The sequence below is a fragment of the Triturus cristatus genome, chromosome 4_1 (assembly GCF_964204655.1).
Source record: "Triturus cristatus chromosome 4_1, aTriCri1.1, whole genome shotgun sequence".
In the NCBI taxonomy this organism is placed as follows: domain Eukaryota; kingdom Metazoa; phylum Chordata; class Amphibia; order Caudata; family Salamandridae; genus Triturus; species Triturus cristatus.
This window is the reverse complement of record NC_140585.1, coordinates 1142132141-1142355532: the sequence shown is the minus strand read 5'-3', so window position 1 is coordinate 1142355532 and position 223392 is coordinate 1142132141. Positions and strand designations below refer to the sequence as shown.

Genomic DNA, 223392 nt, shown 5'->3' with positions numbered 1-223392 from the left:
AAGGACATCAAATTTTATAGCGTTGACAACACCTAACCCTACCTTAGAGAAGAATTCTACAACACTCCCTACATTTCACCAAGAGCCCGAAACTGGGGTAGATTTCGCAACAACCAGCGCGTTACCTTTTCTGATTCTTCAAACACATCCCTGGAGGACTCAGACAGAACAGAGACTCCCAGCACTTCCAGATCTGTCCCCAGACCCCAACCCCTTCTACCACAAGGTATTTTAGGACCAAGCCGCGGACGCGGCCAAACCCACTCACGACCACGGAACAACCGTCAGTACCAACATCAATTCTCAGGCAAAAGACAAACCTGCAACAGATACTACCAATGGGGACCCCAACAATAACTGAATCAACTAACACTACCATTTCCACCACCATGTATCCACGCACCATACCTATCTTCAATTTATCCAATCATACCCTCACCCACGATGAAACCCAGTTACTTAGGAGAGGACTCAGCTTCGTACCCACTGAACGCACCAATTTTTTAGAGTTACAGTCCAACTTACTAACTTTCTTCCGCCGCATCAGACTTAAACAATTTTTCTCTGACAAACCACTGAACCCTACACCCTCTTTTCCCCGTTTTCAACCTCCCTCCAACTTCAATCCCCCTTCATCATCCATGCCAGATGAGATACTAGCTTTTGAACATTTGGTCCTACAAGAAATAACCGACCTGTGAGCCCGTTTTGAATATGTTCCATATAATATACCCCTGTCAGAAAAACAAGCTCTTACTAACCTTAAAAATAATGTGGAACTCACTATCATACCTGCAGACAAAGGCGGCGGCATTGTGCTGATGGATAACAACAAATATGACCTGGAAATAAAAAGAAAACTATCCAACAAGAATCACTTTCGACGACTTACCAAGGATCCTTTACCAGATCTCAGAGACAAAATACTGACTACTACAGGAAGGGCAAAAGCCCTTAACATCATATCCCCTAAAGAATTCAACTTTCTAAACAGCCAATTTCCACGCACACCGGTCCTCTACGTACTCCCCAAAATCCATAAAGATTGTACCAACTCGCCTGGAGGTCCCATCGTGTCAGGCTGTGGCTCTATTTTGGAACCCCTGGGAAAGTACATAGATGCTGTTATAAAAGATTTTGTCCCTGCTATCTCATCAGAGATACTATGGATCTCATCCTCACCATTGAGGATAGACCCTTTGACAACAACCCCGAGCTCATGGCAGGGTTAGACATCGAATCCCTTTACACTAATATCCCTCATATGGAGGGACTCCAAGTTATCAGAAATCTATTGGACACAAGACCAAGACCCACCTTGATTCCTACTGATTTTGTCATGGACTTGCTTCAAATTGTCCTGGAGAACAACTATTTCTTATATCGCGACTCCTTCTATTTACAAATCAAAGGTATCTCTATGGGAGCTTGTTTTGCTCCAAACTTTGCTATCCTATTCGTCCATAACCTGGAAAAAACCCATATTCTTACCAACCCATATCGCAACCACATCTCCCTCTGGCGTCGCTATATCGACGACATCCTGGTCTTCTGGAAAGGTACTACAGATACTCTTGACCAGTTCATTGAATGGTTAAACCACTCTCAAGAACACCTCAATTTCACCTGTGAAACTAAACCCAATGACCCCCCTTTCCTGGATGTTACCATACACGCTGAAGATGGTAAAATTGGTACTCGCCTCTACCGCAAAACTACCGAACGAAATACTCTCCTTCAATACTCCACCTACCATCCCCGAGGACTCCGGGATGGCCTCCCTTATGGTCAATTCTTACGCATCCGTAGGAATTGCAAATGGCGTAAAGATTATTTCCATGAATCCGACATTCTGATAAAAAAACTAACAGACAGAGGGTACCCCAAACGCCTTGTGAATATAGCCCGTAAAAGAGCCTGGTACTGCCAACGAGAACTACTGCTTACTCCACAGTCCAAAAAAACTATGACCAGAATTCCCTTTGTCTCTAAATTCAGTCCCTATTGCAATATGGTCAACAAAATCATTAAACGCAATTGGCCATTGCTTAGACGATTAGATGACTTCAAGGAACTTCCCCTTTTTGCTATCAACGTGGCAAGAACCTGTCTATACAATCACTGCATTCTGGGGTCAGCCCCCCACCATTGGACATTACAAATGCCAGAATTGTTCAGTATGCAACCTTACACAAAACACAAAGGAGTTTAAAACTGGCAATAAAACATATACTCTCAAAACCCTAACCAACTGTAGATCACAGAACGTGATCTATGCCATCAGATGTCCCGACCTTTTATACATTGGCCAAACTACCCAAATGATCAAACAGAGAATCATTCAGCACAAAAGCAGAGACCATTGCAAAGTACTGACTGCTCCTTTGGTGACCTACTACCTTGAAAAAGACCACAATGAAACTGACATTTCCTGGCAAGTTGTAGACCAACCCTCACTACCCTGTAGAGGTGGAAATATCAAAGCACTACTCAACAAAAATGAATGTAAATGGATAACTATCTGCAACTCTGGGCTAAATACGATCGATGAATGGAATAATACTATCCTGCTTTAAATAGCCCCTCCTCCCTGGCTGGGCCTTCCCCTCACCATCAGATACCTTTGGTTCCACAGATTTCCTCTTGCCATTCAGAAATAGGGTTTCATACACCCTCCGCCACTCCTTGGCCTCTCCCTTCTTATCCCAGACCCACCTCTTCCGATGACTTGGATCATCTTCCTTAATAGCATGTCCATCTGACACACATTCAGCAATTTGGATACATTTCATTGCATACATTGCTCCGACACAATTTACTTTGTGTCTCCCTTGCGCATACCAATTGCTATTTACTTCATGTCTCTCTTGTGCAAACCAATTGCAGTGATCCACTGTACCATATCACAAGTTTAGGGATTTTCTTTCACAGTATATACATCCGAATGTTCTCACAACAATCTATTGTCTGGGCCTGCATTCATCATCATTCTGCACATAATTGCTCTTTGATTACTATGTATGTATGCTTGTCACTTGATTTGCCTTCATATTACCACACTAACTTATTGTAAACTCATCTCCATCTCCAAGACGTTTTGTACGCATTACCATTGGTTGTTTCCTTCAGCTTTGGTCACCATCCTATACCTCCCCTCCTCTCTCCCTGTCCCCGCCCCTCCACTCGCTACCGCTGCCCCTGGCCGTTTCCACAACAACGGCCTTACAGATGCACGCGCAGGCTTTATGTCAAATAACCTTCCCTGAGGCCTTTTACTTCACTTCCTGTTTTTTTCTATCACACACCGCAACTGATCGCAACGGACACAGGCTGATTTAGACGCCCTTCGCTCCCTACGGAATCTCTATTCATTAGGTAAGGATTTGCCTCCGTGCTACCGCCCCCACCTCCCCCGCCCCCGTGGTCTACCTTCCCTAATTGCCCCGTTTCCTCCCACAGAGCCATAAACGATTTCCCGCCGAGAATTCCCCGTCACGTCTCCTGAGCTCTAATTCAACCACTACTCAGGTAATTCAACATATACACCACCCCGTTCTTGGCCCGCCCACCCTTCTTTCTCCACCCCTCCCCCATACCCAATTCTCCCTCCTTTCCCACAAGATCCCGCTGCCGCTTCAACAGTTCCGTATCGCCGATGCTTATCTCACATTTCTAACATTTCAGGTACCTAATTCTACATTAGCGGCTGCTTTTGTTTTCTCTCCGTACCTACACTTGCACTAGTGCCCTTTTACACAGATGCCATTCTTTCCGGTTCCCTGGACACGCCGATAGATATCAGTGCACGGCTCCTCCACCCTCCCAGGGACTCGTTATTGTTGCCGCGTTCCCCATTTTGCTCCCGCTCTACCCCTGATTCTTTGCCCATTCATGTTCTTTCACCAGGCCTTTTCCCCATGATACACATCCTGTTCTGTCCCTTGTGGCCTTCACATTCTTACCTTGCTGTGCTTTTCAGACAGCATATGCCTTCACCCACTTGCCCAGCGCCCGACCCTATCCCTGTTTTCTTCCCTTATTTTCCCATCCTTTCTCCTTTTTGTACAGCACCGCCTTATTATGCCAACCCGGTCCTGAAGATGATCCTAAGTTACTGGATCGAAACGCCGTCAACCTGTCAGCGCAATTGATGGCGCATTTCTCATGTGGTTCTATGAATAACTGACTATTAATTACCAATTAAAAAACTTCTGACCAGATTGTACATTTGTTCACTTCACTTCACGCCGCTCCTAGCTGATTTCACATTGTCACTTGCGTCGCCACACCGTTGTGTCACAAACACACTTGAGCACCAAGTACAATTCGGGTTGTTCACGCTAATTTATTTTGCTTGCAGTGCTGTTACAACTGTAATATTGTCCATTTAATTTATGTTTTTTTGTCCGTGCCATTCCTTTTTGTTAAATGCATGATGCCATGTGCATATTTTCCAAAGTTAACCGACTGAGAGTCTCTCCTTCTTTCTTGTAATGCTTTGTACATCCATTCCTAACTATCCTTTTTAAATGATACCAGTTGAGAAATTCTTGTTGTCTTTTGATGTCAAAAAGTACAGCGGTGCCCAGTAGATTGGCGTAGAGTGAATTGGTTTTGAGTAAAGTAGTGTAGAGTGCATTGACATAGAGTGCAGTGACATAGAGTAGTGTGGCATTGAGTGCAGTGGCATAGAGTGGTGCAGAATAGAGTGGCATTGCATAGACTGAGTGGCAAAGAATGGAGTGGCGCAGGGTGGAGTAGAGTGGCATAGAGTAGATTGTTTCAGAGTAGAGTGAAGTGGCATATAGTGGAGTGGTGCCGGGTAGAGTTCAGTGGCATTCAGTAGAGTGCAGTGGTGTGGAGTGCAGTGGTGCAGAGCAGATTAGAGTGGTGTAGAGAGCACAGGCGTAGAGTACAGTGGTGTAGAGTAGAGTGGCATAAAGTGGAAGGGCGCAGACTGAAATATAGTGGCACAGAGGGCAGTGACGTAGAGTAGATTGTTTCAGAGTAGAGATAAGTGGCGTAGAGTGCAGTAGCATAGAGTGCAGTGTTATAGAGTGCAGTGGTGCAAAACAGATTAGAGTGGCTTAGAGTGGATTAGCGAAGGTTGCAGTGGTGTAGAGTGAAGTGATGCAGAGTAGAGTGGTGTACAGTGTTGTGATGTACAATGCATTGCCATAGAGTGCAGTAGAGTGCAGTGGTAAAGAGTAAAGTACAGTGGCATACAGTGCAGTGGTACAGAGTAGAGTGGCATAGAGTTCAGTGGTGGAGAGTGCAGTGTTGCAGAGTAGATGGGCATAGAGTGCAATGGCATCGAGTAGAGTGGCGCACAGTTCAGTACAGAGTGCAGTGCTGCAAAGTAGACTGTCATAGAGTGCAGTGGTGTATAGTAGAGTGGCGTAGAGTGCAGTGGTGCAGAGTAGATTGGTGTAGCGTGTACTGGTACAGAGTAGATTAACATAAAGTGTAGTGGCGGAGTACATTGGTTTTGAGTAAAGTGGTTTAGAGTGCATTTGCATACAGTGCAATGGTGTAGAGGGCAGTGGAGTAGAGCAGTGCAGAGTAGAGTAACGTGGAGCATAATGGAGTGATGCAGCATAGATTGCATTCATGTAGAGTGAAGTGGCCTAGAGTGGAGTGCCACACAGTGGAGTAGGGCAGAGTACAGTGGCACAGGGTAGATTGTTTCAGAGTACAGTGGAGCAGTTCATTGTAGAGTGGAGTGCAAGGTAAAGTGCTGTGGCATAGAGTGCATTGGCGCAGAGCAGATTACAGTGGTGTAGAGTGCATTGGAGTATAGTGGAGTGACACATAGTAGAGTGAATTGAGGTAGAGTGCAGTGGCATAGAGTTCAGTGTTGCCGAGTGCAGTGGAATAGAGTGGAGTGGTGTAGAGTGTAATGGCAAAGAGCGCAGTGGTGCATAGGAGAAGGGGTAGAGAGCATTGGCACAGATTAGACTGGTGTAGAGTAGAGTAGAGAGGCATAGAATGAAGTGGCGTAGAATAGAGTGGTGCAGAGTAGACTGCAGTAGTGGAATGTGGAGTGACGCAGAGTAGAGTACAGTGGTGTGGAGGGGAGCAGAGTACAGTGGATTGGGGTAAAGTGGAGTATGCTTGGTATTGTAGTGCACTGCCAGCACGGGCAACACATCTTCAAGTGAAATTACCATTACATTGGCACAGACATACAGTTGTACTCATAAAAGTATACAGCGCACAAACCATAATGTGTAGAAATGTTATATTGATTTGTTTTGATGAAATTAAATATTTTTTTCCATCAACTATGCTTCACATGTGCTTCCCAAATTCTGATGCACTATGAAATATCTGCACAGCTCATTTACAACATTAAATTGTTGTGTACTAGATTGACACTTAGACCATCTCACTTTGAAGTCAGACAAGAAAAGTAAATATCAAGCTGCCTCAGAAGTCAGAGGCGGACATTTGTCCTCTGTCTTTGAATGCACATCAAATGTGACAGGATAAGAACAAGATTTGAAGGCCTGCTTACATAAAGCGAGAATTGTTGTGAGAATGTAGAAAATAGAGTAAGGGAGATGGAAGGGAGGAACTCAAGCTGGACAGCCTAAAACAAATAAAGCCAGCAAATAGAAAGCAACCAAATGTGAGTTACAAAACAACATTGCCAATGGTAAGCAATGGGGGGAATGCATTCTCAGGGAAGCTCTGAATGTCCCCAAGATTTCGTTAGCAAACCTTCGACCAAAAAAATGGACGTGCATTCTGCCAGTCTTTTAGATAAACGGATAGAAACAAATGACTTAACATTGTCTGCTGTTCTTTCAGGGCAAATTGCTGCTGATGCCATGGCTACTAAAACAAGCCTGAAAATCAAGAGCTCTTTAAATCCTCTCGTTGAGTGGGTATGGAGGCTGGAATAACTTTTGGAGCAAGCATGAGTCAAACTGGCAACCCTCCCGGCCTTGCCTACCCCTCCAACTCTCAGCCTTTGCCCGTTGCAGGATATGACAAGCAGGCTGCCTCACTATCTCAAATTAATTTAGTTTTGTGCTCAACCACATTAGCTCGCACTAGGAGCTGCACCCAGCTCCATATGGGATTAGACTGTCAGGCACATGCATCAACCATTTTTGCGAGCGCAAACAGTGCAATTCGCAAAAATCGGCCGTTTGCGCCCGCAAAAAGGGCATTTGCGATGCATCAAGGTTCAAGGCGCTCGCAATCTGAGAATTCGCAATTCCTTAATTGCAATGCAAGAACCCCTTTAGAATAGCGATTTCGCTAATAGGGGGCGCAAATTACCATGAAGTTGAACTTGATGGTAATTTGCAAAAACTTTGAAAAATGCACTTTAGTGCATTTTTCAAAGTTTCCTGTTGCGCACACATGTCCTTGGGGCATGTGTGTGCGCAACATGGGTGCACATCACTATTTCAGGGGTGCAACAGGGTGTCATTTTGACACCCTTGCACCCTTGAAACTGCATGTGCAATTTGCGGGTACCTATTGGTACTCGCAAATTGTGCATGCAATCTCCCATTCCTTCCTATGGGCCTGTAGGTCCATAGGAATGAATGGGGAGCCATTCCTTAATTGCGACTCGCAATTTGCGAGTCGCAATTAAGGAATTTGTAGGAATCGCTATTTTCTCAGCGATTCCTACATGCATAGGCATTTGCGCTTCCTTATTAGCGAATCCTTATTTTTCGCTAATAAGGAATCGCAAATGGCATGTTTGATGCATGTGTCTGCATGTGTGTGACAACTTATGTACAGTATCAGCCCCCAACTCCTGCACTAGGTAACACCTTTAGCCTTCAGCATCCCATAAAGCCCCCGCTCCGGATCAGTGCTCTAGTGCAAACTGCTCATTGCCAACCTTGACTTGGCCCTCAAATGTATGCCCTTATGTTTTGATTGTTGCAAATGCCACCTGCTTAACTCCAATAAGATGGAGGATGTTCATCAACTGAAGGGTTAAGTGGGTCATTGGTTTTCTCTCCACCTGGACCCTGGTATCTGTAATAACAATGACATATTGATGGCAAGGAGAGTTGGGAGGGTTGGGTCTTCACCCAAGGTTGTTAAGGGGGATTGTGTACTTGGTACTTGTGGGGAACCCAACACAGTGAGTAATATTTTGTAGAGGAAACAGTATGGCCTTTCGAATGGAAGTTTTACCTTTTGGCTTTTTTATAGATCCAGGTCCATTGCAAACGTGATGTATCGCAATAACAGATCCTGCTATTCCAACGAGCAACAGATTTCAACCTTTAGAGGTACTTGAAGAAATAGACTGATGCCCAGTCAATAATTCTTCTGTTAAACTCCCTGTGGCTCGTGCATTCTATGTTTCTTCAGTGGACACTGTGCGGCTGGTTACCTGGTACTTTGCCGGAGTGAAATCGAAATTAGTGGATTATGTCAACCAGATTGATATCGTTCTACTTCAAGAGCTTTGGGCTACAGATGAATAATTTTTTATGGTTATTTGTGCTTCTACAATTTTGCTTTACTTTCTGCTTCTGGCAAAGATAGGGGGGTCTGTCTACTTGGTTTAAATTATCTTTGGAAACTCAATTTTCCCTCATATTCATTGGGGGGGGGGGAGTTTTAGACCTCGACCCGAAGATATCAGGAATGAGAGCATTTTACATGAGGACCAGTTTTGTTACAGACTAACACATTCATTTTTGTTAGGCACATGGAGATTAGGTGATTTGCCCAGAATCACAGGATGCTGAGCGTTGCCGAGACTCGAACCCGGTTCCCCAGCTTCGACCGCACCATTGTATTCAAATATTTTTGATCCAGTGGCCTAACAGATTCTATTTTTATTTAGAATTTTTTTTAATGATGATGTTAGCAGTCAGGACAACTGCAATGACAGAAATGTATTTACATTCATTGAGAATCCTAATGATCAGTGATCCTCCACTCAAAGGTTTTAATCTAATTATGTGGTGTTCGTAAAACTAAAATACTAGAAATTCCATCATTTTCTGATAGTTATACAATTTTTGGGGATAACGGAGGTGGCCCGTTGCTATTCAACAACCAAAGTCAAATACTCTTTAGTTACATTGTGGAAGGATATTTGGTTAATATAATGTATTAGAACTTTGATGATTGTAGTTTGATCCATACTTATTTTGGCCATGGATGCTGTTCAGTTATCAATTACATACTTGTGTCCTGGAACCTGTATACGTTCTTTGCTTCCAGTACTGTGGTTGACAAAGATTTTGAGGACCATAATCCCCATCGCTGAATTTATATTCACACTAAATGGTAGACAATCTGATATTTAAACCAAAGAACCATTGTCTTAGACCTGTTTGGAAGTTTCCTGATCCCGCTGCACTTTAGTCCATGCTGATAAAGAATCATCTGGATTTGTTTAACACAAGCCTCTCAGAGGAACACTCTCCTGCGGAAATCTTTGCCTGTTTTAGTAACATTCATTCTGTGGTTTATTAAGTGCTCTAGAAACTGGCACGGAGCAGTAACTCCAACTCATCTATGTTTTGATGCTGCTCCCTGTCAAATAGACGCCTTCATGAGGCAATATCCTCCGAACCAAGGGTTCGACTTTAGTCGCCCTATGTAGATCTGAATATAAGTGTGGAATGAGTTGAAGGAAAACTGAACTAAAATCCTCTTGAGGGACTAAAGTATTTTCGGCGTGATTCTATTAAGAGGATGATAGGAGCCAATTTTTGCCTTGAGGCACATATTTTGAAAGACCAATGGGTATCTAATTTCCGCAGTGGGTATGTGTTTTAAATCAGGAAATAACACTGATAAGCCCACTTTAGTTCCTGACTCCAACCATGGAACCTTCGGATGGTTTTTTGATTATTGAAAGGTGGCGCTTGCAATCTTTGAAAGTGCTTTAGGAAATGCTCCCGGCCAAGATGAGGTGCCAATAGATTTATACAGAGGCTACTGTGGATCGTAGCGGCTTTTTTCAGCTAATGTACTTAACAGTCTATGGGGCATTGTTAGACCTGTCAGCCCTAGGGTGGTCTTACACCGCATTTTTTTCCCTTTCTGCCTCAGTTTTTACCACCATTTTTTGTTGGACATAGGACCCAGGGTGTCTTACCGCTGCTGAACAGTGCTGAGGTGCAGGAACTCTCTCCTAACAATATGGTTGCCATAGGCCCCTGCTACTGCGGAGTGGCCACTGTCCTTCTGCGCACTAGTAGTTGGGATCAAGCTGGGACATAATGCTACTGTAACCCCGAGCGTCCCGCCTCCTGTCACCAGAGAAGCCACCACAGAGTCCCCAGAGCCTTCTGGAATCTTCCCACCCACCAGGCTGGCCCCAGAACTTGCCGCCTTTTTGTAGGGTCACCTGACCTAGGGGTATAAAGGTAAAGGAGGGAAACCTGACAGTAAGTTGGTGCACTACTGGAACTGGGGGCCCTCCGCCGGAGTATAGGCTGCTGAGCCAGGAGGAAGCTACACTACTGAGGCTGACTGAGCTTAGGCCCTGCTGTCCCCAAGATAGCTGAGTGATCCTGCCAGCCTGCTGACCTTGCCCGGAGTGAGGGAACCCTGGATGCCAACTCCAGTGTGTCTGCCTGAGACTACCATCCTTCTTCCCACTTCCACCAACTCCTGCAACTAAACCCTGGGAACCACAAGGTAAAAGTGCCGCATCACCCAAGCACTCTAATGCTGGAACCTAACACCCTCTGCTAGCGCCTTGCCAAGAAAGCGCTGTCCCGCAAGAATCTGCTGCTGTCTGCTAGCTCTGTGCTGGCGAGCTAAGGTGGGCCCCGGTCCTGCTGGGGCGGTAATTGCGACCGGAGCCGCACCTCGAGTGCTGACGCTGTGCCCCTCCCCTCTGGATGCCGCTGCGGCCCCCGAAGCTGAGGGAGAGACGCAGCGGCTGAGTGAAGGCCAAGCTGGGCCTGGTGCACGTGAGCGAGCGTTGCTCGGCAACCGGGGCGCCGGCCGCGTCACGGCCGCGCCCCCAAGAAGCCGCGCAGTGATTGGTTCACGGGCCCCGAGACGAGCCGGGAGCTCGGAGCCCACAACAGAGTCCAGGAGAGGAGGTCTGGGGAGTGAGCAAGGCCTAAGAGACCCCCGGGCCTCCCCCTACCCGTGGGAGAAGTGAACCGCCCCCAGCCAGGCCCAGAGAGAGAGAAGCGAAGGCCGACTGGGAGCAGAGGCCTCCCGCACCTGCATGAACCGGCGCGGAGGCAGGAGTTAAGTCTCCCAAGCCCCACAGACTGAGCGGTGATTGGAAGGGGATCTGGGGCCTACGCTCACGCAGTGGCCCCTCCCCCTAGCAGCTGAGAAGGTCCAGAGGGAGCCACGGGCCAGGACTATTCCACACAAGACTCTCAGGCGCACGTCAGCACTGCCTGGGTAATGCTCCCCCCCCCCCTTGCTGCCGTGCCCTCTATGAAACTGCCGGGAGCTTGGGCCCAAGAAGTGACAGCTGCCTACATTGTACCTCTACTATGACCGCTCCCCCAAGTTAATCAGTGCAGGAGGGCTGGGGCCTAAATTGAATATAGAACTGCCCTTGTTGTTGATTTACTCTACCTAAATGAGTCAGCATGCCCACCTTGAGTAAGTGTCTTGAGAATGTTCATTTATATCGCCTAGTGGGTTAGGAGTGTTACCCTGTTGTATTTACACTGCATAGGAAACATGGTCCTTATTGAACCGGGGCATAAGAAATGTCGCCTATGTTGACCATGTACACAAGAAATGTTACCTTTAGTGAACATGTGCCCCAGAAGTGTTACCTGTAGTGACCTGGAGTTAGAGGAATCGTTCATTCTGCACCATGTGCGAGCTTTGCATTTCTAATCCTGACCAAAGATAGATAAAGCTACTTGCTTTTGTCAATGACCCTGGAGTGGTGTCTATTTATTGCGTGTGCTTTACTGGGTGAGTGTGAGTGTGTGCTGCACAACTACTTCACACATAGCTTCCGGAGTGCCTTCCCGCCTCGTGCCAAGCTTCCGGGTCTAACAGGCCTATTCTCAAGGAGCTATCGCCGAGTTAACAGCACTTTATCGTAGCCAAAGTCGTGATAATATTACCGCCCCATTCACAAGCAGGTACAAACAGCCAATACCACCAGATTTCCTGCGATAGCATCCTCAAAAATCATCGCCACGGATGACCCCGGCAACTATCGCTAATGAAATGCAGAGTAGGCGTTCCCGAGCAAAAAGCCGCAACAACACCACACCACAACATTCTCAACGACCAGCCAGATCGGCGATAAGAACACAAAACAGGCGATAAGGCGCGTTAGCAGCAGGAAACTAACACCTGCTCTGACATGGTGCAAAGTCGGATGACAACCGGCAACAGAAAAGGGAGCCCAGACCACAGCCACAACTGAAGTCCAACAGACGCCATGGAGCCACTGATCATGCAGCTCGGAGCCCCAACAGGGCCACAACACCCACCGCCACCACACACAGGACCGCCACCCACCCCGGACCACCACAGAGGCAGCGCGGTCAAAGACACCGGACCCCCAGGAAACGTACCAGCCTCACAGACCCAACACCTGAGAATGTAATTGCCCACTACAGGCCCAAAAGGACAACCATCCTACGCATCCTGACCATCATCGCCCAACAGGCTGATGGCACCAACACATCGGACAAACAACATCCCACCCCACACAAAGCTGCTGGCTGTGCTGCACCTGTTGGCCTCTGGTACTCCCCAACCAACTCCCGCCAGAGTCGGAGGAGTCTCACAGCCGGCCACATCCAAGTCCCTCACACCTGTCCAGGATGCCATCATCAGCCTGGTACCCCAGTATCTATACATCCACCACAATGCTCAGGATCTGCTGGACACCAAGCAAGGACCATACGCTGGATGCATGCATGTGTTGGGGGCAATCCACAGCACACATGTCCTACTTGTGCCCCTTGGTGACACAGCACACAATCACCGCAACAGAAAACACACGTCTCACATCAATGTGCAGGCAACATCTGAACACCGTGGATTTGCCACCAACGTCGTCGTCAACTACCCAGGCAGTGTGCATGAGACCTACAACTCCGAACAGTCCTACATCAACCAGCGCTTCCAGGATGGCACCAATAGAAATGCATAGCCAGTTGGCAAGTACAAAATGAACACCCCACACACATCAACTTCACAACCATGCAACTCACAACTCTGGCAATGCTCACGTCATAAATTCACATACAACATGCCAAAAAACATGGCCACCCACCAGACTCGACAGCACAACTTACCATGGCAACCTAGGCTAGCCGTGAACATGTGCCATCAATGTCATGGCACCCCAGCCACACAATAGCAGAATGTGGGGAGAGGTGGGAACCAGGCATGTGTGAAGGAGGCAAGTGACCCATGAATGGGAAAGTACACAATGCCAAGTGTGGCGGAGATGTGCTGGACAGACTGCAGTAAACGCAACCATGTCACCCCAGCCAGTGGGGGAGTTCGCGGAAATGTAGCCTGTTACATCTCCCCCATAAGTGTGTGCGGAGTGGGCTGGCCTGGCATAAGCTAGGCCAGCGTATTGGTGTGAATAAAAAGCATGTAGCCCTGGCCGTGGTCCTCTTCCGGAATGCCCAAAGTCTCTGCAAGGGCGGCGCCTCTAACCCCGCCACGAGGCCAATGCCGTCGTCGTGAGCGGAGTTGCCTGTGAACCTGTGCGCCTGCTGTACCCCGGGGCGCTAGAACCCAAACCCGTTAGGCTCGCCCCTGCGCATCCAGGCCACACTGCTCACCTGCCGACACCGGCGTGTGTCAAAGAGGGCCCACCACGTGCCGGAACAAGATCCAAGCCTGAGGCCCGCAACCTTGGCAGCCTCCTCAGACCATCACAGCCTCCGCGACACAGGCATGCTTGTGCCTCCAGCCTACACTACGGTCAAGTCGATCACACATTTGGAACTGAGTCTTGATTATGCAATGGCAGAGTACACACGTCATGGCTGAGTCATATCTGTGTTCTCCCTTCTATGTGGGTCCACCAACTCTGTGCATAGCATTTGAACTACAGCTGTCTGTGGTCCCTTGCTGACTACTGCCTTCGGCCTACACTGAGTCCGAGTAGGTCACACACTTTGAACTGAGTCTTGTTTCATATATTGCAGAGTTCATATCATTGCATGCAGGGAGAGGTGTAAGAGGAAGACGCGGTTCAGTTCGGAGGAGAAAAGGATCATCGTTACGGAGGTGATCGAACACTGCAGACAACTGCCCTGGTGTCACTAACTCTGTGCATAGCGGGTCAACGACACGTGGCTGTGGGCCCCTGCGGACCGCTGCCTCCGGCCTACACTGCGGTCCAGCAGGACTCACACCAATACAGTCCAGTCCGTAGCAGGCAGGACACGGCATCGTCGCTGACTGACCACCCGCTCAGCTCTGGTGCCACTAAGTCTGTTCCACAACATACATGGACACTCCTGGGTGAACTGTGGTGGCAAATGGGTCTATGGCATTGGGATTGTCGTCATCACCATGTCTGTGATACTGACTTGGTGGCAAAAACGACGCAGTTGCGTTCCACTCCTCCATTTGCCACTTTCGGACGGCTTCTACCCTCTGCATCATGTCCTGGAGGACACCTTCCATTGTATCCCGCAACCCTACGCCACGTTCACCTTGGACATCGATGAGGACCCGTCCCTTGCGGGTGTGCCTGTGCAGGCAGCAGTGCATCCGGGGCCACTAACTCTGTGCAGCACAAGTCAGGGACCCTGTCTGCTGAGATATTGGATGGCCTCTGAGACGGTGGCCTTGGGTCATCAACGCCATGTGTCTGTGGCTCTGCGCTGTCTGCTGCCTCTGGCCTCAACTACGGTCCACCAGGGCTCACACATCAATTCGAGTCCTGACCGGCCCATACGTCGCATCACCACAGGAGGCACACGCCACCACCGCCAGGGCCACCTTCCAGACGACAACTGCCAGAGTCAAAAGTGTCTTGCTGCCAGACTATCAAAGCTGGTCAGAACTGTTGTGGATGCCATCATCTGCCTGATACCCTGCTCTGCACTCCAGGTGCCACTGACGCAGAAAAACACGACTCATGGACCGTTTCTGATTGAGTTGTGTGCTGTTGGGGTGTCACGCTGCAAGGTCACCTCAGGCAGAGTGGGAGACCTAGCATGATGATAAGGAAGATGATGCAGGTGTAACACACCCCATTGCAGCTGCATCAGATATTTCCCAAAGGGACACAATCCTAGACATATATCATGCATGAGCAGGCTCGGGTCTAGTGCCCCAACATCGGTGCACTGCAACTCAAGGACACTTCAGTTTGCATGTTGGGTGGCCTCTGTACTTGCTCCAGCTACCAACATTATGCTCCGCGGTTCTCTCTGTGATGCTGGTGTTTTCTGTTTCCGTTTCCATAGTGTTGACTGTACAAGTTGTTGCCAGCACCAGCCACTCCATGCTGGCTGGCATACACTCACCCCACACACATCCAGCACAGGCGTCATTGTACATGTGCCCCTGCCAATAAAGGAGCCGGGCGCACGTGCCCGTAGCCTGTTCCAAAAACTATCTCAGTGTGTCTGTGTGGTCATGGTGTATTTATGAGGGTCCCTGGGCCTATAACATTACATTGTGCTATGTACAGCGGCCGCAACCATGTTAACTCTGGCCGCGGGTTAGACCTTGGACATGCAGTTTTGTCGTCACCCACTCAATGCATGGGAGGAGTGGACTGGGCTGTCGTACGGAGATCCAGCATGGGGGTGGGTATGTTGATTCCTGGGCTCTGGGCGTGGTTCAGTGCAGGAAGTATGCATGTATCTCTGTCGAGATGTGGGTCTCCTTTGTGGGGTGTAGGTGGTCCCTGGAGGGACTTGCACACCCATGTCTGTGATCTAGTTCCGCTTCCATGTGCTCTGACCCCACCGCACCTGTCCGGCCACCTCCTTATGGCATTCTGACTGCTGGCGTTGAAATACAATGTGTGCCTCGGCGGAGTTTTGGGAGCAAGACGTGGAGGCGGGTACAGGGGTTGGTGTCTCCTCTAGGTGGCTTGGCTGCACTGCTCCTGGGGGTGGGTTACCTGAGATGCCCATGGGCTGTTGTAGGGCGTCGGTGTCGAAGGTGTAGCGGTCCTCTCCAGCATCCTTGATGAGTAGTCTGGTCTGCTCTGCTGGAGGTGTTGTTATTCCCATCTCTCACCGTGAAACTGCAGGTAAGGATCCATTGCAGCGAAGGCTTGAATGTCAGATGCATCTAGCAGACATGATGGCCAAAAGAAAAGCTACCTTCCATGGGAGATACTTTAAATCACAGCTCGGTGTACCAATACTGCCTTGCCCACGGCAGAGCAATGAGAATAATGCGGCAGGGTTCCCACTTGAGTTTCTGCAGAACCTTCGGAATGAGCGAGAACGCAGGGAACGCGTAAGCAAATGTACCTTTCCAGGAAAAGTGGAAGGCATTCCCTAGAGGGCCTGGTTGGGGAAACATGCTGGGGAGAAACTTCAATTTTTTGTTGAGTGATGTAGCGAATAGATTTAGGGTTGGTAACCCCCAGCACAGAAATACCCTCCATAGCGGAGTGACACTTAGCTCCCACTCATGATATTGCTTGGTGTCTCTGTTGTGGGAATCGGCCCAATACTCCTGTAACGTGTTGGAGTTGCCTGGATATGTTGTGGGCTATTACCCATTCACAAATCTGCTGCGCTATTGACGAGGCATGAGACCTCGTCTCCCCTTGCTTCTGTAGATAGGACATGGTCGTTGTGTTGTCCGTGCAGACGAATATCAACGATCCTCTGATCTTCAGTAGAAACGATCGGAGTCCTAGAAAGACTGTTTTCAGCTCTAGCAGGTTTATGTGACACAATTCTTCTTGTTCTGACCACCTCCCCTGTACTTGTTACTCCTGGAGGTGAGCCCCCCATCCTTCCAAGGAAGCATTTGATGTCATTACCATATCCGGTTTTGCTGGGAGGAAGGACAGGTCTTGAGAGTGACTGTCCCTGATCGCCCGCCAGGACATTGCCACGGCCCTCTCTGGAGTGACTGAAATGATGTCGTTGAAGGAGCCTCGAGATTGAATCCACTGAGACTCGAGCTGCCCTTGGAGAGATCTCAAACACAAGCGGCAGAGTGGGATTAACGGGATGCAGGAAGATATCATCCCCAGCATTGACTTGTATGTCCTTACAGAAACGCACCTTTTTGAGGAGACTGTGCCATCCTTTGTAGGAGCGAAATCCTTTCTCCTGTGGGAAAGCCATTGAGCGATTGGTATCCAAGATCTCTCACAGGAACACAAGCGTCCTGGGGGGAGTAGAGAGGACTTTTCCCTGTTGAGATTGAGACCCAGGGAGTGAAAAAGTCAAAGACAGGCTTTCGTAGACTCCTTGGTACCCTGAAGGGTGGCGCCTTGACTAACCAACTGTTTAGGTAGGGATATGCTGGCATTGAAGTCTGGAAGAAAGACTGTGGCGAATATTGGGGCCGAAACCCCTGCTGATTGTAGGACTGAATATGGCGTTGGAACAGGGGTCTAAACAGAAACTGACCTCTACCTCTTCCTCTAAAAGAAGAAAATTAATTTTGTTGCAAATTAGTAAGGGATTTGGCCATGTCAGGGTGCATTTAATTGACTGTAGTGCCTCATCCACGTGCTTGCCAAAGCGATATTTGCCGTTGAACGGCATATCCAGCATTTTAGCCTGAATCTCTGGGTGAAAAGTTGTTGTCCTTAGCCTTCCCTGACTCCAGAACACAACAGCTCCCGCCATTTGCCTAAAGGCAGTGGAAGAAATGTTCAGCGCCACACTGATGATCTCTGAGGAGGTTCTCTCTCCTTCTGACAGAATATTCTTTGCCTCCTTCTTCTTATCCTTGGGAAGTTATTCCATCAAGGGGGAGATGTCGGACAACATTTGCCAGTCATTTATCCATAGGATAGCCATGGCGTTGGAGGCCCTCATGGCTGTTGCAGCCAGTGCAGAGAATCTCTTGCCAATATTATCCAACCTGCGTCCTTCCTTATCTGGTGGGGCAGCACATGGAGATGCAGGATTTCTGGATCTTCTCTGGGCAGCCTGCATAATAATAGAGTCAGGTCTTGGATGGCCGATAAGACATGTAGGAGAGTACTCAGGTGTCCTGTATTTCTTATCCAATTTCGAGATAACATCAAGAACGGAGGAAGGGGTCTACATCAGCTTAAGACCCTCCTGCCACAGGTAGTCCACTATGGCGAGGGCTCTGGTGGAGCACTGCGTAGCGGCCTTAAACTTAAAGTTATAGAAAAAACACTGCATCTGATTGACGGGCATGGGTAGGTCAATATGTTTTGATGCCCGCTCTAAGAGGTCATGAAAACCACCGATATCTGATGGCAGAGAATCGGCCATCGGCAGTATGGGAGAAAGTGGTGTGTGCGCCACACAGTCAATTCATTTGTCCCATCATCAGGGTCCAACTGCAGCTGTCCCTCTCCTAGCTGCCGGTCACCACTGTCAGGCGCCTGGACAGGAATTTGCAAGTGTGGTAAAGTTGTGTGTCTCGGTAACATAGGTGTGGCCTGCTGATCTAGGATGACAGTAGGTACCTCCTGTGTAGAAGGTGAATTCTGACTAGCATTGACCTCAGGAAAACGTTTATAATAGTCACTGAGCATCAGGCGCAAGTCAGTGACCAGTGAAAGAGGGATGTTGATGGAGGGCTCTTGCTCATCATAAGGATAGTGTTCCTGGAAAGTGTCTGAGCGTTGCACGCTGGGACATCTCGTGTCCAAGAAAAAATATTCACCCTCTGGATACATAGAAGGGTCATCCAGCACTTCCTTGTCCTCGGATTCTTGGCATTTGACCCTAAGTTGCGAAGGGCTATATGCAGGACCATAAGGACCCTCATCCTTTGATTCCTGGAAGTCCAAGAGGCAAGTAGGAGGCAATGGGGAGATCTTGGAAAAGTCCTGAAAAAGAGAAGGAATAGGCTTTGAAAAAGCTATGTCTATCCCCTTCATCGATGGGGCCATCAACAGGGCCGTAGACACTATCGTCGACGGTATGACTGACTGGCCGAGCTGAACGACGGGGAAGTTCTTGTAGAAAGAAGTGGTCTCACAATTGCCGCCAACGATGACATCAACACTTCCATCTTCGATGACGCTACGGCTGTCGTCGTCCTGAACGTCGTCGTCGTAGAAGTCGCCGATGATACTGTCGACTGCGTACCGGTTCCAGCGGAGCCGGAGGTCGGAGATGGGGAGTGTCTCGTCGACGAGGCCGTCGACAGGTGGATTTTTCCTGAGAGAGCATCCTTGATAGGGGTATGTGGTGCATATGGAGGCGCAGAGCCAGATGTTTACTGAACATGAGAGGGGCCAGACTGTTCTTTCTTATCCTTGCTCTCCACAGATTTTTCTTTACTTTGAGATCTGGTTTTTTTGGGATCTCTTTTGACAGAAGAAGAATCTTCTTCCTTCCTCTTCTTGGAGGAGGTATGAGGCTTCTCCTCACTCTCAGAGTCAGAACTCCTCACAGACTTCGTCTTTTGTAGCCAGAGGAGCAGTCTTTCCTCACGATACTTGAGGGTTTTCGAAGAGAAATTTCAACAGTGCTTAGAGTCTCTGGGCTTATGATCTGGATATAAGCAATACAGGCATTCCTTTATGTGGATCCTCAGAGAAAAGACTGGACTTTCTACAAGTCTTGCAGGACCTAAACAGCCCTTTTTTAAACTGGGGCATGTTGAATAAAAAGCACAAAAAGGTATACTCGCTTTCAACACTACCTCAGCTGCAGAGATGGTTGAAGAAAAAGAACTAAGCAAACACAAGAAGATGGTGGATGGAGCGCTGAAACTTTTCAGACACTCATCTCATCATCTTCTTGTGCTTGCTTTATTCGCCCTAAGTTGAACGGGTATGCCCAGACGTGGGTCCCTTGCTCACTTTGCCACTGAATTCAAGCTAGCCTTAATGATGAGGAGTATTACCCCGAAACCGGTCCCAGGATGCTTGTTGCCGGTCCAGGGATGACCTCCTTGATGTTCGGGCTGGACTGTTCCCATGAGGTACAGGGTCATGACTGATTTGCATATGGCTGGGTCTAAACTGGGGTGGCGAAGCGACCTAAAGAACAATGATAAATTCAACCCAAACCTGTGACTGGGGGGGGGGGGGGGGGGAGTGTCTGAAACGTTTCTGCACTCCGTCCATCATCTTCTTGGGTTTCATTTGAAGAAAAAGAACTACCAGCTGGAAGTTGAAAAGGGTAAAGTAGAAACACTGTGACTGAGCAGAGCTCAGGGAAACTCCCCAACACATGACATGCGGTAAGAAATCTGAGGTATGGTGGTCCTGCAGGGGATGGATGCTCCAGGTCTATGCTTTGATTGACTGGCACTTGGATGTTCTAAAATTATGTTGTTTGGTTACTAAATGCTGTTGAATTCCAAGGGGAATTAAGTTTTAAAGCTTGATACTGCTATTTTGCTGTTACCGTGGGACTCCCACCATGACGACGGGGAAGATTCAAGCATCAGAATCTATAAAAGATACATTACTGGAGAACTATAAAAAATATAAATTGCTGCGAGGTATTTAGCTACTTAATATTACACAGAAACCTTTCAGGTGTCCGAGCACAAGTGCAACTTTTCGGTATGAATAATTGAGGAAATGTATATTTGCAATATAACTTTTCATGAAAGAAAAATAAAGAAAAAGGATTACCAATAAAATGATGAAAATAACATTCAAACAAAAAATCGAGTCCCTTTAATGATAAATCATGATGATTTGGGCAACTCTATATCTGATATTATGGCCAGAAGCCCTAACCCTACCCAATAGTTATCCCAGGCACGGGTAGTCCAATAAAGCCGATGGAGCAGATTACAGGAAATATCTACGGTGGTAGCCTACCAGAAATCAACATATTGAGAAAAAATATTGTGGTAGGACTGCATGCACTATAGGATACACTGTTATCACTGTCTCTGCACACATGCAAGTGCTTCTCTTTCTGAGTCTTTGTCTTGTGTGCGTTTGTGTCTTTGTCTCTATGGCTACAGATGCATATGAATGAATAAATATAGTATTTATAGAGCGCACGATCACTCAAACACGAGGATCCTGGTGCTAGCTCAAACTGCACTGGAGAGCGCCGGGGCATAAGATGTAATAACAGGCATAAACCCTGCAATATTATTGTGATATCTGCTCAACAATTACATTTCTTGGTATGCAATAGTGATCCAATTAGCAAATGGTAGTAATGTCTAGCATATGATAGCTATACCTACTACAATAGCAGTAGCTAGCATATGATGGATATCGTGGTGTATGGCAATCCTTGATTAAATAATCAATTCTCTAGCACATGACTAATCCTGGCATGCAATCTTTGTATCTTGCCAGTGATACTTGGCATTTGATGGCTGTACATGTTAAAACCAATCTGGGTATACAAAGGTTTTCTTGGCATATGATGGCAGTACATGAGCGTTTTATGGTCAACATGAGCATGTGCGGCAGAGCTGGGTGTTGTATCTGTCCTAGTAGGGCAATGAAACCTACAAGTACTTAAGGAAGATGTAAGCTGATACCTGCAGAGAAAATTAGCTTTTTTACCAAAACCAAATTCTGTTATTTTGGGACAAGATAAGTATAATACAAACCAATGTCGATCTAATATTTGGGAACAATAATGGTTAACTGAAACTGATATGTGGGGAATCCTGGTCTTCATTTTGGTCATCAATACTTTTGCTATGATATTAAAATCTCGATATTCTGGTACTGTAAACTCGGAAACCTCATCGAAGCTTCCAGAACTGGACTGGTGCGCTCGTGCAATGCATTTTAGGGATGGTATCTCATGCCATATTTTTCTGAATGCTCAACCACGACCACTGCTTTAAAATAACATTTCTGGTAACAACGAGGTAGGAGAAATAAAGTATTTTATTTACAACTCTTAACAACGCATAATGAAGTTTCCCTTCCCTCTGATTTTAGGGCTCCAGGATGCACAGGTGTGAAAATTCGTACGGACATAAAAAATCTCCACAGTTTTGCAGTACTCCAATTCGGAGGTAAAATTCCTTGTTCAACTTTATAGCATTAAGCAGTATGCAAGCACCAAGATCGCATAATATCATATCCCCATGCCCTAATCTCTTCCATCTCCTATTACCCATAGTGTTTTGAAGTTGCAAAGATTTGGCTTTAAGTGTGTTACATGTACCATCTTGAAAAGATCAAGGGCCCCAGCAAGAACTTAGGGGATCCATGTGGTAGTGGGTGTTGGCACAGAATTTATGGTGTTGAGTACATAGCTTAGAGGATGGGGTGTCATTTTTAATTTGCTTACCCTTTTATTGAGGAGTTATTGATTGAGCCTACCTCTCACTATTTTACTGTTAGGCCAGACTTCTTTGGGTGTTAGTTCCCCAAACCTTTTGCCTCCACACCTCCTATTTTACTGAATTCGTTTTTGTTGGCTTTAGGATTCTGCACACTTTACGCCTGCTAAACAATGTGTAAGTGCTTTCTCCCTAAAACATGGCACAACTGGCTTACAATTGTCAAATTTAATTTACCTGTAATTGCCTAGTAAATGGTACTGCATGTTCCTAGGGCCTGTAAATTAAATGCAACAATTTGGCCTGCGTAACTCATTGGGCCACCCACTAAAGTAGCCTTTGGAAATATCTCAGGCCTGTAACTGCAGCCTGTAGTGTAGTTTTAAACTTCCATTTTGACCTGGGAAAATAAACCTTTTGCCTAGAATAAACCTTCCTTTTTAATATATATAAATCACCCCTACGTTTGGCTTAAAGTCTAATATGGCAGGGTGCATTGTATTTAAAAACTTGGATGTGGGTTTACGTTTTACATATCTTAGTAGTGAAAACCTCCTACAGTAGTTTTTCACTGCTGCAAGGCCAAAATCTTCCAATGGGTAACATTGGATTGCCTTATTACACTTAATAAATAAATGATAACTTAAGTTTGGGAACAGATAGGAAAATGATCTTTGCACTCAAATAAATTGTAATGTAAAGTCTCTTTAATGGTAAAGTAGGATTGCAAGTCACAATTCTGAAAATAACACTTTTAGAGAGTTGCCATTTTCTTATCCTAACCATTTGGTGCCCACTGCAGTGTCCTGGATCGCATGACTATGAATAGTATGCCAGTTGACCTTTGTGTATTCGTCCCAAACAGTAAGACAAAGGGGGCCTAGGTGTTGGCAGGATGGTACATTTCAAAGGGCTGTACCCGGCACACATGAAGGAATCAGACACAAGTCTTTTGTAACCCCAGACTACTTATAGCCTAGGCCGGGGAAAGGAAGAACTGTCAAGAACCAGATGTGGAGGTAGTATAGGAAGCCCCCCCTCTCCTTTTCAAAGGCTGGGACCAGGTATAAATACTGCACCTCCTAAGCCACTCATTAGATCACTCCCGGACCTGCTGAAGCCACAGAAGAATGACTGCTCTTCTGCCTGAGGAAGAAAGACTGGACCTGCTCCTTGAACCCAGGACCACCAGAGAGACTCCAAGGCCTAGCTGGCTGGCCTCCTGTGTGAGCAACAGGGACATAACAAGCTCCAGAAAGCTGCCCTGCAATCGCCCAACTGACCAGACATGCAATTGGACCTACTTAAGCCCTGCTGGCCTCTGCTAGATTGCGTCCCTGATCCCCAAGAGATGCCTTCCTTGGTCCTGAACCTTTGGCTGGCATCAGTGTGCAATCCTCTGTAAAGAAGGGTAAAATCCTTAAGTTTTGGCCTGCGATGATTGCAAGCACGAAGTTCTGCTGAACCCAACTCTTCATTCTACAGCGACCACCAGCAACCACCGTCAACGCAAGATCTGTATACGTACTACAGCAATGACAGCGCGTGGTGACCAATTGGAATGCCGCACTACAAGGATGATGGTCTGCGACACCAGGCCTGTTCTTCACGCTACAGCAGAGGTCTTCAATATGTGGGGCGTGACCCCCAGGGGGGCCATGGAGTCCTGGGAAGGGGGTCGCGCAATTTCAGGCCTCACTTCTTCCTGGAATCTAAAACATGCTCTTTCTTTTGAAAACCAGAACGCTTCATTCCGGTCGTTAAAATGCTTCAGCTGAAGGTAATTGAGTCTCCTGTTCTGTGAAAGGAAGAGGCTGGGCAGACAGGCTGCCTGCTTGCCTGAATGAAATGCAAATGTGCGTTTTGAGTTAACCTGCAAATGTAAATGGTGCTTGGGAGTTGTTCTGGCTTTAACCCCTTGCATGCTTCTGACGGAACCACTCCGTCATGAGCCACGGGCACCGTGTGCTCATGACGGAGTGGTTCCGTCATGCTGCGGCCGTTGGCGGCCGCTCCGCCCACGCGGCGCTGATTCCCCGCCTGTGCGGGCGATTAGCGCAAGTGGGTGGAGTCATGACGGAACCACGCCGTCATGAGCACAGCTCGCCCGTGACTCATGACGGCGTGGTTCCGTCATGAGCATAGCGGCGCCGCAAACCCCCCCAGCGCTGCGGCGGAATTCGCGCCGCAGCGAAGGGGTTAATTGCTTTGTGGAAGTAAGAAGAGTTAACAACTGGGCTGTGAAGTGCATGTTTTTAATCACGTGGTACCTCTGAGGAGTTGTTAAAGGGACAGTTATGCAAAACAAAAAATGCATTACTAATGTTCTAGTATTACTAAAATCTACATTTTGGAAGCTCCATCATGTCCTAAAACTATTTGCACAGTTTGTAGCAGTCTACCTTATGTGTGTAATGCAAGAATAAATTAATTACCACAAGCCACTATTCCCCACTGCATCAACCAAATTTAATTCTGTGGCTCTCTGGTTACACACAGACCTCTGCAGTGCATTAACTAATACGGGTTTCTTACAGTGCATTTCCATCTGAGTAACAACTTTTTAAAGTGTATTTTTTATTTAAGCTACCCATTATTTTATATGTAGCTACTTGATGGTGAAAAACCTAAAAAACAATCAAAATATTTTGTGGCTGATTTATGAGAGGCTTGAGCTGCCGGAGCATCATTCTTTTTTTAAGCTTCGGTGGCACAAGCGTCGCAATCGTATCTATGAGGCAACGCAAAGTTATCCTGCGTGGCCTCATACTTATGGAGTAAGACAAAGCATCGCAAGTCGCTGCCTTGCCTTAGTCTGTCAAGTAGGAGTTCCATGGGCATTGTGGTGCGTGTTCCCTTGCAACACCCATCGATTTTGACCCTGCCCCAGATTTACAATACCATGTAAACCTGGGGCAGCGCCAAAACCTTACACATCCCCACAGGCGTAATGAGGAAAATGTTTTCATGCATCCTCAAATTTTTTCCTCTTTCCATGTGTGCTGCATTCTGTAGCTCATAAAGAAAGAAAACCCCTCTCGGGGCACCTTCCTGCATAATAACAATTGTGCCTACATTGGCGCTAGGCAGCAATTTGTGCGCCAACGCAGTGGGAAAGGACAGGAATGCACCATATTTCATAAATAAGGTGCATTCCTGCCCTTTCACATTGGCATAGGGCAGCGCAGCAAGAAGACTTGCGGTGCTGCCCAAGGCCAATTCCTCATAAATTAGGCCTTGTCTTTAGCCACACCTTCGACCACGCCCACTGATCTTTCGTTTGATAAACACTGTTTAATATTATTTCCCCACTGTGTAAAAATGATTTGCTATTGGAATTGAAGACTTTTATGGTTGTCGATAGTTGACAATGAGGTGTACAAAGTTCTAAACATTTTTTGGGGGGGTCCTTACACCTAAAAGATTTTGACAGGGGGTCTCGACATCAAAATGTTTGAAGACCTCTGCGCTACAGTGATGCTCTACTTGCTTCTCCTCCGCATATGGACTCTTTGCGCCAGATTTTCAGAAAGCAACTTTTGCAGCAGGACTAACTTAGTCCCTATAGCCAGTTTGCGCTTGGTCTGAACTTGTGACTTTCCCCCCAGTCAAGAACAAGCAGATGACTGCAAGTGACACTTTGTTCATTTAGGCGCTATATTTACCTAACATTTTGAAATTCAATATCTCCACTTCTAAGATTGGATTTGTGCCATTCTGATATTTTATTTATTAAAATGTACTCTGTGTTTCGAAATCGGGTTGGGATTGTTTTTTGCGTTGTATTTATACTTTATTACTGTTTGAATAATGCATAAATACTTATTTTGCCTCAAAGTAAAGCCTCACTGCTTTTGTGCCAAGCTACCCGAGGGTTAAGCACAGGTTAATTTAGTGACTTTTGCGGTTCACCCTGACAAGGATTGTGGTTGTTGCTTCCACCCCCCCAACCAATAATCCAATTTCTTACAAATACTATCCAAGCAGGTAAGCTGCATGATGCTGATGGGACAAAAACAATGGTGAAACGGGTCTGTCATCCCTGATTATCTTTGAGAGTTGTTTATGTTTAGGAGACAAAGTCAAATTTGCAATAGCCCTAACTGTAAATGATGACACTGAATTTTTACTAACAAAACAGGAAGCTAAAAGTTTGGTGATTCTTATTAGAAATGTGCAAACACACAGATTCTATCTTGTTTACAAGGTAAACATTCCACTGATAAAGAGCACAGGAAACAGTGTAGGCAGATTTTGTTTTAGAGGCTTTTATGTTTTGTTCAAATACTTCTTCCGCCACTAAGACTTGTGCAAGTGGACCTATTTTCAGCAGTCAAGGGAACTGTTTTTCAATTTATGACATGATTTGCCCTAGATTAGATGGTTATGTGCCTATGTTTGCTCAGTACGAACCACGTTGATAGAACATGTGTTAGAGCATTGGGTTTCCCACACATCTGAGATTTAAACCTAGCACAGAATGCCCTATATCAGTGGTTCCCAAACTTTTGACTCCTGAGGACCCCCATTGAGTCACTACTGGAAGCCGGGGACCCCCAAGCAATTTACCTAGCCAACCAGAAATCATTTCTAACAGTGGTTGATTATCATTTTGTTTTGTAAAATGCTTTAAAGGTGATTATTTTCATTAATGTTAAGTAGAATGGACTTGTGCAGCTGAGTCTGACGTAAGTGGCAAACACAAGGGGAGGACAATGCGGAGTACTGGTGAGGGCGGAGCACGTTCTGCTGGTTCTGTCGTGTCAAAAGGCACATGTGCAATGGCAGGCACGGAGTCTTCTAGTCAAAAAGCACGCCATATCCATCAGCCATTTTGACTTCCTTTTGTAGATACCTTGTTGTAGGGAGAGCTTACGTAATTTGTCGCATTTTCAGAACTAGAGATTTTGGCGGAGAAAAAAACCACACACACTCGTAGAAGGGGATGGTGCTCAGGCTTGCCTCCATCTCAGCTTCCGAATTTGTTGCTTCCATTTTTGACAGCAGTACTGAAGCTAACTGACACAATGGCTGGTTCTGAGGCCTATAACGGTAAACTAATGCAATAAACTATTCCTACAAGAAGAACAGTGGCAACTAAGTCATTATGAAACTTCATGTCAAAGGAGAGGTAATGCAAATTACCAGTAAAACCCTAGAGGGGTCATTATGATGACGGTCGGACATTCGTCCGACCGCCATAGTTGCGCGGCTTGGGACCGGCCGCCTGTAAGCACCCGCCACAATGTTACAGTGCCATGCTGTGCATTTCCCTGCACTACGTGGCAGGCACCACGCGGATCCTGCCACTTAGTGCAGGGACATATATGGGGGTAACATGGGTATCCCCCCCAGTGCACCCCCCACCCCCGGGGGCCCGCAACAGGCCCCCAAATACAATCCCCACCAGCCTGTGAATGGCGGTTCCACCGCCATTCACCGCCTGGCGGGGATGCAGCACTGTATTTGGCGGACGGTGCCTGCTAGGCACCGCCACCATTTTACAGATGCTTGACCGCTCCACCAGGCAATCGGACTGATTGCCTGTGGCGGATCGATGGGGGCGTTCTTTGCGTCCGCCACAGTCGCATTCCTCCCGACATCCTAATTTGGCGGGGAGGAAAATCGCGGTCTGATGGCAGAAGGCTCGCCACCGCACGGCTGGCGGTGGCGGGCCTTCCGCCATCATAACAACCCCCTAGGTTTTATCAGCTATTTATTTTGCTGCCTAAAAGCTGAACTGATTACACATTTAGTTTATAATCACTTCAAGAGAGATGTAATCATATTTCAAGGTTCACTCTTCCCGCAAGAGATTAATTAGCAGTTGGATTGAGGGTAGGGTTCTAGCCACCCTTATTGCTTTCATTTTCTTAGGACCACCAAAAAAAAGCAGTAGCTCACTTCGGGTTTTTTACTGGCTCTGTGGTTAAATCAGTGACTCTGGCTAAGAAGGGCAGAGGCAGGATTTTATCGTCTGTCGTCATGACATTCTGTTTAAATCAGCGCATGAACCAATTTGAGTTTATATTCACAGTTCCAATCTCCATCAAAACCCCGACCTAACTTATTATGCTCTCAAGGAGATATTGGAATTAATGGGATATCGTGATTGAGCTGTTTCCTTTGGAATCTGGAAATTTTGATTCAAATCAGTGCCTGGACTCATAATAACATTGTCTAGAGACAGGTTAATGTCTTAATCTAGTAATAAAATACTCTATAAATTGGTCGCCTGCTATGTTTCAGACTATGTTTGAACAGAATAGACTCAGAGAGCAGTGTGATATGTTTGAAGATTTTTACTGTGTCCCTTTTCAATGGAATGTTAACTTTGTGATCCGAAGAATGTCCAGAGATTTTCATATAGGAATATGCAAATAAGCATTGTGGAGGTCTAACGAAACCATCTAGTCCTGGATCTGAAGAATGTGAATGATATCCTGTAAGTACGCCGCCATTCAAACCATTTCTTTCTTCAAAAACATGAAATCGAGGACTAATTTGAGTCCATCATCCTTCTTTAGAATAATAAAATACTCGAGAGTACATACTTTTCCCTCGCTCTGTCTGAGGGAACTTCTCTATAGCCCTTTTAAACAAGAGACTGAACCTCCGTCATAAAGATATGTGTGTGCGGTGAGCAGATAGAGTACAGACAGGGGAACAGCTGGTAGTTTTCTCAAGCACAGAAGAGTAAATCCCTCTTTGGTCCAAATACTGGTCCAAAGTAATCTCTCTCTATTCTTACGAAATATGAGCACGCCGACAATCCCACCCTATCAACTGCTGACACGTGACGTCCAATTGATAAGCAAATAAAGCGATTTAGTAGAGGCTGAGTTGATGAAGCACGGGAACCCGAGGTTTATTATCAACCTCTACCAGAAGCTTGATTCCTAAACTGTTGCAGTTATCGCTGGGACAGCTGCACCGGTTTGTGAAACTGGTGCTTATATCCTCAACACTTTATATATATTGTTGGTGGAAACAGTGGCTTGATTATGCTAATCCTAATGCCTGAACTGTGGTCCTTCTCTGCCTTATATGCCCGGAAGAGAGTTTTACATTTTCTCCAAATAAACACTGACTGTCAAAATGCACATCCTGAATATCTGCAAAAAAGCCAGTAGAGAGCATCTAAGAATGCCTTCATTCCACAACAACCAAGTCCATAGATTGGGAAACTGCATTCACTGCTTCCAACTTAGTCTGCATTAATTGTTCACCCTCTTCACCAACATTCTCGGCAACTCCCTAAACAGGTCACAGATAACAATGGAACAGCCATTCAGCAAGCTCCAGCAGAGTTTGAGTCCCCCTTGCAATAAGACTGGTGGCGTCCCATGGTTCAGAACATCTTCTTTCCCAAAGCACTGGACCTCTTCTTGACTAGGCAGAACCGTAGGGAAATGGTTCTGTTCACTTCTGACGACAAAGTATCAATCACTAAACTCTTGTGTTTAGCGCTTTGACAAAAGCACAGGTGAGAAGGAGTTGACCTAAGCTTACATGCAGCATGTTTCGCCACTGCTAAAAATCAACCAAAGCTTACTACACGCTTCCAGCACTGAATCTGCCAGTGCCGCATTTAAGACAAAACTGTCTCAACAATGTGCTTTCTTGCTAAAGTTTCTCGAAACTGATTAGATTTCTTCTTGTCTACATAAATAATAATAATTCATACTTGTAAAGCAAGAACACATCACCCCTTAAGGTTCCAAGGTGCTGGGCGCTGTCGGGGAGATTAAGTGAGTGTAGAAGGCTGGCTTAGTATATGGTGCACACTTATTTAAGTGGAGCACCCTGAAATAATCCATACAACCCTTATGGTGGTTTTAGTGGTCTTAAGACAACTTTAGAAAGCTCTCTAAGTGGTAGCCTTGGACAACAGCCTTCAGGCCTAGTCCAGAAGGAGTTGAAGCAGCTTGTTTTACCAGTACTAATCATATAGTGTAGGTTAAGTGAGAAAAAAATCATACAGTGTAGTTATAAAGATATGAATATATTATAAACACTCACTAACACATTGTAATATTGCCTACCCAGCGATATAATCACAATACACACTATACTTCAGTAATAGAACACGTAAATAGCACAAATACACATTGGCCTCCAGGGGGAGACCAAACCATATTCTAATAAAGTGAAATGCGACCCACGACCTAAGTCGAGACTGGACCCAGAAGAATTAGAAGAGCCTTCCTAAAAGACCCTGATGAAACCCTGTGGAAGATGGAAGGTTAGAGAGTCACCTCACCCCTGGATATCCCAGGAATCAGGATACCTATACCAGGGAATCTGGGACCATAGGTGCAAAGTGACATCAGAAACCATCGTAGACCACAATGGAGGACTTCAGTAAAGATGCCGCTGGCGAAGAAGCTGAAAGAGTCCGGAGAAACCAAGGGTGGATTCAGGATGAGAGGTACCAGCAAGCAGAGGGGACAGAGTCTATGCCACTGAGGAGTAACCAGGAGGCACGGAAGATGAATGCCCACCGATGTCAAAAGATACAGGATAGTTGACGGTGACCTTTGAGCTGTAGCTATGAGGACCAGGCGACGCTGTGGAAGCCCAGGAGCGGTTAACGAGCTGTTCCACATCGGATGTCAAGAGCCAGGGGGTCTGTGCCGGTAGGAGCACCAACAAGCCTTGGAAGCGGCAACAAACATGGCAGAAGAAAAAGTTGCGGAGTAGGGTCCAGCAAGGTCCAAGGGTCTTACCCAGTGCAGGTAAGTCAGACCAGGCCCGAGCAAACAGCGGAGCACACTGAAGCCAAAGAAGACCCTCAAAAGGACCCACGGGCCGAAAGCACAGGAGTCGCAAGAGGACCTCAAGCAGCTCACCAATGATGCAGGACCATGGTGAAGAGGATGCAGTGAGGACTAAGATCTTGGTAGCAAGAGATGCTGGAACTTATTGTAGAAAAAAGATCTCTGGAGAACAGATTCAACAAGACTTGGCAACGGCAAGTCGACGCGGTGCACAGGAGTGCTGCTCCAGCGGTTCCCACAAGGGATACTGACTTCAAACTTGCTGTGAAGACAGTGCAGACCTCGAGAGAGTTGCAGAACCACCGCCTGTGTTGCTGACTCTTTCAGAGTCCGTGGGAGCTCAGGAACAGCAGACCGGTCAGCTTCGTTGTGGTGCTTACAGATGCAGGGGAGTGAACCTTCACTCAATGGGAGATTCCTTAAGGTGTCTTGGATGCCCACAGGCCTGGAGAATAACCTGTATGGTGCACAAAGCGGAAGACTGGCAGGAGGACGAGACCAGGAGCAGCAGGAGTCTTCCATTTGCAGTCTCGGTTCCGAAAGCAAAGTCCAACGTGCCCAGATGGTTGAAGATTAAGTGGTTTCGGATCTGAATCTTGTCCCACGTGAAATCTCAAGAACCACTCACAGGTTAGCCCTTAAGTACTCTAAAGAAAGGGTTGGGACGATTTAAGGGTACCTCCGAGAGGACAGGATACTCCCATGTCCTTTTGTCATGTTTCCTACCAGAACGGCTCCCGGAACTGGTTCCAACTGGAGTATTGTTCTGTTTTACTGTATCTCCTTCTGTATTTATGTTTAGTAATTCAGTTCTGTGTCTTTAGATTTATTAATTATATATATGGAGTATGAACATGCTCGCCTTGTTTACTTTTTTAAACCCAACTGTTGTGTCCAAGGTTCTGGATTGTGTTGAACGGACAGGGAAGCTGGGCAGGAGGAGAATGAGTAAGCGTAATAGGAGCTGTGCAGTTGGTGATTCAGCTACGGTATAAATAACTTAAAAAGTACTTCTTGTCACGGAATTTACTCAACAAATTTTCGTGAAAGTGTTATTTTTAGGTCTCGCCTGAGCCAGCGCTTAAGCGCTGCTCTCGCGAGAGCTTTTGTAAATGGGGGATCTGGAAGTGTAAACGAGTGCTTTCAGGCCTCCAAATACAGTGCATGTGCGCTGGGCGCGCGCACCATTTGGCAGCCTGCACACCATTTGCTTTCACTTTCGCGGCCGCACGGCCGCTTTGATGTTTGATCGCGATCACTTTCACGTGCGGCCGCTTGTTTTCCGGTGGCTTTCAGACAGCAGTAATTTTATTCAGACGCTGACTGAACATCAGACTGTCGGGACTATGCGGCTGAGATAACAGGCAGCTCGCGTGAGTCACCTCTGCCTCAGCTCACACAGAGAGCGACCGCTTCCTGCCTCTCCTCCTGCCAGCAGAGAAGAAGAGCAGGCAAGCCACCATGTTTCCGCAAGCCTACGTTCTGTATGTGACCCTCGGCAGCAACGGGCCATGCTGCATTCTGTTTTTCACGAATTGCCACTTTTTAGGTTAATGTGATACGTTAACCTATTAAATATGATTTTTTTGCTACTTGAGCCTGAAATGACGGCACTTGGAGGGCAGCCGGAGCAATTGGGCGTGTCCCACATTTGTAATGCCGATGCAATGCTCTGCAACATCGTAAAACCTGAGAACCGTAGTCGAACGAATTCCCAAGTCACGAGAACCCATCCTTGTGACCAGTTACCTAATACGTGCGTTTCGTATCACACAAGCCATTCAGTCGCCCAAGTTCCCCTGCCTTACGCATTAGCGTTTTATCAAACGGCGTGACGTCTGCGAACGTGGTAGCAATAGAGCAGAAGGCGCACCCAGACGTACAGGTGTGAGAGTCTCACTAAACTCCATCTAGGGATGCCTTTTACCAGCCAGTCAGGCAGAGGGAGGATACTCTCGCTTACATTAGGACCCCATTCCAACACTGCTAGGTTGCTGCCATTGAGCATCAAAAGATCCTGCAAAAAGTCAATGGAACTACCATAACAGCTGTGGAACTACACAAAGTAACATCACAAATTAATAATGACAAACGTTTTCTACTTTTTCCATTTTGTTGGACAATGCTCGCGTCTGCTGCTCGCTGGATCACACTGAAAAGAAAACACCTTGTATATCAGTCAGTATACACAAGATATGTAAGAACCTGAAGCCTTTCAGCATATTTTGCTCATTCTGAGTGGTCTAATTTTTGCCAATCCATGCACAAGAACGTGTTTGTACAGGGATTAAAATCACAACTTTATTGGTAATGATGCAATTTTCCTAAATTGAATTTCACCCTTGATGAAATTTACAGGAGAAAATGCTAGGTAAATACTGGTTTAAGAAAATGTTGCCCGAAAAGCACCAATATCAGTGTGTTATTCCTCGTTTGGATGAGAAAAACTTGATCGAAATAACTGCTAAGACCTCAGTGATCCACTCGTGATGAGCCGGTACCCCACCATCAGGAGTTACCTGTACACTTGGAATCAGTAACTTCATTGGGGCTGGAGTTACGAGCCCATTTTCCAAGGAACTCGTTATGAGGCCCTGTACAGCAACAAGCATTTGCAAAGCAATTGGTCTCGCATTTACGTGACTTTGAGCTATTGACATTGCCAATGACAATGCCTTTTATTTTTGTTTCCGTTTTTAAAAAAATTAATAAAAGGCATTGTTATTTACAATGCCAATAACTTAAACTCACGTTAATGCGAGACCTATTGCATTGCAAATGCTTGTTCTACTTGCCAGCAGCCTAGGTAACTCCTGAGTGAATTTCCAACGTTTGCCTGGTACCGGCATTTTTTTCAACCTTCAGCATTCCAGCGTGGAGTTTCCTTTATCATTTGCTGACGTGTTGGTGTTCTGGCAGCCCTTCTCCCAGCCGCACGTTCTACACTGCTTACACGCCTGCGTGTCTCAGGGACAGGCAACGCATATAGCTGATGCTTGCGTCACAGTCACGTCAAGGTCACCAACCGTTGCAGCGGATCGTCTTTGCCTCAGAGTATAAAGAAACTCGTACTACGAGTGCGCCGTACTCTTTGCTTGGGTGAATTTACACTTTACCACGATTGTTTGATTACGGAAGGGCTGTTTTTTTTCTACGTTCTGCATTATCGAGGAACTTTCCTTCTAGCAGTGAATATATATTTATTTCTTCTGTGGTTATTGGGCTCTGCAATCACTTCAAGTTATATATCCTTGACCTTTCCGCATACTTCAAAAGGTGGCAAGTTTATTTTACTTTATTTTTTCCCTCATCATTCCTTATTATTGTGGGTCAGTGGATTAGTCCCGCCTTCGGGTGAAGTATGGGCACTTTACCCTACCGTTAATTTTAGATACTGGAAACGGTGGACAAGTCCCTAGGGGTGAAGATTGGACACTGCTTTATTGGTTGTCTGGTAACTTTTGTCACCAACATTATGGCCCGGCAAAACTTTGCCTTCCATCCCCCGCAAGCTTTCTGGCCTGTTGGTGGTAATCCATGCATGAAGGGGGTAGAGTGGAAATCCTGTTTCTTAAATTTTCTTGATACCATAGATGAGGATGGTAAGATGAAACCAGAAAGGAAAAATAAGCTGTTTTTAAATTCTATTGGACCAGGAGGTTTGAAAGTGTATGAACAAATGACAAAGTCTGCTGGTGGTGGGGATGCAAATGTATTTGATGTTACGCTGCAGTACTTTGACAATTACTTTGCACCCAGAGTTTGCATAGGTATTGTCAGGTTCAAATTCTTTCAAAGGAAGCAAGTGCCGGGTGAGTTGGTGGATTAGTATGTAGCGGCTCTGAGGAAATTAGTAAGTGATTGCAAATTTGATCATCTTTAGGAGCAGTTTATTCGGGATCAGGTAGTAATGCATACTGCAGACACCACCATTCAGGAATGGCTGTGGATAAATGGAGATCCAGATCTTAAGGTCATTTTAGCTATTGCTAGAAAGGCAGAACTCTCATATCGCAGTGCAAAAATACTTAAGACAGATCCAAGGTGCAGTAGTGCGGAAACTAAATCTACTGAACCTACTAGGAAGAGTAGCACAAAATCACCATCCTTTGCTAAGAAGGAAGGTTTAAGATGTTATCGTTGTGATAGTAGTGCACATTTTGCCTCGAGTAAGTTCTGTCCCGCATGCAAGCAAAAATGTTCTGCTTGTGGTGTTACAGGGTATTTTGCTAAGGTATGTAAGAGGATTTAAGGTCAAGTGTGTAGAAGAACGTGTTTCAAGTGAAGATGAAGATTACATAGAGAAAGTCATGCATTGCAACTTTCAGGATCCCAACCAGCTAGATATGTTTGTGTTGATCATCAAAGACACTGCAGTTGAAGTTAAAAAGAAACCCATTTGCTCAATGTCTATTGGTGGTGTCAAGGTAGATATGTTTGCCGATTCTGGGTCCCCCTTCACTATTATTAATGTGTGGAACTCCAAATTTGTGTCTAAGATCAGAAAAACTCTTCTTGAACCAGATAATAATCTGGAGGGGTACTCAGGAGAGAGGATAGATTTGATTGGTTTCAGGGAATTCGTTTTTAAATTTAAGAACAGAGAGTGTATACGTAACTAAAAAAGGGCCATCAGTTTTAGGCTGACGGGATCAAGGTGATTTACATATCATTTAAAACCCCAATAGTCCAGGCCCAGTTTTGATTGTGGATGAAAGCACAACCCTGAGTGATAAAATCCTTAAAAGATTCCCTCCAGTATTTTGTGGGAATATTGGCATGTTGAAAGGGTTTGAACATCGCATTCTGTTGAAAGAGGGTGTGTGTCCTGAGGTACACAAGGCCAGGAATATACCCATTATTGTGCGAGAAGAAGTGGAGAAAGAGTTAGACAAATTAACCAAGGCAGACATCATGGAACCTATTGAGTCGTCTGAATGGATTTCTCCAGTGGCAGTTGTGGGACGCAGTAATGGGAAGATTAGACTCTCCATTGATTTATGCCATGTGAACAATAATATAGTTATTAACAAGTTTCCTCTTCCCAAGATTTCTGAAATGCTAGCACTAGTTAAGGGGAGCCAAATGGTTCTCCACCATTGATTTATCAGCTGCGTATCACCAGATTCCATTGGCTGAAGAAAGTAAGTGCTACCCTGCATTTATTACTCCCATGGGGTGTTTTCAATACAAAAAGATGCCTTTTGGGTTGGTGTCAGCTGCAGCTTTCTTCCAGAGGCTGATGTATCAGTTATTTAGGAAACATCTCAAAGTTAAGTATTTTCAAGATGATATTCTTCTCTTTGGGAAAGATAGACAGGAACATGATGATGTTTTGGCAGAGGTATTAAGTGTGTTAGAAAACAATGGTCTGACTGTAGAACATGGGAAGTGTAAGTTTGCTGTGCGCACTGTGACCTATTTAGGTCATGTGCAGTGATGGAGTTACCACAAAACCTAAACTAGTGGAAGCGGTCAAGCCAGAATGCTCCCCATCCTTCCAACAAGGATGATGTCTTTTGGGGCTTGTAGAGTTTTATGCTAAATTTGTGAAAGGTTTCTCCAGTAGGGTTTTCAATATTAGTCCACTTCTAATAAACAAAGTAAAGTGGACGAAGGAGTGTGAGGCAGAATTTACAGATATATAAAATATCATTTCTATTGCTCCTGTGCTTAAGGGCTTTGCTCCTGATTTGAACAATGTGGTCACTGTTGATGCTAGCAATAAGTGTTGGGGTGGTGTTCTTTTGCAAGTTTACAAAGATGGAAAAAAGTCCATATTTGAGTGTGCGTCACATGCTTTGTCCCCAACGGAAGAAAAATTCTCAGTTATCGAGAAGGAAACTCTGGTGTGTGCGTGGGCATTAGAGCATTTCCGATCATTTGTATGGGGCAAAGCATGCAGTGACCACAAACCTTTGGTCAAGTTGTTAACCACAGAAAGGCTCTATAACGCAATCTGCGAGAATAGAAAGGTTGTCCATGCATTTACAGACTTTATTTATGCTGTGGTGTGTGTGTGTTGGCTGATTTTTTTCACGAATGCCTACACCTATACAGGAATGTGGTATGGATGAATGAGAGGACTTATACATTGCATTTATTCATGACCAAGGTGCTCCCAGTTTTCAGGAAGAGATGTGGAAGAAAGAATATATGGAAGATGTTCTCTTCAGCAACTTATTTTTTTGGTTGAGCGTGGCTGGCCTCAAAAGTGCGGTATGGATGAAAGGTTAAAAGATATTTGGGAGATTACGAATGAACTATCTGTGAATTATGACATGGTTTTCAGGGGTGAGAGAGTAATTTCTCCGTCTGTTCTAAGAGATAATGTTATTCAAATGTGTCATGAAGGGCATTTGGGGATTGTAAAGACCAAACAGAGATTTTTTTTTAAAAAGTGGTTTTGGTGGCCCAGAATGGATTTACATGCAGAAAGACTAGTGGGGAATTGTCTGTGATGTGCCATTGCAGGCAAATCTCTTAAGACTCTGAGACCTAATATGTGCAAGTCAATAATTCCCAAAAAACATTGGCATACTGGGGCAGAAGACATCATCGGCCCTGTAGCTTTCCCATCCAAGAATATTATTTCCATGACTGATATTTTTTCTTGATGGCCTGTTGTCAAGGTGGTAGACAGAATTAGTTCTGCAGAGGTTTTGCCGTTCATTGATGACACCTTTATGGATGAAGGTGTGCCTGTCCAATTGATTAGTGATAATGGAGTCCAGTTTTTATCCAATTTGGCGAAGGATTATTTCATAAGAGTTTCAAACACAGGACCACCTCTCTGTACAATCCCAGCGGCAAAGGTAAGATCAAGACAACTTAGAATGGGAAAGACTGGGAGGTTCAAATTCACAAAGTGGTTTGGAGTTATAGGGCTACCCTTCATGAGGCTCTAGACGCGTCCTCTTTTGAAGTAATGAGAGGAAGAAGTGCCAGGACTAAATGCAATCCTGAGTGGCTTTTAAAAAGTACAGAGTTTAAGGTTTTCATGGATGAAGTGAGGAAAGAAAATTGTGGAGAAGCACAGGAAATATAACGAAGCTTACAATAGTAAAAGAGGTTCTAGTAATCCCACGATTACTAAGGGTGATTAGGTCAAAGTCAAGCTTCCCAGGTTGGTTAAGAAAGGCAATAGTCAATTTTTTTAACCTTTGCAAGTGGTAGACGTTCTATGCAACACTGTCCGTCACTGGAAGGTTTCTTAAAAGAATTGCTATCCTCAAGGGTGATTGGTTGTTCCAGTAGTCATGTTTTGGATTTTGAGGATGTTGGGAGTTCTGTTGATAGAGAAGTGGAGTGTGTGGATGGGTCTGGTGTGGATAATAGGAAGTAATATGCTGTTGTGTTAGATCAGGCAGGACCCAGTTTGGTCTGTGACTAACATCAGAGATTCAGATCCTGGCTCTGTCTCTGACAGTGATGATGATGGAGATTTGGAATTTTATTGGTCCAGGGAATGAAGCATTCAAGGAATGATGATCAAGTATTGGAAGGGAGAAGTGTGAATGGTGGTGTATTGAGAAATATCGAGGCGGTAGAAGGACGCAATAGAAGAGTTCGTGAAAGACCCAAATGGAGGTCTGATTTTGAGTGTGACAATTAATGTTTTTGTTTCGTTTGTTTTAGGGGGGGGGGGAAGATGTACTGTGTTTTACTGTTTATCCTTTTGTATTTATGCTTAGTAATTCGGTTCTGTGTCTTTAAGATTTATTAATTATATATATTGAGTATGCACATGCTTGCCTTGTTTACTTTTGTAAACCTAACTGCTGTGTCCAAGGTTCTGGATTGTACAGAACGGACAGAGAAGCTGGGCAGAAGGCGAAGGAGGACGTGTACTTGGAGCTGTGCTTTTGGTGTTTCTGCTATGGAATAAATAACTTAAAAAGTACTTCTTGTCAAAGAATTTACTCAACAAGTATGCAAGCGGCAAGCACCCCCACCCTGGCCCAATACACCGAGTCCTGTCTGGGAGGTGGTCACCTATTGTCCTACCTTCTCCTGCATGGGTCAGCAGCAGGAGGGTATAATCGTGTCTGTGGTTGGCAGCAGCCATCGCTTGCTGTCAGATGCTTGAAGATTGGTAACATGAGCACGGAGGGCTTCCCGAAGGAGCCTCAAGATGCATGGAATCATACCCAAACACCATTTACGGTGTTGGGGTATGATTCCAACGTGTTTGATACCAAACAGGTCAGGGTTCATTACAGCCAGTTTAGAGTTAGCCATCGCATAAGGACGCATGGCCACTCTATGTATCGTAATGGCCTATGCACTTACAACTCCTGGAGAATGGACTCCGGCATTTGTAGGGCTGCCCTGCTCATGCAGTGGCACCCTCACACTTAAAACCAAGCGCCCTGCCTTCAGGATTGAAAGATCTGCCTTAGGGAAGACTTATAGGTTTTAAGTGTATTGACCCCAGATATTAGAAATCGTATGTCTGTTGTAAATGGTGCTAGCACCAGCTTACACAGGCTGCAATGGCAGGATGACACCAGCAAAAAGCAGGAGTAACCATGAAAGCAGATCCAACTTTCCTACAGTGAGCTATTGCCCAGAGTCACATGATGCTGAGCTTCCGCCGGTGCCAGGGACCTAACAGTGAACTCCACCCTTTGGAGTCAGCTGCTCCGGCCACTGCGCCACATCTCTCACACCTACATGCAGGCGGATATTCAGTGCCTCGCCCACTTGGTTCACAACAGCTGAAAACGTCATGTGGCCCTCAGTAATCACAAAATCAGTTTCTGTGGAAATATCAATGTCTCTGGCATTTTGTAAATCCCAAAATTAAGCCTTTGCTTATACAAGTAGAAGGCAAAGAACATTCTGACTCACTGTAAGCATCATTATCATCCTTGTCAGGGTACAGGTGATTGAACCATAAAGTCTCTGAGCTAAGGTCCAACAAGAGTATAATGAAATGGCTGGATCAAGAGAACTTAAGACTTTGCCTAAAGGTGCTGGTGCATCCAGCCTCTTCTTTCCTTCCTCTTGAACCCACCCTAGTCTATTCCACACCATAGTAGGAATATTTGGGCAATTTCCCTAATGTGGCCTCTGGCTTGGCACTAAAGACGGCCAAAACCCGGGCCTGTGATCGATAAGTAAGTGGATTTTCTTGTATCTGCCAAGAATCAAGAGCATTGAGAATAAAGAAATCTCATATTTTTAAGCACTGCATAAAATAAGTGATAAAATAACATCAATACAGCAGAAAACTTTAGAGACACAAATACTTTGATGCTGCAACAAAGCATAAGCTTTCACATCCTCCTAGGTCTTTAATGGGTTATAATTTCAACTCGTAAGCTCTTTCTAACCACCTCCACACATGCCTGTGCATTCCAATCTCTATTCAACAAGGGAGCTTAAATCCTGAGGTTTTGTTTTTATTCAACATCCCTCACAGACAGCAGGAAATCAAACAACAGGCATTCCGTCGCACAGAAAAAGATGACAAAAGAGTCAATAAAGCGCAACAAGTATTTAGAAGTCTAATCTGCTTACAAATATTTTGTATGAATTCCCTTGATCATGAGACTTCCCTTCCTGTGAACTCTGTGAAAGTATAAAATGGTGTTTGATGCCACTTTCATTACCTATATGAATTTGATTTAAAAAAAATAAATAAAAAAAAAGCTGTGCCTGTGGGCCTTCATACAACAGTAAGCAGAGAAGCACTTTGCTCTCATGCTTTCAGCAAAAGGTTCTCGCTACAAAGCAGAATGATGTATAGGGTCAAGATGTTATTTGAGGTTGTTCAGCGACTGTAAAATGTTTCAATTGAGTAGCAACTACAATTAGAACACTGGAATGTTGAAAGCTCAATTGAAGATAATATACTGCCAATAATAGCTGATATAGAACACTCTGCTCCAATATTTGAATGTGTGTCGTTCGGTTACTCCATTTCTAATCTAGAACATTCTGCCCTCAGTGTGTAAATGTTGTAATAGGCTCAACGCCCTGTCATGTCTTTTAGGCTAGTCCTGTCATGTATACTCCTATTACATACATTTGTCCCATCCACAAGACAAGAACGATTATAAACAGGTGACCTTTTACCTAGTAGCTTGTTCCGGTCTCTTCAACACCAGTCTCTTAGTATTCTATCATAATCCCTGTACCTGACGTACATAAACATGTCCCCAGGCAGGGAAGAATTATTCTGTATAAGGGTCACCACTTTTTTCATCATTGGCCAACAGCCAGGTGTGCATGATCACAAGTGTTTAGAAAAGCATTGGTGATTGTTTTCAAAACATTTATGATTGTTTTCAAAGCATCCATGAGAGTTTTAAAAACATACTGATTCTAGAAAAAACCCTGGAGTGACCACTTTAGTATAAAAGACCCTCACTCCCCCCTATAAATCAGAGGAGAAATCCTTCCAGGCTGACACAGGGTGCGAGGTGTCTTCCTTGACACAGAGACGGGGTCCTTTGTTCTTTACCATCAGGTGAGGGGGATGGTTCTTCCCTGGGGGCTTCTTGGCTACACATATATACATATACGAATATACATGCTACACATACAGATCTAGGCTATGTACATTTTAGGCAAATTACTTAGGGAGTGCATTTTAGGAATACGCGAGTGCTACTGTTTTTATCTGAACTGCTTATGTTCATCTTATTAGCACTATGGTACAAATGTATCTACTATTTACTATATTGGTACTAGCAATATCTTTTGTATGCTTCTGTATCCTGTTTGTCGCAGCACACATGGTTTACACCAAGCTGTCGCTGGATCGATAAATACTTATTGAAATGTCCTAATCGCCATCCTGTGTATTTTCTGAGAGAAAGCAAGCATGAGTGTCTAAACAAAACGTACTGTATTGTTTTCCACGATCCCTGAGGAATCAGGGTTGTCATGTTCAGTGGTTGCCAGAGACTACCTAAATCACTGTTAGATACAGGGGGGTGGAATTGGCACTGTAGAGCTAGCAGGTCTAACAGCTGACATATCCTGTGGGGGTGTATGGAAGTGGTTGGGACACGAAGCCCTCAGTTTAGGTTAGCCAAAACGCACAGGTCCTGGGGATTCCTAGGAACTACACGACATGGCGCCCAACGTTGGTTTGGTTCTTATATTAACCGTAAAAATCTGAGTAGTTCAGTCATGCTTTCCCAGAAAGCCCTACTCACACTTTGTGAATTGGATGAAGGTTTAGCAAGCTTGTAACCCTACCTCTTAACTTTCTCTTCCCTTTTAAAAACGACTGACCCCGCGAGTAGCTCGGGGAAAGACGAATTTGCAAACACTCTTAACATCACAGAAAATTGCTGACATGTAGAAACTAGAAAGCTGCATACCTGCAACAGGTGGCTATGTTACCTTCGTGATTGAGGCATACAAGGTATTCGGATCAGAGGTATTTTATTCTTGGGTTCAGTTCCCAACTGCAGATCCGGTGACCAATTTGTTCCACACATACATTGTAACTGCCAGATGAATACATTCCATATGAAGACATTGAAGTCCTGTTAACTTACCAGACACACACAAACTGGTTTAAAGGCGCCCTCCTACACACAACATCTGAGGTGAGAGTCGGTCAACTCAGCAGAGAAGGAGCGACTTGGCTGCTCTTAGCGACATACATTCCACATCCGGAGATAGATACACTACCAGTGGAGGAAGTCCGTACAATATACAAAGACAGTCAGGCTTTACAGAGATTTTGTCCAGTTTGTCATGCGAACAGTAACAGTCCAACCTGCGAGAAATTATCCAGCTGGTCCACATCAGACCACACCTGTAATTAACCCACAGACAGTGAAATCAGTAATGGGTACAATACCTTCCAAACGGGAGCTAAATCCGTTCTGGATTGCACAAATAATAGTCCAGCTGGAAGCAGCATTTCCCCATACAGGTCTGCAGGAAAAACATAGAATGCTAACCATTTGCTTGTCAATGGTGATGGTTCTCTCGATTGAGGACTGTACCACTTAGGGAACAATCTTTGCTGCTGTTTACATGAGTACACTGTAACCCTTCCTTAACAGTTCCTGATGTATTGAAACAGATACAGAACGAGTACGGAGTAGGACCTGCCCTGGACGTGGGAATGAAACTGATGGGTAATTTTGCCCAAGTCTCTGCAATCATGCTGCGCAACATAAAGGGGGAGGCAGCAGCAGTGGTCATACACGCCATCTAAGGGAAATAGCTCCTATCAATAGGGTGCAAGAATTACCAAAAATTATCGGAGAAACCTATGCTGCGTTAGGTAGAGATAATGTGGGATCCAAAGCAGGGAAGCCACAAATGGCGGGAAGTCCTGACAAAAGCAACTCGAAACAAGTGCCCGCTTCTTCTAAAAGGAAATGGGGAAAAAATCCGAAAATAAGAATTCACGATCATGAGGTGGGTCTCCCCAACAGGAGTCCTCTGAAAAGAGGTATATCCTTAGGAATCGTGGTAACATTAGGAAACCTGACAGGTACCAGGATACTGATACAGGTTCCTTTCGTTCCTTTCAGGGTTCATCATAAAACTCGGAGAGGGTCGGGCGATGTTCTGCTTGGGTTTTCGGATCAGATAGAACTCGCTCATCAGAGCCTCACTAACCCAGCCAGAACGTTACCCCCTCCCTAGGGCCTATCTACAATAGGTAACCACATATATATATACCACCTAAGGACAGGGAATTCCTACTATACATACCAAGACCTCTCTACAATCGGCGGCCTCGCGATCCCATACGAATCCAGACCTCTCTACCCAGACGGCAGTCTCAGCTCAGAAATGGCGGCCTCGCGATCCCATACGAATCCAGACCTCTCTACCCAGACGGCAGTATCAGCACAATCGGCGGCCTCGCGATCCCATACGGATCCAGACCTCTCTACCCAGACGGCAGTATCAGCACAATCGGCGGCCTCGCGATCCCATACGGATCCAGACCTCTCTACCCAGACGGCAGTATCAGCACAATCGGCGGCCTCGCGATCCCATACGGATCCAGACCTCTCTACCCAGACGGCAGTCTTAGCATAAGTGGCGGCCTCGCGATCCCATACGAATCCAGACCTCTCTACCCAGACGGCAGTATCAGCACAATCGGCGGCCTCGCGATCCCATACGGATCCAGACCTCTCTACCCAGACGGCAGTCTTAGCACAAGTGGCGGCCTCGCGATCCCATACGAATCCAGACCTCTCTACCCAGACGGCAGTATCAGCACAATCGGCGGCCTCGCGATCCCATACGGATCCAGACCTCTCTACCCAGACGGCAGTCTCAGCACAATCGGCGGCCTCGCGATCCCATACGGATCCAGACCTATCTACCCAGACGGCAGTATCAGCACAATCGGCGGCCTCGCGATCCCATACGGATCCAGACCTCTCTACCCAGACGGCAGTCTCAGCACAATCGGCGGCCTCGCGATCCCATACGGATCCAGACCTCTCTACCCAGACGGCAGTATCAGCACAAGTTCATCCTATGATCACCATAACATACAGGAAGGGAATCAGTCTCACTATTCATCAGATCACACAAGGACTGCCAGTTCAAGCATAGCCTGTTCTCTGGTTCGAGGGGCTCCTCTCTCCCTTATTCAGTTACCACTTACCTGATCAGGGTTAACATCTGTTCATGTAGCCGCAGCTGACTTGAAAAATAGGCTACCCTCTCATACAAGAACACGCAGCATCTGTTGGTTCACTACAAACTGGATACTTTATTACTCATTACATACGCAATCACATAACATTACAATATAACACAGAACCTGCAAAGAAAAGTGAAAGATTAAGTTGTACACTCTAATAAGAAAGGGGTCGACATCACCTTAGTAGTGTGTAGCCTGCACTCAATGGTCATCTAGGTTCCCTTCTCGTCTGTGCCTCGGCTCGCCTGGAAGTCACACCTCCGCAGTCACGGATCTGTTCCCTTCACCCTTCTCCGAGTCACTGGGACCTCTTCCTCATCGGCTACTCCCTCCTCTCTGGCTATTCTGCTAGAAGAGTATCTGTCTCTCGGTTTTTCTCCGCCTTCAAGATGGCGTCTGTCTTCCCTGGAATAAGTAGTAGCTTTACTGCTAACGGCTAGATGCCGCCTACGGACTGAACATGTAACTGCCTCAGACTTTCACTAATATAGAGGTGCGTTTCCTCATGGAAAATTCCGGCCCGTAACCTGCCGCCCACCAAATTCTTGTACCTCCCCGTACCAAGGACACTTTCCCAGCCGGCCGGCCTGATGTAGTGTCTTCGGCATGAAGAAAAATACAATCCTTCGATAAGGGCCGGCCTGAACCGGTTCTCTCCAAGCGAATAACACCTCATAACTAAAACATTACATTTGACCTAGAAGCATCCCAAGCCGCCGGAGCAGAAAGAAAGATGGAGTCTCTCCCGTTTGAGGCCTACCAGGCCTGAATTCAGCACGGCTCCATGAAATACCCTCACTACAGGACAGGTTATCCCTAATACTAACAAATCTATCCCCTAGGCTATGTGTGCAAGCCCTGATCTATGGGGAAGAACACAGGAGCATGTCGAGGTGCCTAGTAAATAGGCTCCATTCACTACTCTAACCCTTAGACTTGAATGGTAAGAGACTGAAGTCACATACAATCACCTCTTCTCACAAGAAGGCCGGGAAAATCGAGCAGAACAGGCGATCAGACTAAAAGCAAGCTCAACCAAAGAGAAACACATCGTAATTCAGATTACATTATCAAACAGGAAGAGCAACCTAAAGCAAAGCCTCAATTCAAAATGAAGAAAGTAGTAGGCTTAAAACTTCGACATGCCCAGGTTACTGAGGACTCAGCTTCTGAACAGGGAATGGGCTCCGACAACGCTAGACAGTGCGGAAGAAGTAACAATAGCTCGCCAGAACCTGAAGGATTTTCTGGTGACAGCAGTAGTGAATGAACACATCACAGTGGAAACACCGGATACAAGAGTTAGTGTCACACATAGACTTTACAAAATAACACTTCAAATCGAGGGGGAAGGGGGGGGGGGGGGTACATCTCCAGAAAGTTTAAACGTCTCTTTTGGGAGAACTTAAAATGGATATGACAAACTGCTAGCAGAAAAAGATAGGGTGCCTGAGTTTGTTACGGATTGCCCAAAAGTGGAGAGCGTTATTTTGTCTGCTTTTTCCAACCTCGTTCCAGAATCTTTAAAACATTCATGTGCGCAGGAGTGGGCGCTAGCGCTAGCTCCGGCATTATACCGCAACCATGTAGGGTGGAACGTGGAGTCAACTCACCACAAAATCCCATTAAAATCTACTCCAAAACCACAGACAGTACCCTATTAAAAATGATGCAAAAAGACTGATCAGAGAAATTCTAGAACAATTCGAATACCAAGGTGTGATTGAGACTTGCACCTCCCCGATGAATAATCCTTTGTTTCCAGTAATGAAACCAGAAAACACATATCGCTTAGTTTTAGATTACCGACATTTAAACACATGCAAACGGACATTTGCAGTTCAAAATGCACATAGTGCCACACTAATGAATATCATTGTGCGGAAGAAATACAAAACGACATTAGATATCTCGAATGAATTCATCTTCCAAAATATAGCTCCAGACAGCAGATATTTGATGGCATTTTCTGGCCTCAGCGTCACTTCCGTCATTTGCTTCAAGGGCATAAGAACAGCCCAGGGATATTCTCGGCAAGAGTGTCATAATTTATACAAACATGCGATGAGGAGGCTGTGTCCTATGTAGATGATATCTATCTGACAGACAAATTACTTGAACACTTGAGCAGAGTGAATAACATAATTGTGGGAATCGCCAATTTGGGCTACAAATTTAATTTCAAGAAATCTAAAATTGCCCATCTCAATGTCCTGTTTTGGGGATCTGTGCTCTCAAGTGAAAACAAGAGCCTGGCAGCCAACTTTTTTGAAAAGTGCACGCTGCTCCAAACTCCAAAGACTCTCAAAGGTTTGCAATCCATATTAGGATTTCAAAAATGTTGGCAAAACATACATTCAAGGTTATGCAGAAAGAGTAAAACCTTTCTACGACTTAATCAGACCTGATTTCACACATCAGTGGACGCAACAACAGATACTCTACGTTCAGTTCAGGCTGACATGATAGCATCTAAACACTTGCACACACGTGTAAATTCTACAAACTTAGTGATCCGGGTCATCCCTGGTTTATCAGGATATACTTACATCACTTTCAAAGAAGGTGAGATAGTTCCAATTGCATACAAATCACATGCATACACAATTGCTGAAATGCGAATTGCGGCAACTGAAAAAATATTGACCGCAGTACAGACTGCTGTAGTGAGAGAAAGAGCACTAGCACAGGGGAAACGCATAATTGTCGTAACCCCGGTACCAACTTTAGAAAGCAGTTACCAAAGTGAGCACTCCAAATGCGAAAGCACTGCATCCACGATGGATACAATGGGCTAATTCTCCCACTACAACAGATGTACAATACAGATACGATTCTACATTAAAAACGCAAGCGTTCCTGCAGTATGAACAAGTATACCATCTCCCGAATGAAACTTTGCCTCTAGAGAAATATGAAAACATCATTTATACTGATGGATCTACTCAGCCTGCCATAGAAAGTAAACAACATTATAGCGCAGCATGTGCTATAGTGAAAGGACGCATGTGGGATGGTAAATTCCATCCCAGCAATACGACTACACAAGATTGTACAGCGCAGTTGGCAGAGCTAAAAGGCCTGATATTGGCACTACAGTAAACAGATCGGGAATTTCCCACGCTGACAGTGTGCGATTCGTTTTACTGTGTGCAGTCTTACAATGAATATCTTCATTACTGGGGACAGAATAGGTTTAGAGATTCCAAGGGCTGCACAATTAAACATAAATTATTATGGGAACATGTGGCAAAGCTGAAAGCATGACTGCCACGGGCTCAAGTTATTCACACATTGAGTCATCAGCGTGTTGGCGCACACGTTGAAGGGAATTCACTGGCTGATGAAGCTGCCAAGGCGACAGTGCAAACTGCTGCCGTTGCTGCAATCACTCATTCTAGAATGAGGATAGACGGAAACATACTGATAACTGTCAACGCCTCACAAATGGCTCTGCCGTTCCAGAAGGCTTTCCACTCAAATATTCCTATGAATTAGATGCTCAAAAAACACCATATGCTCAAATTCCAGGAGTGGGGGATACAGTAATACCAAACATGGATCGCAGATTAGTTTTAATACTAGCTGCACACGAGGGTCTGGGCTCTGCACACGCAGGAATCACCGCTTCAGTTTTATTACTAAAGTGGTGATTCTGGTGGCCAAGTTGGTCTAAGCAAACAAAGGCTTATGTCTAAAATTGTGACATCTACCTGCAGATGTAACGTTCCACTGTAGCACGGCCACCACAAATACAATTTCTCATTTCATACAGACCTCTCGCATGTGTCTATTTGGATCACTGCGGTCCCTTAAATTCAGATGGGGCTTACAAGTACATCTTGGTGGCAGTGGATTCATGCTCTAGATTTCTATCGGTTTGGCCTCAGCGCTCGAACGGTTATATAGGATTTGCGATTCTTCAACGGGACATACACAATTGGCACGTTACCTTTCGACTGTGGCCCTGCATTTAACTCTTGGGCTTACAAGGAAGCCATAGAAAGTATGGACGTAGCCTTGCAGTACTCCTCCCCATACCATCCCATGGGAAATTTGGTGGTGGAGAGGGAAAACCGGGACTTAAAGCAATCCTTAACAGCAAGGGTATTAGGTGTGGGCGGTGGTTGGGTCAATCACCTATATGGGGTCCAGAGGACACTGAATAATATACCCAAAAAATCCTTGGGAGGACATACCCCCATGAGATCCTGTTTGGGGCAAGAATGGGAGTACCTGACCTCGATTGTGCCAGCACAGTGGCGAGTGCAAAACCATTTGAATGATCGTTTGGCTGTTTTACAGGAACTCAATGAATTACGGGCATTACAAAGCAACTTCCAAGTAAAACGCACCGCCACTGGGGATGTAAAACTGGTTCCGGCAAGCCCTATCTGGGTCCCAAAAACAGGGGACCTGGTCAGAGAAAAGATTGTGGACAAGAAGGAGTTTGGGCCATCCTACAGAACACCTGTACCTGTCCTGGCAGTTCAAGGAACAAGAACTGTACTTCTTCCTCTTGCCGGCAAAAAAGAAACAAGATTCGCCTCCATTGATCTGATCAAACTACACTATTTGGCCGATTCTCAACAGCAGGTCGCGTGGAGTCCTGAGTAGCCGCAGAGCTCCTCTCGCTAATATACAGGAAGTTCAGAAGGAAAGACTAATAACGTTTCAAGACTCCTCTGCACAAGATACCGGAATAGCCAATAACAGAGAACAAACTACACCTGTTGAAACAGAACAACATTGAAATGAAACAGAAACGCAAATAGCAATTGAGCCCAATAATGAAGTTTACATCAATGTGCCTTCACAAGAAGTAAATGCCAGTTCTACAAACACTGCTGACCTCCCAAAGATAGATCGAACTGGGTCTGGCTACTTCATCAACTTCGATGACCTTCTTCAGATCCAAGGGAACCTCAGCAAACGCCACCCATTTCCCAGAAAGAACAATTTTGACAATTTTATCTCTGGCTGAAAAAGATTCCATTTGTGTCCTCTTGGCTAAATCTTTGGCTCGCATTAGGCATCCTGTTTCTGATAATTTAGATTGGTATAGTAACTGTCTTTTTCCTACTACAGAATGGACATTATCTACCACAACGCTCTGCAGTACAACCAGTGATCTTGGTCTTGAAACCACATACATCATCACACAGTGAATTAAGAGACCTGTCTCTAGTGAACATTTCAGCAGTTCCTGTACCGGATGGTATAGTTTAGAATAGGGTTTCATATGATGCATTTGGTCCTACTGAAGATTTAAAAATCACACATGTTTAAAATTTCAATGAATGATTTCATTACCCCGAGCACACACTGATGATTGGGGCATTTAAACTGTAAATACCATGCTCTCAGATTTAGAACAATTTGCTTCATTTTCTTACAGGGAATTGTATGAAGATACACCCGACTTCGACAGTATGTATTGTTACCAGCACTATGGACATCACTTTTTGCACAGAGATAGTGTTCCACACACTGTAAACATTTGTATCAATGGGAACATTGCCCAACACCACCAAATGTAGATCTGCCACATTTGCACAGAAGAACAAGTTACTTACCTTCGGTAACGCTTTTTCTGGTGGATACAGTATCTGCCTGTGGATTCCTCACCTTGTGAATATCCCCTGCGCCAGCATTCCACTGAACTTTTCTTCCCCAGCATTCCACGTCGACGTGGGCGACGTCATAATACATCGGCTCCGCTCGCGACTCCGTATGAAGTCACCGGAGCCATAAGAGGCCCACGTCGGCGTGATGACGTCAGTTCCACCCATTTTTTCCGTGCCTTCGAGGCGAACAGGTGAACCAACGACAAACTCAAAGAATACACAACACTCCAACACATATACACAGTATATAAAGGAGAAAGATGCCAAATGAACAAGCATTTCCAACAAATGTACAAGCATCACAAACAAGACTTATCCTATGGCATACGAAGGTGGACAACGGGGAGGCGGGTGGGCCAGTGAGGAATCCACAGGCAGATACTGTATCCACCAGAAAAAGCGTTACCGAAGGTAAGTAACTTGTTCTTCTGATGGATACATCTGCCAGTGGAATCCTCACCTTGTGAATAGATTCCCACAGCAGTCCCCACTCCCGGAGGAGGGTGTCCACCTTCCTAAACCAAAAAGTCTTGCAGGACCGAGCGCGCGAAGTGGCCCTCCCTCCTCATCTCAGAGTCCAAGCAATAATGCTTTGCGAAAGTATGGAGGGAGGCCCAAGTCGCGGCTTTACAAATATCTGCCACAGGAACACCCCGGGCCAGAGCCGATGTTGAAGACTTAGCTCTAGTAGAGTGAGCACGAATACCCTCAGGAGGAGTCTTACCAGCCAGGGCGTAGCAGATCTTGATGGTAAGGACAATCCACCTTGATAATGTGCGCTTGTGCACCGCTCTACCCTTTGAATGACCAACTTAGCCAACGAAAAGTTTATCATCAAGGCGAAAGTCTTTAGTCCTGTCCAAGTAAAAGCTGACAGCTCTCTTTGGGTCCAGACGATGGAGTCTTTCCTCCTCTTTAGAAGGATGAGGGGGTGGATAGAAAACAGGGAGGGTAATAGACTGCCCCAAATGGAAAGGAGTAACAACTTTTAGCAAGAAGGCAGCCCTGGTCCTGAGAACCATCCGTTCAGCATGTAAGGTAAGAAAAGTAGGTTTGGAACTAAGAGCTTGAAGCTCACTCACCCTCCTTGCCGAGGTTATGGCTACAAGAAAAACCACCTTAAAGGACAACAGCCTCAACGGACAGCTATGTAGAGGCTCAAAAGGAGACCCCATCAGAAAGGTCAAAACAAGATTAAGATCCCACTGTGGCATTACAAAAGGAGTGGGAGGAAACATGTTTGTAAGGCCCTTGATGAACCTCAGAACAACCAGAGATTTAAATAGCGACGGTTGATCCGGAAGGCATAGAAATGCCGACAAGGCCGAAAGATAGCCCTTGACCGTGGCCACAGCACAGCCCTGCTGAGCCAAGGAAAGGGCAAACAGGAGCACCTCAGAAAGATGGGCTTTCAAAGGGTCAATGGATCTCTCTCCACACCATTTAACAAACTTGGACCACCTGTAGGAGTAAATGGACTTGGTGGAGTGTCGCCTGGCCGATAAAATAACATCCACCACATCAGATGGGAGAGAGAAAGAATTCAGGTTGCCCCGTTCAATCTCCAGGCATGAAGGTGTAAGCTCTGGAGGTGGGGGTGTAGAACCTGCCCCTCCGACTGCGAGAGGAGGTCTGCCCTCAGAGGGAGACGGAGCGGAGGGCACGAGGAGAGGTGGAGAAGATCTGTGTACCACACCCTTCTGGGCCAATCCGGGGCGACCAAAATAACTTGGGCCCGGTCTTGGCGAATCTTCCTCAGAACCCGAGGAATCAAGGGTATGGGAGGAAACGCGTAAAGGAGCTGTGAGTCCCAACTCAACTGAAACGCGTCCCCCAGCGCCCTCTGCATCGGAAACTGGAGACTGCAGAATGACGGGCAGTGCGCGTTCTTGCGGGTGGCGAACAGGTCCACTCGAGGGGTTCCCTACGTCCGAAAGACGTGACGAACCACCTCCGGATGGAGCCTCCACTCGTGATCGGCGGAGAACTGCCGACTGAGACTGTCCGCAAGCACGTTCAGTACCCCGGCCAGATGATTTGCCATCAGACAAATCTGATGGTCCTGAGCCCAGGACCATAAACGCAGGGCCTCTCTGCACAGACAAAGAGACCCCACTCCCCCCTGCTTGTTGACATACCACATCGCGGTCGTGTTGTCCGTCAGGACTTGAATAGACTGACCGCGAAGGGAAGGGAGGAAGGCCTTGAGTGCCAAACGAATCGCCCGCAATTCCAGAAGGTTGATATGAAGCAACCTTTCCTCTGGAGACCAAAGACCCTTGATCTCCAGATCCCCCAGATGAGCACCCCACCCTAGGGTGGAGGCATCCGTTATCACGGTGGCCACCGATGGAGGAAGATGGAAAGGCTTTCCTTGGGACAGATTGCCCTCCACGCTCCACCAAGATAGATCCGCTGCAGCTTCTCTGGAGATCCTGATCGACTCCCCGAGATCCCCGTTGTGCTGATACCACTGCCTGCGGAGGCACCACTGGAGCGCCCTCATGTGCCAGCGTGCATGGTTGACCAACAGAATGCAGGAGGCGAACAGACCGAGCAGGCGAATAACCTTCAGAACTGGAACAACCGCTCCATTGTGGAATAAAGGGACCATTTCCTGAATGTCGAGAATCCTTTGAGGAGGAGGGAATGCGTGACGCACAGTAGTGTCCAGTACCGCCCCTATGAACAGGTTGCGTTGAGAGGGCACCAGGTGAGATTTGGGCACATTGATCGAAAAACCCAAGTTGAACAACAGCTGAGTTGTCACCTGCAGATGACGCTGCACCATCTCTGGGGACTCTGCCTTCAGAAGCCAGTCGTCCAGGTAAGGGAAAACCGGGATCCCTGACCTCCTAAGATGAGCAGCCACCACTGCCATCACCTTTGTGAAGACTCGAGGTGCGGTAGTAAGACCAAACGGGAGGACCGCAAACTGGTAGTGCTGACACCCAACCGTAAAACGGAGATACTTCCTGTGCGACTTCAGGATCGGAACATGGAAGTACGCGTCCTGCAAGTCGAGCGACACCATCCAGTCTCCTTGCTGCAACGCTTGAAGGACCTGCGCAAGGGTCAGCATCCTGAACTTCTCCTGTTTCAGGTAAAAGTTCAAGATTCTGAGGTCCAGAATCGGACGCAATCTGCCGTCCTTTTTGGGGATCAGAAAATACCGGGAGTAGCATCCCTGACCCCTTTCCTGCTCCGGAACCACCTCTATCGCACCCTTTTGAAGCAAGGCTAGAACTTCTTTCTGCAGGAGAAGCAGATGGTCCTCCGAGCAATAACCTTGGCAAGGAGGGTAAGGGGGAGGAAACTCCCGAAAGGGAAGGGCGTACCCAGTCTCCACGAGGTTCAAAACCCAAAGGTCAGTTGTAACAGATTTCCAATCCCGTAGAAAGTAGGACACCCGACCCCCCACAGGTCTTACATGATACGGGATGGGGGATCTAGGGCTGCTTCCCTGAAGCCTCATTTGGAGCAGAGGAGGAGGAGGAAGAAGAAGGGTTGCGACCGGAACCTCTCCGACCCCTTTGCTTCCCTCTATAGGAGCGATAGAGGGGATTCTGCTGCTGTTGCTGCTGCTGGGGTTGACGGACGGAACGAAAAGATGATCTTCCGAATCTCCTAGCCTTTCGGAATGTTGAACCCCTAGCAGGAGCCTGCAGACCCAAGGACTTCGCCGTCAACCTACTGTCCTTAAAACGTTGAAGGGCAGAATCTGCCTTCTCCCCAAACAACTTCTGTCCGTCAAAAGGCAGATCTACCAGCGTGGCCTGGACATCTGCTGAAAAACCTGAAGAACGGAGCCAAGCCTGTCTCCTTGCAGCAATGGACGACCCCATAATCCTCGCCACCGAGTCCGCCGTATCCAGCCCAGACTGGATCACCTGCCTGGCAGCTGCCTGAGTGTCCGCAACAACGTCCAAGAAGGACGACTTATCCCCCTCAGGTAACTTAGGGGCGAAAGTTTTTATAGAGTCCATCAGGGCATGAACATAACGCCCGGGCAAGCATGTGGCATTTGATGACTTCAACGCCATACTTCCTGAGGAGAAAGTCTTTTTGGTTGCCTGATCAACTTTCTTTGACTCCTTATCAGCAGGAGATTGGGGGAAAGCACCCGAAGCATGTTTAGAACATGAAGCCTGCACCACTAGGCTCTCCGGAGAAGGATGCGTGGATAAAAAATCCGGGTCTCCTGGTGCAACCCTGTACCTCCTTGCCACCTGTCTGCAAACCGCCGGAGCTGATAGAGGCTTCTTCCACACCTCCAACACTGGTTCCAAGAGAGCCTCATTGAAAGGTAACAAAGGCTCAGAAGCCGACGTCGGAAAGTGCAACACCTCTGTAAGCAGGTTGGATTTGTACTCCACAGAGGGCAGCTGCAGATCTAACTCCTCCGCGGCCTTCTTGATCAAGACTTGGTAGGGTGCCAATTCCTGTGGAGGAGAAGACCTTGCAGAAGCATGCTCCCACTCTGGGGTGGTATCCAAACCACTTGCTTCCTCTATTCCTTCAAACTCATCGGAAGAAGAGTCGACTTCACCTTCTTCCACCTCTGCCCGATATCTTCCTTCCTCCAACACCCTTTGGGCCTCCCGCCTCGATCGGATCCGGGGAGACGGCGTCGTCTACATCGTACGCGGCGTCGGTGGAGCCAAAGGCACCGGCGTCGGAGGCGCCATAGGTGGAGTCGGCAGCGCCGGACGCGGCGCCGATGGAGTCGGCCTCGTCGTCGAAGAAGGCTCCGAAGATTGACGGTCCATCCGAGGTCGAATCGGATCCCCAACCGGCGCCGGAAACTGCCAAGAAGGCGCCATCGGCATAAAGGGCAGAAAAGGAGCCTGAGCGTATTGCTGCGGCACTCCCAGTGTAAACGCCATCGGACCCACGGGACCAGCTGGTGCTCCAGATGGGAAGGATGCCTTCTGAAAAATACCATACATGGCATTCAGAAATCCCGAAGGGTCCGTACCTGGAGCCGGGAATTGGGGATAAGGGACCGTCCCTGTATCCCCTTGTGGAGTCACCGGCGTCGGCTCCTCAGAATCATCCACCGGAGCCACAGAGTCATCAGGCACCGGAACAGCCTCCTCCTGCTCATCCAAATGAACATCAGATTCCACTCGACCCGGAGTCGAAGCCTTGGATGGTGCCGGTGACGGCGTCGGGAAACGAGCTGGAGCCCGCTTCGGCGAGGGAGACTTCGGAGACTTATCAGGAGAAGGCAAAGGGGACAAGGCCTTGCTCCGACGTCGACGGGGCGAAGCCAACTTCGACCTCCTAGACTTCGAGGACCGACATAGAGAAGAATGCTTCCTCTTCTTGTGGTGCTTCTTCGACTTCGACGACCTCGAAGTCGATGACTCTCGCCTGGATTTCTCCTTTTTTCTCCCCCTCTTCTCCTCACCGATCTTCTTCATGAAGAGTTTGGTCTTCCTCTCCTTCAGCGCTTTAGGATTCATGCTCCTACAGCACCCGCACTCATCCATGTCATGATCAGAGGAAAGACACCATAAACAGTTCTGATGCGGATCCGTCATGGACATCAGGCCTCCGCATTCCCTGCAGGGCTTAAAGCCCGACTTCCTCATCGAAGACATACCGATTTTAACAAAGTTACACCACTAGACTACAAAGTAGCTAGAGAGCACTGGGAAAAAACCGTTGCGCGTCGACGGCGCGGAAAAAAGGGAACTGACGTCATCACGCCGACGTGGGCCTCTTATGGCTCCGGTGACGTCATACGGAGTCGCGAGCGGAGCCGATGTATTATGACGTCGCCGTGGAATGCTGGGGAAGAAATGTTCTGTGGAATGCTGGCGCAGGGGATATTCACAAGGTGAGGAATCCACTGGCAGATGTATCCATCAGAAATGTGCATACTTTTCAGGGTTCAATTCATCAGACCCAATGTCATACTACTATAAGTTAGTGCAAGCTAATGCAACTGCAAAAAAAATTATGCTGACAAATACCAAGCTCATATATTCAGCACCTTTTATCTCCGGTCTATACAAGGTTTCAACTATTGGAGGGACATGATAGACACAAAATCTATCTGGTGGATGAAAGAATGGCAGGTTCGGGCAACAGAAGCTTTATTTAGAGCTTGTCTCATACATTACAAATAATTTTCCAGACAGAACAGTGCAACAGACTACCTGCTACGAGTTTGCAAAAATTGAACTGAAATCACCACACATCCCCTTACCTACACCTATTGAAGGTTTATGAAATGATACATTGATAAGTGAGGAGATGCTAGGTGCAATGATACAAAATGGTACATACCAGTTTTCTGCTCCCAATTGGAAGGGATGGTTGGTTTGGCCTATCGACTAAACTGGGTGTCAGTCAAGATTTAAGGGTACCATCGAAGGGTTTAGTATCCATAGGCCCGACCCACGCTATGTACGCATAGACGATCCAGGGGTAGTGACTTTTATAGTGTTAGAAAGTTGTACCTAGAATGGCTAAAAACCTCAACACTACAACAGGTGAAACAACACTTGTCCCTTCTAGCGGACAACATGGATCTTAGGGATTTCTGGTTAGGTCCCAAGAAACTGCACAAGAAACGCTTCTTGGATGCCATCTATAATGAACTATGGAAAGTCTCTCAACAGGATGCTGCTGAGAGATTTCATGAAATTGATAGGATTAACCTAGAAAAGGCCATGGCTGTGGTAGACAATGGTATGACCACACTTTCTTCACGTGTTTATTCGCTGGGCAACATGGTGTCCTCAGCAATTGACATACTAGAACAAGATTGGTCTGTTCTACAACATGGGCAATCTCAATTGCACTCCATTATGCTTTTAAGCTGGAAGCTGCAATCATTGCGTTCAGGCCACATGCCATGGCGATACATTAGCAGCACAAGTTTGTTCTCGGTTTACAATCTGACGGACAAGACAGTTGACTATGGCCCGCAAAGACCAAGCTGCTCATTGAAAAATTAGAGAAGTTACCTTGTACAGTAGCTGAATCACCGTCTACTGAATGGTTAATTCATGGCTATATCACACTGCCAATCACGACATTCCAGGTCCAATACTGCCATAGATCCATCCAAGCAGGCAGGTATGAAGCGTTAGGTGAAGGATACATACAGGAAACCTGGGGGGTTACAGTGTAGATATAGGTGCAGAAATAAGGACACTGAAGTATTCTTAAGTGGTACTGACTGCAGGAAGGCTTTAAGTGGGTCTTTAGTGTGCAGGGAAGTGTCATCTCATGGAACGTGTAATGCGTCAAAAGCAAACTTATCTTGCTACTTGAAAGTCTCCCCAGCTGCCGTCATTCGTCCGGTTTTTTAATTACTTTCAAATGGAAGTTATTTAGTGATGAATGATCAAGGCTGTTAAATGGCACCAGGCATCGCATATCTAATCACTGTACACCTCAGGGTAGTTTGCTGTAAGAAAGTATTGCTTCCCCCGGCTCGCACAGTTAGGGTGGCACCACTGTGGCCTTCATTGAATGTTTCCAGTAGACGGTTTGATTCGCTGAGCAGACTGAAAGCCATGTTGTTTCAACAAAATGTGGCCTTAACTTCAGCCCGAGAGACTTTTAATCTCCAAGTTGCAAGGCCTTCAGCAGATACAGGCCCAGGTCCGTACGAACTTTCTGATCCATTTTGGAGAAATGGTTCATCCTATTTTGAACATGTCTGATACGAGTGGGATCATACACTTATTTGAGCGACTTGGATCAGGTCTCTTAACCACCTTTCAGACCATCTTTGGAGTAATTCCAGCCTTCATACACTCCGTACTTGGAAGCGTTTCTGGAGGGCTTCCGTTGGTCCTGCTTTCTGTAGCGAGCATCCGGCTTTTAATCCTATTGCTTTGCAATGGATGTCGCAATCCCTCAAGAAATGAAGAGAACACTGCTGGAACAACGTTGTCTTGAGCGTATGGTGTTCTACCTGACTAAGACTTGGCTTCGAGAGCTGAGTGAGCATTGCTTCCTGTCTTTCAGACCGGTCTGGCTAGACTGTGTCCTGTCTGTGTTCCGTTACCGGTTCTGCGGATTTGGCTGCGTGCTGGATCTGTGTCTGACACTTCCATCGGTTGCCTGCCGGACATAGACATGCTCCTGGAGCCTTTGCAGGCCCACGAGCGCAGGTGTCCCCAGCATATTCCCATGTTGATGACGGCATTTCTAGAGCCTTCAAGGGATGTTTCCACTCCTGTGGAAGGGAAATCGGCTCTGCTCCAGAGGTACAGGCATTGGTATCAGGCAGGCATCTAATTTTTCCCCAGCGGCTGCTGTGGGAACCAGAGATGAACATCTTTGCTCACTCAACAGGATACTGGAAGTACTGGAAGGACTGCTACCTGCAGATACGATGTTCAGTCTTCAGCACAGGATTCATAAACAATCTGGTCTCTCAAGAGCCAGGAACCGTTTGGCAACTTTTAAAAACATTTACTAGACTGAAGGTCGAAATTGACTTTCTTTTTCCTTTGCTGCTCTAACTGAGCGTAATGGCTTTCATGGTGCTCAGTGTAATAACAACCACATATACAAGTTTAGTGGACCTTTCTGAACGCTTTTAGGGAAAAATTACTTCTCTTTTCTGGTCATTTTTTCAGGCTTTTAAAGTACTTTTGGTATGTTTTATCATAAATGATTTCATGCCTTTTAATAGCGATAGCTTTATCATTATAAATCACAAAGAGATGGGGATCAAAGCATAAATGCCCGCACCAGTCTTAACATCTTTATAGTTTAACCACAGGCCAAGGTGCCATAGAGCATGGGACACAATCCCCTAGGTCCCAATAGAGAAACCAGAAAAAACCTAGCTGGTTCTGCCAATACCATAAAACAAAAAAGCTCAGCACACTCGTAAAAGTTACATATGGATAATCCACAATAAGATGTGTCGACAGCACAATTCTTGTTTCAGAAAGAAGTCGATATGTTCTGTTGATATAGAGTTTAGTCCTTTATTCACAAACAAGCAATTTTTTTGCAACCGCCAACGCGTTTCGTCCACAATCGGACTTCTTCAGGGCTCACAATATAGATTTCATTCCTAAGTATCCAAGTATCCATTTCCAAGTGTATTTGACCAATTTATTTAAAAGCAAGTTATCCAGACATAGTGCATCTACAATTTCCAGAAAACTAGTCGTGTATCGCAGGTAGTATTCACTCATCTTTACACGGTCATCCGGATCAGAAAAGAGTTCTTTATCATTACCTAGCTGACCTTGTTGACCTTTTGATGAGGAGTGAGTGTCATGTCTTTTAGGTTGGTCCTGTCATGTATAGCCATATTACATACATTTGTCCCTTCCACATGACAGTAACGATTCTAAAAAGGGGACCTTTTACCTAGTAGCTGGCTCCTATCTCTTCGACACCAGGCTTTTAGTAGGCTATCATAATCCCTGAACCTGACATACATAAACATGTCCCCAGGCACTGCAGAATTATTCTGTATAAGGGTCACCACTTTTTTCATCCTTGGCCAACAGTCAGCTGTGCATGATCGTCTTTGTTTAGAAAAGCATTGGTGATCGTTTTCAAAACATTTAGGATTGTTTTCAAAGCATCCATGATCGTTTTAAAAACAGATTGATTCTAGAAAAAACCCTTGAGTGACCACTTTATTATAAAAGACTCCCACTCCCCCCTACAAATCAGAGGAGAATTCCTTCCAAGCTGACACTGGGTCCTGCATGCTGAATCTTCGACACGCAGAGGTCTGACATTCCTTGCGGGGTGTCATCCTCGACGCATAGACAGGGTCCTTCGATATTTACCATCAGGTGTGGGGGAATGGTTCTTCCCTGGGGGCTTCTAGGCTACACGTACATACATATACGCATAGACATGCTACACATACAGATCTAGGCTAGGTACATTTAGGCAAATTACTTGGGGCGCGCATTTTAGGAATATGCAAGTGCTACTGTTTTCATCTGAACTGCTTATGTTCATTTTATTAGCACTATGTTAGAAATGTATTCACTATTTACTATATTGATACTAGCAATCTCTTTCATGTGCTTCTGTCTCCTGATTGTTGCAGCCCATGTTTTACACAAGGCTGTTGCTGGACCAATAAATACTTATTGAAACAACCTAATCGCCATCCTGTGTATTTTCTGAGAGAAAGCAAGCACGAGTGTATGAGCGTAACGTACTGTACTGTTTTCTAAGATCCATGAGAAATCAGGGTTGTCATGTTCAGTGGTTGCCAGAGACTACCTACATCACTGTAAGATACAGGGGGGTGGTAGTGGCACTGTAGAGCTAGCAGGTCTAATGGCTGACATATCCTGTAGGGGTGTCCGGAGGCGGTTAGGACACCAAGCCCTTCGTTTAGGCCATCCAAAATGTGCAGGTCCTGGGGTTTCATAGGAACTAGACAACAGCCCTTCAGTTGTGTTGTGTTTGTGGTGTGACCGAGCAACAATGTGTGAAATAATGGTGGAAGAAAGAAGAATGTTTTAGGGGGACAGTTAGGATGGTAGCGTGGTGAGAATGATGTGGTTTGGAGTGAGGATTCAGTTGAAAGGTACTAGGAATCAGGAGGTAAGGTTGGTTTGTTGCGTACTGCCAGATCTCTTCTAAAGAAATAAACCTACCTGTTCACACCTTCAACATATCTGTGTGGTAAAAGAGGATATACCTGCTACCCCATTACGTTTTTCCTTCTTTTTTTCCCTTTTAACTGAGAAGATACTACCCTCAGTGGGTGAAATGTTTTAATAGTTTTATAGCCCTTCTGCTTCAGGATATATTGGTTGTTAAAAGGACCTCGCTCTCGTTATGGGCCCCTCACCTGTGGCTCAAGCCTATATCTTGTGTTCAAGGCATTTGATAACCTCAAAAGCCTGCCGCAGATTTGCTGTAATATGGCTGAATGGCTCAGCCTGTTTGATGGGTGAAAAGATTTAAGTATCAACTGATATTATAGCTTTAATGCAGAATGGATTTTCTATTTTTCTTTGCTGATTATTCTTAGAACTACATTAGATTTTTGGCCTTTGGCTGTTAAAATGTCCACTTTGGGTGATTTAGGTAAAATGAATAATCTAATCTTTTCCTGTAAATTCATATTCTGACCATAAACAGTAAATTAGTTGAGAAAAGCATTGTTCCGAAGGTTGAGTTAGATCAGCTTCCACTGTGGTTCCACCCCCCTCCTGCCCTCTAAATGAGGCAGGTTAACCACGACTTTGGAAGACACCAAAACAGCCAATTTTCAGCTCGATCACAGATTTGTATCACATTTCTCATTAAAATTGGACTATAAACGATCCCCCAAGTTTGCTGAACTACACGAGAAAGAAGGCTAACACAACACATACTCACGAAGCAAGAATGAAAACAGCAAAAGGCAGCACAGACGAAACACTTTATTGATAAAAGTATAAAAAAGCATAGAGTGTGTAAGCAAGTAGGGCAGACTGAATGTACAGCATGCCCGACTGGTTAACACTTATACAAGGCTTAGAAATTATGAAGCTTCTGGGATTTTCTTTGGATATTGTTTCAGAGCCTGCATTCCATGTGGGCAAAAAAAAAAAGTAAATTAGCCTGGATCGGACCTTTTGTGATGAATTTGTTTGCTTCTATCAGTTGGGCAGACATCAGTCTAGGTCTAGCATTTTGTTGGTCACCGCACAATTTGGGAGACTCTGGAGGATTCTATGTATTCCCTGATCTTCAAAAACAATTCCATTTAGGTTGAGGGACCGTAAATTGTGCAGTGTCGAGCAGACATGAATAATAGCGTCAGAGGATAGTCCCATGCACCATTCTAAGCCAAGGCCATGCAGATCTTTCAAAGATTTCAAGTTCTGGAGGCCGGAATCTGTTAGGGAACGGAAATTAACAAGCTCCAATGTCCGCAGAGCTTTCAGATTTCTCCCAATGATGTCGAGTGCACCGTCTGTGATGTTGCACCCTTGAAGTCTCAAATATTGTACATTCTTAAGATGCGCTGCAGCTTTCTCAAAACCTGAATCTGTCACTCTGTACGTACCTGTGAGGGACAAGGACTTCAGATTAAGGTTACAGCAAAGTGTTTTCAGGTGGAGGTTGGAAAAGGCCGGAACGTGGCTCAGCACAAGGTGCTCTACCTTTACCTGGCGTTTGGCACCATCTTTCTGGCCAGATCCCTGGAACCAGAGTGAAGGAATCTCACAGTGGCTCAGCTCCAGAGACTTCACGGAGGATGGCAAGCAATCGAACTTCAAGCGGCGGAGGTCAGTCTCAGAAAGGCACAGCTTCAAGAGGTTAGGGCTGCGTTTCTCAAGCTCCTGCAGCAGTGCCCGAGACAGGAACTCGAATTTTCTGGCCGAATGCAGAAGCCCTTTCACCTTCAATGTTCTCAAACTGCCTCCCAGGTAACGACGGACGAGATGCCACAATATCTTGGAGTTGATCTGCACAGTGGACGAGATGTAGAGATTCAAAAGGTTAATCCTTCAACCAATATAAGATTACAAGAGAATGGTGAAACAAGCCTGTGACACTGCGGTGCCCAACATACATTTAACTTTTTTTATCAATTCTATGTAATACGTAACAGCTGTGTTATGAGGCCTGACTGAATAAAGGGACAGGTCATGATAAAGCAAATTCAAAAGACTTTAGGAGTATGGACACATTTTTAAGGACAGCAAAGAAGTATTATGTGATACTGAAGAAGGCATTTGGGACAATAATGAAGACAATCTAGAAAGGAGAATTTAGATTTTGACTAACAACAAAGACTATCAATTTTATCATTCTAATGATTACAGCACCATAGCGATAAGTTGAGAAATGTATTTATTAAATACTTTTGCAAAGCACTTTATGTCTCATTTTGAGTGCTGAATATCGATTACATATGTCGAAGTTTGAGGTTTGGGTTCGGTTAGGAGTATGATAAGGGTTACTTTTAAGTTCAGGGAACTGTTTGTGCCAAGAGTCATGCTTAAGGTCAGGGGTCGGTCAATCTAATGCCTAGGTATTTTATTTCTGTTAGTTATATATTGGGAAACTTCAGGTAAGATAGATTTAGGGATGTTAGTGTTTTTCCTTAATCTGTGATTCATCATAAAACTTTCTTCAGAAACTAAATGGAATGTGAAAACCATTTTTGTCATTGTGGACTTTTCAGAATCACAACCTTAAGGTCATGTATTTATTTGATTACACACATATTTATTTAATTTCTTTTCAGTAAAGACAACTAGCAACAAGTATGTAGTATGAGATATCCTGTCCCTTTTTAATGGTTGAAAGAATAAGCACTATACGTTTGAGCGTTTAGATAATCTTACAAATGTACCCCACACATCATAATCTCATCAAAATCTCTAGAATTAATGCACAAGTTACTTACCTTCGGTAACGATATATCTGTAAGAAAAATTAGTTAGTGATAGATTACTTACCTTAGAATTACCCCCAGGCGTCAGACTGGGTCCGGAAAGTTTTCATCAGCAGTACCCCTGCACGTCGGAAGGTGGTGTTGTGCGGCTTCGCATCCGCCGTAGGCGTCGTGATCGCTGGGATGACGTCGCGGCAGCTACTTAGATGCCGCCCTCACGCGCTGACGTCAGTTCCCTACACGACTTTCAGCTTCAGGAACGCAGAGCCATGCAAGATACTGACCACTGGTGCATTGAAACTAGGGCCCTGAAAGGGATGACCTTAACCCTAGAAATCAGTTCGCAGAACGGGGAGGATGGGTGGGGCGGTAAGGAATCTATCACTAACTAAATGTCTCTTACATATATATTGTTACTGAAGGTAATTAACTTGTGCATCTGAAAGAAACACGTTAGTAATAGATTCCTTACCTTAGAATAGATACCCCAGCAATACCAACCCCAGTGGTGGGTCTGCAAACCAAAATCACACCAGAAAGTCACGGAGAACAGAAAGGCCAAAGAAGCCGTCTCTCCGGACTTGGCTGTCAAGGCAATAATGCTTAGTAAAAATGTGCAGCGAGGCCCACGTGGCTGCCTGACAGATGTCGTGCAGGGGGACACCACGTCCCAATGCAGTAGTAGATGCTGTCGCCATGGTAGAATGGGCGCGCAACCCCACCGGAGGTTTCTTTTTAGCCAGAGAATAACAGGCTTTTATACACAAGACGACCCAGCGGGAGATAGTCCTCTTGTGTACAGCCCTGCCTTTCTAGGTGCCTACGTAGTCAACAAAGAGCTGGTCAACCACCCGGAACTGTTGTGTGCGATTCAGGTAAAATGAGAGCGCATGTTTTGGGTCCTTGACGGTGGAGCCTCTCTTCCTCTCTGGAAGGGTACGGAGGCGGAAAGAAAGTGGGCAAGGTGATAGTTTGCCCGATGTGGAAGGGAGTAACAACCTTTGGCAAGAAGGAAGGACCAGTGCAGAGCACAACCTTGTCCGGATGAACAGACAGAAAAGGAGGTTTACAGGAAAGAGCCTGGAGCTCACTCACACGCCTAGCGGAGGTGATGGCAACCAGGAAAGCAGTCTTCAAAGCTAGTAAACGAAGAGGACAGTTGTGAAGCGGCTCAAAAGGAGCGCACATCAAATAAGTGAGAACCAGATTCAAGTCCCATTGCGGCATCACAAACGAAATAGGAGGGAAAAGGTGAGTAAGGCCTTTGAGAAATATACTTACGACAGGGGACTTGAAAAGAGTGGGCTGATCAAGAAGCCTGAGAAAGGCCAAAATTGCAGAAAGGTCTCCCTTAATAGTGCCCAGAACAGATCCCTGACGGGCCAAAGAAAGAAGGAACCAAAGGACTTCTGAAAGAGGCGCAGAAAGGGGATCCACAGCCTTTGCTGTGCACCATGCCACAAATTTGTTCTACCTGCAAGCATATACCGATTTAGTGGAGGGACGCCTGGCTGCCAAAATGATATCACAGACTTCAGGAGGCAAGTCAAATGGAATCAACTGTTGCCGCTCAATCTTCACGCATGGAGGTGGAGGCTGGACAGGTTCGGGTGGAGGACCCTCCCCTGCTGCTGCGACAGAAGATCCTCCTGAAGAGGCAGTCGGATCAGGGGATCCACGCTCATACTGAGTAGCTCGGGATACCAAACTCTTCGAGCCCAGTCCGGGGCCACAAGAATGACTTGGGCCCGGTCACGCCCAATCTTCTTCAGCACTCTGGGTAGAAGTGGTATAGGCCGAAAGGCGTACAATAGACCGCAACTCCACTTGTGACAAAAAGCATCGCCGAGCGACTGCCGCCTTGGAAATTCCAATGCGCAGAACTGCTGACATTGCGTGTTCTCTTTGGTGGCGAATAGATATAACCAAGGCTCTCCCCACTGTTGAAAGAGACCTTGCGCCACGTCAGAGTGAAGATGCATTCGTGATCCATCATACACCAGCGGCTGAGTTCGTCCGCCCTGGCGTTCAAAGAACCCAAGTATTGAACCACCAAGGAAATGCCTTGACGTTCCAGCCATGTCCAGAGACGCAGAACCTCCTGACACAGGGTCCACGACCCCACCTCACCTTGCTTGTTGCAGTACCACAGGGCAGTGGTGTCTGTGAACACCTGCACTACTCTCCCCTTGACAGAGGGAAGGAATGCCTTCAGTGCAATTAGGATCGCCCGGAGCTCCAGAAGGTCGATATGGAGCCTGGACTCCGCTGGAGACCAGAGGCCTCTGATCTCCGCCTCTCCAATGTGGCCCCCCATCCCAGGAGGGACGCATCCGTCACACAGTTGGGGAAGGTAGAGTGACCTGCCGCTGACCCAATGCTGGTTTGTGAGCCACCACTGCAACTGCTGTGCAGTGCCCCCCGTGATCTGGACGTACTCGGACAGGTCCCCTTGATGCTGCGCCCACTGGAACTTCAGGACTGCAGAATCCGCATATGCCATCTGGTCAAATGGAAATGGAGACCAGAGGCCTCTGATCTCCGCCTCTCCAATGTGGCCGCCCCATCCCAAGAGGGACGCATCCGTCACCACAGTGTGCTCCGGTTGGGGAAGGGAGAGTGACCTGCCGCTGACCCAATGCTGGTTCGTGAGCCACCACTGCAACTTTTGTGCAGTGCCCTCCGAGATCTGGACGTATTCTGACAGGTCCCCTTGATGCTGCGCCCACTGGAACTTCAGGACTGCAGAGCCCGCATATGCCATCTGGCATGATTGGTCAGCAGGATGCATGAGGCCCAGCAGCCTCAAGCTTATCCTGACCGAAACCCAGGACAAGGGCTGAAAGATCGGAATTACAGCCCGAATGTCCCGGACTCCCTGTTCGGGAGGATAAACCTGCAACTGTGCCGTGTCCAGAACCTCTCCGACAAAGAGGAGCTTCTGAGAGAGAATCGGGTGCAACTTCGGCACGTTGATGGAGAACCCCAGCAAATGCAGGAGGTCGGCCGTAGTCTGGAGGTGGGAGATGACTGCCTGGGGCGAGCCCGCCTTCAACAACCAGTCGTCGAGATAGGGGAAGACTGAAACACCTGATCTGCTCAGATGAGCTGCGACCAACACCATCACTTTCGTGAACACCCGCGGGGCGCTGGTAAGGCCAAAAGGGAGCACGGTGAATTGCAAGAGCTCGTGGCCTACCGTGAACCGCAGGTAACGCCGGTGGGCGGCAGGACGGGGATTTGAAAATAAGCGTCCTGCAAGTCCAACGCTACCATCCAGTCTTGCGGGTCTAGGGCAGACAAGACCTGAGCAAGTGCGAGCATCTTGAACTTCTCCTTCCGGAGGAAGCGATTGACGTTCCGATGGGATGCAGGCCCTTGTCATTCTTTGGAACCAAGAAGTAGTGGGAGTAACAACCACGACCTAATTCTGGCGTCGGAACGCGCTTGATGGCCCCCTTGGCCAAGAGGGCTGCAACTTCCTGCTGGCGAAGTGCCAATTGATTCCCTGAGACATGCGGTGGTACTGAGGTGGCATCACTGGAGGGGTAGTCTCGAAGGGAAGGGAGTAGCCTCTTCGAACTATCGGTAAAACCCACCTGTCTGAAGTGATGGTGAGCCAGTGGGGGAGGTGATGGCGAATCCTGCCGCCCTGAAACACCAGACTAGGAAGGTTTGGAGGCAGTGGTGGCATGTGAGGTGGTTAACTGACCCGCTCGCTGGTCCCGTGACCCACCTTGGCGGGTCCCACGTCCGCGTCTGCGCTGAGACTGTTGCTGCGCAGGCCTGTGGCTTGGAAACAAACGTGTTTGGGCGCCCCTTCCTTGGCCACGAAAAGAGCAAAAAGCAGGAGCCGAAGGAGTGTGCGTGGCTGAAAGGCCCAAGGACTTGGCCGTAGCCCGCGAGTCCTTAAAACGCTCCAACGCACTGTCTGCCTTGTCGCCAAAAAGGCAGGCATGATGGCGTAGCACCACTGTCGTGGAAATCGCTCTGCCCAGCGAGTCGGCGGTGTCAAGGCCACATTGAATCGTGAACTTGGCTGCATCTCTCCCCTCAGCAATAGCCTGAGAGAGCACTGTCCGGGCTCCTCCGGATACTGAGGCAGCACCTGTGCCACCGTATCCCACACGAAGTGGGAATAACGGCCCAAGAGGCATGAGGTGTTCACAGACCGCAACCCTGAACTGGCGGAAGAGAAAATCTTCTTCCTAAACTGCTCTAGTTTCTTGGATTCCCTGTCCAGAGGTGCGAAAGGAAATGCGCTCGGGGACGCAGAGGCTTGGACAACCAAGCTCTTAGGGGTAGGGTGTTGTGAGAGGAAAATGGGGTCGCCCAGGACCGGGCGATGGTGTCGGGTCACGTTCCAATCCACAGGAGCCCCTGTGTTGGGCCTGGACCAGGTGCCCAAAAGAACGTCTGAAAGTGAGTCATTGAAGGGCAGCAGCAGCTCCGCAGAGGAAGCCGGCGGCCGAAGCACTTCTGTCAGGAGGTTAGTCCTGACGGCCACTGTAGGGAGCTCGAGGTGGAGAGCCTTGGCTGCCCTACGCAACACCACTGAATAAGTACCACCCTCCTCCGTAGCCACAGTAGGAGGAGATAGGGCGCCAGGTTCTAGAGAAAAATCCAGTCCACCTGCGTCCTCCAAATCCTCTGCCTAGTCCGGGTCTAACTCGCATTGGGCTGCGAGAGGGTATTCAGACCCCTCCCAGTCCTCCATAACCTGCTGGGCAGGCGGAAAAGGAGGAGGATGGAGAAAGGGATAGAAATTCCCCATCGGCGTCGGAATCGGCGTCGATCGACACCGTCGATGTCGGTGGAGGTCGCATGAGGTCAACCGACATCGGATGGGATCCATGCATGATCCATGGGGGTCTTGCGGCGCCGGAGCCGTCGACGAAGAAGGTCGAGGGCCCCCATTCGGACCTGCGGGGCCCGAAGGCACGCCGGCGGGGCCCGACGGGCAAAAGAGGTGGGCCATGACTGACAGAAATTCCTGCAGCTGGGCCGGAGTCGCCGTCGGACCCGGGAAGGGCAGGTAGGTCGTTAGCAACAGTGTAGGCTGCGCGGAGCCGTGGGGGTGGCACCACTCGCACCCTCAGCCGTGTCGCGCGACAGGCTAGGCGAAGAGCGACGTCGCTTCTTCAACTTCTTGTGCTTCGTCTTACCTAAGCCAGAGTGCGAAGACTTTATCGAACGATGGTGGCGGCTCAGAGATCAGTCCCTCGACCTCCCACAGGACCGGGACCTTGAACGGCGCGGAGCCGACTCCCAGGCCTCAAGCAACTTTCGGGACCGCTCCCGCAAAGTTTTCAGAGCCATGGCCCGGCAGTCTGGGCACGACATGGGGTCGTGGTCGTGCCCCAGGCTGTATAGACACTCGCGGTGCGGGTCCGTCACCGACATCATGCGGGGACAAGCCTCGCAAGACTTGAAACCAGGCATCCCTATACACCAGGAGTCAAAGACTCAAAAGAGCAGAGACAAAAAGTCCCCAAAAACTCAGTCAAAAATTGACTGGGGGTACCGCCCTCTCCGGATCTGCGCTTGCTGGTGCGAAAAAAGAAAGAAGTGATGTCAGCGCGCAGGGCGGCGTCTAAGTAGCTGCCGCGACGTCATCCCGGCGATCACGACATCTACGACGGACGTGGAGCCGCACGATGCCACCTTCTGACGCGCAGGGGTACTGCTGAGGAAAACTTTCCGGATCCAGTCTGACGCCTGAGGGTAATTCTAAGGTAAGGAAGCTATCACTAACGTGTCTCTTTCAGATGAGGATAACCACCTTTCTATGCAGGATCACATCAGCGCTGCCACCAGGGGCGCCAACTACCAACTGCATACACTAGGGAAATTAAAACTTTTCATTCCGTCTGCAGATCTCAAGACAGCAGTTCAAGCGCTAGTGAGCAAACTAGATTTCGGCAGCTCCACCCTGATTACGGCAGCTCCACCCTCAAAAGCTCTGAAGACAACCTTTAATGCAGCTGCTCGACTCATCACAGGCTAAAAGAAAAGAAAAGAAAAGAAAAGAAAGAAAAAAAAAAAAAAAAAAAACTCAGCTCACCCCTAACCTCAAAGCACTGAACTGGCTACCCTAGAAGGCAAATATCCATCTAAAAATTGCCTGCTCAACTCACAAAGCTCTTCACCACAACACTCCAGCTTACCTGGCCACGACACTTGTCCTATCGGGCGAGAATTGAACTTTACGAAGCTCTGGCTACCTTCTACGGAAGCCCTACAAATAAAAATAAGAATACCTACAAGTGCTCCTTCTCTGGAATCGCCCCAAAATGTAGAACTCTCTTCCTCTTGAGACCAGTTCCAACACCTCAACTGCCCTCTTTCAATGAAAAGTAAAGCATCTACTAATGAACAGATTCCTTCACCAATGAAGATGCATCCTTCCCTGACTTTCACCTCCATGGCCTGCCCTTCCATAAGACTCTCTGGTCCTACTACATACTCATTGTTACTTTTTCTATGATGCCACTATACACATTACTTAAATGATCATGCCAAATCCAGACTCCAAGAATGCAAACTTATATGCCTATAATGACTTTATTGCTCTTCCACAATTGTATACTCGTATCCGTTTACCTTTTTGCTTTCCTGTAGTACAGCGCTCTGATACCCGAAAAGGGTCATGTTCAAGCTATATGAAACTCAATACATAAAATAACATATATAGCAAGATATACATGTTTGTGCTGATTCTCTCATTTCTCCTTAAAAGGCTTGGTTTATATGTTGTAAATCACCAATCCGATCTCATACCATTAAGAGAGTAAAACATTTATAAAGTGCGCAAATGCCGAGGCATCTAGGGGCTGAGTGTGACGAGTAGCGAGAATCGTCTCCCGAAAGGGAAGTAATACATTCTTACTTGGAAAGGAATAGGCAGGTCTTAAGCATTTTCCTAAACAGGAGTCTATTAGGTTGTAACCTAGTTACAACCGGCAGCGTATTCCAGAGCTTGGCTACCCGATGGGAGAAACGTCTCTCCCCCCCACCCCCCCACCCCCATCTCACCCTTCGAGACCTGAACAAGTCCTTTACTAGCTGATCTTAGGTTCTGCCACGGGACATAGCAGGAAAAAATGTTTCTGTAGATCCAGGGGCCCCCCACCAGATAGTGCTTGATACACCAGACAGAGCCTTGAATTCAATTCTTTGCTGGCCCAGCAGCCAAAGGAGGTCCCTAATACTGTTGGAGATAGGATGGAATTTCAGGATGTTGAGCAGCATCCTCGCTGCAGCATTCTGCAAAGACTGGAGTTTTAATAGATGGCATTTGTCAGTGCCAAGAAAGAGAGTAATCAATTCTAGAAAGAATTAAGGCGAATATTACAGTTTTTCTGTGTTCTTAAGGAATTAACTGAAGAATGATACACAGGATCTTTAGGAGGAAGAAGCACAAGGAAGTAGGGAGATTGATCTGACCTGCAAATTGAGCAGATCATCAAACATGACTCTGACCTTTCCAATGGGGCTAGAACAACGCCATTCCTCTACCGGCCGCCACAAATGATTCCAGAGTGATGGTCCCTTTCTGAACTCCACCACTTCCGTTTTATGTGTTCAATTTAAGATAATGCTGATGCTTCCACCCAAAAGTGTTCTTAAGACAGCTGTGAAACATCCCAGCCACTATTTGTGCACTAGAAGATATAGCTATGACTATCCGAGTGTCGTCGGTGTAAGAAACCAAGGAGAACCCGTGTGCTTTGATCAACTTAGCTAGAGGAGTGATGTAGACGTTGAACAGAGTCAGTGACAGTGCTGAGCCTTGAGGAACTCCACAAGGGAACAAAAAGGCCTCTGATGTAAGGTTACCCCAGCACAACCTCTGTTGCCTACAGCTAAGAAAGGAGGTAAGCAGGGTTCAAGCTGTCCCCTTAATTCCGACTGACTTCAGCCTCTGCGTTAGTACCAGGTGGTTAACAGTATCAAACGCTGCTGAGAGGTCCAGTAGGATGAGGACGGCTCTACCCCCACTATCCAGCGGTTTACGTATCTCCTCAGTGGCCATGACTAAGGCTGATTCTGTGGAGTGGTGTGGTCTGAAGCCATGTTGGGTGGTGTTATGTTATATAGGTTTATAAAACGCACTGTTACCCGAAGGTGTCCTGGCGCTACACACTGTTTACCTGTAAAACCCCACCCCCAGGAGCCTTGTCGGATACTAGGCTGAGAACAGCCAAGTCTTCAGATTTTTTCTAAAAGTTAAAAGTTCTGTGGTAGACCTTAAATAAAACGGAAGTTTGTTCCAGGCGTTAGTGGCTCTGAGCACGAAGCTTTTTCCGCCCCAGTTGGCCTTTTTTACCCTGGGAACGGCTGCCCGCTTTGCTTCCATTGAGCGCAGTGGTCTCCCAGGGACGTACCATTTTCGGGCCGGATCCCTGCAGGGATTTGAATACCGAGCAAAGAGCCTTAAATTGGGCTTGTTGTTTAATTGGGAGCCAGTGAAGGTCATGAAGACCTTTCCTGATTGACACGGACCTTGGAGTGCCTGTGAGCAACCTGGCTGCCGCATTCTGAACCATCTGGAGTCTGTTAAGATATTTAGTATTAATCGTCAAATACAGACTGTTGCAATAGTCCAGACGGGACATAATTAGAGCATATACTACAGATCTAAAGCCTTCATCCATAAGGAGGGGTTTGATTTTTATCAGTGTTCTTAGGATAAAGAAACATGTTGACACCACTCTGCTAACCTGGTCCCCAAATGAAAGGGTATTATCCACAATCACACCCAAGTTTTTTACCTTAAGTGCAGGTGGAGGCGGGAGGCCCATCTCACTGGGCCACCAGGACGGGGTCCAGAGGTTAGTATTGTTTCCGAAAATGATCACCTCTGTTTTGCCTGCGTTCAGCTTTAGGCAGTTAGCAGACATCCAACCCGTAATGGCAGCCATGCAATCCTGGCAACTAGTGGCCATTTCCGCTTCTTTACCTCTTTGTAGGGATAGCACAATCTGCGTATAATCTGCATAAGAGGTCAGAAGTAAGCCGAAAGATTGTAGAAGGGCAGCCAGAGGTTTCACATAAATATTAAAAAGTGTGGGGCTGAGGGAGGATCCCTGTGGGACTCCACAGGGAAGAACAAATGGTTTAGATCTATCCCCATCTAGGTCCACTGTTTGTATTCTGTCCGTCAGAAATTATTTCAATAGGTTCCAGGCGGAGCCCTGGACCCCATGGTGTCTAAGAGGTAATTGGATTCTAAGTACCATGTCAGCTCGTGATTAATAGATTTTTCTAGAATTTTAGCTGCGAGGGGTAGGCAGGATATCGGCCTGTAATTTTTGACTTCGGAGAAGTCTAGTGAGTTTTCTTTTTTAAATGGGCCGTTTACAAGCTTTCTTGCAGGAAGTGGGGAAGGTACCGGACGTAAGAATGTTATTCAGGAGTGGGGTCAAATAGGTGCTAACTCGGTCTGGAGCCAAGTGAAGTATAGAGGGAGGACAGGGATCCGAGGGGGAGCTCAATTTAACCCCTTTGATGCTCATGACGGAGCGGTTCCGTCATCAGCACAGCCCCTGGGGGAAGCGCTGGCGCTCCCCCCCCTGGGGCATCGATCGTGCCCCCACAGAGGGGGATGGCAGCGGAAGAGTTTCCGCTGCCACCCCCGAGCCCCCCCACGCTTCCCCATGACGTCAGCACGCGCCGACGTCATCAGGAAGCATTGGACGCGCTGGAATCCATTTCTTCCAGCGCGTCCAAGGGAGTAGAGGTACGTTTCTTTGTCCAGTGGGGGCCGCGGGGGTGATTTCTTTAGTATTGAGGCATCGGGGGAGAGGAAAGAGTATTTCCTCTCCCCTGATGTCTCAATACAGGGCATTCCTGCTCCACGATCGCGCACAGCGTCGCGATCGTGGAGCAGGGATGCCCCACTAGACACCAGGGATGTGTTTTTCGTTATTTGGGAAGCGAGCCCTTGGGCAAGGGTCGCTTCCTAGGTGGCCAAATTAATTCAAAGACTTTTCTGCCCCCCCCCTGGGGGGGCAGAAAAGCCCACTAGACACCAGGGATGTATTTTTCGTTTTTTTTCTTTATGTAGGAAGCGACCCCTTGGGCAAGGGTCGCTTCCTTTGGGGCCTAATTATTTAGAAGACTTTTCTGCCCCCCCCCCCCCCGGGGGCAGATCGGTCGTCTTTCTGCCGCCCACTAGACACCAGGGAGGTCTTTTTTTTTATTTAGGAAGGGACCACTTGGGCAAGGGTCGCTTCCTTGGCGGCCTAATTTTTTTGAAGACTTTTCTGCCCCCCCCTGGGGGCAGATCGGTCGTCTTTCTGCCCCTAGGGGGGGCAGAAAAGCCCACTAGACACCAGGGATGTATTTTTTCTGCATGAGGAAGCGACCCCTTGGGCAAGGGTCGCTTCCTTTGGGGCATAAATAATGGGAAGACTTTTCTGCCCCCCACCTCCCCCTGGGGGCAGATCGGTCGTCTTTCTGTCCGTTTCTGCTCCCAGGGGGGGGGGCAGAAAAGCCCACTAGACACCAGGGATGTCTTCTTTTTTATTTAGGAAGCGACCCCTTGGGCAAGGGTCGCTTCCTTTGGGGCATAAATAATGGGAAGACTTTTCTGCCCCCCGTGGGGGCAGATCGGTCGTCTTTGTCCGTTTCTGCTCCCAGGGGGGGCAGAAAAGCCCACTAGACACCAGGGATGTATTTTTCTGCATGAGGAAGCGACCCCTTGGCAAAAACTGTTTGCATTTGTGCTCAATGTGTATTTTGTTGTCTTGTGAGTAATTTTTTTTTTTTTTCTTCTTTCTAGTTGGATATCGTTGGTTTTGCTGTGTCCCTGCAAAGTAGGTCCTGGTGAGTGTAGCTGTCTCTTGTAATTGAATTCTATAGTTTTTGAGTACATTGATCATTGTGATAAAGGTACACATTTCTTTACTTACTTGGTTTGCACATTGTTGGTTGTTGTTGACTTGTTTGTGCAGTCTTCAATCTTAGTAAGTATAATGGCTAGCCGCAGGATTACTGCTCAGCAGGTTGTTGGTTTGCTGTTTGAGTCTTCCTCTGATATTGGTTCAGAGACTGACTCTGCATCTGAGGGAGAGGAGGCAGGGGACGATTCTGGCAGTGAGTTTTCTCTCCGTATGGAGTCATCGGATGATGAAGATACTCTTAGTGCGGATGAAGTGCCTGTGTTAGAGGAGGAGACTGATGTGCCGATAGTGCGGCAAGATGCATCTGGGCTGCAAGGCTTCCCGTTGGTGTAGTGCGGCAAGAGGCATCTGGGCTGCAGGCTGGGGCTGCAAGGCTTCCCTTTGAAAGTGATGACCTCTGGGTTGCCCCTGGCATGATGCAGCCGGCATTGCCAGAGTTTACTGGTGTTCCAGAGTCTAGAGTGAATACTGAAAACTTTTTGCCGGTAAATTTTTTTCAGTTGTTTATGGACGATGTGTTTTTGGCAGAGATTGTTGAGCAGACTAATTTGTATGCCGAACAGTTTTTGAGGGACAAAAGTGCCAGTCTTAAGCCACACTCTAGAGCTACCCGGTGGACTCCCACAAATGTTGAAGAGATGAAGAAGTTCTTGGGTTTAACTTTTTTGATGGGCTTGCTAAGGAAGCCATCAATGTCTTCATATTGGTCTAGCAGTCCCTTGATGGCAACGTCTACTTTTCCGGCAGTCATGAGTCGTGACAGGTATTTGCTTCTGCTTCGGATGATGCATTTTGTTGATAATGGTTTAGCGTTGCCACGAGATCACCCTGATTGTGACCGTCTTTTTAAGATTAGGCCTGTCCTTGATCACTTTGTTGATCGATTTTCTGAGATTTATGCCCCTGGGAAAGAAATTGCAGTGGATGAGTCTTTGGTGTTGTTCAAGGGCCGCTTGGTTTTTAGGCAATACATTCCTAGTAAGAGGGCACGCTATGGAATAAAGCTGTATATGCTGTGTGACAGTAGGACTGGATATGTGTCTAATTTCAGGGTGTACACCGGTAAGGAATCTAGGATTAACCTCCCTGGTTGTCCGTCCACTTTTGGAGTGACTGAGAAAATTGTTTGGGAACTTGGTAGAGGATTTTTTAACAAAGGCCACCATTTAAATGTAGATAACTTCTACACTGGTGTGCGGTTGTTCAGGGAATTGGCCAAAGTGGACACTGTTGCTTGTGGCACAATCCGCTCTAACCGTAAAGGTTTCCCGAAAGAACTTGTTTGTCAAAAGCTTGTGCGGGGACAGTGCAGTGCGTTGCGTTGCCAGGAGCTTCTTGCTGTGAAGTTTTCAGACAGGAGAGATGTCTACATGCTGACTACCATCCATGATGAAAGCACTGCACCTGTGACTGTTTGGGGTCAGGTCGCTGAACCGCGCAAACCTGTGTGCATTTTAGACTATAATAGGCACATGGGTGGTGTTGACAGAGTAGATCAGAGGTTGGAACCTTACACTGCTCTTCGTAAGGCTTACATTTGGTACAAGAAGTTGGCTATCCATCTTTTCCACTTGGCAATGTTTAATGCTTTTGTTGTGTTCCAGGATTCTTGCCCTGAGTCAAAGATGACTTTTGCTAAGTTTCAGGAGTCTGTACTAGGCAGCCTTGTTGTAGTGGAACAGGCAAGTGTTCCTAGAGTTGGAGTGGTGGAGGATGTTGCTAGATTGAAAGATCGCCACTTTCCAGATCACATTCCTCCCACACCCTCAAAAGATTTTCCCAGTAGGAGATGTAGAGTCTGTTGGCGAAGAGGTTCGCGGAAGGAGAGTCGTATGTACTGCCCCGACTGTCCTTCTCATCCTGCACTGTGTCACCCTGCTTGTTTTAGAGCGTACCACACGCGAAATAATTATTGGGAGCATTCATGAGTGATAAAGTGAACTGTCTGGTCTGTATTCTTTGGAAAATTTGATTCTGTTTCAAGGTTGGTGTTGTATTTAGTTGCTGATTTTCTGTTAGAAGATTTGTATCTATTTGCGATTTGTTAGTGTTTTTTTCTAAAAAAATCCTAAATGTGATGGCGGTGTGTGTAGGCTTGCGCTTGGCTGTTGGTGTGTGTGGACTGGCACTTGGTTGGTGGTGTGCGTGGAATGGTGCTTGGCTGGCGGTGTGCATGGACTGGCGGTGTGCGTGGACTGGTGCGTGGCTGGTGGTGTGCGTGGACTGGAGCTTGGCTGGCGGTGTGCGTGGAATGGTGCTTGGCTGGCGGTGTGCGTGGACTGGTACTTGGCTGGCGGTGTGCGTGGACTGGTGGTGTGTGCGGACGGGTGCTTGGCTGGTGGTGTCCGTGGACTGGAGCTTGGCTGGTGGTGTGCGTGGACTGGAGCTTGGCAGGCGGTGTGCGTGGAATGGTGCTTGGCTGGCGGTGTGCGTGGACTGGTACTTGGCTGGCGGTGTGCGTGGACTGGTGGTGTGTGCGGACTGGTGCTTGGCTGGAGGTGTCCGTGGACTGGAGCTTGGCTGGGTATGTGCGTGGATTGGCGATTGGCTGGCGGTGTGCCTGGACTGGTGCTTGGCTGGCGGTGTGCCTGGACTGGCGCTTGGCTGGCGGTGTGCGTGGACTGGCGCTCTGCTAGCGGTGTGTGTGGACTGGCGCTCTGCTAGCGGTGTGTGTGGACTGGAGCTCGGCTGGCTGTGTGTGAGTAGTGACTTTCTGCTGGTCACTACACACACTGCTAGCTGAGTGCCACTCCACGCAATCCATCAGCATGTGTAGTTGCTGTGTCTGGATTGTGGGCGTGTGAAAGTGATGGGCCCTTGAATGGCGCTGTGTGCTGGTGTGAGTTTTGTTATGTGATGGGCCCGCGGCTGGCGGTGTGAATGGTTTTGTATGTCTCACACGTATGAAAGGTGTATGAATGGCCTGTAAAGAGGTTGGTGCCTTGTCGTGGCTTTACAGCTCACGAGCTGTGAGTCAATGGTTCAGTTTCTCGCCCTTTCAATTATTACCAGTGCATTTCATGTTTTGTGAACTCACTTGCTAATACAATTGTATCTACTTAACCATCACTCACCCTCGTGCCAAATCCAACCAGTATGTGTGTGTGCTTGCGGATTAGATGGCTGTGCAGTAATATTTGTCTTTCTGAAGCAGGGTGTACCTTGTCCCTTTTTGGTGAATTTTGTACTGTGTTGCTTTTGTACCTGGTGGTGCGAATGGTCTTGTTTGTATCACGTATGAAAGGTGTGTGAATGGCCTGTAAAGTGGTTGGTGCCTTGACGTGGCTTTACAGCTCACGAGCTGGCAGTCATTGGTTTGGTTTTTTGTGAATTTAATTGACAGTGCATTTCATTGTTGTGAAATCTCTAGTTAATAAAATTTAATACACTGAACCATGACTTGCCCTTGTGCCAAATCCAACCAGTATGTGTGTGTGTTTGAGGAATAGATGGTTGTGCAGCAATCTTTGTCTTTAGTTTCTCTGCCAAGGTACACTTTCCATGTAAGAATAACCCACAAACTGTAGATATTGTCGAAAACCCATGGGAGTTCATGGTGATGTCTCTCTTGTGAATTCAAAAAGTTTTTTTTATCCCCCATGTCCTGCAAACCTCAAAATGTCTGCCACATTTTCTTTGCAATTTTACTCCAAAATTCTCACGCTGTAGGAACAATAGTTAATCTGGTTTTGCAAGGGTGGGTCACTTTGGTTTTTGGCCCGGTGCTCAGCGGCCATCTAGAGAAACCTACCAAACCCACACATTTCTGAAAACTAGACACCCGGCCGCTTCCAGGGAGGTATGGCTTGCGTGGATCCCCCAACGTTTCCTTACCCAGAATCCCCTGCAAACCTCAATTTTAGCTGACAAAATCACTTTTTTCACACATTTTGGGGTGGGAAAGTTGTGGCATCACCGGGCTCACACAAATTTACCACCACCCAGCGTTCCCCCAGGTCTCCCGGTAAAAATGGTGCCTCACTTGTGTGGGAGGCCCAAGTACCCGCGGCAGGCAAGGGCCCAAAACGTAGTGAGGCGACATTTGGCATAGGTAATGTTGATGTCGCTTCACTACGCCGAGCACCGGGTCAAAAACCAAAGTGACCCTCCTAGGTTTCCCTAGGTGCCGGCAGAGCTAGGGTTAAAAAACTACAGCTCGTCACTTTGTCAAAAAAGGGTCATTTTTCACTGCAAAATTGAGGTGTGACCACGTTGCGTTTTGCGCCGTTTCCTGTCGAGGGCACTAGGCCGACCCGCACAAGTGAGGTACCATTTTTCTCTTAAGACTTTGGGGAACGTGGGCTGGGTGGAAATTTGTGGATCCACGCAGATTCCAGAACTTTCCATCACAGAAATGTGGGGAAAAAGTGTTTTTTTGTCAATTTTTTACGTTTGCAAGGGATTCTGGGTAACAGACCATGGTGGGAGGCAGTCAAGTCACCCCATCCTGGATTCCCCCCCTGGGTGTCTAGTTTTCAAAAATGTATAGTTTGCTAGGTTTCCCTAGGTGCCGGCAGGGCTAGGGTTAAAAAACTACAGCTAGTCACTTTGCCAAAAAAGGGTCATTTTTCACTGCAAAATTGAGGTGTGAGCACGTTGCGTTTTGCGCAGTTTCCTGTCGCAGGCACTATGCCGACCCGCACAAGTGAGGTACCATTTTTCTCGTAGGACTTTGGGGAACACGGGGTGGGTGGAAATGTGTGGATCCACGCAGATTCCAGAACTTTCCATCACAGAAATATGGGGAAAATGTGTTTGTCAATTTTTTACGTTTGCAAGGGATTCTGGGTAACAGACCATGGTGGGAGGCAGTCAAGTCACCCCATCCTGGATTCCCCTGGGTGTCTAGTTTTCAAAAATGTATAGGTTTGCTAGGTTTCCCTAGGTGCCGGCAGGGCTAGGGTTCAAAAACTACAGGTAGTCACTTTGCCAAAAAGGGGTCATTTTTCACTGCAAACTTGAGGTGTGCCCACGTTGCGTTTTGCGCCGTTTCCTGTCGCGGGCACTATGCCGACCCGCACAAGTGAGGTACCATTTTTCTCGTAGGACTTTGGGGAACGCGGGGTGGGTGGAAATTTGTGGATCCACGCAGATTCCAGAACTTTCCATCACAGAAATGTGGGGAAAATGTGTTTTTTTTGTCAATTGTTTACTTTTGCAAGGGATTCTGGGTAACAGACCATGGTGGGAGGCAGTCAAGTCACCCCATCCTGGATTCCCCTGGGTGTCTAGTTTTCAAAAATGTATAGGTTTGCTAGGTTTCCCTAGGTGCCGGCAGGGCTAGGGTTAAAAAACTACGGCTAGACTCTTCGCAAAAAAAGTGTCAATTTTCAGTGTGAAAATGTGGTGTGTTCACCTTCGGTTTTGAGCCACTTCCTGTCGTGGGCACTATGCCTACCCACACAAGTGAGGTACCATTTTTATCGGGAGACTTAGGGTAGTTCGGATTTGTAAAGCAACTGTTATTACCTATTGATTTTTGATGCATTTCTCCCTTCCAAATGAAAGACATTGTGTAAAAAAAAAGTCATTTTGAAAAATGACCAATAATTGTCATGCAAGTATGAGTATTCCCAATTTCGAAAATGTCCAAATATGCACTGTTTCTAAACTCTGTAATTTGTTCCCATTTCAGAAATACATAGGTGTCTTTCATACCGATTTTTCCATGTATACATTTTCCCACAATAATTGCTATATACCCGGAACAAAAAAAAAAAACATTACAAAATGCTGCTCAGTTTTTTACACTGGGTTTGTTGGGCTCTTGGTGAACTTACAAGTCCTATATATCCCCACAACCGGGAAGGTCCACCGGATGTAACGGTACATTGCTTTCAAAGAGATGTCATAATTCGAAGAAGTTACAGGTGAAAACGTTGACTCAAAAGGCTGCTTTTTTCAACAAATTTTTTATTTTTCCTATATTTACCTGTTAGTTTCTATAAAGAAACCTTGATGGATCTACACAAATGACCCCTTGCTGAATTCAGAATTTTGTCTACTTTTCAAAAATGTATAGCTTTCCAGGATCCATTATTGCTTTTCTACCCATTTTTACCATTATCTGGAAGGAGGTTGAAAGCACAAAAAATAGCAAAAATAGGGTATGTCCCAGAAAAATGTCAAAACTGTGTAAAAAATGTTGGATTTCTGCCAAAAATCTGTAATTCCCTAAAAGCTGGAAAAATTGTGATTTCAGCCCACAAACCCTTTTTTGATATCATTTGCAGAGAAAAACCCAGACGCTTTCATTTGCAGCCACTTTTCCCCATTTTTCACAAAAAAACCAAAATTTTGCTGTATTTTGACTAATTTCTGGGAACCCTCTAGGAGAATCCACAAACCCTGGGTACCTTTAGAATCATCAACCCACAAAGTAGAAGAGACGAGGGATAGCACTGTCTCTGACTCCCTCAAACACACTTAATCACACATGACAGAGACAAAGAATAACAGAAAAAAGCAAGTATAGCAGTCTAGGATGCTAAGAAGTGGGAAAATCAATAGATTTTATAATACTGCCCTCACACACCCGAGAGTGTCATGCTTCATCATTGGGCCGCATCATACACCAAGGTGCAGACCAACACCTTTGGTGGAGCGCAATTTTTTAGAATGAATGATGAAAGTCGGTGGTGAGGGTAAAGTATAAAGACAGAACAGTTAGAATAAACACAAAATTGTGCTTCTCAAGGGGCGCTAGAGGGCGCCAGACCAATATGGCCGCACCTGTGTGAGGCTCTCGCCAGCCGGGCGCTTCGAATCTTCATCAGCCCATCCTATGTCCAAGGAACACTAATCTGACTGGCTCTACTGGACGGGCAGAGGACGACGCACGGATCCACCGAATTGGGGCCCGATCTTGCCGGTGGTTCGCCAGCTACGACCGCCGATTTCCCCCGCGGCCGCTGCGGCTGTTCGGCTGGTGCGAGGAGGCCGGCCGCTGTGCACACGCTGCAGCGGGGATTTGTTGTGCACGCTAGGCCGCGGAGCGCGGCCGAGGCGGAGGGAGATTGCTGACATCGGACGCTCCTGAGGTGGCTTCCCCTGCCCATCGCTGACCTCCGGACACACTGGTGAGACGGGGGCGGGCTGATGCCTCACTGGGGGCGCGAGATTGCGGAGCTACCAGCGTAAGCCCAAACGAGCCTTGCGGAGCTGACGAAGAGTGCCCCATCTTGCTCAAGTCGGCCCTGGGTGTGGTGGGGGTACGTTGTCCTTGCTGTTGGTGCCCCCCCCCCCCACGGGCCTTGCCACGTGGACCCCACTGCTTGACCTGGCCCTGCGAGATACTGTTCGTGCAGGAGGTGCCTGCTCGTGGCCCTTCTCCTGACGATACCTCCTACTTCTGGCGCATAGTGGATATCTGTGGGCCCTACACCTGGCTGGCTTCGTGGAGGGGTCATAGTCGGAGGTGACCGGAGTACGGCCTAGTTCTCTCCCTGCCGCACGCGACCAGGCGCTGACTGGGTTGGAGAGGCTGCTCCGGGTTGGTAATCCGTCTCCGAAACCAGGGGGGCCGACCTCCACAACGGGCAAGACTGATGCCAAGCACACCAAACAATCCCGGCTCCCGTTCGAAGCTCCTACAAAAAAATCCCACGCCCAACCGCCGGGAGACGGCGATGCTGAAGGGGGCAGCGCAGATGAGGTGGATTGGAAAGCGCTCCTCCTAAACATGCAGACCAGCCTCACCTCCATTGACTCCAAGATCGATGGTATGACGCGCCGCCTGGACTCCGTGGTGCATAGATTGGATCAGCACGAGGAGCGGTTTAAGGAGGCTGAACAGCGGGTCTCCGGGCTGGAGGATGGGGCGACGGCCACCACGTCCAAGGTATCGCAGATGGAGCGATTGCTGAAGGTGATCGCCGACAAAAATGAGGATTTAGAGGCGAGATCGCGCCGGAACAACGTTCGCCTTATTGGTCTGGCGGAGACTACCTCAGTGGGCAGGATGGAACTATTCGTCGAGAAACTTCTCTCCGATCTCTTCGGCGCGGACGCCTTCTCTCCTCAGCTGGTGGTGGAACGGGCTCACCGCACTTTGGGCCCTCGCCCCGTGCCCGGCGCGCCCCCGAGGCCTATAGTCATCCATTTTTTGAATTACAGGGATCGAGACACCCTTCTCCGACTTGCCAGAGAAAAACAACCAGTCCTCTTCGAAAACACCACGCTATCCTTCTTTCCGGAATTTACACAATCTGTGCAAGACGCACGTCGTAAATTTGGCCAGGTCAAGAAACGACTGCTTCAACAGGGACTTCAATACTCCATGCTATACCCGGCCCGGCTACGGGTTGTCCATCGTGGCAAGCCACATATATTTCAGGATCCAGCCCAAGTTGAACTGTTTCTGAAAGACCACAAAAGATCTATTGACCTGGCCCACTCCCCTTCGGGGAGTGCGAGATCCCGATCGCCCACTTCTGCCCTTGACTGACTGGGGATATCTGGCCGCCGTTGAGCTCCGTTGATGGTATTCTTTTGATGTGCACTTATTTCTGCCTCTGCCTTTTTTCTGTGCAATTCAATGACTGCTTAATATGTGACTCTGTGTTCTCGCCCGTTCTGGTGGAGTTACCACCCATTAGGCTATGCCTCTCCTTTTCTTGATGGTTCCTTGACGATGTTTCAACTCGATTGCGCCCTGGCACCAACCTCCCCCTCCCGTGTTTCTCCACTGGATCTTGGCTCCAGGGGGTAGCGGGTGAGATATCGGGGGAGTGGGATGGCGGGTCTGGACCCCTGGTGTTCCCCACTTGGGTGCTCCCTCATGAGTGAATGACAAGATGTTTTAGGTTTGTAAGGGGTGGGGGAGATGCCCGGCATGATTGGGATGTCGGAGTGGGTGGGCTCTCAGGGATTTGTTTTAGGTTTATTGGTTTTTTTCAGCATGAACACTACACGCAGACTTGTTGACGTAGCACAGTACGTTGCCCTTAATAGATGGCTACACGTTTGGGACAGCCGCCGGGTGGGTTTATTGACCTGGGGTTCCCGTGTCTGAGGACCTAGCGCACGCCACACACACTGAGCCAGGTGGGGGGGGGACTGCTCACCGCTATTTCTTGGAATGTCAGGGGATTGGGGGACCCGAGGAAAAGGCGGCGAATCTTGGGAGCTTTGGATAGGCTGCATGTTCAGGTAGTCTTCCTGCAGGAGACACATATGGACCCCCTCCGTCGGGGATCCTTGGCTGCTAGATGGGCTGCGCACTCGCTTTTCGCGTCGTATTCATCCTATGCAAGAGGCACTGCTATTCTTTTAAAACGTGGGGTTCCTTTTGTTCCCCTGGGTACAGCCAAGGATGCAGAGGGCCGATATTGTGTAGCGTGGGGCAGGATAGGCATCGAGACTATTACCCTGGCTTGCTCTTACGGTCCCAATTGTGATGACCCACGCAGCTTTATTGCTCTTTGGAACAAAATCCGGGAGGTGGGCTCCACGCACCTCATCTGGGGAGGTGACTTCAACGCTGTGCTAGACCCTGCTGTGGATAGATCCAACCCCTCCGCTTGCCACTATGATAACACACACAGATACCTGAGGGACATATGCGACACTCAAGAGGTCGTGGATACCTGGCGTCATTTACACCCGACCTCCATGGAGGGCACACACTGGAATACTGCTTATGCCACATGGGCTAGACTAGATTACATTATGATAAATAGGGCACTGGCCCCCTCCCTGGTCAGTGTGCAACACATAGGCCGCACATTCTCCGACCACTCTCCGGTGCTCGCCAAATTCCGCTTACCGGACATAATGGGTAGATCCCCGACATGGCGACTACAGCCCAACATCTTACTCGATGAACTGTTCCGATCCGAACTAGGGCAAGAACTAGAAGACTTCATTTCGCGTAACAGAGGCTCGGTTGACCGCGTGGCCACCCTATGGGAGGCACTGAAAGTCACGATGCGTGGAGTATGTATCTCTAAGAGTTCCGGGGTGTTGAAGACCTTACGCGCTACACTACATAAATTAGAATCCACGTTACATACTCTGGAAACTAGTCCAGACTTTGCTGTCAGCACAGATGCGCAAGCACAGTACCGTACGGCGATGTCTGAATACACTTCCACTGCCGACAGAGAGGTACACTTCCGGGGCAAATACTTCAGGGCTCGGACATACGGAGAGGGTGAACGCCCCGGTCGATCCCTTGCGAACGCGGTCCGTCCGCTGCGTGGCTCCAATTTCGTGCTAGAGCTTGAGGGGGAAGAGGGAGTTCCTATACGCGACACACAGTCGCTCTTGGCGGCTTTCACTATGCACTATTCCACGCTTTACTCTACCACCAGAGTTGGCGCACTGGACATGGACGACTACCTGAGGGAGCTCACCCTGGGCTGGCTCTCGGATCGTCAGCGGGAGTTTTTGGCGGAACCCATAGGCCTGGACGAAATCAGAGATGCAATTAATCAGATGGCACCTGGAAAGGCCCCCGGTCTGGACGGTCTGCCCATGGATTTTTATAAGGCTTATATGGATCTCCTAGCCCCGGTGCTTCGAGAAGTTTTTCTGGAGGCGCATGAGTCGGGTGCGCTCCCTCCATCAATGCAGGAAGCGCTGATTACTTCTCTATTGAAACCGGGTAAACTGCCTCACTCGTGTGACTCTTACCGCCCTCTCTCTTTGATTAATTGTGACGCAAAAATTCTGGCCAAGGTTCTAGCCAATCGATTACAGCTGTTACTGGGCGGTCTGGTACTGTCGGATCAGGCAGGGTTCGTTCCTGGCAGAGCCACTTCCAATAATCTTCGGACGCTTTTCTCCATTATGCACAATGTAGACCCCGATTTGCCACTAGTGGCGGTCTTTCTGGATGCCACCAAGGCCTTTGACTCCCTGGAATTGGACTATCTGCATTGTATCCTGCGTAATATGGGATTCCCACTGGGTTTCACGCGCTGGATCGATATCCTGTATGACCGGCCAGTCGCTAGAGTAGGGATAAATGGGCGGATATCGGAGGCTTTTGCGATATCGCGGGGCACCCGTCAGGGGTGCCCCCTATCCCCGTTGTTGTTCGCGGTGGCGATGGAGCCACTGGCTGCCCGGCTCCGACAACATCACCGAGACAAGGCGTTGCGTTGTCTCCAGAGAGAGGTACTGATCTCCCTATACGCGGATGATATTACACTATACATCCGGGATCCCGCCACTAACCTAAATCCCATCCTTCGGGAGTTTATTCGCTTCGCAGGCATGTCTGGTGTTCATATTAACTGGGGTAAGTCCACTGTCTTCCCGCTGACCGCGGCTGCTCAGCCGTTCCAGCTGGAATACCCCTTACGATGGGAGGAGGATGAAGTTAGATACCTTGGCATACTTCTCTCTCGTGATCGAGAGGAGTTGATGCGGCTGAACTATGGTCGCACCTTTGATCACATTCAGACCTGCGTAGCCAGGTGGATCACGCTGCCTCTCTACCTCGCGGGCGGAGCCTCCCTCATCAAGATGGTAGTTCTTCCTAAGCTCCTCTACCTCTTCCTAAATATCCCATATTACCCAGGCCGGTCCTTTTTTCGACTCCTGCGCTCTGAGCTTATTCGGCTGGTGTGGGGAGGAAGGCGGCCGCGTCTTGGTTGGGAGACACTGACTCGCCCCTTTGTGCAGGGGGGGTTGGACCTGCCGAACTTTGAGTTGTACTACTATAGCGCGCAAGCCCACTTTATACATCACTGGATCCGCCCCACTCCCTTTCTACCACAGACAGCTGTAGAACATTGGCTGGCGGATCCTATCCCACTGGCGGGTGCGATATTTAGTGCGCCAGAGACGCGGACGATGTACCGCACCACTATTTCCAGTTCCATTCTGGCGTGGCAATACATAGCGAAACTTGCCCACACGACTTTGCTCTATTCTCCACTGCTTCCCCTGGCATATCACCCCCGGCTGCCCCTCTTACAAGAACAATTGTTTAAAAACTTTATGGCTAAATTTCACATAACGACATGGGGGGATCTCTATCATGATGGCCTCTTCCGCTCCCAGACACACTTATTCGCTGACACTGCCCAAACCTTCATGGACACATTCCTCTATACCAGGCTTCGCAGTGGTATCCGAGCATTGACGGGGGAATTCCCCAGCGAACCGCCCATTCTAGAGCCCCTCCATCAGCTACTCAAGGCTGTCACTCCCTCACACGCGGTCTCCACCCTCTACCACTCATTACGCACTTCACCAGATTCCCTACCTTGTAGGGCACGGGCCAAATGGGAGGAGGAGTTGGGTCAGCCCATAGCGGACGAGATTTGGAGCTATTGCTGCTTGCAAACCGAACAAATCTCCTCCAGCAGTAGGTTCAGGGTGATTCACTATAAATTCCTACATCGACTATATTGTACTCCAGCGCACATGCACAGGGTGGGCCTTCGGGAGGAAGATCTCTGCTGGCGCTGTCATGCTCCCGCGGCTGACTTCCTTCATATGGCGTGGGGATGCCGCGAATTAGCCACTTACTGGCAACATGTATATTCTGGCATTTCGGAAATGATTGACACCCCTCTTGTACCCTCTCCGACGCAGGCACTGTTGGGCTACACCAAAACTACTAAGAAGCCGGTTCGTAGATTTGTCACAATTGCCCTTCTCATGGCTAAGCGACTCATAGCCTGTAGATGGGGGAGGGGCAGAGCTCCGAAATTTAAGGATTGGATCCAAGACATGGTTCACTGTCAGGACAATGTACTACTATACGCTGAACTGCTCCCTTCCGCATCCCGACCGCTTGACATTTGGGGTCCCCTACAGACGTATCTATTGTCACACCCGCAGATTTAACGCACCTTCCCACTCACATCCACATTAGATCTCCGCGCTCTTAATCCAATTGCTTTACCCCAGTTGGGGGGGCGGGAATTGGTAGAATGTAGTCAAGCAATGAGTCCTGAGTTCCCCTCCACTTTTCCTTGCTCTCCGGCATGGATGGATCTCATGGTACTGCCATGTTGCGCTAGGTATTGGGATAGGGAGGGGGGAATGACGACGCACAGTGCTGAGGGTCGCCTCTGCACGCCGGTGCATAATGCTATGGAGCGCTTACTGACTGCGGGGCTTCCATGGGGGGGTGACGCGTTCCTCGAAAGTGTGTCCTAGTTTATTAGTTTCTATGCCGCAGCCGGCCCTTGGAGGGTTGTAGGCAGGCAGCTGTGTTCAACGTTAAACTCCTCATTTATACCAGGCCGCCGGCCACTTGTTGGTTGTAGGCATGGGGCTGTGTACTGTGAAGTCATGCTGAATAAAGGTTTTTGAAAAAAGAAAAAAAAAAAAAAAAATTGTGCTTCTCAAAGAAAAAGACAACAGATAGTCTCTCAGAGTAAAGGGACCAAAAGAAAAGCAGAAAGAAATCTAAAACTGTCTAGGGGTTGACTCTCGCATTTTTAATCTTGTCAACCTCTGGCAGGGTTAAAATGAAGAAAATGGGGTATCCAGGGCAGGTAACGACCCTATAATACCCCTGCTAAAACCAACATGTTTCTGCCAGCTATTTGCGTGCCCAGCCGGGTCACTCTGGCATTCATCAGGGTGTGGGTCCCTTTGGTGTGGTCTGTACCCCTTGTCGTGTACTTACTACCTTATTCGTTCGGGGCAGTATCCCCGCTTCGCTCTTTTGGAATTTCCAAGAGGAAGGACATATCTATAGAAGGAAGAGGAAAACAGTGGATAATCATTCCCACTCGACCTCTTTTTTTGTAAATTGAAACATCATTGAATATCCCACGCATCCTTCATATGTGAACCATGTTCTCTCACTGCAGCCTATCTTCCAGCACACCCAGTGCCCAAAATGCGGGAAACACTCGCATCCGACACCCTCACAACAGGTTAGCTGGTTTCACGAGTCACCTCTGTGCATGTATATCCAGATAGTGATCCGAATAAAATACCCAAACTATCGATAAAAACATGCCCTGTACAGTACAATACCTATGTCACACCACGTGTTAATAGTCTCTATCACCCCTTTTGTGTACCCATCTATACACTTTACAGAGAAATACTCACAAGAGTTTACGAAAAAATGTTCTAAACCCGGGACAGCGGGGGCGGGTGCTCTTGTCGTCACACTCTGCATGAAAAATGGTCAATAACTAAGAAAGAAAGACTCGTTTGTATGGCACAAAGATACTCGCTTTAGAATTAGTCCTCTAGTCAAAAAACCTTTTGAATACCTTGGTTCCTTGACTGTCACACACTAGCGTATTCTGGGCAATGGTTAAAATTCGTAAAAACGACTGCCCAATAATCGCAATGCTTGAAGTTTATTCGCATCCACACAGTCTCTCCACTCGAGCCATCATTGCACCTAATTAAGTGACTAGAGAGCATTCATGCTCCGAGTGAATTAATCCCACTCACGCATCTAAAACAAACGCTTACTACTCCAAAGAGGCACTCGTTCCTCTTTCCCCTCGTCAGTCCTCCGCCGATACGATTAACTTCCCTCGGGTCCTTTTTTAAAAAGGGAACATTGTTTTCGTATACGCGCGGTCATCCACGCCCATTCTGCGTGTTACCCGGCAGCCTCGCTGTATCCACGAGATAGAAAGAGGCCTTCTAGATGCTCTCTTGCCATGTTATTTTCGAAGCGGCCATCTTTGAATGTCTGCCGGTTCGTTACAATCTAATTAACCCAAAGGTATTTATCTCGGTTGTGGGGGAAGAGCGGGGAGGGTTTTAATATACTCGTATTTCATCATTCTACCGAGTATTAAATTAAGGTATCGTGTCACTGGCATGTACAAGAGGGCAGTGTGCTCTAAAAACTGGAATCTTTTTTCTCTCCTTTCTTCAGAATAGATACAGATCTTATTTTCATTTATCAAATCCTATTGTGTGATACCATACAACTGGAACCATGGGATTCCATCGTTTAGTCCTATGGTATGGCTATTCACACGCTCTACCCATCTCTGTTCTCTCAGTAGTAGGAAGCTAGAGGTGTCATTCACATTCTGCGGAATAAAGGGTTTGTCCACCACTAGCCACCTCAGGTCTTTCTCATCATGTTTTTTCTCCAAAAAGTGAGCAGTAAGTTTCGTGTTGGATTTACCACAGCGTATTGTGCTCATGTGTTCTAAAATCCGAACTTTTACTTTTCGTGTGGTCATGACCACATATAATAGATTACACGGGCACCTCAGAATGTAAATGACGTTTTCAGTATTACATGTGGTGTGCTGTCTAAGTTCCCACGGGCTCCTCAAACCAATGTCAATATTTTTCCCATTGATTGACAAGGGGCAGGCTCTACAAGATCCACAGGCATAATGTCCCAACCACCGGGGGTAAAAAATGTGGGCCAGAACCCAGGTGACCCACATCTCGTTAGTCTCGGGCGAGTGTTCACAATTATGTTCTTAATACTCGCACTCTTCTTAAATGCAAATAAAGGGACAGGTTGGTTCAGTCCATTTGAATTAAGAATCTGCCACTTCTTTTGAATGATTTTCCTAAGGTTGTTCGAAGCTGTGTTGTATGTGGTCACACAGATACTCCTGTCTGTAGTTTCTCTCTGATTGGTCTCCAGGAGAACATCCCTGTTGCAATTCCTTGCTCTTTTCTGGGCGCTTTTAATTACACCCTCAGGGTAGTCTCTGCTTCTTAACTTCTCACTTAGGATGGTTGCTTCCTTTTTGAACTCTTCCACATGTGAACAGTTCCTGCGGAGACGCAGAAACTGTCCATAGGGAAGATTCTCCCTCAGGGTCCGTGGGTGGAAGCTCAGAAAAGATAGTAAGTTGTTCCTATCTGTTTCTTTATGGAACACACTACTAGTCAGACCCCCTCCCTCGGCTTTGATATTCAAGTCGAGGAATGGGAGGGTATTGTTCGTGATTGATCCAGTGAAGAACAGGAAAGGATTTCTCAAATTAAGCCAAGTTAGGAAGGTCTCAGCCGAGGCCCTATCCCCCCGCCAAATTATCAGAACATCGTCTATATACCGATGCCAGTCCCTTATGTTGTTAAAAAAGGGGTTGGACGGTTGAAAGATTACCTCTTCCTATAGGAGGAACTACACTATACTTGAGAGGGATCCCACAGAAAATTTGAGGATTCAAATTGCCTCCTTGTTGGAGGAAGCGTTGTCGAATGATTGGATAAGCCAAGAGACATTAGCATTGCTACTAAACTACAAGACAGGTTACAACTTGCATGACAAAAAAAGAGTACAAGCGTGTGCGCGCTTGTTTGTTAAACAGGTTACTACATTTTGCAGTTTAATAGCAATATAAATAGGACTTCAGCGCACCACAGCATAGGGGAATGTCACTTTCCCACGAGCAACGCTCAAAGTGCAGACTTTGCTTGAAGGGATGTTAGAAGCAGTAGATAAGCAAAACCCTCAGAGAGCCAGTCAAGGGCCTCTATGGACTGGTGGAGTGCCTCTGAGGGTGGCAAAGGACTCGCTTTTGGTTGGCTGATCTTTAGCTTGGGATCTGTTGGGTCTAACTAATCTGAGAGGGCCAGATTGCAGGATTAACTTGAGGTTGTGGAGGGCCAGCTAAAGACTCACAAGATTAGCAGATGATTTATGACGGTAAGCGGATGGGCTCTACTATAGGCAGATTAAAAGTTCAGTTGAAGGCCCCTATTCCCTCACCTGCCCGCAGATACTTTCGGGGTAAGAGGACGTTGCAGCATGGACACGTTCCCCAATTGTACCTGCTGCTCTCCAAGCTTTTTCTGTTGTCTATGAGATAGATGGTACTGTTCCTGCATGTGCTGTATCTGTTTTGAGTATGAAAGAAGCTTGTATTGCTGATGCCACTGCTGTATTAGCTCTGTGCTTGAAGGAAAGATAGCAATACTGCTTCCCATAACTGCAGAGTATAAGGGAAGCTCTTACTGGTGAAATAAGTGATGTATCTTTTTTTTTATTTTTTTATTTCAATATACTTTTTTTTTACAACATATAATTTATAACATGTAATCCTCATGTAATCCTCAACGCTTTGTTGTTGCAGGGCAGCCAAAACTGGCCGAGTTAGCTGTAGTACATTTTCGGTAGCTTGACTGCCCCCCATCCACTGTCATTGTATGGGAAAAAGAAAGAGTGGAAGGGGCAAGATAGGAATTAGGGTAGAGAGAGAAAGAGATAGCATGCCAGAAGTTTTTTATTTTCTTCGCTAGTGACATGTTCTCGTGGGGTTGAGCTTTTCGAGTCGTGCTTCTAGACCTACTCAGGGCGGCTCATATGGGTCTAGGTACTTGTCCACATTCGCCTGCAGGGCTGTCTCCATGGTGAGTCTCGTAGGGCAGATGTGTCAGCGCCTCTAAGATACGTCACCCAATTGAGCCAACCCTTGAACGTTGCCTTGAAGGTGTCCTTCCATTTGGTGAGTACCATTTTGACTCCCGCTGTTAGAAGGAGATCCAGTAGGTCTCTGTCCTGTTGTGAGCCTACCTCTGTTGTAATAATTGCAGTTGCCAGGGTAGCAAATTCCGTTTTTAGTGGGCAACCTAACATTTTGTTTAAGAATGTGAAAATCTTCTCCCAGAATTTTTTGACTTTGGGACAGTGATAAATAAGGTGCGCCAGGTCCCCCTTTTCGTTATTGCAATTCCAGCACTGATCGTTGTCCATCAGGGCCAGGGGAGCCGGGCTCCAGTAGGTTTTGTGTTTGATGTCTGAGGGAACGCTTCCATTACTGCTGCCTACGCTATACCTGTTCTTGGGATGTTAGATAAGTTTGCAAACCTCTGGTGGTGCTTTGACTTTTCAAAGTTTGCAAGTCGTTTGAACTGCTGCTGCCTGTGCATACAGTATGGCGTGTATGTATACCTTACATTTAACATTGAGAGATGGGGGCATATACCACTAAGTATTATATTTGTTTGAATAGATTTCAGACTTTATAATTTGACTTTGTGAATCAACATTCAGACTACATTCAATAATGAAAACACAACAAAAAGTTAGAATGAAAATGTACATTTAAAAAGAAACTTTTATTTTCAAATGCACAGACATAATAACAGCATGCACTGTAAACCTTAAGTCAATTGTGTCGCTTGGTAAAAAATGCAATAAATACCCTGTGAGTTGTTAAATCCACCTTTCTCCACAAAGCTTTGTCCAAAACCAGCCTCTTCCAGTGTTTGCAAACTCTAAAAAAAATAGAAAAAAGTATACACGTTTAACCCCTTGCCTTTGCTAGATCGCAGTAAATTGGTGTGGTTTTACTTTTCTAAGTAGCATTTTACGTTGTACTAAGTGAATACATATGAATATACGGATTTAGTAATGTTGGACAACTTCAAATTTGCATATTTTATGTATGTATCTATGTAGTTTGTTGCAATTTGCCAGAGGTCATGATTTTGGTTTCAAGTGTTCGCTTCCCTGGAGCTGGTGGCAACACACCGGTGAGATGTTCCCTTGCAGCACATATTATGTTAACAGATGCCGAAGCATTAGGGTATGTGAATTCTTTACTGCTTATGAATTGCATTGTATTGTATTGTATTATAAAATGTGGATAGCACTTACTACCTGTATAAAATTGGGATATTAGTTGAGGGGTGTAAGTATCCTCTTCAAGTATTAATCACAATTCTTCGAAGGGTAAACTGCTGAAGTCACTACATAAAGCGGAGCTCAACCCATGGTAGCTATGGCACTACATAGGTGACTGCGACGTCATAACCGAGGCTAACTATGCCGAGGTCATGCGCAGCCGACTGGAGCCACCCTACGGAGCGCAGCAGTACTGCTCATGCAAAAGTTACCGGATCCAGCCTGACGCCTGAGAAATTCAAAGGTAAGGAATCTGCAGCTAGAAGTCTCCATCAGATAGAAGGTCAGCCTTATGACCCTTAGAATCCACTTTTTTATTTTAACCATTATACAAACACCAGCATTTGTTTCAGTACATGAAATACATCAGTGCATGATCGTATACAGCATATATAGGGATTTCCCAGATTATAGGAGCATTAGAGGCATAGAGGCGTGACCCAAAAATGACATCATGAATACATATTCCATTCGACCCCCCACCCCCATATATGAGGGTATATAAACTGTCACAGATATCACATTTTGGACTTTACATATCAACAACTAGAGTACATTTTCCCCTAAAATGTTCAGAAAGTAGTCTACCTAGTGAGGATGCGTGCTTAATTCCGGAGTGGATTCTAGTGGATGCTCGATGAGGTACATAGTGAGGGGGTCCCAAATGTCTCGAGGCAGGGAAGGCAATGGGAGTAATTCAGAGTAGGTGTGTATTTGTTCCTGCCACAGGTTCATATCTCCCATCCATTCCTTGAATTTTGGCGCTCTGCCCCGCCTGCAGGCCACCCTCTGTCTGGCTAGTAGTATGCTAAATGTGATGAATTTACGCTTAGCCGCAGGTATCTCTTCTGTATATGGCAGCGCCAGCAGAGGGGACTGTGGTATCTTTCGGATGGTCATGAGCTTCAGTGCCGTAAATACCTGTTGCTAATATCAATGTACTGCGCTACAATCCCATGCTAGATGGAGAAAGTCAGCGTTGTCTGATCTGCACCCGTCACAACGAGCACTGTCACGCAGCGCATACCGATGCAGCCTGGCAGGAGTGTAATAGAGACGCTGCAAACATTTGTAATGCGCAGCCTACTATTTGAGGAGGCAAGCTCGGTCTGCTTATAGCAATAGCCCCACTGCTGGTCCATAATGTCATGTCCCAGTTCAGTGCTCCACCTGGCGCGCGCAGGGCTAGCAGGGTATTCCATTTCCGTGTAAAGGTTATGGTACAAGGTAGAAACGAGATGTGAAGTATCAGTAGTACGCAGCATGTTGTGCAATGGCCCAACTGTGGGAGGCTCAATGAGATATGATGGCATGTATTCCCGTACTCCCTGTCTATATCATACATATAAAAAAAAATGTCCATGGGGGCCAGCTGGGCTCCTTGAAACAATTGTGACATGTCCCGAAATTTACCATGCATGTAGAGGTCACCCCAACAGGTAATTTTAAACTTAGATTTGATCTTAGCAAATATTCCCTCCTGAGGAACCGGCATGTTGTGGGTGATACGCGAGTGGGAGCAAGGGGGAATAAAGTATCAGTGCCTTAAGCATGCGGGAAAGGCGTTGCCAGGCTTTAACAGTGCAGTCCACTGAGGACTGTCCCACTGGTCAATTCTCTGGCACTGCCAGGAAGACCCCGCCTAGCGGGATAGGATGCACCAGCCAGTGTTCCGTTGCGACTTGGGGTCTATACCTAGGGATAGAATGCGCCAGCCAGTGTTCCGTTGCGACTTGGGGTCTATACCTAGGGTGGTGGAACCAATAGTGCGCAAAGTGTGCCTGGGCGCACAAATAGTACAATTCAAAATTAGGCACATCAAACCATCCCTGCGAGAATGGCCGTGTAAGTGTGTCCCATTGCAAGCGCGGTTGCTTACCGCCCCAAACCAACCGTATTAGCTCCGATCGTAGCATATTAAAAAAGGGCCTGCCAGGATATAGCGGTAGCAATGGTGAGGGGAAGGGCTATCCACCTACTGATACTGCTCGTGATGTGGTCAAGCGCGCACCCATAATTACGACGCAATTATTCCTCGCAATTGTTGGTGACATGTACCCCCAGATATTTTACCTCCTCTGTACACCACTCAATAGGGTAGTCCGTAGGGAAGGGCGTTGCCGCAGGAGTGAGCGAGAAGAGTTGGGATTTAGCCAAAGTAATGTGGATGCCCCATAGGCCGCCAAATTTCCCATATTCCCGAAGGAGCGGATTAAGGTTTTGAATCGGGTTTTTGACATATAGCGTGACGTTGTCCGCATATAGAGAGATCAGTATGGGACGGAGGAAGCAGCAAAGGGCTTTCTTTTGGTGATGCTGCCGAAGTCTCGCCGCTAGGGGCTCTATTGCAAGGGCAAACAGAAGCGGGGATAGAGGGCATCCCTGGCGGGTGCCCCGTGTGAGCCCAATAGGGGAGGAGGTATGACCATTAACTCTCACCCACGCTGTTGGAGAGGCATATAGAAGGTGTATCCAAGAAAGAAAACAGACAGGAAGACCCATACATTGAAGTATAGTGAAAAGATAATCCCACTTTACCGAATCAAAGGCTTTTGTGGCGTCTAAGAAGACTGCCACGAGTGCCAGTTGGGGGTCAACATTGTGCATAACGGAGAATAGTGTGCGCAAGTTGTGGGAGGTTGCCCTCCCTGGGATAAAACCTGCCTGGTCAGTAAGCACCAGCTTCTCCATTAAGAGGCTAAGGCGATTCGCTACTAGTTTCGCAAGGATGTTTGTATCTGTATTAATGAGAGAGAAAGGCCTGTACGAATCGCACTCATCCGCAGGTTTGCCGGGCTTCAGGAATGAAATAATAAGTGCCTCCCTCATAGTGTCTGGAAGAATTTGGGCCTCTTGAGCTTCCAGTTAGACCGCCCTCAGTATTGGGATCAACTGATCTATGTATGACTTATAAAAGTCAACAGGTAGGCCATCACAGCCCGGGGCTTTCCCGGATTTCATTTTCATAATCGCCTCCCGAAACTCATCGGACTCAAAGGGTGCAGCCAGAAATTCACGCTGGTTATCTCCCAGCCAGCCCAGGGCAATATCCTTAAGGAAGGGATTAAAATCCGGGGACGCACCCCGTCGAGTATTATATAGTTCCTCGTAAAAGGAGGTAAACGTATGAAGGATGTCTCAACTGTCTCTATGGCATTCTCCTGGGGCATCCAAGATGTCCAGAATATAGTTAGAAAAGCGGGGTTTGCCGAACATCCATTGCGAGTGCTCTGCCCGGCCTCTCTCCTTCACGATATCTACGTGCAGTAAAATATTTACCCCGGAAGCGAATCTCGCATTCGGCAGCGTCAATATATTCAGTAAATTTGTCACGAATCGCGGCCCTCTGTATACCCGAATTCTCATGCCACATGTCAGCTTCTAGTTGCATGAGTTCGCCCTCTAACCGACGTAGACTACGTCTGATGTCTCGAAGTACCCCAAAACATTTTGCCATGCAGAACCCGCGAACCGTAACTTTAAAAGCTTCCCAAAGAGTACTCATATGGTTGACCGAACCCCTGTTGCAGCTAAAAAAGCTGGTGATCTCTTCCCCCAGCTCTGTCTGAAAAACTATCAGTAGCGCTTCGGGCACTAGCCTCCAGCAGAACGGTGATGCAACTGAGTTAGGGGGTGTTGTTTGCATGCATACGGGCGCATGGTCCGAAAGCGTTTTGGCCATGTGATCTATGGAGACTATCCATGGCACAACTCCACAAGAGACAATCCAATAATCAAGGCGGGACCAAGCAGCGTGGGCAGTGGTGCGATATGTACCTTCTTGTACTGCTCGATTTTCCCGGCCTTTTCGTGTTAAAGGGCAACTGGTGTGACTTCAGTCTCTTTCCATCCAAGTCTAAGGGTTAGAGTAGTGAATGGAGTCTATTTGTTAGGCATTTTGACATGATCCTGTGCTCTTCCCCATAGATCAGGGCTTGCACACATAGCCTAGGGGATAGATTCGTTAGTATTAGGGGTACCATGTCCTGTAGTGAGGGTATTTCAGGGAGCCGTGCTGAATTCAGGCCTGGTAGGCCTCAAACAGGAGAGACTCCATCTTTCTTTCTGCTCCGGCAGCTTGGGAAGCTTCTAGGTCGAGGGTGATGTTTTAGTTATGAGGTGTTATTCGCTTGGAGAGAACCGGTTCAGGCCGGCCCTTATCGAAGGATTGTATTTTTCTTCATGCCGAAGACACTACATCAGGCCGGCCGGCTGGGAACGTGTCCTTGGTACGGGGAGGTACAAGAATTTGGTGGGCGGCAGGTTACGGGCTGGAATTTTCCATGAGGAAATGCACCTCTATATTAGTGAAAGTCTGAGGCAGATACAGGCACTTATTCTTTCAATCCATAGGCGGCACCTAGCCGTTAGCAGTAAAGCTACTACTTATTCCAGGGAAGACAGATGATAAACTTAAGGATGGAGAAAAACCGAGGAGCAGATACTCTCCTAGCAGAATAGCCAGAGAGGAGAGAGTAGCCGATGAGGAAGAGGTCCCAGTGACTCGGAGAAGGGAACAGACCCGTGATTGCGGAGGTGTTACTTCCAAGCGAGCCGAGGCACAGACGAGGAGGGAACCTAGATGACCATTGAGTGCAGGCTACACACGACTAAGGTGATGTCGACCCCTTTCTTATTAGAGTATACAATCTAATCTTTCACTTTTCTTTGCAGGATATGTGTCATATAGTACTGTTATATGATTGCGTATGTAATTGGTAATAAAGTACTCAGTTTGTAGTGAATCAACATGTGCTGCGTGTTCTTGTATAAGGGGGTAGCCTATTCTTCTAGTCAGCTGTGACTTGACATGAACAGATGTTAACACTGATCAGGTAAGTGGTAACTGAATAAAGGAGGGAGAAGTCTCTCAAACCAGAGAACAGGTTGTGCTCAAACTGGCAGTTCTTGTGTGATCCGATGAATAGTAAAACTGATTCCCTTGTTGTATGTTATGGTAATTATAGGATGAACTTGTGCTGAGTCTGCCGTCTGGGTAGGAAGTCCTGGGTCCGTTTGGGACCGCGAGGCTAAGGCTGCCGTCTGGGTAGGAAGTCCTGTGTCCGTTTGGGACCGCGAGGCTAAGGCTGCCGTCTGGGTAGGAAGCCCTGGGTCCGTTTGGGACCGCGAGGCTAAGGCTGCCGTCTGGGTAGGAAGTCCTGGGTCCGTTTGGGACCGCGAGGCTAAGGCTGCCGTCTGGGTAGGAAGTCCTGGGTCCGTTTGGGGCCGCGAGGCTAAGGCTGCCGTCTGGGTAGGAAGTCCTGGGTCCGTTTGGGACCGCGAGGCTAAGGCTGCCGTCTGGGTAGGAAGTCCTGGGTCCGTTTGGGACCGCGAGGCTAAGGCTGCCGTCTGGGTAGGAAGTCCTGGGTCCGTTTGGGGCCGCGAGGCTAAGGCTGCCGTCTGGGTAGGAAGTCCTGGGTCCGTTTGGGACCGCGAGGCTAAGGCTGCCGTCTGGGTAGGAAGTCCTGGGTCCGTCTGGGACCGCGAGGCTAAGGCTGCCGTCTGGGTAGGAAGCCCTGGGTCCGTCTGGGACCGCGAGGCTAAGGCTGCCGTCTGGGTAGGAAGTCCTGGGTCCGTCTGGGATCGCGAGGCCGCCACTTGTATTATAAGAGGTCTAGATATATATATATATATATATAATAGGAATTCCCTGTCCTTAGGTGGTATGTACATGTGGTTACTTGTTGTGAATAGGCCCTAGGGAGGGAGTAACGTTCTGGCTGGGTTAGAGAGGCTCTGGTGAGCGGGTTCCATCTGATCCGAAAACCCAAGCAGAACACTTCTCTACGCCCTGGATGCACGTGTCTCCATGAATCAATGAGCCCATGTTCTGGGAGCAGCTGGGAGAGGGCCCCTTGAGACTTGGTATAATGGTGAGGCTGGGGATGGGAGCGATCAAGTGTCGGGCATAGTGCAGTATTGAAATGGCCTCCTCAAATGACATGAGTAGATCCACTTTTAAAATTTGCCCCCAGAGAGAAGTGTAATAGTCTGGGTCATCGGTGTTTGGACCATAGCAGCAAACTAAGGTGACCGATAGCGTTCCCAGTACTCCCCAAATCATGCAGTGCCTGCCAGACGGGTCCCCGAGGGAACCACTCAGAACAAAAGGAGTGCCCTTCTTAACCAGAATCAGTGTGCCCCGTGAGTATGACGAATAAGAGGGAAGAGGGGGGGGGGGCGCTTGGCAAAGTAACCAACCACTACTGATATATGTAATTGCAAACAAAGAGATAGAAGAAAAGTACAACAAGCCTGTACCGCTGGAGCTCAATTAGCAGTGTTTGTCCGGCGAAGAACAGCCCAGGCACCTTAGTAGAGGGCTTATTGCCGACCATACTGAGTAGACAGTTTCCAGCTGCATGTACAGTATGACAAGCACAGTCTACAACCCACCATGGGATCGCTCATAACGCAAAACAGCTTGTAACCAAAAGAGACTCCGTGTCAGTGTGAGGAGAAGGCGATCGCTCAATGCACCCCTCGGAGAACGTTGTTGAATTGTTTTCAGGAACTCCTCCACCTGATGTGGATTAGTGAAGATGGTGCTTTTCGCTTGATGAGAGACTCTCAGCCGTGCCGGGAAGAGAAGGGCATATTCGATCTGTGCTTTTCGAAGCTTTTGCTTAACTCCCATGAATTTACGGCGTGCCTCTTGCACCGCCACAGTGAAATCAGGGAAGATGGTGAATTCAACGCCGTTGCAGTGTAGATTCTTGTGTTCTCTCGCTAGCTTCAGAGCAGCATCCCGGTCCCTATAGTTGCGGAGGCGAGCCACTATAGGCCTGGGGGGTCCGCCGGGAGGGGGACGTGGCCCCAGAGAGCGGTGAGCACGTTCCACAAGGAATTGTGCCGAAAACAGGTTTTCTTCTCTGGCCCCTCGCAGTAGCCGCTCAACATACTCCTCCATGCGGCCAGTGTTGGTGCTTTCCTTATGTTATTCCGGCGGCTGCGGGCCTCAGGTCCTCAGTCTTGGCGGCGATCACCTTGAGCAGTTTATCAATGTGCGACACCTGTTGCTGTAACTGTGAGGTGGTATCTTCGTTTTCCGATATGCGCCGTTCAGCTTCTTTGATCTGCCCATCATGTTTGTCTACTTTCTGAACTAGGAAGTCCAAGCGATTGTTCATAGTGTCCATCTTCCCAGACAGGTCAGTCAAGCTATGTTGCAGGGCAAGCAGTAGCGTTTTAACTTCATCCCCTGAAGATGAAATCTGTGTTTGCAACGTCTCTCCAGTTGCCGGATTCGAATATTCCGAGTTTGAGAGCGTAGCCACTTTCTTGGCATCAAATACCAGCTCTGGCTGTCTGCCATCAGGTTTCCCCATGTTAGCAGCGTGGCCTGAAGTATGCAGCCGTGGGCGGTAACCCCTGTGCGATGCGGATCAGCGGGGGGGGGGGGGGGGATGCGCTGCGCGCCAGCTAATTTTACCCACGTTGGTGGGGTCCTCAACTCGCCAGTTTAGCAGCAGCCCTCTCACACCCATGTGTGCCGGACTCAGCCCAATCGAGATGAAGAGACTGAGAGGCAAGGGGTGCGCGAATGTTAGCTGTGATGTCAATGAGCCCACTGTGCTCGGCGGGCCCACACTATTGGCACTCCCACAGTGGATCTACACAGCAGGAAAGCTCTATATGGTTGACAATAAGGATGTTGGTCTATTACAGTACACTGTGCCCAAAAATCTGAGTGTGTCCAGCGCTGCGTCACCCGGTAGGTATATGGCGCCCACACAGCCACCAGGCAGAGACGCGCAGCGCCACACCAGGCCCCAACAAAAGCACCCCAGGCGTAGGAGGTCGATTAACTACTGCTCGTGGTTACCTTGCAGCAGAGATTCAGTGGGACCCACAAGTAAGTCGGGGCCACCGCCCCTTACCTTAAAACGGGAGTAATGTAGATGCAGAGACTTAAATTTAGGCTGGGAAAGGGGAGGCCCAGTTATCAATGCAGCGGCTGTACCTTGTTGGGCCGCACCAGAAGCGTCTCAAGGGTATCTATGCCCACAATCTCTGTGCAGTTAGCCCTGGGCACGCTCCCTCCAACCTTACTGTATGCAGAATGAGCAGAGAGTGTCTTGCGGAAGTGAGAGCTGCGTCCTCCCAACGGTAGATGAGCGCGGCGAATTTCCAATGTTGGCGTGCTCTCTCCAGCCCCTCAGAATGCAGTATGTGCAGCGAGTATCTTACGAATCGGAGGGCTGCGTCTACCAAACGGCAGATGAGTGCGGCGAGAGTCCAATGTCGGGCAGGCAGAGGAGGGCGCAAACACCAGTGTGGCGGCCGGAGACGCGGCCTGCACCGCGGTCTTCTAACAGTACGGGCCCCAGTAGTTATATAAGCCCCAGTCTGTTTTCACTCACCGCTCACTGAGAATCACGCTTGCACATGAGCCAGCGAGCGACGCTCCTACATTCGCCAGACCGCGTCAGCGCCTCTCTCCTGGACGTGCTATTCCATTAAGGTCCGCCGACCACGCGGGCGCCACGGTTCTTGATTTTCCTCCGCAGCCCAGAGCTCCATGCATGTCTCGCAGCGTGTCTCGCTGTTTTTTGTCCTCGGATACAATTGCCTCACGAAGCGCTGTCCGCATATAAAATCAGTACCGGAGATAGTGGGTGCGCTGAGCAGCAAGACTCTGAAGCAATCAGGCGATTTACTCCGCAGTGGAATAGGCCTAGCAGCCAGAGCCTCACAGGCGTGCGGCCATCTTGGTCATGCGCCATCTGGTGCCCCCATGACCCTTAGAGTCCACTTCTTTGCCCTGGGTAGAAGAAATAGAGCAAGTCCAGTCCCTCAGGGCTCTTCTCAGGTTGCAGACAGCAGGTTTTATCCTCTTCTGAACTTCCTCAGATCCAAGTGTGTTGTGGGCACCTAGAGATGCCACATTTATGACCGCCCAGGCCTTGAAAAGCCCACCCGCCCACTTGCTATAAGGAGCCAGATTTAATTAGGACGAGCTTTTTTAAGGCCTACTCGCCCTTTCGGGGGAGCAGAAAATCCTCTAACTTCAGTCACAGAAAGAAAAGTAAATGTAGGAAGATAACTTGACTTTTAACCTCTGTTTCTGAAAGCCGAGCAAATGTGTCAAGATAAGATTTAAAGGCATCTTTATTGCTCACAAAGTGAATGAGCAAACCTCAAACTTGAACTGAAATCACGTATTTTCCTTACATTTCTGTGATAGAAAGTTCCAGAACCTCCAGGAATACACAAACTTTCTACCACTCAGCATTTCCCCACGTGTACCGATAAAAAATGCTGCCCCACTTTTGTGGCTGGGCCTAGCATCCGGGACAGGAATGGATCAAACCAAGGTCAATTGGAGCCCTTGCATGGGGCTCCCATTGACTCGGTTTGATCCGTTCCTCTTGTTCGCACTCGGCACAACCACACAAAGGGTGCAAAGTTCTAATCAGCACAAGTGGGGCAATGCTGGGAAGGAAAGAATTTTGCGGGTTCCTGCTGGGTCTGTAAGTTTCCATCACAGAAATTTAAGGAAAAATTGTGATTTCAGGCAAAGCTTGAGGCTTGCTGGGCATTGTGGGTAAGAAAACCTCATGGGATTCACACAAGGTACATCACCCTGGAATCCCCTGGTTGTCTACCTTTCAAAAAGGTCTGTGGTGGGTAGGTTTCCATGGGTGGCAGCCTAGCATAGCCCCAAATCCTGCAGCTACCCCTATTACTGATCTCTCCACAGAGCACGTTAGGGCCTTTTGTGTCGAGGTCTTTTGGCTCACCTACACAAGTGCGGTACCATTTTTATCTGGAGACTTGGAGGAAGGCTGTGTGGTATCAAATCTGTTGCTCCTTGCAGATTCTAGAGGTTTTCTTTACAGAAATGTGAGCAAAATGTGTGTTTTTAGTTAACGTTCGAGGTTTGCAGGTCACTGTGAGTAAGAAAATGGTGTGGGATGCATGCAAAGCACATCACCCTGTACTTCCTCAGATTTCTAGTTTGCAAAACAGTCTGGGAGGTTTTTCCAGGTGGCAGCCTACCCAAGCCCAAAAAGTGCAGCCGTTCCAAATTGTAAGTAGGATGATACCGGGAATTAGCCAAACACTCCTGGCCCATATATAAAAACAACATCTAAAATAATCAAATGTCCTCTTGCCTGCCTTTGAGCATTGAGATGGGATGCTTTAGTTCACAGGGAAGCAGAAAGAGGGGTGAGGCCTCAAGTTAAGATGGGAAAGAGAGATATATATATATTCACTTAAAAAACCATAGGTTTCACACATGTTATAGTTAGGTGGATATTTCACTCGTAAAAAACCAATGAAATTCCCCCGTTATAGTTAGTTCAGATAACTATAACTTGCACGCCCGCAATCCTGCTCATGACGTCACATATTACATCACTCATGACATGGTCAGTGGCATCACTCATGACATCACTGATGACATCATCCTTGTGATAGAGTGGCGGTCGCGCGAGTTATAGTTATCTGAACTAACTATAACGGGGAATTTCATTGGTTTTTTTTACGAGTGAAAAATCCACCTAACTATAACGTGTGTGAAACCTATGGTTTTTTCAGTGAATTTGTACGTTTTTTTTAAATGCTAAGTTATGTATGTATTATTATTTTTTTTATATATATATTTTACAATAAAAATTAAAAAATATATTTTTTTTTAATGGTTTTTCACCGTGCGTGCACGGTGCGCGCACCCCCGCGATTTTTTTTTTTTTTTTAAATTAAATTTTTTTTTTCTGCCTTCGGGGTCCTTCAGGGACCCCCTGACAAAGGCTAGGGGGTCAGGAACTCTCTACCCTGCCCCCTTTTCACGTTCGCCACCTTCCTTTTTCACTCTCGCACTGAAAACAAACAAAATGGCGGCTGACACTTCCTGATTTCGACCGATTCGAACGTTGACTAACATGTAAACACCAATCAGAATTACGCTCGCGCACGTTACGGTGCACACACGGTGCGCGGCTATAGATATTTATGTGCTTTTAACTGCAATTTTCTCAGGAACTACTGAACAGATTCACTGCCATATATGCAAAAGGCACATCCCTGATCTGAGGACTACCTCTCTGCCAAATTTCAAGTAATTCTGTTCAGCCGTTCGGGCTGTACCTTCGACTAAAGGTCCTATGGGAAAATGCATGGGGAAAACACGTTTTGGGACCCCCCTATTTTCTCGGCCCCCGCTTGACGAATCCCCACCCCCCCCCCCCGAGACTTTCAGGGTAGGAGCTGAGCGGAGCGCCACATTAGTTTTGAAAATTTTTCGTCAACCGGCGCCAAAGTTATTCAAAATAGAATTTTGAGATTTCCTATGGAAACACGGTCCTAACTATAACTATCTACTGGTGTCCGCCAGTAGATTATATATATATATATATAAATAAAACATACAGTTTGCTTTCTGCCCCCCCCACACCCTGGGGGACAGATCCGGGGTAATTACCCAAATCTGCACCCCAGGGGAGCATAACGACTTATTAGGGGTCGGAGCATGGCCATATCCATTCTGGGCAGCCCCACCCCTCTGTTTTTAATTTAAAAAGAAATCCCTGGTGGCTAGAGTGCTTTCTGCCCCCTGGGGGGGGCAGATCGGGGCAATTGACCCCATCTAAAGACTAAGGGTGGGGGCATGGCCAGGCCCATTCTGGACAGCCCCACCTCTTTATTCTTATATTTTTTTTATTCCCTGGTGCCTAGTGGACTTTCTACTACCCAGGCGGGCAGTTCAGGAGCAACTGCCCCATCAGTCCTGCAGGTTGGGGAGGGGGGGCTCAGAAAGATTAGGAGGGAGCACAAGCCAGTGCTCAAGAGGCTGCTCCCCCTTTTCCTACTGGGTGGATCCCTGCTTGGGGATCCCCTCCTGTGGGGATCCCCAAGCAGGGATCCACTGGGTAGAGTTACCATTGGAAAGGGGAGATTCTCCCCTTTCCAACAATACCTCTTCCATAAGAATCAGTGCTCTGGGGGCGGAGATATCTCCCAGCAGTGATTCAGTGAAAGTGAAATGAGCCTTTTAGCTCGCTTTACTTTCTCTTTTGTATGAAATGAAGTCAGCACGCTCTGTACGCTGATCATCGTTTCATACACGCACAAAAAGGTCAGGCTGTTCGGGATGCTCTTTCCTGAGCAGCCTGGGGAGAATAAAGGACAACCCTCTAATGCAAAGCATCAGTGGGCCCCCCTTTAACCCTCCCCAGTGTCAGCCATTGGCCAACACACGGATCAAAAGTGCTAAACTTTACTGTCATATTACAATGGCAGGCCTGGGGTTGGGTTTGCTCTGTAACTGCAGTGGGTGGCACAATGGGTGCTGCAGGCAATAGTGATATTTAACTTATAGTCCCTGGGTACAACTGGTACCATATACTTGAGACTTATGGGTAAGCTAAATGTGTTTAAAGGGCAAGCACCAACACTTTACCACTGGTCTGCAGGAGGGGGTAGAAGTTGGTAATTTCTACCACCACCACTACATAGGGTGCTAAAGAGGTTAAGCAGGTAGGTAGGTAGGTAGCATGCTATACATGTAGGTGAGTGACTGAGCATATCTCTTCTATGCTTTGACCCCTGTGGGGAACATTTCCATGTTGTGCATGATGACCACTGAGATGTGGTTATTGTGTTTTGGAATGCAACACCTAGCGGCGTGATTGATAAAGAAGTGCGAGAGACAGACGCATTTTTTAATTGGTATTGTGCAAGCAGTTATGATTAACTCTCCAGATTCCTTTTTTTGTTTGTAGTTTATCCAATTCTGCCTGTAGCATGAGGTTGAACACACTGAACTTATGGATGCAAGACAAGTAAACATTTAGATAAAGGGGAGGGGGAAATCTGAGACCTGCCCAGGCAGACGGAGTTATAAGCCTCCATTACATGGTCATATTAAAAGATTGGCAAAGATACACGGTTGCCTAGTTGGTACTGAATGGTTAGTTAAGCAGGGTAATACAGCCAGTATCTGTGCTACCCAGATGCCAGGAATCCACAGTTCATTTCATACGTTATATGCCTGTCTGTTGCTGATGAGGGTTTAGGTGGTGAATTGGTTTATGATATATAGTGACATGAATGAAATCAAATTGATGTGGGGAGGTGCGTCATAAATACTAGAGTTATTGTCTTACAATCTGTGGTTAGAGGTAGCAAGTAGCGTGTCAGGACTTGAGGGTCTTGATTGACAGAATCTGAAGACAAGCCGCCACCCCACCCCAGAATGTAGCTCCTTCCGGTTGTGAGTGAGCATGAATAGCAGAACTAAACCATAATGGGGAGTGGAGGCGAACAGAATTAAGAGACATAAAAGATAGCTGGAAAGCTCCAATCTCATCAAATACACATCTCTTGTACTTCAGAGGCTTTTCAATAGTGTTTTCAAAAGTGCATTTCAAACGTATACTAAAAGATATGAAAAACAAACAAGCTTTTGCTATTTTGTATAAACACTGAAATGATCTTAGAAAAGAAGGTATTGGTTATAATGCTTACCGGCTTCATAACAGCAAGTCACAGGGAACCTAAGCCACAATCGAAAGAAGCCAGTAACATCAACTGTGCAATCCTGGGACTAATACAAACCTGGAATTCAGGGAGGAAGGGAGAACAGCAACCAATGCCAAAATGTAATCCAGAGGCAAATCAAAGTTCAGGAAACTGTTCAGTCAACACAACCAAATTATAATTATGTGAGGAATTCAGAGTTCAGGCAAGGTGGTCAGGAAACCAAGAACAGAAACAAAACATCAACGGTGAGGGACACAATAACGGAGAGCGAACGTTAGCAATAAGGAAGGAGCCAACAAAACAAGGAAAGTTGCCAAGCACATTCATAAGGTAAGTGGACTGCTTAAAAGGTTCCCAACCCTTAAGGACCTGGACGTTCTTTGCCTTGACATGCACCAGTGATGATCCTGATGCCCCGGATAACACAGACCAGCCTTCTATACCCTTCCTGACTTTCTAAAAACAGATTCAATGGTGACCAGTCCTAGAGATGAATTTCTGAGTTCATGTAAATCCCTTTATTGCCGACGTAGGGTAAATTCTGTTTACTTTGCAAAGTGAGGGGGAAGTTATGTTTAAGAGTCATGTGTCTTTAGGCAAGTTGCAGGTCTTCAGGGGTGTAGCAACAGAGAGTACTTAAGAGTATTGACTGGAAAGGCACATCTTATGGTTGGGATGTGTAGTAATTATATTCTATCTGTATGTCGATGTCATTGTGAGGTTATGTTGGGTGGAGCTACCCAGTTTGTCTCAAGTGACAATGTCGGTCTTCCATAGTTATGGACCATTTTTCTAGTGGTAGCAGGGTTATCAGCTTCTTTCCCAAGATCAGCAGTTAATGTAATTATCTTTGGAAAATCCATGATTCACTATGCTTCATGTTTAAATGCTCCTGTATGCTTGGAATCTGGGCTGACAAGGAGTAGCAAGAAAAGAGGATCCTCCTATGGATTTCTTATTGTAAGGTTGCATGCCAATCTGTGACACTGACCTGGAAAACAGTGTCCTATTTTGCTTGCATTGTTTACATTTAATTTGTAGATCTAATAGTCTTTTTTCTTGAGCGTCTCTGTGGGTGATGAAAAGCGTTTTGAACATTGATTGTCTAGCCACAGGTAGTCATTATGATCTTTGTTGAAAAATGGAGGAGTCTTGCTGCCGCAGTTTGGAGTATTACATTTTGTTCTTGCTGAAAGAGAAGCGCCAAGTAATTGGTTTTTGGCATAGCTGAGCTTGAAGTCACGAGAATGAAGACACCTAGTAGTTTTTGTTAGTACCCAAGGTATGGAAATACGTGTCACAGTGTTTTCATTGAGTCGAAGGTGCTCCTTGTGACACCATTCCAATGAGGTATCATGGATAGATCTGAGACCCTCGTCACTCCTAGGTTTCTTACTTTTCTTTACACAGCTGGGGGAGCATCAAGGTCCTTTGGCCATATGACAGTAGGATGGTGTTTGTACCATTGTTGACAGGTCATCTTTAAACAAATCCACTTGTTTGTGTTACACCGGGCTTATCTCACCCCTGCTCAAATTAATAAGTACTTCCTCTGCCCGGATGTGGCCTGCCCTCCATGCCGTCAGTTAGATGTAGTGTATTCCAAAAGAGCACTCCTCTCGTGCTCTACACTGTCGCACTGCGCAAAGTGGGAATCATTTCCCGCCAATATGTTCCAATAATCCAGGTACTCCAATGTAAACTCTTATTACCATAACCTTTTTGTTGTCCAGCATTACATCCATTCACAATTTATCTTCATCACAACGGAGACAGCATGTTTGAATCTGCAATCTTTATTAAACTCTTCCAATACCAACTGCTCGCCACTCCAGGCTTTTTACAATGGTACGTACAGATCAATCATGGTTTGAAGTTCACACCGTATATAAATATCCAATGCATTTCGAGCCCACCTGGCTCTTCATCAGGGATTGCTAGAACAAATACAATAAACAGCTTAGCCACGGATTTCATTGTGAACAATATTAACTATTAAAAGACCCAACACCAATTGTGAAAACACATAGCCACCTCCGTGTGCCAAACCCTAGTCCAACGTAATATAAATGCAACTACTTTCTGCCCCTACACCACCCAAACCTTTGATTACCCTGAAAACACTGTGAACATAAAACAGACCATATAACGAGCATTCCACAAAAGACCCAATGCACCCCTCGTAATTCACCCTTATCCTCCTACCCCTTCTCTTTCCAACTCACTCCCCCCTCCGTCTCCATGTCTCTCACTTTTACCTTCTGTTAGCACTCTGGTCTCCTCGTGCTGTTCACCATGAATACACTGCTTTCTCCCTCTGCCTAGCCATTAGTTAAATTATCAGCTGCACTCACTTTCGCTCTTAAGTCTTCGCGCTGTATGTTCCCAAGCCGGTACCACGTGACTCATCTCCCCAGCAACTGCATTCAATTACATCTGTTGTTCTGCCAAGAGACTCTAACTCCCATAATTCACCACGCTCCCCGTCACACAAAATAACCCATTTACTCTTCTGCACTAAATCTTTTGCGTATAGTAATTCATAATTAAATGCGCTGATAGATAGATAGTTAGATGTAGACATCCTCCATATACTGTGGCAATGCCCTGTCCTAGAAGAATATTGGAGTAATGTGACAACCACACTGGCCACTTGCACATCTCGCGCTGTCCCAACTAGATGGGAGGTGCATATACTGCACCTATTTAGCAGGAATAAAAAACATAGGGCTACCACCCGTTTTCTGGGTTTAATAGTAGCAAAACCCTTGCTTACCAAGCGAAGGAACTCCCCTCTGGCACCTCACACATTAGCATGGCGCCGGTCCCTACTTAACTGGGCTAGGCTGGAGGAAGTGGTTCTGCGCAGGGAAGACCTGCTTGGTATGTTCCCCCTGGCGTCTCAATGGTACACTATGGTGTCGAAGTTACACGACATAGTTACTAACACTGGGGAACATCGGGATGATATCTAGGACTGACACCCAGTGCTCACCGTCCTTGGGTACAGGGGTAGAGTAGTGCTGACTTCCAGAGATGTATGGCCCCAGTTCATAATCCCGCAGTCACTGAGCCCAGGTAAGGATGGCACACTCTGCTATACCACACACGGCAGTAGGTCTCATGTGACTTCCTTACTCCACCTTGGATTAAGTTGTCCTCATTTTGTTCTACCCTATGTCCACAGTTTGGTCTAAGATTCATCATGTCTGAAACGCATACAAGAAGTCCAGTGGTCAGACTCTTGGGCATTGCTACGCCCTATACACAGACGCTGTCACGAGTCTTCTCTCAGTACCCAGTTGGACAACTCCTCTGTCTTTTTATAGTCTGGTGCTGGATATCATAGCATTTGCAAGCAACAAAACATGGTACCTATGCATTGTTCTTGTTGTATGCTTAAAATGATAATAAAAAAAAATATTCAAACAAAAAAATTGTTGACAGGTCATGAAATTAGGCCATGCAGAGTGGAGCTTTAGTTCGTTAATCATCATCCCTGAACCTAAGCACAAACACAATCGCCAAGTCTTGACATATAGAGGGGTTCTCGGTCATCATTTTTAGAATGGTTTGCATATAATTTATATTGTTGTTTCATGTGAGGTATAACTATTGATTGGAGTGGCAAAGGGGTAGGCAGATGATGAACAGGACAGGAGATGAGAGATGACTGACCCCTGTAGAACATCTCAATGTTGAGCGTCAGGAGCAAGTATGAAAGCTAACTAAGTTCCATCTGTAGTGAAAGAGCCACTCTTGTGGTTTGGCACCCTACGATGACCTCCAACTACCACCATTTTAACTGACTTTAGTGTGTTATTTTACCCTAGCCTTAATGTAGGATGGTCCTGCATATATCTGCTTTTCTTCTATCCTGTAATCTTGCTGTCTTTCTTTGACATGGCCTTCAAACTTTTCTGTGTGCACAGTGGTGCTTGTAAGTTGTGTGGATGAGAATTATAGGTGCTGACTATTGCCTTTGACAGGGCCTCATGTCTGACTCTTCCTTGCTGCTGCGTGCACAGCAGTGCTTGCAAGTTGTTTGGGTTATTCACATTCAAGGTCTTGCTGTTTTCCTGAGCGATTGTTTTTGTTTAGTGCACTGTGGAAAGCCTTGTGAGAGCTTCGTCAAGACAGAGGCTGGAAGAAGTGCGAATGGAGGAAGAGACTTGAGAGCTCCTTACTGCCATGAGGATGCTTGCTTGGAACTTGGCCAGTTCTGATAAAATTCCTCTGGCGGAGGGGGGAGGTCTTTCACAAATCTTCTAGTGTGTTTAAAGTGGAGGGTTGCAGGCTGGGAGTTCGGATTCCGAGCGAGGGCAGACGTGTCTATCTCGGATTGAACCCTGGATTGCTGAGCTCTGATCCCCGGCTGCGATTCCCCCGGTCAGAAGTGGGCAGTGTATGCACCAGGTGATGTATTTAGTTGTGTGGTTATTGCCATTGTGATGTGTGGCCAGTGGCTTTGATCATTTGAGGTGTTTTCTTTGTGGTGTGGGAGGTGCACATCCAGAGTAATCCTCTACTGTGTGTATGTATGTGTATGTATGTATATATATGTATATATCTATCTTTCTGATCTCTTGCAGGACGTTCAGTGTATCGTATCTTATATCAATTATTGCTTGTTTATTAATCAGTATTATAGTTTGCTCAGTTATTGATTCATGCCTTTAGATTATAAGTTAGCTACATATATTTGAATCTTATGCATTTGGTATCTGAGATAGCCTTTGTTTAGAGAGTATTATGTAATAAATCCCAAGCCTTATTCTAAAAGTGATAGAGTCTTTGCATTCAGTTAAATAAAACCCCTTTTCAAAAAGGTGCTGTTTGTTTTGTGTTGAAGTCTTGCTGTGCCAGGGGTGGTAAGACAGCTCAAAAGTGTATATTATTCAAAGGTGCAGAGGTATATTTGCCTCCCAGGTGGGAGTGGAGGGATTGGATGTGGCTTATTGGTGAGAAGCCACATTCAAAACACTGTCTTACTTATGGTATGAGGAATCCACCTAAGGGTGTTTTGACATGTTCTGGGACGACAGTGTGTAGTGTCTGGTGTTGACAGTCATGCCATTCTTGTACACTGTGACTTTTAGGTCATTCCATTTGGATTTGAGGGCTACAAAGCCAGATTGCTACTCCGACATCAGGTTACTCTTCTCAGTAAATTGAATAGTTGAGAAAATACGCCTTGTTTGAATATTTTATCTAGGACAAAGCAGTTGGAAATTAGGCTGTTCTTTATTGAATTAGATAGGTTGCTCCTTCTTGATGAATGGGTGTAACGTAAGAGGCTTATAGCTCAGGTGACTGCAATCCTAAATCCAAGTACTTGTTTAGTATGTTTATAGCTACTTCCCCAACACAAGTTGTGCAAATAATAACGTTGAAAGGTTTTAGAGGGGCTGGGTCTGAAGGTGACCCTGATGATCTGCTTGCATTGCTAAAGGTATAGATTTTTATCCAAACAGGGCGACGGAGGTGAGGGATGCAAGATTGGTGATTTCTATCATTGCGGTGGTTCTGTCATCCGTAGGAAGAGTTTGTTGTTTTGTCACTAAGGAAGTATTCTATTTTATATATCAGTTCCATTGAGATTTTGACACAGAAGGCTTGAAATTGAGGGGTCTATGTTTTCAGGCACTCTGGATTGTGGAATTCTGCTACAATCTTGTGCAGTTCCTTTGATGGGCAGCCAGCTTAAATTATGCATTTGGAATACTCTCCTCCAATGAGCCCAAGATTATATTACCTATTATGAGATGCTTTGAAGCAAAAGGTTAGGAAATGTTTTACCAAGGGAGAACTGTGAAATATGCAACTACAATGTGCATAAACACCTGAGACAGTAATATTGGTTTATTGGAATCCAGCCACAATGATGATGTCTATTTAGGAGTAATACTCAATGTTCTGATGGTACTACAGTGACTGTTGATTTGGAGAACATCCCAGTCTGTGCGAGAGGCTTCAGGTTTGGTTCATAAAGTAGTATAACAGAGTTGAATATTAGCCGGTTGTTCTGAGAAGACTGAAGAGGCGAGAGAAGAGAGGATAAAGAGACAGATTACAGTGTTCATAGAAGAACTGAAGAGATTTACATTTCTACATGGAAAGCTGTCTACATACTGGTGCCATTTAAGCAAAATGTGTTTTTGTGGTGCAGGATTTGGCTAACAGACACACAAAGTTTAATTTTTGTCAAAGAAGTTTTAAGCTCCCAAATTTTAGCCTTCCTAATGGTTGCGTATTTCCTGGTAGCATTCACCCAAGCAAAGATTTTAACCAATTTGCAAGACAATTTTCACTGCACAGTGAGATATCTATCATTCCAATTTAGCCACGGCAAAGCTGATAAATGTGTGCCAAATTATTTTTCTCCATGTTTACATTTTGTAAGGCTTTTCTATGTCTAACGGTACGGCACAATTTGTTAAAAATATCAGAATTTTTGTGCAGAAGGGATATTCGCAAACACAGTTGCAAAGTTTTTGATGAACCATCGCAAAGGTTGCAAGCAGCTTTGTTACTTTGCACACATTTAGCTAGGATTCTTCTTAGAGGGTGAGGAGCAGCCTATTATATAAATCAGAAACAGATAAAGTGCCACTCAAGTTACAAGGTTTAAGAGAGCTCATAGAAGCCACTTTTAGGTCTCTTCTGCCGAAAGCAAATAGGCTTACTATACTCCCACACTGACTTACAGCGGGCTTTCGGACCGCCACTTGCTCATGTTTCAATGGCTTCCTTTTCAGTCTCTCTTCTTTACTCCGGATTTGTTCGTTTTATTCCCTAGTGTTCGGTTTGTCCCACCAAAGCTGTGTTTTATTAGATGAACTGTATCCTTCCACTGATGATTGAACTCCCTTGCAGAGCATGAGGGACTATTTTCTCTCTTTCAGTACATCGCTCTCTGCTCCCACCCTCCCTCCCTTGTTTGGGCACATCTCTTTAATGTAGTAGCCAACCCTGCTCCATTGCGCACTCACTGCCACATGCAGGTTTAAACCATTGCATGATGGCCGTATTTGCGAGTGGGTATGCATTTGTGGCAGCCATTTTTAAAATTATTTTTCTTTAAACAATAGAAACCCATTTTAAGGAAGCAGTCGTCTATACGCGTGCATGCCTGGGGCCATCCGAGAAAAAAATAACTATGGCAATGCCAACAGGTGTCATGAGCAAAATCGACTGACTTTGCCAATGCTTCTTGTTTTAGTATGCACACAGATATTGATAGGTCAACAGTCTTTGACAGAATGGAGCCCTAATAGATGAAGGACTGTACAGTGTAAGTTTGGGCGCTCAGGAAAAGATAATATAGCAAGATTACGGAGTCTGTCATTGCACACGCTGTTCCATAACTTTACTTTAAGTATTGCTACCCCTTCACCTGTGCAGTGTCAGTTAACAGTTTCCGACCATTTAACTCAAGGTTTCTAGGAATATGCGTGTGTACAAGTATAAATGTTCATTTCTCTTTCCCATTAAAAAAAATATGTAGGTTGTTTATCCATGACAGTCTCACAGGTGTGCAGATACTTCCTTCACATCGAGATTCTGAAGGGTCATGGGTTTATTTCCATCAACCTCTTGCCAGCATAAACTTGGGAACTTTAATGTATTTTTGGCAACTGCACTTTAAGCTGTAGCCCACAGTGGTTCATATTACTTCAAAGGTTTTTCTAAGGTAAAAATATAAATCACGTCATATCATTTTGAAAAGTAACGTGCACATAAGAATCAGTTCGGTGTGTACTTAAAAAGAGTCACTGGATAGCTGTATGCCGAACACTGCATTTATAACAATTTATGTTTCATGGTGATGAAAAGGTCCTCTGCAGTCCGAGCCGCCAGGCTGATTGAGTGTAGACACCTCAAAACATCAGTGATGGCTCCTTTTTAATTAATTACATAAAACATTTGGTAATTTTGTTGCATTCTAAAAAGATTTTAAAACCAAAAAAGCTGTTTACACAATATGGAAAAAAGAGCCGACCCCTATTCCTTTCAATTAAAATGTGCCAGCTACCCAAAATTTAAAATACATAAAAATATTCAGGTCTTAAAAACCAGAATAAGTTACATACAATAGCATCATCTTTGCAAAACAAAGGACAAAAAGCTCCAATGCACTTCAACCACACACACTAAAATATCCAAGGGTTGACAAAGCTAGAAGTATTGGCAAGATTTTGAAAACAGACGGTTACACCTGCATCCTGCCAAAAATGTTTTTAAAAAAACAGTGTTGCACAGAGGATGAAACTGGTTGATTCAGTTACAGTTCGCAGTTTTGATAAACGAACAAAACGTTCACGGGTGACCGCGGAAGTCAATTTTGCACTGCTGCTGGTAATGTAGCTAGACTGTCTCTATTTTATGAGTGTGTGACAACTAGGCACATGCAATTCTTAACGTTATGCATGACTCTCATTGAGAGCCACTAGAGTGAATAACAAGTTTTAAATCTGGTTATTCACTGCTATGAAAAGGCTACAGTGGAAAAACAAGCATTTCCAATGCAATAGGTCTCGCATTCAGTTAGAGCTATTGGCGTTGTAAATGAAAAAGTATTTTACCTATGTGTTGTTGTATGGAGACATAGTTGCAGCACTGCCTAGAGCAGTTAGAATGAGAAATTACCACTGGGAACATAGAAGCAGTTGCATCATTGTCTAGGGAACTTAGAATGAGGAATTACCATTGAGGCCAGAGAAGCAGGTGGCAGCACTGTGTAGAGGATTTAGAATGAGGAACTACTGACAGGGCCAAAGATGCAGCTGCAGCACTGCTTAGAGGGATTAGAATGAGGAATTCACAATGAGACCAGAGAAGCAGCTGCAGCAGTTTGTGGAGGACTAGGAATGAGGAATTACTAATGGGACGAGGGAAGCAGCTTTAGTAATGTTTAGAAAATTTAGAATGAGGAATCACTTCTAGGACTAGAAAAGCAGTTGGAGCATGGTTTAAAGTAGTATGGATGATGAATTACCAGTGGGTACAGAGACGCAGCTGCAGCAATGTGTAAAGGATTAAGAATGGGGAATTACCATTGGGAATAGAGACATAGTTGCAGCAGTTTGTAGAGGAGTTAGAATGAGGAATTACAGATGGGATCAGCGAAGCATTTAGCAGCACTGCCTAGAGGAGTTAGAATGAGGAATTGCCGATGGGACTAGAGAAGCAGCTAGCAGCAGTGTGTAGAGGATTTAGAATGAGCCATTACTGTGAAGAGTAATTATGCTGGGTAGTTTTGAATTGTGTGCTGGTGAATTGTCTGGTGTGGTATTGCGTGGTTTGCGTGTTGCACCAAATATGAAGTTATAATGAAAGAAGGTTGTGTTTGAAGGTAGGATATAGGGAGGACTGTTGGAAGAGATGTTAGAAGAGAGTAAAAGAAGGTAGTACGATAAGGTGGGTTTGAGGGAAGGAGGTAGGGTGGAAGAGAGTGGAAGAGATGAAAAGGGAAGTAAGAAAATGAAAGGAATTTGTGAGAGAAAAGAAGGAATTAGTGAATGAGAAAGAGAGGGAGCATGAGAGGAAGAGAGTGGGTTAGAGGTGATGTAAGTAATGAATAGGAAGACAATGAGGTAAGGAAAACTAGATTGTTGAAAGAAGGGGAGGAGAGAGGAATGAAGCGATTGTAAGGAAGGAGTATGTGATTGAATGAAGGGCATAAGGTGGTAGAGGTAGATGCAGTGGAGAAGAATGAAAGTGTACTGCCATTATTTATAGCCTGTAAAATGTTTAAGTTCTTGAAAGGTTCCCACTGTTATTTGCGATTAATCAAAGGACTAAAGCAACAAATACAGGGAGACCAACTCTACCTCCCAAGCTAGCAAAGACGTTAAAGTGTAATTAAAGCAGCAAAATACATTTATTATTTGTACCAGGGGGAATTACGAAAATATGGTGGGAAGAAGAGTTGAAACCAGTTGTTATATCAATTTATAGTACTTTTTTCTTTTTAGATAAAGCGGCGGGACCCAGGAGTCTGGGCTGCTTTAAATGGTACTTGATGTTTTCGGGACACAGACACAGACAGTACCGGCAGATTAAACATAAAATTAGACTTGTAGCCAAGATGGTTATTATCTTTTCTAAATCACAGCGGTATATGTGGTATTATCATTGAATAAAAGAGCCATAAACAACAGGATGGGAAGATTTCCACGGGACCTGCAGTTTAAATGTTAAGCTTCCCAAACCTTTGACGAGTTATTCCGTTGTCCTTCTCTTTAGGTTTAGTTTTTTTAGCCCCTAAAACTAATTTATCGCCATTAAAAAGTAACCTGCCTTTGCTGAAAACACGATGTAACTTCCTGGCAGCCTTAGTAGGGTTGCAGTCATCGCCATATGAAATAACTGCTCAGGGGCAGGATAAGGCAATTATAAAAGGTTTGATGAAGGAGTGAGCCGAACTCATAACACAGCAGGGCCCCATAGGTTTGTTATGACACCCATGAGTAGACGAAACAACGATCAACGTTCACATAAACTATCAAAGCACCAACTGCAACGTTATCATACAAAGGGCTGCTTGCAGGAGTTTTACAGCAGAAAAGAACAGTAAATTCAGAACACAAAAAACAATAAAAAGAGGTTTACAATCTCAAAGAAAACAGACAATTGGCCTGAAAACAATATTGTACATATTATTATAATAAGCATTATTTAAAACCTGTAAAATGACGCTGTGAGTGAACGTTTACCACTGCCATTTGCGGTTGTACAAAGGACTTCAGATATATATTATGAAGGGAGACCATCTGCACCTCTTTTACTTGTGAGGACAGCAAACACAGTATAAGAAAAGTGGTATTTTACACATGTACAAATACAGAAAATATGGTGAAAAGAACTGTAAAATACAACACTGCTGCAGCGTCTTTATTTTATTTTTTATATTTACCATAGTAGAGCGAGACGGTCAAACAAAAACAGAAGAAAGGCATAATCCAACTTTGCGCGGTACATCTGTAATGACAGAAATAAACAAGCCCGGCGGTCGGAGGAGTGTGGCGCGCGCGCGCTTGAGGGCGTGTGCGTCTGCGCTTCTCAGAAGCGCGTCCACAGACCCCGATCGCTGCGCGTGTCTTCCTTGAGAGGCATCACGGTAACAATAGTTCTCGTTGGCGGCAGCGCTCCGCGCTGCAACGCCAGCGAGCCCTAAAAAGGTTTTTTTTCTCACTATCGCTACGATTTAAAGGAGTTCCAGGCCGCCCTCACAGGGCTCTCCGAGAGCCTGCAAGTGCAGTGCTGTGTCTGATCTGTTGGCGAGCAGAGAGCACAGCTTTTGGACGGAAAGGGGAGGAAAGCACAGAGGATTGGGCGGCTGTATGCAGCAGACCAGGTATTTTATCTTTTACATTTGGGACAAGGAGGAGAGACAATTTTATGTATGGCTTCCCCATTACTCCACTTCCCCTGTGCTGCAGTTGAAAGCACTGGCAGATGATTTGGGGCACGGGGTATTCTTAACATAACATTTAATTCAATATATTACCTCTCTACGTCCAATTGTCTCTGATCAGGAGATAATTTCCATGTTCCTAAAATTTACACTTACTCTTTTGGTGAAAGAGATAAGCGTTTCCCTTTGCAATATTCAAGGAGGGGAATTTGTTAATGCTATACTGAACCATATCTTCTCTGGCTAGGTTTAACTAGTGTTGGCTAAGCCAATGGGTCTTTCCCTCAGAATTTGAGTGCCGAGCTGTTAGCTTTGTGAATGTTTGTCAGTAAGGTATTGTTTAAAAAAGTAAAAGAGAGGGGCGTGGCCAGGCAAGACGGCCTGGTGGATGTGATCCCCAACTGTTTCACTGCAACGTAGCTGTTTCTAACATGAAGAGTAGACGAATGTAGCTGTGGGATCGGAATGCGACGATTCACAGATACAGACACCTACCCGAGGTCGTGCTCAGCATCAGACTGCAGGCGAATCCGGGAGAAATCGACGAGACCCGAGGTCGGCTGCGCTTCCCAAGATGGTGCCGTCGACCCTCGGTCGTTAATTTTGAGCCGCGGCTGGCCCAGAGGGGCTCCCACAAATAGGGGGAAGCAGCCATCGTCCAGTGTGGCCCCTGAGGGACATGGTGGGGGGCTGGAACATGCATAGGCTGGTGGTCGTCACTGATGGAGTCTGGACGCATTCCCGGCGCCAGGGAAGGCACCACCGGAGGCCAGTCTAGAGACCCAAAAGGCGGTGAGTGAAGGTGCCTCACGGGGTCGCACAGGACCACGCGGGGGCCCGGCAGGACACTAATTTGCCTCAAAAAAGGACTGGGACGGTAGGGGGTGGAGAAATGGCCTAAACTTAAAATTGTGACCACAATGCGGCGAACGCTGGAGTGAGGAAAATAATTTAAATAAAAAGACAACCGGTCCCCTGCGCTGATAGTGCGACTTCTAGAAGCCAGGAGACGACGATCCAGGGGCAAGACTACTCACAGCAGCATGATGCCGGTGTATTGAATTCTGCCTGACCCTAAGATGGCGACCATTGCTACAACTTGGTTGGGGGACATTTTTCCAGCCGAAACCAGTTAATCCTTCGAGGAACCAACAAGGTTGCCCCCCTTCTGGGGAAAAGCACGGCAGAGAGGAGAAGGAGCGTTTAAGCAGGCCAAGGAGAGCACCAAGCCCCTGAATGAGAGGAGCCGATTGAGCGCATCTATGCAACCTAAAAAAATCTTCAAGCAAAGTCTCTAGTTTCTTTACTCCCACGGAGAAGCAGCAAGCTCAAGACCAGAAAGACGCCGATTTAGAGAGAACGCTCACCAAAGAAAAATCTGATGGCCTCTCTGAAGGAATTTAAGGCCGAACTCTGCACGAAGCTTAGGATGGACATGAAGGCCTCCATGGAACAACTCAAAGCTGATCTGATGGAACACATGACCTCCCTTCAACAAAACGTAGATTCTATTGGGGCAAGAGTATTGGAGGTAGAGGGCCAAACACAAGATCTTGATAAGCGAGTATCAGACATCCATGACAGGATGCAAGACCTACACAAGCAATTGCAGTTGGCCCTATTGAAAAACGAAGACCTGAAAAACAGGTTGAGAAGAGACAATATCAGCGATCTGGAGGAGGGTGCGGAAGGGCCAGATCTGGAGTCCTTCGTAGAGGGGCTGTAAACTAAGATTTTAGGGGCTCGCCAATTGAAAATCAAAATAGAGAGAGAACCCAGCACCCGGAGAGCAAAGACGCAATCGCTACATCCTGGTCAAACTCCACTCATTCAAAGTTAAGGAAACCATTTTGCAAGTGGCCAGGAAAAAAGATCTGATATCCTTCCAAGGCTTCTCCTGTGCGCGGTTTCTGGACCTGGCTCAGTCCACCCTGCAATAAAGACAACACTTCAGACTCTTTACGGACAAGTTGTGGTCAGACAACATCAAATATCGTTGGACGTATTCATTTGGACTGGCCTTTGAACTTAATAACAAGGCACGGCACAAGAGTGAGTTGAGAGAAGGTCTGGAGATCCTGGGATTACCAATCCAGAGGAGGAGCTCACTCATACATCCTCGAAAGAGACAGAGCACAATAAACCCTCTCAATGGCATACAATACCCAAGGGCCTACAATCGAAAACATAGTACGGGAAGGAGGCACCGTCAGTCACTTTTGAGACGGAGAGGACGGAAACCTCATAGATATGTGGTCCTGGTAATCTATGGGAAGGGCCGAGAAGCAACAACGACAGGCAGAGGGTAATGCCTTGACCCCCAAGGACTTCACATGATACAAGGGACCACGGTTACATAAGACATTGAAAAGACATGCTACATTCTATTTGCTTCAAAGACTGCTGGGGTGGCGGGCATGGGCCAAGGCTCCAGCCAACATGCTCTTATCCTTGAGAGATGTCACTGCTGGGGGCTCCCAGGCCCGACAGCCCAGGTTTAGTTCTGTTACATGCTCTATCGATTTGAGTGGGGGGTTAACATAAGGGAGGGTGGAGAACCAGGGGAATCAGACAGTTCTTACAACAACTCCGCAATAGAGAGAGAATAGGAGATGGGGCAAGGGTGAATGACCCAAAAGACGGGGGAAAGGAGAGGGGGCGATCAACTTGGGTGGGTCGAGTCTAAAGGGGGAGAGAGACCCAAGATAAGATGTTTATTGTAGCATCGTGACACGTGAAGGGCCTGAATTCCCCTCTCAGGCATCACAAAGTTTGGAAGTATTTGGTAGACCACCAATTCGAGATAGTGGCACTCCAGGAAACACATTTAAAGAGGTCTGAGGAGCTTAGGTTACCGCGCAAAAGCTATTCCCGTATATCGATCCTCCACGAGTACGAAACAAAAAGGCATAGCGCTAATGTTCCACAATACCACACAATTTCAACCAGAGGTACAAAAGACGGACAGACAGGGATGAGTGGTTATGGTGAAGGGAAAATTGAGGGAGAGACTTGTTACCTTTCTCTTGGCATACATACCCAACACAGGTCAATCGGCCTTTGTGACCTCCTTTTTGAACATGTTGGGCGGATTCGCGGAAGGACATATAGTTCTTGCTGGGGACTTCATTCTTACATGGCACTCTGAAATAGACAGTACACACCTACACAGATCCCCCCCCCCCCCCCCACACAGGAAGCTTTTCCAAAAGGCATAAAGTATTCCTTAGAAACTCTGGAGCTCAATGATACCTGTAGGTCCCTCAACCCTACCGCTAGGGATTATACTTTTTTCTCACATGTTCATCAAACATATTCACGACTAGATTACGTATTCATTGGCCAGGGCCTACTTGGGTACCGACAAGCTGCAAAGATCCACACCATCACTATCTCAGATCACAGTCCTATCTCAGTGTGTTTGAACTGGGGAAGCGCAGCTCCGGGCCCACCGAGATGGTATTTCCCCATCTCCTTAACACTCCTTAGATAGACTGCTCAAAGACGAACTACGCTCAGCAATTAAAGAATTCTTTCAACTGAACAAACTGCACGAAACTACATCCCTGAACAACTGGGATGCCTTCAAGGAAGCAATGAGGGGTAAATGCATCGAACTCAATGCTACATTGAAAAAACAAAGAGCCAGGGAGCGTGCAGCGCTAGAATCCGAACTAGGGGAAATAGAAAAAGAACATTAAAAGACACTCACCCGGGTCTTAAAGCGTAAGCTAGGCGTCCAAAAGGGGAAAATCAACTCGATCTATACCAATAGAGAGGAATATACACTCCTGCGACTGAGTCGCATCTCGTACGCTCAGGGGAACAAAGTGTGGCTCTCATTTGGCTAGGTAACTCCAGGAAAACAGGGAAAGGGAATACATAGGAGGGCTCTGCGAAGAAGGGTATATATAGAGCATTCAGATACAGGCAAGGCTAATATATTTGGAAACTTCTATAAGGAGCTTTATTGGGCTCTACCAACAGATCCTAAGGCCCAGCTAAACTAAACGGGGTCGCTCACGCTTCCTGGGTTACACCAGCTTGGAACAATCGGCTGAACGCCCTTATAACCGACGAGGAGTTAGGGCATGCAATCGCGGTGCTAAAACCACCTAAATCCCCAGGGCCGGACAGATTGATGGCACACTTCTATAGAAGGTATGCTTCAAAGATTATCCCTCACCTAACATTCCTTTTTAATGAGATAGTGAAGGTGCCAATGGTGACAACCTCCATGCGCTTTATAAAATTCCATAATAATAATAATCGGATTTATAAAGGGAAGGCAAACCCACAACAACATTCATAGGATGCTACATTTAATAGAAAAGGTCTCAAGATACACAAACCGGCAATCCTGGTGGGGTTAGATGTGGAAAAAGCCTTTGACAGGGTGGATTGGCAGTTTCTCTTTCGCACATCAGAACGCTTTGGGGGCCATTTATTAATCTGATTAAAGCTGATCAAAAGTGCAGGTTAATGGGGTAAGCCCGATACCGTTCGCCCTCGGCAGGTGGACGAAGCAAGGTTGCCCGCTGTCCCCCCCAAGTGTACAACCCCTAGCAGTACGAATCTGAGCAACTCCACAGATCCAGCTTTGGGGGTGAGGAACATAAGATGTCATTATTCGCAGATGACATACCGATGACACTTTCTTCTCCCAGCTCCTCCCTACAGGCTCTCCAGGAAGAGCTGAAAAAGTTTGAGGCGGTCGCAGGTTTCCAAGTCAACCTCGCCAAGTCATCTATATTAAATTAACCGTGCCAGAAAGGGAGATGACTCTCATACAGGGGGAAATCCATTTCATTCGGCTAAACATAAGCTAACATATTTGGGGATCCAGATCACGCCACAACTGGAGGGGCTCCTTAAGGCAAACTACCCCACCCTACGACTACAGATTCAACATCCTACGCTGGAAATCACTTTATATATCATGGCTGGGGTGCATGCATCCGATCAAAATGGCGATACTTCCAAAACCTCTCTGTCTATTCCAGGCACTATAGATCGAACTAGAGAGTGACTTCCTCCCCAGACCACGGTCACTAATTACCCGCTATATATGGCAAAACGTTAGGGCACACCTGCCTTTTCACATGTTACGATGCCCAATGGGTGAGGGAGGAGTGGCTCTACTAGACTTTGGCCTCCACTACAAGGCAGCGCAACTACGCGGAATCGCGGAGTGGTCCATAATGGAATCGGACAAACACTGACTCCACACGGACCGGGCACTAATTGGGAGGACGGTGTTGGATGTGCTGTGGAAGGCCAAGAAGGTTAGACCGCTGATTGCCTCCACGAGTACTCCCACACGGATTACGCTTAAGATTTGGGACAACGTTACTAAGGGATTGGGGTGGATGACATTTCACTCTCCATATACTCCGATTCACTTCAACCCTGAGTTTCCCCCAGCTGTGAAAGCGGGACCGTTCGACATCTGGAGGGAGGGGGGTCGTCTGATACTTTCAGATCCTTTTCATAACCACAACATGCTCACATTCGCACAGTCAACGGGAATTTCACCTGGCACCACGCGAGCACTTCCACTACCTTCTGCTTAAACATTGTGCCCAACTCCCCCAGGTTAGGGAGGCTGCCACACAAGACTGGACACCGATAGAGTCTTTTGTGTGGAGAGTGAGCTTCATGAAAGGAGTGATCTCGTTCCTGTATGGCCTGTTATCTACGCGTACTCATCGAGGCCTCCATACACCAATTCCTGAGACCAAATATTGGGGAGGGAGATCCAAGAGAGAGAATGGAACATCTGTGGTCGGATATTGCCAAGAATAATCACTCATTAGAATTAAGAGAAGCCCATTACAAGACTCTCTATGATTGGGATATAAACCCCACGAAACTTTAAAAGATATTCCTGGAATCCTCAGACCAGTGCTGGAGGGGATATGGTATGCTTGGAGATTTTCGCCACATCTGGTGGGACTGCCAAACCATTAGGCCGTTCTTGGAGGAAATCTTAGCCCAAATGAAAGACATGCTGGGATACCATATCCCGACTACAGCTGAGGGGGTGCTTTTGGGTCTCAGAGATCACGAGCTGGAGCACCAATCAAGGGCAAACAGCGCAATCATGTGGGCATGCCTGGGGACAGCGAAAACGGCTATCGCAGCCGCCTGGAAGAAGAAAGCAGCTCCAGTGCTGGTGCAGTGGCATACCCATTTGTGGAGAATACTCACTATTGAGAGGTTGGCAGACATCTTTAGAGATAACTACAAGAACTTTAAATATAGATGGGGCCCTCTGGTGACATATCTCACACAGGGCCCACTGCTGGTGGTATGCCTACCCACAATGAGAGATATGCACCTGTTCCAGTTTTAGAGCACATCCGGGCCCACCTACGGGTCTCCCCTAATAGTCTCACACCTCAGGACCCCTGCATAACTATCCAAGCCACATAGGACGCAAAGTTAACTAAGGGGGAACATGGTGCCTCACCACCAGAGTTGGGGGGTGTGAGAATCGGGGGGGGGGGGGGGGGGAGGAGGGAAGGCAGTTAGGAAAATGTACAAACAAGGACGTACAAACAGAGGGGTTTGGAGTTGACATATTGTTCAATGCTAGATATACCCACACAATACAACACTGTCTATTTTAGCTCTGGAGGGAAAGGTGGGGTTTGAAAATATAATATAATATAAAGCCTTTCCTAATTTTGCTGATTATAATTAAAAAGAGTTTTGACAAAACAAAAAGTAAAAGAAAAAAAATACCTTACAACTGTACATTGAATTCAATGTTTTCAGTCCATATAAATAGCAAGGTCAAATTATTTTCAATCAGGATACTGTGAACAAAATTTAAAAAGAATGTAAAGAGAAGCGCTTGCCAAGGCCAAATTCGTTCTCCACAGGATTCAGTGATTTGCTCTTCAGCCATAGCCCATGTAGCAGATTAATGGGCCACCAGGAGAAGTGTCATGTTAAGTACACCACCTGTCTCACATGCCAGTTGAGCGAATGAAGCAAATGGGCCTTCGCCCAGGGACAGAAAAGGCTTTGAGTGCCAAGGATTGTGTTTTAATGCACTAGATGGAATTCAGAAGATAAAACAACCCCTAAAGTCTGCTCTTAAGTCAGATAGCAGCAAAGGGTCCCCTAGCGCTGTGCTTTTACAGTCTGGCTGGAAGGAGTGGGGAGTAACATGGCGGGGTATTTGGCAGGTGAAGCAGCACACGAGGGAGAGAGTAAGGAGTGGAGTGTTGGATGAGGAAAAAGAGTAGCAGAAGGATACATGTCAGTAGATCAAAAGTATTGTAACAAGGGTATATTCCAGAGGGAAAAACGCTAGACGAGGAAGGCATTGTTGGCTTAATCTTAACTATCGCCGAGAAGCTTCAGTGATTGTGCGGTCAAGAAATACCTTTTACAGAACATAAAGGGGTGAAAAGTGAATAACAGGGATGCTTTTTACCTTGGGTTTTAAGTGAAATCACAGACAATTTAGGCACCGCTCTTGTTGCCTAGTTGATGTCACTCAGATCTCCTCAGTGGAAAACATCACCATTGTTCACTATTATCTAGCTATAATTCTATATCTTTTGTATTGATTCGACTGGAAGCCAGTGGGGTAAAGACTGGATTCCAAATCGCAGTATCCATTGGTACTATGTCACAACAATAAGAAGCAAAAGTTGTTTCCCACTGGCATCACAATTAATTCCGGTCTGCGCTGCTAGGGATCTCAGAGATCCTGTGAAAACAGTGTTGGTTCTTTGCTCCAATCGAGAGCAGAGAGCACTATTCTGGAATAGGAGTGCAGGGCATAGACACAGGGTGGGGAGGTGGGTGTAGGAGACTGGGTATAATTTGTACATGTTGGTTCAAGGTTCGGGATGCATTGAAGAGAGGGTGGTGTGGGTGGATGGCAAGAGACCAGATTTGTAATAATTTCCCTAATTTAATCAGGGGCCGGTAAACGCACAATCTTGGTGAGGGTGGAAGGCAGGAGGACAAGTATTTTATTATTAGTTGGATGGGGAGGAATATGAGTGCTGGCAAAGTAGATAGCAGGGCATCTGTTTTTTTTCAGTTTTATTAGGGAATAAGCAAGGCAACTGGAATTATGCTACTCTGCATCCGCAGGTTTTTTTGCATAATATTGGATTTGCGGCACTTGCCACATAATCCATCACCTGCTGCATAAACTGCAGACTTCTGGCTCAAATAAATCAAATGTTAGTTAAAAAGTGGCATCACATGTTTGTGAGCATTGGAAGGCCCTCACAAAGGTTAACTGGTCATTTTTCAGTTGCTTGTTTTTATACATGGTTGTTATACTAGAACTAATGAGGTGAGATCCTTGCCCAGAGTGTTACCATGTGTAAAAATTACACAATAATGAAGTAATATCAAAAAATGTGCTGCATTATGCCACATAATTTGCCTCTTTGCTGCATAGTCAAACCTGCCACATAATTTGGTGCTACCTTGATGCATAATTCCAGTGCTCTTGGAATAAGTGAGCAAATGCCCCGATTACTTACTGGTACCTGCATTACTCGGTGTCCTTCTCTCACTTTGATTGAGAGGTGCAGGGGCTTCATTTCGTAATCCGACACACACTCCCTTTTCTAAACGTAAAAATGCCATGCACCTCTGCACTTTCGGTTTCTTATCAAGCACACATTCATACAGTTGTACTGGAATATCAGGGTGGGAGAGATGGAGGGAGTAATACATTAAGGTACGAGAAGGACTTGGAGTAATGCATTTACCAATAAGTCAATCGAGGCATTACCCACTCGTACCTTTCGCCTTGATTAATTACGAAGTGAGATATACCAAAGCAACAAAAGGCCACAGCAACAGTATACTCAGCACAAAACATAAATTTTATTCTGAAACATACAGCTAACTGTTTACTGCAAGGTTTTCAAGGACAAGGGAACCCAAAAGGTATACAAGGGGACATACGTGAGGATTGTTTATCAAGGAACAGGCGTTGGTGCAGAAATTCAACAATGAGCATATAAATTAAAAAAGTTCTATGCCACAAGCTTTGAAATAAGAAATTTACATTATTTATTCAATCACATAACAAAAAGGAACTCAATGGGAGTGGAAAACAGGAGATAACAGGCAAAGAAAATGACAGGGGAAAAAAATATGCAACTCCGACATTTAAAAAGGAGTGACAAGTAACACTGCTACAAAGTTTGTGTCACAATTTTTGGTACCAATGCTAATGAACTTATAAATCAATGATATATGCAATAGTCATGGTACTGTGCGTCGATGAAGTTTCGATCCCATTCAGTGATATGGGGATTATCATCAGGCCTTAAATTATGCCCGAGATTAACAACTGTCTGGTGTGATGATGACTGCGGGCTAATTGGGAGGACTGGCGACTACTTCTGGTAGGAAGATGGCTCTATATAAAAGAGCTTAAAGGTCAATGGTTGTGCGCTGTTAATGCCGTGAAGTGTGTACTCCGTATCCAGAGGAAAGTAATAGGCCGTGAAAATTGTCAGCCGGAATCAGCAGGAAGCCGGTAAGGGGCAACGCATTACACATCCGCATCATCAATTACCTCACAAAATAAGCGGCAATCAGAACAGAGTTCTATACTTAAATTGGCGAAACGCGAAGATGTACAGGCTCCCAACCAGGACAACTTCTGACAACAGGATTCACAATAGGGAAGGCGCGTAGAGTGCGCGTGAGTGAAGTGGAGCGACGGTGATCCGTATGTGCTGGCAACCTTAAAATCAAAGAAATCCAAGGGCTCAAAAGGAGGAAACTGCTCATCTTCTAAGTTGCCCCAGGAGTTGGTGGTAATTTGCGATTTCGTATACCAAATTCACACAACTTAGGTGCTTTCTACATCGTATTTAAGGAATCGCAATTTGCGATTCCTAAAATTCAATCGCAAAATAGGGTATCGCAAATGTTGTGATTCCCTATTTTGCGATGGACTTTTGGGATGATACATCCCAAAAGGCCTTTTCCCGTTTGCAAATGGGCCAATTCTGAAAATCGGCCTGTTTGCGATCGGGAATTGGGCTTCATACATATGCCCCCATGACTTTTGTGAATACAGAAGGTGCAGATTTCAGCCCAAACGGGAGCACCAAGAACTCAAAGTGCAACCCCTCCACTGCAAATCCTAGAAACCTCTGATGAGCTATATTGATAGGTACATGCAATTTTGCATCCTGCAAATCGATAGTTGCCAGGAAGTCCTCTTATGCCACCAAGTGAATGACCTACTGCAATTTAACCATTCAAAAGTGTATGGTCGTGACCCAAGAGGTTTTAAATCCAACTCGGTCTGATATCTCCAGAAGCATTCTGTATTACAAAAAAGGATAAAATATATCCCTCTCTTGAGGCATCGGAATAGCTGTCTTCTTTGCTATTAAGGCTGAAATGCCTGGCCAGAACGCCTTTCTTGATAGGATCTCTGGGGAGAGGTGTAGGGATGCACCCTGAACTAGGAGGCAGTGAGTCAAATTCTAAAGTATACCCACTTGTGAACAAATTCAGTATTCACTAATCCATAATCAATTAGTGGCAAGTTTCATAAAAGTCCATATTACTTCCTCTGACCAGACCGGGAGCAGTCAGAGGCGGTGGATAATCAGGAGAGACAATTAGATGGTCCTGCCTGTTCAGTGACTGCTTGTGCTGTAGAGGACTTCTTCGGCTGAAAGTATTTCGACCTTGAAGAATAGGACTTGGACTCCCTTCTGGATAGTGGCTCGTTTTACTCCCTATTCCAAGGCCTGGATGACTTATTAGAAGCTGTTTTATAGGACAAAGTGTGTTTCCTGTTCATTAAGGTTTCTCAAACAATATCATCGGGCTGACCCCTGAAGAGTTTCTTCCCTTCGAACAGGATCTTTAAGAAAGAAGATTTCTCTGTAAAGTCAGCCCAACAGTCACGAAGCATACGTTTATTCTGGCTAAAATTGCAGAAGTTACAGCCGCCATCTTTATCACATCTGAAGAAACATCTGCCAGATGCTTTGACTGCTGTTCCATCTTTACCAAAATTTGGGACACACCCTTCTGGATGGCCTCAGCCAGGGCCTCAAAATCTTTCAGTAGAGACTGCGATGTGTATGCTGCATAAGTGGTCACCCTCAATGACACACTGACAGCACCAAAACATTTCTTTAGTCCATTATCCACCTTGCGGTCTACCAGATCATTGAGGAAAGGCATTAGGGTTCAAGAATGACCGACCAACTAATAGCGCCAAAATGGAATCCACCTTCACCAAATGCAGAAGATCATCATCCCCTTCTTGCGAGGCATATAATTTCTGAAGGAATCTCGGAACTTGTGCTTGGTCTGACTCTGTCCAGTTTCCAAATATCAGTTTCTTAAATGTTGGATGTATTTATTTTATTTGAAGGTTTTATATAGCGTGAACAAGACCCTTCCAGGTATCAGAGCGCTTTAAAGGGTAGATGTTGGAAACAGGTACAAGCATAGAGAAAAAAAAAGAAAATATAGGTAATTCAAATTCATGTGATCACTAGTGCAATCTAGTAATTATATTATATTGATAAGTAAGTAATTCAAGTGAATTTAGCCATGAGAATCGATTTCACTTCTTTTTGAAGTAGGCAGAAGAAGGGTTCAGCCTTGTTTCTGTGGGCAAAGCATTCCAGATCCTGGGCCCCATTCCTGAGAAGGTCCGGTTGTAAGTCTTCTTCTTTGCGAATTGTTGAGGTTTCAGTAGAAGATTCCTGGGGTGATTAAGAGGAATTCAGTTTTGAGGGTGTTTAGTTTCAAATGGTTTTCGGCCAGCCATATTTGAGTTTTTTGTAGCGTTGAATTGAGAGATTTGATGTCCTCAAGTGAGTGGATCTTTAAGTAGAGTATTGGGAGGGCTAGTGAAGAGGATTTAGAATTACAGACAAAACAAACTATCCGCATCCACCAGAGGTGGGTCGAATCCCAAAGTCTCCGAACTATTCAGAAGATGATGTGGGAGCTCCTCCTTCACAATATATTTGCCCCCAGGTGCACTGGATTTCTCTGGGGCAAAGTCTCTCGAGGAGTCTGTAGCAGTGGTTTTGTCTGAGTTACCCCGATTTCTTCTTTTGTTAAGCAGGCAACGCCTTGGCTACGGTTTCATCAATCATGGACTGTAACTGTGTGGCTGAAAACGTACTTGGGCAGTTGGAAGACAAAGTCTGAGCACGCTTTGAATTGTGCCCAGCAGAAGGACCTTCCTTCTCACTAGTATCAGACTGAGAGTGTAAGCCACCTCTTATTACTCCTCTTCGATACATTGTTACACCACAATGGCAAAAAGGAGACATTAACCTCCCCTAAAAGCCTGCCTTCCAATAATGCACAATGCTGTAAAGCAAAAGAAATAACCACCAAATGGAGAACCAGGCAACAAAGACACTAGAAATTCATCAATTAAAAAATGCTGACAGAATATAAATAAAAGCAGTCAACCTAACTGTCCTTCTGCAAAAGCCTGATTGCTGCCACACGGAAGACTATTTTTCCAATCCAATTGACTAACAGTTCCTGGAGAAGCGTTGCCCCCTCCAAGCATAAGCTATTCAATGCACATGTTCGTCCTTCAGAGCTGTCGCGTCCAACAGATGAAGACCAAAGTATCAGCCTCATCCAGTTCACCAAGGTGCCGGGAAGACATTACATAAACCTCAGACTCAAGGGAGCTCATGCCTGCCTCTTTCCTCCAAATAGCAAGTGTGGTCCGCTGCAGCGCTGGGGCCAACGTGTGGAACAGACCCACTTCCACAGTGTATGTGAAACACAAATAAACAGGAAGTGCAGAAAGATAGCTGCCAAGGTTTCAGATTGCCATGTGTGACATTTTCATAATTTCAATGCAACTTGGAGTGATATTAAACGAGTGACACTTTCACCGAGCAAAATCAAGCAATGAAGACGAGGGAAAAAAAGAAATCAGAAATTACAGCCATTTCAGCAACAAGAAACTCATAGCTGCTAAGTTTTCAGATTGACATTCCCATAGTATCATTGTACATATGAGCGACATTCTACAACCAAATGTGTGCCACTTGGAGCTTTTCCCTCCTGCTAACTAAAAGTTCCCACAGGACTGACCGACCATCCGACAAAATAAAATGAAACTACGACGGAAGGGCTCCATTGTCTAGGTGTAGCCAACCGTTTCTATGCCAAGGTGTCTGCACATTCCTAAACCCCATAGTAAGCGTCCTAGTGCTAATAATGCAGTAATTCTGCACAACGATGGCACTAGAAGGATGAATACATGGCTGTGTAATGGCCTCCTTATAGCATAAATGACGCCTGGGTGTGGAATGTGATACTTGGGCAGGTGGGTGGGTAGCTGCATGTGGGAAGTAATGGAAAAGTTAGGCATGTCTGCGTGTGTGTATGAGTAGATGAATGAATGGAGACATGGGGAGTTGGATAGATGTGTGGGAGCGAATGAATAGACAGACTGAAAAACAAATGGATGCATATGTCATCTTATAATTAAACCAATTTAGAATGGACGAATAGTTGGATCAGGTGACTCGTCAATGGAACAGTGGTGGATTAAGGAATGGATGTGTGAGGAGATACCCTCAGTTTAGCAATCAATGGGTTGGTAAATGGATGGAGTGTATGGGGTTGGAGATGGGTTGAAAGATGAACCTGTTGAGGGACCATGAGAAGACACGGAAGTGGCTAGGTTGGCGGTGGGTGCATACTTATGTCGATGGATGCATGGGTGGAGGGCCCTGTAGTTAAAAGTGACAGAATATTTTAAATGGTTGGAGTGGCAGTTGGTGATTGTATGTGTGGTGAGTGGAAAGGTGGTTGTGCAGATGAAAGGAGGAGAAGATGAGTGGGGTGGTGGTGGATGAATGGGGGATGTCAATCTGGGTTGATAATTAGGAGGATCTGAATGGAAAGCTGGAGAGGCAGGTGGTGAAAGGGGGAGTTGTAGAAAACTGGTGTTCAGGATGTTTAAATATAATTGACATCATTAACTAACAGCGTGAAATTAAATCCAGTGAAGACGTTAAGTGCACTTTGATGGGGCACTGTCCCTCGCCTGTAGCACTCCCACTCACACATCTTATGGGAAAAGATAATCTTGCCCAGGGAGGAAGACTTTACAGTCCTAGGTCACAGGGACATGAGATTTAATTTGTAAGCATTAATTTCAACAGCAAATGCATTCTGAGGGCAAGTGTCTTGGCTTACTACCAATAAACCGACTATTAAAATGTAAGGGCATGATTGTTTTAAAAAGACAAGCCAAATACAGAAAATACAACACCTTAGGTGGCATCAGGTCACTTTGTTGCATACAACCAGAGGATACAAGCCAGCATGAATGGCGAAGAAGCTACACTTCAGACCTTGGGGGCCCATAGTCGCCTGACCTCACTGTTTAATCAGCTACCCATCCAGGAATACACAAACGAGCTTCCCCATGAATTCATTCATCAATCCGTACTCAAACCACCCATAGTCAACCATCCATACATGCATTCATCCATCTATCTCTCACACATCTATCTACCCCTCTACATACATCTCCAACCCAGCATCCATCCATCCCCAATAACATGTACAGTTGCCTCCGTGGGTCATTTCTCTGTGATATTCTGTCAGGGAAAGAAAATATTTCATTTCTGCGTGATCCTGCGGGTAGCCAAAGAAAGTATTATGGTAACGGTCCCTGTGATCAACATGTTCCTAGTGTACGCACGATATAGAGCTGATGTCAGCAACCCTATTCTCAGATACTGCTTTTTTCTTGGGGCCTGCTCTTTCAGGCCGTGAATGGAACCACAGCACGTGCGCGGGAACTGCATGGCACTCGCATCCACAAACAGAAGTCATGCTCTCTCAGGCCTGCAGGCCTTGTATGGAGCCCCAACACGCGGGTGTGCAATGCACTGCAATGACACAGCACAAGCAGACACCAGGGAAGTGGATGGGCTCTCTCATGTAGGGAATGGACCACAGCACGGGGGAGTGTGTACCATGCACAACACCCCCACACCACGAGCACTTGAAGAGACACGAGGGCAGCCTTGATAGGGACGCCATGTTGTGGGGTTATGATTAATATGAATATTTATTTAGACACACGTTAACCTCAGTGGCAGTACGAGTCTGCACCCGAGGCTTAGAGAGCGACTATAACCCACAGTCACAACGAGGAATCTCCAGCAGCCTGACCCAGTTGCATGGCATCATGATGCGAGCACCGGTGGACTGCAACTAAACTTACAAACTTCCGCCCGCACGTGCCGCCCACTTAGTTGCCTCAGGCGGCAAATGGACAATGCTGTGAATGCCGGAGCGGGGATGGAGCCAATTAGAGCACAGCTGAGACCAGCCTGGTTGGTGCGACTGGAACCACCTCCTTGTTGGCAGACGAGATAGATTGTAAACAAAGAATAATCCAACACCAGAGCAGAGCAGTTGCACTGCACAGTGTAGTGAAGTCTGTCACACACTGTGGGCTCAGGCTGCCAGAGCAGCGTGCGGTCCTTGCTTTCCTTAATGGGCGCTTATATCGGCGCTCCGTCTCCTTTTCCAGCCAACTTCAGGAGGCACTATAAATGCGTGACTTAGCATTTTGGCGCGGTGATGCGGATCACCACACTAAAATGCGTTAGTCTAACACCTGATGCGTGGTACTTGGCAGGGTTGCAGAAAGAGCGTGCCACTTTTATGTCTGGCCATAGGGGATGAGTACGAGAGGGGCAGAGGCCTCACTTCGTAATCAATCGAGACAAGGAGGTAATGAACACGGGGGTGGGTGTGAGTGGCAGCACACCAAATTTTAAAAGGAGCTGCTGTGGGCACAGGTGAGGCTATGTTATGTATGGCATCCACTAACCCCTTAAGTCCTGGACAGCTGATATAGGATAGTATTTATAGAGCGCACTAATACCAAAAGGTGTCAAGGCGCTAAGTGAACAGAAAGAAGTGAGACTACCAACAGCCAGCTAGGAGGCTCGTTATCTGAGATATCTTAGAAATCCATGGAAAGAGAGTGAAGGTTAGTCATCAGAAGCGTCTCCTTTGTGAGCTCTCTACATTCCACACACCCATACTCCAAACCTTTGTATTTGGGAACTTTATGGGCAACTTTGAGCAACCCTTTTCTGCCCACGTCACAAACGCCACCCTGCGCGCTGCTCCAAGGTACTAGTGCATTTGACACACTATACATTCCATTGATAGATGACACCTAATACATTCCCTCGATGGATTAAAATATCTTATAACAACTTATCTACAATACGTTATCAAGCCTGGTATAAAAAAAGTCAAAGACTGTAATCATTGATTGAAAGTTGATGCAAACCAAAAGATTTTATATAAAGGAACAATACTGAACTGTCAATTACTTTAGTAAATCACAATTTTCACCTCGAAACTAGAATTTGAAATTTCCTGTTCGACACTTAGTCCTATGAAGTAAACTTGGCATTTGTTGCAGTTCACTTTTTGAATTTTTTATTTAAACTCGATATTTCATTGTTCTCAAAGTTATGAGTTTGAAGATGTGCCCTTTTTGAAAAACACGTTTTGTCATTTCAACGCAGGTGCAAGCACTTATATGAAATATTTGACCCCACCAGATTTGATGTTACTGCCACACAGACCTCCGAGTAGTTCTGGTCGTAACTCCCATAATCCTTTGAGACACCCGAGCCCTTCCCGATAACCCCAATAAACTTAAGCCACACCTGCCGCTGCGGACCAAGTCTGGGACCGACAGGAAACCAAACACCTCCACCAGGATACTGTCCGGGAGGCAGCCGATCACCATAGCTGCCATGGCTCTCTGTTCAGGAACACAAGAGATGCGAGATACCTTCCAGTTTCTCCTCGCAATGCATCAACACGTCCGCCATCTTAGCACAGGCTCGCTGCTGTTCCCTGTGGAAGATTTAGGTGGATGACGCAGGGTTCATGTTTCAATATTAAGGCGGACTGCGTCAAGTTCGTGTTTTCATCATGGAACGGCTAGCACGTTATCAAAGCGTCACAACCGAACTCGGCGCGAGCCGCCAATGCCCGTATGTGACGGTTGGTTGGCTCCATCTCACTGGGGTGCGGATATCCTGTTGCCTTCTTTTCAGTGGCTTCCGGCGGCGTGTACTAAACATTTCGCTACTGATACTGGTCTAGAAGAAATCGCTCACATAAATGTATGTTTTTTTAACTAGCTAAAATATCGACAAAGTTTAACGAAGCAGTTTTACCGCCTCCTTCCCTTTAAAGGAAAAAAAATCCATAAGATATACGAAAATCTGAAAACGGAGACCGAACGTAGAAGAGACTTAAAAAACATTAATCGGTTAAATTGATTCAAACTGCTATAGCGAGAAGAGAAAGAACGTAAACGGATGTTGCAAAATAAGAAAAGGGGTAACTGAGTCAAAACAAAGGGGTTCATGCAAGACCAATAAATAAAAGGTACTTGAGATGTGAAAAGTTAAAAGCTCTGTGTGACCACCAGCTTTTGAAAAGCAAACAAGCATTTGCATGCAATAGGTCTCGCAGTTACACGAGTTAAAGCTATTGGCATTGTAAATGACAATGCCAATAGGCATTGTTATTTGCAATGTCAATAACTCAAACTCGCGTAAATGCGAGACCTAATGCTTTGCAAATGCTTGTTATTATTTTTCTGTCGTGCTTCAAGTAAACAGTGGAAATCGTGTGAAGACCAAAACGAAAGTATTTTATGGCATTCGGCGGTACTTCTGAAGCCAACGCTTGGTATTGTCAGTGAGTGCAAGATAAATTGGTCTATATACTGTCAAAGAAATTGATGCTGTAAGTTGCGGCACTTCTGACCTAGATGGGAGGCACATGACACCTATGAGCACCCAAGGGAGGGGGTGGCAAATGGCGTGTACATTTCGCGGGCGCTTTGATGTTCGCAGTGGCCGCGCGGCTCACTGAGAACATCAAAGCGCCCGCGAAATGTACACGCAGGCTGCTAACAGATGTTACTTCTGCCTCCACTGGTGAAGCTGGACAGACTGGATGGAGTGTGACTGGATACAAGGGGGAGGGGGGTTAAACTCTCAGCGGGAGGACGACTCCAGGGCCTAATTAACTTTACAGCATGCAGGCAGAAGGGGTGGGAGGAAAAAAATGGCACTGAAATGTATGCACGTGTGGACAGCGGAGCACCACAAGCATTCTTCTCCAGCAAGTGACTAGGGCTGTGTGTAACATGAGAAGTTTCCTATCTCATTCAGAAATACTATTTATATAGCGTACATCATCAAATGAACTGGGTTCAGGCGCTTAAATAAAACAGAGGTATTACGGCGCAGGTTAATATTGGTCCTTTATCTATCACACACTGTCCATCAAAGTATACTGAACAGTGTTTTGCCAGTTATTTTGTTTCTGTGTACCAGGCCCACACTGGAATGTTTGGCATGGCACCTCAAAGGCCAAATCAACATGCGAGCATCCTTGATTGTATCTGTCTGGCCCAGTGGGCGAACGAAAGAAGTGGTGGTGGGGTTGGGACATGGAGGAGGGAACAAGTATGTGTAGATCACAGCCCCTTAAACTCAACTACAATGGAGAACGGGTAGAGTCATTCACCCATCCTTAACAAGAATGTCAGAGAGAACAGAAGGAGATAAGACAAGCAGTATCTGATACAGGGAATGCCTTTTATTAATGTGCATAAATAAAGTGGTGTGGACTCGAAAAGTGGCTCCATGCCAAAGCTCCGGCCCCGCCATGCATAATTGATGGGAAGGGGCGCGGCCACCCGATGAGGGCCCATATAACCTTCCGGTCGAGATCCCGTTCTATAAAACTACAACAACAACAAAACGAGACCTATTGCATTTTCAATGCTTGTTTGAACTGGATAACAAGGGACATACAGGATGGATCATGTATACAAACGTTGGGAGGCCCTGAACTGTGTTGACCAACACAATTCAATGCTTTAAACCAATAATGTAAAGTTATACAAAATGATTAAGTGGACACATTGTATCGATTATTAACATCACTCCTTATCGACAAAGAGAAAAAGGCCCCAGAGCTCACCTCATTCTTCGGGCCTCTGCTCACGGCTTTCCCGTTCGAGCCTGGGGTAGCCATGTCCTTGGCGTGTGGGCACCTGCTCCTCAGGGGATCCGGGCTGTGGTCGCCATTGCTGCAAGGCGCGCTGCAATCCAATAAACCATTCATCATGGGGCCGGGACCTGCAGCAAGAAACAGGATATGTGGAGTGAGGGGAGATTGTGCAGAGAAAGTTGGTATCACGGAGGCAGCGAGGTAAGAACAATGGAGTAATGGGAGAGGGAAAGGAAAGCATTAGGCCTAGAGGAAGGAGAGTGAGGACAGAAGAGGGAGAGAGAAGCAACGGATGAAAGGAGAGAAATCGAGAGAATGAGATACAGGAACATACAGGGCGTGAGGAGGGAAGTATGGAAAGATGGTAAATGGGGAGACGGACAATGCAGCATAACGGGCGAGGGTAAGTACGGAGATGGCGGGAGGGAGAAACGAAGAAAATTAGAGAGAGAAGGAACAGTAGGGGGGAAATGAGGAGAGAGAAACAAGTACAAAGAAACTTAATGAGTGAAGAAAGAGTGAACTCGAGTGATGGAAGGAAGTAAGGAAAGGAAGTATATTGGAAGAGGTGAGGTCCAGGAGCTGTAGTGAGGAATAAATGGGGTGGGGGTAAGGAGGGAGGGTGGTTGAAGAAAGGACGCAGAAGGTGGCCAACTAAAGAGTCTTCATAGGAAGTGATGAGAAGCGGAGACATGGGGAAGACACACCTCTGCTATCAGCTGTCCTGCAGTTCCCCCGGGGCACAAGCAGGCATCCACTTCTGTCAGGACAGCTAATCGTAGCAAAAAGACAGAAGGGGATGCCTGCTTGTGCCCCGGGGGGACTGACATTAAAAAAAAGATAGCGAAGCGTCATTTTCGTTGCTATGGCAACAAAATGGTGCGTCGCGAGGGGCTGCCAGTGCTTTTCAGGCTGCCAAATGGTGCGCGCGCCCGGCCGACGCACATGCACTGTATTTGGAGGCCTGAAAAGCCACTGTTTGCACTTCCAAAACTCGCTTACTATAAGTCTCGCCAGAGCAGCGCTAAAGCGCTGTCTCAGGCGAGACCTAAAAAACGGGATAGGTCAGACATAAAAGTAGGACTAAAGCCGTTTGTCTACTCAATTTTATATCTGGCCTGTCCAGTTCTTTGCGGAGCCTTTTAAATGTATGTACATCTGTGTGTGTGTATATATACACACGAATGTATGGCATGGAGTACAGTGGGTCAGAGTAGGGCGCGGGGTGGAGGTGCCATAGATAATGCTACGTCTATTTTTATATGTGTGTGTATATAGATATGTATGTGTATATATATATATTCACTGAAAAAACCATAGGTTTCACACATGTTATAGTTAGCGGAAATTTTACTGATAAAAAACCAATGAAATTCCCCCGTTATAGTTAGTGCAGGCAACTATAACTCACGCGACCGCAATCCTCTGCTGATGGTAATACTGTATTTAGACACTTATTTGCCCATGTCTTCTTCCATAAATTTTTAGCTATACATATATTACAAATATTTTTTTTTCATAAAGACACATATGTCATCAGCAGAAGATTGCGGTCGCGTGAGTTATAGTTGCCTGCACTAACTATAACGGGGGAATTTCATTGGTTTTTTATCAGTAAAATTTCCGCTAACTATAACATGTGTGAAACCTATGGTTTTTTCAGTGAATTTGCAAGGTTTTTTAAATGCTAATTCCTAACTATAACGTGTGTGAAACCTATGGTTTTTTCAGTGAATTTGTACGGTTTTTTAAATGCTAAGTTACTTTACGCCATTCGTGGCGTGCGCGCCCACTTAACGCAGTTCGTTTCGTGCGTGCACGGTGCGCTTCGCGCACCGCGCGCCCACTGTACGCAGTTAGTGCCGTGCACGCACGGTGGGCACGCGGTGCGCTACGCGCACCGCGTGCCCACGTTACGCTAGATGGGCCATGTATGCACGATGCGCTTCGCGCACCGTGCACACATGGAGGACATATGATGCGCTTCATTTTGAAAGGTAATATTTTAGTTTTTCATATCTGTGATAAGCCATGCACCTTCGGGCACCATTTGCACACGGGGTGGGGAGAGTGTGGATAATTTTTTTTTTTTTATATTTTTTTACCGTACGCGTACGGTAAGCGTAATCGGCGAAATTATCGAAAAAATTAAAATTCCGTTTTTGGCCTTGGGGGATCTTTGGGGACTCGCCCAACATGGCTAGGTGCTTTGGAGCTGTCTAAACAGCCCCTTTACATGTTTTTGTCCTTTGTTTTTTAATCCACACTCTGAGTGCGAGAGAGAAAATGGTGGCCGCCGCTTCCTGGTTTCGGCCGATTCGAATGTTTACTAAGATCTAAGAGCCAATCAGAATCGCGCTCGCGCACCGTAAGCGCACCGTAAGCTGGCTCAGATATATATATTGATTTAAAGGCTATTTTCTCAGAATCTACTGAACAGATTTACACCAAACCTACAAAAGGCACTTCCTTGACCTGAGGACTACCTCTCTGCCAAATTTCAAGTAATTCTGTTCAGCCGTTCGGGCTGTAGCTGTGTCTAAAGGTCCTATGGAAAAATGCATGGGAAAAACGCGTTTTGGGACCCCCCTTTTATCTCAGCCCCCGCTTGACGAATCCCCCCGAGACTTTCAGGGTAGGAGCGGAGCGTAGCGCCCCACCTATTTTGAAAAATTCGCGAGGATTCGTCGACCGGCGCAAAAGTTATTCAAAATAGAATGTTGCGGATTTCCTATGGAAACGTGGTCCTAACTATAACTACCTACTGGCGACCGCCAGTAGGTAATATATATATATATATATATATATATACAGCATTATCTATGGCACCTCCACCCTGCACCCCCTTGCTCTTTTACCCATTCTGTCTCTGCTGGGAACGGGCATATTGTGGTAAATAATTTAATTACCGGGACTTAATTTGATGCGGAACATTAATAAGAATAGCTCAATAAAATAAGAGGCAGAATCCGTGGTATTAGAGGTTCGGAACGGGCTTTATTCCAAAACACAATTCGAATTTGTGGGCTTCATATTCCATCACCACGAAGGTTCAGGAAGTGAAGGACAATACTTTATTGACAGGTAATCATTTTTATAGAATAGGCATTACAGTGAAACAGATGCAGGAGGCGTAACAGTTGATAACAGAGATAAAAGCATACATGCGTAACTAAAATGGGTGTAACTAGGCGTAACTAAAGAACGTCATTAGGTATGATGTCACAAATGGGTGGTTTCATGAAAGAATTTCGCAATGTCAGCAAAAATACTTGGCAGAGATGCGCGCGCAGCAGCATGACGTGTGATTGACGTGCAACTAGGGGGTGAATGGGACTTGACATTTAGCTCTACATGTGGAGACAGAAGTCTGGGGTTATGTCAACCTAATCCCAAATCATATCTAATATCCTATGTTTAAAGAACTGTGTTATCCAGAGAGAGAGGTCTCTTAGGATAGAATCTTATTCTATACTGACTATACTGACTATTAGTGCGTGTACAAGCGTCTAAGTGTCTACACTAGATGCGAGGGCAGAAATCTTCCATAGTAACAGGGCTATGAATTGCTTGCATAAAGACAGAGAAACCGGGCCCTTTTGCACGGTAGCTAGGGGAATGTTTACTTAAACTGCTAGACAGGAATGCATTGGATGAGGAGCGGAGCAGAGCAGATAATCTTGAAGGTGAAATACAGTTTTTGGCAGGCAGATAGGCCGACAGGCCGAGTCAGGCACCGTTAGCCGCGCAGGGAGTAGGACAAAGTTCATGGATACAGATGCGAGCTCAGACTGGAGCTTTCAGAGGCAGAAGGCAGGAAAAGGCTTAATGGCAGAATCAGGGCCTACTCGCCTGGACTGTAAAATGGCATAAATGAACCATATAAAGCCGGTGGCCTTTCATACTTAGGAATAGAATATCCGGCCCATTCATGGCGGATCTGAAAGAGGACATGTTGACGGTGGACGCACATGTGTTTGCGTCTTCAAAACTAAAACTGGAGGGAACATACATGTACTTGTGATTTATACATGAAACCGTTGGGGTCCAAGATAGGGGACATAACTGATCATAAAAATCCATATTTCCACATTCCCTCCTTGTCCCCTACTTGCCCTTAAGAGATATCAATCTTCATCAATCCGTTGATCTGTTCATATAACATCATTTGTTCTTCTTTCTTCTTCCGGGATGAATGAAAACTTGGTGGTGGAATACACGATGTGGCACACAGACCACAAATCGCTGGTCCACATTGTAGGCATAAGCAGCAACTGAATAGTATGAGAAAGCCAATACCTAGAAAGGAGAGCATTCTCCATCCCCAGGCTGACAACACGCCCCAGAACCAACCGGACCAAGTCCAGGTGCCTGGATTCTGGTGTATCTGGCTTACAATCTTATGAAGGCGGGTTATGGCTTTATATACAGACGGCGAATTTTCTGGTATGAAAATGCAACAACTTGATCCGATGACCCTACAAGCTCCGCCCCTATCGGCCAGGATGACGTCAAGGACAAGACGATTTTGAAGCACAACAATCCGCATAGCAGATTGCTCTTCTGTTAAATTGCCTAAGGCGGAAATAGTTTCGTTCACTACTGCTTCAAGGGTTCTGGTTAATCTACGTATCAGCTTACTATTAGTAACTGTACCTATATAAGGAAAGAAACCTTTATTGAAATCTGTGTATTTTTCCCATGCTGTTTCAGTGTAATCGACGATTGGGAGATCTCTCTGCTGTCTATTGTGTACTAAATGAGTATTTCTATGATAATCAGGAGGAGCTAGGAAAACAGGTGGCAAAAGGAATCCGATGTAACAGGTACCATCCCAATCTAGAGGCAAACGTATATATGCAGTCTGACCACATATAAAGTAGGAATGGCGAGAAGCTCTAAATGTAGACTTGCCTTGATCACTGAATTCTATTACAGTGGTGCACTTACTATGGCCCATATGTATGGAACCATTCTTTCTTACACACAATTCACCTTTAACTGGAAATACTGACATAGCGGGCAAAATTGGTGCAGCTTCGGATTCAACATTCAGGATCATGAGATTAAGCGTGAAATTACCTAATCCGTATACTTCATTTTCTAGATCAGTTCCTGTTCTTTTGGGAAGTCCCTCCTTGTTAGGGTAGCAGACTTTAAGCAAAACTAAGTTCAGGTTTCCCCATACCCAGTTATCTTGATAAACTGCAGAATTCGAATCTAGGGAATTAATTAAACTAAACCATGCTCCACAGGAGCCATTGTGTGTGAACGGATATGGAAAGAGAGGCAGAATTCCCTTATAGTTCTGATAGGGAGGGAGTCGGCCACATATCCAACAATTTGTAGCATTGCTAGTCTGATGGGAATGATGTAACATACTAATAAAAGTGTTATTGCGCAGCGCAAATCTATAGGACAACTCATGCGGGGGTAATTCACTAAAAGAATGTTCAGCAGTAACATTGTAAACATGTTTAGAAATAGGATAATATACGTGCAACAATATACTTGCAACTATTATTAAAAGACTTAAGAAAAACAAAATTAATAATGTCACTGTGCAATGACTACGCAGTGATTTACAGTACGCATGTTTTTTCATCTGCATTTTTCCGTTTCTTTCTCTATTCAGGTCTAGGGGATACATGTCAGAGACAAATTCGACCGATTCACCTTGGAGAGGACTTAAACAATCAAATTGTCTGACTTTTTAGACCGTAGTTTTAGTTTGTATAGTTCCTTATCACTTAGTTCAACCAAAGGAAGCTTTGAGTCAATCGGTGAAGATACGCGAGGTGTATCGTTTACATCAGACGGTAGTCCATGAAATTTCTTGATATGACTTGAATGTATCCAACCTTTGCGACCTTCGATCTTCACGGCTGTCCTCGTGGTGAGCAGTACAAGTTGAGGCGATTTCCACCTAGGATCCAGCTGAGTCTTCCGGTCAAAGTTTCGCACTAACACCAGGTCCCCGGGAACTACGTCATGGGGTTTCACCTCGGTGTTGTCGGGAAAGGCTGCAGCTACCTGTGAACGACAAGATTGTAGTGCAGACATCAAGGAAGCCAGGTAATCTGTCAGCATATTACAGTCAACATCAGTTATTTTGCGTGGTATAGGCGTCCCCCACATATTTGGTGGTCTACCGAAGATCACCTCATAAGGGGATAGCCCTGTTCGAGAGTGTGCTACCATTCTCATGTAAAAGAGCGCAACTGGTAAGGCTACTACCCAATCGACGCCTTTCTCCCTACATATTTTGGACAATCTAATTTTCAGAGTTTGATTATGTCGTTCCACGAGACCTGCTGCCTCGGGGTGTCGGACACAGTGAAATCTCCATTGATAGCCTAACAAAAGTGAAACGTGTTTCATTAGTTCGGATGAGAACGGCTGGCCGTTATCTGAGTAGACAACACGTGGTAAACCGTATCGTGGGAAGAATTCTCGAACTAACTGTTTGGCAGTAGTCGGGGCAGTGTAATCTGAAACCGGGTATGCCTCTGTCCAACGGGAAAGAGCACAAACAACTACAAGAACATATTTGAATCCTCGACATCGTTCCATCTGGATATAATCCATCTGGAGGACTTCAAAAGGGTGCTTAGGAGGCTGAAATCCACCCTGTTCTACGGGAATGCTTTTACCTGGGTTAAACTGGCAACAGATCATACAGGTACGAACTTTTTGTTTAGCTGCTGCTCGTAAATGTTTGTTAAACCAAATGTGTTGAATGCTGTCTAGCATAGCTTTTTCTCCTAGGTGTGCTGGACTATGTATTGTATTAATGATAACTTGAACCATAGAATCAGGAAGGAACCATACAGATTTTTCCTTCGTCATCCATCCTTGATCCGTTTGGATCCCTCCTAATTCAGTCCATTTCTTTATTTCATCTGGTGTAGCATGTGTCTGTATGTCAATTACGTCAAGAGCGGGATCCTTAACCATCATGCAATGTGTTGGTGTCGGAACTATTGTCTTTGTCATGTCAGATGTGTGAGTTTGAGCAGTCTGTTTAGCTGTTCTGTCAGCTAGATCATTGCCTTGGGAAATGATATCAGTAACTTTCGTGTGAGCTTTACATTTCATAATTGATATTGCAGTGGGTAGATGTATTGCATCTAATAAGGCATGAATGAGGGGTCCGTGCTGAATGTGGGCACCGTGAGAAGTTAAATAACCTCTCTCTCGCCACAGCACGCCGAAGTCATGTACAACTCCAAATGCATAACGTGAATCTGTGTATATGTTGACTTTCTTATTCGTAGCTTGAATACAGGCTTGTGTCAGAGCGATGAGCTCTGCTGCTTGAGCTGACAAGGTATTTATGCAATTTGTTTCAATGACTTTAGTGTCTGTTGTGACTGCGTAAGCGGCCACTAACTCTCCTGTACTTGTTCTCATACATGAACCATCTACATACAACGTCAGGTCTGGGTCTGACAATGGGACGTCTGTCAAGTCTTGTCTAGGTTTCGTCGTGATAGTGATAACTTCAATACAATCATGTGCTAGTGGGTCTGTTCCGTTTACTGGCAAAAGTGTGGCAGGATTTAATGTACTACAACGTCTGATTTCTATGTGTGGCTGAAACAATGTTAATTCGTAACCGGTGAGTCTTGCTATAGTCAAGTGTTGTGTTTGCGTTCGGTTCAAGAGAACCTCTACTGCGTGTGGTACTTGTACTGTCAATGGATGTCCTAACACTATGGCATCGCTTTGTCTGATTGCTAAAGCTGTCGCTGCCACTGATTTCAGGCACGCAGGCAGAGCCTGAGCTACGGGATCTAATGTACTAGAAAAATAAGCACATGGTTTGTGTGATCCTGCTTGTTCCTGTGTGAGTACTGACAAAGCAGTACCTTCGCGTTCTGTAACAAAGAGTGTAAACTGTTTATTGTAACATGGTGTTGCTAAAACAGGTGCTTGACATAAAGCTTTCTTTAGGCTTTCAAAAGCTTGTGTATGTTCCTGAGTCCAAGGGAGGACAGTCGATGTGGCTGCCTCCTGTGTTGTCAACTGAATGAGTGGTTTTGCTAGAAATGCATACTGAGGGATCCACTGCCTACAATATGAAGTGAGGCCTATAAAAGCCCGCACCTCCTTTTGTGTCTTGGGTATTGGCATGTTAGCAATTAACTGGATGCGATCGGGTGTAAGCTGCCTTCCCTCCTTGGACAGCGAGTGACCAAGGTAAACAACTCGCTGAACACAGAATTGCAGCTTAGAAGGGGACACCTTGTGCCCCTTTTCGGCCAAAAATTGTAAAACCGTCAGTGAGGCTTTTTCACATTCAGGTTCGCTTCTAGCGGTGATCAGCAGATCATCGACATATTGAAGCAGGGCAGTGTTGACTGGCATGTGGATACTGTCAAGTTCTCGTTTCAGTGCTTGGCTATAGATGCTGGGGCTTTCTGTGAATCCTTGAGGTGCGCGTGTGAATTTAAAGCTTCGTCCATTTAAACTAAATCCGAACAAGTATTGGCTTTCCGGATCTATTGGGACGCTGAAAAAGGCATTCTTGAGATCAATTACAGTAAAGAATGTTGCTTCGGAATCAATGGCTGTCAGTAATGAAGAAATGTCTGGGACTACGGGGTATTGTGGTACAATACATTTATTTAATTCGCGCAGATCAATAACCAATCGATATACTGGCGGGGCCTTTGGATCAGTTCGTTTAAGAATCGGAATTATCGGGGAATTGCATACATTGGAGTCGGTTTCCACAACCACTCCTTGGGTAATAAGCTCGTCAATGATTTGCAGTAAAGCCACTACAGCATCTGGGGGCAACTTGTATTGTCGCATTCGTGGTAGTACCACTCCTGTCTTTAGTGTGACTCGATATGGTGTAATGTTCATGCAACCAACATCTGTAGGGCCTTGTGCCCATAAATGTGTGGGTAAAGTCTGCAGTCGGTTATCCATGTCTCGGGACACATAGTGCCCTTTGAAATCACGTAAAAACAATCTTACTCCTTCCGGAGAACAACATATTATAGCTCCTAGAGCTTTCAATGTTTTTATACCTAACAAGTTTTCTGGACATGATTTAGTAAGCAATAAATCTGTAGTTCGTGTCAAGGGACCAATCGTAAGGGGAAGAGGCTGTGATACTTCGTTAATGATAGGTTTTCCTGAAAAACCAAGGGAAATATTTTGTGAGCCTGAGAGGGGTGCCCCTGGAACTTCACTACGTTTTATGGTTGTTCGGCTTGCCCCTGTATCAAGTAAAATTTTTCTATCTTGGCCTAATAGTTCACTGTGTACATAAGGTCCTTCTTGATCTACAGGGACCTCGATAAGGGGTAAGCCAACTTCCCTCTCTAGGCTGTTTCATGAGTATCGTTGATAATCAGGATAGTCATACTGTGCGGTCTGGTACATCTGTTGTGTCGTTGTCTGTGTGGCAGCAATAGGCTGCGGTGGTGGAGCTGGCATAGATTGTTGCGGAGCCGGCATGGACTGTGCATGCTGCGGGGCTCCTTGTTGGTTCTGATCCTGTCTAAGTGGCCGTGGTCTTTCTTTTGTATTACCTATGGCGATATTATGTTTTAAAACTGGACAATCGTGTACATAATGACCTGGCTGTTTACAATAGTTGCATGTCCCTTTTACAGGACCTGTTGAAACACTGGACTGTGTCATACCCTTTTTATGACCGTCAGCTGGAACTGTCTGGGAAACTAGCATTTTCATTTTCGTGTCTTTCATGCGTCTTTGTTCATGTTCTTGTTCCTCTCTAATTCTATTGTGATGGTACTGTAACATTTGTAACATTTGTGACGGAGTGTTACCTTGCCAGGTACTCTCGAATTTCAATACTCTATTCTTAACTTGGGGCAAGGCATTTTCAACTAATTTTGTCACAAACAGATGTGGATATGATTCGCTACTTGCTTTTATTCCACTATTTATACCAAAACATTTTTCGAATCGGGCATAGAAATCACTAGTGTCTTCATCTTGCTTTTGTTTACAGGCTGAGATTGCACCCCAGTCTTCCTTTTTCGTAGTTAATAAACGTGGCAGTACCTGTACTAATAAACCTGGTAGTGTTTTGGTCTTGTCCCCAAGCCCTGAACCTGGACCTCAAGCTTTTTCTTCGTTTTCTAATGCTGTCCAATCTATCTTCTGGTCTCCCACCTCCCAATCCTTTTCCTTGAGTTTTTCGTAAATGCCCGCAGGCATTAATACCTTCAATATTTTCATAATGTCGGGATACGTATACTCTCCCATGAGCAACATGTCTTTAATTTCACGGTGGAAACCCGCTGGGTCTTTGTCGTGACTGGGTACCACTTTCTTCATTTCTAATAGTTCCATTTTAGATATGGGTGTGTATACAAACACACGTTTAAACTGATTGTCATCACCTTTTATCGGGTGCACTTCGCGTAAGGGATTCTGTCTATCCATGTAATACGTCGTTCTTTCTTTTATGGGCAGTGAGACATGTTCGGGACATACAAAAAGAATATACTGTTTTCTGGATTCCAGTATTTCTCTAATTAACTCAGTACCTGAACCTCTCCATTTATTCGTGAGTAATTCAGTCAATATATCAGGTAAGGGACCAGGATCGGAGTGTTGGCTTTTATATAATATAAGGAGTTGTTGAATCATATAGATACCAGCTAAACGCTGTTCATCTGGGGTGAGGTTCAAAAACGTATGTGCTAGTGTAGCATCACTATATTTTCCGGGACTGTCAACCCAGTGAACGGCTGACCTGGCTAATTCTTGTTCGTCCATAGAATCGAGTATATGATAACCCCTTCGTTCTCGGAGTAATTTGTCAGCGGCTTGGAACGAATGTTCGGGGGACCTTATATTTATTATAGGTGTTTGGAAATTTCTGTTATTATCTGGACGTATCGGACGTATCGGATCAGTAAAGCATCTAGTATTATTACAAGATCTCCCTCTACCTACATAGGCCATGGTTTCTAACTGTCCTGTGGGCAGTTCTAATTCTTCCTCCTCCTCGTTTTGTTCAGGCTGGTCTACCGCTAATCTTTCTTCTTGTATTCGTTCTACTTCTTTGCGGATTTTTCGGCACATAGCTATTATACTTAATCGTTTATCATGTCTCCCCTCTGATATATTCCGACTCCATGTGGTAAGAATTTGCATTTCTTCCGGATTTACCCCTGGTCGGTCTTGATTTCTGATCACACAATTTATGAGGAAACGTAACAGTTCCCCCTGTATCTCCACTTTCTGGTACTCCATGGCTCTATTAATACTCTCAGAATCTCGTCCTGACTGGACAAAGTGATATATATTTTCTAAATGTGTAGTCATTCCTGGTAGCCTCCCTAAATATATTGCAGCTCGTCGGATACGTAATGATGCCAGCAGCATTTCGTCCTCTTTGCCGGGCACAGGGTCATATCTACAATCTATTAGAAGTTCCTTAAGCATGTCGGGAGTTACTAGTTTGGGCGTACGTTGGTGGGCTAATTCTTGAAAGGAAAGTTTATTTACTCTGGGTGGCGTGGAAAAAATGTTTGCTGTACCTCCTGTAGCACCGCCTGGGGTGCTGGATGTGAAAGGATTCGTTGAACGTGATATAGCAACCATAGGTGTGGGTACAGCTGTAGAAACAGATGTGCTTGCCGGAACTTGTGTCGGAGTTTGTTGTTGCGGAGGTACAGACGGAGGGTCTTGGCGTTGAACCCCCTCGGCAGGCGGTCTATGTGGTGCAGTATTAGCATACTCGGGAGCTGCGTCGTCTAAATAAGAGGAAAGGAAAACATCTTCTGCTGTTCTGGGATGCCCTTTGGGATGTGCTTTTATCGGAAACAATGGGGGTGGCAAGTCTTTTGGTATCTCCGGAGTAGCCTTAGGTAACCCTTCGGCCAGAAGAGGATACATACCATTCATAAGGGCATTTCTTTGTCTGTCTGCTTGTTCTGATTTTACTCGAGTACCTTCTTCAATTAATAGATTTTCTCGGACTTTACTTGAATTCTCTTTACTTTTCTCTTCCTGTCTGAGTGCTTTTTCTGTACGTCTATATGATTCTTTACGCCATAATTCAATGGCATCTTTCTGTGATTGTCTAGCTTTCTTTTTCCATAATTCTTCCTCTACTTTCATGATGCAATCTGCATCCCAGGTCCCAGCTGTGGGCCACCTCTGACTTTCTGGTAATTCCTTGGTGTAGTCTACCCATAAATCAAGAAATAATATGGCGTCTAGGCCATGTTTATGATACATGAAGTACCCTGGAGTGTCCCTAGGAGGAATGGGAACAGCTTCTTCGAGTACCCCTTTTCTAGTTTTGATCTGTCTTAATTTCGAAAAGAGCGGCATATTGAGAACTGATCTGATACCTAATTTTGAACACGTTTAATACAACAAAACACAATAATGAACAGTCATTCACACCACAATATGCAGAACGTATTTAAAACATTTTAACATTTAACATTTAATGAACAACAATGATGGCCATTTAGGGAACTAGTCACTAAGCATAATACTCGGCACTAACTAGGTAATTCTGAATTATATACTAGACATACTTGATATACTGCTAAACAGTACAGATACACTGCTGAAACAGTGCAGACCGGATTTGTGTACCCAAACCCGTCTTGACCGGCACAACCTATGTGCACGTCAGAACGCCTCCCCGGCAATGGTACTCACCGGGTAGCTCGGAACGGAAGGCCTCGGAACTGAACTGAACTGGACTTGGACCGGACTCGACTCGACTCGAAACTTCGGAACTTCGGAACCTGGTGGGCCTCTGTATACCTCGGATCTTGCTCTCTCAGCTAGGCTCTGGTCGGGATACTTCGCACTTCTCACCGCCTCGTCTGGGTGTTGATCGCAGCCTCAGTTACCCCCGCTCGGCAGGAGGGAGATACAGGAAATCCTGTGGGTACGCGTTGTTGTCCGTCCAGCTGTGGCAGGAGACCGGGCCTGCAACGCACCTCCGGCGCGTGAGATGAGAAAGTGTCCCTGTTCGGGCGCCATATATGTGGTAAATAATTTAATTACCGGGACTTAATTTGATGCGGAACATTAATAAGAATAGCTCAATAAAATAAGAGGCAGAATCCGTGGTATTAGAGGTTCGGAACGGGCTTTATTCCAAAACACAATTCGAATTTGTGGGCTTCATATTCCATCACCACGAAGGTTCAGGAAGTGAAGGACAATACTTTATTGACAGGTAATCATTTTTATAGAATAGGCATTACAGTGAAACAGATGCAGGAGGCGTAACAGTTGATAACAGAGATAAAAGCATACATGCGTAACTAAAATGGGTGTAACTAGGCGTAACTAAAGAACGTCATTAGGTATGATGTCACAAATGGGTGGTTTCATGAAAGAATTTCGCAATGTCAGCAAAAATACTTGGCAGAGATGCGCGCGCAGCAGCATGACGTGTGATTGACGTGCAACTAGGGGGTGAATGGGACTTGACATTTAGCTCTACATGTGGAGACAGAAGTCTGGGGTTATGTCAACCTAATCCCAAATCATATCTAATATCCTATGTTTAAAGAACTGTGTTATCCAGAGAGAGAGGTCTCTTAGGATAGAATCTTATTCTATACTGACTATACTGACTATTAGTGCGTGTACAAGCGTCTAAGTGTCTACACTAGATGCGAGGGCAGAAATCTTCCATAGTAACAGGGCTATGAATTGCTTGCATAAAGACAGAGAAACCGGGCCCTTTTGCACGGTAGCTAGGGGAATGTTTACTTAAACTGCTAGACAGGAATGCATTGGATGAGGAGCGGAGCAGAGCAGATAATCTTGAAGGTGAAATACAGTTTTTGGCAGGCAGATAGGCCGACAGGCCGAGTTAGGCACCGTTAGCCGCGCAGGGAGTAGGACAAAGTTCATGGATACAGATGCGAGCTCAGACTGGAGCTTTCAGAGGCAGAAGGCAGGAAAAGGCTTAATGGCAGAATCAGGGCCTACTCGCCTGGACTGTAAAATGGCATAAATGAACCATATAAAGCCGGTGGCCTTTCATACTTAGGAATAGAATATCCGGCCCATTCATGGCGGATCTGAAAGAGGACATGTTGACGGTGGACGCACATGTGTTTGCGTCTTCAAAACTAAAACTGGAGGGAACATACATGTACTTGTGATTTATACATGAAACCGTTGGGGTCCAAGATAGGGGACATAACTGATCATAAAAATCCATATTTCCACAATATACCAATAAATTACTTAAATTATTCAAGACTTTAGAGGCGCCTGTGAAAGCTGAGCATACTTTCAATTCAAAATTTGCGAACATACGTGACAAGAAATTTCAGTTCTATTAAGGACACGGAGGCGAGGATTATGCTTCTCAATTTTCTTTACTGAAAATTCTCAGCAGCCAATCAGATAAAGTAAAAACAAATACACTACCATACCCATAAACACTACTGGGTATCACATGACAACCATAGAGTAGACCCCTATATAAGGAGCACAAGAGAATACCACATCCTCTTTCTTTGTGTGAAAATAAACAGTTAAGTCCAACAATAAACATAAACATATGCTGACATCCGGAAACAGCTGGAAAGCAGAACCAATTCACGGAAGGAAAAAACCGCCGGCCAACGGGCAGCAATGAGATCTGAAGCCAGCTTCAACGGAACGGCATCCTCAGGAAGGGATTTGAAAACTCCACAAATGATGAAAATCAGCAAACTTTACTTGAGATCAGAACCTGAAATGGAAAGACAGAGCTGCCTTGCCCACTTGCATAATCTAAACTTACACACACCACTTACTTACACAGAAACTCCAACACTCCTCTGGAGGTAAAATGAGCTTTATTAGTATCGTAGACAAGGGCAATAAGTCACTGAAGCTAGTAAGTTCTTAGGCACCAAGTGAAACAATGAATACACCACACTATATATATATATATATATATATATATATCACCCAACTCTCCAACTCGTAGAGAAACGGAGTCGCACTCTCACGATTGGCTGACAAATACTTTTATTTAGCAATGATGGTGGCAGTCCTGACGCGTTTCGGTCCAAGGTGACCTTTCTCAAAGGTAAGCCACGCACTATTTGATGCTGTTAAAGTCCTCACATCGATTGCCTCCTTTTGTAGTTTCCGTCCCTCTAGTGGGCGTGGTTATCATTATTCGGCATGCTGGTACATGTAGTTCATTTAACAGTAGCATTTTCAAACCCTCCAGTGGGTAGTGCATTTCGTTTTGTTATATATTATTTATTTAAGTATAGTCAATGTCAGCATACAATCATGCTCCAAAACAACTCATTTTCAAAGTTGCTCGGAAACCATACCGTAGACAGTCTTCGGTGGCAGCCACTTTCCCTTTCCGCTTTCACAAGCTTTTTCATCTTGTGGTTCCTGACGGGAAGTTTGGTGTGCTTGCTGGTTGTGCGTAACTCCCGCTGCTGAACCAGGCCGCATTACATCACCCAACTCTCCAACTCGTAGAGAAACGGAGTCGCACTCTCACGATTGGCTGACAAAAACTTTTATTTAGCAATGATAGTGGCAGTCCTGACGCGTTTCGGTCCAAGGTGACCTTTCTCAAAGGTAAGCCACGCACTATTTGATGCTGTTAAAGTCCTCACATCGATTGCCTCCTTTTGTAGTTTCCGTCCCTCTAGTGGGCGTGGTTATCATTATACGACATGCTGGTACATGTGGTTCATTTAACAGTAGCATTTTCAAACCCTCCAGTGGGCATTTCGTTTTGTTCAATATTATTTATTTAAGTATATATAAATATGAGATCTTGAATATAGATATATAAACAGTTAATGTACAAAGCACCTCACCAGATGCGTCTGCACCGGAGTCTTCAACATCCCTGGCCAAGCACCGAAAACACCAAGTCGGGAACCCTGTAGAGACTGGGGCACAGGAAGTAATCTCTCCGGGCACCAAAGTCGTCCCGCGAGTGCGTCCACTCCAAGACTGAGTTCCTGAGCTCCACTCCACAGACATCGCTTTTTATAGTTAAATCAACACGTTTGAGAACCCTCTAGCAGGCGTTCTCGCCCATCTATCCATCATAGGTGCTGGCCGCATCTCTGCGTCAGATCCACCCATACAGACCTGGCCAGATTCTGCTTGGGTGCGCCGAGGCAAAAGACATTCCTTTCCCTGTCTCCGACCTTGGAGAGCCTTAAACAGCGCATCCTTCCTCTGTCCTAGAGATAAGCATAGAATGCACAAAAACAAGCTCAAGGTACAAAATAACCTCACGAGGTATGTCTTGCACCAGCTCGTACTGGTTTACGTGAAAAAAATGTTTATGTTACTGCTGAAGTGTAACTACAGGTCAAAGCAGCACAAAATGGAAATGCGGTACAACAAAATGGAGGATCAGAGCATCACATGGAATCGAGGTCAACATGCAGTTTAGCACGTGAAAATGGCAAATGCAGTACATTCCACCCCTTGACCCTCGATTCACCCATCATACCCCATTGGCCTAAATACCATGGATCTGGGATGAAGAAGGGAGAGAAAATTAGGAATGCATTGAATACAACAACATAGTGAGATAGAAATGCAAATAATTACTACAATAACACCCAAGATATAACGAAGCTGTCCAAAATTAGGTAGCCACCCAAACAACCAATCCCACCATCCTTGATCAACGTTTTGGGTAACCCCTTTCACTAAATCTTTTAAAGCATTAATATGCGCATGGATAAATGTAGAATGATCAGATGAATTGAAACAACAGAGTCCATCAAAGTCCTCGCAACCATGGTTGTGTTTTAACAACAAATAGTCCACAGCTGCCCTATTCTGCAAAACAGCTTTTTTCGTTCCTTGAACATCTAATAAAAATCAGCTAAAGCCGCAGAAGTATGATTGAGATTCTTCACAAGTAAACAGGCAAGCTTAGCAATAGTTCTTGCATTATAAACGGACAGTCCTGGCACTCCTACAATGGAAATAGCCAAACTAGTGTACTCTGCTCTAGAAAGCAAATCAATATTGGAGTCACAATCCTCAGGTAATTGAACAGCAGCTCTAGAAGAGCGAATGTGTGTGACAGAATGCATGGGAAAAAGCATAAGACTTAAACGTGATAAGGCACAAGGTCCTCCAGTTATATTAGCTGGTATGTAAGTGTATGAAATATTGCCGCACGAGAACAGCCATCCCTTAGAAAATTTCACATGGTTAATATGGCTAGCGGTTAATACTGCATGATTACAGACCATATAATTGGTAACATTACTGCAAAAACTGTCATGTCGTGACTGACATAATGTTTGTTGATCAGTGGTCAATTGTGTGCTTTTCTCCAGTTTCAATTGGCCACACTTGCCAATTTTGGCAGGGTCACAAGTTAGTTGATAGCAAACATCTCCAGTAGTGATGTTGTAGGTAACAATACTCGTCATGTTCCTCCAGAGGTTATCTGTAACCTCTGGGCAAAAACGACAGTACTCATAAAGACTCAGATGTGTTTGAACATCATTTTCCTCCACTACCCCATCAAAGTGGGTTTGGTTGAAGATGTGCAGAAGCACATGTGCAGGGGTAGGTACGGCAACAAGACAAGTGGATATCATATCAGCTGTACTCTGAAGATTTCTCATACAGAAGTGGGAAGTGTTCAGCACATTCCCGGCCAAGTAGGTCCAGATGTTATCCGGTTGCTGCACAATGCTGTCATCCGACTCGGGCGGTTGATCCCCTTCGGCATCCCCGGGCCCTCCCGGACCCCTCCGGACACGCCCAAACACAGACCACACAGCGCAAGCATCGCAGCGGCAAGCCATACTGTGATCTAGAAACAGAAAACAAACTGGTATACTCACTCTCGTAAATAACATTTTTCAGCAGGTACATTTTCCCACTTTTCCTGTCCGGGTCTCATGATGACAAGGATATTATCCTTTCCCTTAGCGATTAATTCTGCAGGGTCAGGAGGTTTGTTTGGGGACTCTACCCATACTTTCGCACCTGGGTTCTTGTCAGTAGATCCGAACCCGCCCTTTCCTCGCACAGTTAGAAGGGCTGGGGCCGTCCCCTTCATGACATTTCCTCCATAAACCGGCATGATGACCATTTGGGCAACTCGTCACCGGGTTGCACAATCAGATCATTGTCTCCACTGTTCAATAGAATAACTTTGATCTCCCCCTGGTAATCGGCATCGACCACCCCTCCCAAAACCTGGATGCCTTGAAGGGCAAGCCCAGATCGAGGAGCGATCAGTCCGAAATGCTCTGGGGGAATTTGAACTCCAATTTCTGTCTCAATCAAGGTAATGTCTCGTGGTTGCAGTCGATAGAGTTTCAGGGCATGCAAATCAAGATCAGCAGCCTCTGGTGTGGCACGATATGGAGCTAAAGCTCCGGGAGCTGTCTCCCAATACAGAATCGTGTTTATGGCCACATGAGTCTTGAGCTGCAAAGCTGGGGTCAACACGCGCATCAAAGGAGTCTCTGCATTGGCAAAGGGTCGGTTGTTCAAAATTTGCAATGCGTCAGCCAAGTGATCCCTCCACCCCTTCAATGACCCATCAGACAACTTTTTCAACTGCTCTTTCAACAAACCATTCATTCTCTCAATCAAACCCGCTGCCTGTGGGTAATAGGGTATGTGATAGATCCACTCAATGTTATGCTGCACACAAAAATCTTGCACCATCTTTCCTTTAAAGTGTGACCCATTGTCACTTTGGCCCTTGCCATATTTGCCCTGGCAACTTCCCTCTGCCTAGCTGGCCTCTCACTACCTGTGGAACTGGTCTGTGTTGGGTATGCTGACAACCGGGACAGTGAATGATTGCAGTTTTAATCAAATCTAGGGGAATATACATCCCTCTACTTTCTGCCCACCTGCTAGTGGCTCGCTCGCCAAAATGTCCGCTTTTCTGATGCGCCCATTTAGCCATGCCCACCAAGTCAGAATCCTGCGTCGCCACCTCAGCTTCACGAATTTTCACTTTTTGGTCTGCAAAGGAATTGCACCAACGCTCTAGTGAGTCAGTCGGGCAATGAGCATCAACATGATAAACTGTGACTGTACTATTTGACAACAATTCCCAAATCTCCTGCCACAACTCCTTTCCCCAAACCTCCCTATTGTGAATCATCCAATTATGAGCATGCCATGTGGCAAGCCAAGTGGCTAACCCATTGGCCGTAGACCATGAATCAGTATAAATGTGACATGTACCAGGGAGCTCTTGCTTTAAAGCCTGGTAAACCGCGTACAATTCTGCGAACTGACTACTTCTTCCCTCTCCAGTAGTCGACAACAACTTTTTGGTCACAGGATTGTATGACACCGCTTTCCAATGTCTCTTGGTCCCCACATATCTGGCTGAGCCATCTGTAAACCACACATGTTTATTTTATTTTTTTTATTTTAGAAAATTTATTAAGCGCACAAATACCCGAGGTTGTCTCGGCGCTGAGTGTCCACTGTACATGTCCATGAGTAGTTATTGTTTGAACAGCCAAGTCTTTATCTGTTTGCGGAAAGAAAGAAGGGAAGTACAGGTTTTGATGTAGCGTGGAAGACTGTTCCATAGTTTGATAGTGGTCACTATAAAAGACTGTTAGACGGCGACCTCAGAGGAGCCCGGAAAGGGGTCCTGACTACCCTGAGACCCACCCTCAAAGTATCGTAGCCGGGCACTGGCGGGAGACTCCTCAGGAGGAGGAATCTCGTATCTAGGATCGTACTTCTGGCACCACACGACACAGAACACCACACCGTGCGTTCTTAGGAATCAATCTTTATCAAACAGGTTAGCACTGCAAATATGTACAAGGAGAGCGTGGGCTCAATGAGTCTCGGAAGGGATAGGGGGTAGCGGGACAGTCTCTGGTAAAGGTTCAAGGCAGGGACGTACCCGGCGCACAGCTCACAATCCTCGAGCTGGGGGGTATGCTTGTTGTAGTTGGGGTCCGGCGGGACCGTGGGAGTCTGTGGGAGCCGCGAGTCACTCAGCGGGCTCAGGTACAAGTTCGGCGGTCTTACGATCTGCAGGGAGCCGCGAGTCACTCAGCAGGGCTCAGGTACAAGTCCGGAGGTCTTACGATCTTCAGGGAGCCGCGAGTCACTCAGCAGGGCTCAGGTACAAGTTCGGAGGTCTTACGATCTTCAGGGAGCCGCGAGTCACTCAGCAGGGCTCAGGTACAAGTTCGGAGGTCTTACGATCTTCAGGGAGCCGCGAGTCACTCAGCAGGGCTCAGGTGGTTCTAAGTTCCAGGAGCCGCGACCGCGTCAGCAGGCTCTCGTTGTTCCAGCGTCGAATCTCCCGGACAGTCTCAGAGCACCCCTTGTTATAGGTCGACCCCTCTTTGATGTCCGGAGTCTGTGCAGGCAGGGGTCTTGTCACCTGGGGGTCGCTTGTCGGGGTTTCCTGCCATTGTCTTTTGATCCTTTCAGGGCCGGGTCGGGAGGAGTCCCAGACACCCAGCAGGCGTGGAGCCAGCTCTCAGGGAGGCCGGAGGGCCGATCGAAACCCATCGTCCCAGGGGAGTTCAGAGGTGCGATAGAAACTGCTCCTCCCTCTCTCATCCCCTGGCAAGCGTGATGTCCTCCAGCCGGAGTGGCGCCGCTAGGCCCGGGTCGCGCTGGGGCCGGGCGGCCATCTTGGTGCATGAAGTGGGCACGCGGGCCCGGGGTGGCCGAAAGGAGAGAGGCCATGGACGAGGATGTCCGGGTCGGGTGCGTGTGTTCTGGTGGGAAGGATCGGCTAGGCCGTGTGCTTGGGGCTGCAGGTACCAGGTTAGGTGGTGCGGGGACAAGTAGAGCCATGCTACGAGGCCGGATCCAACACGCGTCCCCCCCAGCTGAAAGCCGGAGAGAACTGCCCATCATCTTGGGGGGTTCTCTTCGCTGAGGCGGAAGAACCGGGAGAGGCCGTCAGCGTTGGCGTGGTCCGTACCAGGGCGATGTTCTACGGTGAAATCCATCCCCTGGAGGGAGATTGACCACCGCAGTAGCTTGGGGTTTTCTCCTCGCATTTGCATGAGCCATCGCAAGAGCCGATGGTCGGTTTGGACTTTGAAATGGGTGCCGAACAGGTAGGGGTGTAGTTTCTTGAGTGCCCAGACCACGGCAAAGGCTTCGCGCTCAATGGTGCTCCATCTCTGTTCTCTGGGCAACAGCCGCCGGCTGAGGAAGGCGATGGGCTGGTCTAGGCCTTGGTCATTCACCTGGGACAGGACGGCCCCAATGCCATGCTCGGAGGTATCGGTTTGGACTACAAACTCCTTGGAGTAGTCGGGAGCCTGGAGGACGGGGGCAGTACACATGGCCTTCTTTAGGGCATCGAACGCCTCCTGGCAGGCAGTCGTCCACTGCACCTTCTTTGGCTGTTTTTTGGATGTGAGTTCTGTGAGGGGGCCGACAAGGCTGCCATACCCCCGGATGAATCTTCGGTAGTAGCCAGTGAGGCCCAGAAAGGCTCGGACCTCCGTTTGGGTGGTGGGTGGTTCCCAGGCCAAGATGGCGTCGATCTTCGGCTGTAGAAGGGCGACCTGGCCGCTCCCGACCTGGTGCCCCAGGTAGACTACTGATCCTTGCCCAATCTGGCACTTGCTGGCTTTTACTGTGAGGCCTGCCTGGCGCAGGGCGGTTAGCACCCTCCGGAGGTGCTGGAGGTGCTCACTCCATTCGGAACTGAAAACGGCGATGTCGTCTAGATAGGCCGCGCTGAACTGTTCTAGCCCGGCCAGGACTCTATTCACCAGTCGCTGGAAGGTGGCCGGGGCATTTTTCATTCCGAAGGGCATTACGCGGAAGCGGTAGTGCCCATCTGGGGTGGAGAAGGCGGACCGCTCCTTGGCTCCCTCGGTGAGCGCAATCTGCCAGTATCCGCAGGTGAGGTCGAATGTGCTGAGGAACCGGGCTGCCCCGAGTCGGTCAATGAGCTCGTCGGCCCGTGGAATGGGGTGGGCATCGGCTCGGGTTACGTCATTGAGCCCCCGGTAGTCCACGCAGAATCGGAGCTCGGGGGCGACACCGGGGGCCGCTGCCTTCGGGACCAGGACCACGGGGCTGGCCCAGGGACTGTCAGATGGCTCGATCACCCCCATGGTCAACATCTTCGAGACTTCAGCTTGAATGCAGGACCTGACCCGGTCAGGGACCCGGTATGCTCAGTGTCTCACCGGCGGGCTGTCCCCGGTGTCCACGTCATGGACACACCAGTCGGTGACTCGGGGGATCAGGGAGAAGAGGTCGGAAAATTGTCCTAGGAGTTGGCGGCAGTCCTCTTGTTGCTGGGCAGTGAGAGCTGGGGAGAGGTTCACTCCTTCCACGGAGCCATCCTGCTCCTTGACACACAGGAGGTCCGGGAGGGGATCGGACTCATCTTCGGCCCCGTCATCGGTGGCCAGCAGGAGGCTCAGTTCTGTCCGCACGAAGTGAGGCTTGAGGCGGTTCACGTGAAGGACCCGAAGGGGATCCCGAGGCGACTGGACGTCCACCAAGTATGTGACTTGACTCTTCCGCTCAATCACTTTGTAGGGCCCGGTCCACCTGTCCTGGAGGGCGCCTGGCTTCACGGGGGCCATGACCCATACTTGCTGGCCCGGCTGGAACTCGACCAGAGTGGCATTCGGGTCGTACCAGCGCTTCATCTCTTCTTGGCTTGCCTCTAGGTTGGCCTCGGCCAGTGCTCGGAACTTCCTGGTCTGGTTCCGGAGGGTCAGAACATATTGGAACACATCTCGTGGGGTGGTCTGGGGTGCCGCCTCCCACCCTTCCTTAACCAAACTGAGGGGACCTCGGACAGGGTGTCCATAGAGCAACTCAAACGGGCTGAACCCTAGGGACTTCTGGGGGACTTCTCGGTAAGCGAACAAGAGGCAGGGGAACAGGACGTCCCACTTACGCCGGAAGGGGCTCTTCTAGGCCGGTGATCATCCCTTTCAGAGTCCTGTTAAACCTCTCTACTAGGCCGTTCCCTTGGGGATGGTACGGGGTGGTGAACTTATAGGACACTCCACATTGTTGCCACAGGGACGTCATGTACTTCGAGATAAAATTAGTGCCGCGATCGCTCACGACCTCGCGGGGAAAACCCACCCGGGAAAAGATCCCCATCAGGGCCCGGCCCACCACGGGGGCCGTGACGGTGCGTAGGGGGATAGCCTCAGGATAGCGGGTGGCGTGATCCACTAGGACCAGGATAAACCGGTGACCTTGGGAGGTGGGGGGGTCCAGGGGCCCCACGATGTCGATCCCGACTCGCTCGAAGGGGGTACTGACGACCGGGAAGGGTTGGAGGGGAGCCTTGCGCTTCCCCCCACTCTTCCCACTAGCTTGGCACGTGGGACAGGACTTGCAGTGGGCTTCTACAGCTGCTCTCATCCTAGGCCAGTAAAAATGGGTCACGAGACGGCTGTAGGTCTTGTCTTGACCCTGGTGGCCGGCGAGGGGGACGTCGTGGGCTAAGCCCAGGAGGAAGTCTCGGAAGCGGAGGGGTACCACCAGCACCCGTCCGGATCCCAGCTCCACCGACTTCTGCTCACTGTACAAAATGTTATTCTCCCAATAAACTCGGTGCGTTCCGGTTTGGTCGCCTGCGGCTTGGCCCTCGGCCTGGCGCCGCAGTCCGACCAGGAAAGGACAAGTGGCTTGCTCCCGGCAAAATTCCTCCCGGGTGGGCCCGCCCTCGTGGCGCCATTGGGCCAATTCGGGTAGATCGCCTAACTCGGGGACCGGGGCGGTGTCGGACGGTGAGGGTTCGTCGCTGGCGACTGACCCTTCCGATGGGGGGACGGGAGGATCCTCGGCGGTTACTGTTCTGACTTCTTCGGGCGGGGCGTCTTCGACTTCTCCCAGGGGGGTGAGTCGAGCTGACATAGATCGGGTGGTGGCGCACACCCGCTCGGGGAGTCCCATCATTCCTAGTTGGGCCTTGCGCTCGACGTGCTTCCAGGGAGAACTCTCCAAGTCGTTCCCTAAGAGGCAGTCGACCGGCTGGGAGGTTCTTACGGCAACCCTTAGTTTACCTGTCACCCCACCCCACTCAAACGGCACCAGGGCTACCTGACACATACTCTCTCTATTATCTGCGGAAATTACCGGGCAAAAGACGTTGGGGAGGATCTGCTCCTCGGGGACTAAGTGCCTGAGGACACCGGTGATGCTGGCCCCGGTGTCCCGCAGGGCCTCTATTTGGCGGCCATTGATCTTGACGAGCTGCCCGTATTTCTTCGTGTTGGAGGGCAGGAGGCTACCAGGGACCATCTCTCTATCTCCCAGGGATACTAGGGCCATAGCTGCGGGTTCCCACTCCCCGGTTTCCTCAACCTCCTCCCCCAGAGCTATGTTGGCTATCTGTCTTGCAGGGGTGATTTGGGTGGCCATGGGGCACTCTGGGTCATTGGCGTAGTGCCCGGGCTTCTGGCAACGAAAGCAAGTGACGGTTACCCGGTGTCCCCGTCTTCCGGGGGGTCCAGTTACTGGTGGGGGGGGCGCTGGGAAAGGTGGAGGTTGGGTCTTTGGGGGGCTAGGCTGGGACTCTCGCTGCCCTCCCTGGTTCCCTCCTCCTCTCTGGCGGGGTGGTCCCTGACTGGCTCAGGGGTATTCTCCGACCATGCCCCGGGGGACCCGGGTGTTGGTCCAGCGGTCTGCTTCCACCGCCAGCTTCCTGGGATCGGTGAGTTTGCTGTCAAGCAGATGCTGGCGTAGTTCCACAAAGCAGTTCGCAGCCAGGTGTTCCCACAACAGGAGGTCGGTGAGTTCCTCAAGGGTGGTGACTTTGCTGCCCTTGATCCACCCATCGAAGGCCCGACTGAAAAAGTTTACATACTCCACCCAGGTGGTGCCCGGGATTTTCCTGCAGTCCCGGAATCGCTGACGGTACATCTCGGGGGTGAGACCGTACCTTGTGAGTAGAGCCTCTTTCATGTGGCTGTAGGAGGTCTGCAGAGAGATGGGTAGGTCGAGCAGGGTGTCTCTTCCTTCGCTCAGAAACCGTCCCCACAACCCTGCCCCCCAGTCCTTCTGCGGGACCCGATGGGAGGTCATGGCGACCTCGTAGGCCCTGAACCATTGTTGAATGTCATCGTTTTTATAATATTCTTTGACCACGTCCTTGGGGATGTGGACCTTCTGCTCCGCTGGGGAGGCCGCCTCTCGGTTTCCCGGGGGCCTCCCTTCCTCGCTTCTGGCCTTGAGCTCGATTTCCTTCAAGCTGCGTTCGTGCTCTAGTTGGAGCTTCCTTCCTTCGTGTTCCCGTTGGAGCTTCTTCTCTTCTAGCTCGCCTTGTACGCGCATTTGCTCTACTGCTAGCTTTTTTTCCGCTAACTTTAATTCGCCTTCGATTTTGAGTTTGGCTAACTCGAGTTCGTGATTGCGGCTTCTCTCTCTATCCGCGAGTTCTTCCGGGGATAGGCCCCCGTCTGGTACGATGCCTCGCACCTGATTGCTGCTGCTTTCGCCTTGGGGGGGTTCGGCTTCGTCGGGGCGCTCCCCCGTGCCTTCTGGGCGGGAGGCCCCGGCATCCACCCAAGCTTTCAGTGCTTTCTGCAAATCTTCTTTGGTATTGAGACCGGTGGTAGCGATTTTAAGTTCTTTGCAGAATTGCTTTAGTTCTTTGTGCGTGTATTCTTCTAGTTGTTCCACCTGGAACACCCTGTTGGCGCTGGTTTCTGCGGGGCTCATGGTGTTTCCTTCTGCCATCTTTGTCGCTAGTGCGTCCGTCGTTCACGGTACGATCTCTAGGTGATGGGCCCGAATCCCGTCGCTTGCCACCAATGTTAGACGGCGACCTCAGAGGAGCCCGCAAAGGGGTCCTGACTACCCTGAGACCCACCCTCAAAGTATCGTAGTCGGGCACTGGCGGGAGACTCCTCAGGAGGAGGAATCTCGTATCTAGGATCGTACTTCTGGCACCACACGACACAGAACACCACACCGTGCGTTCTTAGGAATCAATCTTTATCAAACAGGTTAGCACTGCAAATATGTACAAGGAGAGCGCGGGCTCAATGAGTCTCGGAAGGGATAGGGGGTAGCGGGACAGTCTCTGGTAAAGGTTCAAGGCAGGGACGTACCCGGCGCACAGCTCACAATCCTCGTGCTGGGGGGTATGCTTGTTGTAGTTGGGGTCCGGCGGGATCGTGGGAGTCTGTGGGAGCCGCGAGTCACTCAGCGGGCTCAGGTACAAGTTCGGCGGTCTTACGATCTGCAGGGAGCCGCGAGTCACTCAGCAGGGCTCAGGTACAAGTCCGGAGGTCTTACGATCTTCAGGGAGCCGCGAGTCACTCAGCAGGGCTCAGGTACAAGTTCGGAGGTCTTACGATCTTCAGGGAGCCGCGAGTCACTCAGCAGGGCTCAGGTACAAGTTCGGAGGTCTTACGATCTTCAGGGAGCCGCGAGTCACTCAGCAGGGCTCAGGTACAAGTTCGGAGGTCTTACGATCTTCAGGGAGCCGCGAGTCACTCAGCAGGGCTCAGGTGGTTCTAAGTTCCAGGAGCCGCGACCGCGTCAGCAGGCTCTCGTTGTTCCAGCGTCGAATCTCCCGGACAGTCTCAGAGCACCCCTTGTTATAGGTCGACCCCTCTTTGATGTCCGGAGTCTGTGCAGGCAGGGGTCTTGTCACCTGGGGGTCGCTTGTCGGGGTTTCCTGCCATTGTCTTTTGATCCTTTCAGGGCCGGGTCGGGAGGAGTCCCAGACACCCAGCAGGCGTGGAGCCAGCTCTCAGGGAGGCCGGAGGGCCGATCGAAACCCATTGTCCCAGGGGAGTTCAGAGGTGCGATAGAAACTGCTCCTCCCTCTCTCATCCCCTGGCAAGCGTGATGTCCTCCAGCTGGAGTGGCACCGCTAGGCCCGGGTCGCGCTGGGGCCGGGCGGCCATCTTGGTGCATGAAGTGGGCACGCGGGCCCGGGGTGGCCGAAAGGAGAGAGGCCATGGACGAGGATGTCCGGGTCGGGTGCGTGTGTTCTGGTGGGAAGGATCGGCTAGGCCGTGTGCTTGGGGCTGCAGGTACCAGGTTAGGTGGTGCAGGGACAAGTAGAGCCATGCTACGAGGCCGGGTCCAACAAAGACCTGTCGCCCCATGAGACCTTCTTAGTCCTTGGGATCTGCATAAAACCGGCAGAAGAGGATCGGAGGGATCTGACAGGATTGTAGGGGCAGAATGCGTCCTTTAAAAAGGCAGGGCCTTGAGAGTGAATTGCCTTATACGCAATACAAAGTGCTTTGAATTTGGTTCTTTTCTTGACTGGCAACCAATGAAGCTGTTCGATGGTGCCAGAGATGGAAGTGTACTTGGGAGTGGCCGTGATCAGTCTGGCCGCAGCATTCTGCACCAACTGTAGCTTTTTTAAAACTCCTTCCTGAGCATTGACTAAGAGCGCGTTACAATAGTCTATGCGAGAAATAACTAGTGCACTGACCAGAGTTCTGGCCATGCTCATGGGGAGGTAGGGTAGGAGTTTTTTAATCATTCGCATGGTGTAGAATGAGGATGATACTACCGCATTAACATGGTGCATAAGAGTGAGTTTAGTGTCCAGTAAAACTCCCAGATTTCTTGCCTTGGTCACTGGGGAAGGGGGTGGTCCCAGGGTAACAGGCCACCAAGTAGGTGACCAGGCTGGGGAGAGATTGCCAAACACCATCACCTCCGTTTTGTCGGAGTTAAGCTTCAAGCAATTTGTAGACATCCAGTCACTTATTGCTAGCATTCCCTGATTAAAATTGGAAGCCACTTCATCTCCATTTTTATTAATGGCTAAGACAATCTGGGTGTCATCAGCATAGGATGTCACCGCCAGATGATAGATTTTTATGACCCTCCCCAAGTCCGACACATAGATGTTAAATAGTGTCGGACTTAGCGAGGATCCCTGGGGGACACCACAGGGAAGAGTGAAGGGAGGTGAATTGAAATTGCCGAAGGCGACTGATTGTACTCGATCAGTGAGAAAAGAGGAGATAAGATCCTTAGCACCATCCGTGATCCCTGCCGCTGTGACACGGTCGATCAAGATAGAGTGATCGACCGTGTCAAAAGCTGCCGACAGGTCCAACAAAATGAGCACTGCTGATCCTCCACCATCAAGTGTCATCCTGATTTCATCCGTAGCCTTAATAAGCGCGGTTTCCGTTCCATGTCCCTTCCGAAAACCAAATTGTGAGTTATCCAGACAGTTGTTCTGGTCTATGAAGTCTGAGATTTGGATGTTCATAATCTTTTAAACAATTTTGGCAGGGAGAGGGAGGCAGGCTATAGGGCGATAATTAGCGACTATAGAAGGGTCTAAGGAACTCTTCTTGATAAGAGGTTTGATAGTCGCTTTCTTCCAGATAGAAGGAAAAATATTGGATGAGAACATGGCATCAAAAATGTCTCTAAGTTTTGGACCTATGATATCTGGAAAATTTTTGAGAATGGAAGGGGGCAAGGATCTTCCGGTGAGCCAGAGTTCATGGTACAGATAAGATGAGATACCAGTTCCGATGGAACATGAGTAAATTCCTGGAAGGAACGAAGGGGGACTGAGTGAGGAGGGTTGGGACATGCTTGGGCAAGGGACTTATGATCAATAGGGGTGGAAGAAGAAAAACCAGTACTGGTTGTGTGAGCCTTGAATTGGGTAAAAATATCAGTCACTTTCTTTTGAAAGTGATTCGCCAAGGAGTCACAGAGCTCTTGCGTAGCTATGATGGGGGTGGTTGTCGCTTGTCCGGAGAGACGAGTAACTACCTGAAACAGTTGTTTAGTGGAGTCATGTGCAAGATTGATTTGGGTACTATAATATTTGCTTTTTTCCGTGATGATAAGTTGCTTGTAGTTAAGCATCATGACTTTGTAACAGGATTTTTGATCTGGGTCGTAATCTCGTCTCCATCTACGTTCCTGACGTCTACATTTTTGCTTTTCTTGTCTGAGAGCGTCATTGTACCAAGGTGCAGATTTAGAAGCCCTGTTAATAGATTGTTTCTTTAGAGGAACTGTCATATTAACTGTGTTTAGTATCCAATTGGTGTAATTATTAGCTCCTAATTCAGGATCAGTCACAGTGGGTGGCAGAGAAGTTAATAATGACGACTGAGAAGCAGAGATATCAATGCTTTTCCACGCTCTAAATTGATTAATGCGTGGGGGTTTTTTAGCCAGGGGGGGAGTAGATTTTAAAAGAAAATCAAAGAGAATGGCCGAGTGATCAGTCCAAGTAAGGGGGGAAACATCCTTTATCTTAATTAATGTATTGTTAGAAAAAAGACCGTCCAAAAGGTGGCCCGCAGTATGCGTGGGACCGGTAACTAATTGAGGGAGTCCTATTGCATCCAATTCGAATAGAAGAGCTGCGGTGTCAGGATTGTCCAGCAACTCGAGGTGAAAGTTAAAATCACCCAGAATGGTATACTGGTTTTCACCTGCCAGTGGTTCTAATAGAGTGGGTAGATTAGCGAGAAATAGATTGCGAGGTCCTGGGGGACGGTTAATAAGTATACCTTTAAAGGGGGGGGGCATGAGGAATGGAAATTGTAAAAGAAATAGCTTCACAACTTGTGATGGGGACAGCCTCCATTTGCACTATTAGATTGCTACGATATATGATGGCTAATCCACCTCCTTTTTTAGGATGTGGTCTGTCTAATCTAATGTGCGAGAATCCTCCGGGGGTTGCAGTGACAAAGTCAGGTCCACAAGAGAGATCAGCCCAGGTTTCAGTAATGAAAAGGAGGTCCAGATTGCGGTCCTCAATAAAGTTTGAAATTTCATATTTGTGCATGGGCAGGGAACGAGCGTTTATTAATGCTGCCACACATGATTTAGACACTATCTTATTCCTGCAAATGGTACTTGTTGGTAGGCGACGATAGTTATTAGTGACAAAGGAGCAGCTAGGACAGGTATAAGGGAGATAGTATGGCTGATTGGCAAGGTCAGGACGCTGGCAGTGATGAGGTGAGATATTTAATGAATGTAGAACGTTGGAAGCATACGTTAATGTTGTCTCTGGACCAATGTTAGAGAAACCAGCAGGGGAGGTGGCCCTAGGCTCGGTCCAGGCGCGGACAGGCGCAGACGGGCTTGCCTTAGGCGTGCCTTCGGCGAGCTGACGGCGCGCCCGCTGCGCTCGTCCGCTGCGTGGCCGGGAAGTGCACATATTATATCAGGAGAGGAGGCGGGGGGGCGTGGCCAGATGCAGTGGGCGTCGCCTGGTCTCCCGAAATGGCGGCATGTTCGAAGCCCGTAGCAGCGCTCTATTCAGCTGCGCGGGGAGGCCCTGATCGAGGAGGTAATGGGAGCGCAGAGAGGGAGATTAAAATCTAACAAATATCACAACAATAATTTTAAAAAAGGTTAAAAATGCGATTAGGTGCAAAGTGCAAGCGTGCTCCCGGCTGTGCCTCAGGAGTTCTAGTGTCCACTATCTGACTCGCGCTAGCAGTCAGCGCTCTTTCATAACATCGGCGGGGCGCGGGGCCAGATGCAGTGGGCGTCGCCTGGTCTGCCGAAATGGCGGCAAGTTCGAAGCCCGTAGCAGCGCTCAATTCAGCTGCGCGGGGAAGCCCTGATCGAGGAGGTAATGGGAGCGCAGAGAGGGAGATTAAAATCTAACAAATATCACAACAATCATTTTAAAAAAGGTTAAAAATGCGATTAGGTGCAAAGTGCAACCGTGCTCCCGGCTGTGCCTCAGGAGTTCTAGTGTCCACTATCTGAATCGCTCTAGCAGTCAGCGCTCTTTCATAACATCGGCGGGGGGCATGGCCAGATGCAGTGGGCGTCGCCTGGTCTGCCGAAATGGCGGCAAGTTCGAAGCCCGTAGCAGCGCTCAATTCAGCTGTGCGGGGAAGCCCTGATCGAGGAGGTAATGGGAGCGCAGAGAGGGAGATTAAAATCTAACAAATATCACAACAATAATTTAAAAAAAGGTTAAAAATGCGATTAGGTGCAAAGTGCAAGCGTGCTCCCGGCTGTGCCTCAGGAGTTCTAGTGTCCACTATCTCACTATGCTTTTTGTCCTCCGCGGACAACTGAGAATGGCCCGCCCCATTTCACTGGGGACTCTTGTACTTTGGGTACATCTTGCAACATTTCCGCATCTGCTACTGGAGTCTGCGCCACTTGCTCATGCAGCACTGCGGTACCTTTAGGAATCACTCGTGCTCTGTCTTGTATGTAACACTTCCACTTTATGACGCTAGCCTCCTGTGCAAGCCCAATCCTATGTGTCTTGGGTGAGCTCATCACCCATTGCATGATAGGAATTTCAGGTCTCAAAAACACATTGTGCCCCAGGGTCAATTGTTCGGTATCCACCAGAGCCCAATAACATGCCAACAACTGCTTTTCAAAAGGAGTGTACCGCTCTCCAGCATCAGGTAATTTCTTTGTCCAAAACCCTAGGGGCACTTTCTGTCTCCCCTGTTTTTGCCACAGGCTCCAGGTCGCATACTGATCCTGGACCGTTACATTCAAATCAATGCTTCCCTCTAGTATGGGCCATAGATCCAGGGCACACTGTATAGCCTCCTTCGCTGACTCAAATGCCTGTTGCTGGGCCTCCCCCCACTCAAATTCATGCTTCTTCCGTGTAACCTTGTATAGAGGGGCCATGATCTGACTCAAATGGGGAATGTGCTGTCTCCAAAAACCAAACAATCCAATGAAACGCTGTGCCTCCTTCCTGTTTCGCAGCACTGCAAACTCCTTGATCTTTTGCCTTACTTGTGGCAGCACCTCTCTATGCCCCTGATGCCACTGAATACCTAAAAACTTCACACTCTGGGAGGGTCCCTGCACCTTCTCTGGGTTAATCACCCACCCTTTGCTTTGCAAATGCTCTACAATTCAGTCTAGCTGAGCCTGCACCTGTTCTTGGGTCTCTCCTTGAATCAACACATCATCAATGTAATGACAAAGTTGTACCCCAGGAATAACTGACACCTCATCCAAATGCTCTGCCACCAACCGGTGACAGATTGTAGGGCTATGTAAATACCCCTGTGGGAAAGATTGAAATGTGAACTGCCTACCATTCCATGAGAAGGAGAATTGTTCCTGGGACTCGGGGGCAATTGGAATCGTGAAAAAAGCATTGGCAATATCAAGTACCATGTCCCATTGTGTTTCTGAATTTTCTCAATCAAAGTGATGGTGTCTGGGACCGCGGCCGTCAACAGGGGCGTATGCTTATTCAGCTCGCAATAATCAACAGTCATGCACCAGCTTCCATCCGGTTTGCGCACGGGCCACACAGGGTTATTCCACGCCGTGGTAACCGGTCTCACCACCCCCGCCTCCACCAAGTCCCGTATGGTTGCGGTAATCTCATCATGTCCCCCTGGGATCCTGTACTGCTTCATGTGAACCACTTTTGTTGCTTGGGGCACCTTCACTGGGGGAATCTTCAAGCGCCCCACCCTCACAGCAGCCACCGAGAGGTACTGCTTTGACCCAAACTGATAGCATCCGTCATCTAAATATAGGGTCATACCTTTCAGAATGTCAATACCAATGATGTACTCGGGAATGGGCACAATCAAGACAGTGTATGCTCTCTTGGGAAGTCTGCCTATTTTCATCTGAATTACCGTTTGCACTGCTGGTGTCTCCTGTCCACCCAAACCCGTGATAGTAAAATACTGTCCTTTAAATTTTCGTGGATTGTCATGTATCAACGTGGCCTCAGCTCCGCTGTCTACTAAAGCCCGCACCTCCTGAACGTTTCTATTTTTCCAATAGATCTCAACCCTCACATGCGGTCTATTTTCTTTGCGAGCCCATCCCTGCACCGGAGCTTGGCCCATTTCCTGATCTAGTTTTCTCCTGCGCAGCTCTGTATCTGCCCGGCGCAGGTCCCGGCGCAGATCTGAATACAATGTCGGGTAACCCCCAGGGAACAACTCCTCCTCTTCCCGGTCCCCATCTGAATCTGTACAGTCTCGGTCCCAACCTTTCTCTTTTGTCACTTTCACATGAGATTCCCTCTCTCTCTCCCTCTCCTGACTTGCTTTGTTGCGCTTCTCCTCAGACTCTGCTTCCCTGCGACTTACTTTCTTATTATCTTTTCTATTCACATGCCTACTCCCCTCCTTCCTATCCAGTCCTCGCTTACAGTACATTTCCCACATACTTTTGGTCTCAATACCATCAATCTCACTCCTTGACACCCCATCCTTTAACAGCGCCAAAAACATATCACATCGGGTCACTCGGTTATTGTCAGGGCAGGACTCTGAACGTGAAGTCCTGTCTGGCTTGGTCCATTCCCCAAGCTCTCCCAGCTCACGGACCGCCTCGACTACTTCTCCTATGGTATTACCAGTTTGATTAATTAACAGAGTCATTATCACCGCTTTGTATGCAGGGGGTGCCAAACGAATGATTTTGTTCCGCATGGACACAGTCATTATCTGACCCATCAAATTATGCGTCTCACTTATAAGGATAGCCAGCTTCATCCCCTCCTCCTTAATTCTCTGCGAGGCATCTCTTAGGGTTAACCATGGTTTTTCATTCCCAGGCCAATCTGAATCTGTGGGGTACTTATGACCACATCCCTGTGCGGCTAGCTGCAACAGGGTAGTTTGGTCATCACCGCGGAAAGTCCGGAAGTGTCCCTGCACAGTGGGATCAGTACTGAGAGTACAAAATTTGGCAGCATCCCCACCGTCTAACATGACCCCAGAAGCGCCTTGATCATAGAGGCGCACCATCCAAGTTAATAGTGCCTCGCCAGGTTTCTGTCTAAATCTCTCTAAAATATCACTGATCTCCTGTTGAGTAAAATCCTCCAGACTATTTAACATAACCCCGTCCGGGTGCTGTGGACTGGATTGAAGTTTCCATCTTAGAATGGGCTGCGCTTCCACTATTTTTTACCTCCTCCTCCTGTCTTTCTCTCTGTAAGGGCTGCTCTCCTTCTGAGGAGAACTCTGATGATTTCCAGATGTTAGAATCCCAGGTGGAAGGATCAAAATCTAAGCTTGCTTTGGCAATCGCTAAATGGACTTTTCTCTTACTCACCCTACCCCTCCTTTTCCTGTATGTGTATTCAGCGACACGAACTGCAGCCCATTCTGCTATAGTTTGATATGTTTCTAATTTGTCTTGTAATAGCTTATTCTGCCAGGAAAGCATCGTAGACATATTCTTAGCTTCAACAAGTTGTTTTTCTAAGCTCAACTGTTCCCGCTGCAGAGATAAACATTTGTCAAAAACTTGACGGTAGGCATGCAACAGAGCCCAAGCTCGACGGCTCACTGTCCATAATTCTTTACCTTTCTCCACAGGAACCTTCCGTAAACAATTTAAAACATCTTCTGGCGTTGCTTCGCCCAAACAGTCAAACCAACTCTCACTTAATCCTGTGCTTTTAGAATACTCACCTGCCAGCGCGGAGTACGGCGTCTCTTCCCATCCAGGAATTTGCATGGGGCAAAAGGAATTTCACTTGGTGCCAAGGAACCAAAACCACCTTTCGTCTTTTTAAACATGTTCCTACCCGCGTTATTTTCGAATCCTGCCCGACTACGCCAAAATGTATTGCCTTGCCCACTTGCGTAATCTAAACTTACGCACACCACTTACTTACACAGAAACCCAACACTCCTCTGGAGGTAAAATGAGCTTTATTAGTATCGTAGACATGGGCAATAAGTCACTGAAGCTAGTAAGTTCTTAGGCACCAAGTGAAACAATGAATACACCACACTATATATATAAATATGAGATCTTGAATATAGATATATAAACAGTTAATGTACAAAGTACCTCACCAGATGCGTCTGGACCGGAGTCTTCAACATCCCTGGCCAAGCACCGAAAACACCAAGTCGGGAACCCTGTAGAGACTGGGGCACAGGAAGTAATCTCTCCGGGCACCAAAGTCGTCCCGCGAGTGCGTCCACTCCAAGACTGAGTTCCTGAGCTCCACCCCACAGACACCGCTTTTTATAGTTAAATCAACACGTTCGAGAACCCTCTAGTAGGTGTTCTCGCCCATCTATCCATCATAGGTGCTGGCCGCATCTCTGCGTCAGATCCACCCATACAGACCTGGCCAGATTCTGCTTGGGTGCGCTGAGGCAAAAGACATTCCTTTCCCTGTCTCTGACCTTGGGGAGCCTTGCACAGCGCATCCTCCCTCTGTCCTAGAGATAAGCATAGAATGCACAAAAACAAGCTCAAGGTACAAAATAACCTCACGAGGTCTGTCTTGCACCAGCTCGTACTGGTTTACGTGAAAAACATGTTTATGTTACTGCTGAAGTGTAACTACAGGTCAAAGCAGCACAAAATGGAAATGCAGTGCAACAAAATGGAGGATCAGAGCATCACATGGAATCGAGGTCAACATGCAGTTTAGCACGTGAAAATGGCAAATGCAGTACAAATACCACACTCCCAGTAATAGGAACTCATAGTATAAAGGGAAGGGCAAAAACAGCATGATCACATAGTGCAATATATAAACAATGTCAATCAGAAATTACAATACTGAATTATGGGTGGGATAATCCTCGCCTCCGTGTCCTTAATAGAATTGAAAATTCTTGTCACGTATATTCGCAAATTTTGAATTCTATGTCAGGACCGGAGGCACCGATTATGCTTGTTTAAAGCTGCGCCACCACAACAAATGCAATATTTACAATAGGTTTATAATAAAAAGTTTTAAATGTAGAGTCAGATGACCAGTCAGCTGCATTCATAATGTCCAATAAACTGACTCCTACAGAAAAAGCTTTGGATGCCATAGCACCACGAGCAGAATGAGCACCAAATCTGGAAACATCAATACCAGCTTCGCCCATGAGCCAACGCACCCATCTTGCTAGGGTAGCTTGGGTCACGGGGCGAAAAGGTTTCTGCAAAGCGATCAACAATTGACCCCCCATATCCTGGCAAAAGCCTGCAGTACTTACCTCATAATCCCGGATACATTGAACTACACACAGTTTAGGATTATCAGGAAACCCAGGATAGGTGACAGAAGAGAGGTTACATTTAGTGCGTTTGGTGACCAAGAAAGTAATACCCTCCGGAGAAAACCTACGACCCGCTAGATCAAGAGCGCGGATATCGGAAACTCGCTTTCAGGATACTAGACAAAGCAGCATAGTGAGCTTAGCAGAAAGTTGCTTACGAGACAGAAACTGATTAGCCGGCCAGGCGTCCAAGAAACGTAAGACAGTGGAAACATCCCAAAGCTCAGAATACTTAGAAGAAGGTGGTTTTACCAACCGGATACCTCTGAGCAACTTACACAATAAAGGGTGTCCAGCAATCGCTACGTGACCCGCAGAGATGGCGGACCGGAAATTATTGACAGTGCGATAGGCAAGGCCCGAAGCCACAATGGATGCAAGAAAATTCACTACCAAGGAGACATCCGCCGTAGAGGGATCCACCTCCCGTTGAGAGCACCAATCACACCATCATTTCCAGGCTGTGGCATAACGCTTGTGTGTGTTGGGCGACCAAGCCTCACTGATAAATCTGGTAGCGTCTCGCGAAAGGCCTGGGATTTCCCAGCGATCCCTGAAATTCGCCAAGTGACCAGCATGAGTTGGCCTGATGTTATCAAGGGATGAGGGGAGTTGAGAGGGTCCAGCAACAGATTCCACCGTAGGGGAAGAAGAATTGGAACTGCACATAACATTTCCAGAAGTACTGGAAACCACGCTTGAGCCCTCCAAAGAGGAGTGACAAGAATCAACTCCGACTGATAACATTTGGTCCGGGCTAGGACCCTGGGAATCATTATAAACGGAGGAAACGCATAACAGAGATTTGGAGGCCACACTTGGAGAAAAGCATCCGTGGCAAGAGCATCCGGATCCGGATGCCAGCTGAAGAATACCAGAATCTGTTAGTTGAGTCGGGAGGCAAACAGATCGATCTGACAAGGTCCCCATGTTTGGTTCAACAACCGGAACACTCGAGGGTGGAGCCTCCAATCGCTGAAATCCCGGAGATGTCGGGAGTTCCAATCGACAACCTGGTTGCTGCACCCTGGAAGATACTCTGCCACTACAAACAGTTTGTTTTGAAGGCAAAAGTGCCCAAAATCCTTGGCAATCTCGGCTAGAAGTCTGGACCATGTCCCGCCCAACTTGTTTACATAACAAACCGCTGACACGTTGTCCATGCGGAGAAGAATGCAACAATTCGTTTGACGGGGCGAGAGGCAGCAAATCACAAAGGAACCCGCCAGAAGTTCCAGGCAATTGATGTGCAGATTCAATTCCTCCGGAGACCAACGGCCGCCCGTGGACACTTGACCGCAACAGGCTCCCCAACCCCACCAACTGGCATCGGATTCGATCACCACCTCCGGAGTGGTGCCGAATAGGGCTCGACCGTTCCACAACTCCATATGCTCCAGCCACCACAACATCTCCCACCTCGCCTCTTCCGTGAGAGGAATCGGATCGGAATACCGGAGGCCTTTCTGGAGATGATGTATCTTGAGCCTTTGAAGCGCTCGATAATGAAGGGGACTAAGGAAGATCGCTTGGATAGAGGAAGCTAACAAGCCGACGACCCGGGCTACAGACCTCAAGGACACAATCTGCTTGTGCAAAATCAATCTCAACTCTCTTTTGATAGATCTGATCTTCTGATTGGGCAAGAGGAGTTGACAAGTGAGGGAATCTACTAGAAAACCCAGCAACTCGACAGACTGAGACGGAACCAACACCGATTTCTGAGGGTTGACCAAGAAGCCCAGATTCTGCAACAGATCTACGGTCCAAGCAAGATGTTCCATGACCAGGCGAGGACACTGACCCAGAATGAGAATATCATCCAAATAAATTATGAGGTGAACCCCTCGGGCTCGAAGAAGTTTGACCACAGGCCTCAGAAGTTTCGTGAAGCACCAATGTGCTGACGAGAGGCTGAAAGGAAGGACTCTGTATCTGTACCAGACTCTCTGCCATTGGAATTGAAGAAAACGATGATGAGTTCTGTAAATGGGCACTGACAGATAGGCATCTTTCAGATCCAAGCGGACCATCCAGTCCTCTTCCTGAAGAAGATCGCAAAGAAGATGGATCCCCTTCATCTTGAAGTGACGATATACAACCCATCCATTGAACTCCTTGACATTTAAAACAAGCCTAGATCCACCCCCCTTCTTCTGAACTTGGAAAACTTTGCTGACGAAACCCTGAGGATGGCAAGATGTCCGCCCTATGGCCCCTTTTTGAAACAGAGACGCGATCTCGCTGGAAATGAACACCTGATCCTGAAGGGAAAAAATCATTGGGCGAGGAGGGAGAGTCTGAGTGGGGGAATGAAAAAACTCTATTTTGTAACCCTGCACCGAATCCAGGATCCACGCATCCTGCAAGATCTTTTGCCAATTGTGGAGAAAAAACTGGATTCGGCCACCCAACTGAACTTCGGAAAAGGGCAGAAGGCTCACCTGAAGATGCGGCATCACGTTGACCTCCCTGGTTTCCTCCATAACGGCCTTTCCTGTTGCTATTGCAGGATCCACGTGTGGGATAGAAGGAGGAGGAGGAGATGGAGTCCTGATATTTCCCACGTTGGGAGTTATAACCCCGCTGGGCGCCTTGCTGGTAACCGCGGCCGAACGACCGCCCCCGATGTCGTCCGGCCCGGCCAAAAACCGGGCGAAAAGCCCGCTTTAGGGAACCCTGCGCCTTGACAAGGCCACTGAAAGTTGCGACAAAACCTATTCAGTTCCTTTAGAAAAGGCTGCCCAAAAAGAAGACCTTGTGCCAAAGGGCCTGCCTCAGAGGTAGATAATTCTGCCAACTTAGGGTCGAGCTTCAAAAGAATAGAGCGGCGGCGCTCGCAGGACATGGCAAAATTTGGATTGCCCAATTGACAGATGGCTCGCTGAGCCCATTCGATCAGATCATCAGGATCAATAATTTGTCCTGATGCCTTATATTTGTAATCCAAATCCAAAATTTGGTAAGGGGACCGGTCAAATCCAGTAATTTGTCCTGACAGGACCTCCATACACGATCGATTCCTTTTTTAGGATCCTTCGTGTATTTCTTGAGATAGGTGAGAATGGATGCATCCACTTTCGGAGTGTCTGCCACTGTGTCCGCCAAATCAGGTCTGGGGCATTCTGACATCCTGAGGAAAGGCTTGACGCAGATGCGACTGCACATACTCAGCAACCTCCGTAGAGAGAAGCCAAGAGGAGGAGTTAGGATGGACAATCGCAGTGGGTTCAAAAGTAAGTAAATTAGAATGGGTAGGGGCATCAACAAAACGTTCTTTGCGTTGCTTCTTAGCAGGGGGAGGAGAAACCTCCAGCTCAGACGCCGAATCAGAGAAGGTATTACCATCATCTCTGAGAGGCGAACTAGAAGTGGTGTCTTTAGTGGTAGAACCATAAGAGTGGTCAGAAGAGAAGGCTTTAGCCAATTTGGCAAAGTCCGAAGAATGCAGATTTTGGAACCCTGTCTGCCAGAAGTAGACCAGGACATAGACCCGGGAAGCCAGCCCTGTTGCAGGGCATAGTTACACAAATGTCGCTTTAAGGGTTCAATAGCCCTGACCATGGCTTTATTTACGGAGTGCTGGACTCCCACATCAAGAGCCTCGACCAGCTCGTGCTCCAATGACCCCGAAGGGCCCTCATCAAAGTAATCCTCAACATAGTAGTAGTCAGACATAATGTCACATAGAAGTGACTGATATACCCACCAGAGGAGAAATGGAGCAAATATGCACTGTCAACGCAGAAAAAATAGGAAGGTTACTGCAAATTTGAGGGATGGACAGTGATATAATAAGGGGGAGTGACGAACCCCAGGCAAGCCAAAGCAACACAGGGACGTTAAACCCACTGTGTGCAGTAAGAATTAAGTGTGGAGGGAGGGCTTGCCTAGTAACACCACTCTAGGCAAAGCCTATGCACTAGTATACAGCCAAAGACTCAAATAAAGACCTGAGAGTCAATTGAGGGTGGCACAGACAGGCATAGAGCAATGCTTCGCGCTGCCCCTGCGCTCACTGAATCCGAAAAACACGGTAAAATCGGTAAAAATGGCCGCCGCGCATGCGCGGAACGACCAGACAATTGTGCCAGAAAGAGGACTACGCGTCTGAAAGACGCGTGTCCTCACCCTCGTTTCCCGCTCCACAAAAAGAACGCGGGCACAAACTGCCCGGTCCGGGAGGCGAACAGTGCTCCCCAATCACCACCAACATGAGACAAAAGCGCGAGGAGCGCAAAAGAAAAAGAAAAGGAAATGCCAACAATCGCGGCAATTTCAAAGCAGACAAGCGCACTGACAGCGCTAGGGCTCACAAAGGGAACAAGCAGCAGAGCGCGAGTAGCGTGGCACGAAAAACAAATAAACCATCAATGAGGTGAGAAGAACAAAGTGCATATATGTAAACAAAGCGCAACGAAGTATAAAAGTAATGTAAATAAGGTAATGCACTTAACTGGTTGCGGAGCAGCAAAGAAAGAGGATGTGGTATTCTCTTGTGCTCCTTATATAGGGGTCTACTCTATGGTTGTCATGTGATACCCAGTGGTGTTTATGGGTATTGTAGTGTATTTGTATTTACTTTATCTGATTGGCTACTGAGAATTTTCAGTAAAGAAAATTGACAAGCATAATCGGAGCCTCCGGTCCTGACATAGAATTCTAATCCAAGGATGATCTGAGTTTTGTCCCAAAAACCGGGACATGTATTTAAAATAAACAAAAGCATCGGGACAGTCCATTGAAAACCAGGACTGTCCGGGGAAATCCGGGACGTCTGGTCACCCTATCTGTGTAGAAACAGTCATCCAGTAGACAACAGAAGTAGACTTGACCAGAGAAAAAAATACAGGTGGGAGTATAGTGTCAAAGTATCATAGATGCCCTGAACATATTTATTGCACATCTACATAACGAACATCGTTTCAGGGTGAGGTACAATGCATATGTGCGAAGACTCAATTTTTTAAAGGCAAAATAATGTTATTTTGCCATCCATCTTGTTAGAATGTTCTCCAGCCAGGTTAAGACAAGTTATTGGGGAATATATGTTCTTCGATTTTTTTCCTCAAATCTCCTTCCCAAGTGTTTCCAAATGTCGGCATATTGGACATTATCAGGGTAAAGAATAGTTCAGCTCCGGGTAGGAGTACTTTATGAATGTCTGGCCTTTTCATCAGCTAAAGCTTCAGTGACCCCTCTGGTATGTTAAAGTGAAGGTAGGCAACAGTAGCGAGTAGCCCTGCGAAGCGCCTTGCGTCACCGGTTAGACTATGGGTACTCGCAAACATTTGCCCAGGGTTCACAAAGTATGGTCTGTGGTGAGACACAGCAGGGTGGTGGTAGGGGGTCTGGGTGGGTCAGAGATTTTGTGAGGGAGTCTACATTTTTTTTTTAATGTAAAATAAGTGGCCAAGCATTTACTTGCAGGTCAACTAAAGTTAAGCGGTGCAGGACACCAATGTAGTTACTTCATAACTTCATTTAACCTGCAAATAAATACTTGCCCGTTTAAATTTTTTTTCTGAATATTAGTGCTCAGCAAGTAAACAGCATCTCGTGTTGCTTTTCACCAGGGGGCTGCATGTAAAGGTCTAAAGAACCACAAGTGCCCCCCGGGCCGTACTTTGAGGATCACTGAGTTAGACTAACACTTTTAAGCGCCTGTCCCAGCATCTCTGCACTGAAATATATTGGTGACACAGCCCCACTAAATTCTGTATGGTTCTTCACATGCTGGAGACATTCCATTGCTTCAGTGTATAGCTTGGATGCGCTCTGTTTTGCAACTGTCAGTCTGCAGTGAGTACTGTTGGGCGCTTAAGAATCATAGAGCTCAAGTTCGAGGAGATGTCAGTTGTTTTGGATACAGTATGTCTCGTATTATTTGTGGGCATGGATAAGCTCTCCATGTCACCCTCTTATGTGATAGGGCAATTGGCCACTGAGGCTGGTAGAAATATTAAATGAGAGAATTTGTTCTGACGGCTTTTTGCTTTTAAGAAAACTGAATAAGGGTCCACTCAGACATACACCTGCTCATTACTTAGATTTTACTCCACCTGACACAAATCACTTGTTGTGTCTATTCCTTCACTGCACACACAAGAATATGTACACTGGAGGTATTACTTTCCTTTATTACTAGTAAGGGCATTTACGGAACACAGGCCCAGCGTCTCCTCTGCCAGCAGTATTTTGTGCTACCACAATGTACTGTTGCGTCAGTGGAAAGAAACTACTAAATTAAGTTCCACATCACCACTCAATTTACAATTACTGCGTCTCACCTTTAACCCACAATATTGTCCTGCAACCAAATAAGGGGGGATTCTTCTCCTCTTTTTACACTCAGACTGCTCCACACAATCCTGACCGGAATTAAATTCCACATCACTACACACGTTTAACTACTTCCTCCCGCCACAACTTCCTCTGACACAACTTCCCGATCATCTCATGGCTCACTGTTGTTATCCACATGAGGTGCAGGTGGTGTTCCGACAGTCACTTTGGATAACCGAGAAGATACATGCTCCTCCAACCATTGGACATTTCCACAACTACTTACACCAACTTCACAATCTTCCCACAGTTCCTTTGACCCCCAAAGCCACCTTCTTGAGGTTCCATGCATTCCCACTACTAACCTAGACTGCATTCTGCAAAACCTCCACAACTTCCTCCGGAGCAAAAAATTGACTTCCCCCCCCTTGGGAACCTTAGTAGGTTTCTTACCATGAACATACTCACCCACTTTCACCGGAACCGGTCTCACACCATATTTATCATCATAATAAGATTGACTTTTCTCCTGTCCCTCTCAATTTTTTTAGAGCGACTCTAGTGACCACGGCTCCACTTAACCATCACACAGGCAACCAGGGTTGAACTTACTTTTGGGAACTCTTCCTATCAGAATCAGGAAAGGTGACAATTCAGTAGTTTCATGCATGGTAACTCGACCCACCCCGCTTTCCAAACTTCAGTCCGTCCTGCTGGCAACCGTAGACTATTTCACCACCTTAGTACATGGTTAAATCTTTCCACCTTGCCATTTCCACTCAGGTTATAAAGAGATGTGGCTTTGTGTTTAATACCAACTTTCCCAGAGTCTTTCTTAGAAAACCGTTATTACTTAAGATTGCCGCTGTAATTCCCTCAGACACAAAACTTTTATCCAAATTCCAAGTACAGAAGTAGTAGCTGCCTTGTTCGCAATGTTCTCTACCGCCATCTAGAAAAACAGTTAATGAGCCCAATTACATACTCTTGCAACTCACTAACCAGACCAATTAAGTCAATTACTACACACTCCCAAGGCTGTTTAAGAATAAGGCAATTACTCATTGGTGGTCTCAAAGTGCATAAAGATTTGTCAGCTTCTAAGTCCACACAAGGCCACCAAAATAACCCCTTAACTACAGACTTTGTCCTCACCACACCAAAATTACCCTCATGGCAAAGTTTTGTTATCATATTAAGCAACCTGGCAAGACTGCTCAGTACGTGCAGGCTTGCCACTGACGACTGGTGTGATTTGCAGTTGAAATCCCGACAAGGCAGTCCCCATCTTTCATTTTCCAAGCTCAGTAAATTAAGTACCATAACATTGAATAACAGTAACATCTGTTTCTTGTAGCTCTTAGAGCTCGCTTTTCTTGGCAAGAGGTCAGGGCTTAGCTCATTCTTGGCAAAAAGAGCAATGTGGTTTAAACCTTGATTTTTTGGTTAATAAATGTATCATCCATCAAGCTTGACACTCTAGCAGACTGAGGAGTGCAGAATAACTGAACAATAGGGGTCCTCAGAAACATAAAGCCCCTTAAGCCACACAGCAAGGGAAATCGCCTCAAAATCAAGAAACAAGAAGTGGTCTTGCGTACAATCACGGAGAAAGAGACACCCTCTAGATAATTACGGCAAAAACACCAAACTAAGCAATCTGAAAATGTTTATGTTCCAGCAATGGAATAACTCCTTGCATATTTTGTGTAATTCACTGTAAACTGCAGATCCTGGTACATGCATATACTAAAGTGCACACTTTTTGGTCATTAGATGCAGCGTTAATTATCACTGATTAATTGGCATGAGCTATTTAGAAAGCAATTTTTGTGCCCAAGGTGCTGTGAAGGTAAAGAATTGCGCTGATTACAGGCAAAGCTCAGCACTGGTAGCCGCAGACGTGTATAGCCACAGGGCAAGGGCCCATTTTTTAGGCAAAGAGCTGTGCAAACAGGTGACCGGAATATCACAAATTAAGTAAATTCATAGATTACTCCATATGTATATACAATGTTTATATATTTAAAGCTGTGCTCCCTCCTCACACATTCATAAATCACTTTAGAAGTTTAGGGGAGCAGAGCTCTGTGTCTAATTTGCTGTACAGCTTCATACAAAGTAAAAGTACAGCATATCTAAGGGAGTGTGTAGATCTCTTACAACAAGGGACCAAGGAAGTTGGAAAGCAATAACCAGACAAATGAGTAAAGTCGGGTCCAGTCAGGCAAGAGCCGAAGTCAGGGGAAGTCTAAAAGCAGACTCCGATGTGTTCAGTGTCGATAGTCAAGGTGCGGCAGAAGTCACATAGTTTAAGTGCAGATCGGTTTAGAGGCTGGGGACGGGGAATCATATTTGATGGATCCCAGCTGGTAAGGAAGGAAATGCAACCAGTTTGCGAGCATATATGTAAGAGGAGGTAGTATATGAAAAGCTTTAAGGGAAAAAAAGACTGGGAGTGCCGAGTTCCACCACCGAGCTCCCAGTAAATAAATTAGATGGCACATTCAAATGATATGCTTTGGGGTAAACAAACCGAAGCATACTGACCCAATCCCACACACTTACTGACCGTCTGGGGAATACAAAATTAAAACACCATGATTAGTAAATTAGAATAATTCCTTTGACTGTTTTAGTTACCATGGGGAGCAGACGTAAATCTGGGGCTTCCCGTCCGCATGTTTCATCTGCATGGGTGCTGCTTACTCTAACTGGATACTAATCTTGCGCATTTATAACACAAGTTGCACTTTTGGTCTCCAAGCCACACTGCCTATTAACAGAGGTCAGCATCAGCCAGCTGCAGCTAATAGTGCAGTCTCCGGCTTTTCGCCACTAGACTTGAGTAGAGTTCACTGAGCCAATCACAGGGTGCCCTACATTTCCATCACCAAGATTAGTTTCCATGATTGGCTTAGAGTGCCATGTTCCCACAACTCTGAACCTGCATATCAGTGCTACTGTAATTACTAATGGAAAGGCGCAATACAAAGGAATTCATTCTGTAAAGTGACATATTTGAACTTGCGGTTATTTTAGAGTCAGGAGGACAAACAGGAGTGCTTCCATTTCCAATAGTCTTAAGTACACATTAAAATCTCCTGTCACAGGCATCAGGTGATACAAATGCCACACCCTTGAGTTGATGGTTGAGAACCATCTTGCACCTTTTAGACACATCACCATCTCATTGATATTTGGCAACGGAAAACAGTCAATTCCAATATTATCATTCAGATGACGTAAGTCCACACACAAACGGATTTTCCCATTGCTGCAGCATGCCACAACCAAAGGAACATACAGTACACTCCAGAAACTTCTGTAGGTTCAATTACATCCGCAGACACCAGTTTTGCTTTCTCTAATTGCTTTGAAACTTCCTCCCTTATGTTCTTCACCTAATGGATTTTCGGAAATGCATTACTTTTGAGAACAACTTTCTGTTCAAACCCTTTTATTTTACAAAGTGTTTTATCCAAAACTTTGGGAAATGCTTCCCTCATGGCGTTGCCAACTGAAATCCCTTCATCCACTATCAAAACTTTTTTTTTCGAGTTCCCATGATTGAACCAACTCAAAACCTGTGATCCCTTTTCTGCAAGGTAAAGTTTGCCTTTCGAGTGCCTATTTTTGAAACAGAAAGTTAACCATCTGAAACCCAGCATGTCAATTTTCTCACCACTGTAACATTCCGTATATATGCCTGCTTCCAGTAAATGTGCACCAATCTTATCAGCAAATTTGTCCCTCCAAGTTTCCTCATTCACAATTGTATATATGGCGAACCAGAACTACATATATCTTTATAGGCACTCCTATAATGATCATAAGGCAATCTTGTTTGCTTTTCACCAAGCACTCATTGATTTTCAAAACAAATTTGTCATGCAGACTCATAACATTATTTTCCGTTCCATTCTCAGTTATCCTTTGCAGAGCTTTTTGTTTCCTCATAAAAGCATTTAACACAACTCAGATTTTTTGCCCAAACTCTTGCAAAATGTCCAACAATACAACAGTTGCCACATTTTTGTTTAATTGCGGGACACCATTTACTGTAATCCAAATGATCCTTACTATCGCAAAGGAAGCATTTCCTTTCTTTCATATTAATTTTTTCCTTAGAATAACCACTGTGCTTCTTCTCGCTCATGAGGTTTGTCACTTTATACAGGGTTCATTTGTTTATGGGCTTGCTTCAAAGATGTTACACACCTGCCTGAGATCTCTGCTTTACGTACAATGGCTAGAACATCTTCAAGTGGGGAGTCACCATTGACCCATTGACGTTCCTGAATGGCAGGGTTAATTGCATGCATGACCAACTGATCCCTGACTAAGTCATAATGCAAGTTACCAAATTTGCAATCTCTTGCCAGTTGTTTTAGTTCCGCCACATAGTCATTAACCAATTCTCTATTTCCTTGTTTGTACTGACAGCATTTGTACCTTGTAATTCCAGTGCAAACATTTGGTGCAAATTATGTGTCTAGGAGCCAGATATATCAAGGCTTTTTGAATTTGCAAGTTGCAAGTGGGCCAGTTCGCAGAATTGGCCCGTTTGCCAACGCAAAAAGGTCTTTTGCAATGTATGTAACTTTTTGCATTTGCAGTATAGGTAATCGCATTTTTTTGCAATTACCTAAATTGCAAATGCATTTAGGGAATCGCAGTTTGAGATTCTCTAAATGCAATGCATGTAGCATTTGCTAAATGCGACTTTGCATTTAAGAATCACAAATTTTGATGGTAATTTGCGAATCCTTTGAAAAATGCACAAAAGGTCATTTTTAGGTCCCGGCCTGACGTAATTAGCGCATGCGCTGCCCTCGTCATACGAGGCTTCTTGGAATCAATACGATTCCAGAAGCCGTGTCCCAGCTCCGCCTTCAGTTTTGATTCGTGTACGTTGTTTGGTGTCACGAATTATGCCAAAGGCAGTGCAATGGTTGCACCGAAGGCATGTCAATCGCTGCTTGTTGCCACCCTGTCTCCTTTTATCCACGCCCAGCGGGATTGGATCTCTTATTGGCGGCGGGAGACAGTGTCTCCTAATTAGCCGCTACGCACTTTTTTGTTATCATTCGCCTTTGGCAAAGGCAGCCGCGCGTTTATTTTTGCATCATGCTTTCACTTAAAGTGAAAGCGCGATGCAATTATAAACAAGCGGCTGCCTGTAGTATGTGCTATATTTGGTAAATGTAACTCTTTAATGTAAGTGTGTCTCTTTAATGGATTGTAGCCTTTTGAATATGTTTTCGCTCTGTGTTCTATTTTGGAGTTGTAATAGAATGTAGTAGGCACTGCAGCGAGTCAGTTCCTCCTGACAGCTGATCTAGTTAGACGTGCTCTTTTATATGGAATAAATTTACTTCTCCAGATTAATCCTGAATTCCATCATTGAAGAATACTACATTTTTATTGGCGACGTTTGGGATTTCTCCACATTTTTATTTTTATTTTGGACTTCACCTCAATATTTTAGTCAATTTCAATTTTTTTTTTCTTCCTTTTCATAATCAAAGCGAGACCTTAGTTTTTCTCGAGCAACAAACAACAACATAAAACTGTTATCGGCAAGCATTAAGCGGAAAGTGAGTCGATTGAGCGCTTTTATTTCTCATTCAGTCTCTCTCTCACCAGCGCTTATTTGCTTTTGAGCCTTTCAGAACAACTTCCATTACGGCGAAACTTCAAGCTCAGAACAGAAAGTGAGTTATGTGAGTATCTTATCTCTTATACACTAATTTGCTTAACTCACCATCGTTGTTTACCTTTGAAGTTGTTTTTCACAAACGTTTCTTCGGAACACTCGTCCTTTCACCGTTGCAGACTGCGCTTTCCCCGCAATCTTCCGTGCGGAACAATCAAACGTGCATAGCAACCTCTCCTTGGCAACCAGTTACTTCACACGCTTTTCAACGCATTTGCGCTTAATTATCTTCCTCGATCGTGATCCAAAAGGTCACGCAACGTAACCTGATGCGGCAAACGTGCCGCCATTTTGGATTTTTTTTTCTTTCTTCAAAACCCTTTGTCATTTATTCACCGAGCACGTCTGGTTTTTAAGAACAGCATACTTTCTTCTTCTACTACAAGTAGCAATCGTTTACTTATTATTTCACTTCAAGTAAGTCATATTTATTATTTTTATGATATTTGATATCCATTTTTCTTCTGGATTATTATTATATTGGAGTACTAATACCTCTACAGATACTTCAGCTTCTACTTCTTCAACTACTGCAATTTCATCCTCATGTATTAACATTAATTTAAGCACTTCTAAAGAATTCCTAACTGCTCCAGGTGAACCAATTGTTAAGTGGACAGAATGGAAGGAGTATTTCTTAAATTATATAGCTACTTTGGAAGACAATGTTGGTACTTTGTCCCCAGAAAGAAAGAAAAGAATGCTTTTACACAGTCTTGGCCCTGAAGGTTTAAGAGTATACAATCAAATGCAAAAACATGAAAGATCTGGTGATTTCGACATTTTTAAAACAGCTATTTCAGATTTAACTGAACATTATTCACCCACAGTATGTATAGGAGTAACAAGACGTGCTTTTTTCAAACGGAAACAACTTCAACACGAATCTGTGGAAGAGTATGTATCTCAATTAAAATTGTTAGCTGCACATTGCAAATTTGGAGGGTTACACAATGAACTTATTAGGGATCAAGTAGTTGTTTGTTCAAAAAATAAAAGCATTCAGGATAGACTTTGGATTGAAGGTGAATCCAGTCTTAAAGATGTCATTACGCGTATTAAAAAAGCTGAACTTTCAGACAGAAGTTCCAAAGCATTATCTGATCAAACTGAGTCTACTCCTACAGTTAATAAAATCACAGATTACAAGAAAAGCAAAGAGTCTTCAAAAAAAGGAACTAATAAGAATTTTCAATCAAAAAATTTCAATTATAAATCTTCTGCCAAGTTAAAATTTAACCAAAATGATCCATCTACTTTCGTTTGTAATCGTTGTGGTGACAAAAATCACAACGCAGGTTTTGAAAAATGTCCAGTAAGATCTACTAAATGTTCACAATGTGGAGTTTTAGTTCATTTTGCTAAAGTTTGCAAGAAAAAACCTATTCAGCGACCGAAAGTTACTTGTATTACTGATACAGACTCATTTGATTATGTCTCTGACTCACTCACTTCTGCTCCTAATCTCAAAGAAATCAAACAATGCAATATAGTTTTAAATATTGATGATAATGAAAGAAGCAAACCTTTGTGTATTGTAAAATTCGGTGGCATTCCTTTACAGGTTGCAGCAGACTCAGGTTCGCCTTTCACTATAATTGCCAAGAGTGTCTGGGAAAAATAATTAATTAATGATTTAGTTCCACATTTAGACCCTACTGATGTGCTTCCTGAAAGTTTCACAGGTGATAAAATTGATATTTTGGGTTATCGCTCCTTAGTATTTGACTTCAAAAACCGCACTGCTGTATGTAAATTGTATGTTGCTTCTGATGGTCCTTCTGTTCTAGGCTGGAAAGATCAAAGAGACTTACATATTATTCTGGACCCCAATAGTCCAGAACAAGTCCTTGTTGCGTGTGAGGGTGAGAGCCCCAAGAATTGGGTTCTTAAAGAATTTCCCAATGTATTTTCTGGTAAGATTGGGAAATTGAAAGGTTTTTCTCATCGCATAAGGTTAAAAAGTAATGCTATTCCTAAAATACATAAAGTGCGCAAGGTACCAGTCATTATTAAAGATGAAGTTAAGAATGAATTATTAAAATTAAAAGAAAATGGCTGCAGAATGGATTTCTCCATTGGTTGTAGCTAGAGGGGCCAATGGAAAAATTTGTTTATGCGTTGATTTAAGAAGTCTTAATGACAATATTATTGTTGATCAATACCCTTTACCGAGAATCGATGAAATGTTGTCATTAACTCGTGGTGCTAAATATTTCTCAACGTTGGATTTATCTTCAGCGTATCACCAAGTTTCTCTACATCATTCCAGTCGTGATTTAACAGCATTTTGCACTCCTTTTGGGTGTTTTCATTTTCACCACATGCCTTTTGGATTGGCTTCTGCGGCTGCAGTTTTTCAACGTCTAATGTCACAACTTTTTGGAGATATGCAAGGTATCATCTTCTTCCAAGATGATATTCTTATTATGGGGAAAAACTCGCATCAACATGACTCTAGATTAAGGAAGGTTTTAAGTGTTCTTAATGACAAAAATCTTACTGCTGAAACCTCAAAATGCTAATTCTCAGAGAATAGTGTAGTTTATTTAGGACACGAGATTAGTGAACAAGGCATAAGACCAAAGACTAATTTGGTAAGAGCTATTTTGGATGCTCCTGCTCCAAATACCAAGGATGATTTAAGATCATTTTTGGGTTTAGCTGAATTTTATTCAAAGTTTGTTTGTAATTGTTCAGTAAAGACCCATCCCATGAGGAATCTATTGAAGAACAAAGTCAATTTCATTTGGTCAGAAGAATGTCAGCAAGCTTTTCTCATCATAAAAAAGGCCATCTGTAATGCTCCCAATCTTCAAGGATTTAATCCTTGTGCTCATACATTAGTGACTACTGATGCCAGCTCCAAAGGTCTTGAAGCGGTTTTAACTTAAATTTCAGACAACAATCAGGAAGTGATCATTGCTTTTGCGTCTATATCCTTGACTCCAACAGAAGAAAAGCCCTCTGTGATAGAAAGGGAAACTTTAGCTGTGGTTTGGGGATTGGAGCATTTTAGAAAATGTATATGGGGTAAAAGTTTCTGCGTAAGAACTGATCATAAACCTCTTACTAAATTACTCACTACAGAGGGCCTCAACAAAGCTTCTGCCAGAATTGCAAGATTGTCCATGCGTTTGCAAGATTTCTTATTTGAAATTCATTATGTTCCACGAGCAAAAAATGTTATCGCAGACTTTCTCAGCAGGTTTTCCTTACCCATTATCGTAATTCTTGGAATGATTTTTCAGTTGCTAATGTCATTTCAAATGACAAATTCATGAATAGTATTTCTCAAGACCAATGGTTGGAAGCAGATTCTCAAGACAATATTTTATCTGATGTTAAATCAAAAGTTATAAACGGTTGGAGTAACTTTTGTAAAAAAATATCTTGATGATGACTTAAGAGGTTTTTGGGAAGTCAGAGATGAACTTTCAATTTCTGACTATTTACTTCTTAGAGGAAACAAAATTGTTCCTCCTGTCTCTTTAAGAGATCAAATTGTACATTTATCTCATGAAGGTCATCCAGGTATTTCTCACACTAAATCTAGAGTTAGAGATCAATATTGGTGACCTGGAATTGACAATAACATTGAGAAAATTGTCAGATCTTGCATTAATTGTGAGTTGTCTTATAAATCAAAAAACATTTTTAATCCACCTTTAGGTGTAGTTACTTCCCCAAATCTTCTATGGGAAGATTTAGCTTTAGACGTCATGGGTCCCATTAACTGGTTTGATAATACTTTAAAGTACATCATAGTGCTTGTTGATTTATTTTCTAGATGGTTTGAACTGAAAGTTGTTGACAAAGTCGACACTAAGAATGTATTTGATTTTTTAAAATGCATTTTTTTACAAGAAGGTTGTCCATCCTCCATCTTAACTGACAATGGTGTACAGTTTAAATCTAAAGAAATGCTAACCGTTCTTACTTCTAATGGTATCAAACATAAATTAACACCACTTTACCATCCTTCCAGTAATGGCACTGTGGAAAGGCTAAATAGAGTTATTAAAAATACTTTACAATTGTGTGTTAAATCAAAACTTTCTTGGGAAAGTGAACTTAAAAAAATGATGTGGGCTTATAGAGTAATGCCACATTCTTCGTTAGGAAAAAGTCAATTTTCTCTAATGAGATGTAGAATTCCATTATCTAAAACGAATCCAGGTTGGATGAAAAGAAATGAAATGTCTTTTTGTGATTTGAATGAAATTAGATCTAATCGTCCTACTTCACAAATCAAGAACAAAGTTTATTATGATACTAAACATGGTTCTTAACCTACAAACTTAAAAGTTGGTCAGTGGGTTTGTATCAAAAGTGCTAAGAAAGTTCCTAAGGGTGACAGCAAGTTTAGTACTCCAAAAAAGATTGCAAAAATTCATCCTAATTCTGTGACATTGGATAATGGAGAAAAATGGCACATGAGTCGTTTAGCTTTAGCACATTTAAATGATATGCATATGTCCAAAGACCTAGATATTGTTCCAATTTCCAAACCTCGTAGTCATTTTTGGTGTTATGACAACATAGAAGGAAATCATTTACTTCATGATTCTTTTCCGAGTGTCGTAAATAGTGATAATGCCAACACTGAAATGTTGAACACGGGCATTGTTTCTTCTGATGTGAAATCTTCTTTTGGCAGATGTGTCAAGAGACCTGTAAAGTACAATGAATTTATTTTGTATTAGTTTTTTTTTTCTTTCTTTTTCTCTTTCCATAAAGGGGAAGATGTGTAGTATGTGCTATATTTGGTAAGTGTATCACTTTAATGTAAGTGTATCTCTTTAATGCATTGTAGCCTTTTGAATATGTTTTCGTTCTATGTTCTAGTTTGGAGTTGTAATTGAATGTAGTAGGCACTGCAGTGAGTCAGTTCCTCCTGACAGCTGATCTAGTTAGACATGCTCTTTTATATGGAATAAACTTACTTCTCCAGATTAATCCTGAATTCCATCATTGAAGAATACTACACTGCCTTTGCCAAAGCAGAGAGCTTGTTTTACGTCTGTCTTGGCCTGTTTGTCTCTGTTTACCTATCCATATCCCTCAACCTATTTTTATTTGGCTAGTTCTGTATGTCGCCGACTGCATGTCTCAATCTACCTGCCCCCGAAACAGTATCTCGTTCTCTGTACGTCACCATTCTACAAGTGTCTCTCTCAGTGCCTGTCTCGAGCTGTCCCTGTCTCGCCGAATCCCTTTTCCGAGTGTCTGCCTTCCTTGGTTTGACGCTATTTATATGCTTTGTGTGCCTGTCTCTGTTTTCTAGAGCCTACATCTGCTTGTCTCTTCGTGTCGTCTTTGTCTCCACATTCCGTTCGGATGTTTCTGCCTGTCTCACTTTGCCTGTCTATCTTTGTCTAGCTTCCCTCAGCTCTCTTCATCTGAGGCCCAGCACGTCTCTATCTCTGCTTGCCTGTCTCTCTCCGGAAGTACTTATTTTTATCTTGTCTCTCTTCTCTCTCTGGTCCGCCTTTATCTCTCCACGACCCTCTCGATCTCCAGCCGTCTGCCTCTCTCTCCCCGTCCCTCTCTCTGGGGTGCCTCCGAGCCTGCTCGCTTCACCTTTCTTTGTGCTGTTGCTTAGCAACGCGTGCATAAGAGAGAGAAGGGCTGAGGGGAGGAGGGAGCAACTGAAGTGTGGCCTGAGCTATCCCTCAGGCAGGCAGGGGAGGAAGGCGAAGAGGAAGAGGAGGAGGGGGAACGGAAGGGAGAGAGTCAAGAGCAGGCACGGAGCGCTCGCAGGAGCTGGAAGGGAGCCGGAGGTGTGCGGGAAGGGAAGAAGAGACTGAGTGCGCAGCCTTTCACTTCACACTCAATGTTAGTTTTTTTTAAATAGAACATTTATTGAGGCGAAGCTCAAAAATATTAATTTCGCCCATTAAATATAATGAGTTCATTTTTAGGTCGAGGACCGCCGGTCTGCCGAAGGCAGAACGGGAAGTCAGAGATTTAATGACTTGGAGAAGAGGGGCTTGAACCCGCCCCTCTTCTCCCCTGTTCTCCATTGGCTGGCCTCTTCAATGCTGGCCAGCCATTGGAGAAGAGGTCCCGTCACTCCGATCAGGCCCCGTCCTTTTCGGATCGGGGGCGTGTTTTTTGCAGAAAGTCTAATTATCTCCTCCAGCCACTGGCAAGAGGAGATAACAGCAAAACACGCCCCCGAATCCGAAAAGGACGCTGCGTTTCTCCGAGGCATTTTTAACCATTGTTCCCCAGCCACGGCTCATGCATTACAACTTTGACAAGTTTATAACAGGGGCGTAACACAGGCCCCGCAGCCTGTGGGAGAAGAAGGGAAAAGGAGGGAGACGAAAGAGTAGGCGTGGAGGGGAAAGACTGCGGTTCGGGCCTCGTGGAAAGATATTTGAGAAAACAGCAGGCAGAATGGCAGCGACCTGAGGAAGAAGAGGCAGAGAAGGGGGAGAGCAAAGAAAGAGAGGAGAGGAGGGAAGAGGAGGCAGATACGGGGAGAGCAAAGAAGGAGATGAGAGAAAAGAAAAGAGGCACCGGGGATGCTAACTAAGGCATCACCAACCATGTTTCTGGTTTTCACTTACAAACTGTTGCTATTCAGTGTGCAAATGTAACAAGTTAAACCTAGATTGAAACACCCAGCATGCGTTAGGTTGCATGTTGTCATAAGATCTACTCACAGCTCTTTCTTGTTACCAGAGCATTGGTAGAGCCTATCTGTCTGGCTCTATGCGGGCTCCTCTATGCCCTCGGGTGTACAGCACAAATCCTCTTCAAAAACGCGTAATCTTGCTGCTTGTGTCAATAGCAACATTGTGTGGAGAGCACCCGCACCCCCGCTCCCCCTTTCCTGTCATAGAATTCCCTTCAAAGCTGAGCGAGAGACACATCAGGTCGCAGTCCACCCTCTGTTTCTACAGTGGACTTTGATCTATCTGCATTCTTCTGTTCAGCAAAAACGTGCTTATTAACTTAAGTAGGAGTAAAACTGCCCAGCGCGTACCCCAATTCATCACCAACTCATTTAATAATGTGCCAGTTTGTTGTGCTAATTGGGAAATTTGTAAATTTCATTAAAACGTCCTAAAATCAAAAGCACGATCAAGTTTCCTATTTATCACATCGAAAATTCAAAAGAATTGAAAATTGTGTGTAATGGTACCGAACGTCTCACTAATGTGATGTTGTCGTTCATACACCACTGAGGCACGTGAACAGCCTAAAAATTCTCTTTTTCCAGTTTCTCGCCTCTAACAAAGTGGCCTCAACAGAGAGAAAAATATATGTACTACTATTCCTGCTCACAGCAAAAACCTAGCAATACCTTGGCGCACTGGCGTTAAGGCTATGCAGAACTCTAACAAGCCTGGGCGCGCGCACTATTTTGTGGGTTCCTACTATACATGAACAGCCCTATAGTTTATTGAATCAAACACAGGAGATAGTTTTGTAGAGAGCACATCCTGATGTCATGTATTTCAACGTCCTTTTAAATGTGATAAGGAATAACAAGCATTAAAAATGCAATAGGTCTCGCCTTTCATTAAGTTAAAGCCATTTGCTTTGCTATACAATACCATTAGCAAAGCAAATGGCTTTAACTTAATCAAAGGCGAGACCTATTGCATTTTCAATGCTTGTTCAAAGTGCCATGTGGCACACACACATGCCCTTACCTTTTTTGGGGGTGCATCAGGGCCCTGGCACCCTTGGATTTGCATTCGCAAATTGCGATTACCAATTTGGTAATCGCAAATTGCGAATGCATTACCATTCATTCCTATGGGCCTGTAGGTTCATAGGAATGAATGGGTATGCATTCCCTAATAGCGAACCGCAATTTGCAATTCGCGATTAGGGAATGTTAAGGAATCGTCAAATATTTTGCGATTCCTACATACATTGCATTTTGCGATTCCAAAATAGCAAATCAGTAAAATGTGTTATTTTAGAAACGCAAAAGCAGTGCTTGATACATCTGGTCCTAGATCACTTAAAGCAGCCTCAAAAATATTCACATCACCAATGACAGCTACCTTCGGCATACAGCTATAAGTTTTTATCCCAACAGGACCCAAGGAATGAAAAAGGACCCTCTTCTGCTCTGCTGACATCTCACAGGATTCATCAATTGCGCCAACATCATTTAAAAGATATTCTTTCCATTCTACCCACCTTATGGAAGGTTCTGACCCTGAGACCCAAAAAAGCATGCGGTGGGTTTATAGTAGAATTTTGTTGTGCCATTGCAATCTGATACCACAGGGCGCGACTCAGTTAAAGAAAATTAATTGGAATGGCACTACTGCACATTAATCCTTTAGTTCCTCTTTCCTTATGTAAGAATTTGTTTACGCATGTGGGTATCAACCCTAACGTCTTTTTCGCACAGAAATGTCTTGAATATCGGCAACGCTGCATACGCATCACGATTGTTGGAGCTTCCTGGAATATATACATTAGAAGAAGACAGATATGGCGCCCATGTAAGGTCATGTTATGTAGCCTTGCGTGCATCGCAAAGAAGCAAAAGTATGCTTCCAATCCTCCACTGATGCGCACCCCTAATGACGCGGATGCGTCACTACTCCTCACAGAACATCGAGAACATGAAGCGGATGTGGGAGCCAAGAATTAAAATTATAAGGCTGATGCCTTTAACAGACATAGTAAGGGGAAGCAAGAATCACACTGTAACCACTGTAGTAACTTACAGAATCCAAGTGTCAACACAGTTCTTGTTTCCATGCAGTTCATGGTCCTTACAAGCTGGTCGTCTTCTTTATTTTCCTTTTTCGTCTTTATTATTTCCCTAAATACTCTGAAAATACTCCAAAAGATATTGCCAGGTGAACCCAGTAGCTCGTTGCCAAATTGCTGTTTCTGTTCCTGAATCTGCACACTTGTATTATTTCTCTCCTTTATTGTAAGTTAGAGCATTTATGGAAAACAGCTGCAACGTTTCCCCTACCATTAAAGATAATGGGGTAACCCAGTAACCCTCAGAACCTGGGTATGATTGCAAAGCAAACAAGCATTGGCATAGCCAATAGGTCTCGCTTTTGGGACCTTATAAGTGTTTAGCCATGCAACAGTTGCATAACTAAGGTCCCAAAAGCGAGACCTATTGGCTATGCCAATGCTTGTTTCTGTTTATTACTGCTCTGTAGTAATGGCGGCACCCATGCTTTAGCTTAAACATCTTAAGCTAAAGTCGGGTGCCGAGATTGCTTCAAGAGTAAAGAATTGTCTTTTTCTTTACTTTTGAAGCAATCTCAGCACCCGACTTTAGCCTAAGATGTTTAAGCTAAAGCACGGGTGCCACCATTACTACATAGAAGTAATAAACAGAAAAAAAAGCATTGGCTCACGGAGAACATCATCGCGGCAGCGAAAGTGAACGTGATCGCGATCAAACTTCAAAGCGGCCGTGTGGTCGCGAAAGTGAAAGTGATCGCGATTAAGCGTGGCACGCGCGCCTGCGCACATCCACTGTAGTTCTAGGCTGGCCATGGTAGCACTTTTTTGAGCCCTCACAAAAAGTCTCGCCAGACCAGCGCATGCGCTGGGTCAGGCAAGACCTAAAAACGGTTCTGTCAGGAATCACGTAACCTGAGTTTCTATTGTACTTAATACATTACGTAAATCTTACATTAGTCATTCAATGAGGGTAAAATACACAAACACACATCATTAATAATCGATTAAGAGAAAAAGTTCAGTGAAGAAATCCTTTATTATTCTTTAAATTACTTGAACAAATTATAATATAGGACTGTCCACTATTAAGTACAATAGAAACTCAGGTTACGTGAATCCCGACAGAACCGTTCTTTGCTTTACGTTTCCCCTGCCAGCAGTATTCTGTGGGAGTACAGAATACGTCTGCATCATTGGAATACATGTTCTACTACACATTCAGTTCCAGAATACACCACAGTAACCAGCCCGTAACAGCACTGCACTGCCTGCACGTTTTGAAATTTTATGTCACTTGTCTTAAATTCAGATGATACGGTAAAACATATATATCAACATTGCTTCCTCTCACATTTTTCTTTCGCAAATTGATGTCTGATGCACTAGAGGGATGTTCTCTGGCCTCAAATGAGAACAGCAGAAGACAACAGCATAGTTATCCTTACTGTGGAAAAACAAAGGTGGAAATCTGCTAACCCTTTGTAAAATCTTGTTGTGTGCATGAGCTGAAACACTGCCTGATGAAGGTCCCAGGCGCTTCTGTACACATCTAGAGTGGTGCTACAGCAGGGCAGAGAGGTGATGGAGGAACCTCTGTAGCTGTGCTGCCTACTGCTGATATCCAAGGGGGCAGAAACAGATGAGTAGCATGTTAGTATTTCATGGCTGTGCACTCATAATTTCTCACATTGGTGCAACCTTCTGCTCATAAACTGAAGTTAGTGATTTGGGTTAAAAAAATACTTCTAGAATGAGCGGCAGTGCACCAAGAGTAGTGAAGATCTGATGCAGCGGTGTTTGCAAAAACACACTAGATTGCTTGAGTTTTTTTGCATTCTACAGTTCCTAGCTATTCAGATGTTTTCAGCCAACATTTTGCTCACTTAAATTTCAGGAAACCTAATTTTACCAAGTAAACTGTCACATATGTAATTTCTTTCATCCAGTTCTGACTTGTAACATAACAGCACAAGCTTTTTAATGCTAAAGGACAAAACTACAAGTCCCAAAGGGCAATTTGCCTTTGGCTAAAAAACCACAGGTACTGACTGAAGCTGTCACCCATCAAACGGGTACAAGGCATACAAGCTTGATCCTGTGTATTCCTATTACAAGATAAGAATGGAGCTAAAGTTCTAGAATGCAAAAAAGATTGACAGCAAGTGCAACCTGTCTGGAGCTGTCATCATTGCATGGGTCCATTTGATGATAACTAGGAGGTACATGTTACTCAGATATGGATTTACCTTAAAAAAATGAAGAGACAAGAGGCGTTTGGCAAAACAAGAACAAGTTGGTTTAATTAAACACAGCAGCAGGGAGAGCAGCGACAGAGGCGTGTGTGAAGTCTCTCGATGTACAGAGGTTTTGGACAGCATTATACACAGTTGTTGAAGTACAATAAACCATTTACACATTTTTGTAGAGCACGTAAATCCAGGCCTAGACATGAACCATAAATTCAACCATCTGATAAGGGTCACAGGTGGCTCTCGACTCTGTGGAGACCTAATCTGGGCCATTGTGTCTGTGTCCAGATGTTCGGCATGGGTAGCGCGTGATCACTGCGTGTAGTGTGAATGCTGTGTTCTGATTGGCTGAGTGTTCCTAACTACATGTGGCATCTGACTTCGTGGTATTTTGGGAACGCGCGCCCCTTTGGCCAAATGTGCTTTATTGGGGCTAATCTCCTCTGAACTTTTTTTGGTGTAGCTGCCTATCTGTGGGATTGATCTGTGTTTTCCCTGTTCGCGCGTTTGTCTTCGGGCTAAGAGTAACTCCACCTGTGATCTATTAATCAGTAGGCTTGGGTTTGGGTCTCGGGCCTGTCTGACCACGTATCTCTGACTCAGGGTAGATGGGTAGGTCATCTCAGGTGGATTCAACAGCAGTGATACAAGTTTGTTTTTACTTGTACATATAACAAGGCGCTCATTTACCAACATTCTCATTATTATGCGTACATTTGTCATGGTGTACATCAATATCGTATTTACTGGTATTTATGTTTTGTGTACATATACTATGGCGTACATTGACATTGCATCCACCAATAATATTATTCCCCCTCTAGTTGAATTTTCAACCCGATTAATTTTTCTCATATGTAATGACAGTCACATTATTCGAGGCTTGGTGTGTTTCTGTTGTGCCTTCTATCCTAGCTATTTGCATACTACCTAATTTGAGGACTGCATTTTTACAGCAGGAAACACCCACTTGTAGGAGACCCCACAATAGTAGTATAAAAATGACAACCGGAAGCAAAGACGTGCACAGTTTAGTTACCCACAGGGGAAGCCAGGAAAAAATACTATGAAACCAGTCATGCTTAGGGGCACCTCCCTCCTTATTCATGTCGTCTTGTAGATGATGCAGTGCTTGTATGGCAAAAGCGAGAGCTCAGTTTTCAAAATCATTTCCAGGAATAAATGTGCAACAGGAAACACCAAGCTTGGTACAAACCCCACCCTCCAATCGTGGTTATCAAGTCCAACACATACCTAGGCTGCATCACCATGAGGCCGATGGCTCTTAGTTCTTCCCTCATAGCATTTAGGCTGAGCTCAGTGTCTGTTAATCATCTTCAGTAGTTCTACCTGCTTATCTGTAACCAGTGGGCATTTGCTTTTGTTTGTACAGTGAAGAAAGGTATGGACCCTCCTACGTTCACCTGAGTGTCACAAAATAGTCTGAATTCTTCCGGAATGTCCTTGTACTTATACCAGCCAAAATAGTCCGCAGTTCTTCTTCTTCGAGCTTGATGCAACAGAGTTGTTTTCTTCTGTAGCGGATGTTGGAACAACTCAGACAGATCTTCTCCAGGGATGGCCAGGCTTGGGTGTGTATGGTTACGCGGGTGCAAAAGCCCCACCACCCTTGGATGAGCTGTGCATAGGCAAATTCTCTGCATTGTCAGTAGTATTCCATCAACGTGGAGGTGCCCAATTGTAGGTCTGGTATGTGCAGTATTGCTTCAAAATGTTCATTAGTACTGAGCAGTATTGTTACTTTGCCTCTGAAACACAAAGAATACAGTGTAAGTTTCCGTACAATTTGGGGTTGCCCCTTCCTTCCCATATATGTGTACATATTTATCTCGGTATCCCAGATTTCCTGCCATTGGGTATCTGTGCTGGAGTTTGACACCCTTCCATGGGACCCATTTCCCCAAGCATCACTGAGGGGAATGGCCCTGCAGTGGAATTCCATATCAGGGATCCATTTGTCATTAAGAATGGCTGCCCCAGATATGTTAAGGGTCACCCTGGGATCAAAGACGGAGGCGGGAGCGGACATATTTGTGCAGTGGTTTTGCTACCTCTAAGAACCTCTTTTCTACGAAGTCTTGGGGGCCAAACAGTGTCCATCATATGGTGCCCCTTCTGCGCATCCTGTCCAGCTCGGTTTGAATGTTGCTAAGTTTGGTAAAAAGGTATAGTGCTGTGGGGTTGGTCTCATACCCAGTGATGTTTACTACTTCTTTATGGGTTTCTACTCTATTGGGTTGTATCTTGGCCATAATCCTACATACGTATAGGTGTATGAGACATTTTTCTTTTTCGGGGTCTATCTCCTGGGATAGGTAAAGCCTGTCTGTGCCTACGGCGTGGGGTATCAACGAACATATGTAACACAACCTGTTCTTGGTTTGGGTGCCCACGGGGGTCATGTGCTAATACTATGTGTTGTGTATAAGTGCACTGTGTAGTGCGTGAGAAATGTTAGTGTTCGGTTCAGTGCAAGTATAAGTGAGGTACGAGAGGTCCCTACGCAAGCGCTACAAGAATGTCAAGTTAGGCTCCATGAAACTAGGGAGAATTCTGGCTTCAGAGGGGCGCATGAGCACCCTGCTACACAGAGAGTGTTCAAAAATACATAACTTTGAAAACATTTGTAGATCTTGGGATGGTCTCCAGTTAGAGATGTCTGTTGTCTGGGTGCCCAGGGGTGTCTTGGCTTGGTGCACTACAAAAAAGAATCTGCAAAAAAAGGTGCTCTGCAGCCTCTGTTCTTGAGCAATTGGGCCTCGTTGAAGTCCTTTTGGGAGCTTCGGCTGAAGAGGTGAAGGGCCGCTGTAATAATGGTGCACATGAGGCTCAATTGCAGACTTGTTTGGATAAGAGCAGTAGGTTAGCTTGGAAAAAACACATATCGTCATACAGTTTTTGGGAAATTCCTTTGCCTCCTTCCTAGGGGTATATTCGTTCGCTTCACTATGTGTGAAACTTTTTAGTGAGGTACTGGAAGGAGGTGGCAGTACTTTTAGGGAATGGTAAGGTTAGGTCGCCCTAGGGTTATTTTTTGGGTACTTTGGTCACTCCCTCCTCGCTATGGCAAGGGAGAGTACTTTACTTTGCCGGCTGCACCCTTTAAATGTATGTTGGGGCGTGTAGTTTTATCATGTAGGGGGTATGCCCTATAGACCTGCACATGCGTTGTGCAATGTGAAAGAAAGTGGATGTGTAATGATTTTTAGTCGCTTTGTGGGTAATGGTGATGTTTCCATTGTCATGTACATGCCCCTCTGGTCTCTGCATGTGGCATGTAAAGAGGTTCTCCCTTATGGAGTCAGGTGATTATGTTATGCCCTTTTTATGAAGGGTTCAGGTTTTCTGGGCTTCTTTGGGGTGTCTTTGTGCGGGTTCTGTTGGGCGTTTACCTATGCTTTTGGGCGCTGCTGCGTCTAACGTATATACTGGTGGTATTCAGGGAGTTGTTTGTGGTCCCTCTGTGGCTTTGAAGGGGAGTGACTGGAATTGTGCTTATTTGATGAGCTTTCAGTGAGAGTCCGGTGCACGGTTAGGACTCGTCCTGATCGGCCCGATGCTAGTAACGCTAGTGGCTTTAATGGATTTTCTCAATGGAATTGGGTGTCATGTGATTGCTTGCTTCGGAGATTTGAGAACATCCTTGTCCTAGGTGTGTTGGAAACCTGTCTCCCAACACTGGAGCGTCTGCCTCGTTTTGGAACTGTAAGAGGGCTTCCATTTGGTGGACTTCCTGGGGCTGTTGAGATGTACATAGCTTGTCCAAGGCTGAATTTAGATGAGTGGACCTGGGTGCTGGTTGTTATGCACCTGTCCGGGCCGCCATATCCCCTTGTCGGACCGTCTCACCCCAAATCCCCCACACCCCGGGGGAGTCGCCAGCCAAACCTGCCCGAGGCATCAACAGCGGGGAGAGGCGCAGGCCCCTGTGGTCACCTGGATGGCAAACTCTAGTGTGGATTTACCATCGATATAGTATACTGCTCCCTAAAGTTGTTTGCAAATGCAGGTAAGGAAATGTATCTGGAAAGAGTATGAAGGGGATACATCATGGTGTGGGGGGGTGTTGGACTTACTACTGTGTGTTTGCATTCTGAGATTGTGCAAGGGCATTGCCTCCCCAGACAGTCACCCCACCCTGCCGTGGCTGTGGCCCTGGTCCTTGCTGGGCTAGGCTCCCTGTCTGCTGTGGCTGTAGCCATGTGTTCAACCAACCACCCAGCCCCTGCTGCGACGGGGTGGCAGTTGCCTGATTTCCCTGAGGCTGACTGTACGATGCATTTGCGTTGCTCTGGGCCTGGTTTTGGGGATTGGTATTCTGTTGGGGCTGTCCTGGGATTATTCCTCTCTGCTTGTGATATGTTTTTAGGCAACAATAGTCGGTCCTTTGGTTTCTTCTGTAACAAAAGTGTCAATCTCTGCGATCTGGCGGCTGGCAGCCTCTCTGCCCTCTGGTGCTAGCCCTCTGTTGGAACCCTCTGGGGTTCCTCGATTGAGTCTTCTTTAAACCAGGTGCCACTTGTGTGCCTAGGGCCACCGCGGCTCTTTTGTGGGCGGTCTTAACCTCTTCTTGGTGTTTCCAAGGGGGCCACTCATGGGGTTATGGATGACAACCTGCCCACTTTAGGCCCCTGGATTTTCCCCTTGTGACAGGCGGGGATACCTCCTTGGGGTGTTGTTCCGTTAGTCGGGCATGCCAATTTAACTACAGAGGTCACTCGCCTTGGTACCATATTTGGTAACAGGTAGGGGGCCTCCGACGCGGGAACGCACCACATGGCACAGGGCCACCTCATCCGTGCCACTTCCTCACTTGTTGAGGTGCCAGGGTGGTGACAGAGGCTTAACTGGGTAACCCTGGGGGTATGCACGGTCTGGTTGCAGTCGGTATTGTCCCTACGCACCTTGGGCCAACTCCCTACCTAGCCTCGGATGACTCAGTAGGCATTTGCGTGTCACGGTCTTGAGCCTCCTGCTCCTTGCACACCTTACATTCTATTCTTTTGGCAGTTTCTACCAAGTGGTGGTATACGTGATCTGCCCACTGCTGAGCTAATTTGCATAGCTCTAAGAAGCTTCCTGTATATTCCAGGACTATCCCCTTTAAGGGGGCTTAAGGACTGGGATCACCCTGGCTGGCGTCCATGTGGCGAGGGAGCGGTTTGCTGGTTTGTGCTCCAGGGGGTAGGTTCCAGGGGAAGAGCCAGCTTTAGTCCCGTTCTCACTGAACTGGATGGACATTCTTAGATTGGCCAGTAGGTCTTACCCTAGTATATTGGTAGGGGAGGAAGGATGATACAATAATTGTTCCCTCGTCCTATTCTCCCCCATCTCCAGCTCGAGGGGTTCTGTGAGGGGAACCTCGGCCACCTAGCCCAAGATTCCTTGTATTTTGGCAGTGGTTTTTGATATGGGGGCTGACCTTGCCGCCCCTGTATCCACCATAAAGTGTTATGGTGTCTTGCTTATTAATATATTAACCAAGGGGCCCTCCTCAGGGCAGTCCGCAGTGTGCAGTGGGGTGAACGCGTCTCTGGGTACCTTGAAGGCTTCTGGTGTGTGTTCGCCGTTTTTCCCCTGGGTTGTTGGGACCCACCCTGCATTCTTGCCCCCGCTGTTGGGTCCTAAAGAACTAGAGCCTTCTTCCTTAACGTCGCTTGTCCTGTAGCCATGTAGGGTGCGAGTGGGGGCCACCCTGAAGTGAGCCCATAGGTTTAACAGTCATTCTTCCAGCCCTCTCTTGAATTACATATCTGGTTTGAATGTATGTTTGAGTATGTTCTATTATCTTGGTATAGAATGTTCCCCACTCAGGCCAGGGGAATGCGTACGCCTTGGTTAGTGCGTGCCACTCACGTCAGTGTTTCTCTAACTTCCTAGCCTGTGTGGGAAATCTATTTTGCATGTGGTCTAGCAGTGATTCCATGATGAGTTGGGGAACTTTTGAAGGAGTGTAAACTTCTGACTTTCTCGAGTTTTAAATAATTCAAATTCTACTCTGATCATGGGGAAAAAGTGTACACGCGGTTGTGCCGGCAACAACTACAATGAGCTCTATTAAGGAAAACGATGCATCACAAAAAAACACTTAACAATAGACAAAGACAATGCAATGAAATAATAACAACCTGTAAGAAAGTGCAGTGGTTAGTTCAGAACAATACAAGTGGCTTTTTAGCAGCAGATTAGCAAATATGGAGTACAGGAAAAAATGGTTACTATTTTATAGACGCATAATCTTTCTAACAGGACATAACATTTCAACTTAAAATACAATTGCAAAAATTTAACAGCACCACAACATATACAATTCATTCAGTGAAAACAATTAATGAAAATAGAAGAAGAAAAAATTGACCGAAAAAATGATTATTTTGCCCAAAAAAAATCTTAGACCGCTCCTAGCGCCTACTGCCCAATGAAGAGGGAATACTCTCCACGGTACACAGAGCCAAGTCAGCCAGATAGTCTGTCAGTATTGGCTCGTGGACAAAAATAGCAATGATTTGCCCAGAGAAAACGGAACAACCTGACAATTATCAGTGCTCCTTGGCCAGACACAAACTACCCCTTACAAGCAATATCCAGAGTCCCACTTGACCTGTATTTCTTCCTATTTGCCTGACAAGTGCTTACGGTTCTGACTCCCATTCAAAATGTACCTCAATGTGCAAATTCATTTGTTAAACATAGTTTATTCTTATTTCTTATTTTTTGATCTTACTTGATATCACGAATAGACACATTCAACACATCCACAATTTATTTCACATAATTTTGACAAATTGTTCCATGGATCACTTTGATTAAACTCTTTCTGCCCAAAATATTTAACACATTCCATGCATTAAAATTAAAGATACCCCCACTCAACAATCCACTCCCGCCTACATACATCCAGATTCGCCTCCTGTCACACTCTCCATTCACACCCTGACCCAGCCACTCTATACATACATGAAATGAGATATAACGGAAAGCCAGTTTTGATTTTTAGACGTTGAAGTGTTGTGAGCTGGAATCACTCCTAAAAGCGGTCACTGCACATTTCAGTGTGGGAAATAATTTTGTACAGCCACGTTCTTCAGGACCACATTGCAATACATTTGCTTCAAGAGGTGGCCAGTGGGGAGAATGGTAATATTTAGATCAAGAGCAAACAGATGTCAGAGTAACGTAGCACATCCTCAGTTATCCTTTTTATATTAATTTTAGAAGCTGCAACTGAAAGGGACCAACAGAGACAGAAAAACTCCTTGTGTTTAATCATTTCTTTGCAGGACAAAAATGTCCCCTCACTGCACAAAATTATTCGTGGTTTACTTCTGTGAAATCTTCTGTAAGTAGGACATACTGAGAGTCTACACCTTCTTCACCAAGGACAGAATTTTCCCTAACGTCGAATTACACCATATATGTTAATGTTATTGGTTTTTTATGAAGTGCGCAGCTACCTGAAGGCATCCCGGTGCTAGCTCCTAATACCAGACCTGAACAAACTAATGGGAGAAAAGCCAAGTCTTCAAGGCCATCCTGAAAGCCAGGAGGCTAGAGGAGGAACAAATGAAAAGTGATTATACATTCCAGGTTTTAGCAGAGACCAGGATGAAGCTTCAACCTCCTCAGTTGGCTTTTTAGGTCTCGCCTAGCGTTGCTACGCACATGCGGAGCTCGCTCGATGAGATTTATTGCAGTGGAGTACTTTTACAAAAGGCTTTAAGCCCCGCCCCTCTGGTTGTTATGCACCTGTCCGGGCCGCCATATCCCCTTGTCGGACCGTCTCACCCCAAATCCCCCACACCCCGGGGGAGTCGCCAGCCAAACCTGCCCGAGGCATCAACAGCGGGGAGAGGCGCAGGCCCCTGTGGTCACCTGGATGGCAAACTCTAGTGTGGATTTACCATCGATATAGTATACTGCTCCCTAAAGTTGTTTGCAAATGCAGGTAAGGAAATGTATCTGGAAAGAGTATGAAGGGGATACATCATGGTGAGGGGGGGTGTTGGACTTACTACTGTGTGTTTGCATTCTGAGATTGTGCAAGGGCATTGCCTCCCCAGACAGTCACCCCACCCTGCCGTGGCTGTGGCCCTGGTCCTTGCTGGGCTAGGCTCCCTGTCTGCTGTGGCTGTAGCCATGTGTTCAACCAACCACCCAGCCCCTGCTGCGACGGGGTGGCAGTTGCCTGATTTCCCTGAGGCTGACTGTACGATGCATTTGCGTTGCTCTGGGCCTGGTTTTGGGGATTGGTATTCTGTTGGGGCTGTCCTGGGATTATTCCTCTCTGCTTGTGATATGTTTTTAGGCAACAATAGTCGGTCCTTTGGTTTCTTCTGTAACAAAAGTGTCAATCTCTGCGATCTGGCGGCTGGCAGCCTCTCTGCCCTCTGGTGCTAGCCCTCTGTTGGAACCCTCTGGGGTTCCTCGATTGAGTCTTCTTTAAACCAGGTGCCACTTGTGTGCCTAGGGCCACCGCGGCTCTTTTGTGGGCGGTCTTAACCTCTTCTTGGTGTTTCCAAGGGGGCCACTCATGGGGTTATGGATGACAACCTGCCCACTTTAGGCCCCTGGATTTTCCCCTTGTGACAGGCGGGGATACCTCCTTGGGGTGTTGTTCCGTTAGTCGGGCATGCCAATTTAACTACAGAGGTCACTCGCCTTGGTACCATATTTGGTAACAGGTAGGGGGCCTCCGACGCGGGAACGCACCACATGGCACAGGGCCACCTCATCCGTGCCACTTCCTCACTTGTTGAGGTGCCAGGGTGGTGACAGAGGCTTAACTGGGTAACCCTGGGGGTATGCACGGTCTGGTTGCAGTCGGTATTGTCCCTACGCACCTTGGGCCAACTCCCTACCTAGCCTCGGATGACTCAGTAGGCATTTGCGTGTCACGGTCTTGAGCCTCCTGCTCCTTGCACACCTTACATTCTATTCTTTTGGCAGTTTCTACCAAGTGGTGGTATACGTGATCTGCCCACTGCTGAGCTAATTTGCATAGCTCTAAGAAGCTTCCTGTATATTCCAGGACTATCCCCTTTAAGGGGGCTTAAGGACTGGGATCACCCTGGCTGGCGTCCATGTGGCGAGGGAGCGGTTTGCTGGTTTGTGCTCCAGGGGGTAGGTTCCAGGGGAAGAGCCAGCTTTAGTCCCGTTCTCACTGAACTGGATGGACATTCTTAGATTGGCCAGTAGGTCTTACCCTAGTATATTGGTAGGGGAGGAAGGATGATACAATAATTGTTCCCTCGTCCTATTCTCCCCCATCTCCAGCTCGAGGGGTTCTGTGAGGGGAACCTCGGCCACCTAGCCCAAGATTCCTTGTATTTTGGCAGTGGTTTTTGATATGGGGGCTGACCTTGCCGCCCCTGTATCCACCATAAAGTGTTATGGTGTCTTGCTTATTAATATATTAACCAAGGGGCCCTCCTCAGGGCAGTCCGCAGTGTGCAGTGGGGTGAACGCGTCTCTGGGTACCTTGAAGGCTTCTGGTGTGTGTTCGCCGTTTTTCCCCTGGGTTGTTGGGACCCACCCTGCATTCTTGCCCCCGCTGTTGGGTCCTAAAGAACTAGAGCCTTCTTCCTTAACGTCGCTTGTCCTGTAGCCATGTAGGGTGCGAGTGGGGGCCACCCTGAAGTGAGCCCATAGGTTTAACAGTCATTCTTCCAGCCCTCTCTTGAATTACATATCTGGTTTGAATGTATGTTTGAGTATGTTCTATTATCTTGGTATAGAATGTTCCCCACTCAGGCCAGGGGAATGCGTACGCCTTGGTTAGTGCGTGCCACTCACGTCAGTGTTTCTCTAACTTCCTAGCCTGTGTGGGAAATCTATTTTGCATGTGGTCTAGCAGTGATTCCATGATGAGTTGGGGAACTTTTGAAGGAGTGTAAACTTCTGACTTTCTCGAGTTTTAAATAATTCAAATTCTACTCTGATCATGGGGAAAAAGTGTACACGCGGTTGTGCCGGCAACAACTACAATGAGCTCTATTAAGGAAAACGATGCATCACAAAAAAACACTTAACAATAGACAAAGACAATGCAATGAAATAATAACAACCTGTAAGAAAGTGCAGTGGTTAGTTCAGAACAATACAAGTGGCTTTTTAGCAGCAGATTAGCAAATATGGAGTACAGGAAAAAATGGTTACTATTTTATAGACGCATAATCTTTCTAACAGGACATAACATTTCAACTTAAAATACAATTGCAAAAATTTAACAGCACCACAACATATACAATTCATTCAGTGAAAACAATTAATGAAAATAGAAGAAGAAAAAATTGACCGAAAAAATGATTATTTTGCCCCAAAAAAATCTTAGACCGCTCCTAGCGCCTACTGCCCAATGAAGAGGGAATACTCTCCACGGTACACAGAGCCAAGTCAGCCAGATAGTCTGTCAGTATTGGCTCGGGGACAAAAATAGCAATGATTTGCCCAGAGAAAACGGAACAACCTGACAATTATCAGTGCTCCTTGGCCAGACACAAACTACCCCTTACAAGCAATATCCAGAGTCCCACTTGACCTGTATTTCTTCCTATTTGCCTGACAAGTGCTTACGGTTCTGACTCCCATTCAAAATGTACCTCAATGTGCAAATTCATTTGTTAAACATAGTTTATTCTTATTTCTTATTTTTTGATCTTACTTGATATCACGAATAGACACATTCAACACATCCACAATTTATTTCACATAATTTTGACAAATTGTTCCATGGATCACTTTGATTAAACTCTTTCTGCCCAAAATATTTAACACATTCCATGCATTAAAATTAAAGATACCCCCACTCAACAATCCACTCCCGCCTACATACATCCAGATTCGCCTCCTGTCACACTCTCCATTCACACCCTGACCCAGCCACTCTATACATACATGAAATGAGATATAACGGAAAGCCAGTTTTGATTTTTAGACGTTGAAGTGTTGTGAGCTGGAATCACTCCTAAAAGCGGTCACTGCACATTTCAGTGTGGGAAATAATTTTGTACAGCCACGTTCTTCAGGACCACATTGCAATACATTTGCTTCAAGAGGTGGCCAGTGGGGAGAATGGTAATATTTAGATCAAGAGCAAACAGATGTCAGAGTAACGTAGCACATCCTCAGTTATCCTTTTTATATTAATTTTAGAAGCTGCAACTGAAAGGGACCAACAGAGACAGAAAAACTCCTTGTGTTTAATCATTTCTTTGCAGGACAAAAATGTCCCCTCACTGCACAAAATTATTCGTGGTTTACTTCTGTGAAATCTTCTGTAAGTAGGACATACTGAGAGTCTACACCTTCTTCACCAAGGACAGAATTTTCCCTAACGTCGAATTACACCATATATGTTAATGTTATTGGTTTTTTATGAAGTGCGCAGCTACCTGAAGGCATCCCGGTGCTAGCTCCTAATACCAGACCTGAACAAACTAATGGGAGAAAAGCCAAGTCTTCAAGGCCATCCTGAAAGCCAGGAGGCTAGAGGAGGAACAAATGAAAAGTGATTATACATTCCAGGTTTTAGCAGAGACCAGGATGAAGCTTCAACCTCCTCAGTTGGCTTTTTAGGTCTCGCCTAGCGTTGCTACGCACATGCGGAGCTCGCTCGATGAGATTTATTGCAGTGGAGTACTTTTACAAAAGGCTTTAAGCCCCGCCCCTCTGGTTGTTATGCACCTGTCCGGGCCGCCATATCCCCTTGTCGGACCGTCTCACCCCAAATCCCCCACACCCCGGGGGAGTCGCCAGCCAAACCTGCCCGAGGCATCAACAGCGGGGAGAGGCGCAGGCCCCTGTGGTCACCTGGATGGCAAACTCTAGTGTGGATTTACCATCGATATAGTATACTGCTCCCTAAAGTTGTTTGCAAATGCAGGTAAGGAAATGTATCTGGAAAGAGTATGAAGGGGATACATCATGGTGAGGGGGGGTGTTGGACTTACTACTGTGTGTTTGCATTCTGAGATTGTGCAAGGGCATTGCCTCCCCAGACAGTCACCCCACCCTGCCGTGGCTGTGGCCCTGGTCCTTGCTGGGCTAGGCTCCCTGTCTGCTGTGGCTGTAGCCATGTGTTCAACCAACCACCCAGCCCCTGCTGCGACGGGGTGGCAGTTGCCTGATTTCCCTGAGGCTGACTGTACGATGCATTTGCGTTGCTCTGGGCCTGGTTTTGGGGATTGGTATTCTGTTGGGGCTGTCCTGGGATTATTCCTCTCTGCTTGTGATATGTTTTTAGGCAACAATAGTCGGTCCTTTGGTTTCTTCTGTAACAAAAGTGTCAATCTCTGCGATCTGGCGGCTGGCAGCCTCTCTGCCCTCTGGTGCTAGCCCTCTGTTGGAACCCTCTGGGGTTCCTCGATTGAGTCTTCTTTAAACCAGGTGCCACTTGTGTGCCTAGGGCCACCGCGGCTCTTTTGTGGGCGGTCTTAACCTCTTCTTGGTGTTTCCAAGGGGGCCACTCATGGGGTTATGGATGACAACCTGCCCACTTTAGGCCCCTGGATTTTCCCCTTGTGACAGGCGGGGATACCTCCTTGGGGTGTTGTTCCGTTAGTCGGGCATGCCAATTTAACTACAGAGGTCACTCGCCTTGGTACCATATTTGGTAACAGGTAGGGGGCCTCCGACGCGGGAACGCACCACATGGCACAGGGCCACCTCATCCGTGCCACTTCCTCACTTGTTGAGGTGCCAGGGTGGTGACAGAGGCTTAACTGGGTAACCCTGGGGGTATGCACGGTCTGGTTGCAGTCGGTATTGTCCCTACGCACCTTGGGCCAACTCCCTACCTAGCCTCGGATGACTCAGTAGGCATTTGCGTGTCACGGTCTTGAGCCTCCTGCTCCTTGCACACCTTACATTCTATTCTTTTGGCAGTTTCTACCAAGTGGTGGTATACGTGATCTGCCCACTGCTGAGCTAATTTGCATAGCTCTAAGAAGCTTCCTGTATATTCCAGGACTATCCCCTTTAAGGGGGCTTAAGGACTGGGATCACCCTGGCTGGCGTCCATGTGGCGAGGGAGCGGTTTGCTGGTTTGTGCTCCAGGGGGTAGGTTCCAGGGGAAGAGCCAGCTTTAGTCCCGTTCTCACTGAACTGGATGGACATTCTTAGATTGGCCAGTAGGTCTTACCCTAGTATATTGGTAGGGGAGGAAGGATGATACAATAATTGTTCCCTCGTCCTATTCTCCCCCATCTCCAGCTCGAGGGGTTCTGTGAGGGGAACCTCGGCCACCTAGCCCAAGATTCCTTGTATTTTGGCAGTGGTTTTTGATATGGGGGCTGACCTTGCCGCCCCTGTATCCACCATAAAGTGTTATGGTGTCTTGCTTATTAATATATTAACCAAGGGGCCCTCCTCAGGGCAGTCCGCAGTGTGCAGTGGGGTGAACGCGTCTCTGGGTACCTTGAAGGCTTCTGGTGTGTGTTCGCCGTTTTTCCCCTGGGTTGTTGGGACCCACCCTGCATTCTTGCCCCCGCTGTTGGGTCCTAAAGAACTAGAGCCTTCTTCCTTAACGTCGCTTGTCCTGTAGCCATGTAGGGTGCGAGTGGGGGCCACCCTGAAGTGAGCCCATAGGTTTAACAGTCATTCTTCCAGCCCTCTCTTGAATTACATATCTGGTTTGAATGTATGTTTGAGTATGTTCTATTATCTTGGTATAGAATGTTCCCCACTCAGGCCAGGGGAATGCGTACGCCTTGGTTAGTGCGTGCCACTCACGTCAGTGTTTCTCTAACTTCCTAGCCTGTGTGGGAAATCTATTTTGCATGTGGTCTAGCAGTGATTCCATGATGAGTTGGGGAACTTTTGAAGGAGTGTAAACTTCTGACTTTCTCGAGTTTTAAATAATTCAAATTCTACTCTGATCATGGGGAAAAAGTGTACACGCGGTTGTGCCGGCAACAACTACAATGAGCTCTATTAAGGAAAACGATGCATCACAAAAAAACACTTAACAATAGACAAAGACAATGCAATGAAATAATAACAACCTGTAAGAAAGTGCAGTGGTTAGTTCAGAACAATACAAGTGGCTTTTTAGCAGCAGATTAGCAAATATGGAGTACAGGAAAAAATGGTTACTATTTTATAGACGCATAATCTTTCTAACAGGACATAACATTTCAACTTAAAATACAATTGCAAAAATTTAACAGCACCACAACATATACAATTCATTCAGTGAAAACAATTAATGAAAATAGAAGAAGAAAAAATTGACCGAAAAAATGATTATTTTGCCCCAAAAAAATCTTAGACCGCTCCTAGCGCCTACTGCCCAATGAAGAGGGAATACTCTCCACGGTACACAGAGCCAAGTCAGCCAGATAGTCTGTCAGTATTGGCTCGGGGACAAAAATAGCAATGATTTGCCCAGAGAAAACGGAACAACCTGACAATTATCAGTGCTCCTTGGCCAGACACAAACTACCCCTTACAAGCAATATCCAGAGTCCCACTTGACCTGTATTTCTTCCTATTTGCCTGACAAGTGCTTACGGTTCTGACTCCCATTCAAAATGTACCTCAATGTGCAAATTCATTTGTTAAACATAGTTTATTCTTATTTCTTATTTTTTGATCTTACTTGATATCACGAATAGACACATTCAACACATCCACAATTTATTTCACATAATTTTGACAAATTGTTCCATGGATCACTTTGATTAAACTCTTTCTGCCCAAAATATTTAACACATTCCATGCATTAAAATTAAAGATACCCCCACTCAACAATCCACTCCCGCCTACATACATCCAGATTCGCCTCCTGTCACACTCTCCATTCACACCCTGACCCAGCCACTCTACACATACATGAAATGAGATATAACGGAAAGCCAGTTTTGATTTTTAGATGTTGAAGTGTTGTGAGCTGGAATCACTCCTAAAAGCGGTCACTGCACATTTCAGTGTGGGAAATAATTTTGTACAGCCACGTTCTTCAGGACCACATTGCAATACATTTGTTTCAAGAGGTGGCCAGTGGGGAGAATGGTAATATTTAGATCAAGAGCAAACAGATGTCAGAGTAACGTAGCACATCCTCAGTTATCCTTTTTATATTAATTTTAGAAGCTGCAACTGAAAGGGACCAACAGAGATGGACAGAAAAACTCCTTGTGTTTAATCATTTCTTTGCAGGACAAAAATGTCCCCTCACTGCACAAAATTATTCGTGGTTTACTTCTGTGAAATCTTCTGTAAGTAGGACATACTGAGAGTCTACACCTTCTTCACCAAGGACAGAATTTTCCCTAACGTCGAATTACACCATATATGTTAATGTTATTGGTTTTTTATGAAGTGCGCAGCTACCTGAAGGCATCCCGGTGCTAGCTCCTAATACCAGACCTGAACAAACTAATGGGAGAAAAGCCAAGTCTTCAAGGCCATCCTGAAAGCCAGGAGGCTAGAGGAGGAACAAATGAAAAGTGATTATACATTCCAGGTTTTAGCAGAGACCAGGATGAAGCTTCAACCTCCTCAGTTGGCTTTTTAGGTCTCGCCTAGCGTTGCTACGCACATGCGGAGCTCGCTCGATGAGATTTATTGCAGTGGAGTACTTTTACAAAAGGCTTTAAGCCCCGCCCCTCTTTTCCATTGGCTGGCGTCACCGTTTATGCTAAACGGTGGCCAGCCATTGGAAAAGAGCTGTGTGTGTTGCCTGCCTTTGGCTTTTGGCTTTTTATGCCGTCCCACTTGGACTGCCTCGCCTGCTTTCCTTCTGTCGTAAGCGATTTCTTATCTTTATGGGGCCATGTGTTTGAAACACATGGCCCCATAAAGACAAGAAATTGCTTACGACAGAAGGAAAGTGGGCTGCGTGTTTATTTTTGCATCGCGCTTTCACTTTAAAGTGAAAGTGCGATGCAAAAATAAACAGCGGCTGACTGGCGAGCGTTTTTTTTTGCGTACGTTCTTTCCTTGTTGCTAGTAGTAGTCAGGCCCTTCATTCTGAATGCTACATCAACCCCCGCAATTAAGTGGTCTCGCTTTAGGACGTGGGAAGTTACATTTGCCCATAAAAAACATTGCTTTAGAAAAGTTGCAACTATAAGAAACGAAATGGCCATATCCTTTGTGTTAAGTCAGCACGCAGGAGGGGCCATGATCTGCTAACTATATGCAGTGTCAGCGTGTATGTGTTTGTTTTAGGATTACCCAGCCTTGCCCACAAGGCTCGTTCCCTCCCCTGAGACCCCGACCACCATTACCTGCTTCCACCACATCATGCTCCCGACAATCCCCCCCAGCATTCCTTCACCTCTATTGAACCTCCCGCAGTCTGGGAACAATCCCCCTTACAGGCATCCCCCTGCACCCATCCCCCTTTCGCCTCCCGAGACATGCGACCCTCCCCACATCCCCCACCCATCCAAATTTGCACCCCAACCCCCCTGCTCACAGAAACCTCCGCTGCCCTCCCAACTCTCCACAACTAGCCTCCCGCTAGCAGATCGAGCTCAGCAAAACCTCCATCCTCACTGAATGGCGACCAAACCGTACCGCCGGCCTCCATGCACGCCGCTGCAAGGTCCGTCAGGTGGCCCTGGGCCCAGCCTCGGGTGCAGCTGCACCCATCCGCCCCGTGGAACCGCACACACTCTGCCACGCTATCCCAGGTCCCCCCCACAATGCTCCATTCCCTGCCATCTCTGAGGGTGACAGTCTGCTCGGCACCACCTGCACCCATCATCCTCGGCCTCCCTGCATCCTCCATTGCAATACACCCCTTCACCTCTCCCAGACAGCGCCCGACCTCCCCCGCCATGTCTCCCGAGCGGCCGCAGAAACTGTAACCAACCCAACCGGCCTCAGAAGGATGAAAGGCTTTGGCATGAAGACTACCCAACTCATGCATACATCCCCTCCTGCAAGCCTCCCCAGTCCTCCCTCCTGTTGCTCCCACACACCGCCGCTTCCCAACCACGTCCAGCCCCCCATCTGCCCTGCAACCTGAACACTCGCTACCTCCTCCCCAGCTGTCCAACTTACTGCCCCCCTGCTCCCCCTGGCGGTCTTCCGCTTCTGTCCCAAGCTCCAATCAGTCTCCTCTATCCTGACAACAAACCTCCCACGGCAAAAACAGCAGAGATGCGGCCCTCCCAGCGCCCCCCCTAACTTGCACGTGTCTAAAATGCTATCTCGTTGGCGGGCTTTAAATCGTCTGTTTTAAGATACCGATTAATCACGTAGGCAGTAAACTGACATTGAAGTTCCCGTTTATTCACAAACGCGACGGCCAATTACCCCTGAAAGCTAGCTGTATATTACACCACCGGCTTGGTCACACTGTGATTCTGGGTATGTTGATCAGTTTCCTCACTGATTAGTTATTAAGATTGGGTTTCCACCTGAATGGACTACCTGCTCATCTCCAGTATTAACTACTGTATGGCAAACGTTTCCTTCTTTGTCTTCTACTGCACTTACCCTGTGTGTCTACTGCTGCCCTTGCCCTTTGTGTCTTCTGCTACACTTTCCCCATGTGTCTACAGCTGCCCTTGGTGTCTTCTCCTGCCCTTGCCCTATGTGTCTTCTGCTGCCCTTGCCCTGTGTGTCTTCTGCTGCCCTTGCCCTGTGTGTCTTCTGCTGCCCTCGCCCTGTGTGTGTCTTCTGCTGCTCTCGCCCTGTGTGTGTCTTGTCTTGTGCTGCTCTCACCCTGTGTGTGTCTTATGCTGCTCTCACCCGGTGTGTGTCCTGTGCTGTCCTCACCCCATGTGTGTCTTGTGCTGTCCTCACCCCATGTGTGTCCTGTGCTGCTCTCACCCTGTGTCCTGGGCTGCTCTCACCCTGTGTCCTGTGCTGCTCTCACCCTGTGTGTGTGTCTTGTGCTGCTCTTGCGGCCCCCTGCACCCCTGTGTTCTCACCCCTCTCCTTGCCATGTATTTTCATCACCCCTTCCTGTCCCGTGCTTAGGAGCTGCAGTCTCTGAACATATGAGCTATGGCAATACCGCACAATTATTGTATTTGTTATCTTGAAGTAGTTTGTGTTTTGTGCGCGATTTTCGACAGGAGCTTGTAGAACTGTAGCCCTCTGTTCCCTACTGCCACATAAGTAACTTTGAACTGAAGAGGTCTTGAACGAAGCGCTGTTCGCTGCGAATACTTCAAGAATATTCTTCAGCGCTATACATGCAGATATGTGAACTCAGATGACGTGCTTTTACCATTTTGTAGCGGTGAAAGTATGCGGTATGTATCCGATCCTAGACAGATGGAGTGAGTAAGAGTATGTACGTAGTGACAGTAACAAGTGAATGAGGTAGAAACAGAAGCTCAGATTATTCGTAATTTTTGTACAGTGCTTAAATCGTTGGTCATGTGATCAATGAGTTAAAGACACGAGGAAGGGTGATGGAGTTGTGTACTGACGACAAAGATTGCGAGCTAAGGGGTTTCAAGTTGTTTTTGTGGTTTATACTTTATACAGTGATCTCTTTATATTGCTTTTATTTTAATTATGCAATTTTGTTCATCAGATATATGCTTATGCAATAACATATGTCAATTGATTACATTGCTACATCTTACTGTCGTACAATAACACGTTCGTTTATATATACTTTATAACCACATGAACAATACATTCCGAAGAGTTGTACACGTCAATATTATGTACCAACCTTATATTGAGAAACTCTAACCCTTGAGGATGCGTTCCTGACTAATAAAATTCCTGTTGTTATCATATATTGGACTTTTAAAAAAAAGTTGCTCGAATGTTGCCATGTCTCAAAGTGCTTGCATGGTTGGTAGGTGTGACCTACGAATAGTAATTGAGTTGTTGTTACAACTGCTCTCCATGCAATAGGGGTTATTGCTGTGGCAACCTGCGGATGAGTTCTAACTTGTAAATAACTTCACGTTTTGTAAAAATATCTATTATTTGAAAGCAACTCAAATTATTTGTCAAAAAATAGTGCTTGGTAATACGGTGAGCCATCTCGAACGTTTCTTCAGTATGGAAACAGTTAATGTATGCACCACACCACGTGACTCCTAACCGAGCAATTCCTGTTCATTACCTCAGATAAAAGCCCACCTAAGTGACAGTGTGCTGTGAACTGAAAGCTTTTGACTTAATCGAAGGACAAACACCACATAATGCAGCGTAGTTACGCTGCTGCTTGAATACAGCACAAAGTGGACAGACTCTAACCCTAAAACCCACAGATCATAAGCATCGCACAGGGCAAGTGGGGTTTTCCAAACCCGCGTCTGTGGGACCTAAAACTTAATTGGCACATCTTGCCTTCGCTGGTTGTTTTGATAACCTGGCGTGAAAGAGTTTGCATGAAGCTGGAACATTCCCGGGTTGCCCAGGTCGCCTTTCATTAAGTTAAAGCCATTTGCTTTGCTATACAATACCATTAGCAAAGCAAATGGCTTTCACTTAATCAAAGTCGAGACCTATTGCATTTTCAATGCTTGTTTGAATCTGGGGACTGTCAAGAGGTTTGCGCTGGAGGATCGAAGAGTTCTGCTGGAAAGATACCAGACCAGCTTCTGTCTGAAGAAGGCATGACCCTGTGAGCAAGACGAGGCAGTTACGGGGAACTGTCCCGAGAACTCCAACATGGCGACCGCGCTGCCCTGGCCCTGAAGTGAGGGTAGCGTTCTACAAGACCCTGCAGAGTCCGGAGGTCAATTTCAGGCAACCCAAATGCAGGAGGGCGGAGCGACGGCTGATAAGGGGACGCTGTCAACAGAGAGAGCGAGAGAGAGAGAGGAAAAGAAGACGGACGAGTCGACGGAGACCTCGAAACCCAGAGGTACCAGAGAAGTGGACCAACTATGAGCAGGACCAAACGCACTGAGAGAAGACAGAACCGTTTCCTGTGAGAAGGAGGAGGACTGCGCTGGAGGAAACTCTCAGGGAGCAACACGCTCGAGTCCAGTACTCCCACGAGGGAAGCGGGGCTGTGACTCCCCTCCCCACGGCCCTGGAGGGTCGTTGGTTCAGGCAAGTGCCCCGCACACCTTTACTTTCACTAAAGGGCTGGTGGGCGGGTTTATAGGCTGCACCGCCTTAGTGTCACAACTGTACTCCTTCACTTAGGCACAACACAGGACAGGACAGGGCACTGGTGAAGGGTGCACAACCCCCCCCTCTATTTAGAATTTAGTTAGGGCCGTAACTTGATCCCGTTTTGTTTTGTTTTTCCGGTTGCCTCTTGAGGAGACAACCCCAATGCTGTGGACAACAATAGCAAGAGACGGGACGACAACAACAGTCACTTTGTCGGACTTTGCCTTCTGTTCAATTGATGCCCAGGATAGAGACTAAAGCCCAAAGACAAGGCGCATCTCCTTTGGTTTTGATATAACCACAACCCCTTTTTCCGCCCCCGAAGAAGGATTGGGACTAAAAAAATGCAAATAAACAACCCTGTCCCTGATTCCAGCGTCTTGTATTATTAAGTAGGAAAAGGGTTCAGGGTCGTCCAACAAGACCAACCCATTACATGTGGTGTCAGAAGTGGGATATAATTGTCTATCCCCGACATGACACAACCCTTGACAATGGAGTCAATGATTACACAGCTGACGGAAGGCCAACAACGTTTGCAGCTGATCTTCGAACAGCAAACGAAAATGGTACAGAAGGAACACGAAGCCCTCCATTCAGCTCTGAAAGACCAAGCATCCCTTATGGCGACCAACCAGCAGGTGCAGGACACGGCTATTCTGCGGTTAACAGATGCCATTTCAAGCGCACAGGTGTACCCCAACGTACCAGGGAGCATGTTATAAAAATTTCAAGTGGGCGACGACCCGATTACTTCTTTGTAAACTTCGAACGGGTCACCACAACAGCTGCCTGGCGACCAGAAAGGTGGGGACAATAGATAGTCCCCTTGTTGTCAGGCAAACTTCAAGCTGCCTACCAGTCAGCTAATCCTGCAGGGACAACTGCCTATCTTGACATAAAAAAGGCTATTCTGGAGCAATTAAGTTGCAACCAGGAATATTATCGCAGTCATTTTAGGAAGGAAAAATGGACTTCAGGAGATAATGCCTGGGCCCTATATTACTGGATACGAGACCTAGGAACCCTCGTCTTCCTCTGTAGACGACCTCACTGAGAAGGTCTACCTGGAACAACATTTAGAAGCACTCCCCCTCAGTACCAGGTCATGGATCAAGCAACACCCCAACATAACGGTTACTATGGCTGTCGATCTCGCCTGTGCCTATCACCGTCTCCCAAGTTTAAGGCTCAACCCCACCGTTTCCCCATCAGCCTCCCCAGACTTGGAAGTAGGGGTCCAACTCCACCTGTGCAGAATAAAATTCCGCCCTTACTAAAACATCTTCCCATACCTATCCCAGAACTGGATCTGTACAGGGACCCCAGTGCTTCCACTGTGCTGAGTGGGGACACTTTGCTCGTCATTGTCCTGTGCGTACCCTTCCCCAGGAACCCATGGAATTAGGATAGACTTGTGGGTGGGTTTTAGTAGTAGGAGAGCCCTCTGAGAGATACAAAAAGAAGGTACACCTTAATGGGAAACCAGTAGTAGCCCTTCTGGACACAGGGTGTCACCACACGGTTGTTAGTAAGGAACTTGTACCAGATACCTACTGTTAGGGGGGGGATTAATACAGGTCACCTGTGTACACGGGAAGAAACAATGTATCCTCTCGCGGAAGTTCTACTAGACATCGATGGGGAACCACAGTTGCGAAACATCGGAGTGGTACCCTCTCTCCCCGGAACCTTCCTGTTAGGTACCGACCTTCCTAGATTCCACGAATACCTTTCATCACTCACTACCCCTTTCCCTATGGTGGGTTGGTTGGAAAACGCCCTGTTAGCCAGGAAAGAGATAAGCGGATCCTTCCCCGAAATCCCAGCGGGAGAAAAGGAAAGAACGAGCCTTGTGTTGTAAACTGTCTCTTTAATAAATTGTTCCATTTAGAGAATGCTACCATGTCGGCTTCAGAATGCATTGACCTCATTAGATGAGAGTCAGTTGTAGCGTCCGGCTGCTGACATGGACTTCCCGGTGGGTTTACAATAAACTTAACCTGAAGTACCCACAGAGTTTCCTCGTTTTATTACTGGCGACGAGAAGAGAACATACACCCACCCAAGAACCCCGCATGAATTTTCTTTATTCACCGAAACATTTTCTAGAGTTTCGACCACTAGGCTTGTCAAGATTTCCTTTGTTACCAGCTTTGGATTTGTGTTTTGGAAAACCTTTTTGCTGTGCAACTATTTTACGGACATTGGCATGGTTTAAAGAATTTACTTTTTAATTATTTGCAAAGCACATTTTTAAGAAGTTGCTTGCTTCAGACATTATGCGCGAGCACACGCTTTGAGTATAAACAACTCACCGTGTGACATTCTACATTGTTCCAGAGAGTGAGTCTCCTCTTCTCGCTCTCTCCCTCTCGCTGTCGAAACAGGAATTTCAGCGCCGTACGTGACGGCGTTTCACATTTAGGGCCATATGTAGGTAAATTTTATTTACCGGTTCATAAATACCGAATTTTACCGATTCGGTATTTATGAATCGGTAAGTTATATGTAGGTAAACATTCGGTAATCATTACCGATTCGGTAATATTCGGTAATCATGAATCGGAATTTACCGATTCGGTAAATACCGAAGTGGTAGTTACCGAATCGGTAAATACCGAATCGGTATTTACCGAATCGGAAATTCAAATACACATGACTTGATGAATCAGCCAATCCTGTGCAAACTAAACCCCACCCAACCAGGAAGTGGCCACACCCAGGCAGGTGCACACAATCAACAGACTCAGGAGAGGCTGGGAGTGCAGAGGAGAGTCACAGAGCAACTGCCTGATTCAGCACAGGAAACTGCAACAATGGCCAGCCAGGACACAGAGAGGGATGGAGGGGAGAGGAAGAGAAAGCTGAAATTCAGCCAAAAGGAACTGCAGGTACTGGTGGAGGAGGTGGTAAAGCAGCACCAGAAGCTTTTTGGGAAACAGTCACTGCTAGTGCCTGAATCTGAGAAATGGAAAATCTGGCTGGGAATCCAGGCGCAGGTGAATTCCATGGGAGTGACCCCCCGGGACATTGATGTCCTCAAGAAGCGGTGGTACGACATCCGTATCATCACAAAGAGGAAGATGGCAGAATTGAAAAAAGAGGCCAGCCGGACAGGAGGTGGACGCAACAGGGCACCAGCCCTGACAGAACTGGAGGAGCTTGTGGAGACCACAATTGAGCCAGAAAGCATCGTGTCATGTGTAACGTCCTTGTGTTTCTCCAGTGCTCTTGTGTGTCCACTGCGCCCTGGGCTCTCTGATTTTCTGTGAGAAAAGGAGCTTACCCATAAGACTACCCTCAGTACTTTTCGCAAATGTGGAGAAACATTTTTAAACAAAATAGGTAAACCGCACGCCAAAGGAAAGAAAAACTAGTGGTACACTTTCTTATCAGCAGGCAGTTGAACCTTCTGCGCTGCCTTAGGATGAGTCAAACTTTCCACTAGAGAAACCTCCGGTCTGTTTCCAGGAAGTCGATTAATGACAGGACTTCTCTTGACATTTTAATTGATGTCTGGAAGTTGCGGGAGGGCAGGAACGAGGAAGCAGGTGCTAAAATGATCACATTTTCAAAAAGGACGCCCCCACCCCAAGTCAACGCCCGGTGCGGTCGCACCGATCGCACCGCCCTAGAGCTGGCCCTGGTCAGACCCCCAAGGTAGAGTGCATCACTGAATTTCAACATTTTGCTGCAGAAGGAACAAAATGAAGGGGTGCAAAACTGTAGTCACTGCCATCCTACACTCTCATAAACGGAGTCTAGCTGTTGGGCGGGACATTAATTGTTATGTGTAAAAATAAGTATTTTAATGATACAGGCCGGCCTGCGCTAACAAAGATCATAGCTCGGCAACGCCTCACAGACTAAGCCAAAGGCCACGCTAATACAAGAGAATGACTATCTATCCCACAAAACCTAAAACCTACAGCACCGAAAACCACCCAGTCAGCAATCCTTAAATTGCTCTCACGCAGTCTCCGTAAGCTGCTTTCCAGCTAATTCCCCTATTATTGCCTTTTTTCTTTTGGTAATTCATACATTTACAGAGCGTCACAGCTCAAAACAATACACCCTTGCCCCACCCACCCCCACCACTGGTTATCTCGTATGCTCAGTATTCCACCCAATCCACCGTCCAGTCGAACCTTAAAAAAACTGCCACCCACTCTGAACGTTGCAGGTAAATGGGCCCTGGGTTGGGTTGAAATGAAACATTTGGCCCATGCCGAGGAGAAGAGTAGCAGCAAGTGCACAGAGGGAGGTGGACGACTAGGAAATATATGGAAAAACTCAGGGCAGTGGCATGCACCAGAGTAACGGCCAGTCATGGCCAATGTACAGCTACATATGGATCCACCAGTGCTTCCTTTCGCAGCCCTTCCCTCCCGGTACTGTAAAATATTCAGCTCACTGAGCCGTCATGAGTGCAGCTGGGGCATTGTTTGAGAGCGCGAAACTGAAAGCGCGGTGGGAGCGCACGAGACGCCATGAGCATGCACATCGGCTGTCCCGGCGCAAGCTGAGGATCGCCAGAGAAGACACGCTGTCTATCCGCGCTGTGGCTCCGAGTCTGAATACGAGGCCGAACTGTCCTTGAGCCTGGCCCACACCAAAACACGCTCCTACGGCAGCATGGCCAGCGTGACGGTGGGTTTGCTGGGGTGGCCGCGCAGGGGGGTAGGGGTTTGCTGGGGTGGCCTTGCGCAGGGGGGTAGGGGGTTGCTGGGGTTGGCTCGCGGGGGGGGTTGCTGGGGTGGCCTCACGCTGGGGGGGGGTTGCTGGGGTGGCCTCGCGCGCGGGGGGGGGGGGGGGGGGGGGGGGTTGCTGGGGTGGCCTCGCGTAAGGGGGTTGCTGGGGTGGTCTCGCGTAGGGGGTCGCTGGGGTGGTCTTGCGTGGGGGATAGGGGGGTTGCTGGGGTGGCCTCGCATGGGGGGGTAGGGGGTTGCTGGGGTGGTCTCGTGCGGGGGGGTTGCTGGGGTGGCCTCGCGCGGGTAGGGGGTTGCTGGAGTGGTCTCGCGTGGGTAGGGGGTTGCTGGGGTGGTCTTGCGCGGGGGTTGCAAGGGTGGTCTCGCGTGAATGGGGGTTGCTGGGGTGGTCTCGCACGGGCAGGGGTTGCTGGGGTGGTCTCGCGTGGGTTGCTGGGGTGGTCTCGCACGGGTGGTGGTTGCTGGGGTGGTCTCGCGCAGGCGGGGGTAGGGGGTTTCTGGGGTTGTCTCCTGCGGGGGGGTTGCTGGGGTGGCCTCGCGCGGGCAGGGGGTTGCTGGGGTGGCCTCGCGCGGGCAGGGGGTTGCTGGGGTGGTCTCGCACGGGCTGGGGTGGTCTCGCGGGGGTTGCTGGGGTGGTCTCGCACAGGCGGGGGTTGCTGGGGTGGTCTCTTGCGCAGGCAGGGGTAGGGGGTTGCTGGGGTGGTCTCGTGCGGGGGGTTGCTGGGGTGGCCTCATGCGGGTAGGGAGTTGCAAGGGTGGGCTCGCCTTTACCTTCCCCTCACCCTTTCCCTCACCTCTCCCTCCTCCCCTTTCCTCTCCATTTCCCTCTCCCTTCCCATCTCCCTTCCCTTTCCCTCTCCATCCCCCTATCTTCACCCTCTCCCTTCTCTCCCTCCTCCCTTCCTCTCACCCTCACCCTCTCCCTACCCTCAATCTTTCTCTTTTTCCACACCCTCTCCCTTCCCCTCTCCCGCTCCCTCTTCCCTCGCCCTCCCCTTCTCACTCTCCCTTCCCTTCACCTCTCCCTTCCCCTCATCGTTCCCCTCACCCTCGCTCTTCCCCACACCCTTTTCTTTTCCTTCTGCTCTCCCTTTTCCTGTCCCCTTCCCCTCTCCCTTTCCCTCCTCATCTCCCGCACACTCTACCTTCCTCTTTCCCTCTCTTCACCCTACCCCTCTCTTCCCCTCTTTCTCTCCCTTGCTCGCTCCCTTCCCCTCTCCCTCTTCCTCTCCCTTCCCCTCACCCTCTCCCTTCCTCTCACACTCTCCCTTCCTCTCACCCTCACTCTCCCTTTTCCTCACTCTCTCACAATCCTTCCCCTCTCCCTTTACTGTCTCCCTCCCCACCCCCACCCCCTCTCCCCTTTCCCTTCACCATCTCCCTTCCCTTCACCCTCTCCCTTCCCCTTCCCCTTTCCCTCTCTCCTCTCCCTTCCCCTCTCTTCACCCTTCCCCTCTCCCTTCCCGCTTTCCCTCCCTTCCCCTCACCCTTCCCATCTCCCTTTCCCCTCTACCTCTCCCTTCCCCTCACCCTCACTTACCCTTCCTCTCTTGATTCCCCCTTCACCCTTCCCCTATCCCTCGCCCTTTTCCCTTACCATCTCTCCTTTCCCCCTCCCTTCTGCTCCCTTCCCCTCTTCCTCTCCCTTCCTCTCTCCTTTCCCCTCTCCCATCCCCTCTCTCTCCCTTCCCACTCCCTTTCCCTCAGCCTCTCTTTCCCGCACCCTTTCCCTTTACCTTACCCTCACCCTTTCCCTCCCCATTTCCATTTCCCTCTCCCTTCCCCTCACCATCTCTCATCCCCTCACCCTTTTCTTTTCCTTCTGCTCTCCCTTTTCCTCTCCCTTTCCTCTCCCCTTCCCCTCTCCCTTCCTCTCACCCTCTCCCTTCCTCTCACCCTCACGCTCCCTTTCTCTCACTCTCTCACAATCCTTCCCCTCTCCCTTTACTGTCTCCCTCCCCACCCCCACCCCCTCCACCTCTCCCCTTTCCCTTCACCATCCCCCTTCCCTTCACCCTCTCCCTTCCCCTTCCCCTTTCCCTCTCTCCTCTCCTTTCCCCTCTCTCCTATCCCTTCCCCTCTCCCTTCCCGCTTTCCCTCCCTTCCCCTCACCCTTCCCATCTCCCTTTCCCCTCTACCTCTCCCTTCCTCTCACCCTCACTTACCCTTCCTCTCTTGATTCCCCCTTCCCCTATCCCACGCCCTTTTCCCTTACCATCTCTCCTTTCCCCCTCCCTTCTCCTATTCCTCTCCCTTCCTCTCTCCTTTCCCCTCTCCCATCCCCTCTCTCTCCCTTCCCACTCCCTTTCCCTCAGCCTCTCTTTCCTGTACCCTTTCCCTTTCCCTTACCCTCACCCTTTCCCTCCCCATTTCCATTTCCCTCTCCCTTCCCCTCACCATCTCTCTTCCCCTCACCCTTTTCTTTTCCTTCTGCTCTCCCTTTTCCTCTCCCTTTCCTCTCCCCTTCCCCTCTCCCTTCCCCTCCCCCTCTCCCACACACTCTCCCTTTCCCTCT

The 223392-nt window shown here is 46.6% G+C and overlaps 1 protein-coding gene, 1 long non-coding RNA gene and 1 pseudogene across 2 annotated transcripts; 1 reads left to right on the top strand and 2 right to left on the bottom strand.

The window, feature by feature from the left end:
* The first annotated feature begins 3316 nt into the window (after window positions 1–3316).
* On the top strand, window positions 3317–70317 carry LOC146856201 (uncharacterized). Its single transcript, XR_014981445.1, has 4 exons — window positions 3317–3375; window positions 3460–3528; window positions 21986–22062; window positions 69621–70317. It is a non-coding gene; the product is annotated as an uncharacterized LOC146856201 (long non-coding RNA).
* LOC146856200 (F-box/LRR-repeat protein 12-like) lies at window positions 61758–135222 on the bottom strand. Its single transcript, XM_085654247.1, has 3 exons — window positions 134827–135222; window positions 92714–92786; window positions 61758–62809 (listed from the first exon to the last, which is right to left on the bottom strand). The coding sequence occupies exons 1-3, from the start codon at window positions 134916–134918 to the stop codon at window positions 62012–62014; spliced, it is 963 nt and encodes a 320-aa protein (XP_085510373.1). The 5' UTR covers window positions 134919–135222; the 3' UTR covers window positions 61758–62011.
* An 18436-nt stretch (window positions 135223–153658) lies between these two features.
* LOC146856199 (uncharacterized) lies at window positions 153659–154992 on the bottom strand (annotated as a pseudogene).
* Window positions 154993–223392: the final 68400 nt, after the last annotated feature.

Excerpts from the sequence above, each read along its gene's own strand:
- LOC146856200 (XM_085654247.1), bottom strand. The coding sequence starts at position 134,918 with ATGGCAGCTATGGTGATCGGCTGCCTCCCGGACAGTATCCTGGTGGAG. Across the intron at positions 92,787-134,826 it reads GACTTGGTCCGCAGCGGCAG|AGTTTGCAAACACTGGAAGA; the intron begins GTGTGGCTTAAG and ends TATTTTTTTTAG. Across the intron at positions 62,810-92,713 it reads TGGATTTAACAACTCACAGG|ATCAACTCCAAGATATTGTG; the intron begins GTATTTATTGCA and ends TCCACTGTGCAG.